The sequence below is a fragment of the Oncorhynchus keta genome, unplaced genomic scaffold (assembly GCF_023373465.1).
Source record: "Oncorhynchus keta strain PuntledgeMale-10-30-2019 unplaced genomic scaffold, Oket_V2 Un_contig_9404_pilon_pilon, whole genome shotgun sequence".
Lineage (NCBI taxonomy): Eukaryota > Metazoa > Chordata > Actinopteri > Salmoniformes > Salmonidae > Oncorhynchus > Oncorhynchus keta.
The window spans coordinates 1-236,104 of NW_026290519.1; the positions used below are offsets into that span (position 1 = coordinate 1).

At 47.0% G+C, this 236,104-nt stretch overlaps 3 protein-coding genes and 4 long non-coding RNA genes across 41 annotated transcripts; 5 read left to right on the forward strand and 2 right to left on the reverse strand.

The window, feature by feature from the left end:
• The first annotated feature begins 17,274 nt into the window (after window positions 1-17,274).
• Window positions 17,275-62,447, forward strand: LOC118379562 (sperm-associated antigen 1A-like). Its single transcript, XM_052512896.1, has 12 exons — window positions 17,275-17,281; window positions 17,543-17,587; window positions 17,702-17,746; window positions 17,861-17,905; window positions 17,967-18,066; window positions 23,679-23,831; window positions 26,219-26,376; window positions 32,244-32,385; window positions 52,976-53,102; window positions 53,275-53,433; window positions 57,974-58,381; window positions 62,033-62,447. The coding sequence occupies exons 1-12, from the start codon at window positions 17,275-17,277 to the stop codon at window positions 62,156-62,158; spliced, it is 1,515 nt and encodes a 504-aa protein (XP_052368856.1). The 3' UTR covers window positions 62,159-62,447.
• Window positions 62,448-64,637: 2,190 nt separating this feature from the next.
• LOC127927099 (uncharacterized) lies at window positions 64,638-67,479 on the forward strand. Of its 9 annotated transcripts, none has more exons than XR_008126115.1 (4): window positions 64,638-65,512; window positions 65,576-65,780; window positions 65,945-66,139; window positions 66,507-67,479. It is a non-coding gene; the product is annotated as an uncharacterized LOC127927099 (long non-coding RNA). The 9 variants fall into 9 exon arrangements; XR_008126110.1 differs by having other exon boundaries at window positions 65,576-65,739; window positions 65,781-66,139; XR_008126113.1 differs by having other exon boundaries at window positions 65,576-65,698; window positions 65,781-66,139.
• A 4,619-nt stretch (window positions 67,480-72,098) lies between these two features.
• LOC127927100 (E3 ubiquitin-protein ligase RNF19A-like) lies at window positions 72,099-178,389 on the reverse strand. The gene is given in 11 exon segments (XM_052512887.1): window positions 72,099-75,703; window positions 75,768-75,906; window positions 81,525-81,774; window positions 82,960-83,019; window positions 83,022-83,120; window positions 97,860-97,974; window positions 100,540-100,702; window positions 103,021-103,165; window positions 106,971-107,179; window positions 138,582-139,518; window positions 178,235-178,389. Coding segments are annotated over 10 exon segments (2,619 nt in total). The 5' UTR covers window positions 139,202-139,518; window positions 178,235-178,389; the 3' UTR covers window positions 72,099-74,884.
• On the reverse strand, window positions 76,080-81,203 carry LOC127927101 (uncharacterized). 14 transcript variants are annotated; one of them, XR_008126125.1, is made up of 4 exons: window positions 81,188-81,203; window positions 77,804-78,272; window positions 76,488-77,303; window positions 76,080-76,357 (listed from the first exon to the last, which is right to left on the reverse strand). It is a non-coding gene; the product is annotated as an uncharacterized LOC127927101 (long non-coding RNA). The 14 variants fall into 14 exon arrangements; XR_008126121.1 differs by lacking the exon at window positions 81,188-81,203 and adding an exon at window positions 78,310-78,514 and having other exon boundaries at window positions 77,804-78,235; XR_008126124.1 differs by lacking the exon at window positions 81,188-81,203 and having other exon boundaries at window positions 77,804-78,198; window positions 78,236-78,514.
• On the forward strand, window positions 81,629-82,949 carry LOC127927102 (uncharacterized). Of its 9 annotated transcripts, XR_008126131.1 has the most exons (6): window positions 81,629-81,767; window positions 81,802-81,970; window positions 82,205-82,305; window positions 82,374-82,441; window positions 82,476-82,543; window positions 82,578-82,949. It is a non-coding gene; the product is annotated as an uncharacterized LOC127927102 (long non-coding RNA). The 9 variants fall into 9 exon arrangements; XR_008126132.1 differs by lacking the exon at window positions 82,205-82,305 and adding an exon at window positions 82,105-82,171 and having other exon boundaries at window positions 82,408-82,543; XR_008126136.1 differs by lacking the exons at window positions 82,205-82,305; window positions 82,374-82,441 and adding an exon at window positions 82,105-82,171.
• LOC127927103 (uncharacterized) lies at window positions 146,123-147,023 on the forward strand. Its single transcript, XR_008126140.1, has 4 exons — window positions 146,123-146,351; window positions 146,429-146,536; window positions 146,573-146,680; window positions 146,753-147,023. It is a non-coding gene; the product is annotated as an uncharacterized LOC127927103 (long non-coding RNA).
• Window positions 178,390-183,702: 5,313 nt separating the features above from the next.
• Window positions 183,703-193,665, forward strand: LOC118381068 (ovarian cancer G-protein coupled receptor 1-like). Of its 6 annotated transcripts, none has more exons than XM_052512889.1 (3): window positions 183,703-183,913; window positions 184,919-184,972; window positions 191,991-193,665. In XM_052512889.1, the coding sequence occupies exon 3, from the start codon at window positions 192,093-192,095 to the stop codon at window positions 192,948-192,950; it is 858 nt and encodes a 285-aa protein (XP_052368849.1). In that variant the 5' UTR covers window positions 183,703-183,913; window positions 184,919-184,972; window positions 191,991-192,092; the 3' UTR covers window positions 192,951-193,665. The 6 variants fall into 6 exon arrangements, with proteins under 6 accessions (XP_052368849.1, XP_052368852.1, XP_052368851.1 ...); XM_052512892.1 differs by having other exon boundaries at window positions 184,931-184,972; XM_052512891.1 differs by lacking the exon at window positions 183,703-183,913 and adding an exon at window positions 183,996-184,066.
• The last annotated feature ends 42,439 nt before the right edge of the window (window positions 193,666-236,104 follow it).

Consider the following 236,104-nt stretch of genomic DNA (forward strand, 5'->3'; position numbering starts at 1 on the left):
GGAGAGTAGCAGAGTGACTCATCACACTAGTGGTTGGTTGGTTACTGGCAGTGTATCCTGATTCATCACAACATCCAGGTGTAGAGTAGCAGAGTGACTCATCACACTAGTGGTTGGTTGGTTACTGGCAGTGTATCCTGATTCATCACAACATCCAGGTGTAGAGTAGCAGAGTGACTCATCACACTAGTGGTTGGTTGGTTACTGGCAGTGTATCCTGATTCATGACAACATCCAGGTGGAGAGTAGCAGAGTGACTCATCACACTAGTGGTTGGTTGGTTACTGGCAGTGTATCCTGATTCATCACAACATCCAGGTGTAGAGTAGCAGAGTGACTCATCACACTAGTGGTTGGTTGGTTACTGGCAGTGTATCCTGATTCATGACAACATCCAGGTGTAGAGTAGCAGAGTGACTCATCACACTAGTGGTTGGTTGGTTACTGGCAGTGTATCCTGATTCATCACAACATCCAGGTGGAGAGTAGCAGAGTGACTCATCACACTAGTGGTTGGTTGGTTACTGGCAGTGTATCCTGATTCATGACAACATCCAGGTGGAGAGTAGCAGAGTGACTCATCACACTAGTGGTTGGTTGGTTACTGGCAGTGTATCCTGATTCATGACAACATCCAGGTGGAGAGTAGCGGAGTGACTCATCACACTAGTGGTTGGTTGGTTACTGGCAGTGTATCTGATTGACAACATCCAGGTGGAGAGTAGCAGAGTGACTCATCACACTAGTGGTTGGTTGGTTACTGGCAGTGTATCCTGATTCATGACAACATCCAGGTGGAGAGTAGCAGAGTGACTCATCACACTAGTGGTTGGTTGGTTACTGGCAGTATCCTGATTCATGACAACATCCAGGGTGAGTCTGTCATCACACTAGTGGTTGGTTGGTTACTCAGGCAGTGTATCCTGATTCATGACACATCCAGGGAGGCAGACAGAGTGAATCATCACACAGTGGTTGGTTGGTTACTGGCAGGTCACATGACTTCTGACCGCTTACTGTGAAATTGAACCAGGTGCTGGCTGGCGGACTGGCTGGCTGGCGGACGTACGGACTGACTGACTGACTGACTGACTGACTGACTGACTGACTGACTGACTGACTGACTGACTGACTGATGGACTGACTGACGGACTGACTGACGGACTGACTGACTGACTGACTGACTGACTGGCGGACTGGCTGGCTGGCGGACTGGCTGGCTGACGGACTAACTGACTGGCTGGCTGGCTGACGGGCTGGCGGACGGACTGACTGGCTGACTGATGGACTGACTGACTGACTGACTGATGGACTGACTGACTGACTGACTGACTGACTGATGGACTGACTGACTGACTGACTGACTGGCTGGCTGGCTGGCTGGCTGGCTGGCTGGCGTACTGACTGACTGACTGACTGACTGATGGACTGACTGACTGATGGACTGACTGACTGACTGATGGACTGACTGGACTGACTGACTGACTGACTGACTGACTGACTGACTGACGGACTGACTGACTGACGGACTGACGGACTGACTGGCTGGCTGGCTGACTGGCTGGCGGACTGGCTGGCTGACGGACTGACTAACTGACTGGCTGGCGGACTGGCTGGCTGACGGACTGACTAACTGACTGGCTGGCGGACTGGCTGGCTGACTGACTGGCTGGCGGGCGGGCGGAAGGACTGACGGACTGGCTGGCTGGCGGGCGGAAGGACGGACGGACGGACGGACTGGCGGACTGACTGACTGACTGACTGACTGACTGGCTGGCTGGCTGACTGGCTGGCTGGCTGGCTGGCTGACTGACTGATGGACTGACTGATGGACTGACTGATGGCTGACTGCTGACTGCTGGCTGGCTGGCTGGCTGGCTGGCTGGCTGGCTGGCTGACTGATGGACTGACTGACTGACTGACTGGCTGGACTGACTGATGGACTGACTGACTGACTGACTGACTGATTGGCTGGCTGGCTGGCTGGCTGGCTGACTGACTGCAGTAGTAAATCTCCTCTGACTGACTAAAGAAACTGCTGTGAGAAACGTCCACTTTATCTCTCCTCTCCTTTTCATCACTCTCTCCTCTCTCCTCCTTCCCATCACTCTCTCCTCTCTCCTCCTTCCCATTACTCTCTCCTCTCTCCTCCTTCCCATTATTCTCTCCTCTCTCCTCCTTCCCATCACTCTCTCCTCTCTCCTCCTTCCCATTACTCTCTCCTCTCTCCTCCTTCCCATTACTCTCTCCTCTCTCCTCCTTCCCATTACTCTCTCCTCTCTCCTCCTTCCCATTACTCTCTCCTCTCTCCTCCTTCCCATTACTCTCTCCCTCTCCTCCTTCCCATTACTCTCCTCTCTCCTCCTTCCCATTACTCTCTCCTCTCTCCTCCTTCCCATTACTCTCTCCTCTCTCCTCCTTCCCATTACTCTCTCCTCTCTCCTCCTTCCCATTACTCTCTCCTCTCTCCTCCTTCCCATTACTCTCTCCTCTCTCCTCCTTCCCATTACTCTCTCCTCTCTCCTCCTTCCCATCACTCTCTCCTCTCTCCTCCTTCCCATCACTCTCTCCTCTCTCCTCCTTCCCATCACTCTCTCCTCTCTCCTCCTTCCCATCCCTCTCTCCTCCTTCCCATCCCTCTCTCCTCCTTCCCATCCCCTCTCCTCCTTCCCATCCCTCTCTCCTCTCTCCTCCTTCCCATTACTCTCTCCTCCTTCCCATTCTCTCTCCTCCTTCCCATTACTCTCTCCTCTCTCCTCCTTCCCATCACTCTCTCCTCTCTCCTCCTTCCCATTACTCTCTCCTCTCTCCTCCTTCCCATTACTCTCTCCTCTCTCCTCCTTCCCATTACTCTCTCCTCTCTCCTCCTTCCCATTACTCTCTCCTCCTTCCCATCACTCTCTCCTCTCTCCTCCTTCCCATCACTCTCTCCTCTCTCCTCCTTCCCATTACTCTCTCCTCCTTCCCATCACTCTCTCCTCTCTCCTCCTTCCCATTACTCTCTCCTCTCTCCTCCTTCCCATTACTCTCTCCTCTCTCTCCTCCTTCCCATTACTCTCTCCTCTCTCCTCCTTCCCATTACTCTCTCCTCTCTCCTCCTTCCCATTACTCTCTCCTCCTTCCCATTACTCTCTCCTCTCTCCTCCTTCCCATTACTCTCTCCTCTCTCCTCCTTCCCATTACTCTCTCCTCCTTCCCATCACTCTCTCCTCTCTCCTCCTTCCCATTACTCTCTCCTCTCTCCTCCTTCCCATTACTCTCTCCTCTCTCCTCCTTCCCATTACTCTCTCCTCTCTCCTCCTTCCCATTACTCTCTCCTCTCTCCTCCTTCCCATTACTCTCTCCTCTCTCCTCCTTCCCATTACTCTCTCCTCCTTCCCATCACTCTCTCCTCTCTCCTCCTTCCCATTACTCTCTCCTCTCTCCTCCTTCCCATTACTCTCTCCTCTCTCCTCCTTCCCATTACTCTCTCCTCTCTCCTCCTTCCCATCACTCTCTCCTCTCTCCTCCTTCCCATTACTCTCTCCTCCTTCCCATTACTCTCTCCTCTCTCCTCCTTCCCATTACTCTCTCCTCCTTCCCATCACTCTCTCCTCTCTCCTCCTTCCCATTACTCTCTCCTCCTCCCATTACTCTCTCCTCCTTCCCATCACTCTCTCCTCTCTCCTCCTTCCCATTACTCTCTCCTCCTCCCATTTCCCTCTCCTCCTTCCCATCCTCTCTCCTCCTTCCCATCACTCTCTCCTCTCTCCTCCTTCCCATTACTCTCTCCTCCTTCCCATTACTCTCTCCTCTCTCCTCCTTCCCATTACTCTCTCCTCCTTCCCATTACTCTCTCCTCTCTCCTCCTTCCCATTACTCCTCTCTCCTCCTTCCCATCACTCTCTCCTCTCTCCTCCTTCCCATTACTCTCTCCTCTCCTCCTTCCCATTCTCTCCTCTTCCCTCTCTCTCCTCCTTCCCATCACTCTCTCCTCTCTCCTCCTTCCCATTACTCTCTCCTCCTTCCCATCCTCTCTCCTCTCTCCTCCTTCCCATTACTCTCTCCTCTCTCCTCCTTCCCATCCCTCTCTCCTCCTTCCCATCCCTCTCTCCTCCTTCCCATCACTCTCTCCTCTCTCCTCCTTCCCCTCCTCCTCCTTCCCATTACTCTCTCCTCTCTCCTCCTTCCCATTACTCTCTCCTCTCTCCTCCTTCCCATTACTCTCTCCTCCTTCCCCTCTCCTCCTTCCCATTACTCTCTCCTCCTTCCCATTACTCTCTCTCTCTCCTCCTTCCCATTACTCTCTCCTCTCTCCTCCTTCCCATCACTCTCTCTCCTCCTTCCCATCCTCTCTCCTCTCTCCTCCTTCCCATCCTCTCTCCTCCTTCCCATTACTCTCTCCTCTCTCCTCCTTCCCATTACTCTCTCCTCTCTCCTCCTTCCCATCTCTCTCCTCCTTCCCCACTCTCTCCTCTCTCCTCCTTCCCATACTCTCTCCTCTCTCCTCCTTCCCATTACTCTCTCCTCTCTCCTCCTTCCCATCACTCTCTCCTCCTTCCCATCTCTCTCTCTCTCCTCCTTCCCATTACTCTCTCCTCTCTCCTCCTTCCCATTACTCTCTCCTCTCTCCTCCTTCCCATTACTCTCTCCTCTCTTCCTCCTTCCCATCTCCTCTCTCCTCCTTCCCATTACTCTCTCCTCTCTCCTCCTTCCCATTACTCTCTCCTCTCTCCTCCTTCCCACTCTCTCCTCTCTCCTCCTTCCCATCCTCTCTCTCCTCTCTCCTCCTTCCCATTACTCTCTCCTCTCTCCTCCTTCCCATTACTCTCTCCCTCTCCTCCTTCCCATTACTCTCTCCTCTCTCCTCCTTCCCATCACTCTCTCCTCTCTCCTCCTTCCCATTACTCTCTCCCTCTCCTCCTTCCCATTACTCTCTCCTCTCCTTTCCCATCACTCTCTCCTCTCTCCTCCTTCCCATCACTCTCTCCTCTCTCCTCCTTCCCATTACTCTCTCTCTCTCCTCCTTCCCATTACTCTCTCCTCTCTCCTCCTTCCCATTACTCTCTCCTCTCCTTTTCATCACTCTCTCCTCCTTCCCATTACTCAATCACATGTATTTATAAAGCCCTTCTTACATCAGCTGATATCTCAAAGTGCTGTACAGAAACCCAGCCTGAAACCCCAAACAGCAAGCAATGCAGGTGTAGAAGCACGGTGGCTAGGAAAAACTCCCTAGAAAGGCCAAAACCTAGGAAGAAACCTAGAGAGGAACCAGGCTTTGATGGGTGGGCCAGTCCTCTTCTGGCTGTGTCAGGTGGAGATTATAACAGAACATGGCCAAGATGTTCAAATGTTCATAGATGACCAACAAGAGATTATAACAGAACATGACCAAGATGTTCAAATGTTCATAGATGACCAACAAGAGATTATAACAGAACATGGCCAAGATGTTCAAATGTTCATAGATGACCAGCAGGATCAGATAATAATGAATCACAGTGGTTGTCGAGGGTGCAACAGGTCAGCACCTCAGGAGTAAATGTCAGTTGGCTTTTCATAGCCGATCATTCAGAGTTAGAGACAGCAGGTACAGTAGAGAGAGAGGGAGTTGAAAACAGCAGGTCTGGGACAGGTAGCACCTCCGGTGAACAGGTCAGGGTTCCATAGCCGCAGGCAGAACAGTTGAAACTGGAGCAGCAGCACGACCAGGTGGACTGGGGACAGCAAGGAGTCATCAGGCCAGGTAGTGCTGAGGCATGGTCCTAGGGCTCAGGTCCTCCGAGAGAAGAGAGAGAAAGAGAGAATTAGAGAGAGCATACTTAAATTCACACAGGACACCGGATAAGACAGGAGAATTACTCCAGATATAACAGACTGACCCTAGCCCCCCGACACATAAACTACTGCAGCATAAATACTGGAGGCTGAGGCAGGAGGGGTCAGGAGACACTGTGGCCCGATCCGATGATACCCCCAGACAGGGCCAAACAGGCAGGATATAACCCCACCCACTTTGCCAATGCACAGCCCCCACACCACTAGAGGGATATCTTCAACCACCAACTTACCATCCTGAGACAAGGCCGAGTATAGCCCACGAAGATCTCCGCCACGGCACAACCCAAGGGGGGGGGCGCCAACCCAGACAGGAAGATCACGTCACTGACTCAACCCACTCAAGTGACACACCCCTCCTAGGGATGGCATGGAAGAGCACCAGTAAGCCAGTAACTCAGCCCCTGTAATAGGGTGAGAGGCAGAGAATCCCAGTGGAGAGAGGGGAACCGGCCAGGCAGAGGCAGCAAGGTCGGTTCGTTGCTACAGAGCCTTTCCGTTCACCTTCACACTCCTGGGCCAGACTGCACTCAATCATATGACCCACTGAAGAGATGAGTCTTCAGTAAAGACTTAAAGGTTGAGACCGAGTCTGCGTCTCTCACATGGGTAGGCAGACCATTCCATAAAAATGGAGCTCTATAGGAGAAAGCTCTGCCTCCAGCTGTTTGCTTAGAAATTCTAGGGACAATTAGGAGGCCTGCGTCTTGTGACCGTAGCGTACGTGTAGGTATGTACGGCAGGACCAAAACGGAGGTAGGAGCAAGTCCATGTAATGCTTTGTTGGTTAGCAGTAAAACCTTGACATCAGCCCTTGCCTTAACAGGAAGCCAGTGTAGAGAGGCTAGCACTGGAGTAATATGATCACATTATTTACCCTCTCCTCTCCTTCCCATCAATCTCTCCTCTCCTAATCACTCTCTCCTCATCACTCTCTCCTCTCCTCATCACTCTCTCTCTCCTCATCACATTATCCTCTCTCCTCATCACTCTCTCTTCATCATTCTCTCCTCATCACTCTCTCCTCTCCTCACCACTCTCTCCTCTCCTCATCACATTCTCATCACTCTCTCTTCATCATTCTCTCCTCTCCTCATCACTCTCTCCTCTTCTCCTCATTCTCCCCTCTTCATCACTCATCTCCTTCCCATCAATCTCTCCTCTTCTCTCCTCATCTGTCTAAGTTTCTTTCTAGGTTCTGGCCTTTCTAGGGAGTTTTTCCAAGCCACCGTGCTTCTACACCTGCACTGCTTGCTGTTTGGGGTTTTAGGCTGGGTTTCTGTACAGCACTTTGTGACATGGGCTGATGTAAGAAGGGCTTTATAAATAAATCTCTCCTCTCCATCAATCTGTTCTCTCCTCGTTCCTCTCCACCACTATCACCACTAGTCTGTGAAAGTGACTGAACATCATGTGATACACTGAGGCCTTTCACAGTTACTGCTGTCATACACAGTATAATGTATAGTTACTGCTGTCATACACAGTATAATGTATAGTTACTGCTGTCATACACAGTATAATGTATAGTTACTGCTGTCATACACAGTATAATGTATAGTTACTGCTGTCATACACAGTATAATGTATAGTTACTGCTGTCATACACAGTATAATGTATAGTTACTGCTGTCATACACAGTATAATGTATAGTTACTGCTGTCATACACAGTATAATGTATAGTTACTGCTGTCATACACAGTATAATGTATAGTTACTGCTGTCATACACAGTATAATGTATAGTTACTGCTGTCATACACAGTATAATGTATAGTTACTGCTGTCATACACAGTATAATGTATAGTTACTGCTGTCATACACAGTATAATGTATAGTTACTGCTGTCATACACAGTATAATGTATAGTTACTGCTGTCATACACAGTATAATGTATAGTTACTGCTGTCATACACAGTATAATGTATAGTTACTGCTGTCATACACAGTATAATGTATAGTTACTGCTGTCATACACAGTATAATGTATAGTTACTGCTGTCATACAGTATAATGTATAGTTACTGCTGTCTCAGTATAATGACAGTTCTGCTAGGGAGACATGTCACAGTGAGACACTCTGTAGTGAGACACTCTGTAGGGAGACATGTATGAGACACTCTGTAGTATAATGGGAGACATGTCACAGTGAGACACTCTGTAGGGAGACACTCTGTCAGACATGTCACAGTGAGACACTCTATAATGGAGACACTCTGTATAAGGGAGACATGTCACAGTGAGACGCTCTGTAGGGAGACATGTCACAGTGAGACACTCTGTAGGGAGACATGTCACAGTGAGACACTCTGTAGGGAGACATGTCACAGTGAGACACTCTGTAGGGAGACATGTCACAGTGAGACACTCTGTAGGGAGACATGTCACAGTGAGACACTCTGTAGGGAGACATGTCACAGTGAGACACTCTGTAGGGAGACATGTCACAGTGAGACACTCTGTAGGGAGACATGTCACAGTGAGACACTCTGTAGGGAGACATGTCACAGTGAGACGCTCTGTAGGGAGACATGTCACAGTGAGACACTCTGTAGAGACGCTCTGTACTCTGGGAGACACTCTGTAGGGAGACATGTCACAGTGAGACACTCTGTAGGGAGACACTCTGTCACAGGAGACACTCTGTAGGGAGACATGTCCCAGTGAGACACTCTGTAGGGAGACATGTCACAGTGAGACACTCTGTAGGGAGACATGTCACAGTGAGACACTCTGTAAGGAGACATGTCACAGTGAGACACTCTGTAGGGAGACACTCTGTAGGGAGACATGTCACAGTGAGACACTCTGTAGGGAGACATGTCACAGTGAGACACTCTGTAGGGAGACATGTCACAGTGAGACACTCTGTAGGGAGACACTCTGTAGGGAGACATGTCACAGTGAGACACTCTGTAGGGAGATTTGTGTCACAGTGAGACACTCTGTAGGGAGATTTGTGTCACAGTGAGACACTCTGTAGGGAGATTTGTGTCACAGTGAGACACTCTGTAGGGAGACACTCTGTAGGGAGACATGTCACAGTGAGACACTCTGTAGGGAGACATGTCACAGTGAGACACTCTGTAAGGAGACATGTCACAGTGAGACACTCTGTAAGGAGACATGTCACAGTGAGACACGCTGTAGGGAGACATGTCACAGTGAGACACTCTGTAGGGAGACACTCTGTAGAGAGACATGTCACAGTGAGAGACTCTGTAGGGAGACACTCTGTAGGGAGACATGTCACAGTGAGACGCTCTGTAGGGAGACATGTCACAGTGAGACACTCTGTAGGGAGACATGTCACAGTGAGACACTCTGTAGGGAGACATGTCACAGTGAGACACTCTGTAGGAGACACTCTGTAGAGAGACATGTCACAGTGAGACACTCTGTAGGGAGACATGTCACAGTGAGACACTCTGTAGGGAGACATGTCACAGTGAGACACTCTGTAGGGAGACATGTCACAGTGAGACACTCTGTACTCTGGGAGACATGTCACAGTGAGACACTCTGTAGGGAGACATGTCACAGTGAGACACTCTGTAGGGAGACACTCTGTAGGGAGACATGTCACAGTGAGACACTCTGTAGGGAGACATGTCACAGTGAGACACTCTGTAGGGAGACATGTCACAGTGAGACACTCTGTAGTGAGACACTCTGTAGGGAGACATGTCACAGTGAGACACTCTGTAGGAGACACTCTGTAGGGAGATGTCACAGTGAGACACTCTGTAGGGAGACATGTCACAGGGAGACATGTCACAGTGAGACACTCTGTAGGGAGACATGTCACAGTGAGACACTCTGTAGGGAGACATGTCACAGTGAGACACTGTAGGGAGACATGTCACAGTGAGACACTCTGTAGGGAGACATGTCACAGTGAGACACTCTGTAGGGAGACATGTCACAGTGAGACACTCTGTAGGGAGACACTCTGTAGGGAGACATGTCACAGTGAGACACTCTGTAGGGAGACATGTCACAGTGAGACACTCTGTAGGGAGACATGTCACAGTGAGACACTCTGTAGGGAGACATGTCACAGTGAGACACTCTGTAGGGAGACATGTCACAGTGAGACACTCTGTAGGGAGACATGTCACAGTGAGACACTCTGTAGGGAGACATGTCACAGTGAGACACTCTGTAGGGAGACACTCTGTAGGGAGACATGTCACAGTGAGACACTCTGTAGGGAGACATGTCACAGTGAGACACTCTGTAGGGAGACATGTCACAGTGAGACACTCTGTAGGGAGACATGTCACAGTGAGACACTCTGTAGGGAGACATGTCACAGTGAGACACTCTGTATGTCACAGTGAGACACTCTGTAGGGAGACATGTCACAGTGAGACACTCTGTAGGGAGACATCTCACAGTGAGACACTCTGTAGGGAGACACTCTGTCACAGGGAGACACACTCTGTAGGGAGACACTCTGTAGGGAGACATGTCACAGTGAGACACTCTGTAGGGAGACACTCTGTAGGGAGACATGTCACAGTGAGACACTCTGTAGGGAGACATGTCACAGTGAGACACTCTGTAGGGAGACATGTCACAGTGAGACACTCTGTAGGAGACATGTCACAGTGAGACACTCTGTAGGGAGACATGTCACAGTGAGACACTCTGTAGGGAGACATGTCACAGTGAGACACTCTGTAGGGAGACATGTCACAGTGAGACACTCTGTAGGGAGACATGTCACAGTGAGACACTCTGTAGGGAGACATGTCACAGTAGGGAGACACTCTGTAGGGAGACATGTCACAGGAGACACTCTGTAGGAGACACTCTGTAGGGAGACATGTCACAGTGAGACACTCTGTAGGGAGACATGTCACAGTGAGACACTCTGTAGGGAGACATGTCACAGTGAGACACTCTGTAGGGAGACATGTCACAGTGAGACACTCTGTAGGGAGACATGTCACAGTGAGACACTCTGTAGGGAGACATGTCACAGTGAGACACTCTGTAGGGAGACACTCTGTAGGGAGACATGTCACAGTGAGACACTCTGTAGGGAGACACAGTGAGACACTCTGTAGGGAGACACTCTGTAGGGAGACATGTCAGTGAGACACTCTGTAGGGAGACACTCTGTAGGGAGACATGTCACAGTGAGACACTCTGTAGGGAGACATGTAGGTGAGACACTCTGTAGGGAGACATGTCACAGTGACACTCTGTAGGAGACACTCTGTAGGGAGACATGTCACAGTGAGACACTCTGTCACAAGGGAGACACTCTGTAGGGAGACATGTCACAGTGAGACACTCTGTAGGGAGACATGTCACAGTGAGACACTAGGGAGACACTCTGTAGGGAGACATGTCAGTGAGACACTCTGTAGGGAGACACTCTGTAGGGAGACATGTCACAGTGAGACACTCTGTAGGGAGACATGTCACAGTGAGACACTCTGTAGGGAGACACTCTGTAGGGAGACATGTCACAGTGAGACACTCTGTAGGGAGACATGTCACAGTGAGACACTCTGTAGGGAGACATGTCACAGTGAGACACTCTGTAGGAGACACTCTGTAGGGAGACATGTCACAGTGAGACACTCTGTAGGGAGACATGTCACAGTGAGACACTCTGTAGGGAGACATGTCACAGGGAGACACTCTGTAGGGAGACATGTCCCAGTGAGACACTCTGTAGGGAGACATGTCACAGTGAGACACTCTGTAGGGAGACATGTCACAGTGAGACACTCTGTAGGGAGACACTCTGTAGGGAGACATGTCACAGTGAGACACTCTGTAGGGAGACATGTCACAGTGAGACACTCTGTAGGGAGACATGTCTCAGGAGACATGTCACAGGGAGACACTCTGTAGGGAGACATGTCACAGTGAGACACTCTGTAGGGAGACACTCTGTAGGGAGACATGTCACAGTGAGACACTCTGTAGGGAGACATGTCACAGTGAGACACTCTGTAGGGAGACATGTCCCAGTGAGACACTCTGTAGGGAGACATGTCACAGTGAGACACTCTGTAGGGAGACACTCTGTAGGGAGACATGTCACAGTGAGACACTCTGTAGGGAGACATGTCACAGTGAGACACTCTGTAGGAGACACTCTGTAGGAGACACTCTGTAGGGAGACATGTCACAGTGAGACACTCTGTAGGGAGACATGTCACAGTGAGACACTATGTAGGGAGACACTCTGTAGGGAGACATGTCACAGTGAGACACTCTGTAGGGAGACATGTCACAGTGAGACACTCTGTAGGGAGACACTTCACAGTGAGACACTCTGTAGGGAGACATGTCACAGTGAGACACTCTGTAGGGAGACATGTCACAGTGAGACACTCTGTAGGGAGACACTCTGTAAGGAGACATGTCACAGTGAGACACTCTGTAGGGAGACATGTCACAGTGAGACACTCTGTAGGGAGACATGTCACAGTGAGACACTCTGTAGGGAGACATGTCACAGTATAGACACTCTGTAGTGAGACACTCTGTAGGGAGACACTCTGTAGGGAGACATGTCACAGTGAGACACTCTGTAGGGAGACATGTCACAGTGAGACACTCTGTAGGGAGACATGTCACAGTGAGACACTCTGTAGGGAGACACTCTGTAGGGAGACATGTCACAGTGAGACACTCTGTAGGGAGACATGTCACAGTGAGACACTCTGTAGGGAGACATGTCACAGTGAGACACTCTGTAGGGAGACATGTCACAGTGAGACACTCTGTAGGGAGACACTCTGTAGGGAGACATGTCACAGTGAGACACTCTGTAGGGAGACATGTCACAGTGAGACACTCTGTAGGGAGACACTCTGTAGGGAGACATGTCACAGTGAGACGCTCTGTAGGGAGACATGTCACAGTGAGACGCTCTGTAGGGAGACACTCTGTAGGGAGACATGTCACAGTGAGACACTCTGTAGGGAGACACTCTGTAGGGAGACATGTCACAGTATAGACACTCTGTAGTGAGACACTCTGTAGGGAGACATGTCACAGTGAGACACTCTGTAGGGAGACATGTCACAGTGAGACACTCTGTAGGGAGACATGTCACAGTAGACACTCACAGTGAGACACTCTGTAGGGAGACATGTCCCAGTGAGACACTCTGTAGGGAGACATGTCACAGTGAGACACTCTGTAGGGAGACACTCTGTAGGGAGACACTCTGTAGGGAGACATGTCACAGTGAGACGCTCTGTAGGGAGACATGTCACAGTGAGACACTCTGTAGGGAGACATGTCACAGTGAGACACTCTGTAGGAGACATGTCCCAGTGAGACACTCTGTAGGGAGACATGTCACAGTGAGACACTCTGTAGGGAGACACTCTGTAGGGAGACATGTCACAGTGAGACACTCTGTAGGGAGACATGTCACAGTGAGACACTCTGTAGGGAGACATGTCACAGTGAGACACTCTGTAGGGAGACACTCTGTAGGGAGACACTCTGTAGGGAGACATGTCACAGTGAGACACTCTGTAGGGAGACACTCTGTAGAGAGACATGTCACAGTGAGACACTCTGTAGGGAGACACTCTGTCCCAGGGAGACACTCTGTAGGGAGACATGTCACAGGGAGACACTCTGTAGGGAGACACTCTGTAGGGAGACATGTCACAGTGAGACACTATGTAGGGAGACACTCTGTAGGGAGACATGTCACAGTGAGACACTCTGTAGGGAGACATGTCACAGTGAGACACTCTGTAGGGAGACATGTCACAGTGAGACACTCTGTAGGGAGACATGTCACAGTGAGACACTCTGTAGGGAGACATGTCACAGTGAGACACTCTGTAGGGAGACATGTCACAGTGAGACACTCTGTAGGGAGACATGTCACAGTATAGACACTCTGTAGTGAGACACTCTGTAGGGAGACATGTCACAGTGAGACACTCTGTAGGGAGACATGTCACAGTGAGACACTCTGTAGGGAGACATGTCACAGTGAGACACTCTGTAGGGAGACATGTCACAGTGAGACACTCTGTAGGGAGACACTCTGTAGGGAGACATGTCACAGTGAGACACTCTGTAGGGAGACACTCTGTAGGGAGACATGTCACAGTGAGACACTCTGTAGGGAGACATGTCACAGTGAGACACTCTGTAGGGAGACATGTCACAGTGAGACACTCTGTAGGGAGACATGTCACAGTGAGACACTCTGTAGGGAGACATGTCACAGTGAGACACTCTGTAGGGAGACATGTCACAGTGAGACACTCTGTAGGGAGACATGTCACAGTGAGACACTCTGTAGGGAGACATGTCACAGTGAGACACTCTGTAGGGAGACACTCTGTAGGTGAGACACTCTGTAGGAGACATGTCACAGTGAGACACTCTGTAGGGAGACACTGTGGGAGACACTCTGTAGGGAGACATGTCACAGTGAGACACTCTGTAGGGAGACATGTCACAGTGAGACACTCTGTAGGGAGACATGTCACAGTGAGACGCTCTGTAGGGAGACACTCTGTAGGGAGACATGTCACAGTGAGACACTCTGTAGGGAGACACTCTGTAGGGAGACATGTCACAGTGAGACACTCTGTAGGGAGACACTCTGTAGAGAGACATGTCACAGTGAGACACTCTGTAGGGAGACACTCTGTAGGGAGACATGTCACAGTGAGACACTCTGTAGGGAGACACTCTGTAGGGAGACATGTCACAGTGAGACACTCTGTAGGGAGACATGTCACAGTGAGACACTCTGTAGGGAGACATGTCACAGTGAGACACTCTGTAGGGAGACATGTCACAGTGAGACACTCTGTAGGGAGACACTCTGTAGGGAGACATGTCACAGTGAGACGCTCTGTAGGGAGACATGTCACAGTGAGACACTCTGTAGGGAGACATGTCACAGTGAGACACTCTGTAGGGAGACATGTCACAGTGAGACGCTCTGTAGGGAGACATGTCACAGTGAGACACTCTGTAGGGAGACATGTCCCAGTGAGACACTCTGTAGGGAGACACTCTGTAGGAGACATGTCACAGTGAGACACTCTGTAGGGAGACACTCTGTAGGGAGACATGTCCCAGTGAGACACTCTGTAGGGAGACATGTCACAGTGAGACGCTCTGTCTCTGAGAAATGTCTCCCAGGCAGTGTAACTGAAGCGTCTCCCGATGTGTCCAGACTGGCTTTTCCACCAGCCGTAGTAGCAGTAGGCCAGAGACTAGACCTGCCATAGTTATTAACATCGTTGAACAGAAACCACATTCCACTTCCTGTAAAGCCTTTGGTCCGACCAGGTCAGGAATGTTCTGTATGTAGGAAGTAAACATTTGGTCCAACCAGGTTAGGAATGTTCTGTATGTAGGAAGTAAAGCATTTGGTCCAACCAGGTTAGGAATGTCTGTATGTAGGAAGTCATTGTGACACTATAGCCGTAAACACCTAACATCTGATCCCAGTACAGGCCTCTGGAAGTCACATTATAACAGTGTATTCCTAACATCTGATCCCAGTACAGACCTCTGAGTCAAACAGAACGACAACATACTGATCTCCTTATTTAACATCCTGGGTTTGTTTTCATTAGAATCACCTCCCGTGTATCAACATGCCCAGAACCCAGGGGCACATTCAACTACTACTTTCATACTGTGGTACAGTTCAAACCAAAAGGCCTTCCTCATTATCCTCACCTCAGACCTTTATTACATTTCATTACAGTAGACGCTCTTATCCAGAGCGACTTACAAATTGGTGCATACACCTTATGACAACCAGTGGAACAGCCCTTGCATCTAAATCTTGTTGGGGGGAGAGGATTACCTACCTTACTTACCCTATCCTGTATTCCTTGAAGAGGTAATGTTCTGTGTCTGGTTGATAGGATTGCTGACTGGCCCTGAGGAGTTTGTTCCACCATTAATGCAGCGAACAGTTTGACTGGGCTGAGCGGGAACTGTACTTCCTCAGTGGTAGGGGCGAGCAGGCCAGAGGTGGATGAACGCAGTGCCCTTGTTTGGGTGTAGGGTCTGTTCAGAGCCTGGAGGACTGAGGTGGACAGCTCCTAGGAGGACCATGGTCTTGTAATAATGTCTCTGTGTCTGGCCAGTAGGATTGGACAGCCCTGAGAGAACTTGGGAAGGTTGAACACCAGATGTCTCTGTGTCTGGTTGAGTAGTAGGGGTTTAATGGCACAGGCAGGGAGCCCAGCCAACAGGACCTGCAGTAATCAAGACGGGAGATGACAAGTGCCTGGTAGGATGCTTCCTGTGTGAGGCAGGGTGTCTGTTGTTGCATGAACCTACAGGATTGGACAGTCCTGAGGGTGGACCAGGTCACGCCAAGGTTCTGTGTCTGGGAGGAGGACACAATGGAGGTTGTCAACCGTGATGGCGAGATCATGGAACGGGCAGTCCTTCCCCGGGAGGAAGATGCTGAGGTTCAGTGAGGTGGTGATCCGTCTGGTCTGATATGTCTGCCAGACATGCAGACATGCGATTCCCACCTGGTCCTGTGAAATAATGTCTCTGTGTCTGGTCTGCATAGCAATGATAGGACAGACCTGAGGACCTATGACAGAGCCAAGTGACTTGGTGTATCTGGTAAGAGAGGGCCTAGAACAGAGCCCTGGGGACACCAGTGGTGAGAGCGCGTGGTGAGGAGACAGATTCTCGCCACGCCACCTGGTAGGAATGACCTGTCAGGTAGGACGCAACAAGCGTGGGTCGCTGGAGACCTGTGTGGAGAGGAGGATCTGATGGTTCTGTGTCTGGTTGGAGCAGAGGAGAGAGAGTTAGCTTTAGCAGTGCGGAGCGCCTCCGTGATACAGAGAAGAGCAGTCTCAGTTGAATGACTAGTCTTGAAACCTGACTGGTTTGGATCATGAAGGTCATTCTGTTGGTAGGATAGACTGGCCAAGGAGGACCAAGAGTTTTGGAGTAATGTCTCTGTGTCTGGTTGTAGTAGGACATCGGAGGGACAGTCCTAGGAGGACCAGAAGGGGTGCAACTCTGGCTCTCTTGTCTGGTTGGTAGGATTGGACAGTTGATGAGGACCTGAGGTAAGGGAAAGGTCTCGGAAATGTCTGGAGAAGAGAGGAGGGGATAGGGTCAGCGGGCAGGTTGTTGGGCGGCCGGCCGTCACAAGACGCAGATTTCATCTGGAGAGAGAGGGGAGAAAGAGGAGGAGCATAGGGTAGGGCAGTGTGAGCAGAACCAGCGGTGTCGTTTGACTTAGCAAACGAGGATCGGATGTCATCGACCTTCTTTTCAAAATGGTGACGAAGTCATCTGCAGAGAGGGAGGAGGGAGGGGGAGGATTCAGGAGGGAGGAGAAGGTGGCAAAGGTTCCTAGGGTTAGAGGCAGATGCTTGAGAACTTAGAATGGTAGAAATGTCTCTGTGTCTGGACAGGGAGGAAAATTGAGACAGCCCTGAAAGGATGCCAGGTGCAGGGATAATGTCTCTGTGTCTGGTTGGTAGCTGATTAGCAGGCAACAGCACGCTCCGTAGACAGCCCACCAGACTGTAACAGTCTCTGATGTCTGGTTACAACTTGGACTGTCTGAGTCTGTGTAGTAATGTCTCTGTGTCTGGTTGATAGGACTGGACAGCCCTGAGGACCTGTGTAATAATGTCTCTCTGTCTGGTTGACAGGATTGGACAGTCCTGAGGACCTGTGTAATAATGTCTCTGTGTCTGGTTGGTAGGATTGGACAGCCCTGAGGACCTGTGTAATAATGTCTCTGTGTCTGGTTGGTAGGATTGGACAGTCCTGAGGACCTGTGTAGTAATGTCTCTGTGTCTGGTTGGTAGGATTGGACAGCCCTGAGGACCTGTGTAATAATGTCTCTGTGTCTGGTTGGTAGGATTGGACAGTCCTGAGGACCTGTGTAGTAATGTCTCTGTGTCTGGTTGGTAGGATTGGACAGCCCTGAGGACCTGTGTAATAATGTCTCTGTGTCTGGTTGATAGGATTGGACAGTCCTGAGGACCTGTGTAATAATGTCTCTGTGTCTGGTTGATAGGATTGGACAGTCCTGAGGACCTGTGTAATAATGTCTCTGTGTCTGGTTGGTAGGATTGGACAGTCCAGAGGACCTGTGTAATAATGTCTCTGTGTCTGGTTGGTAGGATTGGACAGTCCAGAGGACCTGTGTGTGCTCTACTCTAACAGAGCAGCCTGCTACCTGAAAGATGGAAACAGCTCTGAGTGTATACAGGACTGCACCAGGTGAGACCCTCCTCAACAACTATACATTATTATATACATTATAGACATTATTATAGACATTATTATAGACATTATTATAGACATTATAGACATTCTTATAGACATTATAGATATTATTATAGACATTATTATAGTCATTATAGACATTCTTATAGACATTATAGATATTATTATAGACATTATTATAGTCATTATAGACATGATTATAGACATTATAGACATTATTATATACATTATTATAGACATTAGACATTATTTTAGACACTATTATAGACATTATTATAGACATTATTATAGACATTATTATAGACATTATAGACATTATTATAGACATTATTATCGACATTATTATCATGATTATAGACATCCTCCTTCCAGAACGGTCCTTCTTAGTCTTTGTCCCATATGGCAGTCTATTCCCTATATAGTGCCCTACTGCAGACTACAGGGACCAGTCTATTCCCTATATAGTGCCCTACTGCAGACCACAGGGACCAGTCTATTCCCTATATAGTGCCCTACTGCAGACCACAGGGACCAGTCTATTCCCTATATAGTGCCCTACTGCAGACCACAGGGACCAGTCTATTCCCTATATAGTGCCCTACTGCAGACCACAGGGACCAGTCTATTCCCTATATAGTGCCCTACTGCAGACCACAGGGACCAGGCTAGCTTGGTTGGTCTGGTTGAAACCATAGAGGAGGTCTGGTTGAAACCATAGAGGAGGCTTGGCTGGTCTGGTCTGGTTGAAACCATAGAGGAGGCTTGGCTGGTCTGGTTGAAGTTCTGTTGCGTGGGTCAAATCACTGGGGAAGACAAGCCAGAAAATATTCCACATTCCACAACCTGTGTGCTGTGATAATTGCATTGTTTGCTCTATAACCTGTTAGTTCATATGCATTGACATCATGATAAATAGGCCTCAGGCCTGAGACAATAAGAATACATTCAACCACACCTTTGTTTCATCACAAAACCTGAGTCTGATACAGTGACATCTGATTTGTGTGTGTGTGTGTGTGTGTGTGTGTGTGTGTGTGTGTGTGTGTGTGTGTGTGTGTGTGTGTGTGTGTGTGTGTGTGTGTGTGTGTGAAACCATGTGTGTGTGTGTGTGTGTGTGTGTGTGTCTGTGTAGAAAAACCATGTTGTCTCACCCTACTGGTATAGAAACACCACCCTCCTCTCTTCATATTGACTCACCCTACTGGTATAGAAACACCATCCTCCTCTCTTCATGTTGACTCACCCTACTGGTAGAGAAACACCACCCTCCTCTCTTCATGTTGACTCAAACCTACTGGGAGAGAAACACCACCCTCCTCTCTTCTGTTGACTCACCCTACTGGAGAAACACCACCCTGGTCTCTTCATGTTGACTCACCCTACTGGTAGGAAACACCACCCTCCTCTCTTCATGTTGACTCACCCTACTGGTAGAGAAACACCACCCTCCTCTCTTCATGTTGACTCACCCTACTGGTAGAGAAACACCACCCTCCTCTCTTCATGTTGACTCACCCTACTGGTTGAGAAACACCACACCTCCTCTCTTCATGTTGACTCACCCTACTGGTAGAGAAACACCTTGCCATACTCTCTCTTCATGTTGACTCACCCTACTGGAGAGAAACACCACCCTCCTCTCTTCATGTTGACTCACCCTACTGGTAGAGAAACACCACCCTCCTGGTCTGGTCATGTTGACTCACCCTACTGGTAGAGAAACACCACCCTCCTCTCTTCATGTTGACTCACCCTACTGGTTGAAACACCAAGGACCATCCTGGTCTCTTCATGTTGACTCACCCTACTGGAGAAACACCATCCTCCTCTCTTCTGGTTGACTCACCCTACTGGTAGAGAAACACCATCCTCCTCTCTACATGTTGACTCACCATACTGGTAGAGAAACACCATCCTCCTCTCTACATGTTGCCTCACCCTACTGGTGAGAAACACCAATGGTCACCCTCCTCTCTCATGTTGACTCACCCTACTGGTAGAAACACCATCCTCTCTCTCATGTTGACTCACCCTACTGGTAGAGAAACACCATCCTCCTCTCTTCATGTTGACTCACCCTACTGGTAGAGAAACACCATCCTCCTCTCTTCATGTTGACTCACCCTACTGGTAGAGAAACACCACATTCCTCTCTACATGTTGACTCACCCTACTGGTAGAGAAACACCATTGTTTCCTCTCTACATGTTGACTTCACTGGTATGAAACACCATCCTCCTCTCTCATGTTGACTCACCCTACTGGTAAGAGACATTCAACACCACCTCCCTCTCTCATGTTGACTCACCCTACTGGAAACACCATCCTCCCTCTACATGTTGACTCACCCTACTGGTAGAGAAACACCATCCTCCTCTCTACATGTTGACTCACCCTACTGGTAGAGAAACACCAATGCACCCTCCTCTCTTCATGTTGACTCACCCTACTGGTAGAGAAACACCAATGCATCCTCCTCTCTTCATGTTGTCTCACCCTACTGGTAGAGAAACACCACCCTCCTCTCTTCATGTTGTCTCACCCTACTGGTAGAGAAATTACCCTCCTCTCTTCATGTTGTCTCACCCTACTGGTAGAGAAACACCATCCTCCCCTCTTCATGTTGTCTCACCCTACTGGTAGCTAGAAACACATCTTCATGTTTCTACCCTACTGGTAGAAAAACACAATCCACCCTCCTCATCTCACATGTTGACTCACCCTACTGGTAGAGAAACATTAGCCTCTCTCTTCAGCATTTGTCTCACCCTACTGGTAGAGAAACACCACCCTCCTCTCTTCATGCCTTCACCCTACTGGTCTAGAAACACCATCCTCCTCTCTACATGTTGACTCACCCTACTGGTATAGAAACCCACCCTCCTCTCTTCATATTGACTCACAATACTGATATAGAAACACCATCCTCCTCTCTTCATGTTGACTCACCCTACTAGTACAGAGAAACACCATCCTCCCTCTCATTCATGTTGACTCACCCTACTGGTAGAGAAACACCATCCTCCTCTCTACATGTTGACTCACCCTACTGGTAGAGAAACACCATCCTCCTCTCTCTCATGTAAAACTCATGTTGACTTGGTATCCTCAGTCTCATGCTACATGCGCTAGGGAGCTAGGTACTATAGTGTGGGTGTATGCAGGGCCAGACCTGATCCCTTCCTATCCTCAGTCTCATGCTACATGCGCTAGGTAAAGGTACTATACTGTAGGTGTATACAGGGCCAGACCTAATAATATAATAATATATGCCATTTAGCAGTTTGCTTTTATCCAAAGCGACTTACAGTCATGTGTGCATACATTCTACGTATGGGTGGTCAGGGAATCTGAACCCACTACCCTGGCGTTACAAGCGCCATGCTCTACCAACTGAGCTAACAGAAGGACCTGATCCCAGTCCTCAGTCTCATGCTACATGCAGCTAGGTAGCTAGGTACTGTACTGTAGGTGTATACAGGGCCAGACCTGATCCCTTTCTGATTGGTCCTCACGCTACATGCGCTAGGTAGCTAGGTACTATAGTGTAGGTGTATACAGGGCCAGACCTGATCCCTTCCTATCCTCAGTCTCATGCTACATGCGCTAGGTAGCTAGGTACTGTACTGTAGGTGTATACAGGGCCAGACCTGATCCCTTCCTATCCTCAGTCTCATGCTACATGCGCTAGGTAGCTAGGTACTATAGTGTAGGTGTATACAGGGCCAGACCTGATCCCTTCCTATCCTCAGTCTCATGCTACATGCGCTAGGTAGCTAGGTACTATAGTGTAGGTGTATACAGGGCCAGACCTGATCCCTTCCTATCCTCAGTCTCATGCTACATGCGCTAGGTAGCTAGGTACTATAGTGTAGGTGTATACAGGGCCAGACCTGATCCCTTCCCGTCCTCAGTCTCATGCTACATGTGCTAGGTAGCTAGGTACTATAGTGTGGGTGTATACAGGGCCAGATCTGATCCTTTCCCATCCTCAGTCTCATGCTACATGCGCTAGGTAGCTAGGTACTGTACTGTAGGTGTATACAGGGCCAGACCTAATCCTTTCCCATCCTCATGCTACATGCGCTAGGTAGCTAGGTACTGTACTGTAGGTGTATACAGGGCCAGACCTGATCCCTTCCTATCCTCAGTCTCATGCTACATGCGCTAGGTAGCTAGGTACTGTACTGTAGGTGTATACAGGGCCAGACCTAATCCTTTCCCATCCTCATGCTACATGCGCTAGGTAGCTAGGTACTGTACTGTAGGTGTATACAGGGCCAGACCTGATCCCTTCCTATCCTCAGTCTCATGCTACATGCGCTAGGTAGCTAGGTACTGTACTGTAGGTGTATACAGGGCCAGACCTGATCCCTTCCTATCCTCAGTCTCATGCTACATGCGCTAGGTAGCTAGGTACTGTACTGTAGGTGTATACAGGGCCAGACCTGATCCCTTCCTAACCTCAGTCTCATGCTACATGCGCTAGGTAGCTAGGTACTGTACTGTAGGTGTATACAGGGCCAGACCTGATCCCTTCCCATCCTCAGTCTCATGCTACATGCGCTAGGTAGCTAGGTACTGTACTGTAGGTGTATACAGGGCCAGACCTGATCCCTTCCTATCCTCAGTCTCATGCTACATGCGCTAGGTAGCTAGGTACTGTACTGTAGGTGTATACAGGGCCAGACCTGATCCCTTCCTATCCTCAGTCTCACGCTACATGCGCTAGGTAGCTAGGTACTATAGTGTAGGTGTATACAGGGCCAGACCTGATCCCTTCCTATCCTCAGTCTCATGCTACATGCGCTAGGTAGCTAGGTACTATAGTGTAGGTGTATACAGGGCCAGACCTGATCCCTTCCTATCCTCAGTCTCATGCTACATGCGCTAGGTAGCTAGGTACTATAGTGTAGGTGTATACAGGGCCAGACCTGATCCCTTCCTATCCTCAGTCTCATGCTACATGCGCTAGGTAGCTAGGTACTGTACTGTAGGTGTATACAGGGCCAGACCTAATCCTTTCCCATCCTCATGCTACATGCGCTAGGTAGCTAGGTACTGTACTGTAGGTGTATACAGGGCCAGACCTGATCCCTTCCTATCCTCAGTCTCATGCTACATGCGCTAGGTAGCTAGGTACTATACTGTAGGTGTATACAGGGCCAGGCTTGATCCTGTCCTCAGTCTCATGCTAGGGAGCTAGGTACTATAGTGTAGGTGTATACAGGGCCAGACCTGATCCCTTCCTATCCTCAGTCTCATGCTACATGCGCTAGGTAGCTAGGTACTATAGTGTAGGTGTATACAGGGCCAGACCTGATCCCTTCCTATCCTCAGTCTCATGCTACATGCGCTAGGTAGCTAGGTACTGTACTGTAGGTGTATACAGGGCCAGACCTGATCCCTTCCTAACCTCAGTCTCACGCTACATGCGCTAGGTAGCTAGGTACTATAGTGTAGGTGTATACAGGGCCAGACCTGATCCCTTCCTATCCTCAGTCTCATGCTACATGCGCTAGGTAGCTAGGTACTATAGTGTAGGTGTATACAGGGCCAGACCTGATCCCTTCCCGTCCTCAGTCTCATGCTATTTAAACCTGCAGGTCCTTGGAGCTGCAGCCCTTCTCCCTCAAGCCCCTCCTACGCAGAGCCATGGCTTATGAGACTATGGAGCGGTACCGACAGGCCTACGTGGATTACAAGACCGTGCTGCAGATAGATATCAGTGTGCAGGCTGCACACGACAGTGTTAACAGGTAAACTACTTCACCCTCACCTTTACCCTCATTAGGGTTGCAAAGTTCCATTAACTTCCCAAACTTCCCAGGTTTTCCAGAAATCCCAGTTGGTGGATTCCTGGAATCAAGAGACCATGAGCAGGCCATCTGGAATCAGGAGACGATGAGCAGGCCTTCTGGAATCAGGAGACCATGAGCAGGCCTTCTGGAATCAAGAGACCATGAGCAGGCCATCTGGAATCAGGAGACCATGAGCAGGCCTTCTGGAATCGGGAGACCATGAGCAGGCCTTCTGGAATCAGGAGACTGTGAGCAGGCCTTCTGGAATGGAATCAGCAGGCCATCTGGAAGACCATGAGCAGGCCATCTGGAATCAGGAGACCATGAGCAGGCCATCTGGAATCAGGAGACCATGAGCAGGCCATCTGGAATCAGGAGACCATGAGCAGGCCATCTGGAATCAGGAGACCGTGAGCAGGCCTTCTGGAATCAGGTGACTGTGAGCAGGCCATCTGGAATCAGGAGACCGTGAGCAGGCCTTCTGGAATCAGGAGACTGTGAGCAGGCCATCTGGAATCAGGAGACCGTGAGCAGGCCATCTGGAATCAGGAGACCGTGAGCAGGCCATCTGGAATCAGGAGACTGTGAGCAGGCCATCTGGAATCAGGAGACTGTGAGCAGGCCATCTGGAATCAGGAGACTGTGAGCAGGCCATCTGGAATCAGGTGACTGTGAGCAGGCCATCTGGAATCAGGTGACTGTGAGCAGGCCATCTGGAATCAGGTGACTGTGAGCAGGCCATCTGGAATCAGGTGACTGTGAGCAGGCCATCTGGAATCAGGAGACCTGTGAGCAGGCCATCTGGAATCAGGAGACCATGAGCAGGCCATCTGGAATCAGGAGACCATGAGCAGGCCATCTGGAATCAGGAGACCATGAGCAGGCCATCTGGAATCAGGAGACCATGAGCAGGCCATCTGGAATCAGGAGACCATGAGCAGGCCATCTGGAATCAGGAGACCATGAGCAGGCCATCTGGAATCAGGAGACCATGAGCAGGCCATCTGGAATCAGGAGACTGTGAGCAGGCCATCTGGAATCAGGAGACCGTGAGCAGGCCATCTGGAATCAGGTGACTGTGAGCAGGCCATCTGGAATCAGGAGACCGTGAGCAGGCCATCTGGAATCAGGTGACCGTGAGCAGGCCATCTGGAATCAGGTGACTGTGAGCAGGCCATCTGGAATCAGGTGACTGTGAGCAGACCTTCTGGAATCAGGAGACCATGAGCAGGCCATCTGGAATCAGGAGACCATGAGCAGGCCATCTGGAATCAAGAGACCATGAGCAGGCCATCTGGAATCAGGAGACCATGAGCAGGCCATCTGGAATCAGGAGACCGTGAGCAGGCCATCTGGAATCAGGTGACCGTGAGCAGGCCATCTGGAATCAGGTGACTGTGAGCAGGCCATCTGGAATCAGGTGACTGTGAGCAGGCCATCTGGAATCAGGTGACTGTGAGCAGGCCATCTGGAATCAGGAGACCATGAGCAGGCCATCTGGAATCAGGAGACCGTGAGCAGGCCATCTGGAATCAGGAGACCGTGAGCAGGCCATCTGGAATCAGGAGACCATGAGCCAGCCATCTGGAATCAGGAGACCGTGAGCCAGCCATCTGGAATCAGGAGACCGTGAGCCAGCCATCTGGAATCAGGAGACCGTGAGCCAGCCATCTGGAATCAGAAGACCGTGAGCCAGCCATCTGGAATCAGGAGACCGTGAGCAGGCCATCTCGAATCCACCGAGCAGGCCATCTGGAATCAGGAGACCGTGAGCAGGCCATCTGGAATCAGGAGACCGTGAGCAGGCCATCTGGAATCAGGTGACCGTGAGCCAGCCATCTGGAATCAGGAGACCGTGAGCCAGCCATCTGGAATCAGGAGACCGTGAGCAGGCCATCTCGAATCCACCGAGCAGGCCATCTGGAATCAGGAGACCGTGAGCAGGCCATCTGGAATCAGGAGACCATGAGCAGGCCATCTGGAATCAGGAGACCATGAGCAGGCCATCTGGAATAAGGAGACTGTGAGCAGGCCATCTGGAAACCACCGAGCACGATATCTCGAAAACCTGGACATTTTGGGAAAGTTAACAGAATTGATCCACCCTACAGTCACAACCATGTGAAGTGATTGAGAGTTTGTTTGAAAGGCCCAAGTCAGACCGCCTTAACTTATAGACTCTTAATTATCCAGCTCAGACGTCAATCTGCTTCAAGCAAACGCTGTGGTGTGAATTACCTGCTGTCCCTCCCTGTCCTCTAGCTACTATTTATACACTGTCCCTGCACTTACATAATAGAGGATGGGAGGATAACGCTGTGTGTGTGTGTGTGTGGTTCCTCCAGGATCACGCGGTTACTGATAGAGCAGGACGGAGAACAGTGGAGAGAGAAACTACCTGAGATCCCTCTGGTCCCACTATCAGCTCAGCAGCACCGCAGGGAGGAACCACCCAGCGCTGAGGTCCTACAGGCCAGAGCAGAGAAGGCCAAGCAGCACGCAGGTAGGGCTCTCTCACTCAGCCGAGTCCACACTCTTAGAACAAAAGGGTTCCAAGGGTTCTTTGGCTGTCCCCATAGGAGAACCCTTTGACGAACCCTTTTTGGTTCCAGGTAGAACTCTGTTGGGTTCCATGTAGAACCCGTTTTGGTTCCAGGTAGAACTCTGTTGGGTTCCATGTAGAACCCGTTTTGATTCCAGGTAGAACTCTGTTGGGTTCCATGTAGAACCCTTTTTGGTTCCAGGTAGAAATCTTTAGGGTTCCATGTAGAACTCTCTGGGGAAAGTGTTCTACCTGGAACCAAAAGTGTTCTACCGGGAACCAAAAGTGTTCTACCTGGAACCAAAAGGGTTCTACCTGGAACCAAAAGGGTTCTACCTGGAACCAAAAGGGTTCTACCTGGAACCAAAAAGGGTTCGTCAAAGGGTTCTCCTATGGGGACCGCTGAAGAACTCTTTTAGGTTCTAGACAGCACCTATTTATCTAAGCGTGTAGTCACCCAGAAGCTAATCAGTGTCCGCTGACCAGCCGTTTCCTCTGTCACAAGAGACTACATTCAGCCTGACTCACAGCATGAGTCCAGAATGACCCCCTACTCCCTATGTTGTTCACTAATTCTGACCAGAGCCCATAGCACCCTATTCCCTATATAGAGCACGACCTTTGGCCAGAGCCCAGGGTTAAACGCAGTGCAATAGGGAGCCATTTTCTGTTCAGCAAGCATCAGCATCATCATTCCTCATCCTCTGTCTGCTGTGAGCTGGAACCTTCAAAGGTCTTATCGTCGACTGCAGCAGTAGAGACTGGAGACACTGTCTGCTAGAGGACTGGAGGGGGACATACTGTCTGTTAGAAGACTGGAGGGGGACATACTGTCTGCAAGAGGACTGGAGGGGGACATACTGTCTGCAAGAGGACTGGAGGGGGACATACTGTCTGTTAGAGGACTGGAGGGGGACATACTGTCTCTTAGAGGACTGGAGGGGGACATACTGTCTCTTAGAGGACTGGAGGGGGACATACTGTCTCTTAGAGGACTGGAGGGGGACATACTGTCTGCTAGAGGACTGGAGGGGGACGTACTGTCTGTTAGAGGACTGGAGGGGGACGTACTGTCTGCTAGAGGACTGGAGGGAGACATACTGTCTGCTAGAGGACTGGAGGGAGACACTGTCTGCAAGAGGACTGGAGGGGGACATACTGTCTACAAGAGGACTGGAGGGAGACATACTGTCTGCTAGAGGACTAGAGGGAGACACTGTCTGCAAGAGGACTGGAGGGGGACATACTGTCTGCTAGAGGACTGGAGGGATACATACTGTCTGCTCGAGGACTGGAGGGAGACACTGTCTGCAAGAGGACTGGAGCTGGACATACTGTCTGTTAGAGGACTGGAGGGGGACATACTGTCTGCAAGAGGACTGGAGGGATACATACTTTCTGCTCGAGGACTGGAGGGAGACACTGTCTGCAAGAGGACTGGAGGGGGACATACTGTCTGTTAGAGGACTGGAGGGGGACATACTGTCTGTTAGAGGACTGGAGGGGGACATACTGTCTGTTAGAGGACTGGAGGGGGACATACTGTCTGCAAGGGGACTGGAGGGGGACATACTGTCTGTTAGAGGACTGGAGGGGGACATACTGTCTGCTAGAGGACTGGAGGGGGACATACTGTCTGCTAGAGGACTGGAGGGGGACATACTGTCTGCTAGAGGACTGGAGGGGGACATACTGTCTGTTAGAGGACTGGAGGGGGACATACTGTCTGTTAGAGGACTGGAGGGGGACATACTGTCTCTTAGAGGACTGGAGGGGGACATACTGTCTGCTTAGAGGACTGGAGGGGGACATACTGTCTGCTAGAGGACTGGAGGGGGACATACTGTCTGTTAGAGGACTGGAGGGGGACATACTGTCTAGAGGACTGGAGGGGGACATACTGTCTAGAGGACTGGAGGGGGACATACTGTCTCCTAGAGGACTGGAGGGGGACATACTGTCTCTTAGAGGACTGGAGGGGGACATACTGTCTGCAAGAGGACTGGAGGGGGACATACTGTCTGTTAGAGGACTGGAGGGGGACATACTGTCTGTTAGAGGACTGGAGGGGGACATACGGTCTGCTAGAGGACTGGAGGGGGACATACTGTCTCCTAGAGGACTGGAGGGGGACATACTGTTTGCTAGAGGACTGGAGGGGGACATACTGTCTGCAAGAGGACTGGAGGGGGACATACTGTCTGCAAGAGGACTGGAGGGGGACATACTGTCTGCTAGAGGACTGGAGGGGGACATACTGTCTGTGAGAGGACTGGAGGGGGACATACTGTCTGTGAGAGGACTGGAGGGGGACATACTGTCTGTTAGAGGACTGGAGGGGGACATACTGTCTGTTAGAGGACTGGAGGGGGACATACTGTCTGTTAGAGGACTGGAGGGGGACATACTGTCTGTTAGAGGACTGGAGGGGGACATACTGTCTGTTAGAGGACTGGAGGGGGACATACTGTCTGTTAGAGGACTGGAGGGGGACATACTGTCTGCTAGAGGACTGGAGGGGGACATACTGTCTGCTAGAGGACTGGAGGGGGACATACTGTCTGCTAGAGGACTGGAGGGGGACATACTGTCTGCTAGAGGACTGGAGGGGGCATACTGTCTGTTAGAGGACTGGAGGAGGACATACTGTCTGCTAGAGGACTGGAGGGGGACATACTGTCTGCTAGAGGACTGGAGGGGGACATACTGTCTGTTAGAGGACTGGAGGGGGACATACTGTCTGTTAGAGGACTGGAGGGGGACATACTGTCTGTGAGAGGACATACTGTCTGTGAGAGGACTGGAGGGGGACATACTGTCTGTAAGAGGACTGGAGGGGGACATACTGTCTGCTAGAGGACTGGAGGGGGACATACTGTCTGCTAGAGGACTGGAGGGGGACATACTGTCTGCTAGAGGACTGGAGGGGGACATACTGTCTGCTGAGGACTGGAGGGGGACATACTGTCTGTTAGAGGACTGGAGGGGGACATACTGTCTGCTAGAGGACTGAAGGGGGACATACTGTCTGTTAGAGGACTGGAGGGGGACATACTGTCTGTTAGAGGACTGGAGGGGGACATACTGTCTGCTAGAGGACTGGAGGGGGACATACTGTTTGCTAGAGGACTGGAGGGGGACATACTGTTTGCTAGAGGACTGGAGGGGGACATACTGTTTGCTAGAGGACTGGAGGGGGACATACTGTCTGCTGCTGGAGCCCCTTCCCCCTAGCCCTATACCCTAGCCCCTCCCCCCTAGCCCCTCCACCCTATACCCTAGCCCCTTCCCCATAGCCTTATACCCAAGCCCTTAGCCCCTCCTCCCCCGCCCTATACCCTAGCCCCTCCCCCCTAACCCTATACCCTAGCCCCTTCCCCCTTGCCTTATACCGTAGCCCCTAGCCCCTCCTCCCTCGCCCTATACCCTAGCCCCTCCCGCCTAGCCCCTCCCCTAACCCTATACCCTAGCCCTATACCCTAGCCCTCTTTCCCTAGCCTTATACCCTAGCCTTATCCCCTAGCCCTACTCTCCCTAGCCTTATCCCCTAGCCCCTCTCCCCTAGCTTTATCGCCTAGCCCCTCTCCCCTAGCCCTACTCTCCCTAGCCCTTCCCCCCTAGCCCTAGCCCCTCCCCCTAGCCTTATCCCCTAGCCCCTCTCCCCTAGCCTTATCCCCTAGCCCCTCTCCCCCCAGCCCTATACCCAAGCCCTAGCCCCAGTCCAAGTCCTAGCCTCAGACTTATCTTCAGCACCAGTCCCAGCCTCAGCCCTATACCCAAGCCCTAGCCTCAGCCCTATACCCTATACCCTAGCCTCAGCCCTATACCCTATCCCCAGGCTCAGCCCTATACCCAGCCCTATACACTAGCCCTATACCCTAGCCCCAGCCCTATACCCGAGCCCTAGCCTCAGCCCTATACCCCAGCCTCATCCCTATCTATACCCTAGCCCCAGCCTCAGCCCTATACCCTAGCCCAAGCCTCAGCCCTAGCCTCAGCCTTATACCCTAGCCCCAGCCTCATCCCCAGCCCTATACCCTAGCCCCAACCCCAGCCGTAGCCCCAGCCCTATACCCTAGCCCCAGCCCTATACCCCAGCCTCAGCCCTATACACTAGCCCCAGCCTCAGCCCTATACCCTAGCCCCAGCCCTATACCCAAGCCCCTGCCTCAGCCCTATACCCTAGCCCCAGCCTCAGCCTTATACCCAAGCCCCAGCGCTATGCCCCAGCCTCAGCCCTATACCCTAGCCCCATCCTCAGCCCTATACCCAAGCCCCAGCCCTATACCCAAGCCCTAGCCCCAGCCTCAGCCCTATACCCAGCCTCAGCCCTAGCCCTATACCCAAGCCCTAGCCACAACCCCAGCCCTAGCCCCAGCCTCAGCCTTATACCCAAGCCCTAGCCTCAGCCTTATACCCTAGCCCTAGCCTCAGCCCTATACCCAAGCCCCAGCCCTAGCCCCGGCCCTATACCCTAGCCCCAGCCTCAGCCCTATATCCTAGCCCCAGCCCTATACCCTATCCCCAGCCCTATACCCAAGCCCCTGCCTCAGCCCTATACCCTAGCCCCAGCTTCAGCCTTATACCCAAGCCCCAGCGCTATGCCCCAGCCTCAGCCCTATACCCTCACCCCATCCTCAGCCCTATACCCAAGCCCCAGCCCCAGCCCTATACCCAGCCTCAGCCCTAGCCCTATACCCAAGCCCTAGCCACAACCCCAGCCCTAGCCCCAGCCTTATACCCAAGCCCTAGCCTCAGCCTTATACCCTAGCCTCAGCCCTATACCCAAGCCCCAGCCCTATACCCTAGCCTCAGCCCTATACCCTAGCCCCAGCCTCAGCCCTATGCCCCAGCCCTATACCCTATCCCCAGCCCTATACCCAAGCCCTAGCCCCAGCCTCAGCCCTATTCCCAGCCTCAGCCCTAGCCCTATACCCAAGCCCTAGCCTCAGCCCCAGTCCCAGCCCTAGCCCCAGTCCTAGCCCCAGTCCTATACCCCAGCCCTAGCCCCAGTCCTAGCCCTAGCCCCAGTCCTATACCCCAGCCCTAACCCCAGTCCTAGCCCCATCCCCAGTCCTAGCCCCAGTCCTAGCCCCAGTCCGGGAAGCCCCAGTCCTATATCCCAGCCCTAGCCCCAGTCCTATACCCCAGCCCTAGCCCCAGTCCTAGCCCCATCCCCAGTCCTAGCCCCAGTCCTATACCCCAGCCCTAGCCCCAGTCCTAGCCCCATCCCCAGTCCTAGCCCCAGTCCTATACCCCAGTCCTATATCCCAGTCCTAGCCCCAGTCCTATACCCCAGTCCTATACCCCAGCCCTAGCCTCAGCCCCAGTCTCAGGGCCGTGCTGCAGCCAACCATAATTGATGTTTTAACTGTGATGAATGGAAGAAGGGAGCGGGCAGCTTTTTCCCAGAATAATAATAATAATATATGCCATTTATCCCAGACGCTTTTATCCAAAGCGACTTACAGTCATGTGTGCATACAGCCCTACGTATGGGTGGTCCCGGGAATCGAACCCACTACCCTGGCGTTACAAGCGCCATGCTCAGCCAACCTGATGTTTTAACTGTGATGAATGGAAGAAGGGAGCGGGCAGCTTTTTCCCAGAACACCCCAGTGGTCTAATTAATTAGCTGTCCATTATCACATGAATGACTGCTGATTCAACCTGTTTTCACCCTGGATTTTAAAGGACAAAATTACCACTCACTTATTTTTTTGTGAAATACGATTCTTACAACAAAAAAACACTAACATTTTTGTCAAGTTACTCAGTATGATGTCACACATTTCCTCAACCAACACCGTTTCTTCCTTTGCCTGCAGCTCAAAAAGCAGAAGTCTGTTTCAATTCGCTGAAACAAGAAGGAAATGAGTTTGTGAAGAAAGGTCTGTTCCAGGAGGCTCTGAGGACGTACAGCGAATGCCTTAAGCTGAAGCCAGAGGAATGTCCCATCTACACCAACCGGTAAGGACCTGACCGTGTCTCCTTCATCCTAACAGGCACAGTAATGTACAGTGCATTCGGAAAGTATTCAACCACCTTGACGTTTTCTACATTTTGTTACGTTACAGCCTTATTCTGAAATGGGTTAACTTGCCCCCCTCTTCAATCTGCACACAATACCCCATAATGACATCCCAATACCCCATAATGACATCCCAATACCCCATAATGACATCCCAATACCCCATAATGACATCCCAATACCCCATAATGACATCCCAATACCCCATAATGACATCCCAATACCCCATAATGACATCCCAATACCCCATAATGACATCCCAATACCCCATAATGACATCCCAATACCCCATAATGACATCACAATACCCCATAATGACACCACAATACCCCATAATGACATCACAATACCCCATAATGACATCACAATACCCCATAATGACATCACAATACCCCATAATGACATCACAATACCCCATAATGACACCACAATACCCCATAATGACAAAGCGAAAACAGGTTTTTGATTATTGTTTTTTACAAATAATAAGACAAAATAAAATATCACATTTACTTAAGTATTCAGACCCTTTACTCAGTACTTTGTTGAAGCACCTTTGGCAGCGATTACAGCCTGGAGTCTTCTTGGGTTATGACGCTACAAGCTTGGCACACATTTTTCTCTGCAGATCCTCTCAAGCTCTGGCAGGTTGGAAGGGGAGCGTCGCTGCACAGCTATTTTCAGGTCTCTCCAGAGATGTTCAAGTCTGGGCTCTGATGCTGCCGCCACCATGCTTCACCGTAGGGATGCTGCCAGGTTTCCTCCAGATGTGACGCTTGGCATTCAGGCCAAAGAGTTCAATCTTGGTTGCATCAGACCAGAGAATCTTGTTTCTCATGGTCTGAGAGTCCTTTAGGTGCCTTTTGGCAAACTCCAAGTGGGCTGTCATGTTCCTTTTACTGAGGAGTGGCTTCCGTCTGACCATTCTACCGTAAAGACCTGATTGGTGAAGTGATGTAGAGATGGTTGTCCTTCTGGAAGATTCTCCCATCGGGAGAGTGACCATCGGGTTCTCCCTGACCAAAGCCCTTCTCCCTGATTGCTCAGTTTAGAGTGGCCAGCTCTAAGAAGAGTCTTGGTGGTTCTAAACTTCTTCCATTTAAGAATAATGGAGGTCATTTTGTTCTTGGGGACCTTCAATGCTGCAGAAATGTTTTGGTACCCTTCCCCAGATCTGTGCCTCCACACAATCCTGTCTCGGAGCTCTACGGACACTTCCTTTGACCTCATACTTGGTTTTTACTCTGACATGCACTGTCAACTGTGGGACCTTATATAGACAGGTGTGTGCCTTTCCAAATCATGTCCAATCAATTGAATTTACCACAGGTGGACTCCAATGAAGTTGTAGAAACATCTCAAGGATGATCAATGGAAACAGGATGCACCTGACCTCAATTGAGTCTCATAGCAAAGGGTCTGAATACTTATGTAAACAAGGGATTTCTGTTTTTCTATGCTTCAGAAATTTGCAAGAAACCTGTTTTCGCTTTGTCATTATGGGGTATTGTGATGTCATGGGGTATTGTGATGAATCCCGGTCTGTGTAACCAGTGGGAACAGAACCCTGGTCTTGGGAACAGGGTAATGTAACCAGTTGGAACAGAACCCTGATGGGAGCAGAATTGTCTTTAACCAGTGGGGAACAGAACCCTGGTCTGTTAACCAGTGGGAACAGAAGGTCTGTGTAACCAGTGGGAACAGAACCCTGGTCTGTGGGAACAGAACCCTGGTCTGTGGGAACAGAACCCTGGTCTGTGTAACCAGTGGGAACAGAACCCTGGTCTGTGGGAACAGAACCCTGGTCTGTGTAACCAGTGGGAACAGAACCCCGGTCTGTGTAACCAGTGGGAACAGAACCCCGGTCTGTGTAACCAGTGGGAACAGAACCCTGGTCTGTGGGAACAGAACCCTGGTCTGTGTAACCAGTGGGAACAGAACCCCGGTCTGTGTAACCAGTGGGAACAGAACCCCGGTCTGTGTAACCAGTGGGAACAGAACCCCGGTCTGTGTAACCAGTGGGAACAGAACCCGGTCTGTGTAACCAGTGGGAACAGAACCCTGGTCTGTGGGAACAGAACCCTGGTCTGTGTAACCAGTGGGAACAGAACCCTGGTCTGTGGGAACAGAACCCCGGTCTGTGTAACCAGTGGGAACAGAACCCCGGTCTGTGGGAACAGAACCCTGGTCTGTGTAACCAGTGGGAACAGAACCCCGGTCTGTGTAACCAGTGGGAACAGAACCCCGGTCTGTGGGAACAGAACCCTGGTCTGTGGGAACAGAACCCCGGTCTGTGTAACCAGTGGGAACAGAACCCCGGTCTGTGTAACCAGTGGGAACAGAACCCCGGTCTGTGTAACCAGTGGGAACAGAACCCCGGTCTGTGTAACCAGTGGGAACAGAACCCCGGTCTGTGTAACCAGTGGGAACAGAACCCCGGTCTGCTCTAACCCCATCCAGTCTGCTCTAACCCCATCCAGCCTGCTCTAACCCCATCCAGCCTGCTCTAACCCCAGCCAGTCTGCTCTAACCCCATCCAGCCTGCTCTAACCCCAGCCAGTCTGCTCTAACCCCAGTCAGCCTGCTCTAACCCCAGCCAGTCTGCTCTAACCCCATCCAGTCTGCTCTAACCCCAGCCAGTCTGCTCTAACCCCATCCAGTCTGCTCTAACCCCATCCAGCCTGCTCTAACCCCAGTCAGTCTGCTCTAACCCCAGCCAGCCTGCTCTAACCCCAGCCAGTCTGCTCTAACCACATCCAGCCTGCTCTAACCCCAGCCAGTCTGCTCTAACCCCATCCAGCCTGCTCTAACCCCAGCCAGTCTGCTCTAACCCCATCCAGCCTGCTCTAACCCCAGCCAGCCTGCTCTAACCCCAGCCAGTCTGCTCTAACCCCAGCCAGCCTGCTCTAACCCCAGCCACCCTGCTCTAACCCCAGCCAGTCTGCTCTAACCCCATCCAGCCTGCTCTAACCCCAGCCAGTCTGCTCTAACCCCAGCCAGCCTGCTCTAACCCCAGCCAGTCTGCTCTAACCCCAGCCAGTCTGCTCTAACCCCATCCAGCCTGCTCTAACCCCAGCCAGCCTGCTCTAACCCCAGTCAGCCTGCTCTAACCCCAGCCAGCCTGCTCTAACCCCATCCAGTCTGCTCTAACTCCATCCAGTCTGCTCTAACCCCAGTGAGTCTGCTCTAACCCCAGCCAGTCTGCTCTAACCCCAGTCAGCCTGCTCTAACCCCATCCAGCCTGCTCTAACCCCATCCAGCCTGCTCTAACCCCAGCCAGCCTGCTCTAACCCCAGTCAGCCTGCTCTAACCCCAGTCAGCCTGCTCTAACCCCAGTCAGCCTGCTCTAACCCCAGCCAGCCTGCTCTAACCCCATCCAGTCTGCTCTAACCCCATCCAGCCTGCTCTAACCCCAGTCAGTCTGCTCTAACCCCAGCCAGTCTGCTCTAACCCCAGCCAGTCTGCTCTAACCCCAGCCAGTCTGCTCTAACCCCATCCAGCCTGCTCTAACCCCAGTCAGTCTGCTCTAACCCCATCCAGCCTGCTCTAACCCCATCCAGCCTGCTCTAACCCCATCCAGCCTGCTCTAACCCCATCCAGCCTGCTCTAACCCCATCCAGCCTGCTCTAACCCCAGCCAGCCTGCTCTAACCCCAGCCAGCCTGCTCTAACCCCAGTCAGCCTGCTCTAACCCCAGTCAGCCTGCTCTAACCCCAGTCAGCCTGCTCTAACCCCAGTCAGCCTGCTCTAACCCCAGTCAGCCTGCTCTAACCCCAGTCAGCCTGCTCTAACCCCAGCCAGCCTGCTCTAACCCCATCCAGTCTGCTCTAACCCCATCCAGTCTGCTCTAACCCCAGTCAGTCTGCTCTAACCCCATCCAGTCTGCTCTAACCCCATCCAGCCTGCTCTAACCCCAGCCAGCCTGCTCTAACCCCATCCAGCCTGCTCTAACCCCATCCTGCCTGCTCTAACCCCATCCTGCCTGCTCTAACCACATCCAGCCTGCTCTAACCCCAGTCAGCCTGCTCTAACCCCATCCAGCCTGCTCTAACCCCAGTCAGCCTGCTCTAACCCCAGTCAGTCTGCTCTAACCCCAGTCAGCCTGCTCTAACCCCAGCCTGCTCTAACCCCATCCAGCCTGCTCTAACCCCAGTCAGCCTGCTCTAACCCCAGTCAGCCTGCTCTAACCCCAGTCAGCCTGCTCTAACCCCATCCAGTCTGCTCTAACCCCATCCAGCCTGCTCTAACCCCATCCAGCCTGCTCTAACCCCATCCAGCCTGCTGTAACCCCAGTCAGCCTGCTCTAACCCCATCCAGCCTGCTCTAACCCCAGTCAGCCTGCTCTAACCCCAGTCAGCCTGCTCTAACCCCATCCAGTCTGCTCTAACCCCAGTCAGCCTGCTCTAACCCCAGTCAGCCTGCTCTAACCCCAGTCAGCCTGCTCTAACCCCAGCCAGCCTGCTCTAACCCCAGTCAGCCTGCTCTAACCCCATCCAGCCTGCTCTAACCCCAGTCAGCCTGCTCTAACCCCAGTCAGCCTGCTCTAACCCCATCCAGCCTGTTCTAACTCCAGTCAGTCTGCTCTAACCCCAGTCTGCTCTAACCCCAGCCTGCTCTAACCCGAGTCAGTCTGCTCTAACCCCAGTCTGCTCTAACCCCAGCCTGCTCTAACCCCAGCCTGCTAACCCCATCCAGTCTGCTCTAACCCCATCCAGTCTGCTCTAACCCCATCCAGTCTGCTCTAACCCCCAGCCTGCTCTAACCCCAGTCAGCCTGCTCTAACCCCAGCCAGTCTGCTCTAACCCCAGCCAGTCTGCTCTAACCCCAGTCTGCTCTAACCCCAGTCAGTCTGCTCTAACCCCAGCCAGTCTGCTCTAACCCCAGCCAGTCTGCTCTAACCCCAGTCTGCTCTAACCCCAGTCTGCTCTAACCCCAGTCAGCCTGCTCTAACCCCAGCCTGCTGTCAGTAAATCCAGTCAGACTAATCAGAGGTATTGTTGCTGTAGTGTGGAAATACAAACAGGAACAGCAGAGGACAGCAGGGTGTCTGCTCCTCTCTCTCTCATCGCCTAATTATAGACACAGTGTGTAACACAGAACAGGGTAGCGGAGCGTAAATTGTCCTAGAAAGACATGCAGCACGGGCTCTCCTGGGATGGGAAACCTGGGTCCTATTCATTAGACACCGAAACAGAACAAACGGACTGAAACAGGAACGGACGACCTGAACTTGTCTAATAAGAAACGCTTATTGTCACGTTCTGTTGCAAAACTTTTTTGCTACGGTTTGCACTAATGAACACGACCCCGTTTCCGTTTCTCATCCTCTCCCATCCCGCCTCTCCTCCCTCCTCCTCTCCTCCCTCCTCCTCTCCCCTCCTCTCCTCCCTCCTCCTCCTCTCTCCCCTCCTCTCCTCCCTTCTCTCCTTCTCTCCCCTCTCCCCTCCTCTCCTCCCTTCTCTCCCCTCCTCTCCTCCTCTCTCCCCTCCTCTCCTCCTCTCCTCCCTCCTCTCTCCCCTCCCTCTCCTCTCCTCTCCTCTCCTCCTCTCCCTCTCCTCTCCTCTCCTCTCCTCGCCTCTCCTCCTCAATAGCAGGTAGAGTAGTGTTGTCAGCGTTGACAGAGTGTTCTGTCCCATAGAGAGGAAAGGGACTGGCCACCCTGACATGACTCACCACACCGTACCTTTGTTTTCATGTCCTGTTCTGCGTAAAGCCCTGTGTGTGTACAGACAGTCACAGTACACACTCCACAGCCACATGAGAGCGTGGCTAAAAAGGACAGCTTTTCAACACACACATGGCCTTAGGGGAAGTGTTGAGTACGCCAGGGGAACGACAGGCTCATCAATATTAAAACACTGTCTTGGTGCGAGGATGTCTGTCTGTGGGGTCAGAAAATACAAGAGAGGCTGATTGTATGAGCTGTGTTTGGCTGCTATGTTGAACAACAGTGTTGTGTTCTCCTCCAGAGCCATAGAGACACTATAATACCATATTACATTCTGCCTCCATAGAGATACTATAATACCATATTACATTCTGCCTCCATAGAGACACTATAATACCATATTACATTCTGCCTCCATAGAGACACTATAATACTGTTGTGTTACATTCTGCCTCCATAGAGACACTATAATACTGTATTACATTCTGCCTCCATAGAGACACTATAATACTGTTGTGTTACATTCTGCCTCCATAGAGACACTATAATACTGTTGTATTACATTCTGCCTCCATAGAGACACTATAATACTGTTGTATTACATTCTGCCTCCATAGAGACACTATAATACTGTTGTATTACATTCTGCCTCCATAGAGACACTATAATACCATATTACATTCTGCCTCCATTGAGACACTATAATACTGTTGTATTACATTCTGCCTCCATAGAGACACTATAATACTGTTGTATTACATTCTGCCTCCATAGAGACACTATAATACTGTTGTGTTACATTCTGCCTCCATAGAGACACTATAATACTGTTGTATTACATTCTGCCTCCATAGAGACACTATAATACTGTTGTATTACATTCTGCCTCCATAGAGACACTATAATACTGTTGTGTTACATTCTGCCTCCATAGAGACACTATAATACTGTTGTATTACATTCTGCCTCCATAGAGACACTATAATACTGTTGTATTACATTCTGCCTCCATAGAGACACTATAATACTGTTGTGTTACATTCTGCCTCCATAGAGACACTATAATACTGTTGTATTACATTCTGCCTCCATAGAGACACTATAATACTGTTGTATTACATTCTGCCTCCATAGAGACACTATAATACTGTTGTATTACATTCTGCCTCCATAGAGAAACTATAATACTGTTGTATTACATTCTGCCTCCATAGAGACACTATAATACTGTTGTGTTACATTCTGCCTCCATAGAGACACTATAATACTGTTGTGTTACATTCTGCCTCCATAGAGACACTATAATACTGTTGTGTTACATTCTGCCTCCATAGAGACACTATAATACTGTTGTGTTACATTCTGCCTCCATAGAGACACTATAATACCATATTACATTCTGCCTCCATAGAGACACTATAATACTGTTGTATTACATTCTGCCTCCATAGAGACACTATAATACTGTTGTATTACATTCTGCCTCCATAGAGACACTATAATACTGTTGTGTTACATTCTGCCTCCATAGAGACACTATAATACTGTTGTGTTACATTCTGCCTCCATAGAGACACTATAATACTGTTGTATTACATTCTGCCTCCATAGAGACACTATAATACTGTTGTGTTACATTCTGCCTCCATAGAGACACTATAATACTGTTGTATTACATTCTGCCTCCATAGAGACACTATAATACTGTTGTATTACATTCTGCCTCCATAGAGACACTATAATACTGTTGTATTACATTCTGCCTCCATAGAGACACTATAATACCATATTACATTCTGCCTCCATAGAGACACTATAATACTGTTGTATTACATTCTGCCTCCATAGAGACACTATAATACCATATTACATTCTGCCTCCATAGAGACACTATAATACTGTTGTGTTACATTCTGCCTCCATAGAGACACTATAATACTGTTGTATTACATTCTGCCTCCATAGAGACACTATAATACTGTTGTGTTACATTCTGCCTCCATAGAGACACTATAATACTGTTGTGTTACATTCTGCCTCCATAGAGACACTATAATACTGTTGTATTACATTCTGCCTCCATAGAGACACTATAATACCATATTACATTCTGCCTCCATAGAGACACTATAATACTGTTGTATTACATTCTGCCTCCATAGAGACACTATAATACTGTTGTGTTACATTCTGCCTCCATAGAGACACTATAATACTGTTGTATTACATTCTGCCTCCATAGAGACACTATAATACTGTTGTATTACATTCTGCCTCCATAGAGACACTATAATACTGTTGTGTTACATTCTGCCTCCATAGAGACACTATAATACTGTTGTATTACATTCTGCCTCCATAGAGACACTATAATACTGTTGTATTACATTCTGCCTCCATAGAGACACTATAATACTGTTGTATTACATTCTGCCTCCATAGAGACACTATAATACTGTTGTGTTACATTCTGCCTCCATAGAGACACTATAATACTGTTGTGTTACATTCTGCCTCCATAGAGACACTATAATACTGTTGTATTACATTCTGCCTCCATAGAGACACTATAATACTGTTGTATTACATTCTGCCTCCATAGAGACACTATAATACTGTTGTATTACATTCTGCCTCCATAGAGACACTATAATACCATATTACATTCTGCCTCCATAGAGACACTATAATACTGTTGTATTACATTCTGCCTCCATAGAGACACTATAATACTGTTGTGTTACATTCTGCCTCCATAGAGACACTATAATACTGTTGTGTTACATTCTGCCTCCATAGAGACACTATAATACTGTTGTATTACATTCTGCCTCCATAGAGACACTATAATACTGTTGTGTTACATTCTGCCTCCATAGAGACACTATAATACTGTTGTATTACATTCTGCCTCCATAGAGACACTATAATACTGTTGTATTACATTCTGCCTCCATAGAGACACTATAATACTGTTGTATTACATTCTGCCTCCATAGAGACACTATAATACTGTTGTATTACATTCTGCCTCCATAGAGACACTATAATACCATATTACATTCTGCCTCCATAGAGACACTATAATACTGTTGTATTACATTCTGCCTCCATAGAGACACTATAATACTGTTGTATTACATTCTGCCTCCATAGAGACACTATAATACCATATTACATTCTACCTCCATTGAGACACTATAATACCATATTACATTCTGCCTCCATAGAGACACTATAATACTGTATTACATTCTGCCTCCATAGAGACACTATAATACTGTTGTGTTACATTCTGCCTCCATAGAGACACTATAATACTGTTGTATTACATTCTGCCTCCATAGAGACACTATAATACTGTTGTATTACATTCTGCCTCCATAGAGACACTATAATACTGTTGTATTACATTCTGCCTCCATAGAGACACTATAATACTGTTGTATTACATTCTGCCTCCATAGAGACACTATAATACTGTTGTATTACATTCTGCCTCCATAGAGACACTATAATACTGTTGTATTACATTCTGCCTCCATAGAGACACTATAATACTGTTGTATTACATTCTGCCTCCATAGAGACACTATAATACCATATTACATTCTGCCTCCATAGAGACACTATAATACCATATTACATTCTGCCTCCATAGAGACACTATAATACCATATTACATTCTGCCTCCATAGAGACACTATAATACTGTTGTATTACATTCTGCCTCCATAGAGACACTATAATACTGTTGTATTACATTCTGCCTCCATAGAGACACTATAATACTGTTGTGTTACATTCTGCCTCCATAGAGACACTATAATACTGTTGTATTACATTCTGCCTCCATAGAGACACTATAATACTGTTGTATTACATTCTGCCTCCATAGAGACACTATAATACTGTTGTATTACATTCTGCCTCCATAGAGACACTATAATACTGTTGTATTACATTCTGCCTCCATACACTATAATACTGTTGTATTACATTCTGCCTCCATAGAGACACTATAATACTGTTGTATTACATTCTGCCTCCATAGAGACACTATAATACTGTTGTATTACATTCTGCCTCCATAGAGACACTATAATACTGTTGTATTACATTCTGCCTCCATAGAGACACTATAATACTGTTGTATTACATTCTGCCTCCATAGAGACACTATAATACTGTTGTATTACATTCTGCCTCCATAGAGACACTATAATACTGTTGTATTACATTCTGCCTCCATAGAGACACTATAATACTGTTGTATTACATTCTGCCTCCATAGAGACACTATAATACTGTTGTATTACATTCTGCCTCCATAGAGACACTATAATACTGTTGTATTACATTCTGCCTCCATAGAGACACTATAATACTGTTGTATTACATTCTGCCTCCATAGAGACACTATAATACTGTTGTATTACATTCTGCCTCCATAGAGACACTATAATACTGTTGTATTACATTCTGCCTCCATAGAGACACTATAATACCATATTACATTCTGCCTCCATAGAGACACTATAATACTGTTGTATTACATTCTGCCTCCATAGAGACACTATAATACTGTTGTATTACATTCTGCCTCCATAGAGACACTATAATACTGTTGTATTACATTCTGCCTCCATAGAGACACTATAATACTGTTGTATTACATTCTGCCTCCATAGAGACACTATAATACTGTTGTATTACATTCTGCCTCCATAGAGACACTATAATACTGTTGTATTACATTCTGCCTCCATAGAGACACTATAATACTGTTGTATTACATTCTGCCTCCATAGAGATACTATAATACTGTTGTATTACATTCTGCCTCCATAGAGACACTATAATACTGTTGTGTTACATTCTGCCTCCATAGAGACACTATAATACCATATTACATTCTGCCTCCATAGAGACACTATAATACTGTTGTATTACATTCTGCCTCCATAGAGACACTATAATACTGTTGTATTACATTCTGCCTCCATAGAGACACTATAATACTGTTGTATTACATTCTGCCTCCATAGAGACACTATAATACTGTTGTATTACATTCTGCCTCCATAGAGACACTATAATACTGTTGTATTACATTCTGCCTCCATAGAGACACTATAATACTGTTGTGTTACATTCTGCCTCCATAGAGACACTATAATACCATATTACATTCTGCCTCCATAGAGACACTATAATACTGTTGTATTACATTCTGCCTCCATAGAGACACTATAATACTGTTGTGTTACATTCTGCCTCCATAGAGACACTATAATACCATATTACATTCTACCTCCATTGAGACACTATAATACCATATTACATTCTGCCTCCATAGAGACACTATAATACTGTTGTATTACATTCTGCCTCCATAGAGACACTATAATACTGTTGTATTACATTCTGCCTCCATAGAGACACTATAATACTGTTGTATTACATTCTGCCTCCATAGAGACACTATAATACTGTGTGTTACATTCTGCCTCCATAGAGACACTATAATACCATATTACATTCTGCCTCCATAGAGACACTATAATACTGTTGTATTACATTCTGCCTCCATAGAGACACTATAATACTGTTGTATTACATTCTGCCTCCATAGACACACTATAATACTGTTGTGTTACATTCTGCCTCCATAGAGACACTATAATACTGTTGTATTACATTCTGCCTCCATAGAGACACTATAATACTGTTGTATTACATTCTGCCTCCATAGAGACACTATAATACTGTTGTATTACATTCTGCCTCCATAGAGACACTATAATACTGTTGTATTACATTCTGCCTCCATAGAGACACACTATAATACTGTTGTGTTACATTCTGCCTCCATAGAGACACTATAATACCATATTACATTCTACCTCCATTGAGACACTATAATACCATATTACATTCTGCCTCCATAGAGACACTATAATACTGTTGTATTACATTCTGCCTCCATAGAGACACTATAATACTGTTGTATTACATTCTGCCTCCATAGAGACACTATAATACTGTTGTATTACATTCTGCCTCCATAGAGACACTATAATACTGGTGTGTTACATTCTGCCTCCATAGAGACACTATAATACCATATTACATTCTGCCTCCATTGAGACACTATAATACCATATTACATTCTGCCTCCATAGAGACACTATAATACTGTTGTGTTACATTCTGCCTCCATAGAGACACTATAATACTGTTGTATTACATTCTGCCTCCATAGAGAAACTATAATACTGTTGTGTTACATTCTGCCTCCATAGAGACACTATAATACCATATTACATTCTGCCTCCATTGAGACACTATAATACCATATTACATTCTGCCTCCATAGAGACACACTATAATACTGTTGTGTTACATTCTGCCTCCATAGAGACACTATAATACTGTTGTATTACATTCTGCCTCCATAGAGACACTATAATACTGTTGTATTACATTCTGCCTCCATAGAGACACTATAATACTGTTGTATTACATTCTGCCTCCATAGAGACACTATAATACCATGTTACATTCTGCCTCCATAGAGACACTATAATACTGTTGTATTACATTCTGCCTCCATAGAGATACTATAATACTGTTGTATTACATTCTGCCTCCATAGAGACACTATAATACTGTTGTATTACATTCTGCCTCCATAGAGATACTATAATACTGTTGTATTACATTCTGCCTCCATAGAGACACTATAATACTGTTGTATTACATTCTGCCTCCATAGAGACACTATAATACTGTTGTATTACATTCTGCCTCCATAGAGACACTATAATACTGTTGTATTACATTCTGCCTCCATAGAGACACTATAATACTGTTGTGTTACATTCTGCCTCCATAGAGACACTATAATACCATATTACATTCTGCCTCCATAGAGACACTATAATACCATATTACATTCTGCCTCCATAGAGACACTATAATACTGTTGTATTACATTCTGCCTCCATAGAGACACTATAATACTGTTGTATTACATTCTGCCTCCATAGAGACACTATAATACTGTTGTATTACATTCTGCCTCCATAGAGACACTATAATACTGTTGTATTACATTCTGCCTCCATAGAGACACTATAATACTGGTGTGTTACATTCTGCCTCCATAGAGACACTATAATACCATATTACATTCTGCCTCCATTGAGACACTATAATACCATATTACATTCTGCCTCCATAGAGACACTATAATACTGTTGTATTACATTCTGCCTCCATAGAGACACTATAATACTGTTGTGTTACATTCTGCCTCCATAGAGACACTATAATACTGTTGTATTACATTCTGCCTCCATAGAGACACTATAATACTGTTGTATTACATTCTGCCTCCATAGAGACACTATAATACTGTTGTGTTACATTCTGCCTCCATAGAGACACTATAATACCATATTACATTCTGCCTCCATAGAGACACTATAATACTGTTGTATTACATTCTGCCTCCATAGAGACACTATAATACTGTTGTATTACATTCTGCCTCCATAGAGACACTATAATACTGTTGTATTACATTCTGCCTCCATAGAGACACTATAATACTGTTGTATTACATTCTGCCTCCATAGAGACACTATAATACTGTTGTGTTACATTCTGCCTCCATAGAGACACTATAATACTGTTGTATTACATTCTGCCTCCATAGAGACACACTATAATACTGTTGTATTACATTCTGCCTCCATAGAGACACTATAATACCATGTTACATTCTGCCTCCATAGAGACACTATAATACCATATTACATTCTGCCTCCATAGAGACACTATAATACTGTTGTATTACATTCTGCCTCCATAGAGACACTATAATACTGTTGTATTACATTCTGCCTCCATAGAGACACTATAATACCATGTTACATTCTGCCTCCATAGAGACACTATAATACCATATTACATTCTGCCTCCATAGAGACACTATAATACTGTTGTATTACATTCTGCCTCCATAGAGACACTATAATACTGTTGTATTACATTCTGCCTCCATAGAGACACTATAATACTGTTGTATTACATTCTGCCTCCATAGAGACACTATAATACTGTTGTATTACATTCTGCCTCCATAGAGACACTATAATACTGGTGTGTTACATTCTGCCTCCATAGAGACACTATAATACCATATTACATTCTGCCTCCATTGAGACACTATAATACCATATTACATTCTGCCTCCATAGAGACACTATAATACTGTTGTATTACATTCTGCCTCCATAGAGACACTATAATACTGTTGTGTTACATTCTGCCTCCATTGAGACACTATAATACTGTTGTATTACATTCTGCCTCCATAGAGACACTATAATACTGTTGTATTACATTCTGCCTCCATAGAGACACTATAATACTGTTGTATTACATTCTGCCTCCATAGAGACACTATAATACCATATTACATTCTGCCTCCATAGAGACACTATAATACTGTTGTATTACATTCTGCCTCCATAGAGACACTATAATACTGTTGTATTACATTCTGCCTCCATAGAGACACTATAATACTGTTGTATTACATTCTGCCTCCATAGAGACACTATAATACTGTTGTGTTACATTCTGCCTCCATAGAGACACTATAATACCATATTACATTCTGCCTCCATAGAGACACTATAATACCATATTACATTCTGCCTCCATAGAGACACTATAATACTGTTGTATTACATTCTGCCTCCATAGAGACACACTATAATACTGTTGTGTTACATTCTGCCTCCATAGAGACACTATAATACCATATTACATTCTACCTCCATTGAGACACTATAATACCATATTACATTCTGCCTCCATAGAGACACTATAATACTGTTGTATTACATTCTGCCTCCATAGAGACACTATAATACCATATTACATTCTGCCTCCATAGAGATACTATAATACTGTTGTATTACATTCTGCCTCCATAGAGACACTATAATACTGTTGTATTACATTCTGCCTCCATAGAGACACACTATAATACTGTTGTATTACATTCTGCCTCCATAGAGACACTATAATACTGTTGTATTACATTCTGCCTCCATAGAGACACTATAATACTGGTGTGTTACATTCTGCCTCCATAGAGACACTATAATACCATATTACATTCTGCCTCCATTGAGACACTATAATACCATATTACATTCTGCCTCCATAGAGACACTATAATACTGTTGTATTACATTCTGCCTCCATAGAGACACTATAATACTGTTGTGTTACATTCTGCCTCCATAGAGACACTATAATACTGTTGTATTACATTCTGCCTCCATAGAGACACTATAATACTGTTGTATTACATTCTGCCTCCATAGAGACACTATAATACCATATTACATTCTGCCTCCATAGAGACACTATAATACTGTTGTATTACATTCTGCCTCCATAGAGACACTATAATACTGTTGTATTACATTCTGCCTCCATAGAGACACTATAATACTGTTGTGTTACATTCTGCCTCCATAGAGACACTATAATACCATATTACATTCTGCCTCCATAGAGACACTATAATACTGTTGTATTACATTCTGCCTCCATAGAGACACTATAATACTGTTGTGTTACATTCTGCCTCCATAGAGACACTATAATACTGTTGTATTACATTCTGCCTCCATAGAGACACTATAATACTGTTGTATTACATTCTGCCTCCATAGAGACACTATAATACTGTTGTGTTACATTCTGCCTCCATAGAGACACTATAATACCATATTACATTCTGCCTCCATAGAGACACTATAATACTGTTGTATTACATTCTGCCTCCATAGAGACACTATAATACTGTTGTATTACATTCTGCCTCCATAGAGACACTATAATACTGTTGTATTACATTCTGCCTCCATAGAGACACTATAATACCATATTACATTCTGCCTCCATAGAGACACTATAATACTGTTGTATTACATTCTGCCTCCATAGAGACACTATAATACTGTTGTGTTACATTCTGCCTCCATAGAGACACTATAATACTGTTGTATTACATTCTGCCTCCATAGAGACACTATAATACTGTTGTATTACATTCTGCCTCCATAGAGACACTATAATACTGTTGTGTTACATTCTGCCTCCATAGAGACACTATACTACCATATTACATTCTGCCTCCATAGAGACACTATAATACTGTTGTATTACATTCTGCCTCCATAGAGATACTATAATACTGTTGTGTTACATTCTGCCTCCATAGAGACACTATAATACTGTTGTATTACATTCTGCCTCCATAGAGACACTATAATACTGTTGTATTACATTCTGCCTCCATAGAGACACTATAATACTGTTGTATTACATTCTGCCTCCATAGAGATACTATAATACCATATTACATTCTGCCTCCATAGAGACACTATAATACCATATTACATTCTGCCTCCATAGAGACACTATAATACCATATTACATTCTGCCTCCATAGAGACATTATAATACTGTTGTATTACATTCTGCCTCCATAGAGACACTATAATACTGTTGCATTACATTCTGCCTCCATAGAGACACTATAATACTGTTGTATTACATTCTGCCTCCATAGAGACACTATAATACTGTTGTATTACATTCTGCCTCCATAGAGACACTAATACTGTTGTGTTACATTCTGCCTCCATAGAGACACTATAATACCATATTACATTCTGCCTCCATTGAGACACTATAATGCCATATTACATTCTGCCTCCATAGAGACACTATAATACCATATTACATTCTGCCTCCATAGAGACACTATAATACTGTTGTATTACATTCTGCCTCCATAGAGATACTATAATACTGTTGTATTACATTCTGCCTCCATAGAGATACTATAATACTGTTGTGTTACATTCTGCCTCCATAGAGACACTATAATACTGTTGTATTACATTCTGCCTCCATAGAGACACTATAATACTGTTGTATTACATTCTGCCTCCATAGAGACACTATAATACTGTTGTATTACATTCTGCCTCCATAGAGACACTATAATACTGTTGTATTACATTCTGCCTCCATAGAGACACTATAATACTGTTGTATTACATTCTGCCTCCATACACTATAATACTGTTGTATTACATTCTGCCTCCATAGAGACACTATAATACTGTTGTATTACATTCTGCCTCCATAGAGACACTATAATACTGTTGTATTACATTCTGCCTCCATAGAGACACTATAATACTGTTGTATTACATTCTGCCTCCATAGAGACACTATAATACTGTTGTATTACATTCTGCCTCCATAGAGACACTATAATACTGTTGTATTACATTCTGCCTCCATAGAGACACTATAATACTGTTGTATTACATTCTGCCTCCATAGAGACACTATAATACTGTTGTATTACATTCTGCCTCCATAGAGACACTATAATACTGTTGTATTACATTCTGCCTCCATAGAGACACTATAATACTGTTGTATTACATTCTGCCTCCATAGAGACACTATAATACTGTTGTATTACATTCTGCCTCCATAGAGACACTATAATACTGTTGTATTACATTCTGCCTCCATAGAGACACTATAATACTGTTGTATTACATTCTGCCTCCATAGAGACACACTATAATACTGTTGACACTATAATACTGTTGTATTACATTCTGCCTCCATAGAGACACTATAATACTGTTGTATTACATTCTGCCTCCATAGAGACACTATAATACTGTTGTATTACATTCTGCCTCCATAGAGACACTATAATACTGTTGTATTACATTCTGCCTCCATAGAGACACTATAATACTGTTGTGTTACATTCTGCCTCCATAGAGACACTATAATACTGTTGTATTACATTCTGCCTCCATAGAGACACTATAATACTGTTGTATTACATTCTGCCTCCATAGAGACACTATAATACTGTTGTGTTACATTCTGCCTCCATAGAGACACTATAATACTGTTGTATTACATTCTGCCTCCATAGAGACACTATAATACCATATTACATTCTGCCTCCATAGAGACACTATAATACCATATTACATTCTGCCTCCATAGAGACACTATAATACTGTTGTTACATACTCTGCCTCCATAGAGACACTATAATACTGTTGTGTTACATTCTGCCTCCATAGAGACACTATAATACCATATTACATTCTGCCTCCATAGAGACACTATAATACTGTTGTATTACATTCTGCCTCCATAGAGACACTATAATACTGTTGTATTACATTCTGCCTCCATAGAGACACTATAATACTGTTGTATTACATTCTGCCTCCATAGAGACACTATAATACTGTTGTATTACATTCTGCCTCCATAGAGACACTATAATACTGTTGTATTACATTCTGCCTCCATAGAGACACTATAATACCATATTACATTCTGCCTCCATAGAGACACTATAATACTGTATTACATTCTGCCTCCATAGAGACACTATAATACTGTATTACATTCTGCCTCCATAGAGACACTATAATACCATATTACATTCTGCCTCCATAGAGACACTATAATACCATATTACATTCTGCCTCCATAGAGACACTATAATACTGTTGTATTACATTCTGCCTCCATAGAGACACTATAATACTGTTGTATTACATTCTGCCTCCATAGAGACACTATAATACTGTTGTATTACATTCTGCCTCCATAGAGACACTATAATACCATATTACATTCTGCCTCCATAGAGACACTATAATACCATATTACATTCTGCCTCCATAGAGACACTATAATACTGTTGTGTTACATTCTGCCTCCATAGAGACACTATAATACTGTTGTATTACATTCTGCCTCCATAGAGACACTATAATACTGTTGTATTACATTCTGCCTCCATAGAGACACTATAATACTGTTGTGTTACATTCTGCCTCCATAGAGACACTATAATACCATATTACATTCTGCCTCCATAGAGACACTATAATACTGTTGTATTACATTCTGCCTCCATAGAGACACTATAATACTGTTGTATTACATTCTGCCTCCATAGAGACACTATAATACTGTTGTATTACATTCTGCCTCCATAGAGACACTATAATACTGTTGTATTACATTCTGCCTCCATAGAGACACTATAATACTGTTGTATTACATTCTGCCTCCATAGAGACACTATAATACTGTTGTATTACATTCTGCCTCCATAGAGACACTATAATACTGTTGTATTACATTCTGCCTCCATAGAGACACTATAATACTGTTGTATTACATTCTGCCTCCATAGAGACACTATAATACCATATTACATTCTGCCTCCATAGAGACACTATAATACTGTTGTATTACATTCTGCCTCCATAGAGACACTATAATACTGTTGTATTACATTCTGCCTCCATAGAGACACTATAATACTGTTGTATTACATTCTGCCTCCATAGAGACACTATAATACCATATTACTGTTGTATTACATTCTGCCTCCATAGAGACACTATAATACCATATTACATTCTGCCTCCATAGAGACACTATAATACTGTTGTATTACATTCTGCCTCCATAGAGACACTATAATACTGTTGTATTACATTCTGCCTCCATAGAGACACTATAATACTGTTGTATTACATTCTGCCTCCCATAGAGACACTATAATACTGTTGTATTACATTCTGCCTCCATAGAGACACTATAATACTGTTGTGTTACATTCTGCCTCCATAGAGACACTATAATACCATATTACATTCTGCCTCCATAGAGACACTATAATACCATATTACATTCTGCCTCCATAGAGACACTATAATACTGTTGTATTACATTCTGCCTCCATAGAGACTATAATACTATAATTCTGCCTCCACTAGAGACACTATAATGTATTACATTCTGCCTCCATAGAGACACTATAATACTGTTGTATTACATTCTGCCTCCATAGAGACACTATAATACTGTTGTATTACATTCTGCCTCCATAGAGACACTATAATACTGTTGTATTACATTATTACATTCTGCCTCCATAGAGACACTATAATACTGTTGTATTACATTCTGCCTCCATAGAGACACTATAATACTGTTGTATTACATTCTGCCTCCATAGAGACACTATAATACTGTTGTGTTACATTCTGCCTCCATAGAGACACTATAATACTGTTGTATTACATTCTGCCTCCATAGAGACACTATAATACTGTTGTGTTACATTCTGCCTCCATAGAGACACTATAATACTGTTGTGTTACATTCTGCCTCCATAGAGACACTATAATACTGTTGTATTACATTCTGCCTCCATAGAGACACTATAATACTGTTGTATTACATTCTGCCTCCATAGAGACACTATAATACTGTTGTATTACATTCTGCCTCCATAGAGACACTATAATACTGTTGTATTACATTCTGCCTCCATAGAGACACTATAATACTGTTGTGTTACATTCTGCCTCCATAGAGACACTATAATACTGTTGTATTACATTCTGCCTCCATAGAGACACTATAATACCATATTACATTCTGCCTCCATAGAGACACTATAATACTGTTGTGTTACATTCTGCCTCCATAGAGACACTATAATACTGTTGTATTACATTCTGCCTCCATAGAGACACTATAATACTGTTGTATTACATTCTGCCTCCATAGAGACACTATAATACTGTTGTATTACATTCTGCCTCCATAGAGACACTATAATACTGTTGTATTACATTCTACCTCCATAGAGACACACTATAATACTGTTGTATTACATTCTGTCCTTAGAGCGCTGTGCTTCCTGAAGCTAGATATGTTTGCTGAAGCCAAGCAGGACTGCGACTCTGCCCTGAGGCTGGAGCCAGCCAATAAGAAGGCCTTCTACAGACGGGCCATGGCCAATAAAGGCCTCAAGGTAAAGGGACAGGTTTTAGGAGTTCACACGACTAGTTTGCGGGTTTGGCCCAATCTGGGTTGACTACTTTTGTAGACAGGTATTGAAACGACCACCTGGTCTCTTCCTCATCCTCTTCCTCCACATATATATATATATGTGTGTGTGTGTGTGTGTGTGCCCCCATCCCCAGGACTACCTGGCGTGCAGCTCTGACCTACAGGAGGTGCTACAGCAGGATCCCAACGTAGCGGAGGCTGAGAAGGAGCTGGAGGAGGTCACGCTGCTGCTCAGACAGAGTCTGGCCCGGGGATCACCTAGCAACCCCAGGAGGACTGTACCCATCACTGAGGTAGAATATACTAGGCATTAATATATACACTATACTACACATTAATATATACACTATACTACCATACCCATCACTGATATAATATACTACACATTAATATATACACTATACTACCATACCCATCACTGAGGTAGAATATACTACACATTAATATATACACACTATACTACACATGAATATATACACTATACTACACATTAATATATACACTATACTACACATTAATATATACACTATACTACCATACCCATCACTGAGGTAGAATATACGACACATTAATATATACACACTATACTACACATTAATATATACACTATACTACACATTAATATATACACTATACTACACATGAATATATACACTATACTACACATTAATATATACACTATACTACACATTAATATATACACTATACTACACATTAATATATACAGTATACTACACATTAATATATACACTATACTACACATTAATATATACACTATACTACACATTAATATATACACTATACTACACATTAATATATACACTATACTACACATTAATATATACACTATACTACACATTAATATATACACTATACTACCATACCCATCACTGAGGTAGAATATACTACACATTAATATATACACTATACTACACATTAATATATACACTATACTACACATTAATATATACACTATACTACACATTAATATATACACTATACTACACATTAATATATACACTATACTACACATTAATATATACACTATACTACACATTAATATATACACTATACACATTAATATATACACTATACTACACATTAATATATACACTATACTACACATTAATATATACACTATACTACACATGAATATATACACTATACTACACATTAATATATACACTATACTACACATTAATATATACACTATACTACACATTAATATATACACTATACTACACATTAATATATACACTATACTACACATTAATATATACACATTATATACACTATACATTAATATATACACTATACTACATTAATATATACTATACTACACATTAATATATACACTATATACACATTAATATATACACTATACTATACATTAATATATACACTATACTACACATTAATATATACATATACACATTAATATATACACTATACTACACATTAATATATACACTATACTACACATTAACACATTAATATATACACTATACTACACATTAATATATACACTATATACATTAATATATACACTATACTACACATTAATATATACACTATACTACACATTAATATATACACTATACTACACATTAATATATACACTATACTACACATACCCATAATACATACATTAATATATACACTATACTACACATTAATATATACACTATACTACACATTAATATATACACTATACACATTATTATATACACTATACTAATAATATACACAGTATACTACACATTAATATAGACAGTATACTACACATTAATATATACACTATACTACATTAATATATACACTATACTACACATTAATATATACACTATACTACACATTAATATATACACTATACTACACATTAATATATACACTATACTATTAATATATACACTATGCTACATATTCATATATACACTATGCTACACATTAATATATACACTATACTAGACATGAATATATACAGTATACTACACATGAATATATATACAGTATACTACACATGAATATATATACAGTATACTACACATGAATACATACACATTAATATATAAACTATACTACACATTAATACATACACATTAATATATGCACTATACTATACATTCATATACATTAATATATACACTATACTATACATTAATATATACACTATACTACACATTAATATATACACTATACTACCATACTATCACTGGAGGAGGACTGGACCCATCACTGAGGTACCGTAGCTAGCCAACACTTGTTCTACACCTTGGGCCAGTTCTCTCGACCCAGACATAGTTACAGTGCAAAGTCCTGTACAGGAATGAGATTCAACAACGGCCAAGTAAAAAACAAAGGAAACAGCTAATGTAATAATGGGTAAGGAAACAGCTAATGTAATAATGGGGAAGGACACAGCTAATGTAATAATGGGTTAAGACACAGCTAATGTAATAATGGGGAAGGACACAGCTAATGTAATAATGGGTTAAGACACAGCTAATGTAATAATGGGTTAAGACACAGCTAATGTAATAATGGGGAAGGACACAGCTAATGTAATAATGGGGAAGGACACAGCTAATGTAATAATGGGGAAGGACACAGCTAATGTAATAATGGGTTAAGACACAGCTAATGTAATAATGGGGAAGGACACAGCTAATGTAATAATGGGGAAGGACACAGCTAATGTAATAATGGGGAAGGACACAGCTAATGTAATAATGGGGAAGGACACAGCTAATGTAATAATGGGGAAGGACACAGCTAATGTAATAATGGGTTAAGACACAGCTAATGTAATAATGGGTAAGGACACAGCTAATGTAATAATGGGGAAGGACACAGCTAATGTAATAATGGGGAAGGACACAGCTAATGTAATAATGGGGAAGGACACAGCTAATGTAATAATGGGGAAGGACACAGCTAATGTAATAATGGGGAAGGACACAGCTAATGTAATAATGGGGAAGGACACAGCTAATGTAATAATGGGGAAGGACACAGCTAATGTAATAATGGGGAAGGACACAGCTAATGTAATAATGGGGAAGGACACAGCTAATGTAATAATGGGGAAGGACACAGCTAATGTAATAATGGGGAAGGACACAGCTAATGTAATAATGGGGAAGGACACAGCTAATGTAATAATGGGGAAGGACACAGCTAATGTAATAATGGGGAAGGACACAGCTAATGTAATAATGGGGAAGGACACAGCTAATGTAATCATGGGGAAGGACACAGCTAATGTAATAATGGGGAAGGACACAGCTAATGTAATAATGGGGAAGGACACAGCTAATGTAATAATGGGGAAGGACACAGCTAATGTAATAATGGGGAAGGACACAGCTAATGTAATAATGGGGAAGGACACAGCTAATGTAATAATGGGAAGGACACAGCTAATGTAATAATGGGGAAGGACACAGCTAATGTAATAATGGGGAAGGACACAGCTAATGTAATAATGGGGAAGGACACAGCTAATGTAATAATGGGGAAGGACACAGCTAATGTAATAATGGGGAAGGACACAGCTAATGTAATAATGGGGAAGGACACAGCTAATGTAATAATGGGGAAGGACACAGCTAATGTAATAATGGGGAAGGACACAGCTAATGTAATAATGGGGAAGGACACAGCTAATGTAATAATGGGGAAGGACACAGCTAATGTAATAATGGGGAAGGACACAGCTAATGTAATAATGGGGAAGGACACAGCTAATGTAATAATGGGGAAGGACACAGCTAATGTAATAATGGGGAAGGACACAGCTAATGTAATAATGGGTAAGGACACAGCTAATGTAATAATGGGAAGGACACAGATAATGTAATAATGGGAAGGGCACAGCTAATGTAATAATGGGGTAAGACACAGCTAATGTAATAATGGGGAAGGACACAGCTAATGTAACAATGGGGAAGGACACAGCTAATGTAATAATGGGGATGACACAGATAATGTAATAATGGGGAAGGACACAGCTAATGTAACAATGGGGAAGGACACAGACTAATGTAATAATGGGGAAGGACACAGCTAATGTAATAATGGAGGTTAAAGCTAATGTAATAATGGGAAGGACACAGCTAATGTAATAATGGGGAAGGGGTAATAATGGGAAGGACACAGCTAATGTAATAATGGGGAAGGACACAGCTAATGTAATAATGGGGAAGGACACAGCTAATGTAATAATGGGAAGGACACAGCTAATGTAATAATGGGGAAGGACACAGCTAATGTAATAATGACCTCGTCTAAGACACAGCTAATGTGGGGAAGGACACAGCTAATGTAACAATGGGGAAGGACACAGCTAATGTAATAATGGGGAAGGACACAGCTAATGTAATAATGGGGAAGGACACAGCTAATGTAATAATGGGGAAGGACACAGCTAATGTAATAATGGGTTAAGACACAGCTAATGTAATAATGAAGGACACAAGGACACAGCTAATGTAATCATGGGGAAGGACACAGCTAATGTAATAATGGGTAAGGACACAGCTAATGTAATAATGGGTTAGGACACTAGATAATGTAATAATGGTTAGGACACGGCTAATGTAATAATGGGTTAGGACACTAGATAATGTAATAATGGGGAAGAACACAGCTAATGTAATAATGGGGAAGGACACAGCTAATGTAATAATGGGGAAGGACACAGCTAATGTAATAATGGGGAAGGACACTAGATAATGTAATCATGGGGAAGGACACTAGATAATGTAATTAGGGGCCACAAAGCGGTGTCTAGATGGTCACAAGCTGTCCTCCTGTCTTCCTGTCCTCCGTCAGGTTGAGGGGACTGAGGACGAAGACCGTCAGGCTGCAGAGCCAGACAGGACCAGAGCAGCAGAATCATCAACAACATCCACGTCAACCCCAGGCCCAGCAGAGAACCACTGTGGAGGAGGAGGAAGAGGAGGAGAGGAGGAGGAGGCAATAACCATCAACCTCCAGCCCTCGAACGCCTATGAGTTCAACCAGTCCCTGAACGCAGCGCGGGCCCAGTCCAACCTCCCAGCCTGTGCTGAGCTGCTGAGCCGTGTTCCCCCCGAGACTCTGCCCGTCTACCTCAGTAATCAGCTGGATGGACACACAGTCAGCTTCATTATGCAGAGCCTGGACACACAGCTCCTACAGAAGGACCCTGACCTCGTCTACCAGCACCTCAGCCATCTACACACTGCTGACAGGTTCTCGGTACGATCTAGAAGCTTCACCTTGGCCGACCATTCAAAACGAACCACAATGAACCAACGTCGCGCTGCTCCTTGTCTTTTACAAGTCTTCACATGTAAATGTGATCTGGAAGTCTGGAAAATGTCTTTTATAAGTCAAGTGCAGTGAGATGATGGTGCTTTGTGGTTCGTTTTGAATCCCAGAATGAATGTATTTTTCAGTGTTTTGGATCTTTTTATTTAGCTAAACTAGACAGTCTGTTGTCAGGTTGTAGTGCTGACCACTGTGTGTCTCTACTGACCACTGTGTGTCTCTACTGACCACTGTGTGTCTGTGTCTCTACTGACCACTGTGTGTCTCTACTGACCACTGTGTCCACTGTGTGTCTCTGACCACTGACTGTTGTCAGGTTGTAGTACTGACCACTGTGTGTCTCTACTGACCACTGTGTGTCTCTACTGACCACTGTGTGTCTCTACTGACCACTGTGTGTCTCTACTGACCACTGTGTGTCTCTACTGACCACTGTGTGTCTCTACTGTTGTCAGGTTGTAGTACTGACCACTGTGTGTCTCTACTGACCACTGTGTGTCTCTACTGACCACTGTGTGTCTCTACTGACCACTGTGTGTCTCTACTGACCACTGTGTGTCTCTACTGACCACTGTGTGTCTCTCTCTACTGACCACTGTGTGTCTCTACTGTGTGTCTCTACTGACCACTGTGTGTCTCTACTGTGTGTCTCTACTGACCACTGTGTGTCTCTACTGACCACTGTGTGTCTCTACTGTTGTCAGGTTGTAGTACTGACCACTGTGTGTCTCTACTGACCACTGTGTGTCTCTACTGACCACTGTGTGTCTCTACTGACCACTGTGTGTCTCTACTGACCACTGTGTGTCTCTGCTGACCACTGTGTGTCTCTACTGACCACTGTGTGTCTCTACTGACCACTGTGTGTCTCTACTGACCACTGTGTGTCTCTACTGACCACTGTGTGTCTCTACTGACCACTGTGTGTCTCTACTGACCACTGTGTGTCTCTACTGACCACTGTGTGTCTCTGCTGACCACTGTGTGTCTCTACTGACCACTGTGTGTCTCTACTGACCACTGTGTGTCTCTACTGACCACTGTGTGTCTCTACTGACCACTGTGTGTCTCTACTGTTGTCAGGTTACTGTGTGCTGACCACTGTGTGTCTCTACTGACCACTGTGTGTCTCTACTGTTGTCAGGTTGTAGTACTGACCACTGTGTGTCTCTACTGACCACTGTGTGTCTCTACTGTTGTCAGGTTGTACTACTGACCACTGTGTGTCTCTACTGACCACTGTGTGTCTCTACTGACCACTGTGTGTCTCTACTGACCACTGTGTGTCTCTACTGACCACTGTGTGTCTCTACTGACCACTGTGTGTCTCTACTGACCACTGTGTGTCTCTACTGACCACTGTGTGTCTCTACTGACCACTGTGTGTCTCTACTGACCACTGTGTGTCTCTACTGACCACTGTGTGTCTCTACTGACCACTGTGTGTCTCTACTGACCACTGTGTGTCTACTGACTACTGTGTGTCTCTACTGACCACTGTGTGTCTCTACTGACCACTGTGTGTCTCTACTGACCACTGTGTGTCTCTACTGACCACTGTGTGTCTCTACTGACCACTGTGTGTCTCTACTGACCACTGTGTGTAACCTCTTGTCAGGTTGTAGTACTGACCACTGTGTGTCTCTACTGACCACTGTGTGTCTCTACTGACCACTGTGTGTCTCTACTGACCACTGTGTGTCTCTACTGACCACTGTGTGTCTCTACTGACCACTGTGTGTCTCTACTGTTGTCAGGTTGTAGTACTGACCACTGTGTGTCTCTACTGACCACTGTGTGTCTCTACTGTTGTCAGGTTGTAGTGCTGACCACTGTGTGTCTCTACTGACCACTGTGTGTCTCTACTGACCTGACCACTGTGTGTCTCTACTGACCACTGTGTGTCTCTACTGACCACTGTGTGTCTCTACTGACCACTGTGTGTCTCTACTGTTGTCAGGTTGTAGTGCTGACCACTGTGTGTCTCTACTGACCACTGTGTGTCTCTACTGACCACTGTGTGTCTCTACTGACCACTGTGTGTCTCTACTGTTGTCAGGTTGTAGTGCTGACCACTGTGTGTCTCTACTGACCACTGTGTGTCTCTACTGACCACTGTGTGTCTCTACTGACCACTGTGTGTCTACTGACCACTGTGTGTCTCTACTGACCACTGTGTGTCTCTACTGACCACTGTGTGTCTCTACTGACCACTGTGTGTCTACTGACCACTGTGTGTCTCTACTGACCACTGTGTGTCTCTACTGACCACTGTGTGTCTCTACTGACCACTGTGTGTCTCTACTGACCACTGTGTGTCTCTACTGACCACTGTGTGTCTCTACTGACCACTGTGTGTCTCTACTGACCACTGTGTGTCTCTACTGTTGTCAGGTTGTAGTACTGACCACTGTGTGTCTCTACTGACCACTGTGTGTCTCTACTGACCACTGTGTGTCTCTACTGACCACTGTGTGTCTCTACTGACCACTGTGTGTCTCTACTGACCACTGACCACTGTGTGTCTCTACTGACCACTGTGTGTCTCTACTGACCACTGTGTGTCTCTACTGTTGTCAGGTTCTCTACTGACCACTGTGTGTCTCTACTGACCACTGTGTGTCTCTACTGTTGTCAGGTTGTAGTACTGACCACTGTGTGTCTCTACTGACCACTGTGTGTCTCTACTGTTGTCAGGTTGTAGTACTGACCACTGTGTGTCTCTACTGACCACTGTGTGTCTCTACTGACCACTGTGTGTCTCTACTGACCACTGTGTGTCTCTACTGACCACTGTGTGTCTCTACTGACCACTGTGTGTCTCTACTGACCACTGTGTGTCTCTACTGACCACTGTGTGTCTCTACTGTTGTCAGGTTGTGACCACTGTGTGTCTCTACTGTTGTCAGGTTGTAGTACTGACCACTGTGTGTCTCTACTGACCACTGTGTGTCTCTACTGTTGTCAGGTTGTAGTGCTGACCACTGTGTGTCTCTACTGACCACTGTGTGTCTCTACTGTTGTCAGGTTGTAGTGACTGACCACTGTGTGTCTCTACTGACCACTGTGTGTCTCTACTGTTGTCAGGTTGTAGTGCTGACCACTGTGTGTCTCTACTGACCACTGTGTGTCTCTACTGTTGTCAGGTTGTAGTACTGACCACTGTGTGTCTCTACTGACCACTGTGTGTCTCTACTGTTGTCAGGTTGTAACCTCTCCTCTCTGTGTGTTAACCTCTCGTCTCTGTGTGTTAACCTCTCTGTGTGTTAACCTCTCCTCTCTGTGTGTTAACCTCTCCTCTCTGTGTGTTAACCTCTCCTCTCTGTGTTAACCTCTCTGTGTGTTAACCTCTCTGTGTGTTAACCTCTCTGTGTGTTAACCTCTCCTCTCTGTGTGTTAACCTCTCCTCTCTGTGTGTTAACCCTCTCTGTGTGTTAATCTCTCTGTGTGTTAACCTCTCTGTGTGTTAACCTCTCTGTGTGTTAACCTCTCCTCTCTGTGTGTTAACCTCTCTGTGTGTTAACCTCTCTGTGTGTTAACCTCTCTGTGTGTTAACCTCTCGTCTCTGTGTGTTACCAGGTCGTCGTGATGCTGCTAAAGAGTGAACATGATCAGATGACTCGACTGTTTGACCGTCTGTCTGCTGTGGACAGTGATGCCTTCAGTAAGAACGATGTGCAGAACCTGGCCAACAAGTACATCTGACCTCTAACCTCTGACCCTGTCTGGCCTGCTGGAGCGCATCCCAAATCGGTCCCTATTACCGAGTGCACTATGGAGGGAATAAGGCACCATTTGGCAACGTCGCAGCAGACTTTAAATACGAGTCCAGACTGCAAATCACCTTGCGTCATAAATAACTACTCAATATTATTTTGTAGGTCAAGTCACAATTTACCCATGATACACCACGGTTTTGATGTTCTCAAACACGACCCTTCACTCTGTCCTGTGTGAAGCTCCCAACACGACGTACTGGATCTATGCAACGATGCACAACCGTCCTGTGAAGCTCCCAACAGAACGTCACTCTGTCCTGTGTGAAGCTCCCAAGAGCATACTGGACGGACCCAAACCGACCCAGAAGCTGCTGAACGTGCTCAGAGCATTACGGACCCAAACCGACCCAGAAGCTGCTGAACGTGCTCAGAGCATTACGGCCCCAAACCGACCCAGAAGATGCTGAACATGCTCAGAGCATTACGGACCCAAACCGACCCAGAAGATGCTGAACGTGCTCAGAGCATTACGGACCCAAACCGACCCAGAAGCTGCTGAACGTGCTCAGAGCATTACGGACCCAAACCGACCCAGAAGATGCTGAACGTGCTCAGAGCATTACGGCCCCAAACCGACCCGTTTATTTCTCTCGATGTAATATATCACATCTCTACCGACCTCTACTAGGCTAGGTATTTCTCTCTCTCCAAAGACCTTTTTCACCCTGATCTGTTTTAGAGTTAGTTCGACCGGCAGTATATGTTGAAATGTTGTGAACTATTTAGCTTTTAAAAAACATTAATGCATAAGGTCCAATGTTCCAAGATATCTGTCAGCATTTCCCTGCTGGGTCCGTGTTCCGCGGGCCAGGTCCATTCTCCAGCCTGCTGAACCTTTTCAAATCAGATAACAACCATAACAATGTATGACTACTTTTCCAGGCTGCTTTGACTGGCCAATAGGATGGTTGATTTGTTTCCTGGGTTTGACTGGCCAATAGGATGGTTGATTTGTTTCCTGGGTTTGACTGGCCAATAGGATGGTTGATTTGTTTCCTGGGTTTGACTGGCCAATAGGATGGTTGATTTGTTTCCTGGGTTTGACTGGCCAATAGGATGGTTGATTTGTTTCCTGGGTTTGACTGGCCAATAGGATGGTTGATTTGTTTCCTGGGTTTGACTGGCCAATAGGATGGTTGATTTGTTTCCTGGGTTTGAAATAATAATAAAAAATGTGGAAGGGACAATGAATTCCAAGCTTGGAAGACATAACGACTTGAATTGACCGGGCTAGCGTTAGCCCCAGAGGCTATTCAGAAAACAACATGTTGTGGTACAGCTTTATCATGCTGATATTAAACTAGATTAATGCATGATGCATCACATCACAATATTAACCAAGCGTATAAACGATCCAAACAGCACTATTTCCTCTGGGGTTCAAGGAGTATATTTCCTCTGGGGTTCAAGGAGTATATTTCCTCTGGGGTTCAATAAATCACAATATTAACCAAGCGTATAAACGATCCAAACAGCACTATTTCCTCTGGGGTTCAAGGAGTATATTTCCTCTGGGGTTCAAGGAGTATATTTCCTCTGGGGTTCAATAAATCACAATATTAACCAAGCGTATAAACGATCCAAACAGCACTATTTCCTCTGGGGTTCAAGGAGTATATTTCCTCTGGGGTTCAAGTAGTATATTTCCTCTGGGGTTCAAGGAGTATATTTCCTCTGGGGTTCAAGGAGTATATTTCCTCTGGGGTTCAAGGAGTATATTTCCTCTGGGGTTCAAGGAGTATATTTCCTCTGGGGTTCAAGGAGTATATTTCCTCTGGGGTTCAAGGAGTATATTTCCTCTGGGGTTCAAGGAGTATATTTCCTCTGGGGTTCAAGGAGTATATTTCCTCTGGGGTTCAAGGAGTATATTTCCTCTGGGGTCCAAGGAGTATATTTCCTCTGGGGTCCAAGGAGTATATTCCCTCTGGGGTTCAAGGAGTATATTTCCTCTGGGGTTCAATAAATCACAATATTAACCAAGCGTATAAACGATCCAAACAGCACTATTTCCTCTGGGGTTCAAGGAGTATATTTCCTTTGGGGTTCAAGTAGTATATTTCCTCTGGGGTTCAAGGAGTATATTTCCTCTGGGGTTCAAGGAGTATATTTCCTCTGGGGTTCAAGGAGTATATTTCAAGCGTATGGGGTTCAAACAGCATATTTCCTCTGGGGTTCAAGGAGTATATTTCCTCTGGGGTTCAAGGAGTATATTTCCTCTGGGGTTCAAGGAGTATATTTCTGGGGTTCAAGGAGTATATTTCCTCTGGGGTTCAAGGAGTATATTTCCTCTGGGGTTCAAGGAGTATATTTCCTCTGGGGTTCAAGGAGTATATTTCCTCGGGTTCAAGGAGTATATTTCCTCTGGGGTTCAAGGAGTATATTTCCTCTGGGGTTCAAGGAGTATATTTCCTCTGGGGTTCAAGGAGTATATTTCCTCTGGGGTTCAAGGAGTATATTTCTTCTGGGGTTCAAGGAGTATATTTCCTCTGGGGTTCAAGGAATATATTTCCTCTGGGGTTCAAGGAGTATATTTCCTCTGGGGTTCAAGGAGTATTTTTCCTCTGGGGTTCAAGGAGTATTTTTCCTCTGGGGTTCAAGGAGTATTTGACCATCCATTCTCTGTCTAGAAACACAATGCTAGTTTTTGGCCAGTCGTCTCAGTTCTGTGTAACTCCCATTTGTCTGAAAACAATGATGAAGCAACTAACAATGTGCTCAATACTAAATGGGGAATTATACAGGAAGTCCAGGTAAATGCAATACTAAATGGGGAATTATACAGGAAGTCCAGGTAAATGCAACACTAACGGGGAATTATACAGGAAGTCCAGGTAAATGCAATACTAAATGGGGAATTATACAGGAAGTCCAGGTAAATGCAACACTAACGGGGAATTATACAGGAAGTCCAGGTAAATGCAATACTAAATGGGGAATTATACAGGAAGTCCAGGTAAATGCAATACTAAATGGGGAATTATACAGGAAGTCCAGGTAAATGCAATACTAAATGGGGAATTATACAGGAAGTCCAGGTAAATGCAATACTAAATGGGGAATTATACAGGAAGTCCAGGTAAATGCAATACTAAATGGGGAATTATACAGGAAGTCCAGGTAAATGCAATACTAACGGGGAATTATACAGGAAGTCCAGGTAAATGCAATACTAAATGGGGAATTATACAGGAAGTCCAGGTAAATGCAATACTAAATGGGGAATTATACAGGAAGTCCAGGTAAATGCAATACTAAATGGGGAATTATACAGGAAGTCCAGGTAAATGCAATACTAAATGGGGAATTATACAGGAAGTCCAGGTAAATGCAACAGGAAGTCCAGGTAAATGCAATACTAAATGGGGAATTATACAGGAAGTCCAGGTAAATGCAATACTAAATGGGGAATTATACAGGAAGTCCAGGTAAATGCAATACTAAATGGGGAATTATACAGGAAGTCCAGGTAAATGCAATACTAAATGGGGAATTATACAGGAAGTCCAGGTACATGCAATACTAAATGGGGAATTATACAGGAAGTCCAGGTAAATGCAATACTAAATGGGGAATTATACAGGAAGTCCAGGTAAATGCAATACTAAATGGGGAATTATACAGGAAGTCCAGGTAAATGCAATACTAAATGGGGAATTATACAGGAAGTCCAGGTAAATGCAATACTAAATGGGGAATTATACAGGAAGTCCAGGTAAAGTCCGTGTGTAAAACATATTTTGAAGAAATGACCATAAGTTATGAAAATGCCCCAGCATCAGCCAGCCAGTCAGCCAGCCAGCCAGTCAGTCAGTCAGTAGAGCACCCTTCCATCTGCAGTAGTCAGCAGTCTAATGCCCCAGCCAGCCAGCCAGCCAGCCAGCCAGCCAGCCAGCCAGTCAGCCAGCCAGTCAGCCAGCAGAGCACCCATCCATCTGCCAGCCAGTCAGCAGCCAGCCAGCCCCAGCCAGTCAGCCAGCCAGAGCAGCCAGCCAGCCAGCCAGTCAGCCAGCCAGCCAGCCAGCCAGTCAGCCAGCCAGCCAGCCAGCCAGTCAGCCAGTCAGCAGAGCACCCTTCCATCTGCAGTAGTCAGCAGTCTAATGCCCCAGCCAGTCAGCCAGTCAGCCAGCCAGTCAGCCAGCCAGCCAGTCAGCCAGTCAGCCAGCAGAGCACCCTTCCATCTGCAGTAGTCAGCAGTCTAATGCCCCAGTCAGCCAGCCAGCCAGCCAGCCAGCCAGCCAGTCAGCCAGTCAGTCAGCCAGCCAGTCAGCCAGCAGAGCACCCTTCCATCTGCAGTAGTCAGCAGTCTAATGCCCCAGCCAGCCAGCCAGCCAGCCAGCCAGCCAGCCAGCCAGCCAGCCAGTAGAGCACCCTCAGCACAGTTTCAGATGTTCTGTCGTGAACCCATTTCAGATGTTCTGTCGTGAACCCATTTCAGATGTTCTGTTGTGAACCCATTTCAGATGTTCTGTTGTGAACCCATTTCAGATGTTCTGTCGTGAACCCATTTCAGATGTTCTGTCGTGAACCCATTTCAGATGTTCTGTCGTGAACCCATTTCAGATGTTCTGTCGTGAACCCATTTCAGATGTTCTGTTGTGAACCCATTTCAGATGTTCTGTTCGTTGCAGAAGACAATAGTACATTTAAAAACATTTAAAATGACTTGTCAAAATGTTAGTGTGTTCTTATTCTTTCTGTGTTAACCTCAAAGTGATCTGAATGTACCAGTCGCTTGGTTTAACCATTCTATAGCAATATAGCTGCATGGTCAGCGGGCTAGCGGCTCAGTGAGGGAGTCGCTTGGTTTAATCATTCTATAGCAAATAGCTGCACGGTCAGCGGGCTAGCGGCCCAGTGAGGGAGTCGCTTGGTTTAAGGGAGTCGCTTGGTTTAATCATTCTATAGCAATAGCTGCACGGTCAGCGGGCTAGCGGCTCAGTGAGGGAGTCGCTTGGTTTAAGGGAGTCGCTTGGTTTAAGGGAGTCGCTTGGTTTAACCATTCTATAGCAATAGCTGCACGGTCAGCGGGCTAGCGGCTCAGTGAGGGAGTCGCTTGGTTTAACCATTCTATAGCAAAATAAAAAATATGTAAAAATGTGTTTTAAATCAAAAATGTAAATGGTTCTTTAACAATAAAACTGGGATAAATAGTTTATACAGGCTTATTTCTCTGATACTATACAAATCACAATGATTGTGAATATATTAATGTTATGAAAAACTGAATAAAAGTGAAGACCAATTGTCCTCTTGATTCTTATTGTTACTAAAAACTGATATCTGCCTCAGAATGCTGTTCATTGACTACAGCTCAGTGTTCAACACCATAGTGCCCTCAAAGCTCATCACTAAGCTAAGGACCCTGGGACTAAACACCTCCCACTGCAACCGGATCCGGGACTTCATGACGGGCCGCCCCCAGGTGGTAAGGGTAGGTAACAACATGTCTGCCACGCTGATGCTTAACACGGGGGCCCTTCAGGGGTGTGTGCTTAGTCCCCTCCTGTACTCCCTGTTCACCCACGACTGCATAGCCAGGCACGACTCCAACACCATCATTAAGTTTGCCGATGACACAACAGTGGTAGGCCTAATAACCGACAACGACGAGACAGCCTATAGGGAGATCAGAGAACTGGCAATGTGACAACCTCTCCCTCAACGTGATCAAGACAAAGGAGCTGATCGTGGACTATAGGAAAAAGAGGGCCGAACAGGCCACCATTCACATCGACAGGGCTGTAGTGGAGCGGGTCAAGAGTTAAGTTCCTTGGTGTCCACATCACCAACAAACTATCATGAAGAGGGCACGACAAAACCTATTTCCCCTCAAGAGACTGAAAAGATTTGGCATGGGTCCTCAGATCCTCAAAAAGGTTCTACAGCTGCACCATCGAGAGCATCCTGACCGGTTGCATCACCGCCTAGTATGGCAACTGCTCGGCATCTGACCGTAAGAAGCTACAGAAGGTGGTGCGTAATGCCCAGTAAATCACTGGGACCAAGCTTCCTGCTATCCAGGACCTCTGTACCAGGCGGTGTCAGAGAAAAGCCCATAAAATTGTCAAGAGACTCCAATCACCCTGGTCATAGACCATTCTCTCTGCTACCACACGGCAAGCGGTACCGGAGCGCCGAGTCTAGCACCGTTGTAGGATGCCACCTTTCCAACAAGACATTTTGTCAAATTTCTGCCCTGCTAGAGCTTCTCCCTGGTCAACTATAAGTGCGTTTATTGTGAAGTGGAAACATCTAGAAGCAACAACGTAGGCCGCCACGCAAGCTCACAGAACTGGACCGCTGAGTGCTGAAGCGCTTCTGTCCTCGGTTGCAACATTCACTGCCGAGTTCCTCTCCTCTCCTCATTCACTGCCGAGTTCCTCTCCTCTCCTCTCCTCTCCTCATTCACTACCGAGTTCCTCTCCTCTCCTCTCCTCTCCTCATTCACTACCGAGTTCCTCTCCTCTCCTCATTCACTACCGAGTTCCAAACTGCCTCTGGAAGCAACGTCAACACAACAACTGTTGGTCAGGAGCTTCATGTAATGGGTTTCCATGGCAGCCCTGTCTATCTCATTGGGTTTCCATGGCCGAGCAGCCGCACACAAGCCTCAGATCACCACGCCTAATGCCAAGCGTCGGCTAGAGTGGTGTAAAGCTCACCGTCATTGGACTCTGGAGTGATGAATCACGCTTCCTACATCTAGTGGAAAGCCTTCCCAGAAGAGTGGAGGCTGTTATAGCAGCAATGATCCAACATCTAGTGGAAAGCCTTCCCAGAAGAGTGGAGGCTGTTATAGCAGCAATGTTCCAACATCTAGTGGAAAGCCTTCCCAGAAGAGTGGAGGCTGTTATAGCAGCAATGTTCCAACATCTAGTGGAAAGCCTTCCCAGAAGAGTGGAGGCTGTTATAGCAGCAATGATCCAACATCTAGTGGAAAGCCTTCCCAGAAGAGTGGAGGCTGTTATAGCAGCAATGTTCCAACATCTAGTGGAAAGCCTTCCCAGAAGAGTGGAGGCTGTTATAGCAGCAATGTTCCAACATCTAGTGGAAAGCCTTCCCAGAAGAGTGGAGGCTGTTGTAGCAGCAATGTTCCAACATCTAGTGGAAAGCCTTCCCAGAAGAGTGGAGGCTGTTATAGCAGCAATGTTCCAACATCTAGTGGAAAGCCTTCCCAGAAGAGTGGAGGCTGTTATAGCAGCAATGTTCCAACATCTAGTGGAAAGCCTTCCCAGAAGAGTGGAGGCTGTTATAGCAGCAATGTTCCAACATCTAGTGGAAAGCCTTCCCAGAAGAGTGGAGGCTGTTATAGCAGCAATGTTCCAACATCTAGTGGAAAGCCTTCCCAGAAGAGTGGAGGCTGTTGTAGCAGCAATGTTCCAACATCTAGTGGAAAGCCTTCCCAGAAGAGTGGAGGCTGTTATAGCAGCAATGTTCCAACATCTAGTGGAAAGCCTTCCCAGAAGAATGGAGGCTGTTATAGCAGCAATGTTCCAACATCTAGTGGAAAGCCTTCCCAGAAGAGTGGAGGCTGTTATAGCAGCAATGTTCCATCATCTAGTGGAAAGCCTTCCCAGAAGAGTGGAGGCTGTGATAGCAGCAATGTTCCATCATCTAGTGGAAAGCCTTCCCAGAAGAGTGGAGGCTGTTATAGCAGCAATGTTCCAACATCTAGTGGAAAGCCTTCCCAGAAGAATGGAGGCTGTTATAGCAGCAATGTTCCAATCTAGTGGAAATCTGGAGGCTGTTATAGCAAATGTTCCAACATCTTCTTCCCAGAAGAGTGGAGGCTGTTATAGCAGCAATGTTCCAACATCTAGTGGAAAGCCTTCCCAGAAGAGTGGAGGCTGTTATAGCAGCAATGTTCCAACATCTAGTGGAAAGCCTTCCCAGAAGAGTGGAGGCTGTTATAGCAGCAATGTTCCAACATCTAGTGGAAAGCCTTCCCAGAAGAGTGGAGGTTATAGCAGCAATGTTCCAACATCTAGTGGAAAGCCTTCCCAGAAGAGTGGAGGCTGTTATAGCAGCAATGTTCCAACATCTAGTGGAAAGCCTTCCCAGAAGAGTGGAGGCTGTTATAGCAGCAATGTTCCAACATCTAGTGGAAAGCCTTCCCAGAAGAGTGGAGGCTGCTATAGCAGCAATGTTCCAACATCTAGTGGAAAGCCTTCCCAGAAGAGTGGAGGCTGTTATAGCAGCAATGTTCCAACATCTAGTGGAAAGCCTTCCCAGAAGAGTGGAGGCTGTTATAGCAGCAATGTTCCAACATCTAGTGGAAAGCCTTCCCAGAAGAGTGGAGGCTGTTATAGCAGCAATGTTCCAACATCTAGTGGAAAGCCTTCCCAGGAGAGTGGAGGCTGCTATAGCAGCAATGTTCCAACATCTAGTGGAAAGCCTTCCCAGAAGAGTGGAGGCTGTTATAGCAGCAATGTTCCAACATCTAGTGGAAAGCCTTCCCAGAAGAGTGGAGGCTGTTATAGCAGCAATGTTCCAACATCTGGAAAGCCTTCCCAGAAGAATGGAAAGCAGCAATGTTCCAACCAGTGGAAAGCCTCCCAGAAGAGTGGAGGCTGTTATAGCAGCAATGTTCCAACATCTAGTGGAAAGCCTTCCCAGAAGAGTGGAGGCTGTTATAGCAGCAATGTTCCAACATCTAGTGGAAAGCCTTCCCAGAAGAGTGGAGGCTGTTATAGCAGCAATGTTCCAACATCTAGTGGAAAGCCTTCCCAGAAGAGTGGAGGCTGTTATAGCAGCAATGTTCCAACATCTAGTGGAAAGCCTTCCCAGAAGAGTGGAGGCTGTTATAGCAGCAATGTTCCAACATCTAGTGGAAAGCCTTCCCAGAAGAGTGGAGGCTGTTATAGCAGCAATGTTCCAACATCTAGTGGAAAGCCTTCCCAGAAGAGAGGAGGCTGTTATAGCAGCAATGTTCCAACATCTAGTGGAAAGCCTTCCCAGAAGAGTGGAGGCTGTTATAGCAGCAATGTTCCAACATCTAGTGGAAAGCCTTCCCAGAAGAGTGGAGGCTGTTATAGCAGCAAAGGGGGGAAAACAGCTCCATATTAATGCCAATGATTTTGTAATGAGATGTTACATCCTTTTTGGACATGTAATTTGTGTCTCAATCCACCGCATCCTCGTTCGTCAGCCTTCCTTCCGTACCTGCGGTGGAAAATGGCAGAGCTACAAGGCTGTTTGTCCGATCAGGAGACATCAAAGGAAACGTCTGAAAGGTCTCCCCTACAGACTAATGTGACCCTCCTATAGAAAGGGGAGACTCTCACGAACACGATGGGTGTTCTCATCTGAAGGTAACCTGGTAACCTGGTAACCTTTCAAAATTAAAAACCTTTAAAAATGATCATAGTAGTTTCATGCACCCCAAAAGGGGTTCAAATGTAGAAAACAATATATAGTTCCTGATCTTTCTTATATCTCATAGACAGAGGACACCTCAAATCCTTATTCCTTAAGATAGTCTGGGCTATAGCAGTAAAGGCCAAATGCAGTATTTTATTAAATAATTTTATTATATTTGTTTTTTGATACCTAATAGAATTCTAAATTAAATAACTAAATGATCCATGGTATGACCCTCTTAAAACAATTCCACGTGACCATCTTATTAAAACAATTCCACATGGCCATCTTATTAAAACAATTGCACATGTCCGCTTAGCAGAACCTGCTGAAGACTCACATGCTGGTCTGTGATTCATTAAACGAGATCGGCAGTTTCATGTCTCTATACTGTATCTCAGTTTCCTTCTCCAAGCCTCTAGAACACAGAGTCAGTCATTCAGTCGATCAGTCTCCACATTGAGTCACCGCCATTAACAACAACCTTAGGGAGGAGACCGACCAGGAAAAGTTTAAGAGATATTTATTTTTTTAGATATGCATTTTACACACATTGTAAAAGGAAATTAGCAAACTAATATACAGATACCTTCAAATGCCATTATAGGCTGGTCCCAGATCTGTGTGTGTCCTCTGTCCATCTCCTTTTGGTCATTACCACATCAAACACAGATCTGGGGACAGGATAATGTCATTCTGCGCAAATGAGAAAATCTAACTGGCACTAGTGTTTAAAGTATAGGAAAGGAAATGGACAGGGCAGAGAATGAAACCAACAGGAAATGGACAGGGCAGAGAATGAAACCAACAGGAAATGGACAGGGCAGAGAATTAAACCAACAGGAAATGGACAGGGCAGAGAATGAAACCAACAGGAAATGGACAGGGCAGAGAATGAAACCAACAGGAAATGGACAGGGCAGAGAATGAAACCAACAGGAAATGGACAGGGCAGAGAATTAAACCAACAGGAAATGGACAGGGCAGAGAATGAAACCAACAGGAAATGGACAGGGCAGAGAATTAAACCAACAGGAAATGGACAGGGCAGAGAATGAAACCAACAGGAAATGGACAGGGCAGAGAATGAATCAGGGAATAAACACAGACAACGTGTGTGAGGGGAGGAGAGGCAGCAGCATTTTAAATCAGTCCAGAGGTCATCATTCACAGACCGGCAGGAGACACGGAGCAGACGCCATGTGATTCTGATGGCACACTACTCTCTAGATAGTACACTACCTGTGCACTGTGTCGGGAACAGACTGTCATTTGGGACACAGACAGGAATAGAGTGGGGGGGACGACTGATGATATCCCCGTACATACACTCTGAGCATTGCAGTACATTTATGTAACCAGTCTGGTTAACAGCAGGAGACTCTGGCCTCCTGTTATTTGACTCAGTCTGTATATATTCCTGTGTTTTATTTTGACATGTTTAACCACATGGTGTAGACATGCTGCACCAGGTGGAGTCTGGGGGATGACAAAACAGACGTCGTCAAGGGTTACCAGGAACAAGAGTTCTCAAGAGCCTGAGTGCTGTCTTTGGTAGGCAATTGAACAAGACGTGTAAGTCTACCACAGTAGTATGAAGCCCTACTCGTCTAGTATCTCTCCTGGCATGGTCAACAGAGACCATCTGAAATCTGTTGTTTTGGCTTTTTAAAGTCTAGAAGAGGTGGAGAGATGCAGACGATTAGAAAGAGGAAAAACAGCTTTTCCTTTTCAAAAAGGCACAATGAGTAATAACCAACGTATATAAACCCTGGATTGCTGATGTTACGTGTTGGCCATTGAGATGCTTTGAAGCCACCGGTCGGCCATTTTGGCTCTCCCCAGAAGGGGATGGATTACTGATGTTACGTATTGGCCATTGAGATGCTTTGAAGCCACCGGTCGGCCATTTTGGCTCTCCCCAGAAGGGGATGGATTACTGATGTTATGTGTTGGCCATTGAGATGCTTTGAAGCCACCGGTCAGCCATTTTGGCTCTCCCCAGTAGGGGATGGATTACTGATATGTGTTGGCCATTAAGAGGCTTTGAAGCCACCGGTCGGCCATTTTGGCTCTCCCCAGTAAGGGATGGATTACTGATATGTGTTGGCCATTAAGAGGCTTTGAAGCCACCGGTCGGCCATTTTGGCTCTCTCCATTAGGAGCAGTGTTTCAATCAAATGTTTCAAGGACAACATTACATGTATTTAAGTATTTTTTTTGTTTTAGTGTGGACAGTAACATTAATCTAAAAAGGAAAATGTTACATATTCTTTTATTTGTACGTTTAGCTCACATTATAGAATGTAAAAGTATTAAGGTGTCTGTAATGGAATACATGTTGTTAAAACCAATTAATAAATACATTTCTTTAGCTTCCAAAACATTGTTTTACAATGGAGGGGGGAGAGCCAAGATGGAGGCACGGTGGCTTCAGCACAGCGCCCCCTGTCAGTCATCTAGTGTAATATATAAACCATTGGTTATAACAGATGTGAAAGTTATCTTATTATGTGTGAGGTGAAAGCTTCTTCAGCCTGAAAAAAAAAAAAAATACACAATTTTATTTTACTGACGGTTGAAAAATATTTTTTAAACAATTTCGAGGAAGTGACTCCCTCATTGGTGGGTTGTGGCTATTATAATTAACCCTCGGTGTGATTCATCCATCTTCGGGATATTTAAACCATGGCCTTACAGAGACCCAGCTCTACTTCTACCTAGCAACAGTACTCTGCAACAGTACTTTGTCCCTCTCAGCTAGCCGTAGATAGAATAGTTTGTCCCTCTCAGCTAGCCGTAGAGAAACTACTACCAGGCTTTTAAATTCCTTCCAGCGGACTAGTATCGAATTATAACAAGTACAAATCATCACTTAACAGAAGTGGCTTAATTATAAACTCATTTTAAAACTGAAGAGAACACTAAGGATAGTATTGCCTGGTTCATATTAAAGTTCAACTTGGCGTTTTGAGAGCTTGAAGGTTCCTGAACGTTGCGTCCTGATCCCCAGTTTGACTGACAGTCTGCCCAGAGGTCAGTGGTGGGTCTCTTTCACTCCTGCTTGTGAGGAGGGACAGCAGCCAGTCAGAACACTGCAATGGGGGTCACATGACAGGAAACAACAGCCTTCACCTTGCTGTTATTAAAACAAGTCCTACTGACTGAGCTGAGGTTTCTCCACTGCTTCTGGACGACAGAAATGTCCATTCAAAGCTTTTGTCTTCTGGGGAAGAAAGAAAAAGAAAAAAAAATTCTGTGAAACCAAAAACTGGTGTTTTTAGGTCAGATGTCAGTCTGAATACAGGAGGTCTGGAGCAGGCTGGAGGGACGGGCCTGCAGTCTGAATACAGGAGGTCTGGAGCAGGCTGGAGGGACGGGCCTGCAGGTTGTTGGTGTTCTCCTGCAGCAGCTGTCCAACGGGAAGGGCTCCTCCTGTAGTACAGTCACAATCTGCCTTCGTAGGACACACCTGGTTGATGTTTTCCTCTGCTATCAGACACCTCGGGGAGACGGACACCTCGGGACAGGGCGAGGAGACTGGGGAGTGAGGCTGGGAGAGGACACCTCGGGGTGAGGGTAACGCCTCCAGCCGGTCTCCCTCTACTTCAGGCAGAGGGCTGACTGTGGCGAAGCGGCTGTGGTAGTCAGACGAGGATCCGTGGCTGCAGGACGTCTTCGTGATCTCCAGGTCAGAGCCGCCGCTGAACTCTGACAAGTGGGAGGAGTGAGAGTCGGCTACGGAGGGCAGAGAGCCGCTGAGGGAGGGAGAGTCAAACTCTGAGGAGTTGGTGCTCTGCTGCTCAAGGAGACGAGCGTCCATGTCCTCCCTCGTCTGCTGGATCTTACAGCCTCCTCCCTTCTTCAGCTTGCTTTTACTCTTCTTCCCCGAGGAAGAGGAGGACTTGGCTGTGCCATCCTGGCCCTCTGAGGGGCATCCAGAGTGGCAGGACCAGCCACAGCGCCCAGCGTCTCTCCCATCATCCATAGTGTGGTCGTGTAGTTGACCAGCAGACTTACCCGGCTCGATGTCCACCTGCACCTCCATACTGGTCCCGTCTCTACACAAAACACCACCAGACACAAAGGAAGAGTCGAGTGGAACAAACGTCTACAGGAGAGAGACAAGTCCTCTGTGGAGACATCATTGAAATGTTAATATTTCTAAAAGACACGGGCCCTGACCTGTAGTTGAGAAGGGATCCAGCCATTGCTTTGGTGCTGGCGTTGTCACTGATGGTCCCCAAGCTGAAGGTGGCCGACTCTCCACTCAGACTACACCTCTCCTTCTGAACATCAGCCTGGACCTCCAACCTGGAGAGGGGCGGGAGGGGAGATGGGGAGGGGGAGGGAGGGGGAGGGGGGAGGGGAGAGGGGGGAGAGGAGAGGACAGGGGGAGAGGAGAGGACAGGGGGTGGAGAGGACAGGGGGGAGAGGAGGGGGGGGGGGGGGAGAGGACAGGGGGAGGGATCAGACCGTGTGTATTTTTCCAGTCACGATACAAGGTGCACACAGCCAGATGGACCAACAGCCACCTGACAGTAAGGTTGGCATCCTGTCCAGTCTCTCATTAGCCGACCCCAACGCTGACCAGTTGAGGAAGCCGACCCCAACGCTGACCAGTTGAGGAAGCCGACCCCAACGCTGACCAGTTGAGGAAGCCGACCCCAACGCTGACCAGTTGAGGAAGCCGACCCCAACGCTGACCAGTTGAGGAAGCCGACCCCAACGCTGACCAGTTGAGGAAGCCGACCCCAACGCTGACCTGTTGAGGAAGCCGACCCCAACGCTGACCAGTTGAGGAAGCCGACCCCAACGCTGACCAGTTGAGGAAGCCGACCCCAACGCTGACCAGTTGACGCTGACCTGTTGAGGAAGCCGACCCCAACGCTGACCAGTTGAGGAAGCCGACCCCAACGCTGACCAGTTGAGGAAGCCGACCCCAACGCTGACCAGTTGAGGAAGCCGACCCCAACGCTGACCAGTTGAGGAAGCCGACCCCAACGCTGACCTGTTGAGGAAGCCGACCCCAACGCTGACCAGTTGAGGAAGCCGACCCCAACGCTGACCAGTTGAGGAAGCCGACCCCAACGCTGACCAGTTGAGGAAGCCGACCCCAACGCTGACCAGTTGAGGAAGCCGACCCCAACGCTGACCAGTTGAGGAAGCCGACCCCAACGCTGACCAGTTGAGGAAGCCGACCCCAACGCTGACCAGTTGAGGTAGTTGATCGGGTCTTGGAATTCCCTCCAAGCCAACCTAAAGCACCAGGACCGGGGGTCACTAGGAGTTTAAACCACCTACAGACGAACAGGTTGTTGAGATGTAGTAGTTTGTGGGTGTCACCTGATGTCACTAGTCCGCGTTGCCATGGTAAGCGTGATGCGTACTTGCTCGTTCGGATACTGTAATGGGCCTGTGATTTATTGCACGCCCTACTGATGCTCTAGGGTGGCAGGTAGCCTAGTGGTTTGAGACAGAGGTCACTGGTTCAAATCCCAGAGACAACAAAGTGAAAAATATGTCCATGGGCCTCTGAGAAAGGCATGTAACCTTTCAACACATTACACTGGACCGATCACACTACTATGACTGTAAAACAACACCTATCATACTACTGACCCTGTAAAACAACACCTATCATACTGCTATGACTGACCCTGTAAAACAACACCTATCATACTACTATGACTGACCCTGTAAAACAACACCTATCATACTACTATGACTGACCCTGTAAAACAACACGTATCATACTACTGACCCTGTAAAACAACACCTATCACACTACTATGACTGTAAAACAACACCCATGACTGACCCTGTAAAACAACACCTATCATACTACTATGACTGACCCTGACTGACCCTAGAACAACACCTATCATACTACTATGACTGACCCTGTAAAACAACACCTATCATACTACTATACTGACCCTGTAAAACAACACCTATCATACTACTATGACTGACCCTGTAAAACAACACCTATCATACTACTATGACTGACCCTGTAAAACAACACCTATCATACTACTATGACTGACCCTGTAAAACAACACCTATCATACTACTATACTGACCCTGTAAAACAACACCTATCATACTACTATGACTGACCCTGTAAAACAACACCTATCATACTACTATGACTGACCCTGTAAAACAACACCTATCATACTACTATGACTGACCCTGTAAACAACACCTATCATACTACTATGACTGACCCTGTAAAACAACACCTATCATACTACTATGACTGACCCTGTAAAACAACACCTATCATACTACTATGACTGACCCTGTAAAACAACACCTATCATACTACTGACCCTGTAAAACAACACCTATCATACTACTGACCCTGTAAAACAACACCTATCATACTACTATGACTGACCCTGTAAAACAACACCTATCATACTACTATGACTGACCCTGTAAAACAACACCTATCATACTACTATGACTGACCCTGTAAAACAACACCTATCATACTACTATGACTGACCCTGTAAAACAACACCTATCATACTACTATGACTGACCCTGTAAAACAACACCTATCATACTACTATGTCTGACCCTGTAAAACAACACCTATCACACTACTATGACTGACCCTGTAAAACAACACCTATCACACTACTATGACTGACCCTGTAAAACAACACCTATCATACTACTATGACTGACCCTGTAAAACAACACCTATCATACTACTATGACTGACCCTGTAAAACAACACCTATCATACTACTATGACTGACCCTGTAAAACAACTGACATCTTGGTTACTGGCAGACTGTTGTATTGATGTCTGTCTGGCTGATGTCATGTGACCATCTTGGTTCAAATCTCTCTCTGTTTTTATCTCAACGAGACTCAAACCTGGTTGAATAAAAGTTCAAACCAATCTAAAAGCACTTCACCTGTTCAGGTACTGACCCTGTAAAACACACCTATCAGACAGAGACCCGGTGACAACACCTATCAGCCAGGGCCATGGTGGAGGCGTTCTCACTCAGGTTGTAAAACAACACCTCATGGCGCCCATCCGGTCCACGTGGCTGACCCGCTGGCTATCATACTCAGACTGCCCGTCAAACCCCCATCGGTACCACGTGGCTCCCCTGGCACTACAGACTGCCCGTCATGCCCCCATGCTGGGGTTGTTCCTGGTGTCTGCCACAGAGGTCGTGTCTGAGGAGACTGGGGGAAAAGCAAGAGGTCATGTCTGAGGAGACGGGGAGGGAGCAAGAGGTATCATACTGAGGAGACTGTAAAGAGAGCAAGACTACCTGGTCGTGTCTGAGGAGACGGGGAGGGAGCAAGAGGTCGTGTCTGAGGAGACGGGGGAGAGAGCAAGAGGTCATACTCTGAGGAGACGGGGAGGGAGCAAGACCTATCTGAGGAGACGGGGGGAAGAGCAAGAGGTCGTGTCTGAGGAGACGGGGAGGGAGCAAGAGGTCGTGTCTGAGGAGACGGGGAGGGAGCAAGAGGTCGTGTCTGAGGAGACGGGGGGGAGGGAGCAAGAGGTCGTGTCTGAGGAGACGGGGAGGGAGCAAGAGGTCATACTACTGAGGAGACGGGGAAGAGCAAGAGGTCGTGTCTGAGGAGACGTGGGAGAGAGCAAGAGGTCGTGTCTGAGGAGACGGGGAGGGAGCAAGAGGTCATACTCTGAGGAGACGGGGAAGAGCAAGAGGTCGTGTCTGAGGAGACGGGGAGAGAGCAAGAGGTCGTGGTCTGAGGAGACGGGGGGGAGGGATCAAGAGGTCGGTGTCTGAGGAGACGGGGAAGAGCATAGAGGTCTATGACTGACCCTGAGGAGACGGGGAGAGACATGAGAGGTCGTGTGTCTGAGGAGACGGGGGAGAGAGCAAGAGGTCGTGTCTGAGGAGACGGGGAGAGAGCAAGAGGTCGTGTCTGAGGAGACAACAGGGGGAGAGAGCAGGAGATCTAGAAGGTCTGAGGTCTTTCTCTGGTTGGTTCTCACCTCCTACGGCCTCGTCTTTCTAGAAGGTCTGTAGTCAAACTATCATCTACCTTTTCAACATTCTCCTCATACTCTAGGAGGGTCAGAGGTCATCAGAGTCCAGTCACAATGAGTCAGCTAACACAACTCATTCAGACTAAACGGTCTGTCTGTCTGTGTGTGGAGACAACACCTATCAGTAGCTTGCGCCCCGCTCCCTGCGGTCATCTGACCCTCGTAAAACAAACTCGATGCGGACCCCTTTCCCGTTACCAGTGGAGACCCCACAGCCCCCGCTGCTGTAAAACAACACAGAGAGATGGGCACCACGACCCGTAAAACACATACGCCAGCATGATGGGCACACGCCGATGCCTGACACACACACACACACACAGAGAGATGGGCACCACGCCGTACACATACGCCAGCATGATGGGCACACTACTATGATGCCTGTAACACACACACACACACAGAGAGATGGGCACCACGCCATACACATACGCCAGCATGATGGGCACGCCGATGCCTGGACACACACACACACACACACAGAGAGATGGGCACCACCCGTACACATACGCCAGCATGATGGGCACTATCATACTACGATGCCTGGACACACACACACAGAGAGATGGGCACCACGACCCTGTAAAACATACGCCAGCATGATGGGCATACTACGATGCCTGTAAACAACACCTACACAACACCCACACACACACAGAGAGATGGGCACCACTATCGTACTACAACGCCAGCATGATGGGCACGCTATGATGCCTGTAAAACACACACATACACACACAAACAACACACACTAGAGATGGGCACCACACCGTCACACATACGCCAGCATGATGGGCACGCCGATGCCTGTAAAACAACACCTATCACACTACAGAGAGATGGGCACCACGCCGTAAAACAACACACATACGCCAGCATGATGGGCACGCCGATGCCTGTAAAACAACACCTATCCACTACACACTGTAAAACAACACCACACTGTACACAGAGAGATGGGCACCACCTACACATACGCCAGCATGATGGGCACTGATGCCTGGACACACACACAGAGAGATGGGCACCACACCTATCACATACGCCAGCATGATGGGCACACCGATGCCTGGACACACTGACCCACACACCACACTAGAGATGGTAAAACAACACCTATCATACTACTACGCCAGCATGATGACCCTGTAAAACAACACCTATCATACTACTATGACTGACCCACAACAACACCATCATAGATATGACTGACCCAAACAACACCTACATACGCCAGCATGATAAAACAACACCTATGCCTGGACACTACACAGAGAGATGGTAAAACACCACCGCATACGTACACATGACGCCAGCATGATGGGCACGCCGATGCCTGGACACACACACACACACATGACACCCTGTAAGACAACACCTATCATACTACTATGACTGACCCTGTAAAACAACACTACATACGCCAGCACCTATCATACTGATGGGCACGCCTATGCCTGGACACACACACACACACACACAGAGATGGGCACCACGCCGTAAAACAACACCTACGCCAGCATGATGGTAAAACAACACCTATCACACTACTATGCCTGACCCTGACACCACACACAACAACACCTATCATACTACTATCTGGGCACCACGACCCTGTACAACAACACCGTACTACATGACGCCAGCATGATGGGCTACTATGATGCCTGTAAAACACACACACACACACAACACCAGATACTACTATGACTGACCCTGTAAAACAACTGACATCTTGGTTACTGGCAGACTGTTGTATTGATGTCTGTCTGGCTGATGTCATGTGACCATCTTGGTTCAAATCTCTCTCTGTTTTTATCTCAACGAGACTCAAACCTGGTTGAATAAAAGTTCAAACCAATCTAAAAGTACTGACCTGTTCAGGTAGTTGACCACGGCGCTGCCAGACAGAGATCCGGTGATGCTGGCTCCAGCCAGGGCCATGGTGGAGGCGTTCTCACTCAGGTTGTCCCTCATGGCGCCCATCCGGTCCACGTGGCTCCCGCTGGCGCTCAGACTGCCCGTCATGCCCCCCATCCGGTCCACGTGGCTCCCGCTGGCACTCAGACTGCCCGTCATGCCCCCCATGCTGGGGTTGTTCCTGGTGTCTGCCACAGAGGTCGTGTCTGAGGAGACGGGGGAGAGAGCAAGAGGTCGTGTCTGAGGAGACGGGGGAGGGAGCAAGAGGTCGTGTCTGAGGAGACGGGGGAGGGAGCAAGAGGTCGTGTCTGAGGAGACGGGGGAGAGAGCAAGAGGTCGTGTCTGAGGAGACGGGGAGGGAGCAAGAGGTCGTGTCTGAGGAGACGGGGGAGAGAGCAAGAGGTCGTGTCTGAGGAGACGGGGGAGGGAGCAAGAGGTCGTGTCTGAGGAGACGGGGAGGGAGCAAGAGGTCGTGTCTGAGGAGACGGGGGAGGGAGCAAGAGGTCGTGTCTGAGGAGACGGGGAGGGAGCAAGAGGTCGTGTCTGAGGAGACGGGGGAGAGAGCAAGAGGTCGTGTCTGAGGAGACGGGGAGGGAGCAAGAGGTCGTGTCTGAGGAGACGGGGAGAGAGCAAGAGGTCGTGTCTGAGGAGACGGGGAGGGAGCAAGAGGTCGTGTCTGAGGAGACGGGGGAGGGAGCAAGAGGTCGTGTCTGAGGAGACGGGGGAGGGAGCAAGAGGTCGTGTCTGAGGAGACGGGGGGAGAGAGCAAGAGGTCGTGTCTGAGGAGACGGGGAGGGAGCAAGAGGTCGTGTCTGAGGAGACGGGGGAGAGAGCAAGAGGTCGTGTCTGAGGAGACGGGGGAGAGAGCAAGAGGTCGTGTCTGAGGAGACGGGGGAGGGAGCAAGAGGTCGTGTCTGAGGAGACGGGGGAGAGAGCAAGAGGTCGTGTCTGAGGAGACGGGGGAGAGAGCAAGAGGTCGTGTCTGAGGAGACGGGGGAGGGAGCAAGAGGTCGTGTCTGAGGAGACGGGGGAGAGAGCAAGAGGTCGTGTCTGAGGAGACGGGGGAGAGAGCAAGAGGTCGTGTCTGAGGAGACGGGGGAGAGAGCAAGAGGTCGTGTCTGAGGAGACGGGGGAGAGAGCAAGAGGTCGTGTCTGAGGAGACGGGGGAGAGAGCAGGAGATCTAGAAGGTCTGTAACGAGGTCTTTCTCTGGTTGGTTCTCTCCCTCCTACGGCCTCGTCTTTTCTAGAAGGTCTGTAGTCAAACCTCGCCTTTTCAACATTCTCCTCCTCTAGGAGGGTCAGAGGTCATCAGAGTCCAGTCACAATGAGTCAGCTAACACAACTCATTCAGACTAAACGGTCTGTCTGTCTGTCTGTGTGTGGAGACGACCAGTAGCTTGCGCCCCGCTCCCTGCGGTCATCTGGTTCTCGTCATCAAACTCGATGCGGACCCTTTCCCGTTACCAGTGGAGACCCCACAGCCCCCGCTGCGACACACAGAGATGGGCACCACGCCGTACACATACGCCAGCATGATGGGCACGCCGATGCCTGGACACACACACACACAGAGAGATGGGCACCACGCCGTACACATACGCCAGCATGATGGGCACGCCGATGCCTGGACACACACACACACACACACACAGAGAGATGGGCACCACGCCGTACACATACGCCAGCATGATGGGCACGCCGATGCCTGGACACACACACACACACAGAGAGATGGGCACCACGCCGTACACATACGCCAGCATGATGGGCACGCCGATGCCTGGACACACACACACACACACAGAGAGATGGGCACCACGCCGTACACATACGCCAGCATGATGGGCACGCCGATGCCTGGACACACACACACACACACACACACACACACACACAGAGAGAGAGAGACAGTTAACCACCTCACACCCTGGGGAGGGACACCAGACAACCACCAGAGACCACTGTGTCTCCTAAGAGCAGTCGGTCACTACTAGCTCATCTAAACAACCAGAGACCACTGTGTCTCCTAAGAGCAGTCGGTCACTACTAGCTCATCTAAACAACCAGAGACCACTAGGTCTCCTAAGAGCAGTCGGTCACTACTAGCTCATCTAAACAACCAGAGACCACTGTGTCTCCTAAGAGCAGTCGGTCACTACTAGCTCATCTAAACAACCAGAGACCACTAGGTCTCCTAAGAGCAGTCGGTCACTACTAGCTCATCTAAACAACCAGAGACCACTGTGTCTCCTAAGAGCAGTCGGTCACTACTAGCTCATCTAAACAACCAGAGACCACTGTGTCTCCTAAGAGCAGTCGGTCACTACTAGCTCATCTAAACAACCAGAGACCACTGTGTCTCCTAAGAGCAGTCGGTCACTACTAGCTCATCTAAACAACCAGAGACCACTGTGTCTCCTAAGAGCAGTCGGTCACTACTAGCTCATCTAAACAACCAGAGACCACTGTGTCTCCTAAGAGCAGTCGGTCACTACTAGCTCATCTAAACAACCAGAGACCACTGTGTCTCCTAAGAGCAGTCGGTCACTACTAGCTCATCTAAACAACCAGAGACCACTGTGTCTCCTAAGAGCAGTCGGTCACTACTAGCTCATCTAAACAACCAGAGACCACTGTGTCTCCTAAGAGCAGTCGGTCACTACTAGCTCATCTAAACAACCAGAGACCACTGTGTCTCCTAAGAGCAGTCGGTCACTACTAGCTCATCTAAACAACCAGAGACCACTGTGTCTCCTAAGAGCAGTCGGTCACTACTAGCTTATCTAAACAACCAGAGACCACTGTGTCTCCTAAGAGCAGTCGGTCACTACTAGCTCATCTAAACAACCAGAGACCACTGTGTCTCCGAAGAGCAGTCGGTCACTACTAGCTCATCTAAACAACCAGAGACCACTGTGTCTCCTAAGAGCAGTCGGTCACTACTAGCTCATCTAAACAACCAGAGACCACTGTGTCTCCTAAGAGCAGTCGGTCACTACTAGCTCATCTAAACAACCAGAGACCACCGTGTCTCCTAAGAGCAGTCGGTCACTACTAGCTCATCTAAACAACCAGAGACCACTGTGTCTCCTAAGAGCAGTCGGTCACTACTAGCTCATCTAAACAACCAGAGACCACTGTGTCTCCTAAGAGCAGTCGGTCACTACTAGCTCATCTAAACAACCAGAGACCACTGTGTCTCCTAAGAGCAGTCGGTCACTACTAGCTCATCTAAACAACCAGAGACCACTGTGTCTCCTAAGAGCAGTCGGTCACTACTAGCTCATCTAAACAACCAGAGACCACTGTGTCTCCTAAGAGCAGTCGGTCACTACTAGCTCATCTAAACAACCAGAGACCACTGTGTCTTCTAAGAGCAGTCGGTCACTACTAGCTCATCTAAACAACCAGAGACCACTGTGTCTCCTAAGAGCAGTCGGTCACTACTAGCTCATCTAAACAACCAGAGACCACTGTGTCTCCTAAGAGCAGTCGGTCACTACTAGCTCATCTAAACAACCAGAGACCACTGTGTCTCCTAAGAGCAGTCGGTCACTACTAGCTCATCTAAACAACCAGAGACCACTGTGTCTCCTAAGAGCAGTCGGTCACTACTAGCTCATCTAAACAACCAGAGACCACTGTGTCTCCTAAGAGCAGTCGGTCACTACTAGCTCATCTAAACAACCAGAGACCACTGTGTCTCCTAAGAGCAGTCGGTCACTACTAGCTCATCTAAACAACCAGAGACCACTGTGTCTCCTAAGAGCAGTCGGTCACTACTAGCTTATCTAAACAACCAGAGACCACTGTGTCTCCTAAGAGCAGTCGGTCACTACTAGCTCATCTAAACAACCAGAGACCACTGTGTCTCCGAAGAGCAGTCGGTCACTACTAGCTCATCTAAACAACCAGAGACCACTGTGTCTCCTAAGAGCAGTCGGTCACTACTAGCTCATCTAAACAACCAGAGACCACTAGGTCTCCTAAGAGCAGTCGGTCACTACTAGCTCATCTAAACAACCAGAGACCACCGTGTCTCCTAAGAGCAGTCGGTCACTACTAGCTCATCTAAACAACCAGAGACCACTGTGTCTCCTAAGAGCAGTCGGTCACTACTAGCTAATCTAAACAACCAGAGACCACTGTGTCTCCTAAGAGCAGTCGGTCACTACTAGCTCATCTAAACAACCAGAGACCACTGTGTCTCCTAAGAGCAGTCGGTCACTACTAGCTCATCTAAACAACCAGAGACCACTGTGTCTCCGAAGAGCAGTCGGTCACTACTAGCTCATCTAAACAACCAGAGACCACTGTGTCTCCTAAGAGCAGTCGGTCACTACTAGCTCATCTAAACAACCAGAGACCACTGTGTCTCCTAAGAGCAGTCGGTCACTACTAGCTCATCTAAACAACAAGAGATCCCTGTGTTAACAGGCCCCGGGGGGGGTGACAGGGTGACAGGCCCCGGGGGTGACAGACCCCAGGGGGGGTGACACCAGCCACATGCTGGTAGATGTTGGCTTTGTCTGGTAGAATGTCTATTCTTCCCAGCCACATTGGCAGATAGTCACAGAGAATTTGGGATCTTTAATCAAATCCAAAGTGCAAAAAAAACAGCATGTCTGTGTTTTGTTTTAACATGACGGGGGACATGATGACAGACAGGGGACATGATGACAGACAGGGGACATGATGACAGACAGGGGACATGATGACAGACAGGGGACATGATGACAGACAGGGGACATGATGACAGACAGGGGACATGATGACAGACAGGGGACATGATGACAGACAGGGGACATGATGACAGACAGGGGACATGATGACAGACAGGGGACATGATGACAGACAGGGACATGATGACAGACAGGGGACATGATGACAGACGGGGACATGATGACACACGGGGACATGATGACAGACGGGGGACATGATGACAGACGGGGACATGATGACAGACGGGGACATGATGACAGACGGGGGGACATGATGACAGACTGGGGACATGATGACAGACGGGGACATGATGACAGACGGGGACATGTATGACATGATGACACAGGGACATGATGACAGACGGGGACATGATGACAGACAGGGGACATGATGACAGACAGGGGACATGATGACAGACTGGGGACATGATGACAGACTGGGGACATGATGACAGACAGGGGACATGATGACAGACAGGGGACATGATGACAGACAGGGGACATGATGACAGACAGGGGACATGATGACAGACAGGGGACATGATGACAGACAGGGGACATGATGACAGACAGGGGACATGATGACAGACAGGGGACATGATGACAGACAGGGGACATGATGACAGACAGGGGACATGATGACAGACAGGGGACATGATGACAGACAGGGGACATGATGACAGACAGGGGACATGATGACAGACAGGGGACATGATGACAGACAGGGGACATGATGACAGACAGGGGACATGATGACAGACAGGGGACATGATGACAGACAGGGGACATGATGACAGGGGACATGATGACAGGGGACATGATGACAGACAGGGACATGATGACAGACAGGGGACATGATGACAGACAGGGGACATGATGACAGACAGGGGACAGTATACTGACCACAGGGGACATGATGACAGACAGGGGACAGTATACTGACCACAGGGGACATGATGACAGACAGTATACTGACCACGGGGGACATGATGACAGACAGGGGACATGATGACAGACAGGGGACATGATGACAGACAGGGGACATGATGACAGACAGGGGACATGATGACAGACAGGGGACATGATGACAGACAGGGGACATGATGACAGACAGGGGACATGATGACAGACAGGGGACATGATGACAGACAGGGGACATGATGACAGACAGGGGACATGATGACAGACAGGGGACATGATGACAGACTGGGGACATGATGACAGACTGGGGACATGATGACAGACTGGGGACATGATGACAGACTGGGGACATGATGACAGACAGGGGACATGATGACAGACAGGGGACATGATGACAGACAGGGGACATGATGACAGACTGGGGACATGATGACAGACTGGGGACATGATGACAGACTGGGGACATGATGACAGACAGGGGACATGATGACAGACAGGGGACATGATGACAGACAGGGGACATGATGACAGACAGGGGACATGATGACAGACAGGGACATGATGACAGACAGGGACATGATGACAGACAGGGGACATGATGACAGACAGGGGACATGATGACAGACAGGGGACATGATGACAGACAGGGACATGATGACAGACAGGGGACATGATGACAGACAGGGGACATGATGACAGACTGGGGACATGATGACAGACTGGGGACATGATGACAGACGGGGACATGATGACAGACGGGGACATGATGACAGACGGGGACATGATGACAGACGGGGACATGATGACAGACGGGGACATGATGACAGACAGGGGACATGATGACAGACGGGGACATGATGACAGACGGGGACATGATGACAGACGGGGACATGATGACAGACAGGGGACATGATGACAGACGGGGGACATGATGACAGACGGGGGACATGATGACAGACTGGGGACATGACAGACTGGGGACATGATGACAGACTGGGGACATGATGACAGACTGGGGACATGATGACAGACTGGGGACATGATGACAGACAGGGGACATGATGACAGACAGGGGACATGATGACAGACAGGGACATGATGACAGACAGGGGACATGATGACAGACAGGGACATGATGACAGACAGGGGACATGATGACAGACAGGGGACATGATGACAGACGGGGGGACATGATGACAGACAGGGGACATGATGACAGACGGGGACATGATGACAGACAGGGGACATGATGACAGACAGGGGACATGATGACAGACTGGGGACAGTATACTGACCACGGGGACATGATGACAGACAGGGGACATGATGACAGACTGGGGACAGTATACTGACCACGGGGACATGATGACAGACAGGGGACATGATGACAGACAGGGGACATGATGACAGACAGGGGACATGATGACAGACAGGGGACATGATGACAGAGGGGACATGATGACAGACAGGGGACATGATGACAGACAGGGGACATGATGACAGACTGGGGACAGTATACTGACCACAGGGGACATGATGACAGACAGGGGACATGATGACAGACTGGGGACAGTATACTGACCACGGGGACATGATGACAGACAGGGGACATGATGACAGACAGGGACATGATGACAGACAGGGGACATGATGACAGACAGGGGACATGATGACAGACAGGGGACATGATGACAGACAGGGGACATGATGACAGACAGGGGACATGATGACAGACAGGGACATGATGACAGACTGGGGACATGATGACAGACAGGGGACATGATGACAGACAGGGGACATGATGACAGACAGGGGACATGATGACAGACAGGGACATGATGACAGACTGGGGACATGATGACAGACAGGGGACATGATGACAGACTGGGGACATGATGACAGACAGGGGACATGATGACAGACAGGGGACATGATGACAGACAGGGGACATGATGACAGACAGGGACATGATGACAGACAGGGGACATGATGACAGACAGGGGACATGATGACAGACTGGGGACAGTATACTGACCACGGGGACATGATGACAGACAGGGGACATGATGACAGACTGGGGACAGTATACTGACCACAGGGGACATGACAGACAGGGGACATGATGACAGACTGGGGACATGATGACAGACAGGGGACATGATGACAGACAGGGGACATGATGACAGACAGGGGACATGATGACAGACAGGGGACATGATGACAGACAGGGGACATGATGACAGACAGGGGACATGATGACAGACAGGGGACATGATGACAGACAGGGGACATGATGACAGACAGGGACATGATGACAGACAGGGACATGATGACAGACAGGGGACATGATGACAGACAGGGGACATGATGACAGACAGGGGACATGATGACAGACAGGGGACATGATGACAGACAGGGACATGATGACAGACAGGGGACATGATGACAGACAGGGGACATGATGACAGACAGGGACATGATGACAGACAGGGGACATGATGACAGACAGGGGACATGATGACAGACAGGGACATGATGACAGACAGGGGACATGATGACAGACAGGGGACATGATGACAGACAGGGGACATGATGACAGACAGGGGACATGATGACAGACAGGGGACATGATGACAGACAGGGACATGATGACAGACTGGGGACATGATGACAGACTGGGGACATGATGACAGACTGGGGACATGATGACAGACAGGGGACATGATGACAGACAGGGGACATGATGACAGACAGGGGACATGATGACAGACAGGGGACATGATGACAGACAGGGGACATGATGACAGACAGGGACATGATGACAGACAGGGGACATGATGACAGACAGGGACATGATGACAGACAGGGGACATGATGACAGACTGGGGACATGATGACAGACTGGGGACATGATGACAGACAGGGGACATGATGACAGACTGGGGACATGATGACAGACTGGGGACATGATGACAGACTGGGGACTCATGATGACAGACAGGGGACATGATGACAGACAGGGGACATGATGACAGACAGGGGACATGATGACAGACAGGGGACATGATGACAGACAGGGGACATGATGACAGACAGGGGACATGATGACAGACAGGGACATGATGACAGACAGGGGACATGATGACAGACAGGGGACATGATGACAGACAGGGGACATGATGACAGACAGGGGACATGATGACAGACTGGGGACAGTATACTGACCACAGGAGACATGATGACAGACAGGGGACATGATGACAGACTGGGGACATGATGACAGACAGGGGACATGATGACAGACAGGGGACATGATGACAGACAGGGGACATGATGACAGACAGGGGACATGATGACAGACTGGGGACATGATGACAGACTGGGGACATGATGACAGACAGGGACAGTATACTGACCACAGGGGACATGATGACAGACAGGGGACATGATGACAGACAGGGGACATGATGACAGACAGGGGACAGTATACTGACCACGGGGACATGATGACAGACAGGGGACATGATGACAGACTGTATACTGACCACAGGGGACATGATGACAGACTGTATACTGACCACAGGGACATGATGACAGACAGGGGACATGATGACAGACTGTATACTGACCACAGGGGACATGATGACAGACAGGGACATGATGACAGACAGGGACATGATGACAGACAGGGGACATGATGACAGACAGGGGACATGATGACAGACAGGGGACATGATGACAGACAGGGGACATGATGACAGACAGGGGACATGATGACAGACAGGGGACAGTATACTGACCACAGGGACATGATGACAGACAGGGGACAGTATACTGACCACGGGGACATGATGACAGACAGGGGACATGATGACAGACAGGGGACATGATGACAGACAGGGGACAGTATACTGACCACAGGGGACATGATGACAGACAGTATACTGACCACGGGGGACATGATGACAGACAGGGGACATGATGACAGACAGGGGACATGATGACAGACAGGGGACAGTATACTGACCACGGGGACATGATGACAGACAGGGGACAGTATACTGACCACGGGGGACATGATGACAGACAGGGGACATGATGACAGACTGTATACTGACCACAGGGGACATGATGACAGACAGGGGACAGTATACTGACCACGGGGACATGATGACAGACAGGGGACAGTATACTGACCACAGGGGACATGATGACAGACTGTATACTGACCACGGGGGACATGATGACAGACAGGGGACAGTATACTGACCACGGGGACATGATGACAGACGGGGACAGTATACTGACCACGGGGACATGATGACAGACAGGGGACAGTATACTGACCACAGGGGACATGACAGACAGGGGACATGATGACAGACAGGGGACATGATGACAGACAGGGGACAGTATACTGACCACGGGGGACATGATGACAGACAGGGGACAGTATACTGACCACGGGGGACATGATGACAGACAGGGGACAGTATACTGACCACGGGGACATGATGACAGACAGGGGACAGTATACTGACCACAGGGACATGATGACAGACAGGGGACAGTATACTGACCACAGGGGACATGATGACAGACTGGGGACAGTATACTGACCACGGGGACATGATGACAGACAGGGACATGATGACAGACTGGGGACAGTATACTGACCACGGGGGACATGATGACAGACAGGGGACATGATGACAGACAGGGGACATGATGACAGACAGGGGACATGATGACAGACAGGGGACATGATGACAGACAGGGACATGATGACAGACAGGGGACATGATGACAGACAGGGACATGATGACAGACAGGGGACATGATGACAGACAGGGGACATGATGACAGACAGGGGACATGATGACAGACAGGGACATGATGACAGACTGGGGACATGATGACAGACAGGGGACATGATGACAGACAGGGGACATGATGACAGACTGGGGACAGTATACTGACCACGGGGACATGATGACAGACAGGGACATGATGACAGACTGGGGACAGTATACTGACCACAGGGGACATGATGACAGACAGGGGACATGATGACAGACAGGGGACATGATGACAGACAGGGGACATGATGACAGACAGGGGACATGATGACAGACAGGGGACATGATGACAGACAGGGGACATGATGACAGACAGGGGACATGATGACAGACAGGGACATGATGACAGACAGGGACATGATGACAGACAGGGGACATGATGACAGACAGGGGACATGATGACAGACAGGGGACATGATGACAGACAGGGGACATGATGACAGACAGGGGACATGATGACAGACAGGGGACATGATGACAGACAGGGACATGATGACAGACAGGGGACATGATGACAGACAGGGACATGATGACAGACAGGGGACAGTATACTGACCACAGGGGACATGATGACAGACAGGGGACAGTATACTGACCACGGGGACATGATGACAGACAGGGGACATGATGACAGACAGGGGACATGATGACAGACAGGGGACAGTATACTGACCACAGGGGACATGATGACAGACAGGGGACAGTATACTGACCACGGGGGACATGATGACAGACAGGGGACATGATGACAGACAGGGACATGATGACAGACAGGGGACAGTATACTGACCACGGGGACATGATGACAGACAGGGGACATGATGACAGACTGTATACTGACCACAGGGGACATGATGACAGACTGTATACTGACCACAGGGGACATGATGACAGACAGGGGACATGATGACAGACTGTATACTGACCACAGGGGACATGATGACAGACAGGGACATGATGACAGACAGGGGACATGATGACAGACAGGGACATGATGACAGACAGGGGACATGATGACAGACAGGGGACATGATGACAGACAGGGGACATGATGACAGACAGGGGACATGATGACAGACAGGGGACATGATGACAGACAGGGGACATGATGACAGACAGGGGACATGATGACAGACAGGGGACATGATGACAGACAGGGGACATGATGACAGACAGGGGACATGATGACAGACAGGGGACATGATGACAGACAGGGGACAGTATACTGACCACGGGGGACATGATGACAGACAGGAGACAGTATACTGACCACAGGGGACATGATGACAGACAGTATACTGACCACAGGAGACATGATGACAGACAGGGGACATGATGACAGACAGGGGACAGTATACTGACCACGGGGGACATGATGACAGACAGGGACATGATGACAGACAGGGACATGATGACAGACAGGGGACATGATGACAGACAGGGACATGATGACAGACAGGGGACATGATGACAGACAGGGGACATGATGACAGACAGGGGACATGATGACAGACAGGGGACATGATGACAGACAGGGGACATGATGACAGACAGGGGACAGTATATGACCACAGGGGACATGATGACAGACAGGGGACAGTATATGACCACGGGGACATGATGACAGACAGGGGACATGATGACAGACAGGGGACATGATGACAGACAGGGGACAGTATACTGACCACAGGGGACATGATGACAGACAGGGGACAGTATACTGACCACGGGGGACATGATGACAGACAGGGGACATGATGACAGACAGGGGACATGATGACAGACAGGGGACAGTATACTGACCACGGGGACATGATGACAGACAGGGGACATGATGACAGACTGTATACTGACCACAGGGGACATGATGACAGACTGTATACTGACCACAGGGGACATGATGACAGACAGGGACATGATGACAGACAGGGGACATGATGACAGACAGGGGACATGATGACAGACAGGGGACATGATGACTGAGACAGGGGACATGATGACAGACAGGGGACATGATGACAGACAGGGGACATGATGACAGACAGGGACATGATGACAGACAGGGGACATGATGACAGACTGGGGACATGATGACAGACAGGGGACATGATGACAGACAGGGACATGATGACAGACAGGGGACATGATGACAGACAGGGACATGATGACAGACAGGGGACATGATGACAGACAGGGGACATGATGACAGACAGGGGACATGATGACAGACAGGGGACATGATGACAGACAGGGGACATGATGACAGACAGGGGACATGATGACAGACAGGGGACATGATGACAGACAGGGGACATGATGACAGACAGGGGACATGATGACAGACAGGGACATGATGACAGACAGGGACATGATGACAGACTGTATGACCACAGGGACATGATGACAGACAGGGGACATGATGACAGACAGGGGACATGATGACAGACAGGGGACATGATGACAGACTGGGGACATGATGACAGACAGGGGACATGATGACAGACAGGGGACATGATGACAGACAGGGGACATGATGACAGACAGGGGACATGATGACAGACTGGGGACATGATGACAGACTGGGGACATGATGACAGACAGGGGACATGATGACAGACAGGGGACATGATGACAGACAGGGGACATGATGACAGACAGGGGACATGATGACAGACAGGGGACATGATGACAGACAGGGGACATGATGACAGACAGGGGACATGATGACAGACAGGGGACATGATGACAGACAGGGGACATGATGACAGACAGGGACATGATGACAGACTGGGGACAGTATACTGACCACAGGAGACATGATGACAGACAGGGGACATGATGACAGACAGGGGACATGATGACAGACAGGGGACATGATGACAGACAGGGGACATGATGACAGACAGGGGACATGATGACAGACAGGGGACATGATGACAGACAGGGGACATGATGACAGACTGGGGACATGATGACAGACATGGGGACATGATGACAGACAGGGGACATGATGACAGACAGGGGACATGATGACAGACAGGGGACATGATGACAGACAGGGACATGATGACAGACTGGGGACATGATGACAGACAGGGGACAGTATACTGACCACAGGGGACATGATGACAGACAGGGGACATGATGACAGACAGGGACATGATGACAGACAGGGGACAGTATACTGACCACGGGGGACATGATGACAGACAGGGGACATGATGACAGACTGTATACTGACCACAGGGGACATGATGACAGACTGTATACTGACCACAGGGGACATGATGACAGACAGGGGACATGATGACAGACTGTATACTGACCACAGGGGACATGATGACAGACAGGGGACATGATGACAGACAGGGGACATGATGACAGACAGGGGACATGATGACAGACAGGGGACATGATGACAGACAGGGACATGATGACAGACAGGGACATGATGACAGACAGGGGACATGATGACAGACAGGGGACAGTATACTGACCACAGGGGACATGATGACAGACAGGGGACAGTATACTGACCACGGGGACATGATGACAGACAGGGGACATGATGACAGACAGGGGACATGATGACAGACAGGGGACAGTATACTGACCACAGGGACATGATGACAGACAGGGACAGTATACTGACCACGGGGACATGATGACAGACAGGGGACATGATGACAGACAGGGGACATGATGACAGACAGGGGACAGTATACTGACCACGGGGGACATGATGACAGACAGGGGACAGTATACTGACCACAGGGGACATGATGACAGACAGTATACTGACCACAGGGGACATGATGACAGACAGGGGACAGTATACTGACCACGGGGGACATGATGACAGACAGGGGACAGTATACTGACCACAGGGGACATGATGACAGACTGTATACTGACCACAGGGGACATGATGACAGACAGGGGACAGTATACTGACCACGGGGGACATGATGACAGACAGGGGACAGTATACTGACCACAGGGGACATGATGACAGACAGAGGACAGTATACTGACCACAGGGGACATGATGACAGACAGGGGACATGATGACAGACAGGGGACATGATGACAGACAGGGGACAGTATACTGACCACGGGGGACATGATGACAGACAGGGGACAGTATACTGACCACAGGGGACATGATGACAGACAGGGGACAGTATACTGACCACGGGGGACATGATGACAGACAGGGGACAGTATACTGACCACAGGGGACATGATGACAGACAGGGGACAGTATACTGACCACAGGGGACATGATGACAGACAGGGGACATGATGACAGACTGTATACTGACCACAGGGGACATGATGACAGACAGGGGACAGTATACTGACCACGGGGACATGATGACAGACAGGGGACAGTATACTGACCACGGGGACATGATGACAGACAGGGGACAGTATACTGACCACGGGGACATGATGACAGACAGGGGACAGTATACTGACCACAGGAGACATGATGACAGACAGAGTACAGTATACTGACCACGGGGACATGATGACAGACAGGGGACAGTATACTGACCACAGGGGACATGATGACAGACAGGGGACATGATGACAGACAGGGGACAGTATACTGACCACGGGGGACATGATGACAGACAGGGGACAGTATACTGACCACGGGGACATGATGACAGACAGGGGACAGTATACTGACCACAGGAGACATGATGACAGACAAGAGTACAGTATACTGACCACAGGGGACATGATGACAGACAGGGGACATGATGACAGACAGTATACTGACCACAGGGGACATGATGACAGACAGTATACTGACCACAGGGGACATGATGACAGACAGGATAGTGACCACAGGGGACATGATAGACAGTATAGTGACCACAGGGGACATGATAGACAGTATAGTGACCACAGGGGACATGATGACAGACAGTATAGTGACCACAGGGGACATGATGACAGACAGTATAGTGACCACAGGGGACATGATGACAGACAGTATAGTGACCACAGGGGACATGATGACAGACAGTATAGTGACCACAGGGGACATGATGACAGACAGTATAGTGACCACAGGGGACATGATGACAGACAGTATAGTGACCACAGGGGACATGATGACAGACAGTATAGTGACCACAGGGGACATGATGACAGACAGTATAGTGACCACAGGGGACATGATGACAGACAGTATAGTGACCACAGGGGACATGATGACAGACAGTATAGTGACCACAGGGGACATGATGACAGACAGTATAGTGACCACAGGGGACATGATGACAGACAGTATAGTGACCACAGGGGACATGATGACAGACAGTATAGTGACCACAGGGGACATGATGACAGACAGTATAGTGACCACAGGGGACATGATGACAGACAGTATAGTGACCACAGGGGACATGATGACAGACAGTATACTGACCACAGGGGACATGATGACAGACAGAGTACAGTATACTGACCCCAGGGGACATGATGACAGACAGTGTACTGACCACAGGGGACATACTGACCACAGGAGACATGATGACAGACAGGGGACAGTATACTGACCACAGGGGACATGATGACAGACAGAGTACAGTATACTGACCACAGGGGACATGATGACAGACAGAGTACAGTATACTGACCCCAGGGGACATGATGACAGACAGTATACTGACCGACAGAGACGGCTGCCACCACAGGGGACATGATGACAGACAGAGTACAGTATAGTGACCACAGGGGACATGAGGACAGACAGAGTACAGTATACTGACCGACAGAGACGCCTGCCACCACAGGGGACATGAGGACAGACAGAGTGACTGCTCCTGTTATCACCAGGTTCCTCCTGTGAGGAGAGATGTCCTTCCCCTCGTAGCGGTTATAGATCTAACAGACAGACAGACGGGTTAGAGGTCAGAGGTTATAGATCTAACAGACAGACGGGTTAGAGGTCAGAGGTTATAGATCAGACAGAGTGACTCCTCCTGTGGGGAGAGATGTCCTTCCCCTCGTAGCGGTTATAGATCTAACAGACAGACAGACGGGTTAGAGGTCAGAGGTTATAGACCAGACCGAAGGACATACAGGGGTTAAAGTCAGGGGTTATGGATCTGACAGACATACAGGGGTTATAGATCAGACAGACTGGGTTAAAGGTCAGGGGTCATGGATCTGACAGATGGAGGTTACAGGTCAGGGGTCATGGATCTGACAGACAGGGTTAGGTCAGGGGTCACCGTACTGTGAGGAGAACCATGACTCTCGACTTACTGAAAACACATCAGGAGTGATGCAGTGGTTCCATCTATTGGCTAACTTTATTATGCTGCTGTGTTCATATAAAACAACTGTATTATTCTGTCTGTGTTCATATAAAACAACTGTATTACTCTGTGTTCATATAAAACAACTGTATTATTCTGTGTTCATATAAAACAACTGTATTATTCTGTGTGTGTTCATATAAAACAACTGTATTACTCTGTGTGTGTTCATATAAAACAACTGTATTATTCTGTGTTCATATAAAAAACTGTATTATTCTGTGTTCATATAAAACAACTGTATTATTCTGTGTGTGTTCATATAAAACAACTGTATTATTCTGTGTGTGTTCATATAAAACAACTGTATTATTCTGTGTTCATATAAAACAACTGTATTATTCTGTGTTCATATAAAACAACTGTATTATTCTGTGTTCATATAAAACAACTGTATTACTCTGTGTGTGTTCATATAAAACAACTGTATTACTCTGTGTGTGTTCATATAAAACAACTGTATTATTCTGTGTGTTCATATAAAACAACTGTATTATTCTGTGTTCATATAAAACAACTGTATTATTCTGTGTTCATATAAAACAACTGTATTATTCTGTGTTCATATAAAACAACTGTATTATTCTGTGTTCATATAAAACAACTGTATTATTCTGTGTTCATATAAAACAACTGTATTATTCTGTGTTCATATAAAACAACTGTATTATTCTGTCTGTGTTCATATAAAACAACTGTATTATTCTGTGTTCATATAAAACAACTGTATTATTCTGTGTTCATATAAAACAACTGTATTATTCTGTCTTCATATAAAACAACTGTATTATTCTGTCTTCATATAAAACAACTGTATTATTCTGTCTGTGTTCATATAAAACAACTGTATTATTCTGTCTGTGTTCATATAAAACAACTGTATTATTCTGTGTTCATATAAAACAACTGTATTATTCTGTCTGTGTTCATATAAAACAACTGTATTATTCTGTCTGTGTTCATATAAAACAACTGTATTATTCTGTGTTCATATAAAACAACTGTATTATTCTGTGTTCATATAAAACAACTGTATTATTCTGTCTGTGTTCATATAAAACAACTGTATTATTCTGTGTTCATATAAAACAACTGTATTATTCTGTCTTCATATAAAACAACTGTATTATTCTGTCTGTGTTCATATAAAACAACCGTATTATTCTGTCTTCATATAAAACAACTGTATTATTCTGTCTGTGTTCATATAAAACAACTGTATTATTCTGTGTTCATATAAAACACGCCTGTGTAATCATTGACTCGTACACAGTAGTTGTTGGGAACAACACTGCAGGTTAAGTTCTCCGGTACATTCCTCCATCTTTAGTCCACGAGCTTATCATCATCCTTCTGGTTGAACAGACGACTAGACTTCCACCTGATCATCCCGTTTACAGCACAGACCCATTACTGATGAACGGCCTTCTCTGTTGTCTGGTCATCTATCTGTCAACACGACGGCTGATGTCATCTGATGACCTCAGTCTGCCGTGTGTGTTTAGGGTCAGCTCACCTTCCTCATCTGATGACCTCAGTCTGCCGCGTGTGTTTAGGGTCAGCTCACCTTCCTCATCTGATGACCTCAGTCTGCCGTGTGTGTTTAGGGTCAGCTCACCTTCCTCATCTGATGACCTCAGTCTGCCGCGTGTGTTTAGGGTCAGCTCACCTTCCTCATCTGATGACCTCAGTCTGCCGCGTGTGTTTAGGGTCAGCTCACCTTCCTCATCTGATGACCTCAGTCTGCCGTGTGTGTTTAGGGTCAGCTCACCTTCCTCATCTGATGACCTCAGTCTGCCGTGTGTGTTTAGGGTCAGCTCACCTTCCTCATCTGATGACCTCAGTCTGCCGCGTGTGTTTAGGGTCAGCTCACCTTCCTCATCTGATGACCTCAGTCTGCCGCGTGTGTTTAGGGTCAGCTCACCTTCCTCATCTGATGACCTCAGTCTGCCGCGTGTGTTTAGGGTCAGCTCACCTTCCTCATCTGATGACCTCAGTCTGCCGCGTGTGTTTAGGGTCAGCTCACCTTCCTCATCTGATGACCTCAGTCTGCCGCGTGTGTTTAGGGTCAGCTCACCTTCCTCATCTGATGACCTCAGTCTGCCGCGTGTGTTTAGGGTCAGCTCACCTTCCTCCCCACGTACACAGGGATGCCTATGATCATGGCGGGGATGGCGATGCCAGCGATCAGAGCGATGCCCACCGGTGCGCCCACCAGCGTGCCCAGCTGCCACAGGATCTTCTTCTTCCTGCTCCACGGCTTCCTGCCCCAGAAGGTACATCCTGACGGGCTGGGGAGGGACGGAGAGAGAGGATTTACAACCCAACCCTGACAGGCTGGACAGAGATGATAACAACCCAACCCTGACAGGCTGACCAGGGGACAGAGATGATAACAACCCAACCCTGACAGGCTGACCAGGGGACAGAGATGATTACAACCCAACCCTGACAGGCTGACCAGGGGACAGAGATGATAACAACCCAACCCTGACAGGCTGACCAGGGGACAGAGATGATTACAACCCAACCCTGACAGGCTGACCAGGGGACAGAGATGATAACAACCCAACCCTGACAGGCTGACCAGGGGACAGAGATGATTACAACCCAACCCTGACAGGCTGACCAGGGGACAGAGATGATAACAACCCAACCCTGACAGGCTGACCAGGGGACCAACCCTGACAGGCTGACCAGGGGACAGAGATGATTACAACCCAACCCTGACAGGCTGACCAGGGGACAGAGATGATTACAACCCAACCCTGACCAGGCTGACCAGGGGACAGAGATGATAACAACCCAACCCTGACAGGCTGACCAGGGACAGAGATGATTTACAACCCAACCCTGACAGGCTGACCAGGGGACAGAGATGATAACAACCCAACCCTGACAGGCTGACCAGGGGACAGAGATGATTACAACCCAACCCTGACAGGCTGACCAGGGGACAGAGATGATAACAACCCAACCCTGACAGGCTGACCAGGGGACAGAGATGATAACAACCCAACCCTGACAGGCTGACCAGGGGACAGAGATGATTACAACCCAACCCTGACAGGCTAACAACCCAACCCTGACAGGGACAGAGATGATAACAACCCAACCCTGACAGGCTGACCAGGGGACAGAGATGATAACAACCCAACCCTGACAGGCTGACCAGGGGACAGAGATGATTACAACCCAACCCTGACAGGCTGACCAGGGGACAGAGATGATAACAACCCAACCCTGACAGGCTGACCAGGGGACAGAGATGATAACAACCCAACCCTGACAGGCTGACCAGGGGACAGAGATGATAACAACCCAACCCTGATACGCTGACCAGGGGACAGAGAAGATAACAACCCAACCCGGACAGGCTGACCAGGGGACAGAGATGATAACAACCCAACCCCCTGGACAGAGATGATAACAACCCAACCCTGACAGGCTGACCAGGGGACAGAGATGATTACAACCCAACCCTGACAGGCTGACCAGGGGACAGAGATGATAACAACCCAACCCTGACAGGCTGACCAGGGGACAGAGATGATAACAACCCAACCCTGACAGGCTGACCAGGGGACAGAGATGATAACAACCCAACCCTGACAGGCTGACCAGGGGACAGAGATGATAACAACCCAACCCTGACAGGCTGACCAGGGGACAGAGATGATAACAACCCAACCCTGACAGGCTGACCAGGGGACAGAGATGATAACAACCCAACCCTGACAGGCTGACCACCCTGACAGGGGGACAGAGATGATAACAACCCAACCCTGACAGGCTGACCAGGGGACAGAGATGATAACAACCCAACCCTGACAGGCTGACCAGGGGACAGAGATGATAACAACCCAACCCTGACAGGCTGACCAGGGGACAGAGATGATAACAACCCAACCCTGACAGGCTGACCAGGGGACAGAGATGATAACAACCCAACCCTGACAGGCTGACCAGGGACAGGGATAGAGATGACAGGCTGACAACCAGAGATGATTACAACCCTGACAGGCTGACCAGGGGACAGAGATGATAAACCCAACCCTGACCAGGGGACAGAGATGATAACCCTGACAGGCTGACCAGGGGACAGAGATGATAACAACCCACCCTGACCCTGGCAGGCTGACCAGGGGACAGAGATGATAACAACCCAACCCTGACAGGCTGACCAGGGGACAGAGATGATAACAACCCAACCCTGACAGGCTGACCAGGGGACAGAGATGATTACAACCCAACCCTGACAGGCTGACCAGGGGACAGAGATGATAACAACCCAACCCTGACAGGCTGACCAGGGGACAGAGATGATAACAACCCAACCCTGACAGGCTGACCAGGGGACAGAGATGATAACAACCCAACCCTGACAGGCTGACCAGGGGACAGAGATGATAACAACCCAACCCTGACAGGCTGACCAGGGGACAGAGATGATTACAACCCAACCCTGACAGGCTGACCAGGGGACAGTCTAGGGCATATAGCCTAGCAGAACTCTGGCTATTCAGAGGCAGAACACTGTGGTTAGTGTATAGATAGTGATGTACTCCTCCCTGAGTGTTGACAGACTCCTCACCCCTTTGCCTCTCACCTCAGGTAGTGCAGGTCAGAGATCTCCTTCATGCAGAGCCAGCAGAACTCACAGCCGCACACGGCGCAGGTCATGTGGTTACAGCTGCCGTCGTTCATCTTGATGATGTAAGCAGCGCAGCGCGGACAGGGCTTGATGTCATCGGCTGGGGACGGAAGGAATAGAAACGCCGTGTTTGTTGTTAAAACAAAACAGTGGACCACACCGCCCAGACAGCACATACACCCTCTTCTTCTTCTAGAACATTCCCAACCTACCTACTTCTATTGCCAGAGGCAGTATTCCCGGTTCTCGTCTGGCCACACAAGGAGCTCGGTGGTAAAGGAAGACTAAGTAATCTATTTTAGGATGAGGCTGTAACGTAACAAAATGTGAAAAACGTCAAGGGGAATACTTTCCGAATGAATGTATCCCCGTTGAAAACCTTTTGTTGGTTCTTCTCTGACATACAAGACGGTTCCATAAAACCTAAATATAATAATATAATATATATAATATAATATAAAATATAAAATCATTTCACCAGCGTCTTATTTCACAGGGCTTCATTCCATGTTTCCTTCCACAGGACACAGGAGAGATAAAAACGTCCTCTCACTGTCAACTACGTTTATTTTCAGCAAACTTAACATGTGTAAATATTTGTATAGGCCCTTCTCCACAGATTGCTCAGTTTGGCTGTGCGGCCAGCTCTAGGAAGAGTCTTGGTGGTTCCAAACTCCTTCCATTTAAGAATAATGGAGGCCATTTTGTTCTTCGGGACCTTCAATGCTGCAGAAATGTTTTGGTACCCTTCCCCAGATCTGTGCCTCCACACAATCCTGTCTCGGAGCTCTACGGACACTTCCTTCGACCTCGTGGCTTGGTTTTTGCTCTGACATGCACTGTCAACTGTGGGACCTTTAATAAGGTATTTCTGTTTTTTTATTTTTTAATACATTTGCTAACATTTCTAAAAACCTGTTTTGCTTTGTCATGAAGTATTGTGTGTAGATTGACGAGGGGGGAAAAAACTAATTTAATCCATTTTAGAGCACTTTTTGCCAGTCCTGTCTGGTCCAGCGACGGTGGGTTTGTGCCCATAGGTGATGTCTGGTGAGGACCTGCCTTACAACAGGCCTACAAGCCCTCAGTCCAGCCTCTCTCAGCCTATTACAGGGAGGTACCCTCTGTGTCCATAGGTTCCTTTACAACAGGCCTACAAGCCCTCAATCCAGCCTCTCTCAGCCTATTGAGGACATTCTGAGCACTGATGGAGGGATTGTGCGTTCCTGGTGTAACTAGGGCAGTTGTTGTTGCCATCCTGTCCCTGTCCCGCAGGTGTGATGTTCGGATGTACCGATCCTGTGCAGGTGTTGTTACACGTAGTCTGCCACTGCGAGGACGATCAGCTGTCCGTCCTGTCTCCCTGAAGCGCTGTCTTTGGCGTCTCACAGTACAGACATTTATTGCCCTGGCCACATCTGCAGTCCTCATGCCTCCTTGCAGCCTAAGGCACGTTCATGTAGATGAGCAGGGACCCTGGGCACATCTGCAGTCCTCATGCCTCCTTGCAGCCTAAGGCACGTTCATGTAGATGAGCAGGGACCCTGGGTTTAAGGCCTGGGTTTTAGGCCTGGGTTTTAGGCCTGGGTTTAAGGCCTGGGTTTAATGCCTGGGTTTAAGGCCTGGGTTTAAGGCTTGCAGTAGTAATGCTGTTAGTGTACCGTTTGTGGTCGTCCATCCATTAACGTTCCTGTGAATTCAAGAAATTTGTTCCGCACTTACGGACCGACTGGGCAGATGGTTCCCAGACTGCAGGTCCAGCTTCCCCGGCCCCCGGTGTTCGCCCCTCGGGATCAGGAGGTCCAGCTTCCCCGGGATCCCCTCGGGATCAGGAGGTCCAGCTTCCCCGGCCCCCGGTGTTCGCCCCTCGGGATCAGGAGGTCCAGCTTCCCCGGGATCCCCTCGGGATCAGGAGGTCCAGCTTCCCCGGGATCCCCTTGGGATCAGGAGGTCCAGCTTCCCCGGCCCCCGGTGTTCGCCCCTCGGGATCAGGAGGTCCAGCTTCCCCGGGATCCCCTCGGGATCAGGAGGTCCAGCTTCCCCGGGATCCCCTTGGGATCAGGAGGTCCAGCTTCCCCGGCCCCCGGTGTTCGCCCCTCGGGATCAGGAGACCGTTTAATCATCCTTCCATTCCCTGAAATGTAGACATCTCTCCCAGCCGGGATCTCTGGTAGGAGAGAGGTTCTGAAGTGGCGTTATGACTCAACCTGTGTGGGACTTGGCCGATCTGATAAACACCCTCTCAAAATGTTTGGTTGCTCTTCAGATGTTGCTTCAGCTGGGAGGACATCCACTTTATCGTCGACCCCCCCCTGAAATGTAACCTTCACGACTCCTGGGTCCCGGCCTCTCTTCTCTCATCTTTTCAGTGGCCAGACTCCTGGGTCCCGGGCTCTGTCACCAGCTCGCAGCACAACCCCTTGGTGAGCAGCTCTGACACCAGCTCACAGCACAGCCCCTTGGTGAGCAGCTCTGACACCAGCTCACAGCACAACCCCTTGGTGAGCAGCTCTGACACCAGCTCACAGCACAACCCCTTGGTGAGCAGCTCTGACACCAGCTCACAGCACAGCCCCTTGGTGAGCAGCTCTGACACCAGCTCACAGCCCGTTGGCCAGCAGCTCCCTCATCTTTTCTGCTGTGTCTTCGTTGTCCTCATCAGACAGGACTATTATAGATACTGTACGTCTGGGTACAACCGGTTCGTTGGGATCTATTTTGGGGTCATTCAAATTCTTTCCACAATACTATCCATTCTTGGTCCCCGGGTCAATACCAATCACAGATTTCTTTAGTTTTCTGCTCCAAATCCATGTTCAATGAGCAGCTTCTCCAGGTCGTCATGGAGACCGTTCAACTTCCTGTTTATTTGCTTGTCCATGGAACAACTTCCTATCGTTCACAAGACCAGCGGCGTGGTTTTCACCGAAGAGAGTCTCCGTCTGGATACTTTCCGCCAGACCTTTAGCAGCAGACTGCTCGCGTACGCTTAAACATAGACGACTGGTTTTAAAGTCATTCAACTAACTTTAGGAAGCTTAAAAACAACAGATTTACATACTTGTTTTCAAAGTTTGTATTTGGTCCAAAGCTCTCTCTCTTAGACCTAAACCTCAACTGGAGTGTGTTTCGCTCTCTTAGACCTAAACCTCAACTGGAGTGTGTTTCGCTCTCTTAGACCTAAACCTCAACTGGAGTGTGTTTCGCTCTCTTAGACCTAAACCTCAACTGGAGTGTGTTTCGCTCTCTTAGACCTAAACCTCAACTGGAGTGTGTTTCGCTCTCTTAGACCTAAACTGGAGTGTGTTTCGCTCTCTTAAACCTAAACTGGAGTGCGTGTTGATCGTCTTGTGTGCGTGTTGATCGTCTTGTGTGCGTGTTCATCGTCTTGTGTGCGTGTTCATCGTCTTGTGTGCGTGTTCATCGTCTTGTGTGCGCGTTTATCGTCTTGTGTGCGTGTTCATCGTCTTGTGTGCGCGTTCATCGTCTTGTGTGCGCGTTTATCGTCTTGTGCGCGTTTATCGTCTTGTGCGCGCGTTTATCGTCTTGTGCACGCGCGTTTATCGTCTTGTGCGCGCGTTTATCGTCTTGTGCGCGCGTTTATCGTCTTGTGCGCGCGTTTATCGTCTTGTGCGCGCGTTTATCGTCTTGTGCGCGCGTTTATCGTCTTGTGCGCGCGTTTATCGCCTTGTGTGCGCGTTTATCATCTTGTGTGCGCGTTTATCATCTTGTGTGCGCGTTTATCACCTTGTGTGCGCGTTTATCACCTTGTGTGCGCGTTTATCATCTTGTGTGCGCGTTTATCATCTTGTGTACGCGTTTATCATCTTGTGTGCGTGTTTATCATCTTGTGTGCGTGTTTATCATCTTGTATGCGTGTTTATCATCTTGTGTGTGTGTGTTACCTGCAGCACCACTCTCCTGGCTGTAGCTAAGAGACGAGGAGCTGAAGGTGCGTAGCCTCAGGCTCTGGGCTCTCTGCTGCCGGGCGGCATCACACGTCTGGTTGGGGTGCCACAGCTGTTTACAGTGGTAACAGAACTCCGTGCCACACCCCTCACGTCCACATGTGATCTTAGGACAGCTGGCACAGCCAAAGGCAATGACTGCATACCTACAAAACCAGAGGGAGAAACAGGTCAGGGTTCTATCTTCCAGGACAGGATGGGACAACTCTCTCTGTGCTCAATGTCCAGGAGTCTCTGCCTGAGTCGTCAGAACACCCCCTTATTCTAGAAATGTTCATTCATTCAGCTTCCAAAAAATCTAGCTTGTACTAATTCAGCCCAGACAGTTGTCCCCTGCCTGCCTCTCTCTCTCTCTCTCGCTTTCCCTGAGGACCCTCAGACAGGACCCTCAGACAGGACCCTCAGACAGGACCCTCAGACAGGACCCTCAGACAGGACCCTCAGACAGGACCCTCAGACAGGCAGGACCCTCAGACAGGCAGGACAGGACCCTCAGACAGGACCCTCAGACAGGACCCTCAGACAGGACCCTCAGAACAGGACCCTCAGACAGGACCCTCAGACAGTGGTCCCCTGCCTGCCTCTCTCTTTCTCTCTCTGATTCCCGGAGAACCCTCAGACAGGACCCTCAGACAGGACCCTCAGACAGGACCCTCAGACAGGACCCTCAGACAGGCAGGACCCTCAGACAGGACCCTCAGACAGGACCCTCAGACAGGACCCTCAGACAGGACCCTCAGACAGGACCCTCAGACAGGACCCTCAGACAGTGGTCCCCTGCCTGCCTCTCTCTTTCTCTCTCTGATTCCCGGAGAACCCTCAGACAGGACCCTCAGACAGGACCCTCAGACAGGACCCTCAGACAGGACCCTCAGACAGGACCCTCAGACAGGACCCTCAGACAGGACCCTCAGAACAGGACCCTCAGAACAGGACCCTCAGAACAGGACCCTCAGAACAGGACCCTCAGACAGGACCCTCAGACAGTGGTCCCCTGCCTGCCTCTCTCTTTCTCTCTCTGATTCCCGGAGAACCCTCAGACAGAACCCTCAGACAGGACCCTCAGACAGGACCCTCAGACAGGACCCTCAGAACAGGACCCTCAGACAGGACCCTCAGACAGGACCCTCAGACAGGACCCTCAGAACAGGACCCTCAGAACAGGACCCTCAGACAGTGGTCCCCTGCCTGCCTCTCTCTTTCTCTCTCTGATTCCCGGAGAACCCTCAGACAGAACCCAATGTCTCTATACGTATACTAATAGACAGTCATCAATCTACACCTGTTGTATTCGGCGCACGTGACAAATAAACTTTGGTTTGATCATTCATTCCTATGTGAAGACCAGTAACCCCTCAACAAGTCGCCCTTCAACTACAGTTATTCAATGAGAGGGGGCAGCACTGAGCTAGCCTGCAGTACCACGGTCGACCTTCAACTAGAGTTATTCAATGAGAGGGGGCAGCACTGAGCTAGCCTGCAGTACCACGGTCGACCTTCAACTAGAGTTATTCAATGAGAGGGGGCAGCACTGAGCTAGCCTGCAGTACCCTGGTCGCCCTTCAACTGGAGTTATTCAATGAGAGGGGGCAGCACTGAGCTAGCCTGCAGTACCACGGTCGACCTTCAACTAGAGTTATTCAATGAGAGGGGGCAGCACTGAGCTAGCCTGCAGTACCACGGTCGACCTTCAACTAGAGTTATTCAATGAGAGGGGGCAGCACTGAGCAAGCCTGCAGTACCACGATCAGCCCTGAACTTTGTGGCTTCAATGAGAACGGATCAGTCGTTCTCACCTGTCCAGAAAGACAAACAGCTGGTCAGAAAGTCTCCAGGCTGGATCAGAGGCAGGTCATAACATTTAACACCCGTTAAGACTGTCTGGCCGTTAAGACTGTCTGGCCGTTAAGACTGTCTGGCCGCTAAGACTGTCTGGCCGCTAAGACTGTCTGGCCGCTAAGACTGTCTGGCCGCTAAGACTGTCTGGCCGCTAAGACTGTCTGGCCGCTAAGACTGTCTGGCCGTTAAGACTGTCTGGCCGCTAAGACTGTCTGGCCGTTAAGACTGTCTGTTTCACCAGCCACGTTGGCGGGGGGTCAATTTGCAAGGCACTACGAATAAAATCAGACAACAAATAATGTATAAACACACGTGAGTCAGGTCAGAATGCTGTATCTTTGTCCCACTTTGTGTTTTCAAAGTGTTTCTGCCGTTTTGTTTCATAGATGCTAATTGCACATAGAAATACAGATCCTAGATCCCCACCTCACACAGCAACGCTGCCTGACAGGGGAGCTGCGCTCAATGAGAGATTCCTTTTTGGAGGCGCTGCACACACACACACACACAGGCCTTAAATGTTGGGCTAATTTACTGGAAAGTCTACAAAGTGAGAGACTTTGTCCTCGTGTTTCTTGGATATTTACTTTGTTTTGTTCACAAGTTGTTTTTCCACGTAAGTTTGAGTCTGCTGCTTCAACTGATTGTGAACGCGACGCCTCAGTCAGTTCCCTAATCTCTCACACACACACACACACACACACACACACACACACACACACACCTCGACCTCGAGCGGTCCCGCTACCACTGGGCAGCCAAACATTGTCTCCGATATTTTTATTTAAAGACAAAAAAAAAAAGTAATTAAATGGAATAATATACCACATTACTTCTTACTAATACATTTCTTGTTTTTTGGTGTTGTAACGTTCGTTATTTTTTGATGTAATTATGGGCGAACAAATATTTATTTATTTATTTGGGCTGATAAAAAAAAATGTGAGCGGCTGGTAGATTTTCTAAGTAGGATTCAACACTAAGAGCCAGACTGACTGTTTGGACTGTAACAAACAGCAGTAGGATTCAACACTAAGAGCCAGACTGATTGTTTGGACTGTAACAAACAGCAGTAGGATTCAACACTAAGAGCCAGACTGACTGTGTGGACTAACAGCAGTAGGATTCAACACTAAGAGCCAGACTGACTGTGTGGACTAACAGCAGTAGGATTCAACACTAAGAGCCAGACTGACTGTGTGGACTAACAGCAGTAGGATTCATCACTAAGAGCCAGACTGACTGTGTGGACTAACAGCAGTAGGATTCAACACTAAGAGCCAGACTGACTGTGTGGACTGTAACAAACAGCAGTAGGATTCAACACTTAGAGCCATACTGACTGTGTGGACTGTAACAAACAGCAGTAGGATTCAACACTTAGAGCCAGACTGACTGTGTGGACTGTAACAAACAGCAGTAGGATTCAACACTAAGAGCCAGACTGACTGTGTGGACTAACAGCAGTAGGATTCAACACTAAGAGCCAGACTGACTGTGTGGACTGTAACAAACAGCAGTAGGATTCAACACTAAGAGCCAGACTGACTGTGTGGACTGTAACAAACAGCAGTAGGATTCAACACTAAGAGCCAGACTGACTGTGTGGACTAACAGCAGTAGGATTCAACACTAAGAGCCAGACTGACTGTGTGGACTGTAACAAACAGCAGTAGGATTCAACACTAAGAGCCAGACTGACTGTGTGGACTAACAGCAGTAGGATTCAACACTAAGAGCCAGACTGACTGTGTGGACTAACAGCAGTAGGATTCAACACTAAGAGCCAGACTGACTGTGTGGACTGTAACAAAACAGCAGTAGGATTCAACACTAAGAGCCAGACTGACTGTGTGGACTAACAGCAGTAGGATTCAACACTAAGAGCCAGACTGACTGTGTGGACTGTAACAAACAGCAGTAGGATTCAACACTAAGAGCCAGACTGACTGTGTGGACTAACAGCAGTAGGATTCAACACTAAGAGCCAGACTGACTGTGTGGACTGTAACAAACAGCAGTAGGATTCAACACTAAGAGCCAGACTGACTGTGTGGACTAACAGCAGTAGGATTCAACACTAAGAGCCAGACTGACTGTGTGGACAAACAGCAGTAGGATTCAACACTAAGAGCCAGACTGACTGTGTGGACTAACAGCAGTAGGATTCAACACTAAGAGACAGACTGACTGTGTGGACTAACAGCAGTAGGATTCAACACTAAGAGACAGACTGACTGTGTGGACTAACAGCAGTAGGATTCAACACTAAGAGACAGACTGACTGTGTGGACTAACAGCAGTAGGATTCAACACTAAGAGACAGACTGACTGTGTGGACTAACAGCAGTAGGATTCAACACTAAGAGCCAGACTGACTGTGTGGACTGTAACAAAACAGCAGTAGGATTCAACACTAAGAGCCAGACTGACTGTGTGGACTAACAGCAGTAGGATTCAACACTAAGAGCCAGACTGACTGTGTGGACTGTAACAAACAGCAGTAGGATTCAACACTAAGAGCCAGACTGACTGTGTGGACTAACAGCAGTAGGATTCAACACTAAGAGCCAGACTGACTGTGTGGACTGTAACAAACAGCAGTAGGATTCAACACTAAGAGCCAGACTGACTGTGTGGACTAACAGCAGTAGGATTCAACACTAAGAGCCAGACTGACTGTGTGGACAAACAGCAGTAGGATTCAACACTAAGAGCCAGACTGACTGTGTGGACTAACAGCAGTAGGATTCAACACTAAGAGACAGACTGACTGTGTGGACTAACAGCAGTAGGATTCAACACTAAGAGACAGACTGACTGTGTGGACTAACAGCAGTAGGATTCAACACTAAGAGCCAGCCTGTAGCATCACACTGATGTAATATATAGGAGCCAGGCCAGCCTGTAGCATCACACTGATGTAATATATAGGAGCCAGGCCAGCCTGTAGCATCACACTAATGTAATATATAGGAGCCAGGCCAGCCTGTAGCATCACACTGATGTAATATATAGGAGCCAGGCCAGCCTGTAGCATCACACTAATGTAATATATAGGAGCCAGGCCAGCCTGTAGCATCACACTGATGTAATATATAGGAGCCAGGCCAGCCTGTAGCATCACACTAATGTAATATATAGGAGCCAGGCCAGCCTGTAGCATCACACTGATGTAATATATAGGAGCCAGGCCAGCCTGTAGCATCACACTGATGTAATATATAGGAGCCAGGCCAGCCTGTAGCATCACACTAATGTAATATATAGGAGCCAGGCCAGCCTGTAGCATCACACTGATGTAATATATAGGAGCCAGGCCAGCCTGTAGCATCACACTAATGTAATATATAGGAGCCAGGGCCAGCCTGTAGCATCACACTAATGTAATATATAGGAGCCAGGCCAGCCTGTAGCATCACACTAATGTAATATATAGGAGCCAGGCCAGCCTGTAGCATCACACTGATGTAATATATAGGAGCCAGGCCAGCCTGTAGCATCACACTAATGTAATATATAGGAGCCAGGCCAGCCTGTAGCATCACACTAATGTAATATATAGGAGCCAGGCCAGCCTGTAGCATCACACTGACAATGTAATATATAGGAGCCGGGCCAGCCTGTAGCATCACACTAATGTAATATATAGGAGCCAGGCCAGCCTGTAGCATCACACTAATGTAATATATAGGAGCCAGGCCAGCCTGTAGCATCACACTGATGTAATATATAGGAGCCAGGCCAGCCTGTAGCATCACACTAATGTAATATATAGGAGCCGGGCCAGCCTGTAGCATCACACTGATGTAATATATAGGAGCCAGGCCAGCCTGCAGCATCACACTAATGTAATATATAGGAGCCAGGCCAGCCTGCAGCATCACACTGACGTAATATATAGGAGCCAGGCCAGCCTGTAGCATCACACTAATGTAATATATAGGAGCCGGGTCAGCCTGTATCATCACACTGATGTAATATATAGGAGCCGGGCCAGCCTGTAGCATCACACTAATGTAATATATAGGAGCCAGGCCAGCCTGTAGCATCACACTGATGTAATATATAGGAGCCAGGCCAGCCTGTAGCATCACACTGATGTAATATATAGGAGCCAGGCCAGCCTGTAGCATCACACTAATGTAATATATAGGAGCCAGGCCAGCCTGTAGCATCACACTGATGTAATATATAGGAGCCAGGCCAGCCTGTAGCATCACACTAATGTAATATATAGGAGCCAGGCCAGCCTGTAGCATCACACTGATGTAATATATAGGAGCCGGGCCAGCCTGTAGCATCACACTAATGTAATATATAGGAGCCAGGCCAGCCTGTAGCATCACACTGATGTAATATATAGGAGCCGGGCCAGCCTGTAGCATCACACTAATGTAATATATAGGAGCCAGGCCAGCCTGTAGCATCACACTGATGTAATATATAGGAGCCAGGCCAGCCTGCAGCATCACACTGATGTAATATATAGGAGCCAGGCCAGCCTGTAGCATCACACTAATGTAATATATAGGAGCCAGGCCAGCCTGTAGCATCACACTGATGTAATATATAGGAGCCAGGCCAGCCTGTAGCATCACACTGATGTAATATATAGGAGCCAGGCCAGCCTGTAGCATCACACTAATGTAATATATAGGAGCCAGGCCAGCCTGTAGCATCACACTGATGTAATATATAGGAGCCAGGCCAGCCTGTAGCATCACACTGACAATGTAATATATAGGAGCCAGGCCAGCCTGTAGCATCACACTAATGTAATATATAGGAGCCAGGCCAGCCTGTAGCATCACACTAATGTAATATATAGGAGCCAGGCCAGCCTGTAGCATCACACTGATGTAATATATAGGAGCCAGGCCAGCCTGTAGCATCACACTCAATGTAATATATAGGAGCCAGGCCAGCCTGTAGCATCACACTGATGTAATATATAGGAGCCAGGCCAGCCTGTAGCATCACACTAATGTAATATATAGGAGCCAGGCCAGCCTGTAGCATCACACTGATGTAATATATAGGAGCCAGGCCAGCCTGTAGCATCACACTAATGTAATATATAGGAGCCAGGCCAGCCTGTAGCATCACACTGATGTAATATATAGGAGCCAGGCCAGCCTGTAGCATCACACTAATGTAATATATAGGAGCCAGGCCAGCCTGTAGCATCACACTAATGTAATATATAGGAGCCAGGCCAGCCTGTAGCATCACACTGATGTAATATATAGGAGCCAGGCCAGCCTGTAGCATCACACTAATGTAATATATAGGAGCCAGGCCAGCCTGTAGCATCACACTGATGTAATATATAGGAGCCAGGCCAGCCTGTAGCATCACACTAATGTAATATATAGGAGCCAGGCCAGCCTGTAGCATCACACTGATGTAATATATAGGAGCCAGGCCAGCCTGTAGCATCACACTGATGTAATATATAGGAGCCAGGCCAGCCTGTAGCATCACACTGATGTAATATATAGGAGCCAGGCCAGCCTGTAGCATCACACTAATGTAATATATAGGAGCCAGGCCAGCCTGTAGCATCACACTAATGTAATATATAGGAGCCAGGCCAGCCTGTAGCATCACACTAATGTAATATATAGGAGCCAGGCCAGCCTGTAGCATCACACTAATGTAATATATAGGAGCCAGGCCAGCCTGTAGCATCACACTGATGTAATATATAGGAGCCAGGCCAGCCTGTAGCATCACACTGATGTAATATATAGGAGCCAGCCTGGGCCAGCCTGTAGCATCACACTAATGTAATATATAGGAGCCAGGCCAGCCTGTAGCATCACACTAATGTAATATATAGGAGCCAGGCCAGCCTGTAGCATCACACTGATGTAATATATAGGAGCCAGGCCAGCCTGTAGCATCACACTAATGTAATATATAGGAGCCAGGCCAGCCTGTAGCATCACACTGATGTAATATATAGGAGCCAGGCCAGCCTGTAGCATCACACTAATGTAATATATAGGAGCCAGGCCAGCCTGTAGCATCACACTGATGTAATATATAGGAGCCAGGCCAGCCTGTAGCATCACACTAATGTAATATATAGGAGCCAGGCCAGCCTGTAGCATCACACTGATGTAATATATAGGAGCCAGGCCAGCCTGTAGCATCACACTAATGTAATATATAGGAGCCAGGCCAGCCTGTAGCATCACACTAATGTAATATATAGGAGCCAGGCCAGCCTGTAGCATCACACTAATGTAATATATAGGAGCCAGGCCAGCCTGTAGCATCACACTGATGTAATATATAGGAGCCAGGCCAGCCTGTAGCATCACACTAATGTAATATATAGGAGCCAGGCCAGCCTGTAGCATCACACTAATGTAATATATAGGAGCCAGGCCAGCCTGTAGCATCACACTAATGTAATATATAGGAGCCAGGCCAGCCTGTAGCATCACACTGATGTAATATATAGGAGCCAGGCCAGCCTGTAGCATCACACTGATGTAATATATAGGAGCCAGGCCAGCCTGTAGCATCACACTGATGTAATATATAGGAGCCAGGCCAGCCTGTAGCATCACACTGATGTAATATATAGGAGCCAGGCCAGCCTGTAGCATCACACTAATGTAATATATAGGAGCCAGGCCAGCCTGTAGCATCACACTGATGTAATATATAGGAGCCAGGCCAGCCTGTAGCATCACACTGATGTAATATATAGGAGCCAGGCCAGCCTGTAGCATCACACTAATGTAATATATAGGAGCCAGGCCAGCCTGTAGCATCACACTAATGTAATATATAGGAGCCAGGCCAGCCTGTAGCATCACACTGATGTAATATATAGGAGCCAGGCCAGCCTGTAGCATCACACTGATGTAATATATAGGAGCCAGGCCAGCCTGTAGCATCACACTGATGTAATATATAGGAGCCAGGCCAGCCTGTAGCATCACACTAATGTAATATATAGGAGCCAGGCCAGCCTGTAGCATCACACTGATGTAATATATAGGAGCCAGGCCAGCCTGTAGCATCACACTAATGTAATATATAGGAGCCAGGCCAGCCTGTAGCATCACACTAATGTAATATATAGCCAGGCCAGCCTGAGCACAGGCCAGCCTGTAGCATCACACTGATGTAATATATAGGAGCCAGGCCAGCCTGTAGCATCACACTAATGTAATATATAGGAGCCAGGCCAGCCTGTAGCATCACACTAATGTAATATATAGGAGCCAGGCCAGCCTGTAGCATCACACTAATGTAATATATAGGAGCCAGGCCAGCCTGTAGCATCACACTAATGTAATATATAGGAGCCAGGCCAGCCTGTAGCATCACACTGATGTAATATATAGGAGCCAGGCCAGCCTGTAGCATCACACTAATGTAATATATAGGAGCCAGGCCAGCCTGTAGCATCACACTAATGTAATATATAGGAGCCAGGCCAGCCTGTAGCATCACACTAATGTAATATATAGGAGCCAGGCCAGCCTGTAGCATCACACTAATGTAATATATAGGAGCCAGGCCAGCCTGTAGCATCACACTAATGTAATATATAGGAGCCAGGCCAGCCTGTAATATATAGGAGCCAGGCCAGCCTGTAGCATCACACTAATGTAATATATAGGAGCCAGGCCAGCCTGTAGCATCACACTAATGTAATATATAGGAGCCAGGCCAGCCTGTAGCATCACACTGATGTAATATATAGGAGCCAGGCCAGCCTGTAGCATCACACTAATGTAATATATAGGAGCCAGGCCAGCCTGTAGCATCACACTGATGTAATATATAGGAGCCAGGCCAGCCTGTAGCATCACACTGATGTAATATATAGGAGGGGCTTTGGGTTTGTCCATAGGGAGACAGGGGTAGCATCACACTAATGTAATATGAGTGCCAGGCCAGCCTGAGGGGTTTAGCCCAGTAGCATCACACTGATGTAATATTGAGTGTAGCATCACACTGGGGGGTTTGGCCAGCCTGGAGACACACTAATGTAATATGTAGGAGCCAGGGCCTGTAGGGGTTGGTAATAGGGAGGGTTGAGTGTGGGAGGTTTGTCCATAGGGAGACAGGGGGAAAATCACAGTGCTAATGGGGGTTTAGTCCATAGTGAGATCACACTAATGGAGGGTTGAGTAGGTGGAAGGGGGTCCTTCCTTGGCCCATAGGGAGACAGGCATCCACTGAGTGTATAGGGGCCTAGCATCACACTAATGTAATCCTATCCTTCCTCTCCAGTAGGAGGACCAGCCTGAGTGTGAGGGTTTGTCCATAGGGAGACCGGGGGTTGAGTGAGGGGGTTTAGCCCATAGTGAGAAAGGGAGGGTTGAGTGTGGGGGGTTTGGTCCAAAGGAGTCTCATTGAGTGTGGGGGGTTTGGTGAGACAGGGAGGGTTGAGTGTGGGGGGTTTGGTCCATAGGAGACAGGGAGGGTTGAGTGTGGGGGTTTGGCCCCATAGGGAGAAAGGGGGGGTTTGAGGGTGTGAGTGGGGGGTTTGGTCCATAGGGAGACAGGGAGGGTTGAATGTGGGGGGTTTGGCCCATAGGGAGACAGGGAGGGTGAGTGTGGGGGGTTTGGCCCATAGGGAGACAGGGAGGGTTGAGTGTGGGGGTTTGGTCCATAGGGAGGTTTGAGGTGAGTGTGGGGGGTTTGGTCCATAGTGAGACAGGGAGGATTGAGTGTGGGGGGTTGGTCCATAGGGAGGTTTGAGTGTGGGGGGTTGGTCCATAGGGAGGTTTGAGTGTGGGGGGTTTGGTCCATAGGGAGACAGGGAGGGTTTAGTGGGGGGTTTGGCCCATAGTGAGGAGGTTGAGTGTGGGGGGTTTGGCCCATAGGGAGGGTTGAGTGTGGGGGGTTTGGCCCATAGGGAGACAGGGAGGGTTGAGTGTGGGGGTTTGGTCCATAGGGAGGGTTGAGTGTGGGGGTTTGGTCCATAGGGAGGGTTGAGTGTGGGGGTTTGGCCCATAGGGAGACAGGGAGGGTTGAGTGTGGGGGGTTTGGCCCATAGTGAGACAGGGAGGGTTGAGTGTGGGGGTTTGGCCCATAGTGATACAGGGAGGGTTGAGTGTGGGGGGTTTGGTCCATAGGGAGGGAGGGTTGAGTGTGGGGGTTTGGTCCATAGGGAGAGGGGGTTGAGTGTGGGGGGTTTGGCCCATAGTGAGAAAGGGAGGGTTGAGTGTGGGGGTTTGGACACGGAGGGTTGAGTGTGGGGGTTTGGTCCATAGGGAGTTGAGTCCATAGTGAGACAGGGAGGGTTGAGTGTGGGGGGTTTGGTCCATAGGGAGACAGGGAGGGTTGAGTGTGGGGGTTTGGTCCATAGGGAGACAGGGAGGGTTGAGTGTGGGGGTTTGGCCCATAGTGAGACAGGGAGGTTGAGTGTGGGGGTTTGGTCCATAGGGAGGGAGGGTTGAGTGTGGGGGTTTGGTCCATAGGGAGACAGGGAGGGTTGAGTGTGGGGGGTTGGTCCATAGGGAGGGTTGAGTGTGGGGGTTTGGTCCATAGGGAGACAAGGGAGGGTTGAGTGTGGGGGTTTGGCCCATAGGGAGACAGGGAGGGTTGAGTGTGGGGGGTTTGGCCCATAGTGAGAAGGGAGGGTTGAGTGTGGGGGGTTTGGTCCATAGGGAGGGTGGAGGGTGGGGGGTTTGGTCCATAGGGAGACAGGGAGGGTTGAGTGTGGGGGTTTGGCCCATAGGGAGACAGGGAGGGTTGAGTGTGGGGGGTTTGGCCCATAGTGAGACAGGGAGGGTTGAGTGTGGGGGTTTGGTCCATAGGGAGGGTTGAGTGTGGGGGTTTGGTCCATAGGGAGACAGGGAGGGTTGAGTGTGGGGGTTTGGTCCATAGGGAGACAGGGAGGTTTGAGTGTGGGGGTTTGGCCCATAGTGAGACAGGGAGGGTTGAGTGTGGGGGGTTTGGTCCATAGGGAGGGTTGAGTGTGGGGGTTTGGTCCATAGGGAGACAGGGAGGGTTGAGTGTGGGGGGTTTGGTCCATAGGGAGACAGGGAGGGTTGAGTGTGGGGGGTTTGGCCCATAGGGAGACACGGAGGGTTGAGTGTGGGGGGGTTTGGTCCATAGGGAGACAGGGAGGGTTGAGTGTGGGGGGTTTGGTCCATAGTGAGAAAGGGGGGTTGAGTGTGGGGGGTTTGGTCCATAGGGAGGGTTGAGTGTGGGGGGTTTGGCCCATAGGGAGACACGGAGGGTTGAGTGTGGGGGGTTTGGCCCATAGGGAGGGTTGAGTGTGGGGGTTTGGCCCATAGGGAGAAAGGGAGGGTTGAGTGTGGGGGGTTTGGTCCATAGGGAGGGTTGAGTGTGGGGGGTTTGGTCCATAGGGAGACAGGGAGGGTTGAGTGTGGGGGTTTGGTCCATAGGAAGACAGGGAGGTTTGAGTGTGGGGGTTTGGTCCATAGGGAGGTTTGAGTGTGGGGGGTGTGGCCCATAGTGAGACAGGGAGGTTGAGTGTGGGGGTTTGGTCCATAGGGAGGGTTGAGTGTGGGGGGTTTGGCCCATAGGGAGACACGGAGGGTTGAGTGTGGGGGGTTTGGCCCATAGGGAGACACGGAGGGTTGAGTGTGGGGGGTTTGGTCCATAGGGAGGGTTGAGTGTGGGGGGGTTTGGCCCATAGGGAGACACGGAGGGTTGAGTGTGGGTGGTTTGGCCCATAGGGAGACAGGGAGGGTTGAGTGTGGGTGGTTTGGCCCATAGTGAGAAAGGGAGGGTTGAGTGTGGGGGGTTTGGTCCATAGGGAGGGTTGAGTGTGGGGGGTTTGGTCCATAGGGAGACAGGGAGGGTTGAGTGTGGGGGTTTGGTCCATAGGAAGACAGGGAGGTTTGAGTGTGGGGGTCTGGTCCATAGGGAGGTTTGAGTGTGGGGGGTGTGGCCCATAGTGAGACAGGGAGGGTTGAGTGTGGCGGGTTTAGTCCATAGGGAGCTGGTTGAGTGTGGGGGAGTCCATAGGTGGGGGTTTGGTCCATAGGGAGACAGGGAGGGTTGAGTGTGGGGGGTTCAAGTCCAGGTTTGAGGTGGGGGGTTTGGTCCATAGGGAGGTTTGAGTGTGGGGGGTGTGGCCCATAGTGAGACAGGGAGGGTTGAGTGTGGGGGTTTGGTCCATAGGGAGGGTTGAGTGTGGGGGGTTTAGTCCATAGGGAGGGTTGAGTGTGGGGGTTTGGTCCATAGGGAGAGTGTGGGGGTAACAGGTCCAGGGAGGGTTGAGTGTGGGGGGTTTGGCCCATAGTGAGACACGGAGGTTGAGTGTGGGGGTTTAGTCCATAGGGAGACGGAGGGTTAAGTGTTGGGGTTTGGCCCATAGGAGAACAGGAGGGTTGAGTGTGGGGGTTTGGTCCAGTGTGGGGGTTTGGTCCACTAGGGAGGGTTGAGTGTGAGTGGGGGTTTGGTCCATAGGGAGACAGGGAGGGTTGAGTGTGGGGGTTTGGTCCATAGGAAGACAGGGAGGTTTGAGTGTGGGGGTCTGGTCCATAGGGAGGTTTGAGTGTGGGGGTTTGGCCCATAGTGAGACAGGGAGGGTTGAGTGTGGGGGGTTTTAGTCCACAGGGAGGGTTGAGTGTGGGGGTTAAGTCTCACATAGGTGGGGGTTTGGTCCATCCCAGAGCTGTTGAGTGTGGGGGTTCAGTCCATAGTGCAGGGGGGTTTGGTCCATAGGGAGGTTTCCCAGAGCTGGGGGTGTGGCCCATAGTGAGACAGGGAGGGTTGAGTGTGGCAGGGGTTTAGTCCACAGGGAGGGTTGAGTGTGGGGGGTTTAGTCCATAGTACAGAACAGTCTCACTACAGAGGGTTGAGTGGGGGGTTTGGTCCATAGGGAGGGTTGAGTGTGGGGTTTGGCCCATAGTGAGACACGGAGGGTTGAGTGTGGGGTTTAGTCCATAGGGAGACGGATGGTTAAGTGTTGGGGTTTGGCCCATAGTGGAGCCAGTCGCTCTCCTGCTCCAGCCCTCTACTCTTGACTCACAGATCCACCCAGCCCAGCTGGAACCATCCCTCCCAGAGCTGTGTGTGTTCTCCTCTCAGTCAGTCCCTCTACTCTTGACTCACAGCCCCACCCAGCCCAGCTGGAACCATTGGCCCCCCGCCCTCCCAGAGCTGTGTGTTCTCCTCTCAGTCAGTCCCTCTCACACAGAGCTCTGTAACAGGCCTCACAGCCCCACCCAGCCCAGCTGGTAACAGGCCAGTAGTACAGAACAGTCTCACTACAGAGCCACTAACAGGCCAGTAGTACAGAACAGTCTCCTACAGAGCTGCACGGTGTAACAGGCCAGTAGTACAGAACAGTCTCACTACAGAGCTGCACGGTGTAACAGGCCCAGCAGAACAGTCTCACTACAGAGCTGCACGGTGTAACAGGCCAGTAGTACAGAACAGTCTCCCAGAGCTGCACGGTGTAACAGGCCAGTAGTACAGAACAGTCTCACTACAGAGCTGACTAACAGCCCCACCCAGTACAGAACAGTCTCACTACAGAGCTGCAGTAACAGGAACCATTACAGAACAGTCCCCCTAACAGGCCCCTCCCAGAGCTGGCACAGTACAGAACAGTCTCACTCCAACATGTGTGTAACAGGCCAGTTACAGAACAGTCTCACTACAGAGCTGCACGGTCTAACAGGCCAGTAGTACAGAACAGTCTCACCACAGAGCTGCACGGTGTAACAGGCCAGCAGTACAGAACAGTCTCACTACAGAGCTGCACGGTGTAACAGGCCAGTAATACAGAACAGTCTCACTACAGAGCTGCACGGTGTAACAGGCCAGTAGTACAGAACAGTCTCACTACAGAGCTGCACGGTGTAACAGGCCAGTAGTACAGAACAGTCTCACTACAGAGCTGCACGGTGTAACAGGCCAGTAGTACAGAACAGTCTCACTACAGACAGAGCTGTACAGAACAGTCTAACAGGCCAGTAACAGGCCAGTACAGAACAGTCTCACTACAGAGCTGCGGTGTAACAGGCCAGTGTAACAGGCCAGTAGTACAGAACAGTCTCACTACAGAGCTGCACGGTGTAACAGGCCAGTAGTACAGAACAGTCTCACTACAGAGCTGCACGGTGTAACAGGCCAGTAGTACAGAACAGTCTCACTACAGAGCTGCACGGTGTAACAGGCCAGTAGTACAGAACAGTCTCACTACAGAGCTGCACGGTGTAACAGGCCAGTAGTACAGAACAGTCTCACTACAGAGCTGCACGGTGTAACAGGCCAGTAGTACAGAACAGTCTCACTACAGAGCTGCACGGTGTAACAGGCCAGTAGTACAGAACAGTCTCACTACAGAGCTGCACGGTGTAACAGGCCAGTAGTACAGAACAGTCTCACTACAGAGCTGCACGGTGTAACAGGCCAGTAGTACAGAACAGTCTCACTACAGAGCTGCACGGTGTAACAGGCCAGTAGTACAGAACAGTCTCACTACAGAGCTGCACGGTGTAACAGGCCAGTAGTACAGAACAGTCTCAACAGAGTCTAACAGTAGTACAGAACAGCTACAGCACGGTGTAACAGGCCAGTAGTACAGAACAGTCTCACTACAGAGCTGCACGGTGTAACAGGCCAGTAGTACAGAACAGTCTCACTACAGAGCTGCACGGTGTAACAGGCCAGTAGTACAGAACAGTCTCACTACAGAGCTGCACTGTGTAACAGGCCAGTAGTACAGAACAGTCTCACTACAGAGCTGCACGGTGTAACAGGCCAGTAGTACAGAACAGTCTCACTACAGAGCTGCACGGTGTAACAGGCCAGTAGTACAGAACAGTCTCACTACAGAGCTGCACGGTGTAACAGGCCAGTAGTACAGAACAGTCTCACTACAGAGCTGCACGGTGTAACAGGCCAGTAGTACAGAACAGTCTCACTACAGAGCTGCACTGTGTAACAGGCCAGTAATACAGAACAGTCTCACTACAGAGCTGCACGGTGTAACAGGCCAGTAGTACAGAACAGTCTCACTACAGAGCTGCACGGTGTAACAGGCCAGTAATACAGAACAGTCTCACTACAGAGCTGCACGGTGTAACAGGCCAGTAGTACAGAACAGTCTCACTACAGAGCTGCACGGTGTAACAGGCCAGTAATACAGAACAGTCTCACTACAGAGCTGCACGGTGTAACAGGCCAGTAATACAGAACAGTCTCACTACAGAGCTGCACGGTGTAACAGGCCAGTAGTACAGAACAGTCTCACTACAGAGCTGCACGGTGTAACAGGCCAGTAGTACAGAACAGTCTCACTACAGAGCTGCACGGTGTAACAGGCCAGTAGTACAGAACAGTCTCACTACAGAGCTGCACGGTGTAACAGGCCAGTAGTACAGAACAGTCTCACTACAGAGCTGCACGGTGTAACAGGCCAGTAGTACAGAACAGTCTCACTACAGAGCTGCACGGTGTAACAGGCCAGTAGTACAGAACAGTCTCACTACAGAGCTGCACGGTGTAACAGGCCAGTAGTACAGAACAGTCTCACTACAGAGCTGCACGGTGTAACAGGCCAGTAGTACAGAACAGTCTCACTACAGAGCTGCACGGACACCAAGCAGCCTGAGCCAGTAAATAAATAAAAATAAGGAGAAATTGGACACCTTTGTTTAATTCCGCATCCAATGTTGAATCTCTGAAGTTCCGTGGGATAATTTAACAGAGCTGTTACTATAATTGTAAAGTGTCTTAATTATATTGACCAAAACAAAACAAAAATCGAAAGAGTCTCAAAAATAAAATAAATGTTTAACTGTATCAAAAACCTTTTAAAAGTCCACAAATAAAACAAAGCCATCTTCCATAATGTTCTCATTGTCGTCTATCAAGTCCAATACTAGTCTAATATTATGCCATATGTGTGTCTGCCCTTCATAAAACCAGACTGGGTTTCATCAATGATTTGGTCAAGACCTTTTTTAAAGTCTTTCTGCAAAGACGGATACTAGCAGCTTTCCATCACTGTTCAGTAACGTGATTTGGTCTCCAATCGTCTGACATCACAGGATCTTTGTTTGGTTTGGGTATTACAGAAATGAGGCCTTGTTGTCATTGAAACAGGCAGGACCCATAAATCAACTGCCTCTTTAAAAACATTAAATTCAACAATATTTTCCTTCTGGAAAATATTTATAGAATTCACTGATAATGCCGTCATTCCCTGGAGATTTGTTCTCTTTTCACTTAAAAAATCACTAGACTTTTTGGAAGTCTATGAATTTTGCATAGTCTTTGACAGAGTCAGGACAGGCAGATATGTCACTAGTAGGACAGCCATTACTGGGATAACGGCTACCATAGAATTCTGAAACAAGTTCTGAAATATCTTTGGGGTTTTCATTTTCTTTGTCATCTATATGAATAGATGGAAATTCTGAACTTCTCTAACATTGTAACGGTTGTGTTTTTCCACCACTTTCCTCCAACCATCTCCTTCTGCTCTCTCTTTATACATTCTGTCCATTTCTAGTTGTAGAGAGAATAACAGACCCTCCAACCATCTCCTTCTGCTCTCTCTCTTTATACATTCTGTCCATTTCTAGTTGTAGAGAGAATAACAGACCCTCCAACCATCTCCTTCTGCTCTCTCTTTATACATTCTGTCCATTTCTAGTTGTAGAGAGAATAACAGACCCTCCAACCATCTCCTTCTGCTCTCTCTCTTTATACATTCAGTCCATTTCTAGTTGTAGAGAGAATAACAGACCCTCCAACCATCTCCTTCTGCTCTCTCTTTATACATTCTGTCCATTTCTAGTTGTAGAGAGAATAACAGACCCTCCAACCATCTCCTTCTGCTCTCTCTCTTTATACATTCAGTCCATTTCTAGTTGTAGAGAGAATAACAGACCCTCCAACCATCTCCTTCTGCTCTCTCTTTATACATTCTGTCCATTTCTAGTTGTAGAGAGAATAACAGACCCTCCAACCATCTCCTTCTGCTCTCTCTCTTTATACATTCTGTCCATTTCTAGTTGTAGAGAGAATAACAGACCAACCATCTCCAACCATCTCTGCTCTCTCTCTTTATACATTCTGTCCATTTCTAGTTGTAAAGAGAATAACAGACCAACCATCTCCTTCTGCTCTCTCTTTATACATTCTGTCCATTTCTAGTTGTAGAGAGAATAACAGACCCTCCAACCATCTCCTTCTGCTCTCTCTTTATACATTCAGTCCATTTCTAGTTGTAGAGAGAATAACAGACCAACCATCTCCTTCTGCTCTCTCTCTTTATACATTCTGTCCATTTCTAGTTGTAGAGAGAATAACAGACCCTCCAACCATCTCCTTCTGCTCTCTCTCTTTATACATTCTGTCCATTTCTAGTTGTAGAGAGAATAACAGACCCTCCAACCATCTCCTTCTGCTCTCTCTTTATACATTCTGTCCATTTCTAGTTGTAGAGAGAATAACAGACCCTCCAACCATCTCCTTCTGCTCTCTCTCTTTATACATTCTGTCCATTTCTAGTTGTAGAGAGAATAACAGACCCTCCAACCATCTCCTTCTCTCTCTTTATACTCTCTCTTTATACATTCTGTCCATTTCTAGTTGTAGAGAGAATAACAGACCCTCCAACCATCTCCTTCTGCTCTCTCTTTATACATTCTGTCCATTTCTAGTTGTAGAGAGAATAACAGACCCTCCAACCATCTCCTTCTGCTCTCTCTTTATACATTCTGTCCATTTCTAGTTGTAGAGAGAATAACAGACCCTCCAACCATCTCCTTCTGCTCTCTCTTTATACATTCTGTCCATTTCTAGTTGTAGAGAGAATAACAGACCAACCATCTCCTTCTGCTCTCTCTTTATACATTCTGTCCATTTCTAGTTGTAGAGAGAATAACAGACCCTCCAACCATCTCCTTCTCTCTTCTGCTCTCTCTTTATACATTCTGTCCATTTCTAGTTGTAGTTGAGAGAATAACAGACCCTCCAACCATCTCCTTCTGCTCTCTCTCTTTATACATTCTGTCCATTTCTAGTTGTAGAGAGAATAACAGACCCTCCACACCATCTCCTTCTTCTCTCTCTCTTTATACATTCTGTCCATTTCTAGTTGTAGAGAGAATAACAGATCTCCTTCCCTCCAACCATCTCCTCCAACCATCTCCTTCTGCTCTCTCTTTATACATTCTGTCCATTTCTAGTTGTAGAGAGAATAACAGACCCTCCAACCATCTCCTTCTGCTCTCTCTTTATACATTCTGTCCATTTCTAGTTGTAGAGAGAATAACAGACCCTCCAACCATCTCCTTCTGCTCTCTCTTTATACATTCTGTCCATTTCTAGTTGTAAAGAGAATAACAGATTCTGTCCATTTCTAACAACCATCTCCTTCTGCTCTCTCTTTATACATTCTGTCCATTTCTAGTTGTAGAGAGAATAACAGACCCTCCAACCATCTCCTTCTGCTCTCTCTTTATACATTCTGTCCATTTCTAGTTGTAGAGAGAATAACAGACCCTCCAACCATCTCCTTCTGCTCTCTCTCTTTATACATTCTGTCCATTTCTAGTTGTAGCTCTCTCTCTTTATACAGAGAATAACAGACCCTCCAACCATCTCCTTCTGCTCTCTCTCTTTATACATTCTGTCCATTTCTAGTTGTAGAGAGAATAACAGACCCTCCAACCATCTCCTTCTCTGCTCTCTCTTTATACATTCTGTCCATTTCTAGTTGTAGAGAGAATAACAGACCTAGTTGTAGAGAGAATCCAACCATCTCCTTCTGCTCTCTCTTTATACATTCTGTCCATTTCTAGTTGTAGAGAGAATAACAGACCCTCCAACCATCTCCTTCTGACCCTCCAACCATCTCTCTCTCCTTATACATGCTGTCCATTTCTAGTTGTAGAGAGAATAACAGACCAACCATCTCCTTCTGCTCTCTCTTTATACATTCTGTCCATTTCTAGTTGTAGAGAGAATAACAGACCCTCCAACCATCTCCTTCTGCTCTCTCTTTATACATTCTGTCCATTTCTAGTTGTAGAGAGAATAACAGACCCTCCAACCATCTCCTTCTGCTCTCTCTTTATACATTCTGTCCATTTCTAGTTGTAAAGAGAATAACAGACCCTCCAACCATCTCCTTCTGCTCTCTCTCTTTATACATTCTGTCCATTTCTAGTTGTAGAGAGAATAACAGACCCTCCAACCATCTCCTTCTGCTCTCTCTCTTTATACATTCTGTCCATTTCTAGTTGTAGAGAGAATAACAGACCCTCCAACCATCTCCTTCTGCTCTCTTATACACATCCATTTCTAGTTGTCCATTTCTAGTTGTATACAGTCCAGAATAACAGACCCTCCAACCATCTCCTTCTGCTCTCTCTCTTTATACATTCTGTCCATTTCTAGTTGTAAAGAGAATAACAGACCCTCCAACCATCTCCTTCTGCTCTCTCTTTATACATTCTGTCCATTTCTAGTTGTAGAGAGAATAACAGACCCTCCAACCATCTCCTTCTGCTCTCTCTTTATACATTCTGTCCATTTCTAGTTGTAGAGAGAATAACAGACCCTCCAACCATCTCCTTCTGCTCTCTCTTTATACATTCTGTCCATTTCTAGTTGTAGAGAGAATAACAGACCCTCCAACCATCTCCTTCTGCTCTCTCTTTATACATTCTGTCCATTTCTAGTTGTAGAGAGAATAACCCTCCAACCATCTCCAACCATCTCCATTCTGTCCATTTCTAGTTTTATACCATTCTGTCCATTTCTAGTCCATTGTAAAGAGAATAACAGACCCTCCAACCATCTCCTTCTGCTCTCTCTCTTTATACATTCTGTCCATTTCTAGTTGTAAAGAGAATAACAGACCCTCCAACCATCTCCTTCTGCTCTCTCTTTATACATTCTGTCCATTTCTAGTTGTAGAGAGAATAATTCAGATTTCCCAGACCCCAACCATCTCCTTCTGCTCTCTCTCTTTATACATTCTGTCCATTTCTAGTTGTAGAGAGAATAACAGACCAAACATCTCCTTCTGCTCTCTCTTTATACATTCAGTCCATTTCTAGCTGTAAAGAGAATAACAGACCCTCCAACCATCTCCTTCTGCTCTCTCTCTTTATACATCCTGTCCATTTCTAGTTGTAGAGAGAATAACAGACCAACCATCTCCTTCTGCTCTCTCTCTTTATACATTCTGTCCATTTCTAGTTGTAAAGAGAATAACAGACCAACCATCTCCTTCTGCTCTCTCTTTATACATTCAGTCCATTTCTAGTTGTAAAGAGAATAACAGACCCTCCAACCATCTCCTTCTGCTCTCTCTTTATACATTCAGTCCATTTCTAGTTGTAGAGAGAATAACAGACCAACCATCTCCTTCTGCTCTCTCTCTTTATACATTCAGTCCATTTCTAGTTGTAGAGAGAATAACAGACTCAACCATCTCATCTTCTGCTCTCTCTTTATACATTCTGTCCATTTCTAGTTGTAAAGAGAATAACAGACCCTCCAACCATCTCCTTCTGCTCTCTCTCTTTATACATTCTGTCCATTTCTAGTTGTAGAGAGAATAACAGACCCTCCAACCATCTCCTTCCCTCAATCTTATACATTCTGTCCATTTCTAGTTGTAGAGAGAATATATCTTCTGTCCATTTCTAGTTGTAAAGAGAATAACAGACCCTCCAACCATCTCCTTCTGCTCTCTCTTTATACATTCTGTCCATTTCTAGTTGTAGAGAGAATAACAGACCCTCCAACCATCTCCTTCTGCTCTCTCTTTATACATTCTGTCCATTTCTAGTTGTAGAGAATAACAGACCCTCCAACCATCTCCTTCTGCTCTCTCTCTTTATACATTCTGTCCATTTCTAGTTGTACAGAATAACAGACCCTCCAAATCTCCTTCTGCTCTCTCTTTATACATCTGTCCATTTCTCTGACCCTCCAACCATCTCCTCTCTTTATACATTCTGTCCATTTCTAGTTGTAGAGAGAATAACAGACCCTCCAACCATCTCCTTCTGCTCTCTCTTTATACATTCTGTCCATTTCTAGTTGTAAAGAGAATAACAGACCTTTATACACCATCTCCTTCTGCTCTCTCTTTATACATTCTGTCCATTTCTAGTTGTAAAGAGAATAACAGACCCTCCAACCATCTCCTTCTGCTCTCTCTTTATACATCCTGTCCATTTCTAGTTGTAGAGAGAATAACAGACCCTCCAACCATCTCCTTCTGCTCTCTCTTTATACATTCTGTCCATTTCTAGTTGTAGAGAGAATAACAGACCCTCCACCATCTCCTTCTGCTCTCTCTTTATACATTCTGTCCATTTCTAGTTGTAGAGAGAATAACTGAGCATTTCCTTCTTCATCAATGTCCTCCATAGAGATTAGAGAATGTAAAGTATTTCCTTAACAAGTTTATCTTCCCTCAATCTTTTAAATTCAGCGATTTCTTTACATATCTTCATGGCTGTTTGTCTCATCTCATACTTCATTCATTCACAATATTTTCCATAAGACTTAAATAGTTGGGCTTCCCTCCAATTGTCTTGTATAATATATGTTTGGCATCCATCTTGAAATGATCATCTTCCAACAGTCTACTATTGAGTTTCCAATAACTCTGTTTATTAACTTCAGATCCATTAGAATAGGATCCATTAACGGGGGGCGGCAGGGTAGTGGTTAGAGTGTAGAGGGGGCAGGGTAGCCTTGTGGTTAGAGTGTAGAGGGGGCAGGGTAGTGGTTAGAGTGTAGAGGCGGCAGGGTAGCCTTGTGGTTAGAGTGTAGAGGGGGCAGGGTAGCCTAGTGGTTAGAGTGTAGAGGCGACAGGGTAGTGGTTAGAGTGTAGAGGCGGCAGGGTAGTGGTTAGAGTGTAGAGGTGGCAGGGTAGTGGTTAGAGTGTAGAGGCGGCATCTCCATTTCTAGTTGGTAGTGGTTAGAGTGGCGGCAGGGTAGTGGCGGCAGGGCAGCCTAGTGGTTAGAGTGTAGAGGCGGCAGGGTAGCCTAGTGGTTAGAGTGTAGAGGTGGCAGGGTAGCCTAGTGGTTAGAGTGTAGAGGCGGCAGGGTAGCCTAGTGGTTAGAGTGTAGAGGTGGCAGGGTAGCCTAGTGGTTAGAGTGTAGAGGTGGCAGGGTAGCCTAGTGGTTAGAGTGTAGAGGCGGCAGGGTAGCCTAGTGGTTAGAGTGTAGAGGCGGCAGGGTAGCCTAGTGGTTAGAGTGTAGAGAGAATAACAGGCAGGGTAGCCTAGTGGTTAGAGTGTAGAGGCGGCAGGGTAGCCTAGTGGTTAGAGTGTAGAGGCGGCAGGGTAGCCTAGTGGTTAGAGTGTAGAGGCGGCAGGGTAGCCTAGTGGTTAGAGTGTAGAGGCGGGCGTGGTTAGAGTGTAGAGGCGGCAGGGTGCCTAGTGGTTAGAGTGTAGAGGCGGCAGGGTAGCCTTGTGGTTAGGGGCAGGGTAGCCTAGTGGTTAGAGTGTAGAGGGGGAGTGGTAGAGTGTAGAGGAGAGGGGCAGGGTAGCCTTGTGGTGTGTAGAGGCGGCAGGGTAGCCTAGTGGTTAGAGTGTAGAGGCGGCAGGGTAGCCTAGTGGTTAGAGTGTAGAGGCGGCAGGGTAGCCTAGTGGTTAGAGTGTAGAGGGCGGCAGGGTAGTGGTTAGAGTGTAGAGGCGGCAGGGTAGTGTAGAGGCGGCAGGTGGAGCCTAGTGGTTAGAGTGTAGAGGCGGCAGGGTAGCCTAGTGGTTAGAGTGTAGAGGGGGCAGGGTAGCCTAGTGGTTAGAGTGTAGAGGCGGCAGGGTAGCCTAGTGGTTAGAGTGTAGAGGCGGCAGGGTAGCCTGTGGTTAGAGTGTAGAGGCGGCAGGGTAGCCTAGTGGTTAGAGTGTAGAGGCGGCAGGGTAGCCTTGTGGTTAGAGTGTAGAGGCGGCAGGGTAGCCTAGTGGTTAGAGTGTAGAGGGGGGCAGGGTAGCCTAGTGGTTAGAGTGTAGAGGCGGCAGGGTAGCCTTGTGGTTAGAGTGTAGAGGCGGCAGGGTAGCCTAGTGGTTAGAGTGTAGAGGCCAGGGTAGCCTAGTGGTTAGAGTGTAGAGGCGGCAGGGTAGCCTAGTGGTTAGAGTGTAGAGGCGGCAGGGTAGCCTAGTGGTTAGAGTGTAGAGGCGGCAGGGTAGCCTGGTGGTTAGCAGTGTAGTGAGGCGGCAGGGTAGCCTAGTGGTTAGAGTGTAGAGGCGGCAGGGTAGCCTAGTGGTGGTTAGAGTGTTAGAGGTAGAGGCGGCAGGGTAGCCTAGTGGTTAGAGTGTAGAGGCGGCAGGGTAGCCTAGTGGTTAGAGTGTAGAGGCGGCAGGGTAGAGCCTAGTGGTTAGAGTGTAGAGGCGGCAGGGTAGCCTAGTGGTTAGAGGTAGAGGCGGCTAGTGGTTAGAGTGTAGAGGCGGCAGGGTAGCCTAGTGGTTAGAGTGTAGAGGGGGCAGGGTAGCCTAGTGGTTAGAGTGTAGAGGCGGCAGGGTAGCCTAGTGGTTAGAGTGTAGAGGCGGCAGGGTAGCCTAGTGGTTAGAGTGTAGAGGCGGCAGGGTAGCCTAGTGGTTAGAGTGTAGAGGGGGCAGGGTAGCCTAGTGGTTAGAGTGTAGAGGCGGCAGGGTAGCCTAGTGGTTAGAGTGTAGAGGCGGCAGGGTAGCCTAGTGGTTAGAGTGTAGAGGCGGCAGGGTAGCCTAGTGGTTAGAGTGTAGAGGGGGCAGGGTAGCCTAGTGGTTAGAGTGTAGAGGCGGCAGGGTAGCCTAGTGGTTAGAGTGTAGGGGCGGCAGGGTAGCCTAGTGGTTAGAGTGTAGAGGCGGCAGGGTAGCCTAGTGGTTAGAGTGTAGAGGGGGCAGGGTAGCCTAGTGGTTAGAGTGTAGAGGCGGCAGGGTAGCCTAGTGGTTAGAGTGTAGAGGCGGCAGGGTAGCCTTGTGGTTAGAGTGTAGAGGCGGCAGGGTAGCCTAGTGGTTGGTTAGAGTGGTTAGAGGTGGCAGGGTAGCCTAGTGGTTAGAGTGTAGAGGGGGCAGGGTAGCCTTGTGGTTAGAGTGTAGAGGCGGCAGGGTAGCCTAGTGGTTAGAGTGTAGAGGCGGCAGGGTAGCCTTGTGGTTAGAGTGTAGGGCGGCAGGGGCCAGTGGTTAGGTGTAGAGGCGGGGTAGCGTTGTGGTTAGAGTGTAGAGGGGGCAGGGTAGCTTAGTGGTTAGAGTGTAGAGGCGGCAGGGTAGCCTTGTGGTTAGAGTGTAGAGGCGGCAGGGTAGCCTTGTGGTTAGAGTGTAGAGGCGGCAGGGTAGTGGTTAGAGTGTAGAGGCGGCAGGGTAGCCTTGTGGTTAGAGTGTAGAGGCGGCAGGGTAGCCTAGTGGTTAGGGTAGCCTTGTGGTTGTAGAGGCTAGTGGCAGGGTAGCCTAGTGGTTAGAGTGTAGAGGCGGCAGGGTAGCCTAGTGGTTAGAGTGTAGAGGCGGCAGGGTAGCCTAGTGGTTAGAGTGTAGAGGCGGCAGGGTAGCCTTGTGGTTAGAGTGTAGAGGCGGCAGGGTAGCCTAGTGGTTAGAGTGTAGAGGCCTAGTGGTTAGGGTAGCCAGGGTAGCCTAGTGGAGGGGGCAGGGTAGCCTAGTGGTTAGAGTGTAGAGGCGGCAGGGTAGCCTAGTGGTTAGAGTGTAGAGGGGGCAGGGTAGCCAGGGTAGCCTAGTGGTTAGAGTGTAGAGGCGGCAGGGTAGCCTAGTGGTTAGAGTGTAGAGGCGGCAGGGTAGCCTAGTGGTTAGAGTGTAGAGGCGGCAGGGTAGCCTAGTGGTTAGAGTGTAGAGGCGGCAGGGTAGCCTAGTGGTTAGAGTTGTAGAGGGGCAGGGTAGCCTAGTGGTTAGAGTGTAGGGGCGGCAGGGTAGCCTAGTGGTTAGAGTGTAGAGGCGGCAGGGTAGCCTAGTGGTGGTTAGAGGCGGCAGGGTAGAGGGGGCAGGGTAGCCTAGTGGTTAGAGTGTAGGGGCGGCAGGGTAGCCTAGTGGTTAGAGTGTAGGGGCGGCAGGGTAGCCTAGTGGTTAGAGTGTAGAGGCGGCAGGGTAGCCTTGTGGTGAGAGTGTAGAGGCGGCAGGGTAGCCTAGTGGTTAGAGTGTAGGGGCGGCAGGGTAGCCTAGTGGTTAGAGTGTAGAGGGGGCAGGGTAGCCTTGTGGTTAGAGTGTAGAGGCGGCAGGGTAGCCTAGTGGTTAGAGTGTAGAGGCGGCAGGGTAGCCTAGTGGTTAGAGTGTAGAGGCGGCAGGGTAGCCTAGTGGTTAGAGTGTAGAGGCGGCAGGGTAGCCTAGTGGTTAGAGTGTAGAGGCGGCAGGGTAGCCTTGTGGTTAGAGTGTAGAGGCGGCAGGGTAGCCTAGTGGTTAGAGTGTAGAGGCGGCAGGGTAGCCTGTGGTTAGAGTGTAGAGGCGGCAGGGTAGCCTAGTGGTTAGAGTGTCAGAGCTCTGGAATGGCAGGGTAGCCAGTGGTTAGAGTGTCAGCAGGGGCTAGTGGTTAGAGTGTAGAGGGGCAGGGTAGCCAAGTGGTTAGAGTGTAGAGGGGGCAGGGTAGCCTTGTGGTTAGAGTGGTAGAGGGGCAGGGTAGCCTAGTGGTTAGAGTGTAGAGGCGGCAGGGTAGCCTTGTGGGGAGAGTGTAGAGGCGGCAGGGTAGCCTTGTGGTTAGAGTGTAGAGGCGGCAGGGTAGCCTAGTGGTTAGAGTGTAGAGGGGGCAGGGTAGCCTAGTGGTTAGAGTGTAGAGGGGGCAGGGTAGCCTAGTGGTTAGAGTGTAGAGGCGGCAGGGTAGCCTTGTGGTTAGAGTGTAGAGGGGGCAGGGTAGCCTAGTGGTTAGAGTGTAGAGGCGGCAGGGTAGCCTTGTGGTTAGAGTGTAGAGGCGGCAGGGTAGCCTTGTGGTTAGAGTGTAGAGGGGGCAGGGTAGCCTAGTGGTTAGAGGGTAGAGGCGGCAGGGCAGGATAAAACCTAACAAAATAAAACCTAACAAAATAAAACCGACAAAATAAAACCTAACTAAATAAAACCAACAAATACTGGTCATAAAGTTACTGAAGCATTCCGCCGGGCTGCAGAGCATCCGGCCGCGGTTGGGCGTCCCACAGGGCGGTGTAATTGGTCCAGCGTCGTCCGGGGGAGGCCGTCTTTGTAAATAAGAATTTGTTCTTAAACCGACTTGCCAAGTTAATTAAAAAGGTTTAAAAAAATATATTCTTCCTCCCACAAGGGGGAGGCATTGTGTAGACCTTACAATAAGCAGTTAGTCAGTCACCCATAGTTAGTGTTTAGTTTAGCCAGTTCTCAGGTCAGCCTTTTCTCATTCAAGTGTTTTTTTTATAATAAAAGGGCTGCTTTTCAACAGGCAATTACGGCAGTTTTTTGGCTTTCCAGTTCTGTCCGAGTTCGTCTCTCCAATGTTCTGATTGGTCCGCATTTCTTTCCCATCGATGACCATTCTTGCACCGATAAAAAAAGCCTTTTTCCTGCCGGTCAGGCTACAGCCACCAGCAGCCACAGTTTCTCTCTTTATTCAGGCTACAGCCACCAGCAGCCACAGTTTCTCTCTTTATCCGCTGAGATCCTCCGTGAACCTCAATGTTTGCTTGATGAGAAACTCACAATTCTTCGCTCGCCTCCAGAGAAGATCAGGTGTCGATCCCGTTGGTGAACCGGATGATGGTTTTCCCTCGGTCTCGTCTTGATCCTCGAGTCTTCCCAAACGATGAACGATGTCCACATTTTCCTGAAGTTTGGCTTTTGATTCTAGAATGTCAACAACTCTGGAATGACAGCTCCACAGATGACAACAACTCTGGAATGTCAGCTCCACAGATGACAACAACTCTGGAATGTCAACAACTCTGGAATGTCAACAACTCTGGAATGTCAACAACTCTGGAATGTCAGCTCCACAGATGACAACAAGTCTGGAATGTCAACAACTCTGGAATGTCAGCTCCACAGATGACAACAAGTCTGGAATGTCAGCTCCACAGATGTCAACAACTCTGGAATGTCAACAACTCTGGAATGTCAGCTCCACAGATGACAACAAGTCTGGAATGTCAGCTCCACAGATGACAACAACTCTGGAATGTCAACAACTCTGGAATGTCAACAACTCTGGAATGTCAACAACTCTGGAATGTCAACAACTCTGGAATGTCAACAACTCTGGAATGTCAACAACTCTGGAATGTCAACAACTCTGGAATGTCAACAACTCTGGAATGTCAACAACTCTGGAATGTCAACAACTCTGGAATGTCAACAACTCTGGATTTGATATCCTCACCCGCCTGCTCTGAAATTCCATGGAGCCTCAGATTCCACCTGCGCTGGGATCTCTCCTCCTCGTTCACCTTTTGCTCGAGTTTCGTCCCCTTCTCATTTTCCTGCCAGATAACTTCCACTTTTGAGGGGTTTCACTTCGCCAAAGATAGTCAGATATATATATATTTTTTTCATGGCCTAAATTTTCATCGTATTCTCCCTAACCATATCCCTCCAAGTCATGTTCCCTTTCATCTATCGTTGCTGTCAAAAAGCATCACAATATTGTTTTGCATCTCAAGAAGTGACATAGCCCTCTTGGCCTCATCTTTCCCCCTGGGGCTTGACCGGAGTACTGGGACCGTAAGGTAAACGGCCGGTCCCCGAGCTGGGGACTGGAGGGCTGCAAGTTGTGACCATTGTTGTCCATACTCATTAAATCTCCATCCCCCATAGCAGTATCCCCCACCCAGTTACATTCTGAAGAAGAGTACCCTAAGCCATCTTTTGCTGTTAATTGTCCATCTGATGATTTCTCCCTTTCTTTTGGTTCTGGAAGCTTCCATGTAACACTAGACAAGCTAGTTTTTAAGCTAGCTAGCGGATCTCGTGTTCTCGCTGACACTGAATTGTTTTTAGAGGTGAACAACTTGCAGAAAGTAAACTATTACTATAGTAAAACAAACGAAACCGTATTCATACGGGGTTTTATAACCTTAGAAATGGTCAAATGGTCATATTTGGGGTCAGGAAATCCAATCATTTCTTCAGCTACCAAGAAACTGTATCTGCACTGACCGCCATCTTGCTCAGGGTCGTTTTCCTTGTTGGAAGGTGACCCTTCGTCCATGTGTGAGGTAACTGAGCGCTCTGGAGCAGGTTTTCATCAAGGATCTCTCTGTGCTTCACTCTGTTCATCTTTGTCTTGATTATCCCTGCTTATTGGCTATGCTCAGTAGGCTATAGGCCCAATTCACTCTCTCACTCTCTCTCACTCTCAGGTCCTTACCCAGTCTGACCTGTGTGTCTGAGCTGAGGTTCACAGTCTGCCCTGTGTGTCTGAGCGGAGGTTCATCAGTCTGCCCTGTGTGTCTGAGCGGAGGTTCACAGTCTGCCCTGTGTGTCTGAGCGGAGGTTCACAGTCTGCCCTGTGTGTCTGAGCGGAGGTACAGTCTGCCCTGTGTGTCTGAGCGGAGGTTCACAGTCTGCCCTGTGTGTCTGAGCGGAGGTTCAGTCTGCCCTGTGTGTCTGAGCGGAGGTTCAGTCTGCCCTGTGTGTCTGAGCGGAGGTTCAGTCTGCCCTGTGTGTCTGAGCTGAGGTTCAGTCTGCCCTGTGTGTCTGAGCGGAGGTTCAGTCTGCCCTGTGTGTCTGAGCTGAGGTTCAGTCTGCCCTGTGTGTCTGAGCGGAGGTTCAGTCTGCCCTGTGTGTCTGAGCGGAGGTTCAGTCTGCCCTGTGTGTCTGAGCGGAGGTTCAGTCTGCCCTGTGTGTCTGAGCTGAGGTTCAGTCTGCCCTGTGTGTCTGAGCGGAGGTTCAGTCTGCCCTGTGTGTCTGAGCGGAGGTTCAGTCTGCCCTGTGTGTCTGAGCGGAGGTTCAGTCTGCCCTGTGTGTCTGAGCGGAGGTTCAGTCTGCCCTGTGTGTCTGAGCGGAGGTTCAGTCTGCCCTGTGTGTCTGAGCGGAGGTTCAGTCTGCCCTGTGTGTCTGAGCGGAGGTTCAGTCTGCCCTGTGTGTCTGAGCGGAGGTTCAGTCTGCCCTGTGTGTCTGAGCGGAGGTTCTTACCCAGTCTGCCCTGTGTGTCTGAGCGGAGGTTCAGTCTGCCCTGTGTGTCTGAGCGGAGGTTCAGTCTGCCCTGTGTGTCTGAGCGGAGGTTCAGTCTGCCCTGTGTGTCTGAGCGGAGGTTCAGCAGTCTGCCCTGTGTGTCTGAGCGGAGGTTCAGTCTGCCCTGTGTGTCTGAGCGGAGGTTGACCCACAGTCTGCCCTGTGTGTCTGAGCGGAGGTTCAGTCTGCCCTGTGTGTCTGAGCGGAGGTTACCCACAGTCTGCCCTGTGTGTCTGAGCGGAGGTTCAGTCTGCCCTGTGTGTCTGAGCGGAGGTTCACAGTCTGCCCTGTGTGTCTGAGCGGAGGTTCACAGTCTGCCCTGTGTGTCTGAGCGGAGGTTCACAGTCTGCCCTGTGTGTCTGAGCGGAGGTTCACAGTCTGCCCTGTGTGTCTGAGCGGAGGTTCAGTCTGCCCTGTGTGTCTGAGCGGAGGTTCAGTCTGCCCTGTGTGTCTGAGCGGAGGTTCAGTCTGCCCTGTGTGTCTGAGCTGAGGTTCAGTCTGCCCTGTGTGTCTGAGCGGAGGTTCAGTCTGCCCTGTGTGTCTGAGCGGAGGTTCAGTCTGCCCTGTGTGTCTGAGCTGAGGTTCAGTCTGCCCTGTGTGTCTGAGCGGAGGTTCAGTCTGCCCTGTGTGTCTGAGCGGAGGTTCAGTCTGCCCTGTGTGTCTGAGCGGAGGTTCAGTCTGCCCTGTGTGTCTGAGCGGAGGTTCAGTCTGCCCTGTGTGTCTGAGCGGAGGTTCAGTCTGCCCTGTGTGTCTGAGCGGAGGTTCAGTCTGCCCTGTGTGTCTGAGCGGAGGTTCAGTCTGCCCTGTGTGTCTGAGCGGAGGTTCAGTCTGCCCTGTGTGTCTGAGCGGAGGTTCAGTCTGCCCTGTGTGTCTGAGCGGAGGTTCAGTCTGCCCTGTGTGTCTGAGCGGAGGTTCAGTCTGCCCTGTGTGTCTGAGCGGAGGTTCAGTCTGCCCTGTGTGTCTGAGCGGAGGTTCAGTCTGCCCTGTGTGTCTGAGCGGAGGTTCAGTCTGCCCTGTGTGTCTGAGCGGAGGTTCAGTCTGCCCTGTGTGTCTGAGCGGAGGTTCAGTCTGCCCTGTGTGTCTGAGCGGAGGTTCAGTCTGCCCTGTGTGTCTGAGCGGAGGTTCAGTCTGCCCTGTGTGTCTGAGCGGAGGTTCACAGTCTGCCCTGTGTGTCTGAGCGGAGGTTCAGTCTGCCCTGTGTGTCTGAGCGGAGGTTCACAGTCTGCCCTGTGTGTCTGAGCGGAGGTTCAGTCTGCCCTGTGTGTCTGAGCGGAGGTTCAGTCTGCCCTGTGTGTCTGAGCGGAGGTTCACAGTCTGCCCTGTGTGTCTGAGCGGAGGTTCAGTCTGCCCTGTGTGTCTGAGCGGAGGTTCAGTCTGCCCTGTGTGTCTGAGCGGAGGTTCAGTCTGCCCTGTGTGTCTGAGCGGAGGTTCAGTCTGCCCTGTGTGTCTGAGCGGAGGTTCAGTCTGCCCTGTGTGTCTGAGCGGAGGTTCAGTCTGCCCTGTGTGTCTGAGCGGAGGTTCAGTCTGCCCTGTGTGTCTGAGCGGAGGTTCAGTCTGCCCTGTGTGTCTGAGCGGAGGTTCAGTCTGCCCTGTGTGTCTGAGCGGAGGTTCAGTCTGCCCTGTGTGTCTGAGCGGAGGTTCAGTCTGCCCTGTGTGTCTAAGCGGAGGTTCTTACCCGCAGTCTGGGGCGGGGCACCAGCGACAGTCAGGGTCGGTCACCAGCCATCGTCTCAACATGAACTCCTCGTACTTCTCCATGAGGGGCTGGTCTCCCAGGATGATGCAGATGTCGTGGGGGTTGAACCGCTCAGAGCACTCTGGACAGCTGATGTTGACGCGCGACTCACTGATCTCTATTCGCAAGTACTGGCGCAGGCAATCCGCACAGGAGCGGTGGTGGCAGGTCATGATGTCCGGGAAACTGTCCCTAGAGTGACGTAGAAGGCACAGAGGGCACTCCAGCAGCTCTCGACCCCGCGAGGAAGAGGAGGAGGAGGAGGAGGAGGACGCCCTGAGGGAGGAGGTGCAGGCAGCTCCGGCCACTGAGAAGGCAGAGTTCTTTTCGTTCAGCGTGAGGTCTGAGCGGATGCTGTCTATGCTGGCGATACCATCCACCCCTCCTTCCCCATGGAGCTCCATGGACTTCCTCTTGGGGTCCCGGCGCCGTCTGAACAGGTTCCCCATGGACAGACGTCTCTTCTTGGGGGCCTTCTTGACGGAGGGCAGGCTGACTGAGGAGGAGGACTGAAGGTCCCGGTCAGAGCCCATGGTTTGATGCTTCTGGAGGCTCATCATGGCTCCAGAGGGATTCGCGGGGGAGGACAGGGGGGCGCTGCCCAACCCCTCACATGGACAGGGTTAGAGAGGCCGGGGGAAGAGACTGGGGTTGGGGACAGGGGAGGGGAGGGGAGGCTGGGGACAGGGGAGGAGAGGCTGGGGAGAGACTGGGGTTGGGGACAGGGGAGGGGAGGCTGGGGACAGGGGAAGGGAGGCCGGGGAGAGACAGGGGGTGGGGACAGGGGAGGGGGTCAGGGGTCTAGTGGGGAACACAGGGTTTAAGTCATGGTGGTTATCGCCAGTCCTTTCCTGGGTCTTCAGGGCTCCTTGTCCGTCTGAGGAGAGAAGGAACAAGCTGTTATTAACAAGTATTAAAACACCACCCCAGACTACCCTCTAGTGGGCCCCCCCAGACTACCCTCTAGTGGGCCCCCCACACTACCCTCTAGTGGGCCCACCCACACTACCCTCTAGTGGGCCCACCCACACTACCGTCTAGTGGGCCCCCCCACACTACCGTCTAGTGGGCCCCCCCACACTACCGTCTAGTGGGCCCCCCCACACTACCGTCTCTCTAAGCTCCAGTGTAATATCCACACACTACATACACCTTAGCCAAATACATTTAAACTCAGTTTCTCCATAATTCCTGACATTTAATCCGAGTAAAAATTCCCTGTTTTAGGTCAGTTAGGATCACCACTTTATTTTAAGAATGTGAAATGTCAGAATAATAGTAGAGAGAATTATTTATTTCAGTTTTTATTTCTTTCATCACATTTCCAGTGGGTCAGAAGTTTACATTACAATCAATTAGTATTCGGTAGCATTGCCTTTAAATTGTTTAACTTGGGTCAAACGTTTCGGGTAGCCTTCCACAAGCTTCCCACAATAAGTTGGGTGAATTTTGGTCCATTCCTCCTGACAGAGCTGGTGTAACAGTCAGGTTTGTAGGCCTCCTTGATCGCACACGCTTTTTCAGTTCTGCCAACAAATATTCTATCCGATTGAGGTCAGGGCTTCGTGATGGCCACTCCAATACCTTGACTTTGTTGTCCTTAAGCCATTTTGCCACAACTTTGGAAGTCTGCTTGGGGTCATTGTCCATTTGGAAGACCCATTTGCGACCAAGCTTTAACTTCCTGACTGATGTCTTGAGATGTTGCTTCATTATATCCACATAATTTTCCTTCCTCATGATGCCATCTATTTTGTGAAGTGCACCAGTCCCTCCTGCAGCAAGGTACCCCAACAACATGATGCTGCCACCCCCGTGCTTCACTGTTGGGATGGTGTTCTTTGGCTTGCAAGCCTCCCCCTTTTTTCCTCCAAACATAACGATGGTAATTTTCGTTTCATCAGACCAGACCCCCCCTCTAACCACTAGGCCAGCTACCTCCCCTCTAACCACTAGGCTACCTGCCCCCCCCCCCTCTAACCACTAGGCTACCTGCCCCCCTCTAACCATTAGGCTACCTGCTCCCCCTCCCTCTAACCACTAGGCTACCTGCCCCCCCTCTAACCACTAGGCTACCTGCCCCCCTCTAACCATTAGGCTACCTGCCCCCCCCTCTAACCACTAGGCTACCTGCCCCCTCTAACCATTAGGCTACCTGCCCCCTCTAACCATTAGGCTACCTGCCCCCCTCTAACCATTAGGCTACCTGCTCCCCCTCTAACCACTAGACTACCTGCCCCCCTCTAACCACTAGACTACCTGCCCCCCTCTAACCATTAGGCTACCTGCTCCCCCCTCTAACCACTAGACTACCTGCCCCCCTCTAACCATTAGGCTACCTGCTCCCCCCTCTAACCACTAGGCTACCTGCCCCCCTCTAACCATTAGGCTACCTGCCCCCCTCTAACCATTAGGCTACCTGCCCCCCCCTCTAACCACTAGACTACCTGTCTCCACTTCATTTAACTTAACGTAGTTCCAAAAACAACAAGAGATGAGTTGGAAGTGAATGTGTGATGTCATAGCGGACACCCCACTCATTCTGCTGAGAGTTGAATCTCTTCATTTCAGAGCAGACGTGGACACAAACTGAGGGACATTTTTACTGAATTATATATTTTTTTTTTTACAAATTCTTCCAGTAAAATGTGTTTTTGTAAAAATGTTCAATATGAATTGTTAAAAGTAATGATTGTGCATATAGAGTTGGATGGTTTGTTCAACTTTAAAATGTAATGTTTTTTGTTTGGTAGACATTTAAAACATTTAAAATAAATTTATAAAATAAGGTTTACAATGCAGAAATATCTCCGTCATTTCCTGGTTCCTATAATTTTAATAGTTCACCTAATTTTCAGTTTGTGACAAAACAAGCAACGTATAGATAATCATTGTACCGTCTAAATTCTCTGTGAAATATATTTTCCATAACCATATTGTATTCTCAGCTGGTGTGCAAAACCAAAAGTAAAAGAAGCAAAAAAAATGTACTTAAGAATAGGAAATATAGAAATGGCGCACATAGAAGAGATCTACTGCTTCTTAGACTGGCTTTTAATGAGAATGACAGATCTATAAACACAAAATGTCTATGTGAATTTGGTTGGGTCGCCCAAAAAGTGACACATTGCAGCTTTAAGTGACTGATCCTCAGAGCAATTCCTATATCTGTGGAATTACCCTTACAGTCCTTTACTGTGGAATTACCCTTACAGTCCTTTGCTGTGGAATTACCCTTCCAGTCCTTTACTGTGGAATCACCCTTCCAGTCCTTTACTGTGGAATTACCCTTACAGTCCTTTACTGTGGAATTACCCTTACAGTCCTTTACTGTGGAATTACCCTTACAGTCCTTTACTGTGGAATTACCCTTACAGTCCTTTACTGTGGAATTACCCTTACAGTCCTTTACCTGTGGAATTACCCTATAGCCCTTTACTGTGGAATTACCCTACAGTCCTTTACTGTGGAATTACCCTACAGTCCTTTACTGTGGAATTACCCTACAGTCCTTTACCTGTGGAATTACCCTATAGCCCTTTACTGTGGAATTACCCTACAGTCCTTTACTGTGGAATTACCCTATAGCACTTTACTGTGGAATTACAATATAGTCCTTTACTGTGGAATCACCCTTACAGTCCTTTACTGTGGAATTACCCTTACAGTCCTTTACTGTGGAATTACCCTTACAGTCCTTTACTGTGGAATTACCCTTACAGTCCTTTACTGTGGACAGTCTGTGGAATCCCCTTACAGTCCTTTACTGTGGAATTACCCTTACAGTCCTTTACTGTGGAATCACCCTAGATTCCTTTACTGTGGAATTACCCTTAGTCCTTTACTGTGGAATTACCCTACAGTCCTTTACTGTGGAATCACCCTTACAGTCCTTTACTGTGGAATTACCCTATAGTCCTTTACTGTGGAATTACCCTAGAGTCCTTTACTGTGGAATCACCCTGTAGTCCTTTACTGTGTAATTACCCTATAGTCCTCTACAGAACAGCCTTCTGACAAGAAGAGCCCTCAGCTCTTCCTCCAGGATATTACTTCCTAACCCACTTCAAAAAAGACCGTGGTGCACTTCCTCCTTTGGGGCTGCTCTGAACCCTAACTACTACGGTGAAATGGCACAAGAGGATTCTCTTAAAACCAGGAGTGAGAAGGACAGCAGTTTCCAAAAGGAGGGAGAATAGAGGATATTGCATTTCAGTCAGAATATCCTGGACGGCTGTACTGGTACGTGTTCTTCACCAGGAGCAGATGTAGAGTTGTACTGTGTTATTCTGACGGGGGTTTGGGACAGGTCAACTAGCTAGCCATGGGGGTTTGGGACAGGTCAACTAGCTAGCCATGGGGGGTTGGGACAGGTCAACTAGCTAGCCATGGGGGTTTGGGACAGGTCAACTAGCTAGCCATGGGGGGTTGGGACAGGTCAACTAGCTAGCCATGGGGGTTTGGGACAGGTCAACTAGCTAGCCCGTCTCCAGACAGGGTTTCAGAAGCCTCGCAGAATGAGACACTCAGCTCATCTGGACAAGAACGGAAGTCGGCAGAGAGGAGTTATTCAAACTCCTCACACAGCTTTATTAAGACGATAAACTAGAACCAGCTGGGCCCTGGCCTGAGAAAAGGTGCCTGAGAGAGTTGAGGAGGGAGAGAGAGGTACAACCCATTCTGCTCCAGTCTTCTCTCTCAGCTCTAGTGCTGTGGTCCAACCCATTCTGCTCCCAGCTCTAGTTCTGTGGTCCAACCCAGTCTGCTCTCAGCTCTAGTCCTGTGGTCCAACCCATTCTGCTCTCAGCTCTAGTTCTGTGGTCCAACCCATTCTGCTCTCAGCTCTAGTCCTGTGGTCCAACCCATTCTGCTCTCAGCTCTAGTTCTGTGGTCCAACCCAGTCTGCTCTCAGCTCTAGTCCTGTGGTCCAACCCATTCTGCTCTCAGCTCTAGTCCTGAGGTCCAACCCATTCTGCTCTCAGCTCTAGTCCTGTGGTCCAACCCATTCTGCTCTCAGCTCTAGTCCTGTGGTCCAACCCATTCTGCTCTCAGCTCTAGTCCTGTGGTCCAACCCAGTCTGCTCTCAGCTCTAGTGCTGTGGTCCAACCCATTCTGCTCTCTCAGCTCTAGTCCTGTGGTCCAACCCATTCTGCTCTCAGCTCTAGTGCTGTGGTTCAACCCAGTCTGCTCTCAGCTCTCGTTCTGTGGTCCAACCCAGTCTGCTCTCAGCTCTAGTCCTGTGGTCCAACCCATTCTGCTCTCTCAGCTCTAGTGCTGTGGTTCAACCCAGTCTGCTCTCGTGCTGTGGTCCAACCCATTCTGCTCTCTCAGCTCTAGTCCTGTGGTTCAACCCAGTCTGCTCTCAGCTCTAGTCCTGTGGTCCAACCCAGTCTGCTCTCAGCTCTAGTCCTGTGGTCCAACCCAGTCTGCTCTCAGCTCTCGTCCTGTGGTCCAACCCAGTCTGCTCTCAGCTCTAGTCCTGTGGTCCAACCCAGTCTGCTCTCAGCTCTAGTCCTGTGGTCCAACCCAGTCTGCTCTCAGCTCTAGTCCTGTGGTCCAACCCAGTCTGCTCTCAGCTCTAGATAACACAGCCACAAGGAGGAACCAGAGCCTGCTGTGTTAAAGGGTTCCCACTAGATAACACAGCCACAAGGAGGAACCAGAGCCTGCTGTGTTAAAGGGTTCCCACTAGATAACACAGCCACAAGGAGGACCAGAGCCTGCTGTGTTAAAGGGTTTCCACTAGATAACACAGCCACAAGGAGGACCAGAGCCTGCTGTGTTAAAGGGTTTCCACTAGATAACACAGCCACAAGGAGGACCAGAGCCTGCTGTGTTAAAGGGCTAATTTTCCACTAGATAACACAGCCACAAGGAGGACCAGAGCCTGCTGTGTTAAAGGGTTTCCACTAGATAACACAGCCACAAGGAGGACCAGAGCCTGCTGTGTTAAAGGGTTTCCACTAGATAACACAGCCACAAGGAGGACCAGAGCCTGCTGTGTTAAAGGGTTCCCACTAGATAACACAGCCACAAGGAGGACCAGAGCCTGCTGTGTTAAAGAGTTCCCACTAGATAACACAGCCACAAGGAGGAACCAGAGCCTGCTGTGTTAAAGGGTTTCCACTAGATAACACAGCCACAAGGAGGAACCAGAGCCTGCTGTGTTAACTGGGAGTCTCGTCAGTGAAAACATCCGAAGGTCATCAAAGGTAAATTATTAATTTGATTGCTTTTCGTGACCAAGCTTCCTGCTGCTAGCTGGACATAATGCTATGCTAGGCTATCGATAAACTTACACAAATGCATGTCTTGCTTTGGCTGTAAAGCATAATTTAAAAATCTGAGATGACAGGGTGATTATTAACAAAAGGCTAAGCTGTGTTTCACTATATTTCACTTGTGATTTCATGAATATTAATATTTTCTAGTAATATTTTTTGTCCGTTGCGTTATGCTAATTTAGTGTCAGTTGATGACAAATTCTCCCGGATCCGGGATGGGTAGTTCCAAGAGGTTTTAAAGGGTTTCCACTAGATAACACAGCCACAAGGAGGAACCAGAGCCTGCTGTGTTAAAGGGTTCCCACTAGATAACACAGCCACAAGGTAGGTGACGAGCCTGCTGTGTTAAAGGGTTCCCACTAGATAACACAGCCACAAGGTAGGTGACGAGCCTGCTGTGTTAAAGGGTTCCCACTAGATAACACAGCCACAAGGTAGGTGACGAGCCTGCTGTGTTAAAGGGTTCCCACTAGATAACACAGCCACAAGGAGGAACCAGAGCCTGCTGTGTTAAAGGGGTTCCCACTAGATAACACAGCCACAAGGTAGGTGACGAGCCTGCTGTGTTAAAGGGGTTCCCACTAGATAACACAGCCACAAGGTAGGTGACGAGCCTGCTGTGTTAAAGGGTTCCCACTAGATAACACAGCCACAAGGTAGGTGACGAGCCTGCTGTGTTAAAGGGTTCCCACTAGATAACACAGCCACAAGGTAGGTGACGAGCCTGCTGTGTTAAAGGGTTCCCACTAGATAACACAGCCACAAGGTAGGTGACGAGCCTGCTGTGTTAAAGGGTTCCCACTAGATAACACAGCCACAAGGTAGGTGACGAGCCTGCTGTGTTAAAGGGTTCCCACTAGATAACACAGCCACAAGGTAGGTGACGAGCCCGCTGCCTACCTGTTCCTGGTTTAGATCACACTTCCTGTGAATGGTAGGACTGTCGCTCACCACCGCCAACACTTGGTCTGGAATGCAAATAGTTAGCCAGCGTGAGCTAGCTACCGAGCTAGCATACGAACTCTGTAGCACAGACTAGATCCTCCATATGACGTCGATGGGGGGGGGAGTGCATTGTGGGTAGTTTAGAAAACTTCCGGATATAAGTTCATGTAATAACCCGAATACACAACTAGTTTGTACTTCTAGGTAACCAGATGGTGACGACAACTAAGTTACTAAGTCTCTGAGCACGCGGTCTCACCGCTAGGTTACTAAGTCTCTGAGCACGCGGTCTCACCGCTAGGTTACTAAGTCTCTGAGCACGCGGTCTCACCGCTAGGTTACTAAGTCTCTGAGCACGCGGTCTCACCGCTAGGTTACTAAGTCTCTGAGCACGCGGTCTCACCGCTAGGTTACTAAGTCTCTGAGCACGCGGTCTCACCGCTAGGTTACTAAGTCTCTGAGCACGCGGTCTCACCGCTAGGTTACTAAGTCTCTGAGCACGCGGTCTCACCCGCTAGGTCTCACCGCTAAGGTCTGAGCACGCGGTCTCACCGCTAGGTTACTAAGTCTCTGAGCACGCGGTCTCACCGCTAGGTTACTAAGTCTCTGAGCACGCGGTCTCACCGCTAGGTTACTAAGTCTCTGAGCACGCGGTCTCACCGCTAGGTTACTAAGTCTCTGAGCACGCGGTGTCACCGCAAGGTTACTAAGTCTCTGAGCACGCGGTCTCACCGCTAGGTTACTAAGTCTCTGAGCACGCGGTCTCACCGCTAGGTTACTAAGTCTCTGAGCACGCGGTCTCACCGCTAGGTTACTAAGTCTCTGAGCATGCGGTCTCACCGCTAGGTTACTAAGTCTCTGAGCATGCGGTCTCACCGCTAGGTTACTAAGTCTCTGAGCACGCGGTCTCACCGCTAGGTTACTAAGTCTCTGAGCACGCGGTCTCACCGCTAGGTTACTAAGTCTCTGAGCACGCGGTCTCACCGCTAGGTTACTAAGTCTCTGAGCACGCGGTCTCACCGCTAGGTTACTAAGTCTCTGAGCACGCGGTCTCACCGCTAGGTTACTAAGTCTCTGAGCACGCGGTCTCACCGCTAGGTTACTAAGTCTCTGAGCACGCGGTCTCACCGCTAGGTTACTAAGTCTCTGAGCACGCGGTCTCACCGCTAGGTTACTAAGTCTCTGATGCAGCACGCGGTCTCACCGCAGGTTACTAAGTCTGAGCATCTCACCCTTCAACTAAGTCTCTGAGCACGCGGTCTCACCGCTAGGTTACTAAGTCTCTGAGCACGCGGTCTCACGCTAGGTTACTAAGGTTACTAAGTCTCTGCAGGCACGCGGTCTCACCGCTAAGGTTACTCAACAGGAGAAATGTCTACTGCAGCATAGCTAATCTGAGCACGCAACAGGAGGTCTCACCGCTAGGTTACTAAGTCTCTGAGCACGCATCAACACCCTTCAACAGGAGGTCTCAGAAGGTTACTAAGTCTCTGAGCACGCGGTCTCACCGCTAGGTTACTAAGTCTCACCGGTGAGGAATAACTCCTGCTTCCTGCCGTTACTCTCCAGACGGCTCTGCTGCGTTTTTGTTCCTGGAATCCAGTCTTAATCTGCCTCTTAAATAAACACAGGGAAATATGTTTTCCAAAACATGGACGCATGACGCAGGAACAGCAAATAATAATGAAGCCCAGCGTGCCTCGGGAGAATGATGACCATACTACTGCAGGACGATAAGGTCTAGCATCAACACCCTTCAACAGGAGAATGATGACCATACTACTGCAGGACGATAAGGTCTAGCATCAACACCCTTCAACAGGAGAATGATGACCATACTACTGCAGGACGATAAGGTCTAGCATCAACACCCTTCAACAGGAGAATGATGACCATACTACTGCAGGACGATAAGGTCTAGCATCAACACCCTTCAACAGGAGAATGATGACCATACTACTGCAGGACGATAAGGTCTAGCATCAACACCCTTCAACAGGAGAATGATGACCATACTACTGCAGGACGATAAGGTCTAGCATCAACACCCTTCAACAGGAGAATGATGACCATACTACTGCAGGACGATAAGGTCTAGCATCAACACCCTTCAACAGGAGAATGATGACCATACTACTGCAGGACGATAAGGTCTAGCATCAACACCCTTCAACAGGAGAATGATGACCATACTACTGCAGGACGATAAGGCATCTTCAACAGGAGCATCAACACCCTTCAACAGGAGAATGATGACCATACTACTGCAGGACGATAAGGTCTAGCATCAACACCCTTCAACAGGAGAATGATGACCATACTACTGCAGGACGATAAGGTCTAGCATCAACACCCTTCAACAGGAGAATGATGACCATACTACTGCAGGACGATAAGGTCTAGCATCAACACCCTTCAACAGGAGAATGATGACCATACTACTGCAGGACGATAAGGTCTAGCATCAACACCCTTCAACAGGAGAATGATGACCATACTACTGCAGGACGATAAGGTCTAGCATCAACACCCTTCAACAGGAGAATGATGACCATACTACTGCAGGACGATAAGGTCTAGCATCAACACCCTTCAACAGGAGAATGATGACCATACTACTGCAGGACGATAAGGTCTAGCATCAACACCCTTCAACAGGAGAATGATGACCATACTACTGCAGGACGATAAGGTCTAGCATCAACACCATCAACACCCTTCAACAGGAGAATGATGACCATACTACTGCAGGACGATAAGGTCTAGCATCAACACCCTTCAACAGGAGAATGATGACCATACTACTGCAGGACGATAAGGTCTAGCATCAACACCCTTCAACAGGAGAATGATGACCATACTACTGCAGGACGATAAGGTCTAGCATCAACACCCTTCAACAGGAGAATGATGACCATACTACTGCAGGACGATAAGGTCTAGCATCAACACCCTTCAACAGGAGAATGATGACCATACTACTGCAGGACGATAAGGTCTAGCATCAACACCCTTCAACAGGAGAATGATGACCATACTACTGCAGGACGATAAGGTCTAGCATCAACACCCTTCAACAGGAGAATGATGACCATACTACTGCAGGACGATAAGGTCTAGCATCAACACCCTTCAACAGGAGAATGATGACCATACTACTGCAGGACGATAAGGTCTAGCATCAACACCCTTCAACAGGAGAATGATGACCATACTACTGCAGGACGATAAGGTCTAGCATCAACACCCTTCAACAGGAGAATGATGACCATACTACTGCAGGACGATAAGGTCTAGGTCAGGAGAATGAGCATCAACTAGCATCAACACCCTTCAACAGGAGAACCCTTCAACAGGAGAATGATGACCATACTACTGCAGGACGATAAGGTCTAGCATCAACACCCTTCAACAGGAGAATGATGACCATACTACTGCAGGACGATAAGGTCTAGCATCAACACCCTTCAACAGGAGAATGATGACCATACTACTGCAGGACGATAAGGTCTAGCATCAACACCCTTCAACAGGAGAATGATGACCATACTACTGCAGGACGATAAGGTCTAGCATCAACACCCTTCAACAGGAGAATGATGACCATACTACTGCAGGACGATAAGGTCTAGCATCAACACCCTTCAACAGGAGAATGATGACCATACTACTGCAGGACGATAAGGTCTAGCATCAACACCCTTCAACAGGAGAATGATGACCATACTACTGCAGGACGATAAGGTCTAGCATCAACACCCTTCAACAGGAGAATGATGACCATACTACTGCAGGACGATAAGGTCTAGCATCAACACCCTTCAACAGGAGAATGATGACCATACTACTGCAGGACGATAAGGTCTAGCATCAACACCCTTCAACAGGAGAATGATGACCATACTACTGCAGGCATCAACACCCTTCAACAGGAGAATGATGACCATACTACTGCAGGTCTAGCATCAACACCCTTCAACAGGAGAATGATGACCATACTACTGCAGGACGATAAGGTCTAGCATCAACACCCTTCAACAGGAGAATGATGACCATACTACTGCAGGACGATAAGGTCTAGCATCAACACCCTTCAACAGGAGAATGATGACCATACTACTGCAGGACGATAAGGTCTAGCATCAACACCCTTCAACAGGAGAATGATGACCATACTACTGCAGGACGATAAGGTCTAGCATCAACACCCTTCAACAGGAGAATGATGACCATACTTACTGCAGGACGATAAGGTCTAGCATCAACACCCTTCAACAGGAGAATGATGACCATACTACTGCAGGACAGGAGAATGATGATAAGGTCTAGCATCAACACCCTTCAACAGGAGAATGATGACCATACTACTGCAGGACGATAAGGTCTAGCATCAACACCCTTCAACAGGAGAATGATGACCATACTACTGCAGGACGATAAGGTCTAGCATCAACACCCTTCAACAGGAGAATGATGACCATACTACTGCAGGACGATAAGGTCTAGCATCAACACCCTTCAACAGGAGGAGAATGATGACCCTTCCAGGAGAATGATGACCTACTGCAGGACGATAAGGTCTAGCATCAACACCCTTCAACAGGAGAATGATGACCATACTACTGCAGGACGATAAGGTCTAGCATCAACACCCTTCAACAGGAGAATGATGACCATACTCAAGGTCTAGCATCAACACCCTTCAACAGGAGAATGATGACCATACTACTGCAGGACGATAAGGTCTAGCATCAACACCCTTCAACAGGAGAATGATGACCATACTACTGCAGGACGATAAGGTCTAGCATCAACACCCTTCAACAGGAGAATGATGACCATACTACTGCAGGACGATAAGGTCTAGCATCAACACCCTTCAACAGGAGAATGATGACCATACTACTGCAGGACGATAAGGTCTAGCATCAACACCCTTCAACAGGAGAATGATGACCATACTACTGCAGGACGATAAGGTCTAGCATCAACACCCTTCAACAGGAGAATGATGACCATACTACTGCAGGACGATAAGGTCTAGCATCAACACCCTTCAACAGGAGAATGATGACCATACTACTGCAGGACGATAAGGTCTAGCATCAACACCCTTCAACTTCAGGACAGGAGAATGAATGACCATACTACTGCAGGACGATAAGGTCTAGCATCAACACCCTTCAACAGGAGAATCAACAGGAGAATAGGACCATACTACTGCAGGACGATAAGGTCTAGCATCAACACCCTTCAACAGGAGAATGATGACCATACTACTGCAGGACGATAAGGTCTAGCATCAACACCCTTCAACAGGAGAATGATGACCATACTACTGCAGGACGATAAGGTCTAGCATCAACACCCTTCAACAGGAGAATGATGACCATACTACTGCAGGACGATAAGGTCTAGCATCACCCTTCAACAGGAGAATGATGACCATACTTCAACAGCATCAACACCCTTCAACAGGAGAATGATGACCATACTACTGCAGGACGATAAGGTCTAGCATCAACACCCTTCAACAGGAGAATGATGACCATACTACTGCAGGACGATAAGGTCTAGCATCAACACCCTTCAACAGGAGAATGATGACCATACTACTTCAACAGGAGAATGATGACCATACTACTGCAGGACGATAAGGTCTAGCATCAACACCCTTCAACACCCTTCAACAGGAGAATGATGACCATACTACTGCAGGACGATAAGGTCTAGCATCAACACCCTTCAACAGGAGAATGATGACCATACTACTGCAGGACGATACTGCAGGACGATAAGCATACTTCAACAGGTCTAGCATCAACACTTCAACAGGAGAATGATGACCATACTACTGCAGGACGATAAGGTCTAGCATCAACACCCTTCAACAGGAGAATGATGACCATACTACTGCAGGACGATAAGGTCTAGCATCAACACCCTTCAACAGGAGAATGATGACCATACTACTGCAGGACGATAAGGTCTAGCATCAACACCCTTCAACAGGAGAATGATGACCATACTACTGCAGGACGATAAGGTCTAGCATCAACACCCTTCAACAGGAGAATGATGACCATACTACTGCAGGACGATAAGGTCTAGCATCAACACCCTTCAACAGGAGAATGATGACCATACTACTGCAGGACGATAAGGTCTAGCATCAACACATCCTTCAACAGGAGAATGATGACCATACTACTGCAGGACGATAAGGTCTAGCATCAACACCCTTCAACAGGAGAATGATGACCATACTACTGCAGGACGATAAGGTCTAGCATCAACACCCTTCAACAGGAGAAATGACCATACTACTGCAGGACGATAAGGTCTAGCATACTTCAACAGGAGAATGATGACCATACTACTGCAGGACGATAAGGTCAGCATCAACACCCTTCAACAGGAGAATGGTCTAGCATCAACACCCCTTCAACATCAACACCCTTCAACAGGAGAACACCCTTGATGATGACCATACTACTGCAGGACGATAAGGTCTAGCATCAACACCCTTCAACAGGAGAATGATGACCATACTACTGCAGGACGATAAGGTCTAGCATCAACACCCTTCAACAGGAGAATGATGACCATACTACTGCAGGACGATAAGGTCTAGCATCAACACCCTTCAACAGGAGAATGATGACCATACTACTGCAGGACGATAAGGTCTAGCATCAACACCCTTCAACAGGAGAAGATGCTCATCCAGTCCACATCTCCCCCCAGACCTATAGTCCACAGCTCAACACCCCCAGACCTACTAGTCCAGGTCTAGCATCCCCCAACAGGAGAATGATGACCTACCAGTCCATCCTTCCCCCAGACCTACTGTCCAGGCCCAGGTCTAGCATCCACCCCCCAGACCTATAGTCCACCCTTCCCCAGACCTATAGTCCACCTTCAACAGGAGAATGATGACCCCCAGACCTAATAGTCCACCCCCCCAGACCTATACTGTCCACCTCAACACCCCCCAGACCTATAGTCCACCTCCCCCCAGACCTATAGTCCACCTCCCCCCAGACCTATAGTCCACCTCCCCCCCAGACCTATAGTCCACCTCCCCCCAGACCCCCCAGACCTATAGTCCACCCCCCCCAGACCTATAGTCCACCCCCCCCCAGACCTATAGTCCACCCCCCCAGACCTATAGTCCACCTCCCCCCAGACCTATAGTCCACCTCCCCCCCAGACCTATAGTCCACCCCCAGACCCCCAGACCTATCGTCCCCCCCCACCTCCCCCCAGACCTATCGTCCACCTCCCCCCAGACCTATCGTCCACCTCCCCCAGACCATCGTCCACCTCCCCCCACAGACCTCTCCCCCAGACCTCTCCCCACAGACCTCTCCCCACAGACCTCTCCCCACAGACCCTCCCCACAGACCTCTCCCCACAGACCTCTCCCCACAGACCTCTCCCCACAGACCTCTCCCCACAGACCTCTCCCCACAGACTCTCTCCCCACAGACCTCTCCCCACAGACCTCTCCCCACAGACCTCTCCCCACAGACCTCTCCCCACAGACCTCTCCCCACAGACCTCTCCCCACAGACCTCTCCCCACAGACCTCCCTGAGACTCAGACCCTTCTCTCCATAGCTCTTAAATTCCCTAGAAGAGCTCTTAAATTCCCTAGAAGAGCTCTTAAATTCTCTCCATAGAGCTCCATAAACCCAAAAAGAGCCTTCCCTGTGAAAGAATGATGTGAGGGACTGGAGTCCTGACAGAGAGAACATGCAGTTCTGAGTAGGAAGTTAATTTGTTGACAGTGGCCCACAGACATTGACTCACATTCAAAACCACACAGTGGATTACTGGACATTTTGAATTCCCAGAGAAACATTTCCCAAACCTGTTACCACTGGTTAAATATTTACTGACCGACCGACCCTCAGATACAACAGGGAGGGTTGTCTCCTGACCGACCGACCCTCAGATACAACACAGGGGGGGGGGGTTGCCCCCTCTCTGGCAGAGGTTAGAGAGCACCTTTGCTCAGTTACCAGACAGGACAGAGAAGTCAGTGGTACTACTCTGTGGGTCCACAACGATACGGCCAGGGAGACATAATGAAACCAGACTGACAGGCCCAGTCCAGAACCACAACGATACGGCCAGGGAGACATAATGAAACCAGACTGACAGGCCCAGTCCAGAACCACAACGATACGGCCAGGGAGACATAATGAAACCAGACTGACAGGCCCAGTCCAGAACCACAACGATACGGCCAGGGAGACATAATGAACCCAGACTGACAGGCCCAGGTCATAATGAACCCAGACTGACAGGCCCAGGTCATAATGAACCCAGACTGACAGGCCCAGGTCATAATGAACCCAGACTGACAGGCCCAGGTCATAATGAACCCAGACTGACAGGCCCAGGTCATAATGAACCCAGACTGACAGGCCCAGGTCATAATGAACCCAGACTGACAGGCCCAGGTCATAATGAACCCAGACTGACAGGCCCAGGTCATAATGAACCCAGACTGACAGGCCCAGGTCATAATGAACCCAGACTGACAGGCCCAGGTCATAATGAACCCAGACTGACAGGCCCAGTCCCAGTCCAGACAGGCCCAGTCCAGAACCACAACGACGGTGTCATAATGAAACCAGACAGGCCCAGTCCCAGTCCAGACAGGCCCAGTCCCAGTCCAGACAGGCCCAGTCCAGAACCACAACGACGGTGTCCTAATGAAAGCACCAACACATCCGTATGAAACAGGAGAGATTCCAGTGTAAATAGATGGCGTGTCTGTGACAATAGTCCAGGGTTATGGACCAGCAGCCCCAGCCAGGCTCAGCAACACTAAACCCTCAGAACAAACAGCAGACCACAGTCGTAACCTAACTGGAGAGAGCAAACTGGCCACATTCTGATCATGCTCTGGTCAATGCAGCCCTTCTGCACATTCCTGTGCTGCTGTGGGGAAAGGAATGGCACGTGGCCTGGGTATTAGTGGGGACAGACCGGACAGCCAGGCCTGGGTATTAGTGGGAAGTGGGGAACAGGCAGGCCTGGGTATTAGTGGGAAGTGGGGACCGGACAGGCAGGCCTGGGTATTAGTGGGAAGTGGGGACAGGACAGCCAGGCCTGGGTATTAGTGGGAAGTGGGGACAGACAGGCCTGGGTATTAGTGGGAAGTGGGGACAGACAGGCCTGGGTATTAGTGGGAAGTGGGGACAGACAGGCCTGGGTATTAGTGGGGAGTGGGGAAAGGAGTGGCACGTGGCCTGGGTATTAGTGGGAAGTGGGGACAGACCGGACAGGCAGGCCAGGGTATTAGTGGGAAGTGGGGACAGACAGGCCTGGGTATTAGTGGGAAGTGGGGACAGACAGGCCTGGGTATTAGTGGGAAGTGGGGACAGACAGGCCTGGGTATTAGTGGGAAGTGGGGACAGACAGGCCTGGGTATTAGTGGGAAGTGGGGACAGACAGGCCTGGGTATTAGTGGGAAGTGGGGACAGACAGGCCTGGGTATTAGTGGGGAGTGGGGAAACAGCACAGGCCTGGGTATTAGTGGGAAGTGGGGACAGACCGGACAGCCAGGCCAGGGTATTAGTGGGAAGTGGGGACAGACCGGACAGCCAGGCCAGGGTATTAGTGGGAAGTGGGGACAGACAGGACAGCCAGGCCAGGGTATTAGTGGGAAGTGGGGACAGACCGGACAGCCAGGCCAGGGTATTAGTGGGAAGTGGGGACAGACCGGACAGCCAGGCCAGGGTATTAGTGGGAAGTGGGGACAGACCGGACAGGCAGGCCAGGGTATTAGTGGGAAGTGGGGACAGACCGGACAGCCAGGCCAGGGTATTAGTGGGAAGTGGGGACCGGACAGGACAGCCAGGCCAGGGTATTAGTGGGAAGTGGGGACCGGACAGGACAGCCAGGCCAGGGTATTAGTGGGAAGTGGGGACAGACAGGACAGGCAGGCCAGGGTATTAGTGGGAAGTGGGGACAGGACAGCCAGGCCAGGGTATTAGTGGGGACAGACCGGACAGACAGGCCTGGGTATTAGTGGGGACAGACCGGACAGACAGGCCTGGGTATTAGTGGGGACAGACCGGACAGACAGGCCTGGGTATTAGTGGGGACAGACCGGACAGACAGGCCTGGGTATTAGTGGGGACAGACCGGACAGACAGGCCTGGGTATTAGGGCTTTAGTGGGGACAGACCGGACAGGCAGGCCAGGGTATTCGTGGGAAGTGGGGACAGACAGGACAGCCAGGCCAGGGTATTAGTGGGAAGTGGGGACAGACCGGACAGGCAGGCCTGGGCATTAGGGCTTTAGTGGGGACAGCCAGGCCAGGGCATTAGGGTTTTAGTGGGGACAGCCAGGCCATGGTACCCCCCTGTATATAGCCTCCACATTGACTCTGTACCCCCTGTATATAGCCTCCACATTGACTCTGTACCGTAATACCCTGTATATAGCCTCCACATTGACTCTGTACCGTAATACCCTGTATATAGTCTAGCCTACCGTAATACCCATATAGACTCTGTACCGTAATACCCTGTATATAGCCTCCACATTGACTCTGTACCCTGTAATAGCCTCCACATTGACCTGTATATAGCCTCCACATTGACTCTGTACCCTGTATATAGCCTCCACGTAGACTCTGTACCGTATATAGCCTCCACGTAGACTCTGTTGACTCTAGCCTCCACGTAGACTCTGTAATACCCTGTATATACTCTGTACAGGTACCCCCTCCACATTGACTCTGTACCGTAATACCCTGTATATAACCTCCACATTGACTCTGTACCGTAATACCCTGTATATAGCCTCCACATTGACTCTGTACCGTAATACCCTGTATATAACCTCCACATTGACTCTGTACCGTAATACCCTGTATATATGCTGCCACCACCATGCTTCACCGTAGGGATGGTGCCAGGTTTCCTCCAGACGTGACGCTTGGCATTCAGGCCAAAGAGTTCAATCTTGGTTTCATCAGACCAGAGAATCTTGTTTCTCATGGTCTGAGAGTCCTTTTGGTGCCTTTTGGCAAACTCAAAGCGGGCTGTCATGTGCCTTTTACTGAAAAGTGGCTTCCGTCTGGCATCTCGACCATAAAGACCTGATTGGTGGAATGCTGCAGAGATGGTTGTCCTTCTGGAAGGTTCTCCCATCTCCATAGAGGAACTCTGGAGCTCTTCTCCCTCTATTGCTTAGTTTGGCCGGGCGGCCAGCTCTAGGAAGAGTCTTGGTGGTTCCAAACTCCTTCCATTTAAGAATAATGGAGGCCACTGTTCTTGGGGACCTTCAATGCTGCAGAAATGTTTTGGTACCCTTCCCCAGATATCCGAGACAGGATTGTGTCGAGGCACAGCTCTACGGACACTTCCTTTGACCTCATACTTGGTTTTTACTCTGACATGCACTGTCAACTGTGGGACCTTATATAGACAGGTGTGTGCCTTCCCAAATCATGTCCAATCAATTGAATTTACCACAGGTGGACTCCAATCAAGTTGTAGAAACATCTCAAGGTCGGTCAATGGAGAACAGGATGCACCTGACCTCAATTGAGTCTCATAGCAAAGGGTCTGAAAACGTATGTAAATAAGGTACTTCGGTTTATGTTTTATACGTTAGCAAAAATGTCTTAACCTGTTTTTGCTTTGTCATTATGGGGTATTGTGATGTCATTATGGGGTATTGTGATGTCATTATGGGGTATTGTGATGTCATTATGGGGTATTGTGATGTCATTATGGGGTATTGTGATGTCATTATGGGGTATTGTGATGTCATTATGGGGTATTGTGATGTCATTATGGGGTATTGTGATGTCATTATGGGGTATTGTGTGTAAATAGATGTTTTTATTTTAATTTGATTTAATCCATTTTAGAATAAGGCTGTAACATAACCGAATGTGGGAAAAGGTCTGAATACTTTCTGAACGGACTGTAGTATCAGAATTACTGAAGGACGTGGACACCTGCCAAGTCGTCTAATCGCTTGTTACGTACCGTATAACTCAGATGTACCGTCTGACTGTCGGTCACGTAAAGGGTTATAGCGTCAGTAGAATGGGCTAATAGCATAGTCTTATTTGGAGTGTCGTGACACACACACACACACACACACACACACACACACACACACACACACTTCATGTACAATACAAACATATGTGCAGCAAAGACAAACGAAAACACCCACATCCGTTGTTCTGTTGTTGAAGCCACTATGACACAACACAACAGGGATGTTTCCCACCCCAACAAAGACAGCAGTCTCCCTCCCTCCTCTCCTCACAGGCTGTAAAGGAGAGGAAATGAGGTAAGCACCCAGGCATCCCTGGCCCTGCTCTCTTCCTCCGCTGGGGAAGAGGGGGAGAAACAGAGGGCTGAGGAGAGGAACGAAGGAGGGAGAGGTAAACTTGACTGATCCCGCAAAGAAATGCTCCTCCCGCAAAGTCAGGGACAGCCAGAGAAGCAGGATAAACACACAGCTAACAGCTCCTATAAATTGTGTCGTGCAGATCAGGCCAGGGGGAATCCCCCCCCTACTCAACCCCACCCAAGCTGTTAAAAATATCCCTCAGTAAAAGACAGATAAGTCAAGGTGGGAAAAGTAAACCCCCCAAAAGAAACCCAGACCAGCAGCTCAAATGCTCACACATTGAGACCTCATATCACAGACAGTAGGCCTCATCTTTACACTGACGCACAATTGAGCAGGCTGCGTTGACGTGACGAGGCCTTTATCCCTTGAAGCTGACAGCTGTTCCAGAGGATCTGTGAGGCCAGAGGAAGAGAGCCTTCAGAAGTACCACGAGTTGGACAGCAGAGTTAAGGAAAAGCAGCCAACAAGTGCTCAGCATATGTGGGAACTCCTTCAAGACTGTTGGAAAAGCATTCCAGGTGAAGCTAGTTGAGAGAATGCCAAGAGTGTTTAAAGCTGCCATCAAGGCAAAGGAAGAATATAAAATACATTTTGATTCGTGTAACACTTTTTTGGTTACTACATGATTCCACGTGTGATTTAATAGTTGATGTTTTCATTATTATTCTACAATTTAGAAAATAGTAAAAAATAAAGAAAAACCCTTGAATGAGAGTAGGTGTGTCCATAACTATAAAAAAAAAAATAATAAATCAGATTTTTGGCCTAAATCACCCAGCCCTAGATTAGGTTCTGTTTGGTCCAGGCTATATCACCCAGCCCTAGATTAGATTCTGTTTGGCCCAGGCTATATCACCCAGCCCTAGATTAGGTTCTGTTTGGTCCAGGCTATATCACCCAGCCCTAGATTAGGTTCTGTTTGGCCCAGGCTATATCACCCAGCCCTAGATTAGGTTCTGTTTGGCCCAGGCTATATCACCCAGCCCTAGATTAGGTTCTGTTTGGCCCAGGCTATATCACCCAGCCCTAGATTAGGTTCTGTTTGGCCCAGGCTATATCACCCAGCCCTAGATTAGGTTCCCAGGCTATATCACCCAGCCCTAGATTAGGTTCTGTTTGGTCCAGGCTATATCACCCAGCCCTAGATTAGGTTCTGTTTGGTCCAGGCTATATCACCCAGCCCTAGATTAGGTTCTGTTTGGTCCAGGCTATATCACCCAGCCCTAGATTAGGTTCTGTTTGGTCCAGGCTATATCACCCAGCCCTAGATTAGGTTCTGTTTGGTCCAGGCTATATCACCCAGCCCTAGATTAGGTTCTGTTTGGCCCAGGCTATATCACCCAGCCCTAGATTAGGTTCTGTTTGGTCCAGGCTATATCACCCAGCCCTAGATTAGGTTCTGTTTGGTCCAGGCTATATCACCCAGCCCTAGATTAGATTCTGTTTGGCCCAGGCTATATCACCCAGCCCTAGATTAGGTTCTGTTTGGTCCAGGCTATATCACCCAGCCCTAGATTAGGTTCTGTTCACCTGTTTGGTCCAGTCCTGAAAAAGAGACCCTAAACCCTGCCAGAACCATCTTCAACCCTCGTCTCTCTGCCAGTTGTTAAATAGCTCAAAATAGGCTCAATGTTGTTGCTTCTGTAGTGAGAGAGCCACAATATGGAGGTAATATGGTCCTCTGTAAACAGCAGTCTGAATCCCCATCATTACCATGCCTGTTCAGGAATATCTCTGCCTGACAGGTCACTACATTTTCAAGGTGGCCCAAAGTTACAGATTTAAAAAGGAGAGCACTTCTCGGGCCAACTTGGACTCTATAATAAGATTTGGTAATATTTCCCAGACACCACCACTCTCATCCTGCTCTCAGCAGGCCCACAGCTTTACCCAGATAGCTGCTTGGATGGCTCACTTTACGGTTCAGTGGAACACCCACCTTGAAATCCACTACAAACAATCTGTCAACAACGATATATTAGCCTGGGAAACAGAGCACTGCACTGTGAGGTCCATGGTTTAGGTTAGGACAAGACAGCGATATATTAGTCTGGGAAACAGCACTGTGAGGTCCATGGTTTAGGTTAGGACAAGACAACGATATATTAGCCTGGGAAACAGAAAACTGCACTGTGAGGTCCATGGTTTAGGTTAGGACAAGACAGAGATATATTAGCCTGGGAAACAGAGCACTGCACTGTGAGGTCCATGGTTTAGGTTAGGACAAGACAATGATATATTAGCCTGGGAAACAGAGCACTGCACTGTGAGGTCCATGGTTTAGGTTAGGACAAGACAGCGATATATTAGCCTGGGAAACAGAGCACTGCACTGAGAGGTCCATGGTTTAGGTTAGGACAAGACAGCGATATATTAGCCTGGGAAACAGAGCACTGAGAGGTCCATGGTTTAGGTTAGGACAAGACAGAGATATATTAGCCTGGGAAACAGAGCACTGCACTGAGAGGTCCATGGTTTAGGTTAGGACAAGACAGCGATATATTAGCCTGGGAAACAGCACTGAGATGTCCATGGTTTAGGTTAGGACAAGACAACGATATATTAGCCTGGGAAACAGAGCACGACACTGTGATGTCCATGGTTTAGGTTAGGACAAGACAGCGATATATTAGCCTGGGAAACAGAGCACTGCACTGAGAGGTCCATGGTTTAGGTTAGGACAAGACAGAGATATATTAGCCTGGGAAACAGCACTGAGATGTCCATGGTTTAGGTTAGGACAAGACAGCGATATATTAGCCTGGGAAACAGCACTGAGATGTCCATGGTTTAGGTTAGGACAAGACAACGATATATTAGCCTGGGAAACAGAGCACTGCACTGTGATGTCCATGGTTTAGGTTAGGACAAGACAGCGATATATTAGCCTGGGAAACAGCACTGAGATGTCCATGGTTTAGGTTAGGACAAGACAACGATATATTAGCCTGGGAAACAGAGCACTGCACTGTGAGGTCCATGGTTTAGGTTAGGACAAGACAGCGATATATTAGCCTGGGAAACAGAGCACTGCACTGTGAGGTCCATGGTTTAGGTTAGGACAAGACAGCGATATATTAGTCTGGGAAACAGCACTGTGAGGTCCATGGTTTAGGTTAGGACAAGACAGAGATATATTAGCCTGGGAAACAGAGCACTGCACTGAGAGGTCCATGGTTTAGGTTAGGACAAGAAGGCGATATATTAGCCTGGGAAACAGCACTGAGAGGTCCATGGTTTAGGTTAGGACAAGACAGCGATATATTAGCCTGGGAAACAGAGCACTGCACTGAGAGGTCCATGGTTTAGGTTAGGACAAGACAGCGATATATTAGCCTGGGAAACAGCACTGAGATGTCCATGGTTTAGGTTAGGACAAGACAACGATATATTAGCCTGGGAAACAGAGCACTGCACTGTGAGGTCCATGGTTTAGGTTAGGACAAGACAGCGATATATTAGCCTGGGAAACAGAGCACTGCACTGTGAGGTCCATGGTTTAGGTTAGGACAAGACAACGATATATTAGCCTGGGAAACAGAGCACTGCACTGTGAGGTCCATGGTTTAGGTTAGGACAAGACAGCGATATATTAGCCTGGGAAACAGAGCACTGAGAGGTCCATGGTTTAGGTTAGGACAAGACAACGATATATTAGCCTGGGAAACAGAGCAGCACTGAGAGGTCCATGGTTTAGGTTAGGACAAGACAGCGATATATTAGCCTGGGAAACAGCACTGAGATGTCCATGGTTTAGGTTAGGACAAGACAGCGATATATTAGCCTGGGAAACAGCACTGAGAGGTCCATGGTTTAGGTTAGGACAAGACAACGATATATTAGCCTGGGAAACAGCACTGAGAGGTCCATGGTTTAGGTTAGGACAAGACAGAGATATATTAGCCTGGGAAACAGCACTGAGAGGTCCATGGTTTAGGTTAGGACAAGACAGCGATATATTAGCCTGGGAAACAGCACTGAGATGTCCATGGTTTAGGTTAGGACAAGACAACGATATATTAGCCTGGGAAACAGAGCACGACACTGAGAGGTCCATGGTTTAGGTTAGGACAAGACAGCGATATATTAGCCTGGGAAACAGAGCACTGCACTGAGAGGTCCATGGTTTAGGTTAGGACAAGACAGTGATATATTAGCCTGGGAAACAGAGCACTGCACTGAGAGGTCCATGGTTTAGGTTAGGACAAGACAGCGATATATTAGCCTGGGAAACAGAGCACTGCACTGAGAGGTCCATGGTTTAGGTTAGGACAAGACAGCGATATATTAGCCTGGGAAACAGAGCACTGAGATGTCCATGGTTTAGGTTAGGACAAGACAGTGATATATTAGCCTGGGAAACAGAGCACGACACTGAGAGGTCCATGGTTTAGGTTAGGACAAGACAACGATATATTAGCCTGGGAAACAGAGCACTGAGAGGTCCATGGTTTAGGTTAGGACAAGACAGTGATATATTAGCCTGGGAAACAGAGCACTGTGAGGTCCATGGTTTAGGTTAGGACAAGACAGTGATATATTAGCCTGGGAAACAGAGCACTGCACTGAGAGGTCCATGGTTTAGGTTAGGACAAGACAGCGATATATTAGCCTGGGAAACAGAGCACTGCACTGAGAGGTCCATGGTTTAGGTTAGGACAAGACAGTGATATATTAGCCTGGGAAACAGAGCACTGAGAGGTCCATGGTTTAGGTTAGGACAAGACAGTGATATATTAGCCTGGGAAACAGAGCACGGCACTGAGAGGTCCATGGTTTAGGTTAGGACAAGACAGTGATATATTAGCCTGGGAAACAGAGCACTGAGAGGTCCATGGTTTAGGTTAGGACAAGACAGTGATATATTAGCCTGGGAAACAGAGCACTGCACTGAGAGGTCCATGGTTTAGGTTAGGACAAGACAGCGATATATTAGCCTGGGAAACAGCACTGAGATGTCCATGGTTTAGGTTAGGACAAGACAGCGATATATTAGCCTGGGAAACAGAGCACTGCACTGTGAGGTCCATGGTTTAGGTTAGGACAAGACAGCGATATATTAGCCTGGGAAACAGAGCACTGCACTGTGAGGTCCATGGTTTAGGTTAGGACAAGACAACGATATATTAGCCTGGGAAACAGAGCACTGCACTGTGAGGTCCATGGTTTAGGTTAGGACAAGACAGCGATATATTAGCCTGGGAAACAGCACTGAGATGTCCATGGTTTAGGTTAGGACAAGACAGCGATATATTAGCCTGGGAAACAGAGCACTGCACTGAGAGGTCCATGGTTTAGGTTAGGACAAGACAGCGATATATTAGCCTGGGAAACAGCACTGAGATGTCCATGGTTTAGGTTAGGACAAGACAACGATATATTAGCCTGGGAAACAGAGCACGACACTGTGATGTCCATGGTTTAGGTTAGGACAAGACAGTGATATATTAGCCTGGGAAACAGAGCACTGCACTGAGAGGTCCATGGTTTAGGTTAGGACAAGACAGTGATATATTAGCCTGGGAAACAGAGCACTGCACTGAGATGTCCATGGTTTAGGTTAGGACAAGACAACGATATATTAGCCTGGGAAACAGAGCACGACACTGAGAGGTCCATGGTTTAGGTTAGGACAAGACAACGATATATTAGCCTGGGAAACAGAGCACTGCACTGAGAGGTCCATGGTTTAGGTTAGGACAAGACAGCGATATATTAGCCTGGGAAACAGAGCACTGCACTGAGAGGTCCATGGTTTAGGTTAGGACAAGACAGTGATATATTAGCCTGGGAAACAGAGCACTGCACTGAGAGGTCCATGGTTTAGGTTAGGACAAGACAGCGATATATTAGCCTGGGAAACAGAGCACTGAGATGTCCATGGTTTAGGTTAGGACAAGACAGTGATATATTAGCCTGGGAAACAGAGCACGACACTGAGAGGTCCATGGTTTAGGTTAGGACAAGACAGTGATATATTAGCCTGGGAAACAGAGCACTGAGAGGTCCATGGTTTAGGTTAGGACAAGACAGTGATATATTAGCCTGGGAAACAGAGCACTGTGAGGTCCATGGTTTAGGTTAGGACAAGACAGTGATATATTAGCCTGGGAAACAGCACTGTGAGGTCCATGGTTTAGGTTAGGACAAGACAGTGATATATTAGCCTGGGAAACAGAGCACTGAGAGGTCCATGGTTTAGGTTAGGACAAGACAGTGATATATTAGCCTGGGAAACAGAGCACTGAGAGGTCCATGGTTTAGGTTAGGACAAGACAGCGATATATTAGTCTGGGAAACAGAGCACTGCACTGAGAGGTCCATGGTTTAGGTTAGGACAAGACAGCGATATATTAGCCTGGGAAACAGAGCACTGCACTGAGAGGTCCATGGTTTAGGTTAGGACAAGACAGCGATATATTAGCCTGGGAAACAGAGCACTGCACTGAGAGGTCCATGGTTTAGGTTAGGACAAGACAGCGATATATTAGCCTGGGAAACAGAGCACTGCACTGAGAGGTCCATGGTTTAGGTTAGGACAAGACAGTGATATATTAGCCTGGGAAACAGCACTGAGAGGTCCATGGTTTAGGTTAGGACAAGACAGCGATATATTAGCCTGGGAAACAGAGCACGACACTGAGAGGTCCATGGTTTAGGTTAGGACAAGACAGTGATATATTAGCCTGGGAAACAGAGCACGACACTGAGATGTCCATGGTTTAGGTTAGGACAAGACAGTGATATATTAGCCTGGGAAACAGAGCACTGAGATGTCCATGGTTTAGGTTAGGACAAGACAACGATATATTAGTCTGGGAAACGGCACTGAGAGGTCCATGGTTTAGGTTAGGACAAGACAGCGATATATTAGCCTGGGAAACAGAGCACGACACTGAGATGTCCATGGTTTAGGTTAGGACAAGACAGTGATATATTAGCCTGGGAAACAGAGCACTGAGATGTCCATGGTTTAGGTTAGGACAAGACAACGATATATTAGTCTGGGAAACGGCACTGAGAGGTCCATGGTTTAGGTTAGGACAAGACAGCGATATATTAGCCTGGGAAACAGCACTGAGAGGTCCATGGTTTAGGTTAGGACAAGACAGCGATATATTAGCCTGGGAAAAGGCACTGAGAGGTCCATGGTTTAGGTTAGGACAAGACAGCGATATATTAGCCTGGGAAAAGGCACTGAGAGGTCCATGGTTTAGGTTAGGACAAGACAGTGATATATTAGCCTGGGAAACAGAGCACTGCACTGAGAGGTCCATGGTTTAGGTTAGGACAAGACAGTGATATATTAGCCTGGGAAAAGGCACTGAGAGGTCCATGGTTTAGGTTAGGACAAGACAGTGATATATTAGCCTGGGAAACAGCACTGAGAGGTCCATGGTTTAGGTTAGGACAAGACAGCGATATATTAGCCTGGGAAACAGCACTGAGAGGTCCATGGTTTAGGTTAGGACAAGACAGCGATATATTAGCCTGGGAAACAGCACTGAGAGGTCCATGGTTTAGGTTAGGACAAGACAGCGATATATTAGCCTGGGAAACAGCACTGAGAGGTCCATGGTTTAGGTTAGGACAAGACGAGGGCTGGAGTATGTCAATTCGGGAAATATAAGTTAACAGGAAATGGAATTTCAAATTATTTCCTCAATTGTATTCAAATGAAATGGGACCAGGGTTGAGAAACAGAGTGGATGAAGCCCCTGTGTCTCAGAGTAACATTGTGTTCTGCGGGGCAGTAATATAGTGGAATCAGAACGTGGAAACCACTAGGTAATAACCACAGATCTCTGCTCAACATAGAACCACAAGGTTATCGGTCTCTCTGGGAGAGGCGAACAGAACAATGTGGACTACAAAATACAAAGTGGGCAGTGTGTCTTTGCCAAGCAACGTATAGAAAGGATGGTTGAAATGAAAACAGATTATTATTCGCATTAAAATATAAACACAGAAGGCTAGAGGCCTCTTTCACAAATCACACTATAACTGATTCCAGAGGTCGACCCAAAACAACGCCGTCGAAAGAGAGGGTGCCGGAAGCGGTCTTCTAGTGAGGCTTTGGCAGGACAAGCACACCACCCACCGCTTCCCAGTATATTACTCGCTAATGTCCAGTCGCTAGTTTTTTTTAAAAGTCAACGAAATCAGGACAAGAGTTGCTTTCCAAAGACATATCCTGGATTGTAACATACTCTGTTTCACGGAGACATAGTTATTCCCTCCGGAAGGCAATCGAACACGCAAAATGTCAGTATGTAGAAAGTACAGCCAACTGGGTTTTCAGGTGCATCTCCATGCCGGGCAGGGAACAAACATCTCTCCGGTAAGAAGAAGGGGGTGTGTGTTTCATGATTAACGACTCATGGGGTAATTGTAACAACATACAAGAACTCAAGTCCTTTTTGTTCACCTGAACTATAATTCCTCACAATAAAATGGCGACCGTATCATCTCCCAAGAGAACTCTCCTCAGACCGCGTTATAGTTACAGCCGTGTATATTCACTGGACTCTATGCAAACAGGAAACCATATATCCTGAGGCTGTATTTATTGTAGGGGGGATTTTAACAAAGCTAATTTGAGAACAAGGCACCGTGCCGGGAGGGAATTCTAAATCAGCATATCGATCGCAGTACATGAGCGGGGGAGTAACACGCTACGACCACTGCTACTCTAACGTCCGCGAGCGTACAACGCCCTTCTCCCGACCCTCCTTTTGGCAAATCTGACCATGACTCCATCTCGTTGCTCTCCTCCTAAAGGCAGACACTAAAACAGGATGCGCCCGTGCTTAGGTCTATCCAACGATGGTCTGACCAAATCGGGGATTGTTTTGATCACGTGGACTGGGATATGTTTCGGGGGGAGCCTCAGACAATAACATCGACGTACACACTGAGTCAGTGAGTGAGTTTATAAGGAAGTGTATAGGAGATGTTGTACCCACTGTGACTTAAAACCTTCCCCAACCAGAAACTGTGGATTGATGGCAGCATTCACGCAAAACTGGAAAGCACGTACCACCGCATTTAATTATGGCAAGGGACTGTAAACATGGCCGGGGAGGGGAGGGACCTCTACAAACAGCGTAGTTATTCCCTCCGGAAGGCAATCGAACACGCAAAATGTCAGTATGTAGAAAGTAGAGTCACGATTACAGGCCACATCTCCGTGCCGGGCAGGGACCTCTACTACAGACCGCGTCACCGTGCCGGGGAGGGACCTCTCTACTACAGACCGCGTCACCGTGCCGGGGCGGGACCTCTCTACTACAGACCGCGTCACCGTGCCGGGGCGGGACCTCTCTACTACAGACCGCGTCACCGTGCCGGGGCGGGACCTCTCTACTACAGACCGCGTCACCGTGCCGGGGCGGGACCTCTCTACTACAGACCGCGTCACCGTGCCGGGGCGGGACCTCTCTACTACAGACCGCGTCACCGTGCCGGGGCGGGACCTCTACTACAGACCGCGTCACCGTGCCGGGGCGGGACCTCTACTACAGACCAGGACCTCGTGCTGAGAGAGTGGACTTAAGTGGACTATGCAATATGAGAAGGGTAGTAATATTTGGGTGAATGTATTGGCTTCAATTCAAATAATTTCATTCTCTTTCCTTCATTTGTTCTTTTGACAGGATGCCATCTCTACCCCCTTTAAAAGCAACCAGCTTGCCTTTCAAAACAACAAACAAATGTTTCATTCTAATTTAGCTCCAGTGCCACCAGCCTAAGTCAGCCAGTCAGCCAGCTAGTCAGCCAGCCAGTCAGTCAGCCAGTCAGTCATTCAGCCACTCAGTCACAGGACAACCTTTCAGCTGCCAAACTAACACATGGTGGATGTTTTCATCCACAGCCCAAGGGAAGCAGGCAGGGCAGGCCGACTCTGAACCACACTGACAGGCAGGGAAGCAGGCAGGGCGACTCTGAACCACACCGACAGGCAGGGAAGCAGGCAGGGCAGGCCGACTCTGAACCACACCGACAGGCAGGGAAGCAGGCAGGGCAGGCCGACTCTGAGCAACACTGACCAGGTACTTCCTGTATATATAGCCAGGTTGCTACCTGGTACTTCCTGTATATAGCCAGGTTGCTACCTGGTACTTCCTGTATATAGCCAGGTTATTACCTGGTACTTCCTGTATATAGCCACGTTATTACCTGGTACTTCCTGTATATAGCCACGTTATTACCTGGTACTTCCTGTATATAGCCAGGTTATTACCTGGTACTTCCTGTATATAGCCAGGTTATTACCTGGTACTTCCTGTATATAGCCAGGTTATTACCTGGTACTTCCTGTATATAGCCAGGTTATTACCTGGTACTTCCTGTATATAGCCAGGTTATTACCTGGTACTTCCTGTATGTAGCCAGGTTATTACCTGGTACTTCCTGTATGTAGCCAGGTTATTACCTGGTACTTCCTGTATGTAGCCAGGTTATTACCTGGTACTTCCTGTATGTAGCCAGGTTATTACCTGGTACTACCTGTATGTAGCCAGGTTATTACCTGGTACTTCCTGTATGTAGCCAGGTTATTTTTACTCTTTATTTTTATTCGTTACTCACGGTGTCACTATTTCCATTTTCTCTTGATGGAAATGGACCCTGTTGTTTACACCTGTTGTTTACACCTGTTGTTTACACCTGTTGTTTACAGGTGAAGCATGTGAAAAATACAATGGGAGTTGATTAGAAATAGCAGCCCTGTAACCAGGCCGGCAGTGCTGAGCCAGGACACATTTAGAGAGGTTTAACGACAGACAGATAAACCAGCAGCAGCTTGGCCCCTAGCAGGCCTATATAAGGAACCTGTTTAATGTCAACACATCCCGGTTAGGAGATGGAGGATTTTACACACTGGGCCCTCTGACGCCCCGCCCCCCCTAACGCCCCGCCCTCTGACGCCCCGCCCCCTGGCCCCTAGCAGGCCTATATAAGGAACCTGTTTAATCTCAACACATCCCGGTTAGGAGATGGAGGATTTTACACACTGGGCCTCTGATGTCCTGCCCTGCCCCCTGACGCCCCGCCCTGCCCTCTGACGCCCCGCCCCCTGGCCCCTAGCAGGCCTATATAAGGAACCTGTTTAATGTCAACACATCCCGGTTAGGAGATGGAGGATTTTACACACTGGGCCCCTGACGCCCCGCCCTGCCCCCTGACGCCCCCCCTGCCCCCTGACGCCCCGCCCTCTGACGCCCCGCCCCCTGGCCCCTAGCAGGCCTATATAAGGAACCTGTTTAATCTCAACACATCCCGGTTAGGAGATGGAGGATTTTACACACTGGGCCTCTGATGTCCTGTCCTGTCCTGTCCTGTCCTGTCCTGCCCTCTGACGCCCCGCCCTGCCCTCTGACGCCCCGCCCCCTGCCCTCTGACGCCCCGCCCCCTGGACCCGAGCAGGCCTATATAAGGAACCTGTTTAATCTCAACACATCCCGGTTAGGAGATGGAGGATTTTACACACTGGGCCTCTGATGTCCTGCCCTGCCCTCTGACGCCCCGCCCCCGCCCTCTGACGCCCCCGCCCTCTGACGCCCCCGCCCTCTGACGCCCCCGCCCTCTGACGCCCCCGCCCTCTGTAACCTTTAATTGCCTACAGTCTGTAAGCTGTTAGTGTCTTAATGTCCCTTCCACAGGTGCATGTTCATTAATTATTTATGGTTCATTGAACAAGCCTGGGAAACAGCGTTTAAACCCTTTACAACAAGCCTGGGAAACAGTGTTTAAACCCTTTACAACAAGCCTGGGAAACAGTGTTTAAACCCTTTACAACAAGCCTGGGAAACAGTGTTTAAACCCTTTACAACAAGCCTGGGAAACAGTGTTTAAACCCTTTACAACAAGCCTGGGAAACAGTGTTTAAACCCTTTACAACAAGCCTGGGAAACAGTGTTTAAACCCTTTACAACAAGCCTGGGAAACAGTGTTTAAACCCTTTACAACAAGCCTACAACAAGGGAAACAGTGTTTAAACCCTTTACAACAAGCCTGGGAAACAGTGTTTAAACCCTTTACAACAAGCCTGGGAAACAGTGTTTAAACCCTTTACAACAAGCCTGGGAAACAGTGTTTAAACCCTTTACAACAAGCCTGGGAAACAGTGTTTAAACCCTTTACAACAAGCCTGGGAAACAGTGTTTAAACCCTTTACAACAAGCCTGGGAAACAGTGTTTAAACCCTTTACAACAAGCCTGGGAAACAGTGTTTAAACCCTTTACAACAAGCCTGGGAAACAGTGTTTAAACCCTTTACAACAAGCCTGGGAAACAGTGTTTAAACCCTTTACAACAAGCCTGGGAAACAGTGTTTAAACCCTTTACAACAAGCCTGGGAAACAGTGTTTAAACCCTTTACAACAAGCCTGGGAAACAGTGTTTAAACCCTTTACAACAAGCCTGGGAAACAGTGTTTAAACCCTTTACAACAAGCCTGGGAAACAGTGTTTAAACCCTTTACAACAAGCCTGGGAAACAGTGTTTAAACCCTTTTACAACAAGCCTGGGAAACAGTGTTTAAACCCTTTACAACAAGCCTGGGAAACAGTGTTTAAACCCTTTACAACAAGCCTGGGAAACAGTGTTTAAACCCAGTGTTTAAACAACAAGCCTGGGAAACAGTGTTTAAACCCTTTACAACAAGCCTGGGAAACAGTGTTTAAACCCTTTACAACAAGCCTGGGAAACAGTGTTTAAACCCTTTACAACAAGCCTGGGAAACAGTGTTTAAACCCTTTACAACAAGCCTGGGAAACAGTGTTTAAACCCTTTACAACAAGCCTGGGAAACAGTGTTTAAACCCTTTACAACAAGCCTGGGAAACAGTGTTTAAACCCTTTACAACAAGCCTGGGAAACAGTGTTTAAACCCTTTACAACAAGCCTGGGAAACAGTGTTTAAACCCTTTACAACAAGCCTGGGAAACAGTGTTTAAACCCTTTACAACAAGCCTGGGAAACAGTGTTTAAACCCTTTACAACAAGCCTGGGAAACAGTGTTTAAACCCTTTACAACAAGCCTGGGAAACAGTGTTTAAACCCTTTACAACAAGCCTGGGAAACAGTGTGTAAACCCTTTACAATGAAGATCTGTGAAGTTTAGATTTTTACGACAGACAGGTTCCTGAAAAAGGGACGTTTCTTATTTTTTTTTCCGAATTTACTTTTGAAGCTAATCTCCTTTCCTTCTGTCACCACACTACCGAGGCAGCGGGACAGACCACACTACCGAGGCAGCGGGACAGACCACACTACCGAGGCAGCGGGACAGACCACACTACCGAGGCAGCGGGACAGACCACACTACCGAGGCAGCGGGACAGACCACACTACCGAGGCAGCGGGACAGACCACACTCCCGAGGCAGCGGGACAGACCACACTCCCGAGGCAGCGGGACAGACCACACTACCGAGGCAGCGGGACAGACCACACTACCGAGGCAGCGGGACAGACCACACTACCGAGGCAGCGGGACAGACCACACTCCCGAGGCAGCGGGACAGACCACACTCCCGAGGCAGCGGGACAGACCACACTCCCGAGGCAGCGGGACAGACCACACTCCCGAGGCAGCGGGACAGACCACACTCCCGAGGCAGCGGGACAGACCACACTCCCGAGGCAGCGGGACAGACCACACTACCGAGGCAGCGGGACAGACCACACTCCCGAGGCAGCGGGACAGACCACACTCCCGAGGCAGCGGGACAGACCACACTCCCGAGGCAGCGGGACAGACCACACTCCCGAGGCAGCGGGACAGACCACACTCCCGAGGCAGCGGGACAGACCACACTCCCGAGGCAGCGGGACAGACCACACTACCGAGGCAGCGGGACAGACCACACTACCGAGGCAGCGGGACAGACCACACTACCGAGGCAGCGGGACAGACCACACTACCGAGGCAGCGGGACAGACCACACTACCGAGGCAGCGGGACAGACCACACTACCGAGGCAGCGGGACAGACCACACTACAGAGGCAGCGGGACAGACCACACTACCGAGGCAGCGGGACAGACCACACTACCGAGGCAGCGGGACAGACCACACTACCGAGGCAGCGGGACAGACCACACTACCGAGGCAGCGGGACAGACCACACTACCGAGGCAGCGGGACAGACCACACTACCGAGGCAGCGGGACAGACCACACTACCGAGGCAGCGGGACAGACCACACTACCGAGGCAGCGGGACAGACCACACTACCGAGGCAGTGGGACAGACCACACTACCGAGGCAGTGGGACAGACCACACTACCGAGGCAGTGGGACAGACCACACTACCGAGGCAGTGGGACAGACCACACTACCGAGGCAGTGGGACAGACCACACTACCGAGGCAGTGGGACAGACCACACTACCGAGGCTGTGGGACAGACCACACTACCGAGGCTGTGGGACAGACCACACTACCGAGGCTGTGGGACAGACCACACTACCGAGGCAGTGGGACAGACCACACTACCGAGGCTGTGGGACAGACCACACTACCGAGGCTGTGGGACAGACCACACTACCGAGGCTGTGGGACAGACCACACTACCGAGGCTGTGGGACAGACCACACTACCGAGGCAGTGGGATAGACCACACTACCGAGGCAGTGGGACAGACCACACTACCGAGGCAGTGGGATAGACCACACTACCGAGGCAGTGGGATAGACCACACTACCATCATGTAGTGGAACAGGCTAAAACCCTCAGCCTTCTGGTCCCAAGCCCAGCGAGCCATCAACTGTGCCACAGAAGAAAAATACACATTTACAAGAGAGAGAGAGAGTGGATTTCCTTCTGTAGCTCAGTTGGTAGAGCATGGCGCTTGTAACGCCAGGGTAGTGGGTTCGATTCCCGGGACCACCCATACGTAGAATGTATTCACACATGACTGTAAGTCGCTTTGGATAAAAGCGTCTGCTAAATGGCATATATTATTATTATTATTATTATTATAAACCTGGGTTGTTACACAACTCCCTCCTTCCACAAGGACAGTTTTACAGCGCCTCTTAAGGGCTCTCCACAGTGATTTCACAATCTGCGCAAATCGTCACTACGGAGCGCCATTCGCTTCGCGTTCCAAAAATTCTGTCACACAAAAGTACATAGGCAGGTGGGTGGGCGGCGCCCGTACCGATAGCTTCATAACGACAAAACTGTGGTTATACACTATACATACAAAAGTATGTGGACACCCCTTCAAATTAGTAGAGTCGGCTATTTGGCCTTACTGAAGAGCTCAGTGACTTTCAACGTGGCACCGACACAGGGCGCCGCCTCTTCCCAATAAGACACAGGGCGCCGCCTCTTCCCAATAAGACACAGGGCGCCGCCTCTTCCCAATAAGACACAGGGCGCCGCCTCTTCCCAATAAGACACAGGGCGCCGCCTCTTCCCAATAAGACACAGGGCGCCGCCTCTTCCCAATAAGACACAGGGCGCCGCCTCTTCCCAATAAGACACAGGGCGCCGCCTCTTCCCAATAAGACACAGGGCGCCGCCTCTTCCCAATAAGACACAGGGCGCCGCCTCTTCCCAATAAGACACAGGGCGCCGCCTCTTCCCAATAAGACACAGGGCGCCGCCTCTTCCCAATAAGACACAGGGCGCCGCCTCTTCCCAATAAGACACAGGGCGCCGCCTCTTCCCAATAAGACACAGGGCGCCGCCTCTTCCCAATAAGACACAGGGCGCCGCCTCTTCCCAATAAGACACAGGGCGCCGCCTCTTCCCAATAAGACACAGGGCGCCGCCTCTTCCCAATAAGACACAGGGCGCCGCCTCTTCCCAATAAGACACAGGGCGCCGCCTCTTCCCCAATAAGACACAGGGCGCCGCCTCTTCCCAATAAGACACAGGGCGCCGCCTCTTCCCAATAAGACACAGGGCGCCGCCTCTTCCCAATAAGACACAGGGCGCCGCCTCTTCCCAATAAGACACAGGGCGCCGCTCTTCCCAATAAGACACAGGGCGCCGCCTCTTCCCAATAAGACACAGGGCGCCGCCTCTTCCCAATAAGACACAGGGCGCCGCCTTCCCAATAAGACACAGGGCGCCGCCTTCCCAATAAGACACAGGGCGCCGCCTCTTCCCAATAAGACACAGGGCGGCCTCTTCCCAATAAGACACAGGGCGCCGTCTTCCCAATAAGACACAGGGCGCCGCCTCTTCCCAATAAGACACAGGGCGCCGCCTCTTCCCAATAAGACACAGGGCGCCGCCTCTTCCCAATACAGGCGCCGCCTCTTCCCAATAAGACACAGGGCGCCGCCTCTTCCCAATAAGACACAGGGCGCCGCCTCTTCCCAATAAGACACAGGGCGCCGCCTCTTCCCAATAAGACACAGGGCGCCGCCTCTTCCCAATAAGACACAGGGCGCCGCCTCTTCCCAATAAGACACAGGGCGCCGCCTCTTCCCAATAAGACACAGGGCGCCGCCTCTTCCCAATAAGACACAGGGCGCCGCCTCTTCCCAATAAGACACAGGGCGCCGCCTCTTCCCAATAAGACACAGGGCGCCGCCTCTTCCCAATAAGACACAGGGCGCCGCCTCTTCCCAATAAGACACAGGGCGCCGCCTCTTCCCAATAAGACACAGGGCGCCGCCTCTTCCCAATAAGACACAGGGCGCCGCCTCTTCCCAATAAGACACAGGGCGCCGCCTTCCCAATAAGACACAGGGCGCCGCCTCTTCCCAATAAGACACAGGGCGCCCCCTTCCCAATAAGACACAGGGCGCCGCCTCTTCCCAATAAGACACAGGGCGCCGCCTCTTCCCAATAAGACACAGGGCGCCGCCTTCCCAATAAGACACAGGGCGCCGCCTCTTCCCAATAAGACACAGGGCGCCGCCTTCCCAATAAGACACAGGGCGCCGCCTCTCCCAATAAGACACAGGGCGCCGCCTCTTCCCAATAAGACACAGGGCGCCGCCTTCCCAATAAGACACAGGGCGCCGCCTCTTCCCAATAAGACACAGGGCGCCGCCTCTTCCCAATAAGACACAGGGCGCCGCCTCTTCCCAATAAGACACAGGGCGCCGCCTCTTCCCAATAAGACACAGGGCGCCGCCTCTTCCCAATAAGACACAGGGCGCCGCCTCTTCCCAATAAGACACAGGGCGCCGCCTCTTCCCAATAAGACACAGGGCGCCGCCTCTTCCCAATAAGACACAGGGCGCCGCCTCTTCCCAATAAGACACAGGCCGCCGCCTCTTCCCAATAAGACACAGGGCGCCGCCTCTTCCCAATAAGACACAGGGCGCCGCCTCTTCCCAATAAGACACAGGGCGCCGCCTCTTCCCAATAAGACACAGGGCGCCGCCTCTTCCCAATAAGACACAGGCGCCGCCTCTTCCCAACAAGACACAGGGCGCCGCCTCTTCCCAATAAGACACAGGGCGCCGCCTCTTCCCAATAAGACACAGGGCGCCGCCTCTTCCCAATAAGACACAGGGCGCCGCCTCTTCCCAATAAGACACAGGGCGCCGCCTCTTCCCAATAAGACACAGGGCGCCGCCTCTTCCCAATAAGACACAGGGCGCCGCCTCTTCCCAATAAGACACAGGGCGCCGCCTTCTTCCCAATAAGACACAGGGCGCCGCCTCTTCCCAAGGGCGCCGCCTCTTAAGACACAGGGCGCCGCCTCTTCCCAATAAGACACAGGGCGCCGCCTCTTCCCAATAAGACACAGGGCGCCGCTCTTCCCAATAAGACACAGGGCGCCGCCTCTTCCCAATAAGACACAGGGCGCCGCCTCTTCCCAATAAGACACAGGGCGCCGCCTCTTCCCAATAAGACACAGGGCGCCGCCTCTTCCCAATAAGACACAGGGCGCCGCCTCTTCCCAATAAGACACAGGGCCGCCTCTTCCCAATAAGACACAGGGCGCCTCTTCCCAATAAGACACAGGGCGCCGCCTCTTCCCAATAAGACACAGGGCGCCGCCTCTTCCCAATAAGACACAGGGCGCCGCCTCTTCCCCAATCCCAATAAGACACAGGGCGCCGCCTCTTCCCAATAAGACACAGGGCGCCGCCTCTTCCCAATAAGACACAGGGCGCCGCCTCTTCCCAATAAGACACAGGGCGCCGCCTCTTCCCAATAAGACACAGGGCGCCGCTCTTCCCAATAAGACACAGGGCGCCGCCTCTTCCCAATAAGACACAGGGCGCCGCCTCTTCCCAATAAGACACAGGGCGCCGCCTCTTCCCAATAAGACACAGGGCGCCGCCTCTTCCCAATAAGACACAGGGTGCCACCTTCCCATTAAGACACAGGGCGCCGCCTCTTCCCAATAAGACACAGGGCGCCGCCTCTTCCCATTAAGACACAGGGCGCCGCCTCTTCCCATAAGACACAGGGCGCCGCCTCTTCCCATTAAGACACAGGGCGCCGCCTCTTCCCATTAAGACACAGGGCGCCGCCTCTTCCCAATAAGACACAGGGCGCCGCCTCTTCCCAATAAGACACAGGGCGCCGCCTCTTCCCAATAAGACACAGGGCGCCGCCTTCCCAATAAGACACAGGGCGCCGCCTTCCCAATAAGACACAGGGCGCCGCCTTCCCAATAAGACACAGGGCGCCGCCTTCCCAATAAGACACAGGGCGCCGCCTCCCCAATAAGACACAGGGTGCCACCTTCCCAATAAGACACAGGGCGCCGCCTTCCCATTAAGACACAGGGCGCCGCCTCTTCCCAATAAGACACAGGGTGCCGCCTCTTCCCAATAAGACACAGGGCGCCGCCTTCCCAATAAGACACAGGGCGCCGCCTTCCCAATAAGACACAGGGTGCCGCCTCTTCCCAATAAGACACAGGGCGCCGCCTCTTCCCAATAAGACACAGGGTGCCACCTTCCCATTAAGACAGTTCGTCACATTTCGGCACCGGTCAACTGTGAGTGCTGTTATTCTGAACGTGGAAAAAGTCTACGAGCAACAACGACTCAACCGCAAAAGTGGTAGGCCACACAAGCTTTCCTGTTTCAGCATGACAATGCCCCCCAGTGCTCAAAGCGAGGTCCATACAGAAATGGTTTGTCGAGAACAGTGTGGAAGAACTTGACTGACCTGCACAGAGCCCTGACCTCAACCCCATCCAACACCTATGGGATGAATTATAACGCAGACTGCCGTGCCAGGCCTAATCGCCCAACATCAGTGCCCAACCTCACTAATGCTCTCAGTGGCTTAATGGAAACAGGTCCCTGCAGCACACAGCAATGTTCCAACATCTAATTTTGGACTATGATGTTCGACGAGCAGGTGTCCACATACTTTTGTCTATGTAGTTTAGTTAGCCTCTATGAATGGGTTTTGATCCCACCCACATGAGGGCTAAAGCGAGCATAGCGGAATACTAGTACTAGTTAAAACATGCCGTTACAGGGACGCGCTCACCGGCCAAAAAAAAAAACACACGGTAGTTAGTTGATGTTCACGTCCGACACCGAAGTAATGAAACAGGCAGGTTTGTGAGGCTCGAACCCTCAACCTTCTGGTCCTGAGCCCAGCGCGTCATCAACAGTAACACAAAAAAAAAAAACATACCGGCACTTAAAGTCGATACAATTACAACAATTATTACCTGGGCGCTGGACACTTTCTCACAAATAAAAATTCCAGACAGCACAGAAAAATATTTAGGAGCATATGCCCCCTCAAAATGGTAGCACAGTAGAGTCATGTCAATAGCTTGTTGGATAACAATTTAAATCCACCGTCTAACCAAACAAACGTGGATATAACTAACCCCAATTAAGATACAAATAGGGTATTGATTGTGTTACATATCTATAAAGTGGAAACAGTGTCGCTACAAGAGGCAGACAAGAGCAGAATCTGCCAGATGGATGTTTAGCGAGCAAACAACTGCATGGACTGTTCAGAAAGACAGGAAAAAAATCACCTTCAAGTGTTGTTAACGTACCGTTTAACAACTGTAATGCCGTCTGTCCCGGTCAAATGTCAACAAAACATTCTTTCTCTTCAACATGCCCACCCCCTCGAGAAATCCTTCTTTAATCTACTTTTCCGTCGCGTCCCACCTTCTTCCGTTCTGAGCTGATCAAAAGACGGGTCGAGTTCTCGTCCAAAACAGAAAGTTCACACCTTCTCGCGAGATCTCGACCAAGTCAACGTAAGTCTGAAGTTCGGCTCGAAATTATGTTAACTTTCATATGAAAAATAAGTAATACCCTTACATCAATCATGAAAAGTCCCATAGAGAGAAAACTTTGTAAATAGTCATGGTCATTTTTAAATACATACAGTGAAACTTTAATTTACACAGAACGATCATCAAGAACTACTGTAAAATTACTGTTACAGTCGACTAAAGAGTCCTTTCATTGCACCGACCATCATTTACATTTACATTTACATTTAAGTCATTTAGCAGACGCTCTTATCCAGAGCGACTTACGATTTACATTATCCACATAACTGTCAAGAGTTCAGAGATGCTTTCGGGAAAACTTTCAGGCTTCAAGGAATTTGGTTGTCCATGTTACAGACATAAATCTGACAGGCCTGTCTATCAGAAGGAATATCCAGGAGTTAAAACTGGAGAGTAGAGAGAGGACCCCCCTGGTGTTAACTTGCAGCACAGTCCGTCTTTATAATAACTGACCTGGAATAAACAGAGTTTACTGTTGATGAGTTTTCTAGTTGAAAGTAAAAGTTTAGTATTTTATTAGGATCTCCATTCGCTAAAATATCAATATACGCTTTTTTATACATTTATGGCTTCATGTGTTCCATGTATCAGGTAACTCATTATAACAGCACCATATATATATATATGCCATTTAGCAGACGCTTTTATCCAAAGCGACTTACAGTCATGTGTGCATACATTCTACGTATGGGTGGTCCCGGGAATCGAACCCACTACCCTGGCGTTGCAAGAGCCATGCTCTACCAACTGAGCTACAGAAGGACCACACTGCACCACTGCAGACAGTCCTTTTCCCCCATATACTGCGACCCTTTGCTCCCCTGTTACCATTGCTTTGTCTAAACAGGTCCTGATATCCTGAACTCGCAGCACCAGTTGTTCTGTAAAACACCAGAAAGAATATCAATCTCACGTTTGATCCATTAAAAACTTGAATACTCACAAAGCAGAGCCGTATGTTTAAGCAATTAAGGCCCAAGGAGGTGTGGTAAAGCGGAGTGCTTAGGCACGACGCAACGCTGAGTGCCTGGATACAGGCCTTCAGCCGTGGTATATTGGCCATATCTCACAAACCCCCGAGGTGGGCGCCGATGACGTGGATGTCGATTATGGCAGCCCCCCCCCCCGCACCTCTCTGATTCAGAGGGGTTGGGTTAAATGTGGAAGACACATTTCAGTTGAATGCATTCAGTTGAACAATTGACTAGGTATCCCTCTTTCCCTTATTGCCATTGTAAACTGGTTACCAACGTAATTAGAGCAGTAAATATAAATGTTTTGTCATACCCGTGTTATACGGTCTGATATACCATTGCTGTCAGCCAATCAATATTCAGGGCTCGAACCACCCAGTTTATAATTAAGGGCTGTGTCCAGGCAATCTGCGATGTGTCGTGCCTAAGAACAGCCCTAAGCCGTGGTATATTGGCAATATACCACACCCCCTCGTGCCTTATTGCTTAATTATAAACCGTCTAGTTTGGGTCCTGGATGCTGATTGGCTGAAACCCATAGTATATCAGACAATATAGCACGGGTATGACTCAAAACCACCTGTTTACTGTTCTATTTATGTTGGGAACCAGTTTATAATAGCAATAAGGCATCTCAGGGGTTTGTGGTACATGGCCAATATACCACGGCTAAAGGCCTGTATCCAGGCACTCGCCGTTGCGTCGTGCCTAAGAACAGCCCTCACCCGTGGTATATTGTCAATATGGAAAACAGAAAGGAAAACACACTGCTGCTCGCGCTTCCAGGTGATATTTATTTATAACAACGTTTTGACCTTTTGGTCTTAATCAGGCATCCATATCCCATTGGCCTCGTGGCTTAAATATACGGGTGTACAAAACATTAGGAACACCTGCTCTTTCCATGACATACCCTTAGGTCTTCATCAGGCTTCCATATCCCATTGGCCTCGTGGCTTAAATATACGGGTGTACAAAACATTAGGAACACCTGCTCTTTCCATGACACAGACTGACCAGGTGAATCCAGGTGAAAGCTATGATCCCTTATTGATGTCACTTGTTAAATCAAATTGAAACTAATTAATTTATAAAGCCCTTCTTACATCAGCTGATATCTCAAAGTGCTGTACAGAAACCCAGCCTAAAACCCCAAACAGCAAGCAATGCAGGTGTAGAAGCACAGTGGTTAGGGAAAACTCCCTAGAAAGGCCAAAACCTAGGAAGAAACCTAGAGAGGAACCAGGCTATGGGGGGTGGCCAGTCCTCTTCTGGCTGTGCCGGGTGGAGATTATAACAGAACATGGCCAAGATGTTTAAATGTTCATAGATGACCAGCAGGGTCAAATAATAATAATCACAGTGGTTGTCGAGGGTGCAACAGGTCAGCACGGCCAGGTACCTGTAACCCCGCGCATCGACTCGGTACCTGTAGCCCCGCGCATCGACTCGGTACCTGTACCCCCGCGCATCGACTCGGTACCTATACCCCCGCGCATCGACTCGTTACCTATACCCCCGCGCATCGACTCGTTACCTGTACCCCCGCGCATCGACTCGGTACCTGTACCCCCGCGCATCGACTCGGTACCTGTACCCCCGCGCATCGACTCGTTACCTGTACCCCCGCGCATCGACTCGGTACCTGTACCCCCGCGCATCGACTCGGTACCTGTACCCCCGCGCATCGACTCGGTACCTGTAGCCCCGCGCATCGACTCGGTACCTGTACCCCCGCGCATCGACTCGGTACCTGTACCCCCGCGCATCGACTCGGTACCTGTACCCCCGCGCATCGACTCGGTACCTGTACCCCCGCGCAGCGACTCGGTACCTGTACCCCCGCGCAGCGACTCGGTACCTGTACCCCCGCGCATCGACTCGGTACCTGTACCCCCGCGCATCGACTCGGTACCTATACCCCCGCGCATCGACTCGTTACCTATACCCCCGCGCATCGACTCGGTACCTGTACCCCCGCGCATCGACTCGGTACCTGTACCCCCGCGCATCGACTCGGTACCTGTACCCCGCGCATCGACTCGTTACCTGTACCCCCGCGCATCGACTCGGTACCTGTACCCCCGCGCATCGACTCGGTACCTGTACCCCCGCGCATCGACTCGGTACCTGTACCCCCGCGCATCGACTCGGTACCTGTACCCCGCGCAGCGACTCGGTACCTGTACCCCCGCGCAGCGACTCGGTACCTGTACCCCCGCGCATCGACTCGGTACCTGTACCCCGCGCATCGACTCGGTACCTGTACCCCCGCGCATCGACTCGGTACCTGTACCCCCGCGCATCGACTCGGTACCTGTACCCCCGCGCATCGACTCGGTACCTATACCCCCGCGCATCGACTCGGTACCTGTACCCCGGCGCATCGACTCGGTACCTGTACCCCGCGCATCGACTCGTTACCTGTACCCCCGCGCATCGACTCGGTACCTGTACCCCCGCGCATCGACTCGTTACCTGTACCCCCGCGCATCGACTCGGTACCTGTACCCCCGCACATCGAATTCCAAGAGTGTGCAAAGCTGTCATCAAGGCAAAGGTTTGGCTACTTTGAAGAATCTCAAATATAAAATATTTATTTACAACTTTTTTGTTGTTGGTCACTACATGATTCTATATGTGTTCCTTCATAGTTTTGACGTCATCCATATTATTCTACAATGTAGAAAATAGTAAAAACGAAGAAAAACCCTTGAATGAGCAGGTGTGTCCAAACTTTTGACAGGTACTGTATGTAACCCCACAATTTCAACATTAGTGACAAGGAAGTCATTTTTCTGAAGTATTTGCACAATATTTCCTTTGTTGCATTTGTGTGTGGTGGAGGATTGTTATCACGTTTCATCATTGTCTCAACATATTGGTTTTAAGTCTGATGGACCTAGACATTGTGACTGACCTATGAAAGTACGGTGGAATATCACTAGTAAGTTTGTTTTATTCTCAAGTAGCTGCCTGTACTCCAGCACATCAAGTCTGTGAATATAAAACAAACAGTTTCTTCACCCAAAAAGGTGTATGCATATTAGAGGTCGACCGATTAATCGTAGGGCCGATTTCAAGTTTTCATAACAATTGGAAATCTGTATTTTTCGGCGCCGATTTGCCGATTTCTTTTTTTTATACCTTTATTTAACTGCAAGTCAGTTAAGAACAAATTCTTATTTTCAATGATGGCCCATGGTTTAGAAGTAAATAGTCCTATAATTCCTATAATAACTACAACCTAAAACTTCTTACCTGGGAATATTGAAGACTCATGTTAAAAGGAACCACCAGCTTTCATATCTTCTCATGTTCTGAGCAAAGAACTGAAACGTCAGCTTTCTTACATGGCACATATTGCACTTTTACTTTCTTCTCCAACACTTTGTTTTTGCATTATTTAAACCAAATTGAACATGTTTCATTATTTATTTGAGGCTAAATTGATTTTATTGATGTATTATATTAAGTAAGGGAATACCCCCCTGAAATGGACAAAAATGAATGGGAAGTCATTGGCACTGGACAAACCATATACACGGTGTCCAATACCACTCAATTCGGCTTTGTTTCGTGCAAAGTTGATTGCAAATGCCATATGGCAAATGCCAGGTGAAACACGGTCGAGGTTAGGCTTGCACGGATCGGGAGGACCTCGGGAACGTACCTGAGGTCGAATTGTGCTTCTCACCTTAACGATTCTCTCACTGTCACCCAAAAGCAAATTACATTGAGGGCCAGGCTTCATTTTGGGCCTACGTTTTTTCACGGTCGTTCAAGCACTGCACTTTGTCACTCCATCCTTGCTCTCTGTGTGTGTGTGTGTGTGTGTGTGTGTGTGTGTGTGTGTGTGTGTGTGTGTGTGTGTGTGTGTGTGTGTGTGTGTGTGTGTGTGTGTGTGTGTGTGTGTGAGAGTGTGAGTGAGAGTGAGAGTGAGAGTGAGAGAGAGAGAGAGAGAGAGAGAGAGAGAGAGAGACTGACTGACTTTCTTTGACATCTGTTGGGAGAAATGACTGACTTACAGCTCATGGGGGTTGCCTAATCACACATATGAAGTTTTGAAACGATCTGCCCTTTTTTAACCCTTCGAAACCGCACCTATGACATCATTTTAAGCCACTTCTGGTTTACACAGGAAGCCGAACGCGACCTCTCATGCGTATTATAAGATGTGTGCATGAAGCGTATTTTTGTCATATTCCTGTTGTCCTTCTGAAATACATGGAAGTAGAAACTCAGTGTGGAATGGATTAGGTCCGGGGATCATTTTAACTACTGGTAGTAATGTCATGTGATCTCCCTGACCAATCAGCTATCGAAGACAAATGCTACAGTAACACAAATTGTGCAATGACTTTTGACATCCTGGAGTGGTGGACTTCCTGTCTCACAGTATTTAAGGCTCAGACGTACATGCTGTATTGTCACTGGGTGTGCACCGTGAGTATCTGTGAGTATCTGTGCTGTATCTGTATCTGTGAGTATCTGTGCTGGATCTGTATCTGTGAGTATCTGTGAGTATATGTGCTGTATCTGTGAGTATCTGTGCTGTATCTGTGAGTATCTGTGCTGTATTGTCACTGGGTGTGCACCGTGAGTATCTGTGAGTATCTGTGCTGTATCTGTATCTGTGAGTATCTGTGCTGGATCTGTGCTGTATCTGTGAGTATCTGTGCTGTCTCTGTATCTGTGAGTATCTGTGCTGTATCTGTATCCGTGAGTATCTGTGCTGTATCTGTGAGTATCTGTGCTGTATTGTCACTGGGTGTGCACCGTGAGTATCTGTGAGTATCTGTGCTGTATCTGTATCCGTGAGTATCTGTGCTGGATCTGTGCTGGATCTGTATCTGTGAGTATATGTGCTGGATCTGTGCTGTATCTGTGAGTATCTGTGCTGTCTCTGTATCTGTGAGTATCTGTGCTGTATCTGTATCTGTGAGTATCTGTGCTGTATCTGTATCTGTGAGTATCTGTGCTGGATCTGTATCTGTGAGTATATGTGCTGGATCTGTGCTGTATCTGTGAGTATCTGTGCTGTCTCTGTATCCGTGAGTATCTGTGCTGGATCTGTGCTGTATCTGTCCTGTATCTGTGCTCTATCTGTGAGTATCTGTGCTGTATCTGTATCTGTGAGTATCTGTGCTGGATCTGTGCTGTATCTGTATCTGTGAGTATCTGTGCTGGATCTGTGCTGTATCTGTGAGTATCTGTGCTGTCTCTGTATCCGTGAGTATCTGTGCTGGATCTGTGCTGTATCTGTCCTGTATCTGTGCTCTATCTGTGAGTATCTGTGCTGTATTGTCACTGGGTGTGCACCGTGAGTATTTGTGAGTATCTGTGAGTATCTGTGCTGTATCTGTATCTATGAGTATCTGTGAGTATCTGTATCTGTATCTGTATCTGTGCTGTAAAAATGGCATGTTTCTAACTTGCATTTCCACTTCCTGATAATGAGTTGATTTGATAGGCGCTACAAGAGGAACACCAGTCAATCTAAAGGAACCACCAGGTAAGACAATACTGTAGATTCCACATGGTTACTAAATGGAGACAATACTGTAGATTCCACATGGTTACTAAATGGAGACAATACTGTAGATTCCACATGGTTACTAAACGGAGACATTACTGTAGATTCCACATGGTTACTAAATGGAGACAATACTGTAGATTCCACATGGTTACTAAATGGAGACAAATGTAGATTCCACATCTACTGTTATTCCACATGGTGGAGACAATACTGTAGATTCCCATGGTGGAGACAATACTGTAGATTCCACATGGTTACTAAATGGAGGAGATTCCAATACTGTAGATTCCACATGGTTACTAAATGGAGACAATACTGTAGATTCCACATGGTTACTAAACGGAGACATTACTGTAGATTCCACATGGTTACTAAATGGAGACAATACTGTAGATTCCACATGGTTACTAAATGGAGACAATACTGTAGATTCCACATGGTTACTAAATGGAGACAATACTGTAGATTCCACATGGTTACTAAATGGAGACATTACTGTTTATTCCACATGGTTACTAAATGGAGACAATACTGTAGATTCCACATGGTTACTAAATGGAGACAATACTGTAGATTCCACATGGTTACTAAATGGAGACAATACTGTAGATTCCACATGGTTACTAAATGGAGACATTACTGTAGATTCCACATGGTTACTAAACGGAGACAATACTATAGATTCCACATGGTTACTAAACGGAGACAATACTGTAGATTCCACATGGTTACTAAATGGAGACATTACTGTAGATTCCACATGGTTACTAAACGGAGACAATACTGTAGATTCCACATGGTTACTAAATGGAGACAATACTGTAGATTCCACATGGTTACTAAATGGAGACATTACTGTAGATTCCACATGGTTACTGGAGACAACTGTAGATGGACAATACTATAGATTCCACATGGTTACTAAATGGAGACAATACTGTAGATTCCACATGGTTACTAAATGGAGACAATACTGTAGATTCCACATGGTTACTAAATGGAGACAATACTGTAGATTCCACATGGTTACTAAATGGAGACAATACTGTAGATTCCACATGGTTACTAAATGGAGACAATACTGTAGATTCCACATGGTTACTAAACGGAGACAATACTGTAGATTCCACATGGTTACTAAATGGAGACAATACTGTAGATTCCACATGGTTACTAAATGGAGACATTACTGTAGATTCCACATGGTTACTAAACGGAGACATTACTGTAGATTCCACATGGTTACTAAACGGAGACAATACTGTAGATTCCACATGGTTACTAAATGGAGACAATACTGTAGATTCCACATGGTTACTAAATGGAGACAATACTGTAGATTCCACATGGTTACTAAATGGAGACAATACTGTAGATTCCACATGGTTACTAAATGGAGACAATACTGTAGATTCCACATGGTTACTAAATGGAGACATTACTGTAGATTCCACATGGTTACTAAATGGAGACATTACTGTAGATTCCACATGGTTACTAAATGGAGACAATACTGTAGATTCCACATGGTTACTTGGAGACAATACTGTAAATGGAGACAATACTGTAGATTCCACATGGTTACTAAATGGAGACAATACTGTAGATTCCACATGGTTACTAAATGGAGACATTACTGTCCACAGTTACTTCCACATGGTTACTAAATGGAGACAATACTGTAGATTCCACATGGTTACTAAATGGAGACAATACTGTAGATTCCACATGGTTACTAAATGGAGACAATACTGTAGATTCCACATGGTTACTAAATGGAGACAATACTGTAGATTCCACATGGTTACTAAATGGAGACATTACTGTAGATTCCACATGGTTACTAAATGGAGACATTACTGTAGATTCCACATGGTTACTAAATGGAGACAATACTGTAGATTCCACATGGTTACTAAATGGAGACAATACTGTAGATTCCACATGGTTACTAAATGGAGACAATACTGTAGATTCCACATGGTTACTAAATGGAGACAATACTGTAGATTCCACATGGTTACTAAATGGAGACAATACTGTAGATTCCACATGGTTACTGGAGACAATACTGAGATTCCACATGGTTACTGATTCCACATGGTTACTAAATTACTGTAGATTCCACATGGTTACTAAATGGAGACAATACTGTAGATTCCACATGGTTACTAAATGGAGACAATACTGTAGATTCCACATGGTTACTAAATGGAGACAATACTGTAGATTCCACATGGTTACTAAATGGAGACAATACTGTGGAGATTAGACATGGTTACTAAATGGAGACAATACTGTAGATTCCACATGGTTACTAAATGGAGACAATACTGTAGATTCCACATGGTTACTAAACGGAGACATTACTATAGATTCCACATGGTTACTAAATGGAGACAATACTGTAGATTCCACATGGTTACTAAATGGAGACATTACTGTAGATTCCACATGGTTACTAAATGGAGACAATACTGTAGATTCCACATGGTTACTAAACGGAGACAATACTGTAGATTCCACATGGTTACTAAATGGAGACAATACTGTAGATTCCACATGGTTACTAAATGGAGACAATACTGTAGATTCCACATGGTTACTAAATGGAGACAATACTGTAGATTCCACATGGTTACTAAACGGAGACAATACTGTAGATTCCACATGGTTACTAAATGGAGACAATACTGTAGATTCCACATGGTTACTAAATGGAGACAATACTGTAGATTCCACATGGTTACTAAACGGAGACAATACTGTAGATTCCACATGGTTACTAAATGGAGACAATACTGTAGATTCCACATGGTTACTAAATGGAGACAATACTGTAGATTCCACATGGTTACTAAATGGAGACAATACTGTAGATTCCACATTGTTACTAAACGGAGACAATACTGTAGATTCCACATGGTTACTAAACGGAGACAATACTGTAGATTCCACATGGTTACTAAACGGAGACAATACTATAGATTCCACATGGTTACTAAACGGAGACAATACTGTAGATTCCACATGGTTACTAAACGGAGACATTACTGTAGATTCCACATGGTTACTAAACGGAGACAATACTGTAGATTCCACATGGTTACTAAATGGAGACAATACTGTAGATTCCACATGGTTACTAAATGGAGACAATACTGTAGATTCCACATGGTTACTAAATGGAGACATGGTTACTGTAGATTCCACATGGTTACTAAATGGAGACAATACTGTAGATTCCACATGGTTTAAACTAAATGGAGACAATACTAGATTCCACATGGTTACTAAATGGAGACAATACTGTAGATTCCACATGGTTACTAAATGGAGACATTACTGTAGATTCCACATGGTTACTAAATGGAGACAATACTGTAGATTCCACATGGTTACTAAATGGAGACATTACTGTAGATTCCACATGGTTACTAAATGGAGACATTACTGTAGATTCCACATGGTTACTAAATGGAGACAATACTATAGATTCCACATGGTTACTAAATCCACATGGTTCCACATGGTTACTAAATGGAGACAATACTGTAGATTCCACATGGTTACTAAACTGTAGATTCCACATGGTTACTAAATGGAGACAATACTGTAGATTCCACATGGTTACTAAACGGAGACAATACTGTAGATTCCACATGGTTACTAAATGGAGACAATACTGTAGATTCCACATGGTTACTAAACGGAGACAATACTGTAGATTCCACATGGTTACTAAATGGAGACAATACTGTAGATTCCACATGGTTAGTAAACGGAGACAATACTATAAGATTCCACATGGTTACTAAACGGAGACAATACTGTAGATTCCACATGGTTACTAAATGGAGACAATACTGTAGATTCCACATGGTTACTAAACGGAGACAATACTGTAGATTCCACATGGTTACTAAATGGAGACATTACTGTAGATTCCACATGGTTACTAAATGGAGACATTACTGTAGATTCCACATGGTTACTAAATGGAGACAATACTATAGATTCCACATGGTTACTAAACGGAGACAATACTGTAGATTCCACATGGTTACTAAATGGAGACAATACTGTAGATTCCACATGGTTACTAAATGGAGACAATACTGTAGATTCCACATGGTTACTAAACGGAGACAATACTATAGATTCCACATGGTTACTAAACGGAGACAATACTGTAGATTCCACATGGTTACTAAATGGAGACAATACTGTAGATTCCACATGGTTACTAAACGGAGACAATACTATAAGATTCCACATGGTTACTAAACGGAGACAATACTGTAGATTCCACATGGTTACTAAATGGAGACAATACTGTAGATTCCACATGGTTACTAAATGGAGACAATACTGTAGATTCCACATGGTTACTAAACGGAGACAATACTGTAGATTCCACATGGTTACTAAATGGAGACAATACTGTAGATTCCACATGGTTACTAAATGGAGACATTACTGTAGATTCCACATGGTTACTAAATGGAGACAATACTGTAGATTCCACATGGTTACTAAATGGAGACAATACTGTAGATTCCACATGGTTACTAAACGGAGACAATACTATAAGATTCCACATGGTTACTAAACGGAGACAATACTGTAGATTCCACATGGTTACTAAATGGAGACAATACTGTAGATTCCACATGGTTACTAAATGGAGACATTACTGTAGATTCCACATGGTTACTAAATGGAGACAATACTGTAGATTCCACATGGTTACTAAATGGAGACATTACTGTAGATTCCACATGGTTACTAAATGGAGACATTACTGTAGATTCCACATGGTTACTAAATGGAGACAATACTGTAGATTCCACATGGTTACTAAATGGAGACATTACTGTAGATTCCACATGGTTACTAAATGGAGACATTACTGTAGATTCCACATGGTTACTAAATGGAGACATTACTGTAGATTCCACATGGTTACTAAATGGAGACATTACTGTAGATTCCACATGGTTACTAAATGGAGACATTACTGTAGATTCCACATGGTTACTAAACGGAGACAATACTGTAGATTCCACATGGTTACTAAACGGAGACAATACTGTAGATTCCACATGGTTACTAAATGGAGACATTACTGTAGATTCCACATGGTTACTAAATGGAGACATTACTGTAGATTCCACATGGTTACTAAATGGAGACAATACTGTAGATTCCACATGGTTACTAAATGGAGACATTACTGTAGATTCCACATGGTTACTAAATGGAGACATTACTGTAGATTCCACATGGTTACTAAACGGAGACAATACTGTAGATTCCACATGGTTACTAAATGGAGACATTACTGTAGATTCCACATGGTTACTAAATGGAGACATTACTGTAGATTCCACATGGTTACTAAATGGAGACAATTACTGTAGATTCCACATGGTTACTAAACGGAGACAATACTGTAGATTCCACATGGTTACTAAACGGAGACAATACTGTAGATTCCACATGGTTACTAAATGGAGACATTACTGTAGATTCCACATGGTTACTAAATGGAGACATTACTGTAGATTCCACATGGTTACTAAATGGAGACATTACTGTAGATTCCACATGGTTACTAAATGGAGACATTACTGTAGATTCCACATGGTTACTAAACGGAGACAATACTGTAGATTCCACATGGTTACTAAATGGAGACATTACTGTAGATTCCACATGGTTACTAAATGGAGACATTACTGTAGATTCCACATGGTTACTAAATGGAGACAATTACTGTAGATTCCACATGGTTACTAAACGGAGACAATACTGTAGATTCCACATGGTTACTAAACGGAGACAATACTGTAGATTCCACATGGTTACTAAATGGAGACATTACTGTAGATTCCACATGGTTACTAAATGGAGACATTACTGTAGATTCCACATGGTTACTAAATGGAGACAATACTGTAGATTCCACATGGTTACTAAATGGAGACAATTACTGTAGATTCCACATGGTTACTAAATGGAGACATTACTGTAGATTCCACATGGTTACTAAATGGAGACAATACTGTAGATTCCACATGGTTACTAAATGGAGACAATACTGTAGATTCCACATGGTTACTAAACGGAGACAATACTGTAGATTCCACATGGTTACTAAACGGAGACAATACTGTAGATTCCACATGGTTACTAAATGGAGACATTACTGTAGATTCCACATGGTTACTAAATGGAGACATTACTGTAGATTCCACATGGTTACTAAATGGAGACAATACTGTAGATTCCACATGGTTACTAAATGGAGACAATACTGTAGATTCCACATGGTTACTAAACGGAGACAATACTGTAGATTCCACATGGTTACTAAACGGAGACAATACTGTAGATTCCACATGGTTACTAAATGGAGACAATTACTGTAGATTCCACATGGTTACTAAATGGAGACAATACTGTAGATTCCACATGGTTACTAAACGGAGACAATACTGTAGATTCCACATGGTTACTAAATGGAGACAATACTGTAGATTCCACATGGTTACTAAATGGAGACATTACTGTAGATTCCACATGGTTACTAAATGGCTATTTTAACTGTTCTTGTGCTTCACACGTTAACCACTGAAATACACAGTGATGACTTTGTTTTTCTTCATTTTTTCTATTATATGATATTCATAAAAACATGTCGTAATGGCTCAATTGATGAGTTAATTGCGTAAAAAAGAGACGTTTTAAGGTATCCTAACATTTACACAATGTAAGAATGTTAATGTCTATAGACATTTTGTATTACATATTACATGTTCAGAACAATATTGAGCACACTTCCTGTTTCTTTCGAAGGGAAATGCTTTTAGATTTAGAGTAAAGATGCATAATCGAGCTCAAAACTAGACTCGTTTTAAAGAATCATGACTGGGATCTTAGATGTTATAGGAGTATAACACCAGCTATTTCTCTGTTTTTTTTCTTTCAGAGTGTAGGAGCACAACAGGAAAATATTAAAAGACCTTGAACTTGGAATCTGAAGGAACCCCCTGCCATTCACCAGATCCTGCAACAACAAGCACCGTCAGGGATGGCTGGAGAAAACCTCCACAACGTTACGGACGACATCCCATCCACTTGGATCATCATTGAAACCGTTGTACAGTGGACGACGTTCACCATCGGTTTTCCTCTGATCTGTCTGTCCATTTATGCCATGTACTTCCTGATCAGAGCTGACCACATCGCTCCAGTCTACGTTATCAACCTTCTTATTGCAGATCTCATTCAGATCTGCACGAGGCCCTTCAACCCGTCTGATACCTGGAAATTGATTGTGATGTTAATTGAATTCTTTGGTATTAGTGCGAGCATTGGTTTCATGGTATGTGTCGCTCTGGAGAGATATCTCGTGATTGCGTTTCCTCTCTGGTACCGTTTTCGTCGTAACATCAAATACTCGCTCATAACGTCCTCCGTCGTCTGGGTTATCCCTTTCCTCCAAATCGCCATGTTGTACCTCACGCCTACTCTCGAGACGAAACTGATTCTGTTTGCGGTTAACCTCCTCATACCCTTTCCATTGCTCGTATTCTTCCTCGCGGGCACGTTGAAAGCTCTGTCCGTCTCCGTCTCCGTGACGGCTGTCGAACGGAGACGGATTATTGGTACCCTGGCCCTTGTGCTGGGCAATTACACAGTCCTGTTCTTACCCCTCGTCATACAATATCTGATATCAGGGGTGACAGGCCGTCACAATGTAGAGATCGGGACACTCTTTGAGAGATTCAGCCCCCTTGTGGATCCCTTACTCTACGTGTTCATGAGAAAGGGAGCGAAGGACACTCTGGCTTTCCCCTGCTTCGACAAGCTGATGGGTGACGAGGAGCAGAGCCAAGTCACTAACACTATGACCATGACTGATAGTGTAGTGGAAGGCTCCAGGTAGGACAGATGCAGGGAAATGGACTGTGTCTGTACGACTCACTATGTATAACTCCTATCAACTCCTTGTTCTTTTCTTTGTTAAAATTATACCTTTTTTACGGTCCTCCCGTGTGGCGCAGCGGTCTAAGGCGTCACTACAGACCCGGGTTTGATTCCAGGCTGTGCCATAACCGGCCGCGACCGGGAGTCCCAAGTTGCGGGCACACAATTTTCCCAGCATTGTCCGGGTTAGGGGAGGGTTTGACCAAGGGGGAGATTTACTTGGCTCATCACGGTCTAGCGACTCCTTGTGGCGGCCCGGGCGCCTGCAGGCTGACTTCGGTTGCCAGTGGACGGTGTTTCCTCCGACACGTTGGTGCAGCTGGCTTCTGGGTTTAAGCGTGCAGGTGTTAAGGAGTGCGGTTTGGCTGGTCATGTTTCAGAGGATGCAACCTTAGCTGCAACTCCCCAACGGGCTTCGGGGGAGGCAATGAGACAAGATCGCAATTGGATAGCACGAAATTGGGGAGGAAAAAGGGGTTAAAAAATGTATTGTTTTATTGTTGTAGTTAAAATGTGAAGAATACATTCCTTGCTTATTTTATATACAATACATGACATACTGTATTGTACTCAGCCCTATTCTGCATTGCGCTGTCTGTGTTGGGCTTGTATTGCAGCTTTTCAGAAAAATATGGACTTGTTTCCTTCAATAAACTGATAATGTGGATATTTGAGATCGCTCTTTCTCCTCTTTTGTTTCCATTCTCTCCCGGAGTCTCTTTAAAAAAAAAGAGGACACTGAAAGTGGTCAGAGTTCGAGCCAGTTGGTTCATTGTACCTTGGTGACGCAGTGGCCAGGGCAGATAAGGGTTTGAACGACTAGGCATGTTGGGCAGCCTTCCTTCTCCAGAGACACAGTCTGGTTGATGGGCTGACAGGGCCGCGTGAGAGACCCCTCAACGGGTTCCAGGAGAACGAACAGGGAGATCAGGAGAACGCACAGGAACAGGGAGATCAGGAGAACGCACAGGAACAGGGAGATCAGGAGAACGCACAAGAACCGGGAGATCAGGAGAACGCACAGGGAGATCAGGAGAACGAACAGGGAGATCAGGAGAACGAACAGGGAGATCAGGAGAACGCACAGGAACAGGGAGATCAGGAGAACGCACAGGAACCAGGAGATCAGGAGAACGCACAGGAACCGGGAGATCAGGAGAACGAACAGGAACAGGGAGATCAGGAGAACGAACAGGAACAGGGAGATCAGGAGAACGCACAGGAACAGGGAGATCAGGAGAACGCACAGGAACCGGGAGATCAGGAGAACGAACAGGAACCGGGAGATCAGGAGAACGAACAGGAACAGGGAGATCAGGAGAACGCACAGGGAGATCAGGAGAACGAACAGGGAGATCAGGAGAACGCACAGGAACAGGGAGATCAGGAGAACGCACAGGAACAGGGAGATCAGGAGAACGCACAGGAACCGGGAGATCAGGAGAACGAACAGGAACAGGGAGATCAGGAGAACGCACAGGGAGATCAGGAGAACGCACAGGGAGATCAGGAGAACGCACAGGAACAGGGAGATGAGGAGAACGCACAGGAGCAGGGAGATCAGGAGAACGCACAGGAACAGGGAGATCAGGAGAACGCACAGGAACAGGGAGATCAGGAGAACGCACAGGAACAGGGAGATCAGGAGAACGCACAGGAACAGGGAGATCAGGAGAACGCACAGGAACAGGGAGATCAGGAGAACGCACAGGAACAGGGAGATCAGGAGAACGCACAGGAACAGGGAGATCAAGGTGCCGACACACGAAGACCTAACATCCTGAAAGAGAGCCTAAGGTGAAAACTAATTATTTTCTCTGGCATTAGAAATGGTACAGTGGAAATTGCTTATTATTTGCGAATAGTTGTAATAAATATATATAACAGTAAGAGAAGTCTGATCAATAGAGTCGGGTTTACCTGAAGGACTCAGTCTGATCAATAAACCCTGATCAAAGGACTCAAAGGGTTCAGCAGGCAGTCGTCACGTTCTGACCTTTATTTTCCTTTGTTTGGTCTTTATTTAGTATGGTCAGGGTGTGAGTTGGGGGGGGGGCAGTCTATGTTTGGTCTTTATTTAGTGTTGGTCAGTGCGTGAGTTGGGGTGGGCAGTCTATGTTTAGTCTTTATTTAGTGTTGGACAGGGTGTGAGTTGGGGTGGGCAGTCTATGTTTGGTCTTTATTTAGTGTTGGTCAGGGCGTGAGTTGGGGTGGGCAGTCTGTGTTTGGTCTTTATTTAGTATGGTCAGGGTGTGAGTTGGGTGGGCAGTCTATGTTTGGTCTTTATTTAGTATGGTCAGGGCGTGAGTTGGGGGGGGCAGTCTATGTTTTGTCTTTATTTAGTATGGTCAGGGCGTGAGTTGGGGTGGGCAGTCTATGTTTGGTCTTTATTTAGTGTTGGTCAGTGCGTGAGTTGGGGTGGGCAGTCTATGTGTTGTCTTTATTTAGTATGGTCAGGGTGTGAGTTGGGGTGGGCAGTCTGTGTTTGGTCTTTATTTAGTGTTGGTCAGGGTGTGAGTTGGGGTGGGCAGTCTATGTGTTGTCTTTATTTAGTATGGTCAGGGCGTGAGTTGGGGTGGGCAGTCTATGTTTTGTCTTTATTTAGTGCTGGTCAGGGTGTGAGTTGGGGGGGGCAGTCTATGTTTTGTCTTTATTTAGTATGGTCAGGGTGTGAGTTGGGGTGGGCAGTCTATGTTTTGTCTTTATTTAGTATGGTCAGGGTGTGAGTTGGGGAGGGCAGTCTGTGTTTCGTGTTTCTATGTTTAGGTTTCTGTTTTCGGCCCAGTATGGTTCTCAATCAGAGGCAGGTGTCGTTAGTTGTCTCTGACTGAGAATCATACTTGGGTAGCCTGGGTTTCACTGTTGGTTTGTGGGTGTTTGTTTCCTGTGTCAGTGTTTGTCACCACACGGTCCTGTTTCAGGTTTCTGTTGGTTTGTGGGTGTTTGTTTCCTGTGTCTGTGTTTGTCACCACACGGTACTGTTTCAGGTTGCTCATGATTTCTCCCCCTTCACAACAACCTTGAATAGAACTGGTATTCAGGGTTGGAGGCTCTCTGCTCATGATTTCTCCCCTTTCACAACAACCTTGAATAGAATCCCATGTTGGTAACAGAATAGATGACTTTGACACAATGACTTCCTCCTGAACTCTACTTTGCACAGTTTAGACTTCTGTGACTCGGTACCCCCGCACATTGACTCGGTACCTGTACCCCCGCACATTGACTCTGTACCGGTTGACTACCTGTGCATGGTGTCTACCTGTACATGTTGTCTACCTGTGCATGGTGTCTACCTGTGCATGTTGTCTACCTGTGCATGGTGTCTACCTGTGCATGTTGTCTACCTGTGCATGTTGTCTACCTGTGCATGTTGTCTACCTGTGCATGTTGTCTACCTGTGCATGGTGTCTACCTGTGCATGTTGTCTACCTGTGCATGTTGTCTACCTGTGCATGTTGTCTACCTGTGCATGTTGTCTACCTGTGCATGTTGTCTACCTGTGCATGTTGTCTACCTGTGCATGGTGTCTACCTGTGCATGGTGTCTACCTGTGCATGGTGTCTACCTGTGCATGTTGTCTACCTGTGCATGGTGTCTACCTGTGCATGGTGTCTACCTGTGCATGTTGTCTACCTGTGCATGGTGTCTACCTGTGCATGGTGTCTACCTGTGCATGGTGTCTACCTGTGCATGTTGTCTACCTGTGCATGGTGTCTACCTGTGCATGGTGTCTACCTGTGCATAGGCTACAATTTTACCATTTGATGAATGGAAAAAGACAGTTACAAAACACCAAGAAATGTTCCTAATAACATGAACAGGTTACCATTGATTAGGCCTACAGGTTACCATTGATTAGGCCTACATGAATAGGTTACCATTGATTAGGCCTACAGGTTACCATTGATTAGGCCTACAGGTTACCATTGATTAGGCCTACAGGTTACCTTTGATTAGGCCTACATGAATAGGTTACCATTGATTAGGCCTACATGAACAGGTTACCATTGATTAGGCCTACAGGTTACCATTGATTAGGCCTACATGAATAGGTTACCATTGATTAGGCCTACAGGTTACCATTGATTAGGCCTACATGAACAGGTTACCATTGATTAGGCCTACATGAATAGGTTACCATTGATTAGGCCTACAGGTTACCATTGATTAGGCCTACATGAATAGGTTACCATTGATTAGGCCTACATGAACAGGTTACCATTGATTAGGCCTACAGTTTACCATTGATTAGGCCTACATGAATAGGTTACCATTGATTAGGCCTACAGGTTACCATTGATTAGGCCTACATGAACAGGTTACCATTGATTAGGCCTACATGAATAGGTTACCATTGATTAGGCCTACATGAACAGGTTACCATTGATTAGGCCTACATGAATAGGTTACCATTGATTAGGCCTACATGAATAGGTTACCATTGATTAGGCCTACATGAATAGGTTACCATGTATTAGGCCTACATGAACAGGTTACCATTGATTAGGCCTACAGGTTACCATTGATTAGGCCTACATGAACAGGTTACCATTGATTAGGCCTACATGAATAGGTTACCATTGATTAGGCCTACATGAATAGGTTACCATTGATTAGGCCTACAGGTTACCATTGATTAGGCCTACAGGTTACCATTGATTAGGCCTACAGGTTACCATTGATTAGGCCTACATGAACAGGTTACCATTGATTAGGCCTACATGAACAGGTTACCATTGATTAGGCCTACAGGTTACCATTGATTAGGCCTACAGGTTACCATTGATTAGGCCTACATGAATAGGTTACCATTGATTAGGCCTACATGAATAGGTTACCATTGATTAGGCCTACATGAATAGGTTACCATTGATTAGGCCTACATGAACAGGTTACCATTGATTAGGCCTACATGAATAGGTTACCATTGATTAGGCCTACATGAATAGGTTACCATTGATTAGGCCTACATGAACAGGTTACCATTGATTAGGCCTACATGAATAGGTTACCATTGATTAGGCCTACATGAACAGGTTACCATTGATTAGGCCTACATGAATAGGTTACCATTGATTAGGCCTACATGAATAGGTTACCATTGATTAGGCCTACATGAACAGGTTACCATTGATTAGGCCTACAGGTTACCATTGATTAGGCCTACATGAACAGGTTACCATTGATTAGGCCTACAGGTTACCATTGATTAGGCCTACATGAACAGGTTACCATTGATTAGGCCTACAGGTTACCATTGATTAGGCCTACAGGTTACCATTGATTAGGCCTACAGGTTACCATTGATTAGGCCTACAGGTTACCATTGATTAGGCCTACAGGTTACCATTGATTAGGCCTACATGAACAGGTTACCATTGATTAGGCCTACATGAACAGGTTACCATACCTTAAGGGAAGAATTCGGCAGTACCTGTATGGTTAGTGAGAAAGTCCATATTGCAAATGTACGGTCCCTTACTAGACGTCCGAAATCGTTTGTAAAATTCGCGGACGGCGTCGGGCCGAGCGGCAGGGCCGGACCTACCAGGAAGTCATCAAATGAACGTTGTCGGACATTCGGTTTCCGTTTTACAAAAATAATAAGATTTATGTCATTTTTCCCATGTCCCGGAAATTCCCACAAGAGGGCATAAGCAATCATATGGCTATTGCTACAAAACATCACGATTCACGACGGGGCCTTATCTCGAAAACTGAAAATATTTAGAAGCCGAAACTCGGTGAGCGTAGGGGCGGCATAATGGGCAGTTGGCCCCGAACAAGATGGCGTCTAGGCCTCAACGGTTTTTGAGTTATGGCCATTTATCTGGGATTAAAGGTCCAAAATGAAAATAGAGAAATTATTTTTCCACTTCACGTCAAAGTCAAGGAGCCTCCGGTGTCAATAAAAAAGAACCAGCCATTTATCTATCGTCATTTAAGAGAAATCGTACAACGACACCTTGGTGATGTTCACGGATAGGTGTTTTTTTTCAACGGTTACAGATCCAGTTGCAGGTTGTTCTTACGAATCTTTTTAAAGTGTGCTGCGGAGCTCTGCGAGATTTCTGTGATTTTCTATGATTTTCTGAAATAACACACACTCACTAAACCCTCCGTAAATAACTCAGTTCTTAACGTAAAGACTTAAAACTCGGGATTCTGTAAAGGCATAACCCAATCATGATATGAGTTTATTTATAGCTTCCTGTGCCAACCGGAAGTGCCTTTAATGGTGTCACAGTGGCAGTTTCCATGGGTTAAAAAGGTCAGATCTTTTCAAAACTTCATATGTGTGACTAGGTAACCCTCATGAACTGTAAATCAGTCATTTCTCCCAGCAGATGTCAAAGAAAAGCTCTCACACGCACACACAGCAAGGATGGAGTGAAAAAGTGTGGTTCTTAAAGACACAGAGAGCAGGCAATGGCATAAACATAATGTCTAGGCCGTGCCGAGTTCAACGAGATATCCCGCTTGACCGTAGCTCGCTCGGTCTGAGCGCAGCGACCATTAGAAAAGTAGGCCCAAAATGAAGCCTGCCCCACAACGTCATTTGCTTTTGGGTGACAGTGAGAGAACCGTTAGGGTGAGAAGCACAATTCGACCTCAGGTATGTTCCTAAGGTCCTTCCGATCCGTGCAAGCCTAACGTTGACAGTGTGGCATTAACCCTTAATAGTTAAAAGATGGTGTTTACTTCAAAAAGTTTGCATTGATTTCTCTCCCCATAGGAATACATTGCCTTTACCCCTAAATTCAACCTGAAGTCTATATGGGTTATGAATGCCGTATGAACCTGTCTTTGGTAACAGTCCATCAGGCCAGTATGAGGTCTACCTGTGTTGATTCTAAGCTTCCTGGACCAACCGGAAGTGGTTAAAATCACCCTAAAAGTGTTTTTCCATTACCTGCCTGCAGTTTGATAGACATAGTGCATTCAACCCTGTGTAAATCAGTCAATTCTTAACGTAAGGACTTAAAACTCAGGATTCTGTAAAAGCATAGCCCAGTGAGGATATGTGTTGACTTATAGCTTCCTGTGACAACCGGAAGTGCCTTAATTGGTGTCTCAGGGGCTGTTTCGAGGGGTTAAAAAGTCAGATCTGTCCAAAACTTCATATGTGTGATTAGGCAACCCCCATGAACTGTAAATCAGTCATTTTTCCCATAAAATTTCAAAGGAAAACTAAATCACACAGACACACAACTTGGAAGGAGGGACGTATTGGGGTTTGTAGAGACAGACAGTGCCTCCAATAGTTAGCTTTGTTCGAGCTAAAAAGAACCGTCAGACCTAGAGTTCCGAAACTTTAGAAACCTGTTCTAGGCCTCGGGTCGATAGTGCGTGGTGAGTTAGGTGGCTCTAGAAGGTTCTCGGACCGAGAAATAGCCTCGTACATTTGCAATGTCTTCAATTCATTTTGACCATTACGAAAATGGCGACATTTAGAAAAGTCTCAGAGACACAAGACTAGGTGCATTGAAACCGGCTCGGGCCATAGAGACGGACCCCAACGTTTCGGTCCGATAGCTCATTCAAGGACCCCATAGCAAGGCATTGAAAAAATGGATTTTCAGCACCAATTAGGGTTTTACTCGGGCACCGAAGGACCTATCGAGCCGAAACTCGGGATTCGGGGTCGCCTCACATAGGCCTTCACATAATGTCTGACCTGGACCCGCAGCTAGAACGTAACTATGTGTTTTACGTTTTTATTATGTTTTAAACTAATGGCGCTGTGAATTATGGGCCTGCTCTGACATATGTGATAGTTGGCTTCTAAATGAGTTGGAAAAAGTGGGTTTGGTGTCAATTGGTATCAGTTTGGTGTCAGAATGACATCTAATTGACTGGTGGACACTGACTTGCTAGTTGACTTTTGTACATTAGCAATATGTTTAAACGGAGAGGGACCATCACCAAAATGGCATTCTGAAATCAACACAAAAAATGGCATCACCATAGTCTCCAGGCTGTGCAGAGTTCAACGAGACGCCCCGCTTGACCGTAGCTCGCTCTGAGTGCAGCGACCTTGAAAAAAAAGAAGGCGCAAAAGGAAGGCTGGCCCTCAATGTCATTTGCTTTTGGGTGACAGTGAGAGAACCGTTAGGGTGAGAAGCACAATTCGACCTCGGGTACGTTCCTAAGGTCCTCCCGATCCGTGCAAGCCTAACCTTGACCCTGTGGCATTAACCCTTAACAGTTAAAAGAAGGTGTTTACATCAAAGAGTTTGCATTGACTTCTCTCCCCATAGGAATACATTGCCTGCACCTCTAAATTCAACCTGAAGCCTATGTGGGTTATGAATGCCTTATGAACCTGTCTTCTATGACAGTCCATCAGACCACTATGAGGTCTACCTGTGTCGATTCTAAGCTTCCTGGAGCAACCGGAAGTGGTTAGATTGACCCAAAAGGAGTTTTGATGTACATAACCTTCAAAGGTGAAAATGACTGCATTCAACACTGTGTAGATCATAGATCAGTCAATTCTTAACTTAAAGACTTAAAACTCAGGATTCTGTAAGTGTTTATGTCAATCAAGACATGTGTTTACTTATAGCTTCCTGTGCCAACCGGAAGTGCCTTTAATTGGGTCACACTGTCTGTTTTGAAGGGTTAGAAAAGTCACATCTCTCCAAAACTTCATATGTGTGACCAGGTAACCCTCCTAAACTGTAAATCAGTCATTTCTCCCAGCAGATGTCAAAGAAAAGCTCTCACACGCACACACAGCAAGGATGGAGTGAAAAAGTGTGGTTCTTAAAGACACAGAGAGCAGGCAATGGCATAAACATAATGTCTAGGCCGTGCCGAGTTCAACGAGATATCCCGCTTGACCGTAGCTCGCTCGGTCTGAGCGCAGCGACCATTAGAAAAGTAGGCCCAAAATGAAGCCTGCCCCACAACGTCATTTGCTTTTGGGTGACAGTGAGAGAACCGTTAGGGTGAGAAGCACAATTCGACCTCAGGTACGTTCCTAAGGTCCTTCCGATCCGTGCAAGCCTAACGTTGACCGTGTGGCATTAACCCTTAATAGTTAAAAGAAGGTGTTTACTTCAAATAGTTTGCATTGATTTCTCTCCCCATAGGAATACATTGCCTTTACCCCTAAATTCAACCTGAAGTCTATATGGGTTATGAATGCCGTATGAACCTGTCTTTGGTAACAGTCCATCAGGCCAGTATGAGGTCTACCTGTGTTGATTCTAGGCTTCCTGGACCAACCGGAAGTGGTTAAAATCACCCTAAAAGTGTTTTTCCATTACCTGCCTGCAGTTTGATAGACATAGTGCATTCAACCCTGTGTAAATCAGTCAATTCTTAACGTAAGGACTTAAAACTCAGGATTCTGTAAGTTTGTATGTAAATCAAGACATGGGTTTACTTATAGCTTCCTGTGACAACCGGAAGTGCCTTTAATGATGTCACAGTGGCAGTTTCCAAGGGTTAAAAAGGTCAGATCTTTTCAAAACTTCATATGTGTGACTAGGTAACCCTCATGAACTGTAAATCAGTCATTTCTCCCAACAGATGTCAAAGAAAAGCTCTCACACGCACACACAGCAAGGATGGAGTGAAAAAGTGCGGTTCTCAAAGACACAGAGAGCAGGCAATGGCATAAACATAATCTCTAGGCCGTGCCGAGTTCAACGAGATATCCCGCTTGACCGTAGCTCGCTCGGTCTGAGCGCAGCGACCATTAGAAAAGTAGGCCCAAAATGAAGCCTGCCCCACAACGTCATTTGCTTTTGGGTGACAGTGAGAGAACCGTTAGGGTGAGAAGCACAATTCGACCTCAGGTACGTTCCTAAGGTCCTTCCGATCCGTGCAAGCCTAACGTTGACCGTGTGGCATTAACCCTTAATAGTTAAAAGAAGGTGTTTACTTCAAAAGTTTGCATTGACTTCTCTCCCCATAGGAATACATTGCCTGAACCCCTAAATTCAACCTGAAGTCTATATGGGTTATGAATGCCGTATGAACCTGTCTTTGATGACAGTCCATCAGGCCAGTATGAGGTCTACCTGTGTTGATTCTAAGCTTCCTGGACCAACCGGAAGTGGTTAAAATCACCCTAAAAGTGTTTTTCCATTACCTGCCTGCAGTTTGATAGACATAGTGCATTCAACCCTGTGTAAATCAGTCAATTCTTAACGTAAGGACTTAAAACACAGGATTCTGTAAAAGCATAGCCCAGTGAGGATATGTGTTGACTTATAGCTTCCTGTGCCAACCGGAAGTGCCTTAATTGGTGTCTCAGGGGCTGTTTCGAGGGGTTAAAAAGTCAGATCTGTCCAAAACTTCATATGTGTGATTAGGCAACCCCCATGAACTGTAAATCAGTCATTTTTCCCATAAAATTTCAAAGGAAAACTAAATCACACAGACACACAACTTGGAAGGAGGGACGTATTGGGGGTTGTAGAGACAGACAGTGCCTCCAATAGTTAGCTTTGTTCGAGCTAAAAAAGAACCGTCAGACCTAGAGTTCCGAAACTTTAGAAACCTGTTCTAGACCTCGGGTCGATAGTGCGTGGTGAGTTAGGTGGCTCTAGAAGGTTCTCGGACCGAGAAATAGCCTCGTACATTTGCAATGATTTCAATTCATTTTGACCATTACGAAAATGGCGACATTTAGAAAAGTCTCAGAGACACAAGACTAGGTGCATTGGAACCGGCTCGGCCCATAGAGACGGACCCCAACGTTTCGGTCCGATAGCTCATTCAAGGACCCCATAGCAAGGCATGGAAAAAGTGGATTTTCAGCACCAATTAGGGTTTTACTCGGGCACCGAAGGACCTATCGAGCCGAAACTCGGGATTCGGGGTCGCCTCACATAGGCCTTCACATAATGTCTGACCTGGACCCGCAGCTAGAACGTAACTATGTGTTTTACGTTTTTATTATGTTTTAAACTAAAGGCGCTGTGAATTATGGGCCTGCTCTGACATATATGATAGTTGGCTTCTAAATGAGTTGGAAAAAGTGGGTTTGGTGTCAATTGGTATCAGTTTGGTGTCAAAATGACATCTAATTGACTGATGGACACTGACTTGCTAGTTGACTTTTGTACATTAGCAATATGTTTAAACGGAGAGGGACCATCACCAAAAGTGACATTCTGAAATCAACCCTAACGAGCCATGGAGATGAACCAGAATCACTGCCCAGCTATCCCGAGTTCATCGGGCCAGTCAATTTCACATTCCTGCAGGATTTTTATAGCATGACAAATTCGTGATGGTACCTGCCCATTGAACCATATTGCAAATGCACAGTGACTTTGCAAAAGTGAGAAAACATAAACAAATGGACATGATGAAATCAACACAACGAGTGATGGAAATGTACAACTATCACTGCTCAGCCATCCTGTGTTCATCAGACCAGTCAATTTTGCATTTTTGAGCATGTCAAATTTCATATGGTAAATGCACATTGAAACATATTGCAAATGCGCGCGCACTTGCAATATGATTCTATAGTGTAAAAACATCACCTAATGGACATGATGAAATCAACACAACGAGTGATGGAAATGTACAACTATCACTGCTCGGCCATCCTGTGTTCCCATCAGACCAGTCAATTTTGCATTTTAAATGCATTTACAACCATATTTTTATTTTTGGTTACCAGTTGCACAACAATGCACGTGCATTTGCAATATGATTCTATAGTGAAAAAACATCACCTAATGGACATGATGAAATCAACACAACGAGTGATGGAAATGTACAACTATCACTGCTCGGCCATCCTGTGTCCATCAGACCAGTCAATTTTGCATTTTTGAGCATGTCAAATTTCATATGGTAAATGCACATTGAAACATATTGCAAATGCGCGCACTTGCAATATGATTCTATAGTGTAAAAACATCACCTAATGGACATGATGAAATCAACACAACGAGTGATGGAAATGTACAACTATCACTGCCCGGCCATCCTGTGTTCCCATCAGACCAGCATTTTCAGAATTTAAATGCATTTACAACCATATTTTTATTTTTGGGTTACCAGTTGCACATATTGCAATGCACGTGCATTTGCAATATGATTCTATAGTGTAAAAACATCACCTAATGGACATGATGAAATCAACACAACGAGTGATGAAATGTACAACTATCACTGCCCGGCCATCCTGTGTCCATCAGACCAGTCAATTTTGCATTTTTGATGCATGTCACCAATTTTAATTTTTGTAAATGCACATTGCAAACAATGCAAATGCGTGCACTTGCAATATGATTCTATAGTGAAAAACATCACCTAATGGACATGATGAAATCAACACAACAAGTGATGGAAATGTACAACTATCACTGCTCGGCCATCCTGTGTTCATCAGACCATTCAATTTCACATTCCTGCAGGATTTTTATAGCATGACATATTTTTATTTTACCTTACCATTGAACAACAAATGCACGTGCATTTGCAATATGATTCTATAGAAAAACATAAACAAATGGACATGATGAAATCAACACAACAGGTGATGGAAATGTACAACTATCACTGCTCAGCCATCCTGTGTTCATCAGACCAGTCAATTTTGCATTTTTGAGCATGTCAAATTTCATATGGTAAATGCACATTGAAACATATTGCAAATGCGCGCGCACTTGCAATATGATTCTATAGTGAAAAAACATCACCTAATGGACATGATGAAATCAACACAACGAGTGATGGAAATGTACAACTATCACTGCTCGGCCATCCTGTGTCCATCAGACCAGTCAATTTTGCATTTTTGAGCATTTCAAATTTCATATGGTAAATGCACATTGAAACATATTGCAAATGCGCGCGCACTTGCAATATGATTCTATAGTGTAAAAACATCACCTAATGGACATGATGAAATCAACACAACGAGTGATGGAAATGTACAACTATCACTGCCCGGCCATCCTGTGTTCCCATAGCGAGCATTAATATCAGAATGACCGGTAAATGCATTTACAACCATATTTTTATTTTTGGGTTACCAGTTGCACAACAATGCACGTGCATTTGCAATATGATTCTATAGTGAAAAAACATCACCTAATGGACATGATGAAATCAACACAACAAGTGATGGAAATGTACAACTATCACTGCTCGGCCATCCTGTGTTCATCAGACCAGTCAATTTCACATTCCTGCAGGATTTTTATAGCATGACAAATTCGTGATGGTACCTGCCCATTGAACCATATTGCAAATGCACAATAGTGATTCAAAAGTGAGAAAACATCACCAAATGGACATGATGAAATCAACACAACAGGTGATGGAAATGTACAACTATCACTGCTCAGCCATCCTGTGTTCATCAGACCAGTCAATTTTGCATTTTGAGCATGTCAAATTTCATATGGTAAATGCACATTGAAACATATTGCAAATGCGCGCGCACTTGCAATATGATTCTATAGTGAAAAACATCACCTAATGGACATGATGAAATCAACACAACGAGTGATGGAAATGTACAACTATCACTGCTCGGCCATCCTGTGTCCATCAGACCAGTCAATTTTGCATTTTTGAGCATGTCAAATTTCATATAGTAAATGCACATTGAAACATATTGCAAATGCGCGCGCACTTGCAATATGATTCTATAGTGTAAAAACATCACCTAATGGACATGATGAAATCAACACAACGAGTGATGGAAATGTACAACTATCACTGCCCGGCCATCCTGTGTTCCCATAGCGAGCATTAATATCAGAATGACCGGTAAATGCATTTACAACCATATTTTAATTTTTGGGTTACCAGTTGCACAACAATGCACGTGCATTTGCAATATGATTCTATAGTGAAAAAACATCACCTAATGGACATGATGAAATCAACACAACAAGTGATGGAAATGTACAACTATCACTGCTCGGCCATCCTGTGTTCATCAGACCAGTCAATTTCACATTCCTGCAGGATTTTTATAGCATGACAAATTCGTGATGGTACCTGCCCATTGAACCATATTGCAAATGCACAGTGACTTTGCAAAAGTGAGAAAACATAAACAAATGGACATGATGAAATCAACACAACAGGTGATGGAAATGTACAACTATCACTGCTCAGCCATCCTGTGTTCATCAGACCAGTCAATTTTGCATTTTTGAGCATGTCAAATTTCATATGGTAAATGCACATTGAAACATATTGCAAATGCGCGCGCACTTGCAATATGATTCTATAGTGAAAAAACATCACCTAATGGACATGATGAAATCAACACAACGAGTGATGGAAATGTACAACTATCACTGCTCGGCCATCCTGTGTCCATCAGACCAGTCAATTTTGCATTTTTGAGCATGTCAAATTTCATATAGTAAATGCACATTGAAACATATTGCAAATGCGCGCGCACTTGCAATATGATTCTATAGTGTAAAAACATCACCTAATGGACATGATGAAATCAACACAACGAGTGATGGAAATGTACAACTATCACTGCCCGGCCATCCTGTGTTCCCATAGCGAGCATTAATATCAGAATGACCGGTAAATGCATTTACAACCATATTTTAATTTTTGGGTTACCAGTTGCACAACAATGCACGTGCATTTGCAATATGATTCTATAGTGAAAAAACATCACCTAATGGACATGATGAAATCAACACAACAAGTGATGGAAATGTACAACTATCACTGCTCGGCCATCCTGTGTTCATCAGACCAGTCAATTTCACATTCCTGCAGGATTTTATAGCATGACAAATTCGTGATGGTACCTGCCCATTGAACCATATTGCAAATGCACAGTGACTTTGCAAAAGTGAGAAAACATAAACAAATGGACATGATGAAATCAACACAACAGGTGATGGAAATGTACAACTATCACTGCTCAGCCATCCTGTGTTCATCAGACCAGTCAATTTTGCATTTTTGAGCATGTCAAATTTCATATGGTAAATGCACATTGAAACATATTGCAAATGCGCGCGCACTTGCAATATGATTCTATAGTGAAAAACATCACCTAATGGACATGATGAAATCAACACAACGAGTGATGAAATGTACAACTATCACTGCTCGGCCATCCTGTGTCCATCAGACCAGTCAATTTTGCATTTTTGAGCATTTCAAATTTCATATGGTAAATGCACATTGAAACATATTGCAAATGCGCGCACTTGCAATATGATTCTATAGTGTAAAAACATCACCTAATGGACATGATGAAATCAACACAACGAGTGATGGAAATGTACAACTATCACTGCCCGGCCATCCTGTGTTCCCATAGCGAGCATTAATATCAGAATGACCGGTAAATGCATTTACAACCATATTTTTATTTTTGGGTTACCAGTTGCACAACAATGCACGTGCATTTGCAATATGATTCTATAGTGTAAAAACATCACCTAACGGAGATGATGAAATCAACACAACGAGTGATGGAAATGTACAACTATCACTGCTCGGCCATCCTGTGTTCATCAGACCAGTCAATTTTGCATTTTTGAGCAAGGTCAAATTTCATATGGTAAATGCACATTGAAACATATTGCAAATGCACGTGCACTTGCAATATGATTATATAGTGAAAAACATCACAAAATGGACATGATGAAGTCAACACAACGAGTGATGGAAAGGAACAACTATCACTGCCCGGCCATCCCGAGTTCATCAGGCCAGTCAATTTTGCATTTCTGCAGGATTTTTGAGCATGTCAAATTTCTTACGTCATTTGGCCCACAAAAAAAATCCTTATGCACAATTTAAAAAAATATATAAAAAAATATGATAATAAAATTGGACAAAAGTATATTCATACAGTTCTTACACATGTGTAATTGACAAAAAATTGAAAGAATTTCAAAAAACGGTCCAGAAAGCACTTTTTAAGGGTGTGTGAAGTTTTTACAAAATTTTGACATTTTTGACTTTTGACTTTTGACTTCCTATGAAATCATATTGGAATTGGACAAAACATATTCCTTATGCGCATGTAAAAAAAAAAAAAAAAAATTATGATAATAAAATTGGACAAAAGTATATTCATACAGTTCTTACACATGTGTAATTGACAAAAAATCGAAAGAATTTCGAAAAACGGTCCAGAAAGCACTTTTTATGGGTGTGTGAAGTTTTTACAAAATTTTGACATTTTTGACTTTTGACTTTTGACTTCCTATGAAATCATATTGGAATTGGACAAAACATATTCCTTATGCGCATATAAAAAATTATTAAAAAATTATGATAATAAAATTGGACAAAAGTATATTCATACAGTTCTTACACATGTGTAATTGACAAAAAAATCGAAAGAATTTCGAAAAACGGTCCAGAAAGCACTTTTTTAAGGGGTGATAAGTTTTTGAAAAAAAGTTCATTTTACTTTTGGACATTCATTTGGGTTACATATCCAATATGAAAAACCCCGGTGGAGCGCATTTGCCCCCTGTTGAATTTTTAAAGTGTTACAACTGGCAATTACCATATGGCATTTGCAATACACTTTGGATGAATCAACGCCGAATTGGGTGGTATTGGCCAATGTGTATATGGTTTGTCCGATGCCAATGACATGCCATTCATTTTTGTCCAATACAGGGGGGTATTCCCTTACACATGGTTAGCAGATGTTACTGGTCACATGGTTAGTAGATGTTATTGGTCACATGGTTAGTAGATGTTATTGGTCACATGGTTAGTAGATGTTATTGGTCACATGGTTAGCAGATGTTACTGGTCACATGGTTAGTAGATGTTATTGGTCACATGGTTAGTAGATGTTACTGGTCACATGGTTAGTAGATGTTACTGGTCACATGGTTAGTAGATGTTAATGGTCACATGGTTAGTAGATGTTAATGGTCACATGGTTAGTAGATGTTACTGGTCACATGGTTAGCAGATGTTACTGGTCACATGGTTATGGTTACTGGTAGTTAGTAGATGTTAATGGTCACATGGTTAGCAGATGTTATTGGTCACATACACATGGTTAGCAGATGTTACTGGTCACATGGTTAGCAGATGTTACTGGTCACATGGTTAGTAGATGTTATTGGTCACATGGTTAGTAGATGTTATTGGTCACATGGTTAGCAGATGTTACTGGTCACATGGTTAGTAGATGTTATTGGTCACATGGTTAGTAGATGTTACTGGTCACATGGTTAGTAGATGTTACTGGTCACATGGTTAGTAGATGTTAATGGTCACATGGTTAGTAGATGTTACTGGTCACATGGTTAGTAGATGTTAATGGTCACATACACATGGTTAGCAGATGTTACTGGTCACATGGTTAGCAGATGTTAATGGTCACATACACATGGTTAGCAGATGTTAATGGTCACATGGTTAGCAGATGTTACTAGTCACATGGTTAGTAGATGTTATTGGTCACATGGTTAGTAGATGTTATTGGTCACATGGTTAGCAGATGTTACTGGTCACATGGTTAGTAGATGTTATTGGTCACATACACATGGTTAGCAGATGTTACTGGTCACATGGTTAGCAGATGTTATTGGTCACATACACATGGTTAGCAGATGTTACTGGTCACATGGTTAGTAGATGTTATTGGTCACATGGTTAGTAGATGTTATTGGTCACATGGTTAGTAGATGTTATTGGTCACATGGTTAGCAGATGTTACTGGTCACATGGTTAGTAGATGTTATTGGTCACATGGTTAGTAGATGTTACTGGTCACATGGTTAGTAGATGTTACTGGTCACATGGTTAGTAGATGTTAATGGTCACATGGTTAGTAGATGTTACTGGTCACATGGTTAGTAGATGTTAATGGTCACATGGTTAGCAGATGTTACTGGTCACATGGTTAGTAGATGTTACTGGTCACATGGTTAGTAGATGTTAATGGTCACATGGTTAGCAGATGTTATTGGTCACATACACATGGTTAGCAGATGTTACTGGTCACATGGTTAGCAGATGTTACTGGTCACATGGTTAGTAGATGTTATTGGTCACATGGTTAGTAGATGTTATTGGTCACATGGTTAGCAGATGTTACTGGTCACATGGTTAGTAGATGTTATTGGTCACATGGTTAGTAGATGTTACTGGTCACATGGTTAGTAGATGTTACTGGTCACATGGTTAGTAGATGTTAATGGTCACATGGTTAGTAGATGTTACTGGTCACATGGTTAGTAGATGTTAATGGTCACATACACATGGTTAGCAGATGTTACTGGTCACATGGTTAGCAGATGTTAATGGTCACATACACATGGTTAGCAGATGTTAATGGTCACATGGTTAGCAGATGTTACTGGTCACATGGTTAGTAGATGTTATTGGTCACATGGTTAGTAGATGTTATTGGTCACATGGTTAGCAGATGTTACTGGTCACATGGTTAGTAGATGTTATTGGTCACATACACATGGTTAGCAGATGTTACTGGTCACATGGTTAGCAGATGTTATTGGTCACATACACATGGTTAGCAGATGTTACTGGTCACATGGTTAGTAGATGTTATTGGTCACATGGTTAGCAGATGTTACTGGTCACATGGTTAGTAGATGTTATTGGTCACATGGTTAGCAGATGTTACTGGTCACATGGTTAGCAGATGTTACTGGTCACATGGTTAGCAGATGTTAATGGTCACATACACATGGTTAGCAGATGTTACTGGTCACATGGTTAGTAGATGTTATTGGTCACATGGTTAGCAGATGTTATTGGTCACATGGTTAGTAGATGTTATTGGTCACATGGTTAGCAGATGTTACTGGTCACATGGTTAGTAGATGTTATTGGTCACATGGTTAGCAGATGTTATTGGTCACATGGTTAGTAGATGTTATTGGTCACATGGTTAGCAGATGTTACTGGTCACATGGTTAGTAGATGTTATTGGTCACATGGTTAGTAGATGTTATTGGTCACATGGTTAGCAGATGTTACTGGTCACATGGTTAGTAGATGTTATTGGTCACATGGTTAGTAGATGTTATTGGTCACATGGTTAGTAGATGTTATTGGTCACATACACATGGTTAGCAGATGTTATTGGTCACATTATGTTATTGGTCACATGGTTAGTAGATGTTATTGGTCACATGGTTAGTAGATGTTATTGGTCACATGGTTAGCAGATGTTATTGGTCACATGGTTAGTAGATGTTATTGGTCACATGGTTAGCAGATGTTATTGGTCACATGGTTAGCAGATGTTATTGGTCACATGGTTAGTAGATGTTATTGGTCACATGGTTAGCAGATGTTATTGGTCACTTGGTTAGTAGATGTTATTGGTCACATGGTTAGCAGATGTTATTGGTCACATGGTTAGCAGATGTTATTGGTCACATGGTTAGTAGATGTTATTGGTCACATGGTTAGCAGATGTTATTGGTCACTTACACATGGTTAGCAGATGTTATTGGTCACTTACACATGGTTAGCAGATGTTATTGGTCACATGGTTAGTAGATGTTATTGGTCACATGGTTAGCAGATGTTATTGGTCACATGGTTAGTAGATGTTATTGGTCACATGGTTAGCAGATGTTATTGGTCACATGGTTAGCAGATGTTATTGGTCACATGGTTAGTAGATGTTATTGGTCACATGGTTAGCAGATGTTATTGGTCACATGGTTAGCAGATGTTATTGGTCACATGGTTAGCAGATGTTATTGGTCACATGGTGAGCAGATGTTAATGGTCACATGGTTAGCAGATGTTAATGGTCACATACACATGGTTAGCAGATGTTAATGGTCACATACACATGGTTAGCAGATGTTATTTGTCACATACACATGGTTAGCAGATGTTAATGGTCACATACACATGGTTAGCAGATGTTAATGGTCACATACACATGGTTAGCAGATGTTAATGGTCACATACACATGGTTAGCAGATGTTATTGGTCACATACACATGGTTAGCAGATGTTAATGGTCACATGGTTAGCAGATGTTAATGGTCACATACACATGGTTAGCAGATGTTATTGGTCACATACACATGGTTAGCAGATGTTATTGGTCACATACACATGGTTAGCAGATGTTAATGGTCACATGGTTAGCAGAGGTTAATGGTCACATACACATGGTTAGCAGATGTTATTGGTCACATGGTTAGTAGATGTTATTGGTCACATGGTTAGCAGATGTTACTGGTCACATGGTTAGTAGATGTTATTGGTCACATGGTTAGTAGATGTTATTGGTCACATGGTTAGCAGATGTTACTGGTCACATGGTTAGTAGATGTTATTGGTCACATGGTTAGTAGATGTTATTGGTCACATGGTTAGTAGATGTTATTGGTCACATACACATGGTTAGCAGATGTTATTGGTCACATTATGTTATTGGTCACATGGTTAGTAGATGTTATTGGTCACATGGTTAGTAGATGTTATTGGTCACATGGTTAGCAGATGTTATTGGTCACATGGTTAGTAGATGTTATTGGTCACATGGTTAGCAGATGTTATTGGTCACATGGTTAGCAGATGTTATTGGTCACATGGTTAGTAGATGTTATTGGTCACATGGTTAGCAGATGTTATTGGTCACTTGGTTAGTAGATGTTATTGGTCACATGGTTAGCAGATGTTATTGGTCACATGGTTAGCAGATGTTATTGGTCACATGGTTAGTAGATGTTATTGGTCACATGGTTAGCAGATGTTATTGGTCACTTACACATGGTTAGCAGATGTTATTGGTCACTTACACATGGTTAGCAGATGTTATTGGTCACATGGATAGTAGATGTTATTGGTCACATGGTTAGCAGATGTTATTGGTCACATGGTTAGTAGATGTTATTGGTCACATGGTTAGCAGATGTTATTGGTCACATGGTTAGCAGATGTTATTGGTCACATGGTTAGTAGATGTTATTGGTCACATGGTTAGCAGATGTTATTGGTCACATGGTTAGCAGATGTTATTGGTCACATGGTTAGCAGATGTTATTGGTCACATGGTGAGCAGATGTTAATGGTCACATGGTTAGCAGATGTTAATGGTCACATACACATGGTTAGCAGATGTTAATGGTCACATACACATGGTTAGCAGATGTTATTTGTCACATACACATGGTTAGCAGATGTTAATGGTCACATACACATGGTTAGCAGATGTTAATGGTCACATACACATGGTTAGCAGATGTTAATGGTCACATACACATGGTTAGCAGATGTTATTGGTCACATACACATGGTTAGCAGATGTTAATGGTCACATGGTTAGCAGATGTTAATGGTCACATACACATGGTTAGCAGATGTTATTGGTCACATACACATGGTTAGCAGATGTTATTGGTCACATACACATGGTTAGCAGATGTTAATGGTCACATGGTTAGCAGAGGTTAATGGTCACATACACATGGTTAGCAGATGTTAATGGTTACTTACACATGGTTAGCAGATGTTATTGGTCACATGGTTAGCAGATGTTATTGGTCACATGGTTAGCAGATGTTATTTGTCACATACACATGGTTAGCAGATGTTACTGGTCACATACACATGGTTAGCAGATGTTAATGGTCACATACACATGGTTAGCAGATGTTATTGGTCACATGGTTAGCAGATGTTACTGGTCACATACACATGGTTAGCAGATGTTAATGGTCACATACACATGGTTAGCAGATGTTAATGGTCACATGGTTATCAGATGTTAATGGTCACATACACATGGTTAGCAGATGTTAATGGTCACATACACATGGTTAGCAGATGTTAATGGTCACATACACATGGTTAGCAGATGTTAATGGTCACATGGTTAGCAGATGTTAATGGTCACATACACATGGTTAGCAGATGTTAATGGTCACATACACATGGTTAGCAGATGTTAATAGTCATATACACATGGTTAGCAGATGTTAATGGTCACATGGTTAGCAGATGTTAATGGTCACATACACATGGTTAGCAGATGTTAATGGTCACATACACATGGTTAGCAGATGTTAATGGTCACATGGTTAGCAGATGTTAATGGTCACATACACATGGTTAACAGATGTTAATGGTCACATACACATGGTTAGCAGATGTTAATGGTCATATACACATGGTTAGCAGATGTTAATGGTCACATGGTTAGCAGATGTTAATGGTCACATACACATGGTTAGCAGATGTTAATGGTCACATACACATGGTTAGCAGATGTTACTGGTCACATACACATGGTTAGCAGATGTTACTGGTCACATACACATGGTTAGCAGATGTTACTGGTCACATACACATGGTTAGCAGATGTTAATGGTCACATACACATGGTTAGCAGATGTTACTGGTCACATACACATGGTTAGCAGATGTTACTGGTCACATACACATGGTTAGCAGATGTTAATGGTCACATACACATGGTTAGCAGATGTTATTGGTCACATGGTTAGCAGATGTTATTGGTCACATGGTTAGCAGATGTTATTTGTCACATACACATGGTTAGCAGATGTTAATGGTCACATACACATGGTTAGCAGATGTTATTGGTCACATACACATGGTTAGCAGATGTTATTTGTCACATACACATGGTTAGCAGATGTTACTGGTCACATACACATGGTTAGCAGATGTTACTGGTCACATACACATGGTTAGCAGATGTTACTGGTCACATACACATGGTTAGCAGATGTTACTGGTCACATGGTTAGCAGATGTTAATGGTCACATACACATGGTTAGCAGATGTTAATGGTCACATGGTTAGCAGATGTTAATGGTCACATACACATGGTTAGCAGATGTTAATGGTCACATACACATGGTTAGCAGATGTTAATAGTCATATACACATGGTTTGCAGATGTTAATGGTCACATGGTTAGCAGATGTTAATGGTCACATACACATGGTTAGCAGATGTTAATGGTCACATACACATGGTTAGCAGATGTTAATGGTCATATACACATGGTTAGCAGATGTTAATGGTCACATGGTTAGCAGATGTTAATGGTCACATACACATGGTTAGCAGATGTTAATGGTCACATACACATGGTTAGCAGATGTTACTGGTCACATACACATGGTTAGCAGATGTTACTGGTCACATACACATGGTTAGCAGATGTTACTGGTCACATACACATGGTTAGCAGATGTTAATGGTCACATACACATGGTTAGCAGATGTTACTGGTCACATACACATGGTTAGCAGATGTTACTGGTCACATACACATGGTTAGCAGATGTTAATGGTCACATACACATGGTTAGCAGATGTTATTGGTCACATGGTTAGCAGATGTTATTGGTCACATGGTTAGCAGATGTTATTTGTCACATACACATGGTTAGCAGATGTTAATGGTCACATACACATGGTTAGCAGATGTTATTGGTCACATACACATGGTTAGCATATGTTATTTGTCACATACACATGGTTAGCAGATGTTACTGGTCACATACACATGGTTAGCAGATGTTACTGGTCACATACACATGGTTAGCAGATGTTACTGGTCACATACACATGGTTAGCAGATGTTACTGGTCACATGGTTAGCAGATGTTAATGGTCACATACACATGGTTAGCAGATGTTAATGGTCACATACACATGGTTAGCAGATGTTAATGGTCACATGGTTAGCAGATGTTAATGGTCACATGGTTAGCAGATGTTAATGGTCACATACACATGGTTAGCAGATGTTAATGGTCACATACACATGGTTAGCAGATGTTAATGGTCATATACACATGGTTAGCAGATGTTAATGGTCACATGGTTAGCAGATGTTAATAACAACATACACATGGTTAGCAGATGTTAATGGTCACATACACATGGTTAGCAGATGTTACTGGTCACATACACATGGTTAGCAGATGTTACTGGTCACATACACATGGTTAGCAGATGTTAATGGTCACATACACATGGTTAGCATATGTTACTGGTCACATACACATGGTTAGCAGATGTTACTGGTCACATACACATGGTTAGCAGATGTTAATGGTCACATACACATGGTTAGCAGATGTTAATGGTCACATGGTTAGCAGATGTTAATGGTCACATACACATGGTTAGCAGATGTTAATGGTCACATACACATGGTTAGCAGATGTTAATGGTCACATGGTTAGCAGATGTTACTGGTCACATACACATGGTTTGCAGATGTTAATGGTCACATGGTTAGCAGATGTTAATGGTCACATACACATGGTTAGCAAATGTTACTGGTCACATACACATGGTTAGCAGATGTTACTGGTCACATACACATGGTTAGCAGATGTTAATGGTCACATACACATGGTTAGCAGATGTTAATGGTCACATGGTTAGCAGATGTTAATGGTCACATACACATGGTTAGCAGATGTTATTGGTCACATACACATGGTTAGCAGATGTTATTGGTCACATACACATGGTTAACAGATGTTATTGGTCACATGGTTAACAGATGTTAATGGTCACATACACATGGTTAGCAGATGTTATTGGTCACATACGCATGGTTAGCAGATGTTATTGGTCACATGGTTAGCAGATGTTATTGGTCACATACACATGGTTAACAGATGTTATTGGTCACATGGTTAACAGATGTTAATGGTCACATACACATGGTTAGCAGATGTTAATGGTCACATACACATGGTTAGCAGATGTTACTGGTCACATACACATGGTTAGCAGATGTTACTGGTCACATACACATGGTTAGCAGATGTTAATGGTCACATACACATGGTTAGCAGATGTTAATGGTCACATGGTTAGCAGATGTTAATGGTCACATACACATGGTTAGCAGATGTTATTGGTCACATACACATGGTTAGCAGATGTTATTGGTCACATACACATGGTTAACAGATGTTATTGGTCACATGGTTAGCAGATGTTAATGGTCACATACACATGGTTAGCAGATGTTATTGGTCACATACGCATGGTTAGCAGATGTTATTGGTCACATGGTTAGCAGATGTTATTGGTCACATACACATGGTTAACAGATGTTATTGGTCACATGGTTAACAGATGTCAATGGTCACATACACATGGTTAGCAGATGTTATTGGTCACATACGCATGGTTAGCAGATGTTATTGGTCACATGGTTAGCAGATGTTATTGGTCACATACACATGGTTAGCAGATGTTATTGGTCACATACACATGGTTAACAGATGTTAATGGTCACATACACATGGTTAGCAGATGTTAATTGTGAGTGTAGTGAAATGCTTGTGCTTCTAGCTCCCGACAGTGGAGCAATATCTAACAAGTAATCTAACAATTCCCCAACAACTACCTGATACACACAAATCTAAAAAGGATGGAATAAGAAAATGTACATAGAAACATATGGATGAGCGTTGTCCGAGCTGCATAGGCAAGATGCAGTAGACGATATAAAATACAGTATTTACATATGAGATGAGTAATGTGTCGAACCTCTGACTGATACAGTACATTATACATGATTTATGAAAACAACTATTACAAATCTTTATAACTGCACCATAATAGTGAATTATACTCGTCTGTGTTGAGGTTTTACCACATCGATCACACGAGGACCCAGACAGGATAATCTCCGATCTGACAGCGGGAGAGGGTTGTTCACCTCCCCGGCTATACAGGAATCTGAAGCACAGGGGGGGTGGGGGGACTCCCCACACACACAGTGAACCAGACAGACCAGGAGAGGGTCTTCCCAACCCCCCACACAGTGAACCAGACAGACCAGGAGAGGGTCTTCTCAACCCCCCTCTACTGTGCCCAACCATAGACATTCCTTAAATCCAAGACAGAATTCCAGAGGAGCACATCTTATAGATTTTTTTTTTTTTTTTTTGGGGGGGCACTTAAAAGCACGTCTCCAAAACGGCCTGTCTGTCACAAGAGGGCCTGGCGACTGCAAGAGACCCCTTCCCCCTGCAGAGATGGGAGAGATGTGACAGTGAGACAGACCTCTGTTCTTCCAAGTGACCGAGAACAGAAAAGGACCAATGAACAGATCTTACTCAGGCCCCACAATCCCTCAGCACCCATTTGTCTCACTGGGGTCATCAACTACATATTGATTAAAGCAGCTAATGTGTGTGTGTGTATTGTGAGTCAAATTACACCTGATCACTCTAGTGAGCTGGTGATTAATTTGATGATGTCAGTATGTCTGGGGCTGGGACAGGAGGAGACAACACACAGTGAACCAGACAGACCAGACAGACAACACACAGTGAACCAGACAGACCAGACAGACAACACACAGTGAACCAGACAGACCAGACAGACAACACACAGTGAACCAGACAGACCAGACAGACAACACACAGTGAACCAGACAGACAACACACAGTGAACCAGACATACCAGACAGACAACACACAGTGAACAGACAGACAACACACAGTGAACCAGACAGACCAGACAGACAACACACAGTGAACCAGACAGACCAGACAGACAACACACAGTGAACCAGACAGACCAGACAGACAACACACAGTGAACCAGACAGACAACACACAGTGAACCAGACAGACCAGACAGACAACACACAGTGAACCAGACAGACAACACACAGTGAACCAGACAGACCAGACAGACAACACACAGTGAACCAGACAGACCAGACAGACAACACACAGTGAACCAGACAGACCAGACAGACAACACACAGTGAACCAGACAGACAACACACAGTGATCCAGACAGACAACACACAGTGATCCCCACGGCTCCAATCCCCACCGGCTCCAATCCCCACCGGCTCCAATCCCCACCGGCTCCAATCCCCCACGGCTCCAATCCCCACCGGCTCCAATCCCCCACCGGCTCCAATCCCCCACCGGCTCCAATCCCCCACCGGCTCCAATCCCCCACCGGCTCCAATCCCCACCGGCTCCAATCCCCACCGGCTCCAATCCCCCACCGGCTCCAATCCCCCACCGGCTCCAATCCCCACGGCTCCAATCCCCACCGGCTCCAATCCCCACCGGCTCCAATCCCCCACCGGCTCCAATCCCCACCGGCTCAATCCCCACCGGCTCCAATCCCCACCGGCTCCAATCCCCCACCGGCTCCAATCCCCACCGGCTCCAATCCCCCACCGGCTCCAATCCCCACCGGCTCCAATCCCCCACCGGCTCCAATCCCCACCGGCTCCAATCCCCACCGGCTCCAATCCCCCACCGGCTCCAATCCCCACCGGCTCCAATCCCCACCGGCTCCAATCCCCCACCGGCTCCAATCCCCCCACCGGCTCCAATCCCCCACGGCTCCAATCCCCACCGGCTCCAATCCCCCACTGGCCCAATCCCCCGGCTCCAATCCCCCACCGGCTCCAATCCCCCACCGGCTCCAATCCCCCACCGGCTCCAATCCCCACCGGCTCCAATCCCCACCGGCTCCAATCCCCACGGCTCCAATCCCCACCGGCCCAATCCCCACCGGCTCCAATCCCCACCGGCTCCAATCCCCACCGGCTCCAATCCCCCACCGGCTCCAATCCCCCACCGGCTCCAATCCCCACCGGCTCCAATCCCCACCGGCTCCAATCCCCACCGGCTCAATCCCCACCGGCTCCAATCCCCACCGGCTCCAATCCCCCCACCGGCTCAATCCCCCACCGGCTCCAATCCCCACCGGCTCCAATCCCACGGCCCAATCCCCACCGGCTCCAATCCCCCACCGGCTCCAATCCCCCACCGGCTCCAATCCCCACCGGCTCCAATCCCCACCGGCTCAATCCCCACCGGCTCCAATCCCCCACCGGCTCCAATCCCCACCGGCTCCAATCCCCACCGTTACCTCCTGTAACTGTCTCACCAAGGATGGTAAGGGGGGCCGGGTGAAATGGGGGAAACAGGCCACAGAGCGGGGTGGTGGTGGTGGGGGGGCTCTAGACATCTGATTGGCTGGACAGGGGTTACATGTGTGGGCAACACAGCCAGATGCTGTCAGAACGAATCAGAACGCATCGGGAGCGTTCAGGCAGGAGCAACCTGACAGAGGTCTGTTTCCATGGCAACGCCCGGGGGAATCCGGTACGAAGCGACTGCATGCTGGGAAAGAGCGATAGAGAGAGAGGCGGGGTTGTTCTGGGGGAGAGGTACTGACAGTTCCCTAGGGAATGAGGAGGAGTGGTGAAATATGCCGTCGAAAATGTCACGACCCCCCTCACACAGTGAACCAGACAGACCAAGAGAGGGTCTTCTCAACCCCCCTCACACAGTGAACCAGACAGACCAGGAGAGGGTCTTCTCAACCCCCCTCACACAGTGAACCAGACAGACCAGGAGAGGGTCTTCTCAACCCCCACCCCCCTCACACAGTGAACCAGACAGACCAGGAGAGGGTCTTCTCACCCCCCTCACACAGTGAACCAGACAGACCAGGAGAGGGTCTTCTCAACCCCCCTCACACAGTGAACCAGACAGACCAGGAGAGGGTCTTCTCAAGCCCCCTCACACAGTGAACCAGACAGACCAGGAGAGGATCTTCTCAACCCCCCTCACACAGTGAACCAGACAGACCAGGAGAGGGTCTTCTCAGCCCCCCTCACACAGTGAACCAGACAGACCAGGAGAGGGTCTTCTCAACCCCCCTCACACAGTGAACCAGACAGACCAGGAGAGGTCTTCTCCCCCCCCCTCACACAGTGAACCAGACAGACCAGGAGAGGGTCTTCTCAACCCCCCTCACACAGTGAACCAGACAGACCAGGAGAGGGTCTTCTCAACCCCCTCACACAGTGAACCAGACAGACCAGGAGAGGGTCTTCTCAACCCCCCTCACACAGTGAACCAGACAGACCAGGAGAGGGTCTTCTCAACCCCCCTCACACAGTGAACCAGACAGACCAGGAGAGGGTCTTCTCAACCCCCCTCACACAGTGAACCAGACAGACCAGGAGAGGGTCTTCTCAACCCCCCCTCACCCAGTGAACCAGACAGACCAGGAGAGGGTCTTCTCAACCCCCCTCACACAGTGAACCAGACAGACCAGGAGAGGGTCTTCTCAACCCCCCTCACACAGTGAACCAGACAGACCAGGAGAGGGTCTTCTCGGCCCCCCTCACACAGTGAACCAGACAGACCAGGAGAGGGTCTTCTCAACCCCCCCTCACACAGTGAACCAGACAGACCAGGAGAGGGTCTTCTCAACCCCCCCTCACACTGTGAACCAGACAGACCAGGAGAGGGTCTTCTCAACCCCCCTCACACAGTGAACCAGACAGACCAGGAGAGGGTCTTCTCAAGCCCCCCTCACACAGTGAACCAGACAGACCAGGAGAGGGTCTTCTCAACCCCCCTCACACAGTGAACCAGACAGACCAGGAGAGGGTCTTCTCAACCCCCCTCACACAGTGAACCAGACAGACCAGGAGAGGGTCTTCTCACCCCCCTCACACAGTGAACCAGACAGACCAGGAGAGGGTCTTCTCAACCCCCCCTCACACAGTGAACCAGACAGACCAGGAGAGGGTCTTCTCAACCCCCCTCACACAGTGAACCAGACAGACCAGGAGAGGGTCTTCTCAACCCCCCTCACACAGTGAACCAGACAGACCAGGAGAGGGTCTTCTCAACCCCCCTCACACAGTGAACCAGACAGACCAGGAGAGGGTCTTCTCAACCCCCCTCACACAGTGAACCAGACAGACCAGGAGAGGGTCTTCTCAACCCCCTCACACAGTGAACCAGACAGACCAGGAGAGGGTCTTATCAACCCCCCTCACACAGTGAACCAGACAGACAGACCAGGAGAGGGTCTTCTCAACCCCCCTCTCACACAGTGAACCAGACAGACCAGGTGAGGGTCTTCTCACCCCCCCTCACACACACTCTCTTTGTACTAATGATCGCGTCAAAAACAAATCTTGATTCTTAATTGTTTGAGCTGAGGTACTTAGCGACACAAAATAGAAAATCTGGAATGATGCTGAATCGGTGAATGAGATTTCCACAGCTACTAAGAAGTGAATGAAGAGGGAATTCTTCACATATAGGACTTCTGGCCTGGGGAGCAGGGTCAATTCCATTTCAATTCCAGTCACTTCAGAAAGTTAACCAAATTCCATTTCCAAATTTTTTCCAATTCAAATTGGACTTTCAACTTCCTGAATCGACTGGAATTGTAATGGAGTTGACCTTTAACCCTGCGGAGTAGTCTTTAAAACAGGGGTTTAAAGTAACTGTGAAAACCATGTTCTGTTAACTCATACCCAAATAATGTTGTTGACTCTTGTCCTATATTCGGACTTGTGAACAAACAATCAATTGGAGAAATAACACTTCAAAGCTTTAAACTTGTATCACAAAACCGACCGTTAAAAAAAAAAAAAAAAAGCTTCCTATTTCCTCAGAGAATGATGTCATCATCCTGAGCCGAAGATGCACTTTGGTTTAGGACCTCAAATCGTAGCTTAAGGAGATCCCAAGTGACGTAATTAAAATGATCTACATTGGTTGAGATATCTATAAAACACAAGACGTTTATTTGACTTGGTGAAAGTATGTTGTTGTCGTTGTTGTTGTTGTTGCTGTTGTTGTTGTTGTTGCTGTTGTTGTTGCTGTTGTTGTTGTTGTTGTTGTTGTTGCTGTTGTTGTTGTTGTTGTTGTTGTTGTTGTTGCTGTTGTTGTTGTTGTTGTTGTTGTTGTTGTTGTTGTTGTTGTTGTTGCTGCTGCTGTTGTTGTTGTTGTTGTTGTTGTTGTTGTTGCTGTTGTTGTTGTTGTTGTTGTTGTTGTTGTTGCTGTTGTTGTTGTTGTTGCTGTTGTTGTTGTTGTTGTTGTTGTTGTTGTTGCTGTTGTTGTTGTTGTTGTTGTTGTTGTTGTTGTTGTTGTTGTTGTTGTTGCTGCTGTTGTTGTTGTTGTTGTTGTTGTTGTTGTTGCTGCTGTTGTTGTTGTTGTTGTTGTTGTTGTTGTTGTTGCTGTTGTTGTTGTTGTTGCTGTTGTTGTTGTTGTTGTTGTTGTTGTTGTTGCTGTTGTTGTTGTTGTTGTTGTTGTTGTTGTTGTTGTTGTTGTTGTTGTTGTTGTTGTTGTTGTTGTTGCTGTTGTTGTTGTTGTTGTTGTTGTTGTTGTTGTTGTTGTTGTTGTTGTTGTTGTTGCTGTTGATCTAACTTGCTAACCACTTTGTTCCCCCCCCCCATGTGGTTTCTTCCTTCACAGACTCCCATGAAATTGATGACCTCTTCCTAAATATTTGGTCACATGATATATTTTGTTTATGGTTTCCTAGAAACAAGGGGTGGCTCAACTTACCCCACTCTCCCCTGCCATTTTTTGGGGGGGGAGTTAAACGATTGAACTTAAATTCTAATTAATTAATTAATTCATTAATTATAGGTCTTCTTTCATAGAAATACTGGACGTCTTCCGATGTCAACACATTATTTATGTTGTTATTTAAGACGTCCTTTGCAGTTTTGTGATTTCACCTGAACAGGTGATTTCTTATGTATTTCTCAGCAGCGCAGGTTGAATTAAATTACACCCCAATTAGAAGAAGCAGCAGTTCGTATGTGTCGTCAACCGTGAGGTAGAAAGAAACAGGAAACCTGGAGACATGAGAGCCAGGAGACATGAGAGCACCACTATTCTTTACAGTATTTCTGCCTGAGCATCTCGATGGACAGAAACATCCCTTTAGCAACACAAACACAAACAGACAGAGAATGAAAGAGACAGAAAGAGAGAGAAATAGAGAGAAATAGAGAATGAAAGGGGGAAGGAGAAATAGAAAGATAATGAAATAAAGACAGAGAGAGAAATAAAGACAGAGAGAGAGAAATAGAAAGATAATGAAATAAAGACAGAGAGAGAAATAAAGACAGAGAGAGAAATAGAAAGATAATGAAATAAAGACAGAGAGAGAAATAAAGACAGAGAGAGAAATAAAGAGAGAGAAATAGACAGACAGAAACACAGACACGCCCCTAAGGTGAGGATGAGAGAAGGAGAGCCAGCATGAGGTCAATAAATAATTCAGAGAACGTATTCCTCTATCGCCCTCTGCTGGCGGCATGTTGTTGACGGAAAGCAAACTGTAAGTGTCTGGATTTCAGCTCGTGGGGATGTTGTGTGTGTGGTCAGACCGCCTTGTTACGGTTTAATGAGCCAGTCGACCTCCAGGAAGAATCCTCATGACAACCCTCCAAGGGGACTCCTCGCATGAATAATGCAGCCTAATTGAGTCTCCTTCAGACAGAACTGAGATCTCCTGCAACCCCCTACAAACTGTAGATAGGGACCTCTCATTCCAACACTGCAACGGGTGGGTGCGTTTGATTGGTAGGGCTCAAGCAACCGACTGTAGACAGGGACCTCTCATTCCAACACAACAACGGGTGGGTGCGTTTGATTGGTAGGGCTCAAGCAACCGACTGTAGACAGGGACCTCTCATTCCAACACAACAACGGGTGGGTGCGTTTGATTGGTAGGGCTCAAGCAACCGACTGTAGACAGGGACCTCTCATTCCAACACAGCAACGGGTGGGTGCGTTTGATTGGTAGGGCTCAAACAACCGACTGTAGACAGGGACCTCTCATTCCAACACAGCAACGGGTGGGTGCGTTTGATTGGTAGGGCTCAAGCAACCGACTGTAGACCAAAGTCGAAGAGTGAATTGGGGTGAGGTGCATCTGCGACAGACGAAATGGCAAGGCTCAGATCAAGGCTCAGATCAAGGCTCAGATCAAGGCTCAGATCAAGGCTCAGATCAAGGCTCAGATCAAGGCTCAGATCAAGGCTCAGATCAAGGCTCAGATCAAGGCTCAGACTTTTTGTTTATTAAAAGTGTTTCTTTATAATGTTGAGATCAACATTTCCCAACCCCCCTCCAGACTACACACACACAAACCGAAATCATAGAATAATAATATACATTGTACAATAAATCAGTGAGAGAGTATCAAAACGTCACATTCCTTTTGTATATATCCGTTGTATAGGCTACATGAATCCCAGCAAAGTTGGTTCCTGTTTCAGTCGTCTTTGGTCACGCTCGCATTGGTCGAAAAACAACAACAACAACAACACCACCATAATGATTGGTTGACAATAGACCCTCCCACAACACAGGCCACGCCTGCAGGGTGGAGTCGGCGAAGAACAACCGCGCAGTCAAAACTTCATGACCTTTTGATCACGTGATTTTTGTAACGTTCGTGCAGTCGACATGTCGGCGCAAACCTGAAACCTTTTCATCCCCATTAATGCAACGCACTTTTCAGACTTCACAAAAGTGATCTAAATGCTCTCCATTAGTCCGAACACCCTAAAACGCGGAAGGGTGTGGTTGCACTTATCCAGTAACCGTCCTTATCTTGTAGGCTTTTGCTGCGTTCAAAACAACTGGGAACTCCGAAATCTTCGACTTCTGACTTCAGTGCGTTCAAGACAACTGGGAACTCCGAAATCTTCGGCTTCCGACTTCAGTGCGTTCAAGACAACTGGGAACTCTGAAATCTTCGACTTCTGACTTCAGTGCGTTCAAGACAACTTGGAACTCTGAAAAAATGAGCTCACTCTGGCATTTTTCTAGAGCTCAGACTTTCTAGCCTGAAGCTCACTAACGTCATGATTTCACCTCGTTCCCAATTGTCTTGAACACACCATTAGTACCTGTGTGATGCAAATGATGACCTTTATCATGCAATAAAACACTATGACAAAACCAATTTTAAGTCCCATACTGTGACAACACTGACATCATTCCCTGTAACATCAAGCATTTTTACTTAAATATGACCTTCTGAAACAAAATTGGGCATCAGACCTTTATGACACCACCTGATGACATCATTCAGTGTGATGTCTTTATGAATCTGACACCATGTCATTTTGATAATGATCATTGTGACATCATTATGATCCATCAATAGAATTAGGAATTAGAATAGTAACGAGTAGAATCTCTATGATAGAATCTATAGAAATGGATTCTATTTCTTTTGTGACATCATTCCACCAGATTGTGACCAATCACCAGGTGACCAAAACACACAGGTAAATAAATGCCTAGAGTTTATTTAGAAGGATAGATAGATGTGACAGTGACATGGAGGGCAGCTGTAGTTAGTATATGGTCCTAACAGCAGGTAGTGAGAGGTCGTCAGAATAAAGGAATCTTTCATCATAGTCATAGGCGCAGGTCCTAATCCAGGCACTTGTCATCTTCCGTCTGGATTACTGCAACTCGCTGTTGGCTGGGCTCCCTGCCTGTGCCATTAAACCCCTACAACTCATCCAGAACGCCGCAGCCCGTCTGGTGTTCAACCTTCCCAAGTTCTCTCACGTCACCCCGCTCCTCCGCTCTCTCCACTGGCTTCCAGTTGAAGCTCGCATCCGCTACAAGACCATGGTGCTTGCCTACGGAGCTGTGAGGGGAACGGCACCTCAGTACCTCCAGGCTCTGATCAGGCCCTACACCCAAACAAGGGCACTGCGTTCATCCACCTCTGGCCTGCTCGCCTCCCTACCACTGAGGAAGTACAGTTCCCGCTCAGCCCAGTCAAAACTGTTCGCTGCTCTGGCTCCCCAATGGTGGAACACACTCCCTTACGACGCCAGGACAGCGGAGTCAATCACCACCTTCCGGAGACACCTGAAACCCCACCTCTTTAAGGAATACCTAGGATAGGATAAAGTAATCCTTCTCACCCCCTTAAAAGATTTAGATGCACTATTGTAAAGTGGCTGTTCCACTGGATGTCATAAGGTGAATGCACCAATTTGTAAGTCGCTCTGGATAAGAGTGTCTGCTAAATGACTTAAATGTAAATGTAATGTAATGTCAACCACAAGAGATTCAGTAACCATTCATGTAAACTACTGTAACAGAAATCATGACCTGTCTGTTGTCCTCTGTCCAAATCCATCAAGCTAGGAACCAAAGACCTCGCAAAACAACCACATCACCCCTATTCATCTGACTGGAAACAGGGTCCCTAACCGGCCACCTAACTAACAAAACAACCACATCACCCCTATTCATCTGACTGGAAACAGGGTCCCTAACCGGCCACCTAACTAACAAAACAACCACATCACCCCTATTCATCTGACTGGAAACAGGGTCCCTAACCGGCCACCCAACTAACAAAACAACCACATCACCCCTATTCATCTGACTGGAAACAGGGTCCTAACCGGCCACCCAACTAACAAAACAACCACATCACCTCTATTCATCTGACTGGAAACAGGGTCCCTAACCGGCCACCCAACTAACAAAACAACCACATCACCCCTATTCATCTGACTGGAAACAGGGTCCCTAACCGGCCACCCAACTAACAAAACAACCACATCACCCCTATTCATCTGACTGGAAACAGGGTCCCTAACCGGCCACCCAACTAACAAAACAACCACATCACCCCTATTCATCTGACTGGAAACAGGGTCCCTAACCGGCCACCCAACTAACAAAACAACCACATCACCCCTATTCATCTGACTGGAAACAGGGTCCCTAACCGGCCACCCAACTAACAAAACAACCACATCACCCCTATTCATCTGACTGGAAACAGGGTGTTACGAAACAGACACACTTCAACATAAGATACAAGTTAAATCATATTGTCAATTAAATTAAATTCAGATATTTAGAGCAATTACAGGTGCTGTGATAATTCTTCTCATCTTCCTCAACGATGTACTCTCAATGAGGGAAATCTAAAAGCCAAGGATATAACTTAATCTTTAACCAACATCTCTTAAATTGTCTCGTAATATTTAATCCCTTAACAAATATACATGCGGCTTTCACAGTATTCCCAACACCCTAACGTATCAAATGAAAACAAATGTCAATCAGTACTTCATTCATCAAAATGAATATCAGCACAGGAGATTATAGTTAATATCAGTACAGATTACAGTTAATATCAGTACAGATTACAGTTAATATCAGTACAGATTACAGATAATATCAGCATAGGAGATTATAGTTAATATCAGTATAGATTACAGTTAATATCAGCATAGGATATTATAGTTAATATCAGTATAGATTACAGTTAATATCAGTATAGATTACAGTTAATATCAGTATAGATTACAGTTAATATCAGCATAGGATATTATAGTTAATATCAGTATAGATTACAGTTAATATCAGTATAGATTACAGTTAATATCAGTATAGATTACAGTTAATATCAGCATAGGATATTATAGTTAATATCAGTATAGATTACAGTTAATATCAGTATAGATTACAGTTAATATCAGTATAGATTACAGTTAATATCAGTATAGGAGATTACAGTTAATATCAGTATAGATTACAGTTAATATCAGCATAGGAGATTATAGTTAATATCAGTATAGATTACAGTTAATATCAGTATAGATTACAGTTAATATCAGCATAGGATATTATAGTTAATATCAGTATAGATTACAGTTAATATCAGTATAGATTACAGTTAATATCAGTATAGATTACAGTTAATATCAGTATAGGAGATTACAGTTAATATCAGTATAGATTACAGTTAATATCAGTATAGGAGATTACAGTTAATATCAGTATAGATTACAGTTAATATCAGTATAGGAGATTACAGTTAATATCAGGATAGATTACAGTTAATATCAGTATAGGAGATTACAGTTAATATCAGTATAGATTACAGTTAATATCAGTATAGGAGATTATAGTTAATATCAGTATAGATTACAGTTAATATCAGTATAGGAAATTACAGTTAATATCAGCATAGGAAATTACAGTTAATATCAGTACAGGAGATTACAGTTAATATCAGTATAGGAGATTACAGGCTAGAACAGAATAGAGCAAGACCGAAGGGGACTTTTCTGACCAGCATCCCATTGACAGCCCGACTTGCCAAAATAACATTGGTGTTGTTTAAGTTTAGGGTTAATGCAAGGATTTGACAATGAAATATTACGGGTTTGCACGTAAACCATGTCCACTTAGAAGAGAGCCAGCGTACCCCCTAGTGGTTAAAAACAGCTACTGCAGAAAATAAAGCTGTTCTTCCAGTCAAACCAACTCTGGAAAAAAACTCAGACTTGGACAATAGTGTTGAGCACACATCAACTCGGAATTCCAAGTCGCAAACTCTGGCATCTTTCTAGAACTTCAACTTTCTGACCTGAAGATCACTGATGTCATGAATTGACCTAGTCCCCCCCCCCCCCTATAGGCTATACATACCAGGAAGACCAGGCAATGCAGGAAGAGGGTGTAGAAGAATGTAATGGTTCTGGCCATCTTGTTGGAGAGAATGCTACGACCCTAAAACACATGGGTGAATGTATGTATGACTCACCAGTATGTATGACTCACCAGGCCAGAGGGTAACCTTGCTACAGATCTATATGAAACACACCACTATATACTGATCACTACACACCACTACATACTGATCACTACATACTGATCAATACACACCACTACATACTTATCACTACATACTGATCAATACACACCACTACATACTGATCACTACATACTGATCACTACACACCACTACATACTGATCACTACATACTGATCAATACACACCACTACATACTGATCACTACATACTGATCAATACACACCACTACATACTTATCACTACATACTGATCAATACACACCACTACATACTGATCACTACATACTGATCAATACACACCACTACATACTGATCAATACACACCACTACATACTGATCAATACACACCACTACATACTGATCAATACACACCACTACATACTGATCAATACACACCACTACATACTTATCACTACATACTGATCAATACACACCACTACATACTGATCACTACATACTGATCACTACACACCACTACATACTGATCACTACATACTGATCAATACACACCACTACATACTGATCACTACATACTGATCAATACACACCACTACATACTTATCACTACATACTGATCAATACACACCACTACATACTGATCACTACATACTGATCAATACACACCACTACATACTGATCAATACACACCACTACATACTGATCAATACACACCACTACATACTGATCAATACACACCACTACATACTGATCACTACATACTGATCAATACACACCACTACATACTTATCACTACATACTGATCAATACACACCACTACATACTGATCACTACATACTGATCAATACACACCACTACATACTGATCACTACATACTGATCAATACACACCACTACATACTGATCACTACATACTGATCAATACACACCACTACATACTGATCAATACACACCACTACATACTGATCAATACACACCACTACATACTGATCAGTACACACCACTACATACTGATCACTACACACCACTACATACTGATCAATACACACCACTACATACTGATCAGTACACACCACTACATACTGATCAATACACACCACTACATACTGATCAATACACACCACTACATACTGATCACTACATACTGATCAATACACACCACTACATACTTATAACTACATACTGATCAATACACACCACTACATACTGATCAATACACACCACTACATACTGATCAATACACACCACTACATACTGATCACTACACACCACTACATACTGATCAGTACACACCATTACATACCGATAACGACACACCACTACATACTGACCAGTACACACCACTACATACTGATCAATACACACCGCTACATACTGACCAGTACACACCACTACATACTGATCAGTACACACCACTACATACTGATCATTACACACCACTACATACTGATCACTACACACCACTACATACTGATCAATACACACCACTACATACTGATCAGTACACACCACTACATACTGATCAGTACACACCACTTCATACTGATCAATACACACCACTTCATACTGATCAGTACACACCACTACATACTGATCAGTACACACCACTACATACTGATCAGTACACACCACTACATACTCATCACTACACACCACTACATACTGATCAGTACACACCACTACATACTGATCAGTACACACCACTACATACTGATCAGTACACACCACTACATACTAATCACTACACACCACTACATACTGATCAATACACACCACGACATACTGATCACTACACACCACTACATACTGATCACTACACACCACTACATACTGATCAATACACACCACGACATACTGATCACTACACACCACTACATACTGATCACTACACACCACTACATACTGATCAATACACACCACTACATACTGATCAATACACACCACTACATACTGATCAGTACATACTGATCAATACACACCACTACATACTGATCAGTACACATCACTACATACTGATCAATACACACCACTACATAATGATCAGTACAAACCACTTCATACTGATCAATACACACCACTACATACTGATCAGTACACACCACTACATACTGATCACTACACACCACTACATACTGATCAGTACACACCACTACATACTGATCAGTACACATCACTACATACTGATCAATACACACCACTTCATACTGATCAATACACACCACTACATAATGATCAGTACACACCACTACATACTGATCAGTACACATCACTACATACTGATCAATACACACCACTACATAATGATCAGTACAAACCACTTCATACTGATCAATACACACCACTACATACTGATCAGTACACACCACTACATACTGATCACTACACACCACTACATACTGATCAGTACACACCACTACATACTGATCAATACACACCACTACATAATGATCAGTACAAACCACTTCATACTGATCAATACACACCACTACATACTGATCAGTATACACCACCACATACTGATCAGTACACACCACTACATACTGATCAGTACACACCACTACATACTGATCAGTACACATCACTACATACTGATCAATACACACCACTACATAATGATCAGTACAAACCACTTCATACTGATCAATACACACCACTACATACTGATCAGTACACACCACTACATACTGATCACTACACACCACTACATACTGATCAGTACACACCACTACATACTGATCAGTACACACCACTACATACTGATCAATACACACCACTACATACTGATCAGTACACACCACTACATACTGATCAGTACACACCATTACATACTGATCAGTACACACCACTTCATACTGATCAGTACACACCACTTCATACTGATCAATACACACCACTTCATATTGATCACTACACACCATTACATACAGATCACTACACACCATTACATACTGATCAATACACACCATTACATACTGATCAATACACACCACTACATACTGATCAATACACACCATTACATACTGATCAGTACACACCATTACATACTGATCAGTACACACCACTTCATACTGATCAATACACACCACTTCATACTGATCAATACACACCACTACATACTGATCAGTACACACCACTACATACTGATCAGTACACACCACTACATACTGATCAATACACACCACTACATACTGATCAATACACACCACTACATACTGATCAGTACACACCACTACATACTGATCACTACACACCACTACATACTGATCACTACACACCACTACATACTGATCAATACACACCACTACATACTGATCAATACACACCACTTCATACTGATCACTACATACTGATCACTACACACCACTACATACTGATCACTACACACCATTACATACGGATCAATACACACCACTACATACTGATCAATACACACCACTACATACTGATCAATACACACCACTACATACTGATCAGTACACACCACTACATACTGATCAGTACACACCACTACATACTGATCACTACACACCACTACATACTGATCACTACACACCACTACATACTGATCACTACACACCACTACATACTGATCACTACACACCACTACATACTGATCAATACACACCACTACATACTGATCAGTACACACCACTACATACTGATCAGTACACACCACTACATACTGATCAATACATACTGATCAGTACACACCACTACATACTGATCAGTACACACCACTACATACTGATCAATACATACTGATCACTACACACCACTACATACTGATCAATACACACCACTACATACTGATCAATACACACCACTACATACTGATCACTACACACCACTACATACTGATCACTACACACCACTACATACTGATCACTACACACCACTACATACTGATCACTACACACCACTACATACTGATCACTACACACCACTACATACTGATCACTACACACCACTACATACTGATCAATACACACCACTGCATACTGATCAGTACACACCACTACATACTGATCAGTACACACCACTACATACTGATCAGTACACACCACTACATACTGATCAATACACACCATTACATACTGATCAGTACACACCACTACATACTGATCACTACACACCACTACATACTGATCAATACACACCACTACATACTGATCAGTACACACCACTACATACTGATCAATACACACCACTACATACTGATCAATACACACCACTACATACTGATCAATACACACCACTACATACTGATCAATACACACCACTACATACTGATCAGTACACACCACTTCATACTGATCACTACACACCACTACATACTGATCAATACACACCACTACATACTGATCAGTACACACCACTACATACTGATCAGTACACACCACTACATACTGATCACTACACACCACTACATACTGATCACTACACACCACTACATACTGATCAGTACACACCACTACATACTGATCAGTACACACCACTACATACTAATCAGTACATACTGATCAATACACACCACTACATACTAATCACTACACACCACTACATACTGATCAGTACACACCACTACATACTGATCAATACATACTGATCAATACACACCACTACATACTGATCAATACATACTGATCAATACATACTAATCAGTACATACTGATCAATACATACTGATCAATACACACCACTACATACTGATCAATACATACTGATCAATACACACCACTTCATACTGATCACTACATACTGATCACTACACACCACTACATACTGATCAGTACACACCACTACATACTGATCACTACACACCACTACATACTGATCAGTACACACCACTACATACTGATCAATACACACCACTACATACTGATCAATACACACCACTACATACTGATCAATACACACCACTACATACTGATCAATACATACTGATCAATACATACTGATCAGTACACACCACTACATACTGATCAGTACACACCACTACATACTGATCAATACATACTAATCTAACTCGACATGTAAAGTCAGTCCATCCTGTAGGGGGAGACAGACAGACAGTCAGGAAGTGTGTGTGTGTGTGTGTGTGTGTGTGTGTGTGTGTGTGTGTGTGTGTGTGTGTGAGTGTGTGTGTGTGTGAGAGGGACTCACAGCCTCCAGCTCCTGGTTGCGTGAACCGCTCTCTCTGGCTGGAAATGATGGAGAGAAGAGAGTCCATCTGGCCTTGAGGCAGCTCCCCTGGGAGGCCATGCCTTGGCCTGGGACACACACACACACACACACACACACACACACACACACACACACACACACACACACACACACACACACACACACACACACACACACACACACACACACACACACACACACACACACACACACACACAGCAGCTTTACACACACACACACACACACACACACACACACACACACACACACACACACACACACACACACACACACACACACACACACACACACACACACACACACACACACAGTACCTGCGAACATGGCAGTGGCCTCTTTGATTGGCTCAGGGATGGTGTCAATCATGCTCGTCAGGTCAGCCCTGGTAGAGAAAACATCAAATCAATCTTTATTTAAAGTACATTTAAAATTGCAACAAACTTTACAATAATAAGATAAGAAAATATTAAACATGGGACCATTTGGGTTTAAGGCCCGATTCTGTTAAGTCAATCCATGGATCCCCATGAGTTCCTG

Bases quoted from the DNA above. Each gene is read 5' to 3' on its own strand.
- LOC118379562 (XM_052512896.1), top strand. The intron at 26,377-32,243 runs GTAGGGCTCTCT...CTTTGCCTGCAG, and splicing joins GAAGGCCAAGCAGCACGCAG to CTCAAAAAGCAGAAGTCTGT. The intron at 53,103-53,274 runs GTAAAGGGACAG...CCCCATCCCCAG, and splicing joins TGGCCAATAAAGGCCTCAAG to GACTACCTGGCGTGCAGCTC.
- LOC118381068 (XM_052512889.1), top strand. From the start codon at position 192,093: ATGGCTGGAGAAAACCTCCACAACGTTACGGACGACATCCCATCCACT.